Source organism: Capra hircus, assembly GCF_001704415.2.
Source record: "Capra hircus breed San Clemente chromosome X unlocalized genomic scaffold, ASM170441v1, whole genome shotgun sequence".
NCBI lineage: Eukaryota > Metazoa > Chordata > Mammalia > Artiodactyla > Bovidae > Capra > Capra hircus.
In genome coordinates this window covers 9,257,576-9,545,933 of record NW_017189517.1, presented here as the reverse complement: position 1 = coordinate 9,545,933, position 288,358 = coordinate 9,257,576, and the positions used below count along the sequence as shown (strand labels likewise).

The 288,358-nt window shown below is 42.1% G+C and overlaps 2 protein-coding genes across 2 annotated transcripts; one reads left to right on the top strand and one right to left on the bottom strand.

Moving 5' to 3' along the window:
- The first annotated feature begins 195,999 nt into the window (after positions 1 to 195,999).
- On the top strand, positions 196,000 to 200,678 carry ZIC3 (Zic family member 3). Its single transcript, XM_018044311.1, has 3 exons — positions 196,000 to 197,588; positions 198,733 to 198,896; positions 199,720 to 200,678. The coding sequence occupies exons 1-3, from the start codon at positions 196,535 to 196,537 to the stop codon at positions 199,897 to 199,899; spliced, it is 1,398 nt and encodes a 465-aa protein (XP_017899800.1). The 5' UTR covers positions 196,000 to 196,534; the 3' UTR covers positions 199,900 to 200,678.
- A 3,199-nt stretch (positions 200,679 to 203,877) lies between these two features.
- On the bottom strand, positions 203,878 to 205,214 carry LOC108634425 (translation initiation factor IF-2-like). Its single transcript, XM_018044066.1, has 2 exons — positions 205,188 to 205,214; positions 203,878 to 205,038 (listed from the first exon to the last, which is right to left on the bottom strand). Exons 1-2 carry the CDS (start codon positions 205,212 to 205,214, stop codon positions 203,878 to 203,880), a joined length of 1,188 nt encoding a protein of 395 aa, XP_017899555.1.
- Positions 205,215 to 288,358: the final 83,144 nt, after the last annotated feature.

Below are 288,358 nucleotides of genomic sequence, written 5' to 3'. Positions count from 1 at the left end.
ATCAATTCTTCTGCACTCAGCTTTCTTTATAGTCCAACTCTCACATCCATACATGACCACTGGAAAAACCATAGCTTTGACTAGACGGACCTTTGTTGGTAAAGTAATATCTCAGCTTTTAAATATGCTGTGTAGGTTGGTCATAACTTTTCTTCCAAGGAGCAAGCATCTTTTAATTTCATGGCTGCAGTCACCATCTGCAGTGATTTTGAAGCCCAAAAAGATAAAGTCTGTCACTGTTTCCACCATTTCCCCATCCATTTGCCATGAATCAGATGTCATGATCTTAGTTTTCTGAATGCTGAGTTTTAAGCCAACTTTTTCACTCTCTTCTTTCACTTTCATCAAGAGGCTCTTTAGTTCCTCACTTTCCGCCATAGAGGTGGTACCATCTGCATATCTGAGGTTATTGATATTTCTCCTGGCAATCTTGATTCCAACTTGTGCTTCATGCAGCCCAGAGTTTCTCATGATGTACTCTGCATATAAGTTGAATAGGAAGGGTGACAGTAATAATCCTTGACATACTCCTTTCCCAATTTGGAACCAGTCTGTTGTTCCACGTCCAGTTCTAACTGTCGCTTCTTGACCTACATTCAGATTTCTCAGGAGGCAGGTAAGGTAGTCTGCCATCTCTTTAAGAATTTTCCAGTTTGTCGTGATCCACATAGTCAAAGGCCTTGGCATAGTCAATAAAGCACAAATAGATGTTTTTCTGGAACTCTCTTGCTTTTTCCAGGATCCAGCGGATGTTGGCAATTCGATCTCTAGTTCTTCTGCCTTTTCTAAATCCAGCTTGAACATCTGGAAGTTCACAGTTGGTGTGCTGTTGAAACCTGGCTTAGAGAATTTTGAGCATTACTTTACTAGCATGTGAGATGAGTGCAATGGTTCGGTAGTTTGAGCATTCTTTGGCATTGCCTTTCTTTGTGATTGGAATGAAAACTGACCTTTTCCAGTCTTGTGGCCACTGCTGAGTTTTCCAAATTTGCTGGCATATTGAGTGTAGCACTTTCACAGCATCATCTTTCAGGATTTGAAATAGCTCCACTGGAATTCCATCACCTTCACTAGCTTTGTTCTTAGAGATGCTTTCTAAGGCCCACTTGACTTCACATTCCAGGATGTCTGGCTCTAGGTGAGTAATCACACCATCATGGATATCTGGATCATGAAGATCTTTTTTGTTCATTTCTTCTGTGTATTCTTGCCACCTCTTCTTAATATCTTCTGCTTCTGTTAGGTCCATACCATTTCTGTCCTTTATTGTGCCCATCCTCGCATGAAATGTTCCCTTGGTATCTCTAATTTTCTTGAAGAGATCTCTAGAGCCCCACCCTTATGACCTCATTTAACCTTAGTTATATCCCTAAAGGCCCTATTGTATCTCCAAATACAATTAAATTGGGGGTTAGAGCTTTTGCATATGAATTTTGCAGGGACATGAACATTCAGTCTATAAATGGATGACTTGTAAGAATACGGCTAAAAATATCATGAAATTGTTTTATGGGCAAAGAATTATATTCATGGTTGACAATGATAACTATAATCACTGTTAACAAACATGGATCATTGTTATGAGGAAATGTTTTCTAGCTAGGAAGAAGTGTAATAAATACTCCCAAAGTAATGGAAATAAAAGCAAAAATAAACAAATGGGACCGAATTAAAAGCTTTTGCACAACGAAGGAAACTATAAGCAAAGTGAAAAGACAGCCTTCAGAATGGGAGAAAATAATAGCAAACAAAGCAACTGACAAAGAATTAATCTAAAAAATATACAAGCCGCTCCGGCAGCTCAATTCCAGAAAGATAAGCCACCCAATTAAAAAATGGGCCAAAGAACTAAACAGACATTTCTCCAAAGAAAACATACAGATGGCTAACAAACACATGAAATGATGGTCAACATCACTCATTATCAGAGAAATGCAAATCAAAACCAAAATGAGGTATCATCTCACATTGGTCAAAATGGCTGCTATCAAAAAGTCTACAAGCAATAAATGCTGGAGAGGGTGTGGAGAAAAGGGAACCCTCTTACACTGTTGGTGGGAATGCAAACTAATACAGCAACTATGGAGAACAGTGTGGAGATTCCTTAAAAAACTGGAAATAGAACTGCCATATGACCCAGCAATCCCACTGCTGGGCATATACACCGAGGAAACCAGAATTGAAAGAGACACGTGTACCCCAATGTTCATCGCAGCACTGTTTATGATAGCCAGGACATGGAAACAACCTAGAGGTCCATCGGCAGATGAATGGATAAGAAAGCTGTGGTACATATACACAATGGAATATTATTCAGCCATTAAAAAGTATGCTTTTGCATCAGTTCTAATGAGGTGGATGAAACTGGAGCCTATTATACAGAGTGAAGTAAGCCAGAAAGAAAAACACCAATACAGTATCTTAATGCATATATATAGAATTTAGAAAGATGGTAACGATAACCCTGTGTGTGAGACAGCAAAAGAGACACAGATATAAAGAACAGACTTTTGGACTCTGTGGGAGAAGGCCAGGGTGGGATGATTTGAGAGAATAGCATTGAAACATGTATATTATCATATGTGAAATAGATCACTAGTCCAGGTTCAGTGCATGAGACAGGGTGCTCAGGGCTGGTGCACTGGGATGACCCTGAGGGATGGGATGGGGAGGGAGTTGGGAGGGGGGTTCAGGATGGGGAACACATGTATGTATACCCATGGATGATTCATGTCAATGTATGGCAAAACCACTGCAATATTGTAAAGTAATTAGCCTCCTATTAAAATTAATTAATTAAATTAAAAAATAAAAAGAACCATGCAAAACTTCACTAAAAAGAAGAAGTGTGTGGAGAAAAGGGAACCCTCTTACACTGTTGGTGGGAATGCAAACTAGTACAGCCACTACAGAGAACAGTGTGGAGATTCCTTAAAAATCTGGAAATAGAACTGTCTTATGACCCAGCAATCCCACTGCTGGGCATACACACCGAGGACACCAGAATTGAAAGAGACACATGTACCCTAATGTTCATTGCAGCACTGTTTATAATAGCCGGGACATGGAAGCAACCTAGATGTCTATCAGCAGATGAATGGATAAGAAAGCTGTGGTACATATACACAATGGAGTATTACTCAGCCATTAAAAAGAATACATTTAAATCAGTTCTAATGAGGGGGATGAAACTGGAGCCTATTATACAGAGTGAAGTAAGCCAGAAAGAAAAACACCAATACAGTATACTAACTCATATATATGGAATTTAGAAAGATGGTAATGATAACCCTGTATGTGAGACAGCAAAAGAGACACAGATGTATAGAACAGTCTATTGGACTCTGTGGGAGAGGGTGAAGGTGGGATGATTTGGGAGAATGGCATTGAAATATGTACAATATCATATGTGAAACAAACCGCCAGTCCAGGTTAGATGCATGATACAGGGTGCTCGGGGCTGGTGCACTGGGATGACCCAGAGGGGTGGGATGGGGAGGGAGGTGGGAGGGGGTTTCAGGATGGGGAACATGTGTACACCCGTGTTGGATTCATGTTGATGTATGGCAAAACCAATACAATATTTTAAAGTTAAAAAAAAAGAAGTGTAATATATAAAAATAATATGTGTAGCAATTTAGGAAGTAGTTTAGTATGGCTACCATCTTTCAGACTCTGAAATAGTAAACATAATAGAATCTATTAGTTGACTTCCTTACTCATATTTTGTGTTTTTGAGATAAAAGAGTTGTGCTTTATCAGTAATGTGTCACTAATGTTTTATGACTACAGAAGTCATGTGAATTATTTTGGAAATAAAGTGCTTTCACCGATATAACTAATGCTGCAGGAATGAAATTCATTGAAAATGGACATTATCTGATGACTGTCCTGTTTAATGTATTAAATAGGTTTTACTTTACATTGAGATATCATAGATTCAGACTTAAGCAATTAGTCTATAATATCAGCTTCATTGAGAATTAGCACTTAATTGTGAGACTCTTGAGGCTAATACCACTTTGTAATTAGCTAATGAATTCTTAGGGAAATTCTTAGAGACCAATGTGCATAAAGTTCTTACACACGGCCCTCATCCTTTCATTCATTTTAGCCACCTTGCTTTACCTATAGCACTTTTAGAAGGCTGTTTTCCTGACTTTATCCCAGAATCTCTTCTTGGCCTCACTAAGGTGCCCCAAATGTCCACTCTGGCTACTTGTGGGATTATACAGTCAACTGAAACCAGTTCCTCTTGAGGACCCTGAGCCAGTGACTTCCAAGTCATTCCCATTTGTTCTGATCATTAGGTGGCTTCTTGTCCCAAGAGCACACTGAATCCAGTTCTCTCTCCCACCCCAGGTCTCGGTGCCAGACAAGCCTAGAACCGAATGCCTCTAACCAAGGACTGGGAATTCAACTCCAGGCCCCAAGCCAGTGGGTGCTTCCTCCAACGAGGCCTGGAGAAGGGGAATGCCTTAAACAAGAGTGGGAAGACAGGGCAGCTACTACTGCTGAAAGGAAGGAGACACGATTAGAAGTATGCTCATTAGGTATAGAATGACCGCAGGGATTTGGGTACTTACTGCTGTCATCACCTCCAGCAGCCTTCCTGAGACAATGGCAGACCCTAGAAAGAGTGCTGGAGGCACAGGTGATTCTGATGGCAGGGGCTTCGATCTTGAGGGCTCTGATCTCATTGCCTTTGATTTACTGAATGACCTTTGACTTCTCCTTCCTGCTCCTCCTGCCCCCATGCCCATCCCCGCGTAGACCTTTCCTTCAAAGTGCACTGGGGGCTGTATGTTTTGCTAGCTGGAACATGGGTCTCTGGAATGTGGAATCCCACCATTTAACTGCACATTTGGCTTCTACTCAAAGTAAGAACAAGTACTTAGATGTCTTAGAGATTTGGGGACTAGGGGATTCTATTAGTAGAGTATATACTATATGTGTGAGTATATGTATATACTGTATGTATGTATGTATACTGTACTATATATATATATAAAATAATATACATTATGTAAATAATATACATTATGTAAATAATATACATTAAATATATAGTGTATATATTAATATAAATATATAGTATATATTATATAAATTTTTTGTAATATATAGTATTTATATAGTATTATATATGTATATTATAAATTTACATGTGTGTTGGTGCTCTTAAAGTTGAATGAGACATTTTCTATCCTAATTTTGATGTGTTTTTGCTTTGATGTTGTTTAAATTGAATGAGGAAACTGAGAAATTTCCAGACTTTGAATTTCTTGAGCATGTCTTCATTATATGTAGGTCGGCTTATGTTTCATGGTTAATGGGTCAGGAAAATTGGAATACTGCTTCCACATCAAGAAAGAAAGTAGAAAATAGGAATGTCCTTGGAGCCATTCTACCACAAGGACAAGGAAACTAACATCTTTTTCAGCACTTATGTGCCTGGCACTCAACACACATTATCTCTTTTATTCCTCTCACCAACTCGGGGAAGTAGAAATGGATATTGCCCCCATTGTAAGATGAGGAAACTGAAGCATGATAGAATTAAGTAATATGCCCCAAATCATAGAGCCAGTGAGTGTCTAAATGGGGACTAAGAACTCTAGGAGACTCCAAAGCTGTTACCTCATTCAGCCTCCAAGAAACATGCTTTCTTTTTTATTTTATTTATTTATTTATTTTTTGCTTTTTTTTTTTTTTTTTGCTTTCTCTTTTAAACAGCCTGTTACATTCTTATGTGAAGAGTCTTGTTGCTTGTTTGAAAACTGAGCCCTATTCACACCTCTGATGTGACTGAGCTGAGGCCATCACAAGCTTAGAGCATCTGGTGCAATCTGCCAGATCTGGGCCAATAGAGAACTTCTCAGAGGCCCCAGCCATGTGAAAGGGGCCAAATTAGCAGTGGAGAATGCCAAAGGGTGACTGGGCCTGATGGGAAGAGGGAAAGAAACGCTGAGCAGAGCAGCTGGAAGAGCAGGGTCTGAAGACCCCAGGCTAACCAGGCCAGGCAAGAGATTCTGCAGGGAGAGTGGCAGCTAAGATGCAGAGGATCCAAGGATAGAAGTAGATAAATGGGTGGGTTAGATAGCATCTCTATAGAGCTCCCTGGTCTTGAAGTGTGGGAGCGACAGAGAGAGTGAAACCAAGGTAGAGAAAAGGAGAAAGACAGAGATAGATAAGCAGAGAGAAACAACGAAAATATATCCAGGTGACGCTTTAGCAGCCCACCTGGTCTACAAATGTTGTAGAGCGTTTCAACAGTCCCAGAAATGTCATGATCCTAACTCCAGAGGACAGCTTCCCCATGCAGACACATCCATTAGAGTTTACAAATCTTGAGAAGACTCTTCTGACTTTCCTTCTGCCGTCCCTAACCAGAAAGCCTGAACAACAATGAGCTTGCAAATTCCAGATGCTTAGATAAAACAGGAAATTTTGTCTCACCACAAAGATGTCCTGGCTGAGTTTATGTTTACCTGACTACCTAACTTTGCCAGCTTCAAAAATAACATCATGCAACACCTGGTGGGAAAGCATCAGTGTGTATGGAGTGGAGGAGGAGGGAGGGGGACAAGAAGAAGGCAAAGAAGTGCACATTTTATAGTTGAACATCTCCCTCCTTTAATGATTTCCCTGCGTTGTCTGTACCAAGCTCTCATAATCATTGTATCAATAGAATGAAAGAACATGCAATTTACATGTTCACGTGTTTTTCTTCACTGGTTCTCAGCAAGTCTGCAGATATTCCTAGAGATGACATTCTCAGGAGACAGGATGTTGCCTAAGAAGGACCCAGGCACTGTTGAGCAGAAAAGGAGGCTACTGTCAATAGGCAATGCTACAGCTGGAAGCCCAGCCCTCAAAGAGCTAGCAAAGCAGAGTGTGGCCCTCTCCCACAGCTGCCCTCCACTTGGGTCTTTTCTGGACCCTCTTGGCAAATTTGGAAAAAGGACATCTCCTGTTTGCTCTTAAGCGACACGGTTTTTCAGGTCATATTTCACATTTTATTCTGTTAAGACAGGGATCCAGACATGAGGTGAAAGTGACATTAGAAGTACATGGTGGGGTTTCCCAGGTTTGGGAGCAAGGCCTTAAACTCTGTCCAAAGCTGGTCCTTCAGGAACGACAATATTTTTCCTCCCAGCCCTCCCACTCTTAGCCCTCCAGTCACAGAGAATCTGAGCAGCTGTTGGGTTTTCTTGGCTGTCAGGTTCAGTATTATTTTGTAACCAATGTCGAGAGAGCTTCCTCTACTCACTAGGGGACAGGAGGTTGTACTTTGCCAGCTCATAAGTGAATACCGCCTCCCTCCAATTTCAAAATCCCAGAACTCAGCAAGGTTCTCTCCTGTCAAAATGTATTCTGTTCTCTCTAAAAAAAAAAAAAAAAAAAAAAAGGCATGAGGGCCCCAATGGGCAATTTTGGATTCTTCTCATCTGCCTACAATTACCTTTAATAATAATGACACATGAATGGAAACATAATGGGCTAGCCTGGAACACTGGAGTGGGTGTTTAATTGGCCCTGCCATTCTCAAAATCTGAGATAAAAATAAGATTGCTTAAGAAGGCCCTCTCCAGCTGGGCACTTTGGGAAGAAGTTAGTTATGCCACCAATTCCCAAGCATCGTTACATGCCCTTCTGCCAATCCTTAAATTGGCCCATTCTGAGTCTGGGCAGTCAGGCTGTTCAGCTTCCTGGACTGATTCAGTTCATGGAGGGCTAGTCTTTTAAGCCAAGTCTATTTTTGTGGTGGTCTGGCAGCTCTGAAATGTTTTTGCTCCTGAAAAGGCCTGGAACTCTTGTTTTTCTTTGGCATAGATGCAGCCCTGATAGAATGTTTGCAGGTAACAAGGAGACTTTAGAGGAGCAAGTCTCAAAGTCTAGGTTCTCAAAGTGGAATTGGAGGAACCCTGGGGGTCCCCGAGATGCTTTCTTCCTTTTTCCAACTACGTACCTTTGGGTGACAGGTTTTACTCAAACCACATAGCTGCAGACTGAATGCAGACACACATATGAGATTCCAGCTGTCTTCTGTTAAGCCAGACATTAAAGAATTTGGCAAACATGTAAATGAATGACGTTCTCACTAAATTGAATGTGGTTTTGGAAAATATAGTTATTTTTCATAAAAATATTTGTGATGGTCTTCTGATCTTCTTGTAAATGATATAATACTTAGATATTTTTCACTGTTTCAGCTTTAATATATAACATGATATATAGCAATAAATATGACCCACAAAAACCAAAATCCCTTGGAGTTTCTCAATAATTTTTAGGAGTGTAAAGGGATTCTGAGACAGAAACATCTGAGAACCATGGTTTTAGAGGGTTTAGGGAAAGTTCTAGAAAGGTGAGGCCCTTCACCAGGGAGACAGGTGTCCCTCTGTCCTTTCTTGGCTCCTGCATCCAGTGTTCTGGGCGCTGTATTTCTCTTGCTTCTGTTGGGTGTGGCTGGAGCACAGGGACATTTGGGATAGTTGTCAGAAAGACTGCCAAAAAGCAATAAGCACCCAACTTAAAGTAAACACAATGTTTTTTAAGCATAGTGGCTATAAGCTCAGGTTTTGGACTCAGACAGATTTTGTTCAATTTATCTTTGCAATTTATTACCTAAATGACTTTGAACATGTTACTTAATCTTTCTAGATCTAGTTTTTTCTGTATGTGTAAAATTGGGATGCCTATTCCAAAGGGTTTTTACGAGAATTAAAGGAGATCACATATGAAAAGTATGAGGCACATAGTTAAATGCTCAGAAAATAGTAGCTTTTATCATTATTATTCAACGTGGCATCTTAAGAGGGCACAACAGTTTATGGGGATGTGTAAATACTCTTATAACCTATCCAACCACTTAGAATCCCCAGTGCCCTTTCTCCAGACTCTTCTTACCAACTGCCATCCCCTAAATGCATAGATTCTTACCAACTGCCATTCCCTACATGCATATGTACTCATGTGTTTGCACATGTGTGTGTACACAGGCTCACAAATTCACTGGACAAATATTTACTGAAGACCTATTACATGTCAGGCACTCGGGAGTGAGGATAGAACAGAAACACAAGAGACCTAATTCCTCCTCTTAAGGAGCTTACCATCTAGCTGGAGAGCCAGAGAAGGAAACAAGTGATTGCAACCCGACGCTCATTCTCAGATCTCAGCCCAACCACCATTCCCTCTGAAAGTCTTCCTTGCCTTTTCCCCCGGCATCAGCCAGCTTTCATAAAACCATGTGTTCTTTCCCATTGGAGCAGCTATCACAAGGCATGATGACATTAATGGGATTGGTTGACTGAAATCTGTCTTTCCCATAAGACTGTAAGCTCCCTGGAAGCAGAAACTGTGTGTGTTTTTGCTCACCACTGCCCATTACAGTTGGAGAAGACTCTTGAGAGTCCCTTGGACAGCAAGGAGATCAAAACAATCCATCTTAAAGGACATCAGTCCTGAATATTCACTGGAAGGACTGATGCTGAAGCTGAAACTCCAATACTTTGGCCACCTGATGTGAAGAACTGACTCATTGGGAAAGCCCCTGATGCTTGGAAAGATTGAAGGTGGGAGGAAAAGGGGATGACAGAGGATGAGATGGTAGGATGGCATTGTGACTTGATGGACATGAGTTTGAGCAAGCTCCTGGAGTTGGTGATGGACAGGGAAGCCTGGCATGCTGCAGTTCATGGGGTCACAAAGAATCAGACACGACTGAGCGACTGAACTGAACTGTCCATTACAGTGCCTTAGACTTAATCAGTTCAGTTCAGTCGCTCAGTCGTGTCCGACTCTTTGCGACCCCATGATTCGCAGCACGCCAGACCTCCCTGTCCATCACCAACTCCCGGAGTTCACTCAGACTCACGTCCATCGAGTCCGTGATGCCATCCAGCCATCTCATCCTCTGTCTTCCCCTTCTCCTCCTGCCCCCAATCCCTCCCAGCATCAGAGTCTTTTCCAATCAGTCAATTCTTCGCATGAGGTGGCCAAAGTACTGGAGCTTCAGCTTGAGCATCATTCCTTCCAAAGAAATCCCAGGGTTGATCTCCTTCAGAATGGACTGGTTGGATCTCCTTGCAGTCCAAGGGACTCTCAAGAGTCTTCTCCAACACCACAGTTCAAACTTAATAGTTGCTCAATAAATGTGAGTTGAATGAGGGAGTGAGGATGTGGATGCTCCTACTGCCTTTCAGCCAACCCTCCTCCACTCTGCCCCAGAAACACACAGGCTCATCATATCCACTTCTGCCATTCCTCTACCTTCCTCCCTGCCTGAAATGTCTCAGCCCAATAGCTTTACACTTGCAGAATCTGGCTCAGGAAACATCTGCACATTAAATGTGTGGACTAAGTCATCCCCAACCTACCAGGCCCAAGCACTCCTTGACTGGCCTTTCTTTCTCTCTTTCCATTAAATGTATGTGCTATTGTATAATATTAGAGATCATATTTTCATAAGCAGGTCTTGTTTCCCCTGAGAAAAGAAGAAAACATTTTCCATACATATAGTGTAGTGGCTTAGTATCTGAACTTGGCCTGACTGGCTTCAAATGCTGGTTCTGATACTTACTAGCTCTGTACCGTTGGGAGGTCACTTCCCACCCTCTGGCCCTCAGTTTTCTTGTTTGAAATATTACAGAGTTGGATGACATGACCTCTGGGGTCATTTCCCACTCTAAGGATTCTAGGCCCTCTGCATGTGTATGCAAAGTCACTTCAATCATATCCGACTCTCTGTGACCCTATGGACTGTAGCCCGCCAGGCTCCTCAGTCCATGGGATTTTCCAGGCAAGGATACTAGAGTGGGTTGCCATTTCCTTCTCCAGGGGATCTTCCTGACCCAGGGATCAAACCTACGTCTCTTCTGTCTCCGGCATTGTCAGTCAGGTTCTTTACCACTAACACCACCCAGGAAGCCCATAGGCACTCTATGAGATGCTAAAGAGATGGGTGCTCCTTTATTCCTGTGTAGTCTTGACACACTGTCCCATGAAAAAGGGAAAAGTGAAAAAAGACAGATACGGTCCCATGGACCATCCAAATCAAGAGAAAAACAAAGACTTTACTAAAATGTGAAGAGTGGTTAATTTCTGGGTGGAATTGCAGGTGACTCTTCTCCATTTTCTGAGGTGTTGGCTCTCCACTCTGTGGTTTCTAGCTTCTCCTTCCCACATTTATTAAAATCAGCTCCCAAACCCAACGATATTGCCTATTTTTAGGTTCTGTGCACATTTTGGGTCTGCCTGCGGTCTAAGTGGGAGGTGTGTAAACAGCAGTTCCGCGAGCTCCCACTGCAGGCCAGACCCTGTGCTGGGCTCAGAGCACTGGGAATTCGGGGATGGCGGGCACATGGGCACCGTGGGGAACAGAGAGTGGCAGGGCCCCCTGGGGGCAGAAATGGCAGGACTCCTCCATTCAGGACCACAATTTTACACTCATCCTGATACACCCATCAGAGACAGAGGCAAGGTTGCTGGATGAACATTTCTCCACACAGAACCACATATTTTTTTCTTCGTGGGGGTGGTTTTCCCTTCTGAATTTTGTGGGCATTTCCCCTCATCGGCTTTGCTCTGTATCAAGTTTGCTTCTTTCGTCCCAATGAAGCAAAAAACAGCTGAAGGGGATGATTTTTTTTCATTGGCTTTTACTAGTCTGGCCTGGCTCCAATAACACCACCCACCTCCAAGGAACTGGAAACCTGAAGTGAACTTGAACTCTTATATTGTGCTTCTCGCTTTCCATAAAGTGTTATGAATAAAAATAAGCTGCTATCGTTGCAATGAACCTACTTCCAGCATACCATGGGTGCTCATTAAGTGTTAAATTATCATATGTTTGGTGATGCGGTAAGCTTGATTTATACTCATTATTATTATTTTTGCCCTCTTCCTCATCCATGGAGTTGTATCATGTGGGTTGGGCCACCCCATTGTTAAGGGAAATTAGTGAGGGAAATTAGTGACAGGCTGCACACATTTCTCTTCACCTAGCACACCATAATGACAATTTACCTGTCAGCCTTCCTGACACTAATCTTTGTCTGTGGCTCTTTCTGGTCTGACTTTCTAAATCCCCTTGTAGTTATTTACGTCTTTGAAGGCTGCTTCTTTAGGGAGATTGAAAAATGATGGTCATGGGCAATATATTATTTCTGGAGTGGAAAAAACAGCCTTTTCAAAGCTTTCGCTCACTCCCATCAGAGCTTGAACTATATTGTGCTTCTCCCAGGTATCAGCAAATATGTGGGTGGTTGCATGGAGGCTGCTTTATAGAGTGTGGGGAATTGCTTGGTCACGCCTATCAATCAGCAAGGGCTGTACTTGAATTTCTCTGATTAGCTACAGGCATTTTGGGGGATATTTGACTTGTGACCAAGTTTCCAAGACCCACCCTTTCTCTGGAGGTTTATCTCCACATCTTAAAACTAAGAGTTAACAAAGGACCTATTTGATGATTTTCGTATGCTTCAGATGGTCTCATTGTGTAGGCTAGAAGGAGAAGGCAAAAGGCCCTATGGCCTTATTTTAAAAAGGGCTTGTAAACAAACAGGTTGGATTTGGTGCCTTCAACGGTGTGACCTTGGGCTCTCTCTGGGCTGCTGTTTAGGGCATCTGTTTCAAACTTCTTTTCCTCTGCCCGGTTCCTGCAGACTGTTACTTGTAGCTATCCAGTGGTGCTGGAGACAGGCTTCTGGCATCCATCCACTGGGCTTTCATAGCATCCAGACGAGACAAAACAAGAGCTTTTCATGGACAAAGACTGGGCCCCATCTTATCTCTCTCCTCTCCCCACACCACACCTCAGGCTGAGTGCCCAGCTCATAAAAGAAGAAAAGCCTCAAGACTGGTGGATTGAATTGTCTGGATCCCAAATGAAGACACATCAGTTGGAGGGGCACAAGCATGAGGGTGAGGGCAAAAGGTAGATGGTGTAAAACAAGGATCAGCATGCAAGTTTTAAGCCCTTGGGAACACCATATGCTCAGGCCAGTGACCTCGTAGTATTGTGATGCTCTGTTATCTGGAGAGCTGATATGAACCTATCAAAGCAACACTTATATATACACTTGTGGATTAGGAGGTAGAATACCCTCTGCAATGAGCAGGAGGGGCCAGCCAGACCTAGCTTCACACCCTGGATCTGCCACCTTACTAAATGGGTAACCCTGGACCGGTGACAACCTTGGCGCCTCTTGGCTGTAAACTGAAGGTCGTAACAGTGCATGCTTCAGTCACTCATCATGAGAATTCAACGGGATGATGTGAACATGTAGAGCATGCAGAACAGTGCCCAGCATACCATAAGGGCTGAGTAAACACAGGCTATTGTAGACATCACTGGATCTTCTAATCTTTTTGTTAAAAAAAAAAAAATCAGTCTGTAACCATTCACTTGTTTGTCATGGGAGAGGTAAAGAGAAGAGGAGAAAAGCGTGGTCAAATCAAAACCCACAGACTCCCAGGAGTCAAGGTATCACGTCAATGCACAAAAAGGGGTTCTATTTTGAGAGCAAAAGTATGCAAATCTGTGTTTGGTCTCACCTCATTTTCTCTGGGTGTTCCAGACCATTCCTGTCCAGCCAAGACATCTGGGTGCTTCTGAGTTTTTCTTAATGTGCCAGGGTAGACAGATGCTGGTCCTTGCTGACAATTATGTCACTCTTGTTGGCACCAGTCAGGAAGATTGATTTTGAAACTTGTGGCCTAATGTCCTGAGAATGCCTGCAAGTGAGGGGGATTTTCAGGCTATACTTATTATTAGTTTAGCCCCAGGGCAAACGTGATTAAATAACAATTCATTTTACAATTACTAGAGGAGAATATTAAACAGTAGTTAATCTAAATTGTCATTACATTTAAATGAATACATGAGAAGGTTTTGTTAATGTCCTCTTAAGGTCAACATAGAAAACACAGAAAATGCAACAAAGCTCTTAATGAAAATTATGCCCATCCCAGACGATTTTGGACTATTAACCTATCAATGTCTTTCCACCCAAGAAAACTGACATCTTAACCTTAAATCTGAAATCAGGCTGTGATTCTGGGCTGAGAACTTTCATTTCTATGTCCTGAGTGCTTTCTGACACCCACTTTCATCCTTACCATACCATTGTTTAGCCTTGCCCTTTCATGTCCAGCCTCCAGATTTCCCAAAGTCAGTGTTTCCCATCTCTGAGCGCAGATGTTCTCTGGCATAAAATGAGGTCATGTGGCTGGGAAGGTCCCAGGGCCTGTTGGCAGTCACACGTGACACTTTCAAGACTCACTTAAGACTATGTTTGGTTTGCTCAGCCACCAGGGGAAGAAAGGAGAGAAGTCCAGTATCCAAGCATCCCAGGGTGATAGTTGGATATTAAAGGTGTCCTTGAGGGAAAAATAAAACCAATTCAAAAGAAATGTAAACATCTATTGGCTTTAGGTCCATCAGCTTCAGGGTTTGAAACGCCACTGCAGTTGTACTGGAGTGTGCTAACTTTTAAAATGAGCACCTAACCTTTGAGGGCTTTGTCGTGAGAGCATTTAATCCAAATTCATATTTCAGTTGCATAACCAAAGTCCATTGCTCAGACATTCCTGGCCCAAGTCAAACACTTGCGGCACTATTTGAGAGTTTACGTTTGCCGGATGGCTGAATCTAAGGAGATCTTCATTAAAGTCAATGGAGAAGAAAATTAAGTCATTTAAATTGCTATTTCTGGAGTTGTGGAACTTGAAAGTGTCCAAACAAGAAATATTCCATTATTTATGGCGGTGACTCGATTTGTGACCACTGAAGTGCTCAGCTAGTGCTCTTCCGTCTTCCCCGTAGAGCCTGTGCTGGAGGCAGAGCTGGGGATGGGAAAGGTAGGACATGAAATAAACAGTGGCTCTGGGGCCCAATATGAATTCTTCATAGTCAAAGTGCGGAGATGTTAAGAGGTAAATCAGAGATTGTGAGCTGAAATTCTGAAACCATCTCTTGCCCAACAGGAAAGATGACTTTTCTGGAGTTTCACTCTTCTTTTAGGCCTCCTTATTAGAATGGCCCTTAGAACTCATGAATTGGAAGATCTCCTGGAGAAGGGAATGGTTACCCACTCCAGTATTCTTGCCTGGAGAATTCCATGGACAGAGGAGCCTGATGGACTACAGTCTACAGGGTTGCAAAAAGTTGGACACAACTGAGCAACTAACAGTTTTAGGACCCACGAGACATTTGCTAGAAATAGCATGGTTCCTTTGGTGGAAACTTGGGGTTGTCTGGCAATGAAATGGCACTGTTGCTAGGCACTGTTAAGTCCCAGTTACTGATGAGAAAGTTTAACTAGCTGCTCCCCATTTCTTCAGTACTGAGCTAAAACACTGGACAGCTGTTTTGTTATCTCTTGAAATTTGGAACTCGCAGCACATTTTATGATACCAATTCCAGTCTAACCTATCTCCATGGATAGCAGAGATTCTTAATCTAAGATTAATGTGGTCTACAAACCTCTTGAAATTGCATGTATTAATGACATTTTGTGGGTAGGAGTACATCTCCTTCTTTCCTGGGAGAATACATAGCTTTCATTGGATTTCCAAAAGGATCTTGGCCATGAGAAGATTAACAGAAAGTTCACCATCTGAAGAAAGTTGAAGTAACCTATCACATTTCCTCTGCTCAGAAGGCATTGTGTTAATCCAGAAATACCACCACTTATGCCATTGATTCTGATCTTATGGCCTCTTTGTTTCTAAGAGACTCTCCCCTTGCATGTCACCTGCATATGTTCCTCTCCTGATAGAGGCCCCAGTCAGTCAAGTCAGGCTGCCTTGTTGCTTTGGTTCCTTGTTTAAATTTCTTTTTGTCCATGCCTAGAGCCTTCCCTGGTGGCTCAGATGGTAAAGCGTCTGCCTGCAATGTGGGAGACCTGGGTTCGATTCCTGGGTTGGGAAGATCCCCTGGAGAAGGAAATGGCAATCCACTCCAGCACTCTTGCCTGGAAAATCCCATGGACGGAGGAGCCTGATAGGCTACAGTCCATGGGGTCGCAAAGAGTCAGACATGACTGAGAGACTTCACTTTTCACTTTAGAGCCTTTCTGGTCCTCTCCTGCCTTTCTAGGCTGCTGAGGTTACAAACTCATGGTCCACTTCTGACAGCTGGAGGAGACTCAGGGAGATCTGCCATGGATGTGGAAACTCCTGTGATCCACACTTAGAGACAACACAAGGCCTCTCCCCCTGCCATCTCATCATTCCATAGCAAGCAGTGAGGTTGGCTTCCCGCCTCTGTCAGATTGCTTCTGCTAGCTAGTCTGCTCAAACTCCTATCTCTTGTAAGCTCACTCTCAGCTTAAGGGTAATGAACCTGGCCTTTCTTCATTTCTAGTTACCTGTCCCTGTATACCTGCTGCCCAGACCATCTGGTGCCTGCTACAGCCACTCTGTTTCCAGGTGGTTCTCCCCAAGGGGATAAGTGATGAGTTAAGATAATTTTTTAAAACTACAAGTAATAGATACCATTTATTGAATGCTTACTATATGCCAGGGCCTGGGTTGAGTGCTTTATACACGTTATCTTCTAGAATCCCCAGAACAATCCTGGGATGAGTGAACTGGTGGGGTTTTTTTCTTGTTTTTGTTTTGTGTTTTTATAGCTAGGGCAGCTTGAATCTCATAGTTAACAAATCCAAGAGCTGGAATTCAAACCCGGCCTCCAAAAGCTATGCTGGTATTCTCTGGACACCTCGTATTGCCCTCCCAGTGAAACCCAAGTGTAAGTGTGCTTCCAGAGGTAAAATGGCTGCTGCCCCTTATTTGGCTAAAATCCGTTTCTAAAGCTCCTCTGCTAATGGATTTGCTGCCATCAGCCTCCACTCTCCGAGCTGACACTGAAGTCTTCTCTGTGGTTACTTTGTGCATTTCCATTTCAATTCTTTTTCCGGAGTCAATACTGATCGTCACAAAGGTTTCCTCAACTACTGGATCTCGAGTGAGTGACTCATCCAAACACAATTATTATGCCATCCTATTTGCCCATCATAATTAGCCATCCATTTTAAACCTCCAAAATGCCTGCTTCAGCAGTTAATAGCAATGGAAAAATAAATGAAGGCATATACGCCAGTGTGTGTGTGTGGTCATTACTGCCTTATTCTGTGCATCAGTACTATTGTCCAGCTCGGAGCTGTAATCGCAGATAAGCATCCCGTTCCCCCCAGCACACTCTGGCAGCCGCCTGCTCCTGCTGTTCAGCCCGTATGTGCTTAGTGAATGCAAATTAACATTAATATCAATCAGCCTAGGCCAAATCAGCCTCCTCTAAGTAGGGAAGTGAATCTGCATAAAATCAAATGAGATAATGTAGGTGAAAGTACTCTGAAAATTATAAAGCACTATAGAAATCAAGGTATTTTTACAATAAAATCATAACATATGACTCAACCAACTCTGAATTATTTTTTAAACTGGTTTGAGATTAGCTGCCCCATTTGCAAATGTTCAATAAATATTTGTTCAATGGTATTGCTGAATTGAGGTAATCAAGAGTTGAATGTACGTGAAAACAAAGACGTCCATGAGAGATTGAACTACTACAATAGGTTAGAAAGCGTATAATAAATGAAGTTTAAAAGAAGATGGATGATTCACATACAAAAGAATATAATTTATGTTTTCATTCGTGGATAGAAGACTCTCTTGAAATCTCTTCCTTTTCAAGATCAGGTGATTACAGCTTACCTTGTTGTGAAAATCTTTTACAAGTTACTGTACAACAAGAGCTTCACTGGATTTAAATTTGAAGCAAACTGTGCGATCCTAATTAAACAACTTTTAATACTATTCAAGATGAAAAAGATGTCAGCTCATGTCAAAATACTTCGGTGGTGGGAGTCAGGTTTGTGATGAAGCTTTTTGATGTTTTGTCACTTTTTTTCATCTGCCATCATTTACCAGTTTATATCTAATTTTGCAGCATGCTTAAGGAGGTCTCTGGTTTACCTCCAGACATACTGTTTGTAACATTGATAAATTTTATTTATTTAAATACAGCCGTTTACTTTCAGTTCTAAAATAGTGCCCATGAGAAATAAAGTGTAGGCACATTAGTGATTAAGGCACGCGTTTTTCTCTGTCTTATGGTATATTTACCCATCTTTTAGAAGGAAAACAAAAGATACCTGGACAATTGACTGAAATTTGTCAGTGAGTAAACAAATCCTTGTGCCTGGCATTTGGAAAAGTTGAATAGCTTGGTCTCTGGGTGTGTCTTAAGAATTTGATTCCGTATATGAATTCTGAAATTGTTCTAGATCTTATCACTTGGAAACTGTGAATGAAAACTGCTAATATTTGGAACATTTAAGTTAAACTTAAAGAAGCAAGCTAGGCAGCCTAGTGAAAAGTGGTAACAGCAGAATAGATGGAACTTGCAAAAGCCTTCCAGTGGCTTTGTTTGCTAAGCAGATAAACCAGTAGCTTGCTAAGCAGATAAACCAGTAGCTTGCTAAACTTATGAACAGAGGAAATACCAAGTGCAATTTCATGAGTTTCTGGAAATACATTTGCTAAGAGCATTTTTAAGAGGAATTTTAGGTAATAATGATGATTGGGGAATTAATATAGTTTTTTTTTAAAGATTAAGTGTGCATTTTCTTATCTATTTCTTTAATATTAATATCAATGTATAACTGCTGTCAAACAGAAAATTCGACACTGAGGAAAGATCAGGATCTTATGATTTCCCAGAATAATCAATCGCATTCATATATTAGTATAATCAAAGGCTTTCAAATAACTATATGTCTCCAGTGTAACATTGTTTTAAAGTTGTCATTTTTAAAAGACAGGTTTTCCCCGTGCACCAGCCAGGATCATGTCAATGTATGGCAAAACCAATACAGTATTGTAAGGTAAAATAAAGTAAAAATAAAAATTTTTTAAATAAATAAATAAATAAGAAAAAATAAAAATAAATTAAAAGACAGGTTTTTAACATAACATTGTAAATCAAAGTGCTGCACTCAATATGCCAGCAAATTTGGAAAACTCAGCAGTGGCCACAGGACTGGAAAAGGTCAGTTTTCATTCCAATCCCAAAGAAAGGCAATGCCAAAGAATGCTCAAACTACCGCACAAATGCACTCATCTCACACGCTGGTAAAGTAATGCTCAAAATTCTCCAAGCCAGGCTTCAGCAATATGTGAACCGTGAACTTCCAGATGTTCAAGCTGGTTTTAGAAAAGGCAGAGGAACTAGAGATGAAATTGCCAACATCCTCTGGATCATCAAAAAAGCAAAAGAGTTCCAGAAAAACATCTATTTCTGCTTTATTGACTTTGCCAAAGCCTTTGACTGTGTAGATCACAATAAACTATGGAAAATTCTGAAAGAGATGGGAATACCAGACCACCTGACCTGCCTCTTGAGAAATCTGTATGCAGGTCAGAAAGCAACCGTTAGAACTGCACATGGAACAACAGACTGGTTCCAAATAGGAAAAGGAGTATGTCAAGGCTGTATATTGTCACCCTGATTATTTAACTTTTATGCAGAGTACATCATGAGAAATGCTGGGCTGGAAGAAACACAAGCTGGAATCAAGATTGCCAGGAGAAATATCAATAACCTCAGATATGCAGATGACACCACCCTTATGGCAGAAAGTGAAGAGGAACTAAAAAGCCTCTTGATGAAAGTGAAAGAGGAGAGTGAAAAAGTTGGCTTAGAGCTCAACATTCAGAAAACGAAGATCATGGCATCTGGTCCCATCACTTCATGGGAAATAGATGGGGAAACAGTGGAAACAGTGTCAGACTTTATTTTGGGGGGCTCCAAAATCACTGCAGATGGTGACTGCAGCCATGAAATTAAAAGACACTTACTCCTTGGAAGAAAAGTTATGACCAACCTAGAGAGCATATTGAAAAGCAGAGACATTACTTTGCCAACAAAGGTCCATCTAGTCAAGGCTATGGTTTTTCCTGTGGTCATGTATGGATGTGAGAGTTGGACTGTGAAGAAAGCTGAGTGCCAAAGAATTGATGCTTTTGAAGTGTGGTGTTGGAGAAGACTCTTGAGAGTCCCTTGGACTGCAAGGAGATCCAACCAGTCCATTCTGAAGGAGATCAGCCCTGGGTGTTCTTTGGAAGGAATGATGCTAAAGCTGAAGCTCCAGTACTTTGGCCACCTCATGTGAAGAGTTGACTGATTGGAAAAGACTCTGATGCTGGGAGGGATTGGGGGCAGGAGGAGAAGGGGACGACAGAGGATGAGATGGTTGGATGGCATCATGGACTCGATGGACGTGAGTCTGAGTGAGCTCCGGTAGTTGGTGATGGACAGGGAGGCCTGGCGTGCTGCGATTCATGGGGTTGCAAAGAGTCGGACATGACTGAGCGACTGAACTGTAAATCAACTATACTTCAATTTCAAAAATGAAAAGTAAACAGTTTTTAAGTTATTGTGCTATATTCGTTTAGACCATTTTCATTCATTATACTATGGAAGTTGGGAGATTTAATGTAACTCAGTCATGGATTTTAGGAATACAATATAGTATAATATGGGGCTTCCCTGGTGGCTCAGATGGCAAAGAATATGCCTGCAATGCAGGAGACCTGGATGTGATCCCTGAGTTGAAAAGATCCCCTGGAGGAAAACATGGGAACCCACTCCAGAATTCTTGCCTGGAGAATCCCATGGACAGAGGAGGCTGGTGAGCTAAGTCCATGGGTTACAAAGAGTTGGACACGACAGTGATTATTAACACTTTCACTTTTTCATAATATGACTACATATCATTCTAGTCCCATATCTGTAAACTAATGTCAAATATAGTGTTGATTTCAAAATCAGTAAAATGCCAAGTCACTTCACAATGAAAAGAAATATGAAAAGTTTAAAAGCTTATCATTTATCTCCTCCCTAGTTCTCCCAAGGTATTGCCTGGTATGAAGAAGACATTTTATTTGTCTTTCCTATGATAGTATATATTGCCTCAACCATAGTAGGACTACCAGAACTGTGATTGCAAACAGATGATTCTGTTGCCTAAAGAACACGACACTTTGGTTTACACATGACAGACTGTGGCGTGGCTGCCATATAAAAACCTGCAACCCAGAGGAGTAAGCAGGCCAGATGAAGGCTGTCAGAAGCCCTTGTTTGCATTTTATGTTCTCTCTATGACTTGACAAACAGGTGGAGACCACTTTTCTATGTTATACTTCCAGAAACTTCTGTTTATTCACAGCTCTCTCCTTAACACAGAGTTAAGACACTCTCTTCTCCTGGTTTTGAGAACATATTCCTGCTTCTCTACATCTTTTTTCTCTTCTTTCCAACTTGTGGAGACTCTTTGAGGTTCACGCCTTGAACATCTGCTCATCTCTCTACCAACTACTTCAAGGTTCTCACCCACTGTTATGGTTCCACCTATCACCTGTTTAAAGGGGAATCTTCTAGACTGTGTCCAGCCTTCATGTCTGCAGTCAACTTCACTTTCCTGTCTTCAGATGTCTAGTGAATACATGCTCAGTCATGTCCGACTCTTTGTGACCCCATGGACTGTAGCCCACCAGGCTCCTCTGTCCATGGAATTCTCCAGGCAAGAATACTGGAGTAGGTAGCCATGCCCTCCTCCAGGGGATCTTCTCGACCCAGGGATCAAATCCGCATCTCCCTGCATTGGCAGGTGGGTTCTTTACCCACTGAACCTCCTAAGAAGCCCGCCTAGTGCAGGTTGCAACTCAAATAAGCAGTCATTATCTCTACTCTACTTGCCTAAAACTGGACACATCTTACTCTCTGCCTACTCTTTTCCCCAAATCCCAGTTCAACTTCCCTGTTTCTGTCAAGGTTAACACTGCTCTCCTATTTACCACCATCAAGATCTTGACAACATCTTTCACTCAAGCCCTTAAGAATAAATCCTATTATTCATTCAGAAGACTGTGTGTAAAAAAGTCAAACTGGACTCCTCTCTCATACCACACACAAAAATAAAGTCCCAGTGGATTAAATAATTAAATGTAATATCTGAAACCATGAAACTTGTAGAAGAAAATGTAGGTGGTACGTTCTTAGAATTTTTTTTTTTGATATGTCTCCTCAGGCAAAGGAACAAAAGCAAAAGTAAACAAATGGGGTTATAGCAAACTGAAGAGCTTTTTGCACAGCAAAGGAAACTGTCAACAAAATGAAAAGTCTGCATACTGAATGGGAGAAAGTATTTGCGAAAGATATAAAACATTTCCATCACTTCAGAAAGTTCCTTTGTGCTTCTTCCTAGTCAAATCTCTCTACCCAAGGTAACTGCTGATCTGATTTTTTCCACCATAGATTAAATTTCATGTTCCAGAGTTTCATATACATTGAATCATGCAGGATATACTCTTTTGTACTCAGCATAATGCTACTGAGAGTTATTGGTGTCATCAGGGAACCTATCACATTTACAAGATCTCTGTGTAGAACAAAAAATAAAACCCACGATTGCAATCCATGAGTTGTCAGGGTGCAAACTCTGCACTGTGCTTGAGTGTCTCTCCTCTCTCCTCATATCCAAATGCCACCCTATTCATATTCTTTTAAGAGACCTTGTCTCTCTCTCTTCCTTTCCGTTCTCACTGATACCATTCTGCCATCATTCTGTGATATTTTGGTTCCAGCAAGGCATTGGACAAAATCTCGTATGACAACCTAGAGAACAAGGTGGTGATATAAGGGCAAGATGGTGGTTTAGTTAGCTACATCTGCAACTGTTGGGGAGCTATAGCTAGAGTGTACATCGGATGGAGGACAATTTGGGAGGAGAGGCTCTCTATTAGAGTGCCCCAGAACACTCTTCATGATCTTGCCCTATTCAACTTGTTTTTGTAAGACTTAGATGTTTGTCAAGTTTGTAAAATGACACAAAGATAAAAGGAGAGAGTAACATAACAAATGACAGAACCGAGTTTCAAAATCTTGACATGCTATAAGGATAGGTCAAAACCAAAAAAGATGAAAGTTAACAAGGATAAAGTAAAAGAATTGCATTTAGGTTTTTAAAAGTCAATTGCCAAAATACATCATGAGGATTATTTGTCCTGACAGCACTCCAAGTGAGAAATATCTCAAGTAGAGTGTGAGTCACCAGTATTTTGATAAGAACAAAAACAAATAGACCAAAGGAAAAACTAATAATGCAGTCACAGCTCACATTAATAGAGGCATAAGAGGAAATAGCTCTAATTTAATACTGTGATTAAAAGCGTGGGTCTTGGAGGAAGAAAATACTGTTTTTGCCAGGTGAAATTAAAGATGCCTCTTAGACCTCCAACTGGAGATGTGACATAAGTAGTTAGCTGCAAGAAATGGGTAGGCTAGGGATATGAATTTGGGACTTGTCAGCAAATAGATGGTATTTAGAGCCATGGGATTAAATGAAATCAGAAAGATGGTGAGTATAGACAATGAAAACAGAAAAGAGAAGGTATCTGTATCCATTTACTAGGGCTGCCATAGCAAAGCCTGACAGATGGGGTGGCTTAAATAACAAACATTTACTTTCTCTCCATTCTGGGAGCTAGAAGTACAGGAGCAAAGTGCCGGCAGGGTTGGTTTCCCCCGAGGCCTCCTCTTTGGCTTGCAGGTGGCCATTCTCTTGCTGCATCTTCACACGGCCCTTCCTCTGTGCACGTGTGCCCTTGGTGTCTCTGTGTGGCCAGAGTTCTTCTAATAAGGACATAAGTCAGACTGGATTAAGGCCTATACCAAAGGCCTCATTTTAACCTAATTATCTCTTTAAAGATCCTATCTCCAAACACAGTCATATTCTGAGGTGCTTGGTGTTAAAGCTTTAACGTATGAATTTGAGAGGACACGATTCAGAATAATAAGAGCCAAGGACTGACTGATTCATCCTCCAACATCTAGAAGTCAGGCAAGCATATAACCCAGCAATCCCACTGCTGGGCATACACACCGAGGAAACTAGACTTGAAAGAGACACGTGTACCCCAATGTTCATCGCAGCACTGTTTATAATAGCCAGGACATGGAAGCAACCTAGATGTCCATCCACAGACAAATGGATAAGAAAGCTGTGGTACATATACACAATGGAGTATTACTCAGCCATTATAAAAGAATACATTTGAATCAGTTCTAATGAGGTGGATGAAACTGGAGCCGATTATACAGAGTGAAGTAAGACAGAAAGAAAAACACCAATACAGTATACTAATGCATATATATGGAATTTAGAAAGATGGTAATGATGACCCTATATGCGAGACAGCAAAAGAGACACAGATGCAAAGAACAGTCTTTTGGACTCTGTGGGAGAAGGCGAGGGTGGGATGATTTGAGAGAATAGCTTTGAAACATGTATATTATCATGTGTGAAACAGATCGCCAGTCCAGGTTTGATGCATGAGACAGGGTGCTCAGGGCTGGTGCACTGGGATGACCCAGAGGGATGGGATGGGGAGGGAGGTGGGAGGGGGGTTCAGGATGGGGAACACATGTACACCCATGGCTGATTCATGTCAAATGTATGGCAAAACCACTACAATATTGTAAAGTAATTAGCCTCCAATTAAAACAAATAAATTTAAAACAAACAAAAAGAAGTCAGGCAAGGAAGAAAGAGGAGTCATCAAAGACTGAGAAAGTGTTATTCACTCACTCAGTCATGTCCAACTCTTTGTGCCCCATGGACTGTAGCTTGTCAGGCTTCTCTATCCATGGGGATTCTCCAGGCAAGAATACTAGAGTGGGTGGCTATGGACTCCCCCAAGGGATCTTCCCAATGAGTGATCAAGCCTAGGTCTCCTGCATTGCAGGCAGATTCTTTACTGTCTGAGCCACCAGGGAAGCCCAAGTAACAGCCAAATAAGGGGAAAAAAACAGCAGAACATGAATTTCTAGAGACCTAGGGAAGAAAGAGGTTTGAGAAAGGAGGAGTAATCAGCCGTAAGATACTGCTAAAAGATGAATAAAGATCAAAACTGAGAAGCATGGCAAAGATAGTGGTCATCATTGGCCTTGATAATTGCAATTTCAGTTGAGTGGTGAAATTGGGAACCTGAGAATAGAGGAAGGGAATGAGGGAATAAATATAGCAATTGGAGACAACCATTCTGAAAATTCATTCTATGAATAGGGAGGGAAATTGAGGAGAAGTGAGAAATAAGAAAATTGCAGGCACAGGGCCCTTCAAAAGGCGAGATGGGTGGGAATCTAGTTTTTGAACTCGGATAAGAGAAAGAGCATATTACCTATTACTATAAGAAGGAAGGCAAAGTGGATACATCTGGATTGATGGAATTGGTGGTGAGAAGATGAGGTAGTTCTGATCTGATGACAAATATTGCCACATCTCTCTCTCTTTTCCTGCTGTACTTCCTGCCTCATACTCCCTAATCAAATCCTTTCTACCCATCCAGGCTTAGCCTCTTCTTTGGAATAAGCACTGCATCTGGAACCAGAAACCCTGGATTCAAGTTCCAGTTCTTCCCACGAGAAGCTGTGTGACTTCAGACAAATCACTTACCTTCTCTGAGCTCATTTCCTCATCTGTACACTGAGGTAAAAATCTCTCTACATACAGTTTTTAAATGCAAAGATGAAAATGCAGTATCATCTATAAATCCTACCTCCTCTAATAAGCTTCCATGATCACTTTTAGCCGTTTTGGAATCCCTTTGGGTCTTTATTGCTCATCTGCTATCTGACACTCTTGCCTAATTGTTCTCAGGTGTATTATTGTTTATTTGATCATTATATTATACATTTCTGCAGAGCAGGAACTGGGTTTCTTATGAATTATATTGAGGGAGTAGGTGGGAAGAGGAAGGGCCTAATCCATTGAGCATCTGCTTCTTGCCAGGGTATTTAGGTACATTATCTAATTTAATTCTTATAACAATCTGAACATATGGACATTATTTTACAAATGAGTAAACTAAGTCCCAGAGGAATTAAGTGGTGTCCCCAAATTCACCCAGCTAGTAAGTGGTAGAGCCATAATTTGAACTCCAAACTCTCAGCTCCAACCCTGTAGTCTTTATACTACTCCATCCCACAGTCTCTGATGCCAGGCAATTTTGGCTGCAGTTGGGGTTTTTTTGCAAAGGCTTTAATTACTGAGAGGAAATGACATTTTGATTAGTACATGTTTTTGCAGTTATAATGCCAAACAAACAGCTTCTGCTTTTCTCAGAGAAATTTATGATAGTGCTGGTTCATATCCAACTCTCTGGAAATTGGTAATCTTGCTACAAATAAAACTATTTTGATTTAATTTGCTTTTCTGATACCATCATCTTAAGAAAGTCAGAAATGACGATGAATCATGAATTTTTGACACTCAAAAGGATCTCGGAAAGCATCTATCCCAACCTCCTTGCTTTTATAGAAGAGAAAACTGGGGCCCAGAGAGGGCAGTTGACCTGGTGCAGAGCACAGAGTAAAAAGTGGCAGTGCCAAGACTGACCCTCTTTAGTACCTAGCTTCACACACTTTCCTTCAGTCTACTAACCCCTCCTTATAAGCTGATCCTTTATCCCTAAACTGGTAGCCCCCAGAACCCAGAAATATTTTTCATTTCTGTGTGGAGTTTAAAGGGCAAAGCCTGAAAGCATGCTTTGCTGGGTTAATGTCTGAAGAGGCTAGGAGAGGAGTGCCAGCAAAACCAGGGAAGTCTGTACTTGTGACATTTACTAGGGTTTTGTTTAAGGATTGTTTTATTGCTTCTGAGCAATAAAATTCAATGAATTAATGTGTGAACTCTTTGGAAGCAAGGTAACATTTACTTGCTTTAAGGTTTCATCAGTGACCTTTTCTTCTCAAAACAGCCCTGAGAAATGGGCAGCTGCAGGTAGATTTTAAGGTTATTTTAAATCCAGCTGTCCTCCCTGGAATATTGGAACAACTCCTCTGATCAATTGCCTCCCTTTCAAGTTTATAAATGATGTGCAGGAAATGTCTTTACGGAAGAATGAACCAAGGGGACATCTAGATGAAGAATGGACGATGCCAAAGGGCTCAGTTGCTGTTTCCATCTATCTCAGGAGATGAGCTTCTCCCTGACCGCTATCTGCCCTTGAGTGAAGACAGATTAAAATTGGTTGGAAGAGGTTTCCTTCCTTAGTTAGGACTACCTGTGGCCCTGCTGGCTCTATAGCTAAGCAGTTGTGGAGGGCGGAGGTGGTGGGAGATGGCAAGCACTTCTATAGGATTGTGAACTTGGCAAAGATCATGCTACAGTTTTCCCAAAACCATATTGAGACATAGAGTTAATCATCTCACACACTGCAATTGAAACCTCAGGATTTCATATCTGGAGCCAAGGACAGAGTACCATCCACAGATCTGCTTGGAGATGTGGTTACCCAGTGTTTGGAAGGGAAAAACAATGCAAAGCCCAGCAAATAAATACTTGCACACTTTCTTGTGTTTCATTCAAAGAGCCTCATAAAAGAGCAGATAGCTCCTTTACATCCTCTTTAATGTTTCTCAAGTCCTTCTAAAAACCAGGGTCCAGCCTTTCGAACCTTGGTAATTTGAGCCGCCCCCCACATCAGTCATTGAATCTGTAATTATGGAGCACCTACTTTATGCTGTGATCTGTGTTTGGTGCCAAGAGACTGCCAAACACAGACAAATGGGCTGAACAAATCGGAGATAAATGGGAGTACAAACCGGACATAATATGAAACCGTTAGGGATTCAATCTGAAGTCCAGTTCATCAATTTTCATTCATGACCTGCACCAACCCTGGATAAACCCAGCAACTAACTGTTGACTTCTGGCTTCTATGAAACATGTATTCAAATCCCTTCCAAAGAACCTCACTCTGCCTTACTTAAATATCGACCAACATTTGAGCATCTAGAACAGCAGCCAAAACACACTGTCTTATTTTTAATAGATAGCATTTTTCTCTGGGCTTATTGAGAATGATACTTGAAACTGCTCTTAGCTTTTTCCTGGTAATGGATGTACCACATAACCAGTGCCTAAAGCAGCCAGTGAGCTCAAGCCTATTGAATCATCTTCTGTGCAAAGATGGTTGTTCTGCGCCCCACTAAAGATGGTTGTTCTGCGCCCCACTATCGACCTGCTTCCATTTGCCTGAGTATGTCCATTACGTGGCAGCGTACTCAGAAAAGGCTATTTTAAGGGACAGAAGATTTTCTTTTTTTCCTTTTAATGAATAAGCTTTGCAAGACAAAACCAAGGTGACTTCCTGCTCAACTTTTGTTTTTCGTTTTTGTTGAAGCATATTGATTTAACTGCTGGGAACATGTTCTATCTCCCTGAAGAGCTTACAGGCTGGAAGCCATAGAAAGGGCACTAGGTTAGATGTGAGGAGGCAAGGCTTATAGCTCTGACTCTGCCACTGGGTAGCCGTGCAACCTGGGGAAAATAGCTCATCATCTCTAGGCTTCAGTTTCCCTTTCTCTAGAAATTAAAAAGACAGGACAGGTGAGAAGACAGGGCAGGACGGAAGTGAAGAGGCAGTTTTTCTACTTACCAGTTGTATGGATTTGAGAAAGTCACACACACTCTCTGGGCCTCAGTTTCCTTGCCTGAGAAATGGAGAGAACACCAATATCTGCTTCATAGTGTTTTATAGGGATTAAAGAAGATAATGTGTAGATGATTAGTACAGTGCCTGGCACGTAGTGACTGGGAACTATAAATAATTCTTAGTGTTCCAGGTTAAATTAAATCATGATAGCCACTTCTGGCTCTAAGTTTCTGCAAACACTGAAGATCAGTAAAATTTTAGTATAATTTTAAGTGAACGTTTTTCTTCATTTTTTGATTATTCGTTAACTGGTTATAGCATGTGAAGCAGTTTCTGTTAATACAAGTTGATTTATATGAAATCTTATCAATAGTAACCCCTTTGCTTTATGTCATAAAATTGTTTTTGAAAAAATTCTTCTCCCTGAAACTCAAAGAATAAGAAAGCAAATATTTGATACTTCATGTCTACAGAAGAAATACCAGCAGATAGAGACCAATGATTTTCACATCAGATGGTACCCATCTTAACCCATAAGAAAGAAAAGGGTAAAGGGTGAAGGATTTACTGCGTTTGTGAGGAATCCAAAGATTTTTCTCTGCAATCTTTGTAAATGTAAGATTATAGTTGATCGCTTTCAACTGTGGCTGTTTTATTGGTATTCAGTGAGCAGTGTGTGGTTTGGGAGACATTCATCTCCTTATATATGTGGGAGAAGAGACTGACTGAGGCAAGCCTATGGAACTTCCTAGAATAAAAATCCTCAAGACAAGCCCAGTATTGTTTTAAAAGGCTGAGCCCCTGTATGCACATACATACACGCATGCATGTGTGTGTGTGTGGAGGGGTGTTTATGAGATTACTGAATTCAGGCTGTTTCCTAGTGAAAGTTACGCAGTCGTGTCTGACTTTTTGTGACCCCATGGACTGTACAGAATTCTCCAGGCCAGAATGCTGGATTAGGTAGCCTTTCCCCTTTTCAGGGGATCTTCCCAACCCAGGGATTGAACCCAGGTCTCCCATATTGTAGGCAGATTCTTTACCAGCTGAGCCACAAGGGAAGCCCTATGTAAACCCTTAATAGTCAGTTGCATAGAATATAGAATAGGACTGTGAGAATTATTTTTTGATCCAGGTAATTAATTAAAAGTGCTTTATGACAAGACAGGAGTCTGTTTCTTCCTCTGCATAGGACTTCCCTGTTTTTCCTTGTCAACAAAGTTGAAGTCAAAGTGGCCATGTGAGATTGTGGAAGAGCTTGATGTGAAAAGGTGAGATCTAGTGTTGGTGCCAGGAGATCTCATTTTGCCCACCTAGGTGGGTATCATTTAAACTAATAGTGTACATATGTGGTAAGTAATAACTCTTCAGGTTTAAGTGTCAATATTGCCTTTTAGGAGTAACATTAGGAAAATATAACAGAAACAAAATCTAGAATAAATAGATAAAAATTACAAGAAAGCACATTTCATATAAACAGTACTAATAAACAAAACCTCATAAAATGAAAACTGTCCAAAAATAGAATACATTTACTCAGAAAGTAGAGATTGCTTCCTAGAGATGTTCAAGTTAGTTGAGCCATTGGTAAGGACACTGTAGAAAGGATGCTTGCATGAGTGAGAGATTGGTTAAGTAATTTCTAGAGTTATCCCTTTTATATTCTCAATTGTTTTTCCAGTGATGCTGATCAAGAACTAGGAAAATAAAATCACATACCTTCACTCATTAATTTGTTCGAGCATCCGTTCATTAACTTATTTCACAAAAACACTTGTTGAGTACTATGTGCCAAGTACTGTGTTAAGCACAAGATATATAAGACACAGAAATGTATGATACAGAAATGTAAATAGATAATTATAATATAGGATAACACATGCAAAGATAGATGTATAAGTGAAAGCATCATGGAGATGTTATAGGGAAGTGGAATCTAGGAAGATCTGACAGAGGAGAAAGTCATCACTGAGTAAAGTTCTACGGGATGAATTGAAATTTGCCTGGAAGACAAGGTGGTTAATTGGGAAGACCATTCTAAAAAATAAATAGATAAATAAATGAGGGGGGAAATACGTTCAAAGATACGGAGCAAATTTATAAAATTTTAGGTAACTTGTCATTGCTGTAGCATGGCGTCTGTCAGGAGAGTGGGGAAGAGGAGATGGGAGGAGGAAGGAAGTGTGAAACTGGCTAGATCTTGAGGGCCATCCAAGGAGCCTGAGCCTTTATGAAGGCCACGAAGCTGGGCATGAGTTTGCCTTCCTTCTGTTCCTGCCCTTGGCTTTGCCTGCACAATTCTTGCATCTGAGTTGGAAATCATTCATAGTGAAAACAAGATGAAAATAGAGGTCAGTTATTTTCTGCTGCCACAAAGTCAGCTTAATTTCCAGAATCTCATTATCTTATTGCACTATATCTGTTATCATTTTGATCCAAATGTGACCAAAAGAAATCGAACATAAAAGGTTTATCACTTACAACAAATTGAACAGCATTATGTGTTTTCTAAGCTATTTCAAATGTCTGTGGACAGGAAATGAAATAATATCTGTAGCTGTTCCTTCATAGAAAGCCTGTCTCCCAGTTGATATGATATGTTCTTTTTCAGTTAAAAACAAATAGAATCATCTTAACAACAACAATATAAACCTTCCAGATTTTAGCTTTTTTTTTGGTTCCGACTTTTAAAGAAAAGCTTTTATCTCTTTAGAGTCATACAATTCAAATGAGATTATATTTTTATAAAATCCCCATAATTGGCGCTATTAATTAGATGGTCAATCAGATTTGGGGAGAACTCAGACTTATGGACTTTTAAAAAACAACCTGCAATGTTATTATTTTCAAGTATTGTACTTGAGAATCCTGTAAGTGCTTTTAAACAAAAATTGCACATTCTTGTTTGAATGCAAATGCTGCTGTAACGGCAGTTCTTGAAAACAATTGGTCTGTATTGGGTGTTTTATATTCATATTTATTAATTTTATTCTGAATGCACACAGGGAGTGTTCCGGATCAGAGACAGTTCATTGTTATTAAGTTAAAAAGCAAATAATGACCTCTATTCCCCATACCCTGATTTTTACCCCTGGGGTAACATGATAAAAGTCAGATCAAATTTCCTACACATGCAAGGTCTGTATCACAGGTGAGGAACAGAGAAAAATGGATTTTCTCTGTTTTAAATACAGAAGAAAGAGGCAGCTACCTCTTCCTTCCCTCTTGAAAGGAGGGAGTGAAACCGTTTTCTTTGGAGACAAAATGAAAAGGATTCTGGGTTCTTACTCCAGCCTTTTTGAATATAAATGCATCTTTCCAAGGACCAGATATGTCTCTAACTGTTATGACCTAGAAATGTCTCCAAGGTCCCTGGCCTCATTTTTCCTTGAAATGTAAACATTTACCTCCAGAGTTAGATAATCCCCCTGGAGTTCTATCACCATTTCTACAGTTATAAATTCCTTTCCCAAGGCTTACTCTTAGCCTGAGATCCCAAGTTTTCCACCACATTTATTTATAAGGCCTGTCTCTGCAGATCCACAAAAATATTTTCTTCATACACTATAGTCAGCCTACACTGTCAATGAGGCTAACATTTATTTGTGTTAAGGATGCATGCTTGCTTAGCAACTCTTTCCCTGTGCTCAGTAAAAATAAACTTCAGCTCAGTATATTCTCATCATAACAAATTTTAGTTCAACAAACACTGGCTGAGTGCCTACTGTGTGCCAGGCCTTATTCTAAAGAGGTATTTAACTACAAGTAGATTTCTTCTAGAGTTGGCATTTTCCTGTTGCCTATATATCTTCCCCTTCAGTTAGAATGACTCTTCTCCAGTTAGATGGATTCTTGTTTCATTTGCTATTCCAAAAGTTCTAAATGATCACAGTACCAAAAAATGCAATCTGAAAAAAAATTGTGAGCAAGATTTGGAACATTGTTCTTTGGGGACTATTAAATTCAATCATTTTTCTTTGTACTTTGCCATCTTTCCTTATCACTTATAATCCTAACTGCTAATCTTCAAGACATTCACATATCTTCCTTCACTAAACTCAAGCACATTAATTTGCATGCTAGACTAATTCAAATGACTTCTCAGCTTTAAGCCAAGGAAAGTTTTTCTCCAAAATATTTCCAACTGTCAAAAAGTTTTGTTTGCCAGATTTTAAAGTTCTTTTATCACTGGTTGTTTAAAAGTATCTGTTTTCTTTCATAATCTGCTTACCTTTACTAAAAGAAAATCAAAGAATTTATATTGACAACATCATAGGAAGTCACAAAGTGACCCTTTACTAACATGTCTCTAGGTCATTTCTTAAGCTCATCTTGGAAAAGATAGTAGTTTAATAAGAAAAAATAAAAATACAACCAAAAAGATAGTTTAGTCCAGTTAAAGGAAAAAACTTGAAATTCCTAGCATAGTGAACCATAGCAGATTATTTTTCCTAAAGCTTTGAATTTAGTGCAAAAAGAGCTTGAAACAATGTTAGTGATAGCATAGTTTTTGTTACCTTCCAGTCAATAAAACAGCTGGGGAATTTAATATGATTTTTAATGTTTATTTGATCCATTTATATATTTCCATTATAGCTCAGACCAAATAAATAACTTGTACCAGAAAGTAATTAATAATAGTATGTGTAGTGTATATTTTCTCCACCAAAGAGTGTCTATGAGTTTGAGCCTGGGTCAACCAGATTAGGAACACATGGCTGAGTGTTGAAGACATGCTTCAACACACACATAGAGCCCTTTGACAAGGCTGGGAGACTTACTGATTCCAGAAATTTGTGGTAAATTGTGTCCAATCATTAGCTGACCTATAAGCTAACTAGTGGCAACCCACTCCAGTACTCTTGTCTGGCAAATCCCATAGATGGGGGAGCCCGGTAGGCTGCAGTCCATGGGGTCGCTAGGAGTTGGACACGACTGAGTGACTTCACTTTCACTTTTCACTTTCATGCATTGGAGAAGGAAATGGAAATCCACTCCAGTGTTCTTGCCTGGAGAATCCCAGGGACAGGGGAGCCTCATGGGCTGCCGTCTCTGGGGTCACACAAGTGGGACACGACTGAAGCGACTTAGCAGCAGCAGCAGCAAGCTAACCAAGCAGTGACTTTTGTGCCCACACATAATAAAGACTACAGACTTTACATAATTTATTCAGGAACATCTCTGAACAAACAACAACAGCAACAATGACAAATAGCAATAATAAGAAACCCTGAGATGGGTAGAATCTGATTTTCAGACTTGCCACAGCATATTATGTAAAATATTCAGCTTTTAACCAAAAAATGAAGTATAAAATAAAAATAAGAATATACAGCCCTGGGGGTAGAGGGAAGGAAACAACAAAAATTGTCCTTGAGAAAGCCAAGACTTCAGACTTATTAGATTTGCTCAGTCATGTCCGTCTCTTTTCGACCTCATGGACTGTAGCCTGCCAGGCTCCTCTGTCCATGGGGACTCTCCAGGCAAGAATACTGGAGTGGGGTTGCCATGCCCTCCTCCAGGGGATCTTTCAACCCAGGGATCAAACCCAGGTCTCCCACACTGCAGGCAGATTCTTTACCATCTGAGCTACTAGGGAAGCCCAAAGACTTTAAATAAGGTATTTTAAACATATTCAAAGAACTAAATAAAAGCAGTTCTAAAGTACTGAAGAAGGCATGAGAATAATGTCTCACCAAATAGAAAATATTGTTAAAGAGATACACATTATAAAAAGGAACCAAATAGAAATTCTGGAATTGAAGAGCACAATAATGGAAATGAAAAACCTACTTGCAGAACCCAACAGTAGTCAGCAGAAAGAATCAGTGGACTGGAAGATAGGTCGAGTCAGATTATCCACTTCAAGAAACAGAGAGGAAAAAGAATGAGGAAAAGTGAATAGAGCTTCAGAGACCTATGGGATACCATCAAGCATATTATGATATAGAAATCCCAGAAAAAGAGAAAAAAGAGACAGAGACGACATTTGAAGAAACAATGCCTGAAAACTGCCCAAATTTGAAAAAATACATTAATTTACATATCCAAGAAGCTCAATAAACTCATAAAGATTCACACATAGGCACATAATAATCAAAATGTCAAAAGAAAGAGACAAGGAGTCTCTTGAAAGCAGAAAGAAATGACCCATCATGTAAAAGAGATCCACAGCAGTTAAAGAGCTGATTTCTCTTCAGAGACCATGGAGGCCAGAAGGTGATAGGAACGACAAAGTTAAAGTTCTGAAAGTGCTAAAAGAATTTGATATCAAGAAAAAACTATCCTTTAAGAGAGAAATGAAGACAATCCTAGGTAAACAAAACTGAGAGATTTCAATTCTAGCAAACCTGCCCTACAAAAATTCAGGCTGAAAGAACTATAACTCAAATCCAAAAGAAAAAATAAAGAGCAATGGTAAAGGTAGCTACATAAAATAGTATAAATCTAGTTTTGTACCTTTTTTCTTGTATTCCATTTAAAAGACAACTGCATAATACATAAATACATCTGTGTTAATGGATACACAATGTATTAATATATAATTTGTATGAGGATAAGAGCACAAAAGAATGGAGAAGGAATGGAGTTATACAGGAGAAAATACTTTGTACACTATTGAAATTAACTTTGTGTCAATCTGATTGAGATTGTTATAAGTTAAGATATTATTAATTGCAATTCCCAAGTAATCCACTAAGAAATTTATTTTAACACATATAATAGAAATAAAATATAAAATTCCAGATTGAAAGAAACAAAACAATCCCTACTTGCAGATGACATGATCTTGTATAAAGAAAATCCTAAATAATCTACTAAAAAACTATTGGTGTAATGAGTTCATCACAATTGCAGGATGCAGGATCAATATACAAAAAAAGTCAATATCTATACATCTGCAATGAAGAATCTAAGAATAAAATTTAAAAATTTTGTTTACAATGTCATCAAAAATATTTAAAAAGTATTTTGGAATATATTTAACAAAAGAGTAATAAAATTAATTCCCTAAACACTATCAAAGATTGCTGAAAGAAATTAAACAATGTCTAAACAACTGAAAAAAATCCCATGTTCATTAATTGGAAGACTTAATATTGTTAATATAGCAATATTCCCCAAATTGATATATAGATTAAAAACAATCCCTATGAGAATCATGGAGAAGGAAATGGCAACCACTCCAGTATTCTTGCCTGGAGAATCCCATGGACAGAGGAGCCTGGAGGGCTACAATCAATGGGGTCGCAAAGAGTTGGACATGACTGAAGTGACTTAGCACACAAGCACATGAGAATACCAGTTGGTTTCTTTGTGGAAACTGATGAAAGTGAAAGTGTCAGTCAGTTGTGTCCGACTCTTTGCCATCCTGTGCACTGTAGCCCACCAGGCTCCTCTGTCCATGGAATTCTCCAGGTGATACTGGAGTGAGTAGCCATTTCCTTCTCCAGGGAATCTTCCAGACCCAGGGATCAAACCTGGGTCTCCTGCATTGCAGGCAGATTCTTTGCCATCTGAACCACCAGGGAAGCCCCATTTTCAGTGCTAAACCTGGGATTATCTTGGACAAACCAGGATAATAGGTCACCCTAGAAAACAAAATGTACACAGTTGGGCCTATGCCATGAATCTAGACTGCTCATGGACTGGGGCATGCCTGAATCTGTCCAAGCCTCTGGGGATCTTCAAAGCATTAAAGAAGAATGGGGCATTCGTGGGTTCCAGTTGTTAATAACTCTCCCACCCCCTGCACAAGATCGACAAGTAGGGAGATCATAAATGATTTCAGAGGATGGACTACTACTCTATGTGATACCTGCCTTCTTGTAGTCATGTTTTTGCCTCCTAAATTTGAGAATGGTCAATGATAAGAATGAAAGGCCAAGTGCTTGTACACAAAAATGTGCACATATCCCTTTTGAGGAAGATTTTTATTCAAAATGATATATATATATATATATATACACATATATATAATAGCATACTTACCATGTGCCAGCATGCTATTTTAAGGAAAGTTATGACCAACCTAGACGGCATATTCAAAAGCAGAGACATTACTTTGTCAACAAAGGTCTGTCTAGTCAAGGCTACGGTTTTTCCAGTGGTCATGTGTGGATGTGAGAGTTGGACTATAAAGAAAACTGAGCACTGAAGAATTGATGCTTTTGAACTGTGGTGTTGGAGAAGACTCTTGAGAGTCCCTTGGACTGCAAGGAGATCCAACCAGTCCATCCTAAAGGAGATCAGTCCTGGGTGTTCATTGGAAGGACTGATGCTGAAGCTGAAACTCCAATACCTTGGTCACCTGATGTGAAGAACCCCATGCTGGATTCATGGGGTCACAAAGAGTTGGACACAACTGAGTGACTGAAGTGAACTGAACTGAACCATGTGCCAAGCCCTCTTCTATGCAGTGCAAATATAAATTCATTGTATCCTCTTATAACTCTATGAAGTACATACTGTTGTCATTGTCCTTTTTTATTATCCCCATTTTATACATGAGGAAACTAATACACAGGCAGGTTAAGTAGCTTACTCAAGGTCACACAGCTAATAAATATTCAAGTCAGGGATTCAAACTCTGGAAACCTGGCTCCAGAGTCCAAAGTCTTAGCTACTATGCCAAACTGCATCCTGAAATAAGACATGAGTGGATGAGTGGACTTGTTGATAAAGAGTGGATAAAGAAAGCTGAGCACTGAAGAACTGATGCTTTTGAGCTGTGGTATTGGAGAAGACTCTTGAGAGTCCCTTGGACTGCAAGGAGATCCAACCAGTCCATCCTAAAGGAGATCAGTCCTGTCTATTCGTTGAAAGGACTGGTACTGAAGCTGAAACTCCAATACTTTGGTCACCTGATGCGAAGAAGTGACTCATTGGAAAAGACCCTGATGCTGGGAAAGATTGAAGGCAGGAGGAGAAGGGGACAACAGAGGATGAGATGGTTGGATGGCATTAGCGACTTGATGGACATGAGTTTAAGTAAGCTCCTGGAGTTGTTGAAGGACAGGGAGGCCTGGCGTGCTGCAGTCCATGGAGTGGCAAAGAATCAGACACAACTGAGAGACTGAACTGAACTGGACAAAGAAGTGCAGACACACTAGGACAAAGCAAGTAAGAAAGGGCTTGAACCTGAAGAAATAATTCAGATAAATTAGGAAAATTGCCTTCTCAGTCTTCTAATGCTAACTGAGTCATCACCCATAGTCACACCCCACCAGAGGCAGGGCTTAGAAGATTTTTGTGTGGATCCTCTTCTCCCTACATCTCTAACTCAAGATGCCTGTATTTGGGGCTTCTATTAAAAGGGGGATTGTGTCATTTCCAAAGAGTTAAATTTGACTGCTTGAATACAAAATATTCAGTGTTTTTCAGAGTGATTGACATCTTACACTCATTGTTTGTCTTGACTGTAGTCAATCCAAGCAGAAAAGTTCAGAAGATGGCATGGACAGGGTGACAGTGGTGGGGGCGGGGGAAGGGCTTGGAAAGTGAAGTGCAGTGAGGATCGACCACAAAGCACATTACAGGAAAGCATAAAGGCTATTTCCAGCAGGAATTCTCAGAAACATGATAGGAAATGTAGTACAAATGATGGCATAATCACACCCAATGAAACCGGGAGCAGGTGTCTGGTAGTCCTATAGTCACAACAACTTAATAAGATTATAGTGCATAGAGGGCTTACGGATTGCAAGGCTTAGGATAAGTAGGATTCAGTTTTCATTAGAGATAGGTAAATAGGAGACATTCTTTTACAACTGAAAGTCCCTCTTCATTCAACTAGCATTTACACTGAGTGCCTCCTAGGTGCCAGGGTCTGTTGTAGTGTTAAAGATACAAAAATGAAAGAGACAGTCACAATCCATGCCATCATGATCTTAATAAGTAAAATAGACATTTTTAAAAAGCATCACAGATGAATATCTAAGTTATAAATTCAAATAAGTCATTGAAGGAAAAGAACAGGATATTATGAAAAAAACTAAACTATGAAGGCTGATTTGATAGGAGCCTCAGAGTCAGTTCCTCTGAGTCAGTAACACTTAAGCTAAAACCTAAAGGATGAGTAGGAATTGGACAGGATTCGGAGGTAGAGTTGGAAGTGAACTTCCAGGTAAACAGTCTTTTTTTTAAATTTTTTAATTTTTGAAGGATAATCGCTTTACATAATTTTGTTGTTTTCTGTCAAACCTCAACAGGTAAGCAGTCTTGAGGTGGGAGCAGGCTTGGCAGAACTCTAGAAATTGAGACAGCCAGTATGGCTGCAGAGAAATAAGAATGGTCAGAGTGGTTCAAGATGAGAATGGCTAGATGGGAACAGGCTAGATCATATAGATCCTTGTAGACCGAGGAAAGGAGTCTGGATTTTACTCTAAGCACAATGGAAATTCACTGTGGAGGGCTTTAGGTTTTAACATGGGGAGGGGGCAGTGACACTAACCAACGTGTAGTTTAAACGCCTCCAAACTGTAACAATGTGGAAGTTAAGGAGCCCAATCTTCCACACCCACAAAAATCTGTGTTTAACTTACAGTCAACACTGACTGAATTTGTTCCCAGATTTTCACATCTAGATGCATGGGTTTAGAGCAGGAGTCAGCAAGTATTTTCTCTAAGGGGCCTGATAGTAATTATTTTAGACATTGCAGGTCACATAGTCTCTCTCACAACTATTCATATCTGCCATTGTAGTGTAAAAGCAGCCATAGACAGTAATACAGAAACAAATGAGTGTGGCTGTGTTCAATAAACTATGAAAACAGACTGTGGATCAGATTTAGCCACAGACCATAGATTGCTGGCCCTAGCTTAGAACAATAATAGTATGTTTTGTGTGTTACAGGAAAAGAGTTTCAGACAAATATGTCTGATAAACGTGGCTTCCCTGATGGCTCAGTGGGTAAAGAATGCACCTGCAGTGCAGGAGACACAGATTCCGTCCCTGGGTCGGGAAGATTCTCTGGAGAAGGAAATGGCAACCCACACCAATATTCTTGCCTAGAGAATTCCATGGACAGAGGAGCCTGGCAGACTACAATCCACGAGGTTGCAAAGGGTCAGACATGACTGAGGGCCTAAGCAAACACAACTGATAAACAGAGGCAAACATTCTTTCTAATACTACAAACTGAATCCAGCAACTTAGAGAAAAAATTTTACACCAGACCCAAGAGGGGTTTATCTCGAGAATGCAAGGTTGATTTAACATTCAAATCTATCAATAGAATTCCCCCTATTAACAGAATGGAGGAGAAAAATATGTAATGATCTCAACAGATAGAGGCATTTGACAAAATTTAATATCAGTTCATGATTTAAAAATTCTCAGCAAACTCTTAAGTGGAAAGGAACTTCCTCAATCTAATAAAAGGAATTTACGTAAAATTTACGGCAAATATCACACTTGTAAAAAAAAAAAAAAAAAGATTGACTGCTTTTCCTCTAAGTTCAAGAACAAGACAAAAAATTTGATTCCTAGCACTTATTTTCAACACTGTTCAGGCACACCTCAGAGATGTCACAGGTTTGGTTCAGACTACCACAATAAAGCTTCTACTCTTAGTGAAGATTGTTGAAATGACAAGAAGGGATTTAGAATGTTACAAGAATTTAGTCAATAAAGCAGCAGCAGGGCTTGAGTAAACTGACTCCACTTTCTACAGAAGTTCCACTAGGGGCAAAATGCTATCAAACAGCATTACATGCTACAGAGAAATGGTTCATGAAAGGAAGAGTCATTCGACCTGGCAAATTTCAGTTGTCTTATTTTTTTAAATTGCACAGCCAACCCAATTGTCAGCATCCACCACCCTGATCAGTCAGCAGCCATCAACACTGAGGCAAAATCCTTCACCAGCAAAAAGATTATGACTCTTTGAAGGCTCAGGGTGATGATGACAATTTTTTTTAGCAATAAAGTATTTTACAATTAAGGCACTTTTTTAGACATAATGCCATTGGACACTTAACGGACTATGGTATAGTGTAGATACAGCTTTTGTATGCACTTTAGAAACAAAAATATTCATGTGACTCACTTATTGGTACATGACATAGTTGTGTACATTTTAAAGAATTCTGAAACATTGTCAAAAGAAATTAAAGGAAACATATAAATTGAGAGATATACCATGATCATGGACTAGAAGGCCAAAATTTGATAAGATACTGAGTCTCCCAAAATTGATTTTTAGATTCAATACAATCCTAGTGAAAATTAGAGCATGGATTTTGTGAAGTGAAATTTGCTCAGTCGTGTCCAACTCTTTGTGACCCCATGGCCTGTAGCCCCGCCAGGCTCCTCTGTCCATGGAATTCTCCAGGCAAGAATAATGGAGTGGGTAGTTATTTACTTTTCCATGGGATCTTCCCAACCCAGCTATTGAACCCAGGTCTCTTGCATTGCACGCAGATTCTTAACATCTGACCCACCAGGGAAGCCCAGAAAATATTAGTGATATGTATATCTGATATAGGGCTTGTATTGAGAATGTGTAAAGAACTCTAACAGTTCAATAAGAAGATAGATACTGCCCCTCCCCAAATGGTCAAGATTCATGAATAGAGGACCAAAAAAGAAGATATAAGAATAGCAAATAAGCCTGTGAAAAAAATGCTCTATGTTATTTATCTTCATAGAAAGTCAAATTAAAACCACATGCAATACCACTACACAAACATTGAAATGGCTAAAATCAAAAGACTGACCATACCAAGTACTGGTGAGGATGTGGAACAAATGGAACTTTCACACATTGCTTGTGGGAACGGTAAATTGGTACAACCACTTTGGAAAACTCCTTGGCAGTTTTTTTATAAAATTAAACATTCACTAACCATACAGTCCAGAAAGTATATTGTTAGGTACTTACCCACTAGAAATAAAAACTTATGTCTACACAAAAACTTCTACACATATATTCATTGCATCATTATTCATAATAGCCTGTGCAGTCCTGGTAAAACTGGCTTCTGGGGGAGGGAGTGGGGGAGTTCTGACTTGTCAATTTCATTTGTGTAAATATTCCTACCATGGTTAATTTCAAGCTACCATCCTGTAGCATTACCAAACATGGAGTTGAGAACAAATGTGCACCATCAGCTCCTAGAAGCCAATATGAGCCAGCTTCAGCATATCACTAATTTTTAGCTTGAAACTGAAAACGACCCAAATGTCTATTAGTAATTGAGTGGATAAACAAATCGTGGTATATTCAATGTAATGGAATGCCATTCAGCAATGAAAAGGAATAAACTACTGATACATGGTACAATGTGGATGAATTTCAAAGGTGTGCTGAATGAAAGAAACCAGACATGAAAGAGTACATGCTGTATAATTCTATTTATATGAAATTCTAGAAAGTGTGTTAGTCACTCAGTCATGTCTGACTCTTTGCAAAGCCTGCCAGGCTCCTCCATCCATGGACTTCTCTAGGCAAGAATACTGGAGTAGGTTGCTATTCCCTTCTCCAGGTCATCTTCCCGACCCAAGGACAGAACCCAGGTCTCCTGCATTGCAGGCAGATTCTTTACCATCTGAGCTACCAAGGAAGGGATATAAAAATGCAAACTAAATCTTAGATGACAGGAAGACAGATGGTTCTTCAAGTCTGGCCATGGGGTGGGAGGGGTGAGGTGGTTTTCAGTGGTTATTCAGGTAAATATATTTATCAAAACTCATCAAACTGTATCCTTTAAATGGGTGTAATTTATTCTATGTAAATTATACCTCAATAAGTTCATTTAAAAGGTTATTTTCTAGTTTTTTGCCTAGTAACTAGTAAAATATTCCTCGAGTTTATGTCCATTAATTAGATTTTTCAGCACTGGAAGGAGATAATGTTACTTGCAAAAACAGACATTTATCTATGTACTCTTACTTTCAGAGCATTCATTAAAACATTAAAAAACCAGTAGTTCTGGCACTCAGAAAGAGCCCACTTAATCCTTACCTTTTCTACACTAAGTTGTTTTCCTATTGTTCTCCTCCTCTGCTTCCCAGCTGTCTTCATGTGGTATATGCAGAGTAGACATGATGTTCTTCATGAATGGCCTGAGAAGACGGTATTATTCTCACATGGTAATAGTAACACTAACCTAAAATAAAATCTCCAAGATTCAGATGCCTGAGCAGAAAACTAATTATTTAACCCCCAGAAAGCTAGTAAAATAATTCATATCACATAGCAAGCATTTATATAACATTTACTATGTGTCAGGCATTGTTCTGTGAGCTTCATATTAAATTAAGACGTTTGATCCTCCAAACTCTCTGAAATAGGTACACCATCATTATCCCAATTTTACTAATAAGGAGACTGAAGCACAGTGATTAAATATTTTATCCAAGGTCACACAACTAGTAAGTGTAAGAGTTGGGATTCAATTACCTTTGTTTACAAGGAACTTTTTTCTTCAAAGTATAGAACTTTTATAATAAATACAACAGTAAGTCAGTTCTGTGGCAAAGAAAATGGAACAAAACATCATTCTTTTTATTGCTACCATAAAAAAGAAGAATTTGAACAGTATGTATAATATAACTCCAATTTTTTTACTGCATAGCACACACAAATGGATAGACTGATAAAAATCCATAGAAAGGACTTGACAGATAAAGAAAATGATAACAAAGACTATCTTTTGGTGGCAAAATTATATATGATATTTTTCCTTCTTTGTGCTTTTCTGTATTTTCCAAATGTGCATTACATTTATAATTTGAAAAAAAAAAAAGTCAGTGTGTTTCAACTCTGTGTGGCTTTTAAATATTTCCTGGCATTCTATGATATTGAAGAATCTATGCAGTTAGCCAAAAGTTTTCTTCCCACAAACTATACATCACAGTAAAGAGCAAGGAACATTCAAGTTTTACCTGGTGTAATATCTGTTTTTTATATAGGTTAGTTTCATATACTATTTTATACTAATCATAATGGTTTTTATCTTGTGAATATTAACTAAAATGGCTTTTGAGCGAATGCTGCAGACAACAGTATGACGATCAACTTGTTTTGCCATACATTTTGGAAGAGATGGATTAATTGAAATTTTATATGCAATAGCATGGGAGTAATTATAGGTGCTAAGCCAAATTTACTTATGATAATGGACTTAATTGGAAAAGTCTTTAATGTACAATTTTAATAAGAGCATTAAAGAAATTGGGAAATTTGAAGAACATCTAATCATTTCTGCATTACAATTGTAAATGAGGGCAGATGACCTAATCTGCTTACGTAAATGATAATTATTAATTTACCAATTGTACAAATGAGCTCAAAACATGAACTACAATAATTACAATACAAGCCAATAACTTCCTTGTCTGCCATTTGCACAAATGATTAAATTATATGAGGAATGTTTTCTCTATACTTTAAAAGCTAATGTAAATTGAAGAACCCAGGGAAATTATTAGTGTAATTAAAACTAATAGGTTATCACAAATATGGAAAACAAACAGCTGGATTTGTAAAGCTTGAAGAAAGAACATTTCATTCTACTTTAAATCCTAATATCATGCATCTTTCATTATAACTGTAGTGAATAATAAATCACCGAAAAAATAAAATTGCTTTCTGTAATAGATTACCATCCATAGTACTGGTTTTAAAAAAACCATTTTGCACTTATGGCTTTCCTCAAGAATGATGTCCTCCCATTTCCATCTCACCACAAATAATTTTACACTTTGGAAATGATACTCTGTATTGTCAGTTAACTAAAGGCCCTAAGTGGAAACCCAAGCTAGTTTTCAAAATGTTTTCAAATGCCAGCTTGTGTTTAGTACCTAAGTCGTATCCGACTCTGTGTGACCCTATGAACTCTAGCCTGCCAGGCTCCTCTGTCCATGGGATTTCCCAGGGGAGAACACTGGAGTGGGTTGCCATTTCCTCCTCCAGGGGATCTTCCCCACCCAGGGATCGAACCCATGTCTCCTATATTGCAGGTGGATTCTTTACCACTGAGCCACCTGGGAAGCCTTTTAAATGCCAGATACCTTCTGACATTTCACATCCCCCCCCCCCAATTTTTTTGGTCTGCACAAACTCTGAATGAGAATCACAAGACAACAGAAAGCTATTAAATGCTAGATATCTTTTGTTACATTGTGATTTTCATTCAAAGAGTTTGTGCAGAAGAAAAAATTGGGGGGGAGAGCGGGTGAAACATCAGAAAAGTACAGCGTTTAGGTCTTTTATTGTTGAGGGGTGGAGATAAAGCACAAAATCTCTGTCAGTGGAACAGTGAGCCCAGATGGGGTGCAGGAGGCCCAAGCTCTGGAGGGCCCCACCGGCTCCTCTGCAAAGCAAAGAGCCACCAGTGACACCCTGACTGCCTTTGACCCTGCGCTCCAGCGACCCCTGGCCCTAATTTGCTTCTTGAAATCGCCCCAGTGAGGCCACGGAGCGTCCCGCCCGTCCCCGAGCGCGCACCACGAAGGGCTCCCGAGTACGGAGAGTCTAAGACTTTGATTGCCTTCTCCGGAACATGGTCTTCCAACCTGGGCACGATGCAGAGTAGGGAGGGCTTGTCCGCAGGCCAGGTCCAGTAACCACAGCCACACCTCCACCCTCAACCACAGCCATCACCACCACCGCGCACCTGGAAGTCAGAGGAGCGCTGTAGGCCCAGATTACAGAAGCCAAGGCATGGCCTTGAGGATCGGTCCAAGGGCGGCTGGGGGCGGTTCTCCCTTGTTCCTGCCCGCCCCCCCCACCCCCTCCCCCGCCCGGGCGCCACCGCTGCTCCCTGGCCTGCACCCTCCTTGATCAGGGCAGCAGCCCAGAGTCCTCCTTCTTACTACTGCAGGAACTCTGGGAATTCACTCTTCTTCATGAGAGGCTTTGGAATGCAGATTTTGCAGATTACCAGAAGCTTTGGGGATCCCAGATATATCACCGGACCTCTTTCTGTCTCAGTTTCCTTATTTGTAAAAAGAGGACAATTAGAGAGCCTGCTTTGAGGGTGCTTTAAGATTCAGTGATGTGGACTTCCCTGGTCATCCAGTGGTTAAGAAGCCGCCTGCCAATGCAGGGGACACTGGTTGAATCCCTGGTCAGGGAGGATCCCACGTGCTGCAGGGCACCTAACCCCCATGCGTTACAGCTACTGAGCCCCTGATCTAGAGCCCATCTGCTGCAAGCACTGAGCCTGGGCTCCCTGCAATGTTCTAGTTTTCCTTCTGTTATTGATTTACAGCATTATTCCACTGTAGCTGGAAAAGATACTTTGCATGCTTTCAATATTTTAAAAATTACTGGGACTTGTTTTGTGGTCTATCCTGGATAGTGTTCCATGTGGACTTGAGGAGAATGTTTATTCTGCTGTTGTTGAGTGGAGTCTTCTATATATTTCTGATATGTCTCATTGGTTTTTAGTGTTATTCAAGTCCCATGATTTGTTGTTCAGTGGCTAAGTTGTGTCCAAGTCTTCGAAACCCCATGGGCTGTAGCACCCCAGGCGTCTCTGTCCTTCACTATCTCCCAGAGATTCCTCAAACTCATGTCCATTGAGTCGATGATGCCATCCAACCATCTCATCCTCTATCGTCCCCTTCTCCTTCTGCCCTCAATCTTTCCCAGCATCAGGGTCTTTTCCAATGAGTCAGCTCTTTGCATGAGGTGGCCAAAGTATTGGAGCTTCAGCATCAGTCCTTCCAATGAACATTCAAGGTTGATTTCCTTTAGTATGGACTGGTTTGATCTCCTTGCTGTCCAATGGACTCTCAAGAGTCTTCTCCAACACCACAATTCAAAAGCATCAATTCTTCAGTGCTCATCCTTCTTTATGGTCCAACTCTCACATCAGTGCAGGACTACTGAAAAAAAAAAAAAACACAGCTTTGACTACATGGACTTTGGTTGGCAAATTGATGTCTCTGCTTTTTAATATGCTGTCTAGGTTTGTCATAGCTTTCCTTCTAAGAAGCAAACATCTTTTAATTTCATGGCTGCAGTCACCATCTGCAGTGATTTTGGTACCCAAGAAAATAAAAGTGTCACTGTTTCCACTTTTTCCCCTTCTATTTGCCATGAAGTGATGGGGCTAGCTGCCATGATCTTAGTTTTTTGAATGGTGAGTTTTCAGAGTGAAAAGCCAACTTTTTCACTCTCTTCTTTCACCCTCATCAAGATTTCCTATACAACGTTTTATTTACCCATTCTACTACAGCTGGGCAATTGCATTGGTTATAATTTCTTGCTGTTATAAACAAAGATGTAGAAAAACATCTCCTGATAACACAGATTTCTCATAACATATACCTAGGAGTGGAATTGCTATGTGTAAATTTTGCACATGTTCACTGTGCAAAGTGCCTATTTCCACTGGTCACTTCACTGGCCACTGCCTATTTCCCAAAATGTACCAATTTACACTTCCATCCCAGCATATAAGAGTTCCAGTACTCCACAACCTGACTAGTTTGTATGGTCAGACTTGTCAGTTTTCTCAATCTGGTAGCTGGGTTATGTCATCTTATTGTGGTTCTAGTTTTTATTTTTCTGACTAGAGTAAATTAAATTTGTCACTTTGTCCTTCTTTTCTTTTAGTTTCTCTCATATCCAGCTCTTTTCCTCCATTCATGCCATGTTCCTCCCCCTCCCATATGATTCAGAGAGTCAATACAGTGGCTAAAAGTGCATGTTTGGAATCAGAGTTGGGTTCTTCTCTTGTACTATCACTTTCTAACTGTGCGATGTCTGGCAAGTAACTTAACAGAACTTGACCTAAACATTTAATAATTTCTCACTATTATTAAATGCTAACTTTAAAATCAGAAAAATTAACATTAAAATGCCAGCTTCATTTCCAACATTTCATTTAACAAACTTCAAAAAAAATTTATTTTGCAGTAATTGTAGTTGCAAAAAATGTACTGGGAGGTGCTATACACCTTTAACCCAGGTTTCTTTCCCAAGGACTTTAACTTACATAGTTACAGTACAATATTAAAACCGGAAGTGTGCCATTGTATAATGTATATGTATGTTATTTTATGACATGTGTAGATTCATATAGTTGCCATTGCAGTCAAAGTATACAATTATTCTGTTACCACAAGGGTGTCCTTCATGCCTTTATAACCACACACACAGCACTCCTACCATTCCTACCCTCTGGCAAGCACTATAATCTGTTCCCTATCTCTATAATTTTGTTCTTTCAAGAATGTTATGTGTTATATACAGTATGCACTCTTTTGTGACTGGCTTTTTTCACTCAGTATAATTCCCTTGAAATATACTCAAATTGTTGCTCATATCAGTTCAGTTCAGTCGCTCAGTCATGTCCAACTCTTTGTGACCCCATAGAGTGCAGCACACCAGGCTTCCCTGTCCATCACCAACTCCCAGAGCCTGCTCAAACTCATGTCCGTCGAGTTGGTGATGCCGTCCAACCATCAATATTTCTTGAGAGTCCCTTGGACTGCAAGGAGATCAAAACAATCAATCCTAAAAGAATTGATTGCAACCACCATTCTCCTCTGTTTCTATGAGTTTGGCTTTTTTAGATTCCACATATAAGTGATATCATTCAGTATTTGTCTTTCTCTGTCTGACTTACTTCATTTTGCATAATGCCCACAAGATCCTTCCATGTTGTCACATATATATGTGTGTGTGTGTGTGTCCATGTGAATTCAATTCAGTTCAGCGGCTCAGTCATCTCTGACTCTTTGCGACCCCATGGACTGCAGCACGACAGGCTTCCCTGTCCATCACCAACTCCCGGAGTTTACTCAAACTCATGCCCATTGAGTTGATGATTTCGTCCAACCATCTCATCCTCTGTCGTCCCCTTCTCCTCCTGCCCCCAATCCCTCCCAGCATCAGGGTTTTTTCAAATGAGTCAGCTCTTCACATCAGGTGGTCAAAGTATTGGAGTTTCAGCTTCAACATCAGTACTTCCAATTAATATTCCAGACTGATTTCCTTTAGGACGGACTGATTGGATCTCCTTGCAGTCCAAGGGACTCTCAAGAGTCTTCTCCAATACCACAGTTCAAAAGCATCAATTCTTCAGCACTCAGCTTTCTTTATAGTCCAACTCTCACATCCATATATGACCACTGGAAAAACCATAGCTTTGACTAGACAGATCTTTGTTGGCAAAGTAATGTCTCTGCTTTTTAATATGCTATCTAGGTGGGTAATAACTTTTCTTCCAAGGAGCAAGTGTCTTTTAATTTCCTGGCTGCAGTCATCATCTGGAGTGATTTTGGAGCCCAAGAAAATAAAGTCAGCCACTGTTTCCACTGTTTCCCCATCTATTTGCCATGAAGAACTGGACATGGAACAACAGACTGGTTCCAACTAGGAAAAGGAGTATGTCAAGGCTGTATATTGTCACTCTGCCTATTTAACTTCTATGCAGAGTACATCATGAGAAACGCTGGGCTGAAAGAAGCACAGGCTGGAATCAAGATTGCCAGGAGAAATATCAATAACCTCAGATATGCAGATGACACCACCCTTATGGCAGAAAGTGAAGAGGAACTAAAAAGTCTCTTGATGAAAGTGAAAGAGGAGAGTGAAAAAGTTGGCTTAAAGCTCAACATTCAGAAAACGAAGATCATGGCATCCGATCCCATCACTTCATGGGAAATAGATGGGGAAACAGTGGAAACAGTGTCAGACTTTATTTTTTGGGGCTCCCAAATCACTGCAGATGGTGATTGCAGCCATGAAATTAAAAGACGCTTGAAGAAAAGTTATGACTAACCTAGATAACATATTCAAAAGCAGGAACATTACTTTGCCAACTAAGGCCTGTCTAGTCAAGGCTGTGGTTTTTCCAGTAGTCATGTATGGATGTGAGAGTTGGACTGTGAAGAAGACTGAGCACCGAAGAATTGATGCTTTTGAACTGTGGTGTTGGAGAAGACTCTTGAGAGTCCCTTGGACTGCAAGGAGATCCAACCAGTCCATTCTGAAGGAGATCAGCCCTGAGATTTCTTTGGAAAGAATGATGTTGAAGCTGAAGCTCCAGTACTTTGGCCACCTCATGCGAAGAGTTGACTCATTGGAAAAGACTCTGATGCTGGGAGGGATTGGGGGCAGGAGGAGAAGGGGACGACTGAGGATGAGATGGCTGGATGGCATCACTGACTCGATGGACGTGAATCTGGGTGAACTCTGGGAGCTGGTGATGGACAGGGAGGCCTGGTGTGCTGTGATTCATGGGGTCGCAAAGAGTCGGACATGACTGAGCGACTGAGCTGAACTGAACTGAACTGATGGGACCAGATGCCATGATCTTTGTTTTCTGAATGTTGAGCTTTAGGTCAACTTTTTCATGCTCCTCTTTCACTTTCATCAAGAGGCTCTTTAGTTCCTCTTCACTTTCTGCCATAAGGGTGGTGTCATCTACATATCTGAGGTTATTGATATTTCTCCCAGCAATCTTGATTCCAGCTTGTGCTTCATCCAGCCCAGCATTTCTCATGATGTACTCTGCATAGACGTTAAATAATTAGAGTGACAATATACAGCCTTGACATACTCCTTTTCCTATTTGGAACCAGTCTGTTGTTCTATATCCAGTTCTTACTTTTGCTTCCTGACCTGCATACAGATTTCTCAAGAGGCAGGTCAGGTGGTCTGGTATTTCCATCTCTTTCAGAATTTTCCACAGTTTATTGTGATCCACACTGTTAAAGGCTTTGACATAGTCAATAAAGCAGAAATAGATGTTTTTCTGGAACTCTCTTGCTTTTTTGATGATCTAGCAGATGTTGGTAATTTGATCTCTGGTTCCTCTGCCTTTTCTATAACCAGCTTGTTCATAGTTCACATATTGTTGAAGCCTGGCTTGGAGAATTTTGAGCATTACTCTGCTAGCATGTGAGATGAGTGCAATTGTGCAGTAGTTTGAACATTCTTTGGCATTGTCTTTCTTTGGGATTGGAATGAAAACTGATCTTTTCCAGTCCTGTGGCCACTGCTGAGTTTTCCAAATTTGCTGGCATATTGAGTACAGCACTTTCACAGCATCATCTTTCAGGATTTGAAATAGCTCAACTGGAATTCCATCCCCTCCACTAGCTTTTTTCATAGTGATGCTTTCTAAGGCCCACTTGACTTCACATTCCAGGATGTCTGGCTCTAGGTGAATGATCACACCATCGTGATTATCTGGATCATGAAGACCTTTTTTGTGCATTTCTTCTGTGTATTCTTGCCACCTCTTCTAAATATCTTCTGCTTCTGTTAGGTCCATACCATTTCTATCCTTTATTGTGCCCATCTTTGCATGAAATGTTTCCTTGGTATCTCTAATTTTCTTGAACAGATCTCGAGTCTTTCCCATTCTATTGTTTTCCTCTATTTCTTTGCACTGATCACTGAGGAAGGCTTGCTTATCTCTCCTTGCTATTCTTTGGAACGCTGCATTCAAATGGATAATTCTTTCCTTCTCTCCTTTGCTTTTTGCTTCTCTTCTTTTCATAGTTATTTGTAAGGCCTCCTCAGACAGCCATTTTGCTTTTTGCCTTTCTTTTTCTGGGGATGTCCTTGCTCCTTGTCTCTTGTACAATGTCACGAACCTCCGTCCATAGTGTATGTGTGTAAATATATATGTGTGTGTGTGTGTGTGTGTGTGTCACATCTTTATCCATTCATCCATTGTCAAGTAGGTGGTTTCTATGACGTGGCTTTTGTGAATAATGCTGCAATAAGCATGGGTGTCTATATATATCTTTGAGACCCTGATTTTATTTCCTTTTGATACACACCCAGAAGAATTGCTGGATCATATGATAGTTTTATTTTTAATTTTTTGAGGAACCTCCATGCAGTTTTCCACAGCGGTTGCACCATTTTACATTCCCATCAACAGTGTACAAGGGTTCCCTTTCTTCCACTTCCTCGCTAATATTCGTGTCTTTTGTCTTTTTTATAATAGCCATTCTAACAGATATGAGGTGATATCACATTGTGGTTTTGCTTTGCATTTCCATGATGATTAGTGATTTTGAGCACCTTTTTATGTACTTGTTAGCCATTTGTATATTTTCTTTGAAAAACGTCTATATATTTTCTCTTCCCACTTTTGAGGGGGAGTTTATTGCAATGTCTGGAGAAGGAAATGGCAACCCACTCCAGTATTCTTGCCTGGAATATTCCATGGACAGAGGAGCCTGGTAGGCTATAGTCCATGGGGTTGCAAAGAGTTGGACATGACAGTGACCATCACTCACTCACTCAGTGCAATATCTTTTGTATTTTTAAATCTGCCCATTTTAAAATCAGATTATTTGTTGTTGGTTTGTATGAGTCATTGAGTTGTATGAGTTATTTATATATTTTGGCTATTAACTCCTTATCAGATATATGATTTGCAAATATTTTTTCCATTCCTTAGGTTACCTTTTCATTTTGTTAATTGTTGTTTTAAACTTTAGAACTTTGTTTATTTACACAAAACTTTTACTTGGAGCTTGATAGAAATTGCATTCAACCTGTAGGTAAATTTGGAAGAGAAGGGACATCTTTACTCTTTTGCATCTTCTAGTTTATGAAAATAGTATGCCTCACCATTTACTGTGGGCTTCTCAGGTGACTCAGTGGTAAAGAACCCACCTACAAATGCAGGAGACATGGGTTTAATCCTTGGGTCAGGAAGATCCCCTAGAGTAGGAAATGGCAGTATTCTTGCCTGGGAAATCCCATGGACAGAGACACCAGGTGGGCTGCAGTCCATGGGGTTACAAAAGAGTCAGACATGACCTAGTGACTATTTAACTCTTTGATTTATTTCATGAGCATTATGTTGTTTTCATTATATAAATCCTGTACATGTTTGGTTAGATCTACATTTAAGTATTCTACTTTTTTAGTGATTATAAACTGTTTTACATTTAAAATTTCCATGTCCATATGTTCACTGATAGTATATAGAAATTCAATTAATTTTTCCATGTTAATCTTGTAGCAACCTTGTTAAACTCACTTAGTTCTAGGAGTTTTTGTGTGTTCTTAGGGATTTCCTGTATAAACAATGGTGTCATCTACAAATAGGGACAATTTTATTTGTTCCTTTCTGACTTGCACACTTTTAATTTACTTTTATTATTGCAGTGGTTAGGACTCCCGGCACTATGTTGAAGAGGACTGATGAGAGCAGACATCTTTGCCTTTTTCCCATTCTTAAAAAGAAAGAAAGTGAAAGTGAAGTTGCTCAGTCGAGTCCGACTCTGCGACCCCATGGACTGTAGCCTACCACACTCCTCCGTCCATGGGATTTTCCAAGCAAGGGGGAAAGAATTCAGTCTTTCACTGAATTAAATATATTACCTGTAGGTTATTTTGCAGGTATTCTTTATTAAATTGAAGGATTCTGTTTCAGTACTACTTTGCTGAGAGTTTGAATGGGTATTGAATTAGGAAACGTTTTTATGATAATTACTATGTGCTATGCACAGTTCATAATGAAATCTTTTGATTAACTCATTTAATTCTCATAAAAATCTTATGAGTTAGGAACTGTCAATAGCATCTTCTTTTCAAAGATAAGAAAAGTGAGGTACAGGAAGGGCAAATAAATTAAACAAGTTAAAACAGCTAGTAAGCAGCAAAGTCAGAATTCAGACCAAGCTAATTTCAGAATCTATGCTCTCAGTCAATGCTATATTCTAATTTTGGACAATTTACATTAGCTTTGGGGACTTAGGTTTCTTCATTTGTAAAATGGAGATGATGAATTCTAACTAATTGAGAAGATTCAGTGAAATAGTACATGTGCTTGACATATGGTAAAAATGCTCAATGGATGTCAGCTATGTCAGTTACTGTAGCCTTACTGTCAGCTCTCTGGACTGGAGAGATAGGTAGAGTCTGTGGCATATGAATCTGGTCTACAGAAATAGAGTTCAGGCTATACTACAAAGCTACAGTCATCAAGACAGTATGGCACAAAGACAGAAATATAGATCACTGAAACAAAATAGAAAGCCCAGAGACAAATCCACGCACCTATGGACACCTTATCTTTGACAAAGGAGGCAAAAATATACAATAGAGAAAAGACAATCTCTTTAACAAGTGGTGCTGGGAAAACTGGTCAACCACCTGTAAAAGAATGAAACTAGAACACTTTCTAACACCATACACAAAAATAAACCTAAAGTGGATTAAAGATATAAAGGTAAGACCAGAAACTATAAATCTCCTAGAGGAAAATACAGGCAAAACACTCTCTGGCATAAGTCACAGCAGGATCCTCTGTGACCCACCTCCCAGAGTAATGGAAATAAAAGCAAAAACAAACAAATGGGACCTAATTAAATTTAAAAGCTTTTGCACAATGAAAGAAACTATAAGCAAGGTGAAAAGACAGCCTTCAGAATGGGAGAAAATAATAGCAAACGAAGCAACTGACAAAGAATTAATCTAAAAAATATACAAGCAACTCCTGCAGCTCACTTGCAGAAAAATAAACAACCCAATCAAAAAATGGGCCAAAGAACTAAACAGACATTTCTCCAAAGAAGACATACAGATGGCTAACAAACACATGAAAAGATGCTCAACATCACTCATTATCAGAGAAATGCAAATCAAAACCACAATGAGGTACCATCTCATGCTGGTCAGAATGGCTGCTATCTAAAACTCTACAAACAATAAATGCTGGAGAGGGTGTGGAGAAAAGGGAGCCCTCTTACACTGTTGGTTGGAATGCAAACTAGTATAGCCACTATGGAGAACAGCGTGGAAATTCCTTACAAACCTAGAAATAGAACTGCCATGTGACCCAGCAACCCCACTGCTGGGCATACACACAGAGGAAACCAGAATTGAAAGAGACAAGTGTACCCCAATGTTCATCGCAGCACTGTTACAATAGCTAAGACATGGAAGCAACCTAGATGTCCATCAGCAGACGAATGGATAAGACAGCTGTGGAACATATAAACAATGGAATATTACTCAGCCATTAAAAAGAATGCATTTGAATCAGTTCTAATGAGGTGGATGAAACTGGAGCCTATTATACAGAGTGAAGTAAGCCAGAAAGAAAAACACCAATACAGTATACTAACACATATATATGGAATTTAGAAAGATGGTAACAATAACCCTGTATGCAAGACAGCAAAAGAGACACAGATATAAAGAACAGACTTTTGGACTCTGTGGGAGAAGGCGAGGGTGGGATGGTTGGAGAGAATAGCATTGAAACATGTATGTGAAACATATCTGAAATAGATGACCAGTCCAAGTTCGATGCATGAAACAGGGCACTCAAAGCCAGTACACTGGGACAACGCTGAGGGATGGGATGGGGAGGGAGGTGGGAGGGGGGTTCAGGATGGGGGACATATGTATACCCATGGCTGATTCATGTCAATGCATGGCAAAACCCACTACAATATTGTAAAGTAATTAGCTTCCAATTAAAATAAATAAATAATTTTTTTAAAAAAGAAAGAAATAGAGTAAACCTTTCTGGCTAAGCTGGAAAATGGTTCAACTCATTCTAATTTAAGACTGTACAACATAAGTGTTTAGAGACAGAGGAACTTGAGATCACCTCCTCCCTAACCACTCTCACAGTGAAGCTTTATATTATACTTATACCCTGTATAGAATCTCCAGGACTGGAAGTCACCTTAAAAACCCCAGGGCATACAAATAAAAGATATAGGAAGTACTTAATGAGAAGTGTAATATCATGGGCATTTATTAAAAAGCCTCTTAATGAAAGTGAAAGAGGAGAGCGAAAAAGTTGGCTTAAAGCTCGACATTCAGAAAACGAAGATCATGGCATCTGGTCCCATCACTTCATGGGAAATAGATGGAAACAGCGGAAACAGTGTCAGACTTTATTTTGGGGGGCTCCAAAATCACTGCAGATAGTGACTGCAGCCATGAAATTAAAAGACGCTTACTCCTTGGAAGAAAAGTTATGACCAACCTAGATAGTATATTCAAAACCAGAGACATTACTTTGCCGACTAAGGTCCGTCTAGTCAAGGCTATGGTTTTTCCAGTAGTCATGTATGGATGTGAGAGTTGGACTGTGAAGAAGGCTGAGCGCCAAAGAATTGATGCTTTTGAACTGTGGTGTTGGAGAAGACTCTTGAGAGTCTCTTGGGCTGCAAGGAGATCCAACCAGTCCATTTTGAAGGAGATCAGCCCTGGGATTTCTTTGTAAAGAATGATGCTAAAGCTGAAGCTCCAGTACTTTGGCCACCTCATGCGAAGAGTTGACTGATTGGAAAAGACTCTGATGCTGGGAGGGATTGGGGGCAGGAGGAGAAGGGGACGACTGAGGATGAGATGGCTGGATGGCATCACTGACTCGATGGACGTGAATTTGAGTGAACTCTGGGAGCTGGTGATGGACAGGGAGGCCTGGTGTGCTGCAATTCATGGGGTCGCAAAGAGTCGGACACGACTGAGCGACTGAACTGAACTTGTGCAAGGCAGGGTCAGTAAGAAAAGATATTCAGAACTTTCCTTTCTCAATCTTCACACAAGTAGTTGTTATTTTGATAGGAATTGGACACTGTACTGAACAGGCTGCATTTGTCTGTCATTACATTTTTTCCCCCAATTTATTTTCAGGTGTGTATCGATTACTGCTTTTTTCTTTTTGGAGGGGGTCTGGTAATTTTTTATTATAGTTTTCAATGTTACCTATAAAGTACAATTCTTCAGAGAGTTTCCATCTATGACTAAACTCTTCTGCAGCCTTTTTTTTAAAATTAATTTATTTTTTAATTGAAGGATAATTGCTTCACAGAATTTTGTTGTTTTCTGTCAAACCTCAACTAAACTCAGGAAGAAAGTGAGGGGAAAAAGTTTGAATGCTTTTAGCAAATCCCAGGTGTGTGTTCAGTGCTCCTGAAGGGCATTAACAGGCATGCTGAGTGAGCAGAGTATTTCAATCAAAATACACAGTGAGCACTCAGAGTATAGCAGGAAAAGAGAAAAAAAGGCATAATGTGACTAGAAATCCTTTTATTCCAAGGGTACTGTCAACTCAGACAGCAGCTTAGACACCTGAGTTCCCACGATGCTCTTCCCATCGTAGCCAGAAGCAGCTTTGGGGCCTCTTTTGGCTGCCGTCTTTTTCCAGCCAGGAAGCTTTTCTTCTGTTTCATGCTACTACCACCTGCTGTCCTGTTCCTACCACACAGAACTCTTCTCCCCTTCTCCAGACAAGAACTAATCTGGCTGCAAAGCCCATGATAGAAACGTCTTTCACTGAGTTTAAGCAATGACACAACTTTTTAAGGCTTCATTTTAAAAGCACAGACTCTGAAAAATAGAAGTGTCTTGTTTTAAATGCCGGTAAATAAAGTACTTTTCCTTTTGGCATGTGATGATGAAGGGGTGAATGCATGATTTTCACCATGGCAAGAGGAAACAATGGCATGGGTGAACCTTGGATTTATTTCTATTTAACATATAGTGTTTAGTATATCAGGCACTGTTTTAAGTGCTTTACCAGAAGAAGTCTTGCTATCCTTATAATAAGCTACCTGTGAGGTAGGTTCTATTATTGCTCCCACTTTAAAGATGAGAGAACCAAAACACAAAGAGGTCAAATACCATGCTCAAGGTCACTGCAGTGGATTATATTAGTGTTTAAAATATTAGGTGCTCCTCCCTGTTGGCATCAATCTCAGCTGTGTTACTTGTGGTGCCTTCCTTTCTCCATTTACATTCAGGTTGGCCACGTAACTTGCATTGTCCTGTGACATATGAACAGAAGTAAAATGTTTTGAACAAAAGCCTTAAAGTCAGCTCAGAGCTCACTGTGTTCATTTTCCTCTTTATCCATAAGCCCAACAGTGTTTGAGAGAAGGGACATTCTTTCATATGGGATTCGAGAATGGAGACAGATGGAACAGAACGAGCTGACCCACACAGTACACATAATACAACCAAGAACTAAACCTTTGTGATTGTAAACCACCCAAACCCTTGGATTATTTGTTCATATGTTTGTCATCTTTGCATGTGTGCATGTGTGCGTGCTAAATCTCTTCAGTTGTGTCTGACTCTTTGCAACCCCATGGACTACAGCCCACCAGGCTCCTCTGTCCATCAGATTTTCCGGGCAAAAATACTGAAGTGGGTTACCATGCCCTCCTCCAGGGGATCCTCCCAACCCAGAAATCAAACCCATGTTTGAGAGAAGGGACATTCTTTCATATGGGATTGGAGAATAAAGACAGGTTGAACAGAAATGGAGCTGACCCACAGAGTACACATAACACGACCAAGGACTTAACTCCCTCATGTCTCCTGCATTGGCAGGTGGGTTCTTTACCACTAGTGCCACGCTCATCTTTAGCAATGTAACATACAGCCACCAGATCTCATTGGCATTTAGTAATAAACATTTATTTCTTGCTTTCAAGTTGGCTGGTCAATGGGGCCACCTGCTCCATGTGGCTCATTGAAGGGCCCAAGATGGAGGACCACCAGCTATTAGTGGTTTGTTCTTCTCATACAGTGGCAGAATCACAAGAGAGCAAGTCCAACTGCTCGAGCGTATTTTATTTTTTATTTTAATTGGAATTGAATTACTTTACAATATTGTAGTGGTTTCTGCCATACATTGACATAAATCAACCATGGGTGTACATGTGTTCCCCATCCTGAACCCCCCTCCCACCTCCCTCCCCATCCCATCCCTCGGGGTCATCCCAGTACACCAGCCCTGAGCACTCTATCTCATGCATCGAACCTGCACTAGTGATCGGTTTCACATATGGTAATATACATGTTTCAATGCTATCCTCTCAAATCATCCCACCCTCGCCTTCTCCCACAGAGTCCAAAAGTCTGTTCTTTATATCTGTGTCTCTTGCTGTCTCGCATATAGGGTCATCATTACCATCTTTCTAAATTCCATATATATGTGTTAATATACTATATTGGTGTTTTTCTTTCTGACTTACTTCACTCTGTATAATAGGCTCCAGTTTCACCCACCTCATTAGAACTCATTCAAATGCATTCTTTTTAATAGCTGAGTAATATTCCATTGTGTATATGTACCACAGCTTTCTTATCCATTTGTCTGCCAATGGACATCTAGGTTGTCAAGCATATTTTAAACTGTTGAAGTGGCATCATGTCCTCTAACATCTTACTGGTTAAAGCAAGTCACATGACCAAGACCAAAATCAAGAGGTGGAGGGAATATAATCTGCTCTCCATAATGAAATGACAAGGGTATGAGTGTATACCACTATTGATGTAATGAAGAAGTAGGACCAATTATTAAGTCTAACATGGTTACTAATTCATAATTTAGCTAAGGTGAATGAGAGTGTCCAAAGCTGAAATTCAAGTCCAGGCAGTCTGGCTTTATACGTTTATTTAAAACTTTTTGAGATATCATTCAGATTCCATACAATTCACCCTTTTAAAGTGTACAATTCAGTGCTTTTTGGTGTATTCACAATGTTATGCACCTATCACCACTATTTAATTCCAGAACATTTTAATCACCCCCAAAGAAACAGCATACCTTTAACAATCACTTTCCATTGCTTCCTACTTCCAGCCCCTTGAAAACACTAATACTTGTTCTGCCTCTATGGATTTGCCTTTTCTAGAGAGTTCATATAAATAAAATCATACAATATGTGGTTTTCTGTGTCTGCCTTCTTTTACTTAGCATGATGTTTTTAATGTACTTCTTTCAATGCTGAAGAATATATCACTACTTCATTCCTTTTTATGGCTGATTACTATTCCATTTTATGTGTTGATCACATTTTGTTCATCTGATTATCAGTAAGATGGACTTTTTGGTTGTTTACATTTCTGTTCTTTTCAGAATATAACTAGGAAAAAATTGCTAGGTCATATGGTAGGATATCTAATGTGTTAGCATATTCATAATATTCCCTTATAATCTTTTTTATTTTGTGAAGTCAATAGTAATGTATCATGTTTTATTCCTGATTTTAGGAATCTGAGCCTCCTCACTTTTTTTCTTGGCCAATATGGCTAAAGATTTGTTAATTTTGTTGATCTTTTCAAAGAATCAGTTTTCAGTTTTGTTGTTTTTCTCTATTGTTTTTCTGTTTTCTATTTTATTTACTCTAATCTCTATTATTGCCTTCCTTCTACTTACTCTGATTTTAGTTTGATCTTTTTTACAGTTTCTTAAGGTGGAAGTTTAAGCTAGTAATTTTGAGATTTTTTTTTTAAATATAGGTATTGTTGTCCAGTCGTCCAGTCGTGTCTGACTCTTTGTGACCCCATGGAAAGCAGCATGCCAGGCCTCCCTGTCCCTCACCATCTTCCAAAGTTTACCCAAATTCATGTCCATTGCATTGGTGATGCCATCCAGCCATCTCATCCTCTGATGCCCTGTTCTCCTTCTGTCCTCAATCTTTCCCAGCATCATGAACTTTTCCAATGAGTTTGCATCAGATGACCAAAATATTGGCAAATAGGTATTACAGCTATAAATTTCCTTCTTAGCACTGTTATCACTGCATCTCATAAATTTTTATATATTGTGCTTCATTTTCGTTCATCTCAAAGTATTTTCTAATCTTCCTTGCAATTTTTTCTTTGACCTGTTGGTTATTTACAACTGTGCTCTTTAATTTCTCATATTTGTTATTGATTTTTTATTTTATCCGTTTTAGTCAGAGTACATTTTACAATTTTAATTCTTTTAAGTTTATGGTTTTATGGCCTAACCTCTGGTTTATCCTAAAAAATATTCCATGTGTACTTGAAAAGGATTTGTGTTCTGCCACTGTTGCATGAAGTGCTCTGTAGATATGTGTTTATTCTAGTTTGTGTATAGTGCTGCTCAAGTCTTCTATTTCCATTTTGATCTCCTGTCTGATAGTTCTATACATTATTGAATATGGGTATGGAAGTCTCCAAGTATTATTATTGAATTGTATTTTTGTTGGTTAATACTTTTTCTCTTATCTGATTTTAAAAGACAGCTGTACAAAGTAATAAATTGTAAGTGTAAATTGATGGACGCACAATAGATAAACTTTTAATTTGTATGACAGTAGCATCACAAAAAAGGGAAGGAGGAAAGGAGATATGAGGATCAAAGTTTTATTTGATGTAATATTGAAATTTAATTGGTATTAATCTAAACTAGATTGTTATGGTAAAATGTTAATTGCAATTCCCAGGGAAATCACTAAAAAGATAACTCAAAAATTACCATAGGTAAATGACACAGGTGTTAAAATAGTAGATGAGAAAATATTTAACATAAAAGAAAGAACTAATGGGGGAATGAATAAACAAAATAAAATGAAAACATGTAGACAACAAATGTCAAAATGGAAAATGAATGTTATCACCAATTACTCTAAATGTCAATCAATTAAACACTCTAAAGAAAATATTTACAGATTTGGTACAAAATACATGAAATAATTATATGTTGTTTATAAGAGACATATTTTAGATTTAAAGACACAAGTTGGCTGAAAGTAAAAAAATAGAAAAAGACACATGAAAGCATTAACCAAAAAAGAACTGGAATGGCTACTATCAATAATATGAGACAAAATAGACTTTAAGTTAAAAAGTTGTTGCTGCTGCTAAGTTGCTTCAGTCGTGTCCGACTCTGTGCGACCCCATAGACGGCAGCCCACCAGGCTCCCCCATCCCTGGGCTTCTCCAGGCAAGAACACTGGAGTGGGATGCCATTTCCTTCTCCACTGCATGAAAGTGAAAAGTGAAAGTGAAGTCGCTCAGTCGTGTCCAACTCTTCACAATCCCATGGACTGCAGCCTACCAGGCTCCTCCGCCCATGGGATTTTCCAGACAAGAGTACTGGAGTGGGGTCCACTGTTGTTAGGAGAGACAAAAAGGATATTTTATAATGCTAAAAGTGTTCATCTTTCCAAAAAAACACCTATAAACATATATACTTAACAAGAGAGATCCAAAAGACATGAGACAATTTTATTTTATTTTCTAATAGACTATTTTCAAAGCAGTTTTAGGTTCACAGCAAAATTAAGCAGAAGAGACAAAATTTCCATATACCACCTGTACAACCTCTCCCACTATTAACATCGACAAACTTCTATTGACACATCATTATCATCCAAAGTTCATAGTTTATGTCAGGGCTCACTCTTGTATATTCTACAAATATGTAATTATAGGTATCCACCATAATAATATTGTACAGAATATTTTCACTACCGTAAAAAAATCTCCTGTGCTTTACCCATTTATACCCCCCTCCCTCCCACCTAACCGCTGACAACCGTTGATATTTTTGCTGTCTCCATAGTTTTGCCTTTTTAAGATGTCATATAGTTGAAATCATACAGCATGTAGACTTTCCAGATTGGCTTTTTCCACTTAGTAATATGCATTTAAAGTTGTTCCATGTCCTTTCATGCCTTGATAGCTCATTTCTTTTTAGCACTGAATAATATTGCATTGCACAGTTGAATTATTTACTTACTGAAGGACTCCTTCATTACTTCCAAGTTCTAGCAATGATGAGTAAAGCTGCTATAAACATCCATGTGTAGGATTTTGGTGTGGACCTAAGTTTTCAACGCCTTTGGGTAAATACCAAGAAGGTGATTGCTATACCATGTTGTAAAAGAATATTAAGTTTTATAAGAATCAACCAAACTGTCTTCCAAAATTGTTGTCCCATTTTACATTCCCACCAGCAATGAATGAATGTTACTGTTGTTCTGCCTCCTTTGCAGCATTTTGGTGTTGCAATATTCTGGATTTTGGCCACTCTACTAAGTATATAATGGTATCTTGTTGTTTTAATTTGCATTTCCCTAATGACCTAATTCTCTAATGTTGAGCATATTTCCAGATGCTTATTTGCCGTCTGTTGGTGTGATGTCTATTCAGATCTTTTATCCATGTTTTCAATTGAATTGTTCATTTTCTTATTGTTTAATTTTTAGAGTTCTTTGTAGCTCTGCTCAGTTTTTCTTTATTCTTCTCTCTGTGTTCCTCAGACTGAATAATTTCAGTTGACTTATGTTCCCTGGTTCTTCTGCTTAATCGAATTTGCTGATGACTTCTTCTAGTGACTTTTTCATTACAGTTATTCTGCTTTTCACCTCTAGAATTTCCATTTGCTTTGCTTTTTATTATTTATGTCCCTTTATTGATATTTAGGGAGACTTTTTCTCATACCTTATTTAGTCCCTTAGACATGGTTGCCTCTAGTTCTTAAATATATATAAAATGGCTGATGTTTAGTCATTGTCTAGTAAACACCATATCTGAACTTTCTCAAACACAGTTTCTCTTCGTTTTATTTTTTCCTGTGTATGGACCATAATTTCTTGGGTTTTTCTTTTTGGCATGCCTCATAATTTTTTGTTGCAAAATGAGCATTTTAAACAATATAATGTGGCAACTCTGGAAATCAGATTCTTTCCCTTCCCAGAGTTTGCTGTAGTATGTTTCTTTAGTGACTTTTCTGAATGAATTCTCTGAAGTCTGTGTTCTTTTCTGTGTGTGGTCACTGAAGTATCTGCATCACTAGAGAGGAGTCTTATTAAAATGCTCCTTCCCTAACCTCAAGTTCTACCACACAGTTCACACAATTTACCCCATACAATTCAGCCACACTGATCTGTGCTTAAGGGGGGAAGATTAGCAATGCATACTGGTTAAGAAAAAAGGCTTGAAATCCAGGCTGCCTGGGTTTAAAGTCTTGTTCTGGCACTTGCTAGCTGGTATCTGCTTCAATAATGATTAATAATGATACAGTGAAAGTTAGGTGCTTAAAATAGTGCCTGGCACAGTACAAGTGACATAGTCAACAAACAATAGCTATTATTTTTAAGACTGTTGACATCATTGTATTCCCTCAACAGATGCTTTGTACTTGACGTACTCTGCCTGCACTTTTCTTTCCCTAGGACTTCTTGTGGCTGGCCTCTTGTCATTTGAGTCTTTGTTCAAATGTTACCTCCTTAGAGAAACTCTCCTGACTACTCAATGCATGAAACTTCCTTCCATCATTCTATATTATATTATTGTTTTATTTTCTTCAGAGCATGTGTCACTCTGCAATTATTCTATTTATTTATTACTTCTTTATTATGTGCCTGTTCACTGCACACACACACACCGCCCCCCCCCTTCCAAGCTACGGGAGAACAGGGACCATGTCTGCTTTTGGTTACTTGTCAGTGGATTCTCAGAGCCTGAGCAGTTCTTGATGCATCATGGTGACTCAGTATATATTTGATGCATGCATTTCCTTTGTACAACCTTCACAGACAAAAATAGTAAAAGTTATAAAAAGGAAGTTGAAGACCTAAATCAACAGAGCAACATACCGTATTCATGGATAAGAAGACATGGTATCATAAAGATAAGAATTCCTTCTCCCAAATAATCTAGAATTTAAATAGATTCCAAACATGGGTTTTTCATAGCACTCAATAAGCTAATCTACAATCCATATGTAAGAATAACTGATCAAAAATGGTCAAGATAATTTTGAAAAAGAATGAGGAGAAAGTTGGAGAAGGATAGAACTGCAAGGAGAAATAGAGAAACCTATAATGATGGTTAGAGATTACGATAACCTTCCCTCAATAACTGATATAAAAAGTGAAGAGAAAAGCAGCAAAGATACAGTAGTTTAGAAAAACACTGTGAACTACCTTGACCTAAATGACATTATTATACTCTACCCAAGAACAGCAGAATGCGCAGTCTTTTCATGTGACATGGAACATTTGCCAACAAATATCACATTCTAGGCCATAAAACAAGTGTCAGTAATTTTTTAATTAAATGCAAGATTCTTTAAATTCTATAGTTCTTTATAATTTTCAAAAGTTGAACACACATGTCTCATATAATCCCATAGTAACATTTAATTGTTTTTTCTATTTTTTGATTTTTAAAAAAAATTTTTGAAAGGTTAATTTCCATCTACAGTTATTACAAAATGTTGCCTATATTCCTTGTGTTGTACAATATATCTTTCAACCTATCTGACGCCCAATAGTTTGTACCTCCTTCTCCTCCACCCCTATATGCCCCTCCCCCATTCCCACTCCCCACTGGTAACCACTAGTTTGTTCTCTATATCAGTGAGTCTGCTTCTTTTTTGTTTTATTCACTAGCTTGTTGTACTTTTTAGATTCCATATGTGAGCGATATCATAAAGTATTTGTCTTTCTCCATCTGACTTATCTCACTTAGCATAATACCCATAAGATCCATCCATGTTGCTGCAAATGGCAAAACTTCATTCTTTTTATGGCTGAGTAGTATTCCATTGTATATATGAACCACATCTTCTTTATCCATTCATCTGTTGATGGACACTTATGTTGCTTCCACACGTTGGCAATTATAAACAATGCTGCTATGAACAATGGGGTGCATGTATCTTTTCAAATGAGTGTTTCTGGTTTTTTTAGGATATATAAGAGAAATTGCTGGGTCATATGGTCATTCTATTTTTAGTTTTTTGAGAAACTACCATACTGTTTTCCACAGTGGCTGCTCTGATTTACATTCCCACCAATAGTGTAGGAAGGTTCCCTGTTCTCCACATCCTCAGCAACATTTGCTATTTGTGTTCTTTATGATGATAGCCATTCTGACCAGTATGAAGTGATAGCTCATTGTGGTTTTGATCAGCAGTCTGTTCCTTGACTTAGTGGAATTAAAATGGAAACTATGTCACAGAAAGTTAACTGGAAAATTCCGAAATATTTGGAAATTCAAACAAAGCCAAACCCTCATATTTCCGGATATCCCATGGGTCACAGAAAGTAATCCAAAGAAATATTAAAATTTTTTACACTGAATAAAAGTTAAAATGCAATAAAACAGAATTTATGGGATGTCACTTAAAGCAGTACTTGTAGTGAAATGTATGGAATGAAACATCTACATTAGAAAAGGAAGACAATGAATGACCTCAATTTGCACCTTAAGAAGATTTTTAAAAGAAATGCAAAGAAAACCCAAAGTAGAAGAAAGCAGAAGTCAATGAAATAGGAAGTAGAAAAACAATAGAGAAAATCAATAAAAACAAAAACTGGTTCACTGATAGTGTGTGTTAGTCACTCAGTCATGTCCGACTCTTTGCTACCCCATGGACTGTAGCCCGCCAGGCTCCTGTGTCCATGGCATTTTCCAGGCAAGAATACTGGAGTGGGTTGCCATTTCCTTCTCCAAGGGATCTTCCCAACCCAAGAATCGAACCCAGGTCTCCTGCACTGCAGGCAGATTCTTTACTCTCTGAGCCACCGGGGAGCCACCAGGGAAGCCCTGTTCACTGGTAAGTTCAATAAAACTGATAAATTGATTTCTATATTATAGACTGATCAGGAAGAAGGAGAACACCCCACAAATTACCAATGTTAAGAGTGAGAGAGGGGACATCATACAAGTGGTATCCTGGAACCCAAAGTGGAAGTGTCAAGGTAAGAGGAAACAGTCAGTGTGCCAAATGCTGCTGCTAGGTCAAGAAATAATGAGGATGCAAAACTGCTCTTGGTTGAATTCCCTTGTGACCTTGGTAAAAGCAATTTTGGCAGAGTAGTAGGGACAAAAGTCAGTGAATCAGGTCCAAAACATAGTGAAAGAAGAATTAAAATTCATAAGTATAGACAACTCTTTTGAGGAATTTTACTGCAGAAGGAAGCAGGGAAGTGGAACAGTATATAGAAGAGAAATAGGGTCAGGAAAGAGTATCCTTTTTTAAGACAGGAGAAATAACATGACTGTATGGTAACAGGAACGATCCATTAGAGAGAGAAATTTAAATGATGCAGAAGAGAGAGGGAAGAGTTGTTAAGCTCGTGTCTTTGAGTGTGCAAGAAGAGAACTACTGTATACTAGAGGGTGTCTCCTCCTTAGCCAGTAGCACAATGGTTCATCCGTAATATCTGGAGAGAAGGACAAGTCCAGGGGTACAGAAGCTCCAGGTAGATATGTACACATGGTACTGGCAACTTGTGGATGATCTTTGCTGATCTCTTCTATTTTCTCAAGGAAATAGGAAACAAGATCATTAGCTGAGAATGAGGATGGGAGAGGAGGTACTAGTGACTTGAGAGGTACTAGAGGAGGTACTAGAGAAATGAAAACGTCTAAAACCCCTTTCAATTCTGACATTCTGTGATCTTGAAGCACAAGATAAAATACAAAAGAGCCTTTACTTTTTGGCCCCTTGTAGGGATCAACAAAGTTCTTTCTGTATAAAAACCATAGTAAAAAACTGTATGAGATTGTATGTGATGTCAAAAAAATTAGAAATAACCTAAATATCCATTAGATGTTTGAAAGGTTAACTAAATTATGACCTGCCCACATTATGGAATAGTAAGCAGCAGATTAATAGAATAAAGTAGTTCTATACTAGTTGACACAGAAAGATCCCCAAGGTTTGTAAAGAGATGGAGTAGACATCCTTTTGCTTCTCGTTGCTAGTCTCTTCTTTCCTTCCTTAAAAAGTCCTCAGCTTTGAATCTTATAATCAGGCTTCCCCTCATCACCTCTATTGCTGCTGTTGTTCATAGATCTCCATGTTTTGCTGACATAAAGTGAACATACTTCTATAGTTAAATGCAAACACTATCAAGCAGGTATTTGATCATTTTGTTTCCTTTGCAACCAAAAAAAGCTCCAGAGCAGTAAAAAGAGGCAAGCCAAAGAAAGAAGTCATATTCTGTGGTAATTGTTGCTGATATGCAAAGTCACATCTCTCAATCCTTATTTTCGAGATACTGTACTAAAGTACAGTATCTTCATAAAAAAGAGTTAAGGCAGGAACCCAAGAGAGCAGGTAATGGAAACCATAAAGGAAGCACTCTTCACAGGAAAGTTCTCTATTATGGGGTATTAAAAGATGTTCTAATGTCTTATTGGATAAATTTACCTAAAGTAGTAAAACATTATTTAATGAGAAAAGCACTGATCGTGTGAAGCTAATGTTATTTTTATTATTTAATTTACTTTTCCCCCAATATTTGTAGGTCAATTATAGTTTATGCTTCTGTCTTTCCTGTAATTTAAAAGCATAAAGACAATAAATAACTTTGAGGATCAAAAATTATTTGTAAGCACTGAAAAACTATGAATGAAAATGTGATGATGTGAACAATGAAGAAAAAGGAAGAAGAAAGTGGAAGTGAAAGAAGAGGAAGCAGAGCAAGAGGACAAAGAGGACGAAGAAGCAATGATAAGCACCATCTCTGCCTTAGAGAGAGGGTTTCCCTGGTGGCTCCTGCAATGCAGGAGACACAAGAGATGTGAGTTTGATCCCTGGGTGGGGAAGATCCCCTGGAGAAGGAAATGGTAATCCACTCCAATATTCTTGCCTGGGAAGTCCCATGGAGAGAGGAGCCTGGCTGGGCTACAGTCCATGGGGTCGTAAAAGTCAGACACAACTTAGTGACTATTGCCTTAGAAAAAGACATCAACTGCAGAATCAGGGTAGTGATATTGCCAAGTGGACTTCTGGAGTAGATTTGCTTGCTTTCTTTTATAAGCTTATAGTTTCTGTTTACACTGTGGAAGCTTTTTGAAGAATATGATACTACTTCTAGCTTGTAAATTCCTTGAGGGCACAGGCCATGTCTTATAGATCTTTGTATCTCACATAGCATCTCGACAATTACTAGCCATGGTGGAGGTTCTCAATAAATATCTGTGGAAGGAATGACTGCAGAAGCCAAGAGATATTAAGTATTTTTAAAAGAAGTAAAATAAGCAGTTTAATAAAATTTAAAATGCATTTTCCAAATATTATTTAGGTTAATTATAAACCCATACATTTCAAACTAAATCTACTCTGTATTTTGCCAAATAATTTCTATCTTATTTCTGTGTTAGTTTTCAATTATTTCAATATGCAATGAAATCTTTACCACTCATGAAAACTTTTTTTTTAAATATGTTTTCCTAACTTTTCATTTTGGAAATTTTAAAACTACAAAAAATTTTAAAGAATATAGCCTTCACCTAAATTCACCAGTTGTTAATACTTTGCCAAATTTATTTTATAGAGCTATTAAATACCAAAAAAAAAATAGTGGCTCCTTTTGGAACCACTTCAATAATACAAAGAATGCTTTTTTGTACAAAGTAGAAGGGTATTTCAGCAACTCTGATGATGAAGTAAAAGCTCAAACATTTCTAAGACTTTCAGACCTTGATGAAAGAAACACCAGACCTATTTTATTTCACGATTTTAAATCAAACTGAGACATGTATAATTAAAACAGTTCTTTTTTGACATTCACAAAAAACATGGACTATTTTTAAATTAAAATGTGGATTTTTGGTCACAAACAGTTCTGAATTTTGAATAATTTTAACTAATAGGTATAACATATATATTCGTCTTTTAATTGGTGATATATATTTACTTTGATTTTTAGAAGATAAATATATGATTTAGCACAGAACCTGGCACAAAAGCATTCCACATTCTCTTTCATCACCTGTGTTATAGAGGTGAGTTAAATTTGTAAATCTAGAATTAAGTATGGTGTTTATACACTGCATGTCAAGGTTGAATTGTAGGCTAGCCAATAAACGTTTCAAACCACAACATAGATATCCTGGGAATTAATCATACATTCAAATTCCTTTCTTATAGTGCAGTTATCTTTGCTCACAGTGGATTTCCAGCTTTCTTTTTTCAATAACATAAGATAAAAATTTAGAAATTCATGATTTGTTTCAGTTGAATTTTGGTGCCCTGATTTTTCATATGCAAATTAGGATAACTTATTATTATATATCATATATATGTTTTAAAGAATAAAAATATTTGTTTAGCTCTTCCACAGTTCACAAGGTCTTTTCACTAACATTACCTCATTCATTCTTCACAATATTCCGATGAACAAGCTAAGGATGTAGAGAGATCTGGAAATGTTTCACCCCATGAACAAATCAAAGTCAGGCATTTCTTAGAAGGTACATTCAGTAAGGTGGAAATTCTTCACAGATGCTAAATTCCACCTTGAGGAAGAGGAGTCATATTTATATTGCTTCCTGGGCAGAACTAAAACTGGTATGTGAAAAATAATACTGCCAACAAAGGTCTGTCTAGTCAAACCTATGGTTTTTCCAGTAGTCATGTATGGATGTGAGAGCTGGACTATAAAGAAAGCTGAGCACCAAAGAATTGATGCTTTTGAACTATGGTGTTGGAGAAGACTCTTGAGAGTCCCTTGGACTGCAAGGAGATCCAACCAGTCCATCCTAAAAGAAATCAGTCCTGAATATTCATTGGAAGGACTGATGCTGAAGCTGAAACTCCAATATTTTGGCCACCTGATGCGAAGAACTGACTCATTGGAAAAGACCCTGATGTTGGGAAAAATTGAAGGCAGGAGGAGAAGGGGACAACAGAGGATGAGATGGTTAAGACGGCATCACTGAGGTGATGGACATGAGTTTGAGTAAACTCTGGGAGTTGGTGATGGACAGGGAAGCCTGGTGTGCTGCAGTCCATGGGGTCTCAAAAAGTCGACTGAACTGAACTGAACTGAGGCAAGGTAGTGTGGAGTGGTTAAGAGTCTGGGCTCTGGAGTCAGTCTGCCTCGACTTGAATTCTGGCTTGCACTTAGTAGCTCTGTGACTTTGGGCAATTTATGTAAGGTTTCCATACCTCAATTTCTCCCCTCCATAAAATGAAAATAATATTAGTACCTAACTCATAGATACCTGGAGAAGGAAATGGCAACCCACTCCAATATTCTTGCCTGGAAAATTCCATGGACAGAGGAGCCTGGTGGGCTACAGTCCATGGGGTCACAAAGAGACATGACTGAGTGACTAACACTTTCACGCTGTCATAGATACCAACCCACTATGCAGCCCAAAATGTCGATAGTGGGGGAAAAAAGGAAATAGGTTTCATTGGAGGAATGTATTAGGAGGAATGGAATTTCTCTAAGCGCCACTTTTTGTTTTCCCCTCATGACAAACTAATCTGAACATTAAATGTAAAATATACCTTTTGCTAACTCACTTTGGCTAACAACACAGGTCAAAATCAGCTAACTCTTTTGAAAGTTATCATTCTTCAAATAGAATAAAGCACAAAGTTGAACTACAGAACTGACCACCCATGTTTTTGTTCACCAACATATTCTTTGCTCCTTTCATTCCCATTAATCCACGGTGGTGGATGGGGTTCAAAAATCTGTCTGAGCTCACAACTCTGGGCCAGTCCTGACCTCTTGCTGCCATCTTACAGAAATAGCTTCTCCAATGGCCTCGAACCCTGTGGTCCTAGTTACATGAATGGTAGCTTCCATTTTGATTAAAATTCTTTAGCCACAGTCATATTTCCTTTCGTCTTTGTGGTGAACCCTGTGAAATAAATGAATGCGTCAGCACACACAAGACCGAGGAGATGGGACTCTGACAATTGTAAGCTATTCACAAAGTTTTTCCATAATTGTGAATTCAGGGCACAGTTTTGATGCCCAGAAACAAATGGTTTGCAAAAAAACTCATCTTAGTACTCTTTTTCCCAAAAGGTTGATGATAACTATTGCTTTGTTAAACTTTATGAATTACATTTCAAAAGAGAAAATACCATGCTAATCCACTTTCTATTGATGAGAGCAAGATTAACTGTTGCCTCAAACTCATGTCCCTCCCACAATGACTAACAAAGTATTTGTATGTGTTGCCCAGGGATCCACCCGTTCATTAAAAAGACCCATGTTACAAATACCAATCTGGAAACCTTCTATTGGCTTCTAGAACAAATACAAATAAGCAGATTATGTCGTTTATCCCCTCTTTGTATCTGTAGTTAGATGTATGGAATAGAATGTGATGACATAGATTTTAAGGAAATAGTAGCAGACAGAAATTTTGCTGCTGAGGAAAATACTTGTTTTTAAGAAATACCAGCACCAGTAAAAAGATCTGCCAGGGGCTTGGAGTGGGGCAGAATGGGGAGTCATGATTTACTGGGTACAAGGTTTTCTTTGGGGTTGATGAACATCTTTTTGTTGGTTGGTTTGGTTTGGGTTGCATTTTCTGTTTTGTTTTTTTTTTTTAGTAGGTATTTTTGTATGATTGAATTAGTATTGAATTTCATAGTGAAAATAAGTTAATTTAAAAAAAAGAGCATCTTAACCATTTTAAAGTATACAGTTCAAGTGTAATAAGTACATTTATGTCATTGTGTGACAATCATCACGGTCTTCAATGAACCTGTTTTATAACTCAATAGCAGTGGTAGCTATACAGCATTGCGAATGTACTAAATATCACTGAATTGTTCAAGTGTAAATGGTTAATTTTGTCATGTAAATTGTACCTCTACTTTTTAAAATGTATACATGTGGGTATTGAAATATTTTGAAATATAGTGGTTACATAACACATTCAACTTGGCGTTCACAGGGTTAACCTGCATCTCCATCACCATAAAATGCCTCCTTCGGGTTTGCATACTTAAGTATTTATACATATTACAATTTTCTCCTCCTTTTTGATAAAACAGGATTTAAGTTAATAAAGGTAACCAAATTACCAGAAAATATAAACTAAGAATATTAAAAATATGTCATTGAATTTTAAATTATTGGTGAACCTGACTACTGAGAATGAAAGCTGTATCCTGAATGTTTGTCAGTTCCAGTTCTTCAGCTCTATAATGAACAGCAGTAGGTCTGTCACTCACTGAGACCAATATGATTTTTTCCCACTACCTTGCATCTCTATTTCAGCTGAAAGAAAAAGAGAAAAATTATGAAATATGGTGACCTTTCTATTTATTGCAGATCACTTCCCAGTCGCTTTAGACAACTGGCTTTTTGTCCAGGTGTCTTGTTTATCTCTTCCTGTGTTATGGCAATAACCCGACTATTCTGAAATCCTCGTCTGCAAAACCAGGTGGGAAACTTACACACCATTACTACATGCCTCCAGAGCCCCTTCTGAAAAAGCCTTCAACAGAAACAGTTAAATTCCCACTCACCCCTACCCCGCTTTCCTTCCAAGGCCAACATAACTTATGGCAGCCAGATCAGACAAAAAATTCATTTACAGTTGTTTGGCTGAATCCCCCGTCCCTCCCCTAAAGGCCAATGTATTTCCTGGGGTGTTTGGTATTTCCAGAGAGGTCCCTAAGTTGAGACACAGAAGTAAATTGTAGAAAAGTAGAAGGCAGCAACTCAGCAGGCCAGTGCTTGGCGAGGGAAGACAGAGACGTGCGCGCGCAGCCAGCGTCTAAAGCCCAGTGCCTTCCCTCAGGCTGGTTTTCTTCTATTCCCTCTTTTCTGCCCGGGTACACGCGTTGGGGGAGGGGACCAGAGGCAAAGTTCGCAGGGTTTGCATGCTTTCCGCAGCAACCCCGGCGACAAGGGCCGGCCTTCCCTCCCCTCCTCCTCCCTTCATCCCTGGAATGGCCCCCTGCATCTCCCCACCACCCCCCACCCCACACAGCTGTATCCTCCACCCTCCCCCAAATCGGATTGATGCCACCGTCGAGTTAGTTCCTAGGACGAAGTCATCTTGCTCTCAAGGGTGAGCCCGTGCACGCGGGGGCACGGGAGGGGTAGCGGGGGCAGTAATGACACCTCGCACCGAGCAAAAACGACGATTATCAGATTGTTTAATTTTTAATGAATCCTCAAGAGACAGAAGACCTTTTTCGTTTCCTCTGGACCCTCTCCTTTCCGGGGGCCTCTGTTGCCCGAGCGGACCGTTTCCACCTCCCCGGATCCTCGCAGCTCGAAGGCGAGCCAGGAGTCCCCAGATAACTATTTAGTATAAACAAACCGTGAGGCTTTAATGGAATTACCTCAGCCTGCTAGTAAATAATTTATAGTAGGCAGTAAATAAAATATGGTTCTATGTCTTTAAAAGAGTTGTCAAGTGGAAAACACCCACCAGAGGGATGTAAACCCCAAAGACTGCCACGCTTAAAGACGCCAGTTGGGATGGGGAACCGGGAAAAGACAACATGATTTTCGACCCTGAAAGAACGCATTGGTGCCGCGGGAGCCGGAGCTGGCGGCTCTGGGGCAAGGTTCCCGCGGGCAGGAGGGAAGAGACACGACGCCTTTTTCACTGAGCTGAGGGGCAAGTGATTAAAATGCAAAGGAAGGAGGCTGCACTTTCACAATAATAACTTCCATTTGAAAGGCTGGTCGCTTTCAAAATCGTTATTACCCTCAATCCTCGCCACCACCCTTCCAGAAAGACCAGGCGAGACCCTGATTCCCATTTTGCGGATGGGTTAAAAAAAAAAAAAGGCTCGGAGGCTAAGGGCCAGCCTTCAGGTCTGCCTGCTGGGGACTAGTAAGTGGATGAGCGAGTCCCCGGAGCAGTTGTTCTTCCCCGCGGTAGCCCCAGGCTGGTACCCCCCGCACCACCACACACACTCAGGCTACCCGCCCAGCACACTTGCCGGGTTTTACCATACTTCAGCCTCTCTTCTGTTTTCGGTGACCTGAGGACCCTCTAAATAAATTTTCTGCCCCCTCCCCTTCTCCATATCACTCCCGCTCGAAGGCGCATCCCCAGTTCGAAGAGGAGGATAGATTTATGAGCATCTCCTCAAGGTTACCCCCAAGACAACCTTGACCATGAAACCAGAATCTTGAACACTTGACCTAAATTTCCAAGGGCATCTGTTTCCGTCTGTAATTGTCACCAGGCTTCATTTGAAATTCGATCCTGTGTCACTAATGGTATTAACAGGAGCTGAAGTCCAACCTTCCAACGGGGAGACTGTTGCATATAATTTTACTTCCAAACGAAAGTAAATCAGTTTCTATAAACCTACAGCAACCCCCTCCCCGAGTACAATAAAACTGTTGTCGCAATCAATAAATCTCTGGTTTGGGGCAATGAAAATTAGATAACTGTTCTCTCTCTCTCTCCGTCTCTTCTCTTCCCCCCACCCCCATAAGACAAAGCCACTATTCAAAGAACGGGGCGTCTTGTTAACCATTTCTGAAGTCCCTCGCTGTACCCGGCGCCTTTCAGACATGCACCTCTCAGTCATCGGAGAAAACCAGACGTTTAATTATGGTGACTTTTGTTCGATCATTACGAATAATAAAGGCAACCTTTTCGCTAGATACAATTATAACGCAAGCTGCTCCAACACCTGCACGGATCGCATTTGTCTCCAGCTTGATTTCTCTCTCCTCCTCTAAACTGCCTTTGAATTTCTCCTCTTCTGACCAGAAGATTTAATGTGTTGCACGAGATAGATTTCACGAAAACGCGTTGTCCCTTCTGTAGCTACATCTGCTCCGACCTATTAAGAAAAGTAAGACATTTTGATACTAATTGCAAATAAATTGTGATGTGTTCACCGAGTAATTGATTTAATGAAGTTCATATGAAACTCCTGAGATTGGCCAAGTGAAAGGCCCCCTGGTGCGTCTATTGTGTAGGAAAGGAAGGTTGCTTTTTCGTTTTCTTTCTTTCTTAAAAAAAAAACACACACACACATATATATGTAAGCGGCGTGGCGGATGGAGGGGGTGGTGAGGAGGGGGTGAGCACAGATGTTACCTCCGCAGTCGACACTGTGGCGGGAAGGAGCCTCCGGGATCGCGCCTCCCGCCCGCCCGCCCGCCGAGTCCGGCCAAACGAAGCGCAGGCGGCCGCGCCCCGACCGGCCCGGGAGCCCGAGACGCGCCGTTCAGTGTCAGGCACGGCCGCCAGCGTCCTCGGAGTTGCCGAGATCGCACAGGCTATTGCCGCTCGATTCTGTTCCCCCTCTTCCCCAGGTCTCGACGCCCGCCTCTAAGCCATTTTCCCGGCCCAAAGGCCAGAGGCCAGGAGGCTGAGCGAAAAGAGGGGCGGGGGGGCAGGAGGCTCCCCGCTCGGCCCCGGCCCCCAGGCCGCAGCCCGGGTGAGAGCTGCGGTAGCGGGTACACGCCACCTCCTGCGGCCCGTGGGGTGGGGGTGGGGGTGGGGGTGGGTTCCGGGGTTGGGAGGGCCCGGGCCCATCCCGCAGCCGAGAATCTGTACAACGAAGGCTCTTTCGGCGCTCACGCCGGCTTTCCTTTTCAAGCCTTTCTAACCAAACTGGCAAGTTAAAGAGCTGGGGCTGGCGGGGTGCGGAAAGGGAATCAGAATTTTCTGAACACCTGCTGAGCCACAGTTAGTTCCTTCTATCCCAGCAGAGGCTATCATTGCTCCCTCTTAACAGATGCAGACACTGAGGCCAGAAGGACCATTGGCAGCGACTTGCCAATACTTGTCCTGGCTACTCCTTGCCATCTGCCCAGCCCGGCTCTTCGGGAAGAAGGCAAGTTCGAGAAAAACCGTGCCGAGTTTGCCCTCAGAGTCCTCCAAAAACGTTCTGCTCGGTAACTTAGGCTGGAGGGCGTGGAGGCCAGGGCAGAACCGGCCGCCGTGCCCGGCGCGTGCCTGCGAGTTGGCTGCGCACAGTCGGCGACTGGAGTTTGCAATTTTTGTTTCGTTTTGATTTCGAGAAAGAGGAACTCGTCTGAATAATCAAGGCCTGAGCTGAGCTAGCGGCGGGCTCCAAGTTCCTCGGAGTAGCCCGACTGATGAACTTTCCGCGAGTTGCTTCCTCCCGGGTTCGGGAGCCGCTTATCCGGGTCCCTCGGCGCTCGGAGGCCCGGGTGAAGCTGGGCGTAGGGGGTGGGGTGCCGGCTCTGCCCCGCGGGCGTTAGCTGCCCGAACCCGCGAGCCCAGCTGTAGGGACGAGGGGTGGCCCTTCCAGCCCCTCCAGTCACGTTGGGGCAGCTGCGCGGGGACTGGACCGTCCGCGGGGTGCAGGCCGGTTCTCCTAGGAGGTGGCGGCGAGTTGAAAACCCGGGCTAACGCAAATGGTCACCACTGGGGTCCGATCGCGGCTAAGTTCTCTTCCCGAGGGGCCAGACCTGGCGCGAAACCCCGCGGAGGAACCCGTCCCTTGCTTTCCCCTTGGACATTGCCGACTGGGTTAGCGTCCCAACGCCCGGCCCCGAGCGCCCGAGCAGCAAGCGGGACCCGCCTTGGGCCGGGCCGCCAGAAGCGCCACCTTGTCCCCGGGTGGAACTGGGCCCCAAGTACCCAGGCTGCTCCTTCTGGGGAAGCTCGCTCCCCACGCTTTTGTCCGGGTCCGCCGCTCGCAGGCCCACCCTTTTGGGGGCTCTCGGACGGCCCCGACCGAAGTACCTCTCCTTTCGTCTCGGCGGAGCCCTTTCCTCGTTATTTTTTTTTTTCCGGGACGCAGAAGGATGGGGCTGGGGGTGCGGGGCGGGCAGCCGCCTTCGCCCCGGTACGGGGAACCCCAGCTAGCCGCCCCTGCCGCAGGCTCATCATTTCTGGGACCCTAGAGCGTCTTTCCGGACGTCTGAAGCCCCCTCTCCCATGAGTGGGTGAACTGGGAGCAACTTTCTTCAGCCCAAGGTCACAAGCACACTTTCTGGGGCCGCGAATCCCCTGCCTGCCCCTCTGCCCCCATCGGCTTCAGTACAAACGCCGGCCCGGAGACTAGGGTGTCGGGGATGGGGCTGGGAAGTCGGGGGGCCTGGGCCGCAAGGGTCTTCGGGATTGTGGAGGGAGGCGCCGGTTGGGGGTGGGGGGAAGAAAAGTTAGATTTGAGAGGTTTGGCTGGCCAGGATTGTTTCCAAATGACCTTTTCTCCCCAGTAAGTGGGCACCAGCAGCTGACAATCGCGCACGAGGGGCGTGCAGTCTTTGTGCACATTTTTCACATTCCTGGGGCCAGGACAAGATTGACAGGGGCCTTGAAGGTACGGGAGTCGCGGCATTCCGCTTAGTTGGACGTTGCAGCCTGTGCACCCCAGGACGAGGCTGCACCTTCAGTCCAGGAGGCCCGCTCCCCTTCCCCTCCCCCCCCGGCTGCAGCGCCCCCTAAGGCCCGGAGGTGGGAGCCGGCGGGCCCAGGGGAGCCCCCGGGGCAGGGGGTGGGTCCGGTTGGGGGGCGGGAAGCCGGGTGCTCGCGGGTCCCGCCTGAGAAGCGGTCACCCGCAGGGGCTTGGCATCTGAAAGTGAAATTTGGGTAGCTGGGAGTGGAGATTTACGATCCCGGAGGACAGAGCGTGAAAGAGGTATCATCATCAGTTCTGACTGAAAGAAAGAAAACATATCTTTAACAAAAAGAAGGACCCTGGCCATTCACCCGCGTTGTTAGGACAACGTGAACTATCCTTGAAATGATTCGTTCCACTGCAAAGGAATTTACATTCAACAGTGAAAACTCTGCCTTTTTTTATTTATTCGAAAAGACTTTTCACTATGGAGAATCGTATGTTCGGTCCTTCTATTTATTTTTCAGATTCACGGTGCACTCGTATTAGATCAACAGAGAGAGCTGCACAATCCACTCATTAAACGGCCCAGCCCGGGGTTCCAGAGACCCAGAGCTACAGGTAGACCGGGTGGGGGAGACGGTGCCAGGGTTGAGGTCTAGGACCACGCCGGCGCCCTCCAGGCCCAGAGGATGCGGTAAGGGGCAGCAGGTCTGCGGAGTGGGGAGCGTGGCACCGAAAAACTTGACCCGAGCCCAAAGCCAAACGCAGTGACCGGAGATCTCCACTTCTTGGTACAGCACCTGGCACACTTCACGGTTTGTCGCGAAGAAACTGGACCCGAAGTTCCCAGTGACACCCCCACAAAGCTGTTAAAAACTGATCCGCTTGGCCTTGCTTCCCCGGGCGCAATTCAAGCCGATCTCCACAAATTGGGAAGACACACGCTCATCTCTTAGCAGCCTGGGATGTTTGCTCTCACACATATTCTCAGGGCCCACAAATTCACGCCCCACCCCAGGTCTCCACTGGTCGTCAGATCCAGGAAACCTCTCATCAAAGGAACAAAAGTAGAAAGTTTAGGCGTGCCGCGTCCTGAGGGGGTGGGGGTGAGCTGCCCCCATCTCTAACTGTCCTGCATCGGCTGGGGGCGGCGGCTGAGATAAGCTTCCACCGCCTCCGGAAACGGGGCAGCAGCCACCAACTCTCAGCTTCACCTCACACACACCACAAGCCCACGAACCCGGCACTCCCCATCCCACTCCAAACGTGCTATTTTCTTCAGTCTAGGGCTGTTTTTCTCAACAGTAACGGGTGCTGCTAAACTTTTTCTTGATGATCTTTTCTAGCTTCTAATTAAATTGGAGAGAGAATTTGTGATAGCCATTATATTCAACAATTTACCTATCATCTCCTAAGGTATCTTGATTCACCCCTACACACACACACACACACACACACACACACACACACACACACACGCTGAGCCCATACCTTGAATTATTGTCAACATGAATTCTAGCTGATGCTGAAGCTGAAACTCCAATACTTTGGCCACCTGATGCAAAGAACTGACTCACTGGAAAAGACCCTGATGCTGGGAAAGATTGAAGGTGGGAAGAGAAGGGGAAGACAGAGGGTGAGATGGTTGGATGGCATCACCGATGTGATGGACATGAGTTTGAGTAGGCTTGGGGAGTTGGTGATGGACAGGGAAGCCTGGCGTGCTGCATCCCATGAGGTCTCAAAGAGTCGGACATGACTGAGCAACTGAACTGAACTGAACTGAATTCTAGCAATTGTCCTTTCTAACTGGATTTCCGGGTCTCCCTCAGTTAGATTCAGAAGCAGTGGCCACGGGCTGCTTAGCTAGGAATTAAAGGTGGCTGACATTGGCCACTTGTAGCAAAGGTGTGAACTGGATTGACATCTGGGGAAGGGCCTAATTATTCTGTCTCTGCACAAGGCCTTCCAGGAGTTGAATAGGAAGTAGGGTTTTGTTCAGCATTCTTCCTCCTGGATTCTCTTGGATTTATTTCACCCTCTCGGTCTGGTGGTTTCATTTTGCTTCTTTTCCTGCCTCAATCTGAGGTTTATCTTGAGCCATCCCTTGACCTCTCTCTCCTTCTCCTTCTAAAACTCTTTGAAACAGCTTTCCTGTCCTCTCATCCCTGAGTCTTCACAGAGAATCTAACTACAGTGAAGTCAGAATCCCAAGCAGAACCCGGGATGTGCCAATCCCTCAGGTGGTTTGAGAGAATGTGCAGACAAACAAGAGATACAGACCTCTACCCTCCAACTAGATCTAAGCTTCGTCAATGAAGTCTGAGCAACTTCCTTACGGGTTGGTGTTTGTTCCTCTGTGGTATCTACACTTCGCTGCAGGTAGCAAATGCATCCCAGTGTCAACCCTGCGCGCTTGCCTTGAAGGTGCCTCTGTTACTCTCAGGCAGGATGGAAGGGAGGAAGAAAGGAAGGAGGGGAGAAGGAAAGGAAAGGGGAAAAAAAGAAAGAAGGAAGGAAAGAAGGAAGGGAGAGTGGGAAAGCAATGGCCCCTATGGAAAACAATTCTGGGAGAGTTCTGAGAGGCCTCCAGCTGAAAAGGCTTGAGTATGAGAGGCCCCCAAGGCAGCTTTGGTGGGGGGAGGGCAGGAGGAGGCGTGTGAGAAAAGTGACATGTCCTAAAGCACGCCCCAGGAGAGCTGGGGATCTAGGAAGGACTCAAAATGTATTTCTAATTACTTTTCATGCTCCCAGGAAAGTGGCCCCTTTTAAGTTCTATTTTAAAAGCTTGTTATTGTGCTGAGTTGCAGTCCACATGTCGAAAGCACTGTTTATACATGTGAACTTTTTGTATAGGGTGGAAGGACAGCAAATGCTGGAAATGTACTTTTCTGGCAGGATCTGTAGAAAATCAAAACTTGGCAGCCTCTTCAATAATAGTTTTCTCATGATAAGAGCTGATTAGGAGTAACAAAACATTGATTTGACCAAAAATATGTGTGGATTCTTGATAAGAAATGAGGAAACCCTCATTCATGTCTTGTTTGTGTTTCTGTATCTCTCATGTAGCTGAGGCTCCAAACGTGCAAGTGTGAATTATGCAGACATCAGTGCAGGACAGACATTCAGTCAGCAGAGGGCGCACTCGTCACTGTGAAACCCTATTGCCAGATTTGGAGGTGACAATGGTACCTAGGGGCTTCCCAGATGGCGCTAGTGGTAAAGAACCCGCCTGTCAATGCCGGAGACAAAAGAGATGCGGGTTCGATCCCTGGGCTGGGACGATCCCTGGAGAAGGAAATGGCAGCTCACTTCAGTATTCTTGCCTGGAGAATCCCATGGACAGAGGAGCCTGGTGGGCTGCAGTCTGAGGGGTCGGAAAGAGTCGGAGAGGACTGAAGCAACTTAACACTTACCAAATGGTAGGTAAGGGCAAGAATGGTGGGTATAATCTCATTGGAATGGGGCTCCAGTGGAGATCTAGAAAATGCAAAAAAATATCTACTTCTTGAAAGGAAAAACAAAGAGAGCAAGAGAGGACATGTTGGTATACTTTATAGCCATGTGTAGTCCAAAAAGTGAAAGTATCTCAGGACTGGAAAAACAACCTTGAATATCTTGATTCCTCAGGTATGAGGTTGAGGTCAGAGTATCCACTGAATAAACAGCTGACATTCACTGTATGTCCATGATACCCTGAAACACTTTTGCCTTCTCAAAATCAGGAAGCAGCTGTAAATGCTGTAAAGATCACTGAATATGACACTGAACGCCCTTGGTCTTGGTATCTTCCAGTGAGTTCTTAGTCCAGTCACTTCCTGTCTCTGCGTTTCAGCTTCTCCATCTGTAATACAAAGGAGTAGAAATGGAACTAGATCACCTCTAAAGTCCCTTCTTGCTCTAACAGGATAGGATCCTGGAAACAAAATGAAATCTGAACCCACTTAGAATTTAATCTTCATATTCTAGGATCTCCAAACCCTGGTTTCAAAAAGATGGTAATATGCAGGCTGGGATGAAGGTAGCAAGCAATGCAGACCACTCTGTGATGCTAACTTTTTGCCTTATCCAGCTTGAGAGCTGTTCCACCATGCAACTTCAGCTTACCTGGTGGAAACAGTAGAAACAAATGGTGGAAACAGTGTTCTTGGGCTGATAGACCCAGACAACAACTGAGTTGTAAGTAGAAATTGTTGAGGAAAAAAAAGCTTTGAGACTAGGGCACTGTCCACTATGGGAAGGCTGAGGTCCCAGGGCCAGGCCAGAATGCTTAAGTTTGAGTGGACCCTTAACATTCTCCTGTGCTCAGTCTAGTGACCTTTGGGAACCCTCAGACTCAAGAAGGTCACTGTCGTGTTTGTTGACAGATTTGTGTTCCTCAGGCCTTTTCAACCCACAGTGAAATTTTGGGTTTCCTCCAGTGAGTAATTTATATACTGGTGTGAACACCTGAAGCAGTTGATTGAATTGGATTTTCTTGTCTCTGTCTAGAACAGATACTAGATTGGTTAACACAAAGAGCAGGGCCACCACTAATTTTGTTATTCCACTCAACTAGCATGAAGTTTCTATAACTGATGACAAAGACTTGCAACTGTGGATGTACACTTGTTCACTTGCTGAGTAGCTTAGAATGTGTTGTGAATAGGCAAAATCATGACATACTTAAAGGTCTAAGGTCAACTCTGTTCTGAAACCTGCCTTCCTCTGTCCCCTCTACTTCACTTCCCAGCTTTATGTGGCCAAGCTGTGGACTCATAAGCTCCATAGACTCTGAAGCCCCAGACAGATTAAGCTGGCATTCAGCCGAGTTAGGTGTTTGGGAGCAGATTCTGACACTCACTCTAGGCCTGCCCAGTCCAGCACTGTGGTCACTAGCCACACGGGCACTTGAAATGTGGCTAGCCCAAATTGAGGTGTGCTGTAAGCAGGGGACACACACTAGATTTTTAAGACTTGGTTACAGAAAAAAAAAAAAGAGTGCTAAATATCTCAGTAATAATTTTCATATTTTACATGTGGAAATGATTCAGTGTTAAATACATTACTAAAATAATTTCAGCTGTGCTTTTTTTTTTCACTTTTTAAATAGTGCTACCAGAAAATAAAAATTACACACATGGTTCACAATTGTGCCTCAGATTCCAGCTCTGTTGGGTAGCACTCCTGAGACAGTTGGCCAGGAGCTCCTACACACCTAGTCTGTGTCCAGCAGTAGAATAGACCTTGTTTCCTTGCTGATGCATCTCCAGAGTCAAGTACAGTGCCTGACAGGTGCTAGGGGCTTACACTTGGATGAATGCGCCCTCCAATACTCCAAAGTGAGGAAACATTGACTTTGGAAGAGACAGCTAGGAGGAAATGCTTCAGTTCAGTTCAGTCGCTCAGTCGTGTCTGACTCTTTGCGACCCCATGAATCGCAGCACGCCAGGCCTCCCTGCCCATCACCAACTCCCAGAGTTCACTCAAACTCACGTCCATCGACTCGGTGATGCCATCCAGCCATCTCATCCTGGGTCGTCCCCTTCTCCTCCTGCCCCCAATCCCTCCCAGCATCAGAGTCTTTTCCAATCAGTCAACTCTTCGCATGAGGTGGCCAAAGTACTGGAGCTTCAGCTTGAGCATCATTCCTTCCAAAGAAATCCCAGGGTTGATCTCCTTCAGAATGGACTGGTTGGATCTCCTTGCAGTCCAAGGGACTCTCAAGAGTCTTCTCCAACACCACACTTCAAAAGCATCAATTCTTCAGCACTCAGCCTTCTTCACAGTCCAACTCTCACATCCATACATGACCACAGGAAAAACCATAGTCTTGACTAGACAGACCTTAGTCGGCAAAGTAATGTCTCTGGTTTTGAATATACTATCTAGGTTGGTCATAACTTTTCTTCCAAGGAGTAAGCGTCTTTTAATTTCATGGCTGCAGTCACCATCTGCTTACCCCCAAGCAACTCCACCTGCTATTGCATGGCTGTGAGTGAAAAGAGCTTGGAAAATTACAGGCCACCTTAGTTCAAGGTGCAGCTCAGCAAGTCACTCACTGTGTGACCTCAAGTAAGTCACTTGTCTCCTAAGCTCCTTTCCTTCCTCAGCATAGGAAGAAGGTTGTGCCAAGTAGATACTCTCAGCACCTTCCAGTGTTGGGACTTTTTGAACGGGGAGGGGTAGAGAAGCCTTTGCCCACTCATAATCACCAGGCCTGTCTCAAGTTCTCTTTGCACTTCCTCTTCCTTGCTTTACTTTTCCTCGTTTCCTCTTCACCTTTACCATTACACTCTGTGCTCTTGATTCTGTCTCTCCCCTCTGTCCCCCCCAGGTAATGCCAGAACTATCTTTCTCCTCTTCTTGTGTTGTTCTACGTCTCCAGTTGCTGGGGATGGAAAATGAGGAAGGACTCATCCCGGAAGTAGTTTCCCATCCCGGAAGTGGAAACACAGCAGGTTTTGGAGGGAGTGGTCCTCTTGGTCCACCTTTACTTCTAGGACTCTGGCAGCGGTCAGGGACATTGCTGGCAAATGAGGGGCCCAAGGTATAGAGCAGTGAGGAGCTAGGGCAAGATTCCAGTCCTCCAGTGTTCTTGCCTGCGAAATCCCAAGGATACAGGAGCCTGGCGGGCTACAGTCCATAGGGTCACAGAGAGTCAGACACGACTTAGCAACTGAGCATGAGCATGGTCACAGTCTCAGCTCCGCTCACTGCCATTTGCTCACCTGCTGGCACTCTTACAGTTTCCCCTAATGTTAAGAGTTCTATAGTGCCAGTTTGAAGCATTTGCTCATTTAGCTGTTGAACAGGAACAAAACGCCACTATGTCAAAGAGCCAAATGCCTTCTCAAGGGCCAGGCAGAGTGGGTGAGGGTGAGACAATAAGAAATGGTGAGAGTCGTGGCTAAGCAGAGTGAGCTGATTGTAGCTAAAGGCTTTCAAAGTCTTCTTCCTTTTGATTTTTTAAACGCTGTGGTGACCAAGCAAAACACAACTCTAGCTTGAATCAGGGTCATAGCCAATGTATTAGGTTGGCCAAAAGATTCGTTCGGATGTTTCCGTACAATAGTACAGAAAAACCCGAATGAATTTTTTGGCTAACCCAATACTTCAAAGTGTGCCATCCTTCCTAGCTTATCTATCATCTAGATTTTGGCTAAATTCTGTCTAGATTTCTTAGGATGGTGGATGACGCACCAAGACAAATAACTTTAGAACTCATAGTCTATATTTAAACTCTAATTTCCAATGAGCATATGCAAACCCTCCCTTCCTTCCACTACTCTCTAGTCCTAGAAATGCATTCATCTCCACCCTGGAGTCTTCCATTGCTTTCAAGGGTGGCTTGAGCATTAGTTACATTAAAATTTAAACTGAAGCAAACAGACTGTGTAAGATTTGCATTCTTTGAAACATGATTATACATTTTCAGCAGATTTCTCCAAAAACTTAAAATCCTAGTACTGATATGAACAAAAGCTGAAGTTCTTGATAACTTGCCATTTCTTCTAATGAGAGGAGTTACTCTGAAAGTGTCCAGGCTGTCATGGAGTTGGAAGTGGCTCAAAGAACGTTTTGCCAAAGCCACATCTGCCTCGCTCATGCATCTTTCTATCTGCTGAGGGATAAGATGTCTTCACACCCAAATGACCTTAAGACACAGAGTCATCACTCGTCTGTCTTCCTGCATTGTCACCCCAGCAGACAACAAGCAGTCTGAAGACAGGTCCTGTGTCTAAGCCATTCCGTACCCCAGCACCCAAGAATGGCGCTCAAAGCTTAGTGAATGGAACTGTCCTTCTGGACAGTTATGGAACTGAACCGTCTCATTCCCTAAATATTTGTTTTCCCCATTCATTTATTTATTTAGCACACATTCACGACGAATATGCTTTCTGCTGTGAAAATGGAAGGAGAAAATTGTTTAAGCAGATTCTTTCCCTTGTAACCTTTATAAAGAAAGGCATATATCCTGAGTATCATTTGTTGAGTCCCAGCCACTCTCCTTGGTACTAAGGATGCACTGGTGACATGACAAACAGTCCTTGTTCTCACAGGGCTCGTGATTGACAATAGCAAAGGCCGGGCTTTAGTGGAACCCAGACATCATTTCTTGGAGGAAGCCTCCATGGCTCCTTATCCTCTTCCCTTGTCCCTCTTTTGTAATTTGTGTATCCCTTGCCACAGACCTTGCTGCTCCATGCTTTAGTTGCCTGTCCACTTAAAGGTCTCCCAATCTGGACTCTCTGCTGCTCACAGGTGGAAATTTGGGTCCCATCATTGCTGTACTCCCAGGGCCTGGCATGGCTCCTGTTACAGAAGTAGCACACAATCAAAGTGTGCTGAGTTAGTGGGTGAAAAATTGGCAGTTCTATACACAGTTTGACCAATGAGAACTAAGGATATTGGAGTCAGAACAATTTGCAGTTGAGGTTGAATACAAAGTAGTGAGTGGGTTGCTAGAAGACGAAAGAGCATCTTGGCTCTGGGGTGATGGAAGTTCCATGTTAGAATCTGCTGTCATTGCACTCATCTGACTATTCCATTTTAGAGCAATATGAAACAGTGTAACATGGTAGTTCAGTGGAAAACCACTAGATTTTGGAGGAGATGTTAATTTGAAGCAGAAGTTTAAGAATATCCTTGGCGTCTATTTCTTTCACCCTTCCTGCTACATATATAGATTCTAAGTCTATAATACACATCCAGATCAATATCTCTAGCTATCTTTCTATCTTTTTTTTTTTCTTTTGCTCTTTAGATTTAAAAATGCTTTTGAACCTGAAAAAAAATAGTGTGGGGAAACTAAACTAGTATGAGGTTAACATGTGGGAGGTGGGAGTGAGTGGCTGCAAAACATATAGTTATATTCCTGGATTTGATTTATTTCTTCTTCTTTTTTTGGTTTGGGTTCTTTTTTTTTTTTTCAATAGTGTGAAGCTTTTTTACTTAAAGGCAATTGTTGGGGAAATGAGCATTACATTTCCAGTTCTACTGATGTATAGTATCCAGCTCTTTAGATTCCTGTGTGTTCCAATTCCTTTTTCTATAGCTTTTCTGACTTCTTTCCCATCTCTTTCTCTGTCCATTGCACCTCTGTACTTTCTTCATTTGTTTTTTTTTGTTTTTTGGCCACACCGAGTGGCATGTGGAATCTTAGTTCCCTGACCAGGGATCGAACCTGTGCTCCTTGCATTGGAAGCATGGAGTCTTATGCTTTTTGAATTAGTGTTTTTTGTTTTTAGGGTTTTTATTAACATATATCCAGTAGTGAAATTTTGCTGAGTCATATGGTAGTTATATATTTTTAGTTTTTAAAATAAAACCTCCATACCGCTTTCCACAGTGGTTGCACCAATTTGCATTCCCACCCATAGTGTACAAGGATCCTTTTCTCCAGATCCTCCCAGCATTTGTTATTTGTGCTCTTTTTGATGCTTAGCCATACTGACAGGTGAGAGCTTTTGATTTGAATTTCCCTGATGATTACCATTGTTGAACATCTTTTCATGTGCCTGTTGGCCATCTGCATTTCCTGTTTGGAAAAATGTCTATTCATTTCTTCTGCTCATTTTTAAATTGGATTGTTTGCTTTTGTGATGTTGAGTTCTATGAGCTATTTATATATGTTAGATATTAACTGCCTATCGGCCATACGACTTGCAAATATTTCTTCCCATGTTATGAGTTTTATAATATCTTTATTGATTCAGTATTTTATATCAAATCAGCAAAGAATTTAAATCTTTTTGTTAGTGTATTTATATGCTAATACTTTGAGATGCATTAAATACTACACAGAAATTTTGTAATACTGCTACAGGTTTGTTCCCCATGGATTCCAGAATAATGATAAATTCTATTTTGCCCGATTCTCACTAAAATGGAAAAACGTGTATAGTGTATTTATAATTATACAAGTGACACTGTTAAGTTCATTTGTACAGAAGAGAACTTCTATTTTGACTAGCATTGGTTAGAATTAAATCCTCCACTTGTAATGATACACATCTAATGACTAGAAGAATTGCCCCCAGACTAGCTTCTGTTTCCATACATTTCAAATCTAGTTTTTCTTCCACTAATTGTATACTTCTGTGCTTGCTACTATGGGGGGGGCATGATACACTCTCTGGCCTTTACCTTAGGGACATGATACAACTGATGTCATGAATGAATTAGGAATATTCCCAGGAGGCATTCCTACATTGAGATGGCTAGCAAAAACTTACATGTACTCAGAAGTGACTGTAGACCACATGAACATTCCAATTAAACCCAAACTAGATATATTTTCAACTCAGACTTCCTTTAGTTGAATCTACATGCAGTTACTCTAGCAGTTACTTTACCATAAAGAAAAAGTATGAGAAGCTCTAGTGGAGGTACTTTTACTTTGGTTGTGTAGGCAGTAGAATACCTCATTTTTGCAAAGTTTGCAAAAGTATTTGACCAGTATGTCAGCATGTTGCTAGATCCCTCCAAGTCTGTTCAAGCGAAGGGTCCTAAAGCTTAAACTTCATTAGCTTCACAAAGAATTTAATGCAGTCAGTAAGAAAAACTATAAAACAGTTCTGTCCCATTTGTTTTTCTGGGATTAGGGGGATGCATGAGATAATACAGAAAGAATATAGGCTTCTGTAGTCTGTGATTTGTCCTTGCATCAACCCTAGTGGGACATGAAATCCCCTCAGGGAAGTTAATATGGACCCAGTGTCCCAGTACCAACTGCTAGGCTCCTAGATCATGCCCAGATTTGCACCTCTTTTCACTACATCCTCTGGCCCTGATCTCCACCCTGTGCTCTTTGGTTTTGTTTTGTTAGTTTTTTGTCTTTGCTTTATTTGTCCGATTGCTGTTGTGGTTCTTGCCTGAAGATCTGTCTTTAGGATCTGAGTGGCCAGAATTACAGGTACACTGTACAGACAGTTACATGTGATACTGAAGTCTGGCAATGTCAGGAGAGAAGGCAATATGGTTGGATAGGCAAAGAAAGAAAGAAAGGAGATTTGAAAATGTGAGGGTAGCCAAGGCAGGTGAAATTTGTGTCTACCTGAAAACAGTGGAAACAATGTCAGACTTTATTTTTGGGGCTCCAAAATCACTGCAGATGGTGACTGCAGCCATGAAATTAAAAGACGCTTACTCCTTGGAAGGAAAGTTATGAGCAACCTAGATAGCATATTCAAAAGCAGAGACATTACTTTGCCAGCAAAGGTCCATCTAGTCAAGGCTATGGTTTTTCCAGTAGTCATGTATGGATGTGAGAGTTGGACTGTGAAGAAGGCTGAGCGCTGAAGAATTGATGCTTTTGAAGTGTGGTGTTGGAGAAGACTCTTGAGAGTCCCTTGGACTGCAAGGAGATCCAACCGGTCCATTCTGAAGGAGATCAGCCCTGGGATTTCTTTGGAAGGAATGACACTAAAGCTGAAGCTCCAGTCCTTTGGCTACCTCATGCGAAGAGCTGACTCATTGGAAAAGACTCTGATGCTGGGAGGGATTGGGGGAAGGAGGAGAAGGAGACGACAGAGGATGAGATGGCTGAATGGCATCACTGATTCGATGGACGTGAGTCTGAGTGAACTCCGGGAGTTGGTGATAGACAGGGAGGCCTGGCGTGCTGCAATTCATGGGGTCACAAAGAGTCAGACATGACTGAGTGACTGAACTGAACTGAATTATTTTTGAAAACCATTTCAGAATTAGTATAACAAAAAGTAATAACAACAAGAAAGCAGACTATTTCTTTCTCTTTTTTTTTTTAAATAGTTCTACAACTGAACTGTGATGGTTTTTTCTCTGGGTAAAAATAGAAATATTCTTCTAATAATATTCATGCTGGTCATAATGAATAATGATACAAGTGAATAAAATAGGACAATATCTATTTTTAGCATTAGAAAAAGAGGAAGTCCTTAAGAGAGTTCTGGAAGAAACTCTGACGATATACTCCGAGTCATGGCTGCAAGCAGTTTTCATAGGCCTCCCACTACTGCTAAGTCTGTTAAGTACAGAACCATATGTTTTTCTCAAGTGTGAAAATATGAAATTGGAAAAATTACTGAGAAAATTCTCCTGTTTCCTATGACATGTGTTGATCAGACTTCTTATTGGAAAGTACATTGGCTAATGTCCTGTGAGTCATACCCATCAATGATGTATTGCTCATTTTTGTTTTGTTTTTTGTAATATTTGCCTGTCTGGAACATCATGGTCTGGAAAATACTGCTTGTTTGTACATGTGTCTGAAAGGGCTGTGTAATTATTCTGGTTGTAAAGTGTTGCAACATGCATCTGCAGACGTGCTTCAGATCATGAGTTCTATCTAAGGTTAAGAGAGAAAGAGCTAATGATATTGGCCCTCAAGTGAACTAACACAATTGACTTAGTATTTTGGTTCCATAGTCTAGTAATTACTTATATTTACTATCCTCTTAATTGACAGAGTTGGATTATGGTCAGTCCTCAAGTTACCTCCACTTTTAGGTAATGCTGCTCTGATGTATGCTTGTTATAAAATATATCTTTTTAAAAAGTCTATTCTGTAACAGCCAGTGAAAATAAGTCACACATTTGATTTTCACAATTTAAGTCCCCTTTATTAATAGGATGATTTTTTAAAAAGAAAGTAAAAATTACTCTGATCTAAGATAAAAACAAATCTCCAGTCAACACATTTTTCATCTATTCTTGTCCAGTTGTATTACCAATAGGAATAGGTATAATTTCTCATTCTATTTTTCTACTTGTTTAAACACACTTTGCTTGTGGTGTGGGAATCCAAGTGACCATGAGGAATATTACAAAGTAGGTAACATTTGTCTTGGATGCCTGCCTCATTGTTCCCTGAGTCCCCCTTGCCCTTAGGGCCCCATCTCAGACACTCTGTTCTAAATTTTTATTTTCAGTTCCTAATATCTCATTCTGTAAAGACTATGAGTACTATATTTTCTTTCTCTTATTTACATTTACCGGTTCTGCGTTGATTTTCAAGATTCCAGGATATACTAGTTCATGTAATTTTTTAAAAGGCACAGCAGTTGTACTCATTGAGAGAGCTAGAGTAATCATGAATCAAGGAACGCAAGAATCTACTAGGAGTGATGCCCTTTCTTCATTTATATTGTGTTAATCATTCACTCAATTGACATATCTATTGAACATCTATTTATTTGCGAGAAACTGTTCTAGGCACTTGAAATATATCGAGTACAAAAAGATAAAATTCCCTGTGCTTGGGGTGATCACATTTGTGCAGTTTTATATCTCTTGAGAGTATGAATCATGCTTTTTCAAATTGTGGAGTAACAACATCAGTGCATACAGTTTGGATTTTTTCATACTGTTATCTCTGATCATACTTTATGTCATGTCTGTGTTTACTTGATGAAACAGTTTCAGTGTCTTAGATGTGGTCATTGAAGTGGCTGGTCAGTGACATACTTGCTTCTCACCTTATTGAAAACAAAGTGAGGGGCTGACAGGTCAAAGTTCACCATTTTTCATAGAAGAAAGGATGCAGATCAGGATCTAAGGAGGCAACACATAATATTTGGCACCAGCAATATCATGTGCAAATCCTAGCCATTAAAATTTCTCCAGGACTCCTGAAAGTCTAGATTAAAATACTTACTTAGGTGCCGTCTTCAAAAACTGGGTAGAGTCATTCACCTAAAAATGGTCTATGCTGCTAAGTCGCTTCAGTCGTGTCCGACTCTGTGCGACCCCACAGATGGCAGCCCACCAGGCTCCCCCGTCTCTGGGATTCTCCAGGCAAGAACACTGGAGTGGGTTGCCATTTCCTTCTCCAATGCATGAAAGTGAAAAGTGAAAGTGAAGTCGCTCCAGTGGTGTCCGACCCTCAGCGACCCCATGGACTGCAGCCTACCAGGCTCCTCCGTCCATGGGATTTTCCAGGCAAGAGTACTGGAGTGGGTTGCCATTGCCTTCTCCGAAAAATGGTCTATAGTGGGACTGAATTTTTTAAATTTGCATATTTATTATCTCCTTACTTGATTTTCACACAGAGAAAAAAATGAAATGGGAACATAAAAATTTAGAATAAGGGATCCATCTGTGAAAAACATACACCTTTCAAAAGATATTTAGCTAAGCCAGGTTAGTATGATTAATCTTGCTTTCAAACAGGGAACTGTGCTACCAAATATGTATTCTGTTTTTCCTAATTTCTCTCTCTCTCTCAATATATATATATATGTGTGTGTGTGTATATATATATAGATACCATCATCATTCTGTCTTGATGTATTTTTAAAATGTCTTTAGCTTGCTGTATAATCATATAAAAACCTAGTGTTAAACAGTTCAAGTTGCTCCCTGTGACCTAAGTTAAACCTTGTAAGGTTCAGATTAGGGGACAGGAAATGAATTGAGGATACTAGTGGTTCTTACAGAGAAGGCGATGGCACCCCACTCCAGTACTCTTGCCTGGAAAATCCCATGGATGGAGGAGCCTGGTAGGCTGCAGTCCATGGGGTCGTGAAGAGTCGGACACGACTTCACTTTCACTTTTCACTTTCATGCATTGGAGAAGGAAATGGCAACCCATTCCAGTGTTCTTGCCTGGAGAATCCCAGGGACAGGGGAGCCTAGTGGGCTGCCGTCTCTGGGGTTGCACAGAGTCGGACACGACTGAAGCGACTTAGCAGCAGCAGCAGCAGTGGTTCCTAAGCTTCAGTTAAGTTGAAGCATGCTTGCATCTGGAAGATGCCTAACTTTAAGCTAAAAAAAAAAGGAGGAGAACAGAAAGAACATGATAAACCTTTCCTAAAATATAGCACTCTAGGAAAAAAATTATCTACAGGATGGTTGCATTAAGAACTTTAGAAATACTAAAACAGAAGAGTAAGTATGTATAATGTAATATTTATAGATTGTTAATTTATAAATGCCAAGTTATTATCCTTTCAAAATACTGATTAAAAAATGACTCTCTACCCTTCTTCTATAATGAATGAGTTCAGCTCTCCACACCAGTGACAGGGGAGTCAGTGAGTGTGAACTCTAGCCAAGTAGTCAGCATAGGTGTGTTCAGAAAGCAGAGGAGAAGAAAAGGAGAGAGGAAATAATTCCTCCAGTACAAGAAGGAACCTGGGAAGGGAAAAAGGAGAAATTCTTTCCTATGTGCCTATGGAACACATTTTTGCTAACTTTGAATAGGAAAAATAAGAATATATTTAAATGTTCTTCTTACGGATGAGAAAAAACCCAACTCAGTGAAACTGAAGAGCAAATCTGATGGAGAGAGAAGTTTTTAAGAACTATTTTAAAATGTTTAAAGGGGTAGTTTCAGTTACTTCACAATGATTAGCACATATTTAACCCTCATAAGCTAAGCACAGTCAAGCTCTTTTTATATGTTGTCTCCTTTCATCTTTATGACTTTCTGAGGTACCATAATTATGTTCATGGTCAAAGTCTATATTAAGGAACTGAGACTTTCAGGGGTTAAGAATCCCATCCAACGTGTCAGGATTCACACATAGTTTTGCCTATTTTCAAGCCTATTTCTTAAACATATCAGCTCCCTTGTACAATTTCAGTACTGAAATTTAATGCAAGTACTTCAATACAACTGTATGCATGGTTTGTAATTTTCAGTTTATAAGAATACAAGAATCTTAAAATATTTCAGTTTACTAATAACATTTATGTTGAGTAATTGGGTTCTAAATTCCGAGTTGCTTATTACTTCACTGTCTTTCCTTATTGTAGAAAGATCTTTCTTTGTCTGGGCTTCCTTCTAGAAGCTGCATTTTTTTAGTAGAACGTTTTCTCCAAAAAGTTCAGAGTTTTAAAAATCATCTTTTAAGAGTGAGCTTTCATTATGTTTGTCACTTACTAATTTATACAGTTAGTATTATAGAAAGAATCAGAATGTTTTTTGAACATACATTTTCTTATACCCAAATTCTGCTATCAAAAGAAGATTCATTTTATTATTTTCAAAAGGCATTTTATATACCAGCTGACCTAAGACGTTATTTCATGTTGAGCCAAAGTTTGTCTTTGGGATTCCTTGTCTTTCTCTGAGTGCCTTTCTATCTGCTTCACAGGCTTCCCCAATGGTTCAGTGGGCAAAGAATCCCCTGCAATGCAGGAGACACAGGAGACATGGGTTGGACCTCTGGGTCAGAAAGATTCCCTGGAGGAGAAAATGGCAACCCGCTTCAGTATTCTTGCTGAAAAATCCCATAGACAGAGGAGCCTGGCGGAGTCCATAAAGTTGCAAAGAGTTGGACATGACTGAACACATGGCACTACCTGCTTCAGAGATCCTTTCTTGGCACCTTCCTGCTGACCCATGGCTGCTCAGAGCACCTTGGTGACAACCCCAGTCTGCCTTAACTCTGGCCTCACTTCAGTGTCTACCATACTCTCCCTTGTTAAAACTCCTGTGTTTGTTCACTCAACAAATATTTATTGCCCATATATTATGTCTCAAGGTCAGTGCCAGATGCTGGATATACAATATGAGGGAAAAGACATGGTCACTTCTTTCATAGAGTTAATGTAGAAGGGAGATAGGTACTAATCCAACAAACAACAAGCTGCACGAGCAAAAGCAACACTGCAGACGAGAAATGGTGCTAGCAATTGGTGCTGGGATAGTCACAGAAGGCTAGACTTCTTTGTAGAAAAGTGACCCTTCAGCTACAGCTTCAAGGAAGAAATAATACCCAGAAGAGGGCAAGAAAGAGCTTTGTAGGCAAACTACTCAATTTTCTCTGCATCATCCAGATTGTTTTGCGTGCATGTGTGTGCACACACGTGTGTCACACACGTCTATATACACACATGTGTGCACACACATACATACATATACATCATGCCATAGATTGTCTGTGGATTGATTGCTTTGGTCCTCTGTGTTTTTTGTCTTTGTATAACTCTAAGGAAGCTAATAATTAAGAAAGTATGTTAAAGATGAGGACAATGTCTTGATTCTAAAGACTAGTTCTGGAATCATTTTGGAAAAATAAATGAAAGGATGATTCATACATATAGATTTTATTTATCATGAAACCATACTAAGCTTTAAAGCTCCATGCTCACACAGTGGATTAGATGAAGCTGAATAAAGTTTTTTCAAGTGTTTTTTGTTCATCTGAGAAAGTGATTTGAAAGATTTGTAAAACTGCCTCCCGTTTTTGCACTAAAGAATGGGCAACATTTACTTTTTGTTCCTCACACTGTACTTAATCACCATCAGGCCCATTCTCTGCCCCAAGGAAATACACACTTGCAGAGAGATCATGGTTTATCCTCAGGCAGGAGGTGTAGATGCCCCTTCCTGCCAGACAAGGGTTGAACAGGCCCATTCAACCACGGCTGCAGTGTGTTGCCTCTGAGACTCCTGCAAAATCAGAATATGCCAGGACAAGCAGATGCCTTATTTCTCAGAAATTTTATTTTGGCTCCTTCACAACTTTACTATTTAAATACTCTAAGAGCCTAACTTTTACTACAGGAATGGAAGTGAGATTCCAATGTCTATTATTACCTGCTGCTGCTGCTCCTAAGTCACTTCAGTCATATCCGACTCTACGTTATTAGCTGAGCCTCCTCCAAAACATAAGTGTTTTGTTTGCTTTCGAAAGTATGTTTTATGGTTGATGCATGCATGCATACTAAGCTTCTTCAGTTGTGTCTGATTCTTTGCAACCCTATGGATGGTAGCCCACCAGGCTCCTCCATCTATGGGATTCTCCAGACAAGAATACTGGGGTTGCCATGCCCTTTTCCAGGGGATCTTCCTGACCCAGGAATCTAACCTGCATCTCTTACGTCTGCTGCATTGGCAGGCGGGTTCTTTTACCATTGGCGCTGCCTGGGAGGCCTGTTTTATGGTTGGATGCCATAGCAGTTCATCCTCCCATAAAGTAGTATTTATTGATATCACACATTAGACATAATGGAAAACAGTCTAGTATTTTCATAGTTTCTAATGGTCTTCCAAATTCTTGGAAGGATACCTAGTGACTGTCAATCCTAGGATACTAACTGATTGTCACTTGATCCTAGTGATTTGTCAATATGTATTTTGTCACTTGACATACACCTTTTCCAATTTGCAGCTAGTCTGTTGTTCCATGGTCAAATTCTAATTATTGCTTATTGACCTGCATACAGATTTCTCATGAGGCATGTAAGGTGGTCTGGAATTCCCATCTCTTTCAGAATTTTCCACAGTTTGTTACGATCCACACAGTCAAGGGTTTAGCATAGTCAATAAAGCAGAAGTTTTTCTGGAATTCTCTTGCTTTATCTATGATCCCATGGATGTTGGTGATTTGATCTCTGGTTCCTCTGCCTTGTCTAAATCCAGGTTGAACATCTGGAGGTTCTTTGCTCACATACAGTTGAAGCCTAGCTTGGAGAATTTTGAGCATTCCTTTGCTAGCGTGTGAGATGAGTGCAATTGTGTGGTAGTTTGAGCATTCTTTGGCATTGCCTTTCTTTGAGATTGGAATGAACACTGACCTTTTCCAGTCTTGTGGCCACTGCTGAATTTTCCAAATTTGCTGGCATATTGAGTGCAACACTTTAACAGCATCATCTTTCAGGATTTGAAATAGCTCAAATTCCATCACCTCCACTAGCTTTGTTCATAATGATGCTTCCTAAGGCCCATTTGATGCTTCCTAAGGCCCATCTTCACACTCTAAGATGTCTGACTCTAGGTCAAGAAGATCTTTTTTGTAGAGTTCTTCTGTGTATTCTTGCCACCTCTTCTTAATATCTTCTGCTTCTGCTAGGTCGACACGATTTTTGTCCTTTATTGTGTTTATCTTGGCATGAAATGTTCCCTTGGTATCTCTAATTTTCTTGAAGAGATCTCTTGTCTTTCCCATTTTATTATTTTCCTCTCTTTCTCAGCATTGTTCACTTAAGAAGGTTTTCTTATCTCTCCTTGCTACTCTTTGGAACTCTGCATTCAAATGTGTATAACTTTCCTTTTCTTCTTTGCCTTTTGCTTCTCTAATTTTCTCAGCTATTTGTAAGGCCTCCTCAGACAACCATTTTGCCATTTTGCCATTTTGCATTTCTTTTCCATGGGGATGGTCTTGATCCCTGTCTCCTGTATAATGTCACGAACCTCAATTCATAGTTCATCAGGGACTCTATCAGATCTAGTCCCTTAAATCTATTTCTCACTTCCACTGTATAATCATAAGGGATTTGATTTAGATCATACCTGAATGGTCTAGTGGCTTTCCCTACTTTCTTCAATTTAAGTCTGAATTTGGCAATAAGGAGTTCATGATCTGAGCCACAAGCGGTCTTGTTTTTTCTGACTGTATAGAGCTTCTCCATCTTTGGCTGGCAAAGAATATAATCAGTCTGATTTTAGTGTTGACCATCTGGTGATGTCCATGTGTAGAGTCTTCTCTTATGCTATTGGAAGAGGGTGTTTGCTATGAGTAATGCCTTCTCTGGCAAAACTCTGTTAGCCTTTGTCCTGCTTCATTTTGTACTCCAAAGCCAAACTTTCCTGTTAATCTAGATGTCTCTTGAATTCCTACTTTTCCATTCCAGTTTCCTATGATGAAAAGGACGTCTTTTTTTGGTGTTAGCTCTAGACAATCTTGCAGGTATTCATAGAGCCATTAGCTTTCTGCTTCTTTGGCATTAGTGGTTGGGGCATAGACTTGGATTACCATGATATTGAATGGTTTGCCTTGGAAACGAACAGAGATCATTCATCGTTTTTGAGATTCCTCCGCAAGTACTGCATTTCCCACGTTGAAGGTCAGGAACAGCGACAGTAAGGAGATACCCCTCGTCCAAGGTAAGGAACAGCGGCTGTGCTTTGCTGGAGACAGCCGTGAAGAGATACCCCACGCCAAGGTAAGAGAAACCCAAGTAAGATGGTAGGTGTTGCGAAGAGGGCATCAGAGGGCAGACACACTGAAACCATACTCACAGAAAATTAGTCAATCTAATCACACTAGAACCACAGCCTTGTCTAACTCAATGAAACTAAGCCATGCCTGCAGGGCAACCCAAGACAGGGCGAGTCATGGTGGAGAGGTCTGACAGAATGCGTGGTCCACTGGAGAAGGAGAATGGCAATCCACTTCAGTATTCTTGCCTTGAGAACCCCATGAACAGTATGAAAAGGCAAAATCATAGGATACCAGAAAGAGGAACTCCCCAGGTCAGTTAGGTGTCCCAAGTATGCTACTGGAGATCAGTGGAGAAATAACTCCAGAAATAATGAGGAGATGGAGCCAAAGCAAAAATCAATACCCAGTCTGTGGATGTGACTGGTGATAGAAGCAAAGGATCCTGACTGCTGTAGAAGAGCAATATTGCATAGGAACCTGGAATGTCAGGTCCATGAATCGAGGCATAATTGGAAGTGGTCAAACAAGACGATGGCAAGGGTGAACGTTCGACATTCTAGGAATCAGTGAACTAAAATGGACTGGAATGGGTGAATTTAACTCAGATGAGCCATTATATCTACTACTGCAAGAAGGAATCCCTCAGAAGAAATGGAGTAGCCATCATGGTCAACAAAAGAGTCTGAAATGCACTACTTGGATGCAATCTCAAAAACAACAGAATGATCTCTGTTCATCTCCAAGGCAAACCATTCAATATCACAGTTATCCAAGTCTATGCCCCAACCAGTAATACTGAAGAAGCTGAAGTTGAGCAGTTTTATGAAGACCTACAAGACCTTTTAGAACTAACACCCCAAAAAGATGTCTTTTTCATTATAGGGGACTGGAATGTAAAAATAGGAAGTCAAGAAACACCTGGGGTAACAGGCAAATTTGGCCTTGGAATGAGGAATGAAGCAGGGCAAAGACTAACAGAGTTTTGCCAAGAAAATGCACTGGTCATAGCAAACACCTTCTTCCAACAACACAAGAGAAGACTCTACACATGGACATCACCAGACGGTCAACACTGAAATCAGACTGATTATATTCTTTGCAGCCAAAGATGGAGAAGCTCTATACAGTCAACAAAAACAAGACCAGGAGCTGACTGTGGCTCAGATCATGAACTCCTTTTTGCCAAATTCAGACTCAAATTGAAGAAAGTAGGGAAAACCGCTAGACCATTCAGGTATGACCTAAATCAAATCCCTTATGATTATACAGTAGAAGTGAGAAATAGATTTAAGGGCCTAGATCTGATAGATAGAGTGCCTGATGAACTATGGAATGAGGTTTGTGACATTGCATAGGAGACAGGGATCAAGACCATCCCCATGGAAAAGAAATGCAAAAAAGCAAAATGGCTGTCTGGGGTGGCCTTACAAATAGCTGTGAAAAGAAGAGAGGCAAAAAGCAAAGGAGAAAAGGAAAGACATAAGCATCTGAATGCAGAGTTCCAGAGAATAGCAAGAAGAGATAAGAAAGCCTTCTTCAGGGATCAATGCAAAGAAATAGAGGGAAATAACAGAATGGGAAAGACTAGAGATCTCTTCAAGAAAATTAGAGATACCAAGGGAACATTTTGTGCAAAGACAGGCTTGATAAAGGACAGAAATGGTATGGACCTAATAGAAGCAGAAGATATTAAGAAGAGGTGGCAAGAATACACAGAAGAACTGTACAAAAAAGGTCTTCACGACCCAGATAATCATGGTGGTGTGATCACTAATCTAGAGCCAGACATCCTGGAATGTGAAGTCAAGTGGGCCTTAGAAAGCATCACTACAAACAAAGCTAGTGGAGGTGATGGAATTCCAGTTGAGCTGTTTCAAATCCTGAAAGATGATGCTGTGAAAGTGCTGCACTCAATATGCCAGCAAATTTGGAAAACTCAGCAGTGGCCACAGGACTGGAAAAGGTCAGTTTTCATTCCAATTCCAAAGAAAGGCAATGCCAAAGAATGCTCAAACTACCGCACAATTACACTCATCTCACACGCTAATAAAGTAATGCTCAAAATTCTCCAAGTCAGGCTTCAGCAATACGTGAACCGGGAACTTCCAGATGTTCAAGCTGGTTTTAGAAAAGGCAGAGGAACCAGAGATCAAATTGCCAACATCCGCTGGATCATGGAAAAAGCAAGAGAGTTCCAGAAAAACATCTATTTCTGCTTTATTGACTATGCCAAAGCCTTTGACTGTGTGGATCACAAGAAACTGTGGAAAATTCGGAGAGAGATGGGAATACCAGACCACCTAACCTGCCTCTTGAGAAATCTGTATGCAGGTCAGGAAGCAAGAGTTAGAACTGGACATGGAACAACAGACTGGTTCCAAATAGGAAAAGGAGTACGTCAAGGCTGTATATTGTCACCCTGCTTATTTAACTTCTATGCAGAGTGCATCATGAGAAACGCTGGACTGGAAGAAACACAAGCTGGAATCAAGATTGCTGGGAGAAATACTGATAACCTCAGATATGCAGATGACACCACCCTTATGGCAGAAAGTGAAGAGGAACTAAAAAGCCTCTTGATGAAAGTGAAAGAGGAGAGTGAAAAAGTTGGCCTAAAGCTCAGCATTCAGAAAACAAAGATCACGACATCTGGTTCCATCACTTCATGGGGAATAGATGGGGAAACAGTGGAAACAGTGTCAGACTTTATTTTTAGGGGCTCCAAAATCACTGCAGATGGTGACTGCAGCCATGAAATTAAAAGACACTTACTCCTTGGAAGGAAAGTTATGACCAAACTAGATAGCATATTCAAAAGCAGAGACATTACTTTGCTGACTAAGGTCCGTCTAGTCAAGGCTATGGTTTTTCATGCGGTCATGTATGGATGTGAGAGTTGGACTGTGAAGAAGGCTGAGCACCAAAGAATTGATGCTTTTGAAGTGTGGTGTTGGAGAAGACTCTTGAGAGTCCCTTGGACTGCAAGGAGATCCAACCAGTCCATTCTGAAGGAGATCAGCCCTGTGATTTCTTTGGAAGGAATGATGCTAAAGCTGAAGCTCCAGTACTTTGGCCACCTCATGCAAAGAGTTGACTCATTGGAAAAGACTCTGATGCTGGGAGGGATTGGGAGCAGGAGGAGAAGGGGACGACAGAGCATGAGATGGCTGGATGGCATCACTGACTTGATGGACGTGAGTCTGAGTGAACTCCGGGAGTTGGTGATAGACAGGGAGGCCTGGCATGCTGCGATTCATGGGGTCGCAAAGAGTCGGACATGACTGAGCGACTGAGCTGAACTGAACTGAACTGAAGTGTAACTGGAAGAACTTGGAGAGACTGAGTAGTGTTCTAAGTCAGTGCTTCATAAACTGTAATGTGCATCATAATCACCTGGGTGGGAAGGCTAATTGCGACACAGATTGTTGAGACCCGCCAGTGGAGTTTCCAACTCAGTAGGTCTAGGTTGGGGCACAAGAATTAGCATCGTTCATAAGCTAGCTAGTCCAGGCACCACACTGAGAACCACTGCTCTAAGGTAAACCACCTGAAACTTAGGAGTCCATGCCCTTACCTCTGTAAGTGACTGAGTCTTGCCTAGAGATTCTCCCACACTGTAGCAAATGAGTTTATGCACTTAATTGATGGTGGCAGTCTTTGGACACTGCAGGGAAGAGGCTCAGCATTTATATTACTTGTTGTCTTGTACTATATTCCCATTTCCCCACTGAAAAGTTTTTCTAAAGAGTTAGGGCTTACCTCTCTATCATCTATTGCAGATGCCTGATGACTATTTGTATTGAGCTTAATACTACAATTGTCTTCCAGTGAAATTGTTTGACTAATACACTTATTAATTTAGTATTTCCAACAGGAAAACCTGGACATCACTTCTTAGGGTTGAAGTATGTATTGTTTACCCTTTTGAGGCAAATTCAGATATAATCAGGAACATAAAAAGAAATAAAAAGATGTCATCAAAATCTAAAATTACACTTTAATCAATAGCAGTGCATTAACTGAATCTGCCCACTTTTTCTGTGACCATGTGGCAAATGGGCATACATATACAATAGGGATTTTACAAAAACATTTAAAATCTATTGGTGATACAGATATATAAAACTATGGGATGCAGAGGACAAAAAAGGATCAAGCATGTACCCTACCATCAAGAAGCTCCCAGTGTAGTAGGAAAATGTACATTTGAACAGAAATATCTAGGGAAAGTGCCATAAGATAGAGAAGTGAAGGAGCCTCGGAGGTCTCAGAATGAAAGTATAAACTTCAGGCTAGACTTTGGAGAGTGTGGAACACTCAGGGAAACTTCCAGGCAGACGGTGTCCTGTGAGGCAGGCCATGGAGGAGAAGTAGGAGCTGACTGTGGAGAATTGGAGAAAAGAGTGGGAAAAGAGAATTTCAGGCTGAGGGAACAAAGAGTAGGAACAAAACCACTGAGGCAGGAAAGCATGGGAGCTCTAGGAGGAGAAGATAGGGGCTCCACGTGATTGAGGACAACAGCACATGAAATCAGTAGGGACCGAGGATAGCGCCAGATCACATCAGGCCTTCAATGAGAGACAAGCTAAGGACGTTGGCGTTTATTCTCCAAACAATGGGCAACTATTGATGGTGGGTGAGCAAGAAGTGGAATGATCAGAGATGTACTCCAGGAAGATTCATTTGAAGGGAATGCATAGGAGAGATGAAAAAAGATAGAGTCCAGTGGCAGGGAGACCAATTACAGTCTCCGGGGACAAAGCAGAGAGAACAGATGATGCAAGGTTAAGAATAGACAAAATCTAGTAATTAATTTGGAGAAGGCAATGGCAACCCACTCCAGTACTCTTGCCTGGAAACTCCGATGGACGAAGGAGCCTGGTGGGCTGCAATCCATGGGGTCTTGTAGAGTCAGACACGATTGAGCGACTTCACTTTCACTTTTCACTTTCATGCATTGGAGAAGGAAATGGCAACCCGCTCCAGCATTCTTGCCTGGAGAATTCCAGGGACGGGGGAGCCTGGTGGGCTGCCGTCTATGGGGTCGCACAGAGTCGGACATGACTGAAGCGACTTAGCAGCAGCAGCAGCAGCAGCAGTAATTCATTGGATGTGACAGGTGGAGGGAAAAGAGGAATCATATATAATGCTGACGTTTTAGGTCTGGGTGACTGGGTAAATGGTAGTGCCAGAAATTGGGAATTGTGGTGGTGCTAGCAGGCTTTGGTGGGAAAAGATGGGAAAAGGTAAGCCAATTTTGAGGTCCCAGCCCACCATCCTTTGCGTTGTCTCATGGCAGTCAGTCAGCAGTGAGACTCAGGAAAAGCACCAAAGTTGTACTGGGTTGGCCAATAAATTTCTTCAACTTTTTCCATACAATAACGTAACAGAAAAAGCCGAATGAACTTTTTCACCAACCCAATAGATCAAGATTTCAGAAGTATGTCTATAAAGGTGATAACTGAGGTGGGAGATGGGAGGGGACTGTCATGGCAGGAAAGGGAAGAGGTAGGTATGAGTCAAGGACTGACCCTTGGGAGGCTCCGTACTTACCCTGTCAGTCTACAAATTTTTGTTAGTGTCCTTACTTTGATTTAGGCCATGTATTTAGTGGGCAGGAGGAGGGAGAGGAAGAGAGACGGAAACAAGAAAGGAGTGATAGAGAGGTGGGAAGATAAAGTGGCATGCAGTTGCGGTGAAGAGAGCATTTCAAGCTGGGGTTATTGCAAGAATGAGTGGCTTCGGAAAGGCTGGAGAGGATGAAGCCTACTAAGAGTTCATTGCATTTGCCAATGAAGTCTCAAGTGATCTCCATATAGTAGACAGACTTCTAAGATGACCCCAGTGATCTCTGCCTCCAGGATTTCATGCCCTTGTGTAAGCCGTTCCCTTTTTCCATGGGTTAGACCGAGTGACTTGTTTCTAGTGAATAGAATACCTTTGAACAAACAAAATACAATGAAAGTGATGGGATATGCAGCTTCCCAGGTGGCGCTAGTGGTAAAGAACCCACTTGCCAATGCAAGAGACATAAGGACGTGGGTTCGATCCCTGGGTCAGGAAGCTTCCTTGGAGGGCAGGGCAACCCACTCCAGTATTCTTGCCTGGATAATCCCATGGACAGAGGAGCCTGGTGGGCCACAGTCCATTGGGCTGCAAAGAGTGAAGTGACTTAGCATGCACACATGATGGGATATGACTTCTAAGATTAAGTTTAAAAAGACTGTGACTTTCATTTTACTGACATTCTTTCTCTCTCTTCCTCTCTCACTTGCTCAGGCTGATGTATCCAACTGCCATGTTACGAGCAGCTCTGTGGAGTGGCCCACGGGCCAGGGAACTGGGGGTGGCCTCCGGCCAACAGCCAGCAAAAAAACTGAGGCCCTCATTAATTCCAAGTCCATGAAGAATTGCATCCTGCCAACAATCACATGACTGAACTTGAAATTGAATCCTTCCCCAGTCAAGCTTCCAGAAGAGTGCAGATCCGGAGACCCTGAGCCAGAGGCTCCAGTTATACCATGCCAATTTCCCAAACCACAGAAACTGTGAGAGAATAAATGTATGTTGTCTTAAGTCATTAAACTTTGGGCTAATTTGTGATGCGGTGATTGAGAACTAACACACTGCACTTTGAGTAGAGTGAGGGCAGGAGCCAAATCACAAGGGATTAAGGAGCAGGGTTAAGAAATGCCAGAAGGAGATACAGACAGTCTTCTTAAAGGGGCAATGGCGAAGGGAAGGAAAAAAGCGATAGTTACTACAAGCTGACTGTCAAATGGATTGAATTGATTAAAATATTATTTGGGACTATTAAGATGACACGGACTTACTGTAGCCTCAGGACTATTTGAGGTGACATTACTTCAACATGCTGAGATATATGAGTCTTTACTGGTTAGTTCTTACTGTGGACCTACTAAGTAATAACAACCATCACCCTTCATACTCGGCTTTCAGTGTACTCTTGGTCACAGCCTTCTCACGTGAGAGCTGTGAATGTTCACTCCCTGTGAAGCTGACACCACAGAAGCAAGAGCCACTCACTTACGTGTAACTGGGTGAACTTGGTTCTTGTGACACAGTACTTACTGTTATCACAATAAAAACTGAGCTAGACAAATGTGTCCATAAAGTACAAAGTTGATTGCACAAGCCTTGTGGACACCAAAAGTATGTGGATTCCATGTGGGGTGTGGAGTCCTAGTCGGGGCGGGGGGGAGGTGGGCAGGGAAGGGTGTCCCAGGGTGGCAGGCACACATCCTTACAAGCCAGAGTATTGAAAGCTGCTTATCGTCATGCTCCTGAGAGTTAGGCTCAGCTTGATTATACAATTCACCCCCCTCTGCCAGCGCGGAGGCCCCAGCTGTTGCTCTTAGCAAAGGACTGACAGTAACTGACACTTTATCATTTTTATGGGCAGAACACTTGGTACCAGCTATATCTCTGCCAGCTTTGGAAAGAAAACTCTCCCAAGAGTTCTGCTTTTCGGTGTTATCTGCAAAAGGCTGCAAGCAGAGCTCACCCATTCGTGGGTGCGCTTTGGCATGTGCCCACGAAGCTTGACTTTCAGAGTCTTCCTGATTGCCCCAGTTACTCCGCATGGAATTCCTCAGGCAACCCAGTGTTCCAGGAAAGCTGTGCCAAAGCTACCAGTCAACTCATCCGTTCCAGCCCACCCTGCTGTGCTTCCTACGGTGACTCCCAGTCTGCATTGACTTGGCAGGGCCCAAACCAAACTGCAGGACCTCGTCAAGTGGCTTCAGAAGGCCGACACCACACTCATGCACATGCTGGAATTCACAGCTTCTTGACTCTGGAATAGGCGAATAAATGAAATGGGTGCTTATTCATGCCCTAACGATTACTGGAAAACGTTTTTCCTGGAGAAGGAAATGGCAACCCACTCCAGTAATCTTGCCTAGAAAACACCATGTACAGAGCAGCCTGGCAGGCTACAGTCGTGGGGTCACAAGAGTCAGACACAACTTAGCAACTAAACCATCCACCACTACAAAGTGAATATATGTCTAAAGATAATGTGTGAAAAGGATATTTGCCATATACTAGCTAGTTTTTTGGTGGGAGGGTGGGAGTCAAGAAAGACTTGGGGTTATTTTTTCATCAACTTCCATTTTATACTTATTTATAATGGCCATTTTTTTTTACTAATACTGTAAAACTATGAAAATGAATAAAATACTGAAAGTTTCATATAAAAAAAAAGAAAACGTTTTTCCTCCTCCTAAAATGTAATGATGGTGGTAAAAATACAGTGCTTTTATTTAATTTTTTGTTCCTTTCACTTTGATCTTTTCATTAAAAAAAAAGTGATTTTTCTCTTTGCCATGATAGGGTTTCCAAACCGCTACTTACAAAGAGGTAAAAATGAGTGGATTAGTCACCAAAACCTATTCGCACAGATGCATCTTCACTTTGCAAGCAATAATAGCAGCAATAAAGACATGTTTCTCCCCTTGATTTAGCTTTCTTAGAACTGTAATATGTGACTAATAATTTACTTAAAAATAATTGTGTCTTCTTGGTAATGAGAGAGGTTTTATCTCCCATCCCCACCCCCAGACTGTGCACCAAGTCGGGGGGAAGACAGTGAAGACATCTGCAGTTTCGTCTACAGGGTATTACTAATTTATCACTATTAATGTTTGTTTACATGGATAGTGCCTCTCATCTTCTGTTTCCATACTGAGTGTTGTCATCATTTATTTATGTACTACTTAACAGACACTTACATAGCACATACACTGTACCAGTCACTGTTCTAAGTACTTTACAAATATGGACACATTTCCTCTTCCTAGCAACCCCTTAGTCTAGTGGTTAGGATTCGGCACTCTCACCGCCACGGTCCAGGTTTGATTCCTGGTCAGGGAAGTGTTTCTTCTTCCTCTCCCCCCGCCACCTACCAACCTCCCTAGTGTGACGATACAACAAACCCATGAGGCAGATACTATTCCCATCTTATCCCTATTTCAGAGACGAAGACACCAGAGCACAGAGAAGTGAGGAACTTGCACACAGTTCCACAGCCGGAAATGGTATCGCCAAGATCCATCGCAGGCAGTCCCTGCTCATGCCTACCTCATTCTGCTGTCTCTATGAGTCACTTCATTAGTTTGGCTTCTGAAAGCTTTCAAAGGGCTATTTTAAGTCATATCAAACTGCCAACCACACACTGTGCCAGAGCAGCGAGTAAATAGAAATGACAACACAGTCCATTCTTGGTAAATGACTTTCAGCCCAAGGATGGGCCCCCAGGGGCCAGGGATAGTTTGCCTGTGAGACTTGGGATCCTTGGGAACTCTGAATGGTGCTCCAATGCCTTCTTTTTCCATCTAGTGAACTTTTACTTGTCCTTCAAGATGTAATTCAAATGTCCCTTCCTTTGGACTTGGCCCCTGAAATCCAGGTAAGCAGGACACATTGATGATGGAAGAGCCGAGGCAGTCTGAGGGAACACTGAGGTAAATTATGCCCAAAGTGAAAGTGAAATCGCTCAGTCGTGTCCGACTCTTTGCAACCCATGGACTGTAGCCTACCATGCTCCTCCATCCATGGATTTTTCCAGGCAAGAGTACTGGAGTGGGTTACCATTTCCTTCTTCAGAGGATCTTCCCAACCCAGGGATCGAGCCCAGGTCTCCCGCATTGTAGGCAGACGCTTTACCGTCTGAGCCACCAAGGAAGACCTAAATTTTTGCCCAAGGCTGAGCTTTAACAAGCTCCCAGTGAAGTGGAGTAATTGCAAACATTTCTAGAGTGTGCGCGCTCTCTCTCTCTGTATATATACTGGCTTAATCCTCACAACAACCTTGTAATATCAGTATTTTTCTTATTTCTATTTTATAAATGAGGAAACCAAGAGTCAGAGGTTAAGTAGCTTGTCCAAGATCACACATCGGTGAGTGGTAGAGCCATGGTTCAAACCAACATGGGCAGTTTGGCTCCAGTTACCACACACTTCACCACCCCACCTGTGCGGCAAAGCCAGATCCATGTAAAGAGCTAAGGCAACTTTAGAAGGAAAGCTTGAGAATCTCCCGTAACATAGGCCTCTGGGCAGAACCATCTGTCATCATTGCAAGGCATTTTGCAGCTTCCCACAGAGCAGTCTCCATAATCAGGTTGGCCTAGAGTTATAAGCATGGTCTCCTGTAGGGAGAAAAACAAATTGAGGCTTTTAGGGGAGAAAAAAAGGAAATAATTTCCCTGAGTATTTACTTTTTTGCCCTACAAATTTAGAACCACATTCATTCATTCAACAAGTCTTCAGAGAGTGCCCACCTTGCACAAAGCACTCTTTCAGCCCTGCAAACAAAAGCAAGCAAAATTCCTGCTTTTGTGGTTTTGTTCTGAATTTTTCTATTTTATTTCAACAACTTTCAACTCTAAATGTACCAAAACATACTGATCTTAAGAGCAAATAAACGCATACACATACTTGTCATTAATTTGATGGTCAGCTGTCAACCAGGTGCTTATCACCCCTGAATGCTTTGGTGTATTTTCCTACAAAGAGGGACATTCTCCTATATAACCACAATACAATCATTCAACTCAGGAGGTTAACGCTGATGCACCACTACCATCTAATCCCTAAACCCCAAGTTTCTCCATAGTCACCAACAATGAATGTCCTTTATAGCAAAGGGATCCAATCCAAGATCATGAGTAGCATTTAATTTCCTTGTCTTTTCAGTCTCCTTCAGTCTGGAATGGTTCCTCAGTTCTTCCTTGTTTTTCATGATCTTGACATTTTTGAAGACTACACACCCGTCCTTTTATAGTGTCCCTTAGTTTCAGTTTATCTGAGGTTTCCTCATGATTAGATTCCAGTTCTTCATCTTTTGCAGGCATAGCATAGAAGCGATGCTATGTTCTCATTGCCTCCTATCAGGTGGCCCATGATTTCAATTTGTCCCATTACTAAGGCTGTTCACTTTGATCACTTCATTAAGGTGGCAGGATTTGCCAGCCTTCTGCACAGTAAAATTATTCCCTTTGTAATTAATAAGTATTCTGTGGGGAGGGGAGGTACTCTGAGACTATGTCAATATCCCACTCCTCATCAACTTTCACCCACTAATTTTAGCGTCCATTGATGTTTCTTGCTAAATTAATTATTACTATGACGGTTGCCAAATGGTGATTTTTTTTTCTAATTCAGTCATCCCTTAAACATTTATTAGCTGATTTTTTATGCAAGAAGAAGATTTTCCTTCTCCTTGTTTACTTATTTATTTAAAGATGGACTTATAGGTTTCTATGTTTCAGTAAGATTTTACAAATCTTTCTTCCCTGGCTATTCTCAAATCTATTATGTAATCTTACACTTCTCCCTTTGGCAGAATGTGGAGCAGACAGCAATAGAAAAATTAAGCCTGTTCTAAGAGACCTTGTCAGCCTCTCCAAGCCACAGAGCCTGATTGCACAAGGCTGACCTCATTGTAACATAAGGATTTTCATTCTAAGATAATGATAGCTAGCTTTATTGTACACTTAGACCATGTGCTAAGTTATTTACATGCACTATTTGAATTCACCAATAATACAACTCTGTGAAGCAGGTTTTATCATCATTTACAATTTACATATAAAGGAATCAAGGCACTGAGAAGTTTCTTTATTTGCCCAAAGACACACAAACTGTACATGTCAAAGTAAGGACCTCGATGTGTATAAATTCTGAAGCTTTGCCACTAACCACTTTGCTCTCCTGTCCCCAATTTACCTTCTGCAAACACAGAAGTCCCTGAGACCTGCCAGAGTTATAACTTTCCATTTGCTCCTCATTTTTGTTCTCTGGGCCAAACTCCCAGCCTCTTAGCAATCTGTCCTTGGAGCATGACTTTCTTAAATCCTCCATGAACATGAATGTGAAGTCGTTCAGTCGTGTCCGACTCTTTGTGACCCCATGGACTGTAGCCTACCAGGCTCCTCTGTCCATGGGATTTTCCAGGCATGCCATTTCCTTCTCCAAGGAATCTTCCCAACCCAGGGATCGAACCCGAGTCTCCCACATCGTAGACAGACGCTTTACTGTCTGCGATCTCAGCCAAAAGGCTGAGAAGCAAAGGGACTGAAATTAAGCCAGTTTGCTAGATAAAAACAGAGATTGTCAAACTCCAGGTGTGAAAAGTCACCAGGCTTCAGAAACATGGAATTCGATGATGAAATAAAAATAAATGATAAATAAATATAAATAAACAAATAAAAATAAAATGAACAAAAAATCCAATCCCCACTCTCACTTCCAATGTTAGCTTTAAGACCTAAGATTTTGGTGCTTAGGTTTAAATTTCCCAGCAAATGTTCCAGTCAGAGTGGGTCATGGGCAATGAGGTGGGCTGCCAGTGTCTTTGCTGAGCTTCGAGACTTCAGGCTGCTTGGGGTTAAGCCCCAGAGATTGGACAGTTTGCAATTAATGCTAAAAGTCTGAGGCATTGACGTGAACACACAGCAAGGCTTCACTGAGTGTGATTGTGGCACTGCTGTGTGGGGTCCTCTGTGTCTAACTCCTACTCCTGTTCATTCATTCATTCATCAAATATTTATTAAGCATCATTGTCCAGGTGGTGTAGTACAAGGTGAAGAAAATCCTCCATCACAGAATTCAGAGTCATCTCTTGGAGGAGCGAGACAAGCAAGTGGGATTACAGAAAGATGACCAGTGCTAAGGAAATACAAGGGCTTCCCAGGTGGCTCTAGTGGTAAAGATCCCACCTGCCAATGCAGGAGACTTAAGAGATGTGGGTTCAATGCCTGTGTCCAGAAGATGCCCTGGAGGAGGGCATGGCAACCCTCTCCAATATTCTTACCTGGAGAATCCCATGGACAGAGGAGCCTGGCAGGCTACAGTCCATGGGATCATTAAGAGTTGGACATGACTGAAGCAACCTAGCATGCACACAAGGGAATACAAATACCACCCCTTGTTCAACAGCTAGTCTCAAAACACTACACTTCCCAAATGTCCCACAGTGATATGTGTTCCTGCATGCATTCCTGGATTCGATGAAGGACTATTTACTGACAGTCCACTCTGTGCTAGGCCCCAGAAGCAGGGAGAAGAACCGCAGCCTTTTGAGAACTCTCTGTCCTGCCCAGGAAATGGTCAAGCGATGGGACAATGACAGTCCCTGGTGGGAGGTCCATAGCCTTCAGGAAGCAGAGAGCAGGAACCCCCACCTAGTCTGGATGAGACTTAGGGAGGGTGAAGGAGGCTCTGAAGACTTCCCAGAAGTGGCTTGGAAGTTTTGAGGGGAAGTCCACCAGCCACCAGATCAAAGGGGAATTGGGTTTTCATGAGACTCAGGAGGTCTGGAGAGGAAGACAGCAGGCAAGATGTGGGCTGGAGCTGTGGGGCTCAGGGAAGATGAAGCCCCAGAGCATATGGGTGCAGCCCAACTGATGGAGACCATGCTGCCATCTGAGAAAGGGAGACTCTTGAGAGCACATCTGGAAAAGCAGGGAAAGGGGAGAGGACCCCAAACTGTCATTGCCAAGGGCCAATCTCAACCCTAGGTTTCCTGGCCAGCCAACCACCTCAAAGGGGCATTGAGTAACCTGTGAAGAATCAAAATGTGGTTCTAGTTACTGCAAGTTTTCACCAGATTCCCCTAACACAACTGGAAAAAATGTAACAGCTCAGTGGAATCTTAAAGGGGAGATTGTGAACACATGCACACACACTTCTTGCTCACCTTACTTATCTCTCTCTTCATTGTTTGCACAGGCCTGTGCAACTTTCCAAGGGCAGCTACTGGCCAGGCCTCTGGCTGGTGACCACATTTGTCATGGCCTTGGCAGTCAGCCCAAAAGTAGAAACCACAAAATTCATGGCTTAGGGCAGTTTACTAGAAATACTGACTCACTTTATTTCATTTAAAAGATATTAAGAGGCCTCTGAGGAAATAGTCCTTCAAGCCTGCTGTGACCTGCTTCTAACTTTAGCCTCTGGGTCCACAAGCTTGCTGTGGCCACTAGCCTCGGGCTGTCTTTCCCGGTGACTGTCCTGAGGGCCCCAGCACTCTGTGGCCCTGTCACCCTGGGAGCTATGGAGGGAGGGGTCTGCAGAGGGAGGTGGGACTCCAGATGGGAACTTCACCTTAAGAGCCCAACCCTGCAGCGCGTAGGAAATCCAGCGCTGTATGACGTCAAGTCCATCGGCAGACCTGGTAGATCTTGGCTTCACTGCTTTCCACCTTTGCGACCTTGGGCGTGTCACACGAGCTCGCTGACCTCAGCTTTCTCTCCAGTAAAATGAGATGAAGCCAGTTTTGAAGGCTTTGGAGAATGTTAAACAAGACTGATGTAAAAGCCCTCTGGAAATTGGGAAATATATGTATTTCTGTTTTCATTTTTCTCTCTGCCCAAAGGAAAGACCTGAGAGACCCAACTGGTTACCTACTCAAGGCAGAATGGCAACAGGAATGGATGGAGAGAGAGACAGGACGCCAGGGCTCTGGGCAGAGAACAGGCTTGCCTGCGAGAACTGGCAACTGGCCAAGCTAACTTCAGAACCACAGTTTCCTGGTGACCTTATGAGGGCAGCCTGATTTTCCCAGGCTGCCCTCTGAGAGTGTGCAGGTATGCATGAGATCTAGTACCTGGAATCACCCTACTGTGCTCAGTACTCAAGATTGCTTTCCTCCAAGAATGCAACGTACAGTCAAGATTGGTATCAACCTTCAGCTCATGCCATTCCTGTGCTGTGCTTAGTCGTTTAGTCATGTCGACTCTGCAGGCCCATGGACTGTAGCCCACCAGGCTCCTCTGTCCACTAGATTCTCTAGGCAAGAATACTGGAGTGGGTTGCCATGTCGTCCTCCAGGGGATCTTCCCACCCCAGGGATTGAACCCAGGTCTCCCACATTGCAGGTGGATTCTTTACCATCTGAGCCGGAAGTCCTGTAAGGAAGAACAATTATGATTAACCCCATTTTACAGACGAAGTGGAGCCTAGAGAGGTTTGAGGACACGCTCAAAGTCACACTCAATGGTCTTTACTCCAGTATCCCAACAATGTTTTCAAAATGTATTTATTCACTCAACGCATATTTGTTGAACACCTACAAATAGCTAGACTTGTTCTGGGGGAAGGGGATGCATAGATGAATAACAACAAAAGCCACCAAGATTCCTGCCCTTAGAGAATATGTATATCCTAAAGAGGGGAGAAAACAAATTCCCATCGAAGTAGATGTTAGAAAGACAATAAAAGAGGAAAGATCATTCTGAGGAGAAGGAGGTGGAGGTGGAGGAGAAGGTTTTTGAGCTGTAACCACCAGATAGATGGGAAGAGTTTCCAGGCAGAGGGAGAAGAGGAACAGTTTCCACAGACAAAGAGAACCGACTTGTGGTTGCCAAGTGGGAGGGGAGGTTGGAGGAGGTGCAGATTTGGAGTTTGGGATTAGCAGATGCAAGCTACAAGATACAGGATGGATAAACATACTGTACTATATAGCACAGGGAACTATATTCAATGTCCTGTGATAAACCATCATGGAAATGAACAGGAAAAAGCATGTAAAAAAAATTTTTTTTTAAGGCAACAATACCAAGATGGTGTGCTATGGGCAGAAAAGTACTCTTCTGAGATTGCTGTCTAATATTCTTCCACTTAGAAGCATCAAGTTTAACTCAAGTTTTAAGGAACATAAAATATTGCCCATCCATTTAAACATTTGCCAGAAAAATGTTTTCGAGACAAAAAAGTTCATGAAATAAATAAATAACTTTTCTTTCCATTAGGAAAACAGAAGTACCTCTCACAGGAGGAGATTGTGCTCTGATTGGAGCTGACAACCCTGGAGGTGGAGCAACGTGGGGAGATTCAGGATTCACTGATACGTTGAGGAGGGAGTAGTGAAAAGTGAGGAATCAAGGTTTGGAAGAACTGGGGGCGGGGGAGGAGAAATCTGATGAAGAAATAGGTTGGTGGGGCAGGTAGGGGTGTGCTGCGGGACCCATGAGTTGGAGTAGGCCACGTTAAATTTGAGGTATGTGTTCTAGGCACTGGAGGTTCATTGAGGGAGAAGAATACACACAGTCCCTGCCCTCATTTCAGCTGTGGTCTATAGCTGCTAGTAGCAGCACAGGTCTCCAAAAGGGGGTCTTAACTGGGGCCCATGGATATGCTTGAGGGAAGTCTGTGTACCTCCTGAAATTCTGTCCCTAAACGTCCCTCCACCTGATTCCTTTTGGAATTGTGATCAAAATTATGGATTTCTTCAGGAAAAAAGGAGACACACACACTTACACAGTAGAGCTTATACTCCCTACTGTAAGGCTGATATCATGAGGCTATTGACCTCCATGCCAAGCCCTGCCTCTATTCAGTGATTTCTTGTCTCCCTGCCTTTGGTCATGAAGCCAGCCAGGAGGACTTCTTTTCATCTCAGGCCCTGGTGCTTAACTAACTTCTGATCATAAAGTCTTAACTAACTTCAGATCATTTTTATCTCTGTGCCTTTTTCCATGAATGAGAAATACACACCCAGTCCCAGCCCTCCTTGAACTAATGGTCTAGCACCAGGGAATACAGACACCAAATAAGAAATGACTATAAAGTGGGGCAAGTGCCATGAAGGAGAAGTGCAGGGTGCTGGGGGACAGAGAAATCTAGTCATGGGTTCTGGTGGTGGAGTCTATCACGGGAGAGCTCCTGGAAGCAGTAATTTTGACAATAAGAACTGAAAGTAGAAAAGGCTTGGGGCAGGTGGGCAGGGACACAAGGAAGAAGAGAGTGTGTCTGGCAAGGAGACAGCTAGTCTAAAGGCCTGGGGTGAGAGGGTATGGAGCATAAGGGGAAATACTGGGAAGAGGGCCTCGTGTGTCGAGTGAAGCTTCAATGGGAAGACAGTGAGAGGTTTTGAGTGGGACAGGACGTGATCAGATCAGTGCTGGGGAAAGAGCACTGACTGCGGAGTGCAGCATGGACGGGGTAGGAGTCCAGAGGAGAGCAGGCAGCCCTGTTCCTGCTGTAACCACCCCCAGGGATAGGTGGGCATGCAGGAGAAGCAACCTGCCGCTTCCTTCCTCCCTTTTCCACCTTAAGCCCATGTTGAAACCACAATCATTTCTACCAATAGAAAGTGGCTTATTTTCCTCTGCTGGGAGGCCAAGATTCTTGCCTATAGCCCTTTGGGCATCTGATAGAAATACGTCCTTGCTTGGCAGAAAAGATGTGTTTAGACCACACCTCTCTTCAGAACGCCCTAAACCTGACATTCCAAATAGCTTGGCAGCACTTACTGCTTCATGTGCTGAGTGATAGGACTGGCAAGTCCCAGTAGGGCATTCTCAGGCCACACTTTCATCAGCCTGGCAGGAGGAAGACGAATGTGATGTTTCTGGGGTGGGGCGGGGTGTTGAGGGGGCCACAGGGAGAGAGAGAGAGCTTGGATCGTCTCAAGTGGACACAAGGGATTTGTCTCAAGACTGAGAGGTGTAGGAAGAATGTAGCATTTGATCCTGGTTTATAATTAACTGGTGGAGTAGTTATAGGGGTAGATTTTGGAGACAATAGTGCTTTCAATATCCTTCTGTGGTGGCCTGTGCTTTAGGGCTTCTTCCTGTTCAAAGATTGGAGGCCCTGTCCGGAACGTGCTCAGGGCCTTGAAAACACTTTATGGGATCACATCCTTCTACCCTACGCATGGTATAGGTTTTGAACACAGGCTCAAGAGTCAGACTGCCTAAGTGCAAAATGTGAGACTGCTACTTAGCTAGGCGACATGGGTTAAAGCAACTTTTGTCAGCCTCTGTTTACCCACTGGAAAATCAGGAAGCTATTACTAACCTCACAAGATTGTTGTGAGGGTGAAATAGGATGGCACATGCCAAGTATCTGACATCACGTTAACAATAGGTATTGAATACTTACTATTATCTGTCACCAAACCATTTGGCAGTTCAAACTCCTTCCCCACCCCCACCCTCAATATCTATTATCTTCTTATGCTACAAACAAACCCTTTTAGAGACTTCCTTAAATTCTCTGGAATAAAGAGTCTCAAACAAGATTAGCCTAAAACACAATGTTTGAAGCTATGAAAGAATTGATTTGTTTTCTGTGATTGATTTTGCTCAGTATTAAGTATCCTGCAATCTAAGGAAACACAAAAACATGCAGAAAAAAGAGAAGACCAAATTTTAAGGTTTGGATCATAATGCCAAAAAGGAGTAAACATTTAAAAAGAAAAACCCAGTGCCATTCACAAGGAAACCAGAAAGCACAAACACTAACAATGCTTGTATCTCAGTGATGAAGCTGTAGGTGTTCTCTTCTTTTTTCAACAAACCTGTATCTTCTTTTTCCTTTAAGGAACTTATATTACTTATGCACATCTTTTAAATTATACGGAAAAAGAGGAAAAAAGCAGTGCAAATGCTGTCTTAAACTTCAATCTGAATGTTCATTGCAGTGCAAAATAAGCTAGTTACAGCTTCAAAAAATTAACAAGTTTAATTCATGCTGTTTGTTCACTGAGAGTTAATTTAATATACTTATCCTAGAAAATAATGCATTATTCAGTTTAATCAATATTCATTTGTTCTTTGCATAATCATATTTGCAAAAGCATTTATTAACAATGTGCCTGAGACTCACAGGGAAAGGCCATGCTATAAGTGGGGTAAAATTTTTGAAATAAAAGAAAAACAATGAATTTACCAACATTAGGGAAATGATTGATTCTAACATGCTGCAGGTTTTCATTTAAAATGCAGCCAGGAGTCTTTTGTATATGTGCTTTCATTGGAAGTAGCAATAGATACACTGTCAAATTAATGAATATCACATTAATTCAGAAGGAAATTAAATCTGGGTTGTTATTGAATAGCTGGCATATTGGTGCATGTGACACCGGCTCTTTCTACATAACCTCAACTGACTGGAACCGTCAATGCTATGAATATTTGCAAATGTTTGTCCTTGTGTAGCTAAGAAATACATATTTTTCTATTTAAGTCAGGATGCATAATGTGATGTAGACACAGATAAAGACTCATGTTAGGTTTTTCAAACATCAGGATTTGAAAAGTGTCACCTTTTAGTAATAAAGAGAAGCTTCCTATGAATGAGTCCTATTTGCATTGTTAAATTTTTCTTTGAGAATATTTCTTAGACTGAAATTATTACTTTTCATTGACTCACTTTATGTGATTTCTTTCAGAGTTCAAACTTTCAAGAAAAATATAGGAAGCTGAATTCAGAGAATTATTGGCTAGTCTCCATACGACACTCAGGACAATATACCCTTTGGAGAATGGGTACTATTACAGTGGTACCTTCATTTCCATTTTGTTAGTATTTTTTTTAGCAGAAATATAGTTGCAAATTAAAAAAAAACAAAACAGCTATTAATGCTATTTTCAGGTAGGTTGGAAACTTCCAGGAAAATACAGCTTTGGGGCAGGGGTTGGCTTCCCTGGTAGTTCAGTTGGTAAAGAATCCACCTGCAATGCAGGAGGCCCTGGTTTGATTCCTGGGTCAGGAAGATCTGCTGGAGAAGGGATAGGCTACCAACTCCAGTATTCTTGGGCTTTCCTGGTGGTTCAGCTGGTAAAGAATCCACCTGCAATGTGGGAGACCTGGGTTCGATCCCTGGGTTGGAAGATCCCCTGGAGTAGGGAAAGGCTCCCCACTCCGGTATTCTAGCCTGGAGAATCACAGTCCATGGGGTCGCAAAGAGTCAGGCATAACTGAACGACTTTCACTTGGGGTGCTCAGTTGCTTCAGTCGTGTCCAACTCTTTGCGACCCCATGGACTGTAGCCCATGAGGCTCCTCTGTCTATGGGATTCTCCAGGCAAGAATACTGGAGTGGTTTGCCATTTTCTCCTCCAGGGGATCTTCTGGACCCAAGGATTGAACTGGTATCTCCTGCGTCTCCTGAGGTTGAGGGGGCGAGGGTTAAAACTAATAAAGAGAACTGACCCTGAAGAATTTTACATGGTTCTTCCCATGACATACAACTTAAACATTATTTTATCCCAAGGCATATTGGTGCATGTGACACCGGCTCTAAAGAAGTGTCTAAAGACTTAAATTCCATTAGTTTTTAAAAATAGCTATAAGAAAAAGATGTCTACTAGTAGTAAGATAAAATTCCACAAATGAGGGGACAAGTTAAGGAGAAAAAATAATAGAAAATTTTCAGAACTTCCTCAGTGGTCCAGTGGTTAAGACTCCATGTTTCCAATGCAGTGGGCACGGGTTCAATCCCTGGTCTTAGAGAATTAGGATCCCACAAGCCACTCAGTGTGGCCAAAAAATAGGTAAAAATAAAAATAATTTTTTATTCAAAAAATAGAATTTTCATTGTCAGAATGGTCTTAGATATCTTTCGAATATAGGTGGGTCTTATTTAAACACAACTCCTTGGGGGAATATACTTACAAAAGTAACAAAATATAGTAATAATCCTTCAGCCAGCATCTGATGTCTCACTATTCAAAAAAACATGGTGTCTTCTCCCTACTGAACTTTAAAGGGTATTGAGCAAACATTGCAACTCCTGGCAGCCTTGAACAGGGTGATTAAATAAACAAACAATGAAGGGATTTCCTATAAGACAAACCCTTCTACAGAAGGGGCAGCTAAATGCTTTGAGTTTTCAAAGAAAATATTTATCTAGGGAGAGGTGAGCAATGGAATACATCTAACACTAAGGTAACACACAGGACATGCTTCCTTGTTCAGATGTAATCAGAGCAGCATTTCTAATCATTTGCTATAAAAGAACAATTTATCTTAAAATATGGGAATTTTGAAAGCCTCGCCACATTTTTTACTGTGGCTTAAAAAAAAAAAAAAAGCCAAACACCTTTTCCCATTCTAAAATATGATTTGTGTAACTTCTTAATGGCCAGAGAACCCTCATGAAAACAGCTCTAACTTTATGACAGAGGTTGATGAGGGCAACATGGTATAATTTACAAAACCAGACACCAGAGTCCACGTTTCTGGAAGACATCAGCTCAGTAAAGACAAGCACATCTGTGCCTAACAGGCTAGGTCCCAGCTTGCCACTGCCAACTACGAGGGCTACCTCTCTGTTCAATGCAGTCAATGCCAGGTCTATCATTTTTACCAGTTGACAAGCTTGACAATGATTTCTCAAAACTTATATATCATATTCAAATGTAGATGTAGACGCAAGCTTTCTTTAACGAACTTAAGAAAACTGTTTACTGTTCCTAAATTCTGTATCAAACTTGGAGGCTTCTCAGCTTGTAGTTTTACAAATGATCCTTAATATCATGGGTGCTTGTGGGGACCCACTTTCCCCCTCCACCATCACAGTCAGGAGTTTGTTAAAGAAGAACTTTATTTGCATACCCTGCCAGATTGGCCCAGGCAAAAAGTAGTTTACAACCCAACTCCAGGTCATAGCGTGGTGAATTTCATTTTTAAGGACGCATGCCTACTTAATAGATGCCCATTGGTCAGGGTTCATCTGGCCGATCGGGGGCACTATCTTCACGCAGGAGAGACCTATCCCAGTTGAGGAAGACATTGTATTGGGGAGAGATCATCTCAGAGATAAAAAGGGTCCTGTAGGACACAATGTTAGTTACTCAGGTGCCAGAAAGCTCACCTCATAATCCGGCTGTAGACTCCCGAAGGCTGCAGCTGGATAAACGAAGCTGCTCAGTCATTTCCTTAAACAACAATAAACACTCTTTCAAATCCAAGGGGAAACAGCACTATAAAGGACCATGAGGAACGTCTTCCATGTCACCTAGAGGCATTTTTCACTTTTTCACTCTTATGCCAATTTCTTGCCTAAGCGAAGAACTACCATGTTATGTTTACAAACACGCTCGTTAAACCTGAGGCTCTTTTAGATTAATTACCCTGTGATCTAACCATTGCTATGGTACTGCCACTGTATGCAAAAGTGTAGTCACAGCTCATCTTTGCCCCTACTTCTGGTTGGGCTCAGTGTTACCCTTTATTTAGCAAAAATGCCAAAAAGGAAGCTTTTTGTCAAAAGGAAATTTGTCATTTCCTATCCCCATTCCACTCCCACCAATCTTGCAATGGTATCCTGTGATTCATGGATTTATTGCACCTGTATATCTCTAATAAGGCTGCATTTCTTAAGCGGCTGGCTGCAGGAATGAGTTTCTAGAACTATGAATTTGCTTAAAACAGTAACATAAAGTCGCATAAGATTGGGTCTTCCCTAGTGGTCTGGTGACTAAGACTCTGAGCTCTCAATGCAGGGGGCCCGGGTTCGATCCCCGGTCAGGGAACTAGATCCCACACGACACAACTAAAGATCCTGCATGCCGCAACTGAGACTTGCTGCAGCCAAATAAATAAATATTTTAATAAGTCATATAACATTTAACAATGCCACTCTTCGTTTTTAAAAAACTAGCCATCCCAAAGACTCTGCCTCCAAAATCCTATCGATTCAATAAGAAACATATACCTGTGTTCAAATTAAGCCACTCATTTCACACTCTTTCTAATAGGAAAATTTCCAAACTATACAAGTAAAGAAAATAGCGCAGGGAAGCCCCATTGACCCAGGCTGAGCAGGAACTATGACTTTTGCCACACTTGCTTCATCTCCTTACCTCCTACTGTGTTTGGGCTGCAAAATGTTAAAGCAAATTCCAGAATTGTGTCATTTTACCTTTGTGACTTTGGGATACCTTTTTAAAAATATGTAGGCTTTTTCTTAGATAACCAGAATGCCATTTTGAAAATATAGCCAGTATAATTAATGACAATCTCTTGTCATCGTGTAATACCCAATTCATACTCACATTTCTCAGATTTCCTCAAAATCCAAACCACTCCATTTAATCATTCCTCTGTGGGAGCAAGGCAGTGCACTGGGTTAGAGCTCCTTACCAAGTTTTCTATCCTGAACAACCCTTCTAGTCTACACCCCAGGGCTCCACACTTGGTGGGGGCTCAGTCAATGTTTGTTGAATCTGGCCTTTCTCCTGTTTGAGGAAAGAAATCAAAAGTGACACAGGGAAAGGTAGTTTTTCCAGGGCAGCTGCAGCTCCCGGAATTGAAGCCTGAGAAAGCTGCTATTGATTTCTGTAGCCTTCTCCCCAAGCGCAGTAATTCTCCGAGTGAATATTGCAGGCATATTGAAAAGGCCACCTTCCTAGCTGTCTCTGTTCTCTGTTCACTGTGTGCATCTGCAGTTAATTGAGAGGCTGATTAAAGAATCAACTAACCCAAATTGAGTGGTTTTGTTGTCTCCTTTTTCATTTGATTCAGCTATAAAAGATTAAGAAAATGCATTTCCCCTCCCTCCCAAAGGTGCAAAATCTCGAACGCATGCCAGTTAACTGTTCTCTCCTATGACTAATTGATGTTTTGCACTCACAGCCTTGAAAAATAATCCTTTCCATGCCCAGCGATGGTTGTAATGAGATATATAATGTTGACAGCTTGAGCCCTCGCGAAGGTATGGAACTCAGCGTGTAAATAATTGTGTCGGCAATTTTAAAATTTCCTATAAACGGTGCACTGTTTGGAATGGAGGCTGGGCTTGCCAGCACTTGGCCAGCTGTGCCCAAAGGTGCAGCTCAGCCACTGTTTGGCCCCAGAGCCTTTAAGCAACCATGTGGAACCTGGGGTTACTGTGCAAGTCAACTGGCACCCAGCACCATGCTTGGCAAATGGAAATTAGTCAACAAAAGTCTATAGAATGAATAAATGAATGAGTGAATGGGGACAAAAAGAAATCAACCTTAGCACAACAAACGTTTGTTTCTCACCAAAAAATAGAAAAAGCAAAACTAAATCAGCTCACTCCCAGATGAGCAGGCTGGAGGCTGGCAGCTCCGGGGTCTTTAACTGAGCTCAATCTTACGTACAATGAGCAAAGCCTATTGGTTGATTCATTTCAAATGTTTTTGATGCACATTTTCTCAAAAGATCTGGTCGTCTCCCTAACACTCACAAATTCATGTTTATAATTCTGGATAAGATAGCAAAAATGTAAAAATATTTGTTAAAAAATTCTCTAGGGACTTCCACTCCTGGGGGCACAGGTTAGAGCCCTGGTAGGGGAACTAAGATCTCACATGCCACCTGGTGCAGCCCCCAAAAATCTCTAAAACCATGAATTACAACGTTTCAGTTAGGAAAAGCAGGAAGACAGATCGACTCAACTAGAGCTAGTGGGTGGCCTTGTGGATGAAGGATTCAGGCAGAAGCTACTGAATAGTAGAAAGGTTTATAGGAGACCTCTGGAACTATGGCTCTCCATTTACCCTTTGACCTGGTAATCTCACATATGAGAGTATAGCCCACGGAAATGAGCCAAAAGGCAAAACCTAATTTTATAAAGATATTTATAGCAAAGCCACTTATAATAGAGGGAAATTGGAAGGAACCCAAATGCCCAACAGTAAGGGCACTGGCTAAGCCAAGAATAGCATATCAACTCAGTGGTTCACCACGCAGCTATTAGAGCACGGAGCAGGTGGTTAGTTTCAATGTGTGGCAATGTCTGCATGAAATAATGGTAATTAGAAAAAGCAGAACACAAAACATCGTGTGCCCAGTGATTAAAACTTTGCAAAAAACTACACCTGGTATTTTGAAAAGGGTCAGAATTTATCAAGAGTGACATAAACAGAACTGTAAGTTCAGTGAATTCCTTTTCCACCTTGTGGATGGTTAAATGTGTAACACATAGGGAGGAAGGAAGGAAGGGAGGAAGGAGGGATGGAGAGGAGAGGAAAAAAAACTGACTGCAAAGAGGGGCTGCTATTTAAAACAGTCTTTTATTGACAGATATTCATAGATTAAGAAACATCAGAGAGAAATACCAGTAAGAAATCAGAAAGATCCGGAGACATCTGAATCTAGTCTGTACGCCTAATAGAAAGTCGAAATTCATTTGGAACAAGATCCCTTCTGAATGCCTTGCAGTGTTGGATCAACAATTGGAAGCCATAATGACCAAGTTGTGTCCAGATTCCTACAGGGAAAGACAACTTCCCACAGCCACCAGTGTTCTTTAGCAAACCTCTTTTCAAGTGATGATGTCACCATTAAAGAAAAAACAAATCAGCATTTGCAGAATTCACCATCACCCAGCTGAAGACACTGTGCCAAAACCTTTAGAGTTGATTTCTGTGCATTTACAGCACACCTTTTGGATTCTGCAGCTTAAATTAATCACTAATGAAAATTAGAAAGATTGGTTTGGGATCATATTTGCAGCATGATCCCTGCCATTAAAGGGGGCAGGGTCTTGGAAAATAAGTAAAATCATTGCCTTAAGACTTAGTCCTAAATGTTCGCTCTAGGACATCTCCAAAGGTGTTTTAAAATCTTTTGCCCATGATAAAGTCAGCTTTCATTGTTGCTGATTTTTTTTTTCTCAGTATTTCCTACAAATGCACTTATAATTGAGAAGTGGAGATACCATGTGTTTTGGAGAAAAGAGCATCACATGTCTGTTGTAGCATTTTAAATATTACAGGCCGAAACCCAGGGGGAGAATTCCATAAAATTATTTTAGGTATCGTGACATCCAGTATCAACACGCAAGTTGGGAAGGAGCCAAAGATGATGACAGAGAGCTGAAATGTGTTTGATCGGAAAGTTTTCATTTCTGCCACCATTTTATTGCTGCAAAGGCATGGCATGGTGGCTGTGTATACCCTGTTTCTGTGAAACGATGTATGTAAAACAGCCACCCCCTGTGAGGTGGTTAATATGCTGCCTCAGCCTTAAAAGCTGTGCCCTTGCCGACACACAGACTGGCTCTCTGACATCTGTGCTGATATTAAGGTTGCAAAATCAAATATTAAGAAGCCATATTTGTCTCAAAGGAAAAAGATTTACCAGTTTAATTAAACAGCACATCCCTTTTCTTTGCATCTCCCTCTCTTCCCTCCCCCATTGCCCCCTGGGGAACAGAAAGAATTCTGGTGCTACAAGAAACCTAGAGCTCTAAGGAGGCTAAGTGCTTTGACTGTATTTGTGAGCATGAGATCTATTTAAAGACAAGTGACTAGGTCTTGCTTTTCCTCTGTTAGCCACCGTTGGAGGTTCATATAGTGTGATCCTCTTAGTTGTTGAACAAGCAGAGATTCTATTTTGTGATTTTTTTTTTAAATGAGGGAATAAAGAAGTAGACACCAATCAGTCCCCTGACCCTAAACAAAGCACTGGTTTTTATTCTCTAGCCTTTGTCTCTGCCTCCTCCCATACCCTCTCAGATTCTAAAGAAGTTATCATCTTTGCCTTTTCACAGGCACAGATCGTGTGTGTGTGTGTGTTTGTGTGTGTGTGTGTCTATGTGTGTGATAGTTAGGTTTCCTTAGCTATAAAATGGAGATAATACTTCTTGTTCTATTTTACTACATAGGGTTCTTATGAGGATAAAATGAGATCAAGGTTGTGAGAGTGCTTTGAAAAAAATTAAATGTACACTATCATGGAAAGTAATTGTGACAGCCATCTCTTCCTTTGAGACCTTGATAGTATTTATGCTACAGGTAGAGGGTTGACTAGCTAATTTCTACATTTTTGTAGTTCTGTACTGAAAGTTTTGCAATGAATTTAGCCAAAGTTTTAGTAATGTTAGTCCTGTACACAGTTTCTCATGTTGTTCCCAGGTTGGTCACTCTTGAAGCTTTGGTTTAATTCTGTGCTTCAGAGGTGGGGAAAAAAATGACCAAGGGAGCTTGAGATCAGCTTAGGCAAAGGGGAGGAATGGACAACAGCATGGATAGGAGGGAGCGGAAATGGGTTCTTTCATCACCAGTTCTTTCTGGAAAAATATGCCTGGTGAGGGAAAACAGGTTTGGATACCATTCTCTTTGGCAAAAGGTAATTAGATAAGTATAAATCTTTATTCCAAAATCTTGTTTAAAATAGTCTTCAGAAAGTGCTGGGCTGACCCTGGAACTAAGGCAGTTTGTAATTAAGATCATGACCTCAAGTGGTTGCTACTCAGTTGCTAAGGAGTACCAGCTCTCCAAAGCTTAGTGACTCTATTCACTGAAATGGTAGACCTGTTTGGGAAAGTTTTATTCACAGACCTTAGTAAGATTTTCTTGAAATTGGCTGGCTCTGTTGTCCTGCGGTCCCACATTTCAGAATACACTTGACCCTCAGAGCCCATGTCTTTCCAGGCATGAGCGTCATCCTTCCATACTTTCACACATTCAACACTTCAGCCATTCTTCTTTAGTCTCCTAAAACTGTCACCCCTATACCCACTGTGGACTGCTGAGCAGTCACTGAACTGGGCATTTTGAGGTCTCTCATGAAGATGCCATTTATTTCAGCAGTGTTCATTGTTTGTATACAGCGGTTCAGGCAATTTCTCATTTTGCATCCAGTCTTTATAAAAATGAATGGATACAGGGAGCAAATTGGTGGTTGCCAGGGCAGGCTGGGGGTGTAGAGGGGTGGGATGAAATAGGTGAAGGGGATTAAGAGATATAATCTTCCAGTTATAAAATAAGCCACAGGAATGTAATGTACAGCATAAGAAATACAGTGAACAATACTGTAATAATTTTGTATGAGGACTGATGATTGATAGAATTGTCACGGTGATCGCTTTATCATGTGTTTGATTGTTGGATGCCTATGCTGTAAAACAGAAACTAATGCAATATTATACATCAGCTATACTTCAATTGAAAGAATAAGAAAGTGATATTCAGATATGAATGGAAACAGGAATAACAAGTCTTGATACTAGTGAGAAGCAGCTTGGGTCTCTTAAACAAATTACAATTGAGATAAAGATGGAAATCATCACATGGTCCAAAGTTAGAGACTCATTAATCTTGGTCTTTGGATTCAGTTTTTTCATTTAGGACACTAGAGGCCCAATTGTGAAGGAAAAAAATACAATCTCAGAATGTGTACTTTTCTGTGAATGCATTCTTCAGGTTGATGTGGGTTTTTCAATACTATTTTTCATTTTCTGGGAATGGAACACCCCAGCCTATCCCATATCATGTAAGAGAGTTTTCCACACTCTCAAACTTCTACGTGTGTTTTTAGGAATCCACCACGTGTGACTACATCAGAAATCCTGGTGCCGACTGTTCTCTGGTCAGTTCTCTCTGTCCCTTGGACATAAAAATTCAGTCCTTTAATTGTGCTGCTTCTCTGTCTGGAATAGCCTTTCTCTCTTTTATCCTGATCAAACTTCCTATCCATCAATCCTCTAGGTTAGCTGCTTTAGCACATGAAGAAACTGACATTTGGGGAAGTTAAATAACCTGGCCAAGTTTACATAGTAAGTTGGAGGAGCCAGGTAACAAATGCAGGCAGTTGGACTTTAAGGCAAATACTCTTATATTGGCCAAATACTATTCTCTTGAGCATGCTTTCAAGTGCTTTAAACTTGACAATCTAAAGTACATTTTGCCAAATACAATATCTTTGCCTATTTGAAACAATTTTATTGAGGTGTAATTTAGGTACTATAAATTTTATACTATAAAATACATCCATTTTAAGTGTAAAGTGCCTTAGTGTTTAAACTCTTCTGCACTTTGTGAGAAATTAAATATGTTGTTTCATCTTAGTTATCAAAATGTTATCTCATTAAAAATATTCAATATTTTAAAAGCCTCTGGTTCTTCTCTATTATTTACTTTTCTTAGAGCAATTGCATGGGGCTTCCCAAGTGATGCTAATGGTAAAGAGTCCACCTGCCAATGCAGGAGACTCGAGACATGGATTCTATCTCTGGGTCAGGAAAATCCCCTGGAGGAGGGAATGGCAACCCACTCCAGTATTCTTGCCTGGGGAATCCTATAGAAAGAGGAGCCTGGTGGGCTACAGTCCATAGGGACGCAGAGAGTCAGACACAACTGAGAGACTAAGCACACACATTAATTAATATCCGACCCCAACAAGTTTGAGTTCCGTTCAGTACTTCTAAGTTACTAGTTCTCAAGCAGGTTAAAAAATCCAACACAGTATGAATTTTAAGCAATGGGATTTCTGAACCACATTCTCCAGTGTAGATTAAAAGTGCGTCTTGAGAAGACCACTGTTAAATTTGGTCAAACAAAACATGCTGAACACTTGGAAGAATCCAGTGGAGTTACTATTCTGACGCATTACTATTGCCGACAAAGGTCTATACAGGTCTATAGTCAAAGTTATGGTTTTTCCAGTAGCTATGTATGGGTGTGAGAGTTGGACCATAAAGAAAGCTGAGAGCCAGGGAATTAATGCTTTTGAGTTGTGGTGCTGGAGAAGACTCTTGAGAGTCCCTGGACAGCAAGGAGATCAAACCAGTCAATCCTAAAGGAAATCAAGCCTGAATATTCATTGGAAGGACTGAGGCAGAAGCTCCAATACTTTGGCCACCTGATGCAAAGAGCTGACTCATTGGAAAAGATCTTGATGCTGGGTAAGATTCAGGGCAGGAGGAGAAGGGGGGGACAGAGGATAAGATGGTTGGATGGCATCATTGATTCAATGGGCATGAGTTTGGGCAAACTCCGGGAGATAGTGAAGGACAGGAAAGCCTGGTGTGCTGCAGTCCATGGGGTCTCAAAGAGTCAGACACCTGAGTGACTGTATAACAAAAAGACACAAACAAAATGCTCAGAAGTAAAAAAGCTTCCCCACCAGTAGGACTGAATCAATTTTGGTTCAGTTTTGTGCTGGATCAGAGAGTTTTCTCAGAGTTGCAAGGGAACCAAGTGACAAAGTTGTTGAAACCTTTTCTGGCACATAAATGCTCTCAGCAACATGCAGTTTCTGCTTTAACACTTGGAGATCTCGCTACCTGTCCTGGAAGCCCAAGAGAAGTCTCAATCATGAGAAACCATTCCCTTAGGTAAAATACAAATCTACCCCATAATTCCTGCTAATTTGTCTTTTGCTGCTTTCCAAAACTATCTAGAAAACAATTCTTTCCCAGTTCCTAGCTCCTCTAATATTTGAAGACAGCTCACAAGTCCCTAGCCTATCAGCAGTTTGTTCATCTTTTCCCTCAGTAACAAGGTTTTGAATCCCTAGATTATAGTAGGAATTCTCTGTGCATATTTATCAAAATTCTTTTTATAATGCATCCCCCTAGAACCAAGCACAATCCTTTAAATGTGGTCCAATCAGTGCAGAGCACAAAGGATATTCATCTTCTTTCCCCACCCCCAGCTTTATCAAGGTATAATTGACATATAAAAAATATGTATATTTAAAGTGTAAAATGTGATAGTTTGATGTAGGTATACACGATTACCACAATCAAGTTAAGTAACACATCTCTAACCTGCTAGCCATAGTTACCATTTTTGTGTATGTGGTGAGAACATTTAAGACCTATTCTCTTAGCACATTCCAAGTACACAATACAATATTATTATTAATAACTACAGTCACCATGCTACACGTTAGATCCCCAGAACTTATTCATGTAATAACTGAAAGTACACTATTTCCCCCTCTTCCCAGCTGTGGCACCCACCATTCTATTCTCTGCTTCCATGAATTCGACTTTTTTGATTCCATGTAGAAGTGAGATCATACAGTATTTGTCCTTCTGTGTCTGGCTTATTCCACTTACTATAATGCGACAGCAAGGAGGTCAAACCAGTCAATCCTAAAGGAAATCAAGCCGGAATATACATTGGAAGGACTGAGGCAGAAGCTGAAGCTCCAATATTTTGGCCACCTGATTCGAAGAGCTGATTCATTGGAAAAGACCCTGATGCTGGGAAAAATTGAAGGCAGGAGGAACAGAGGATAATATGGTTGGATGGTGTCATTGACTCAATGGACAAGAGTTTAAGCAAACTCTGGGAGATTGTGAAGGACAAGACAGCCTGGTGTGCTGCAGTTCACGGGGTCACAAAGAGTCGGACAAGACTGAGCCACTAAACGACAGCAATGTCCTCCAGGATCATCATCTTGTGCTGGGTGCTACGTTTGCTGCTGCTAAGTCGCTTCAGTCGTGTCTGACTCTGTGCGACCCCAGAGACGGCAGCCCACCAGGCTCCCCCGTCCCTGGGCTTCTCCAGGCAAGAACACTGGAGTGGGTTGCCATTTCCTTCTCCAGTGCATGAAAGTGAAAAGTGAAAGTGAAGTCGCTCAGTCGTCTCCGACTCCTAGCGACCCCATGGACTGCAGCCCACCAGGCTCCTCCGTCCAAGGGATTTTCCAGGCAAGAGTACTGGAGTGGGGTGCCGTTGCCTTCTCCGGGGTGGTACGTTTAACCATATGCAATTGCCATTTTGTACGTCAAAAATTCTGAGTCTGCATGCTGCAGCTGCTGAAGCCAGTGCACCTAAGGCCTGGCTTAGGTGCTTGTTGCTCCACAACAAGAAAAGTCCCCGCAGTGAGAGGACGGTGCATTGCAACTCGAGAGTAACCCCCACTCGCTGCAATTACAGAAAGCCTTGCACACAGCAACAAAGACCCAGTAGAACCAAAATAAATAAAGAAATAATTTTGTAAAAAAAAAAAAAAAGGTATTATTTGAAGAGGGCTTTGGAAATCTTGGTTCTATCATCCAGAATATAGACTCTCCTCCACCATCCTCCCTCATAACTCAGCTGGTAAAGAATCTGCCTGCAATGCAGGAGACCCAAGAGTAGGACACGACTTGGCGACTAAACCACCACCACCACCATCTTTGCATGCTCAGTCACTTCAGTTGTGTCCTACTCTTTGCAACCCCATGGACTATAACCTGCCAGGCTCTTCTGTCCATGGAATTCTCCAGGCAAGTATACTGGAGTGGGTAGCCATTCTGTTCTCCAGGGCATCTTCCTGACCCAGGGATCGAACCCAGGTCTCCTGCATAGCAGGCAGACACTTTACTACTAGCACCACCAGGGAAGCCACCATCTTTGTGTCATTGCAAATCAGATCATCATGCCCTCACACTCCTCATATAGTTTGGTGATAATGAGGGCGAACATTATTGAGCCAAGGGGGAGAAAGAGGAGCAAAGATCTTGTCATTTACCCACCTCTATTTCAGGGCAGTTAGCTAAGCTTACATTGTACTCATTTCATCAGAGCGCCTAAGTCTAACTTGAGAGTTCTCTTTCTCCCTTCCCCCTCTGTGGCCACTAACTCTCAGGCACCACACACACCTCTCAGTATGGTCAACAAGGCAACAGGCATGCTATTCAGTGACATTCACCAAGAGGCCAAGTGCTACTGCTGCGTTCTTTTGTTGGATATTTAGCTACTGCCTCTGGACCTGGTCATGCCCCCTTGGAAGGGCTGTTTGGCTCACCATGATGGAATTTTGTACTTGACCCCAATGAAGCCTCTAAGACCTCCAGTGGAGTTTGACCCCTAACCCAACCCCCTCCCATTGTTCCTCCTCCCTAGCACCAATATCCACCCTGCCAAGCCCCTTTGTGTGGAAATGAAGCCTGCTTTCCAAGGCCTTGCTTCAGGCAGAACTCTTCCCAACCTTGAGAAGCTTAGTGTTGAGGAAACACAGTGGGGGCTGTTGGAGCTGTCCTATAACTTTATTTCTTCTGATTGACGAGCGTTTCATCTCCCCAAGCTTCTTGCATTATCTTCTGGTTCATGCCAAGAATTCTGTCATTGCCAATTCATTCCTTTGACTTAATGTTGGTGGTGATTTAGTCACTCAGTTGTGTCCATCTCTTGTGATCCCATGGACTGTAGTCTGCCAGGCTCCTCTGTCTATGGGATTCTCCAGGCAAGAATACTGGAGTGGGTTGCCATATCCTTCTCCAGGGGATCTCTGGACCCAGGGATCCAGCCTGCATCTCCTGCATTGCAGGCAGATTCTTAACTGCTGAGCCACCAGAGTAGCCCTGACAATGTTATTCCCTGTTAAACTGAAGTTTCTTCAAGGAAAGATAAAGCCTAGATTTTTTTAATGACAACTCCACACAGTGTTCGTCAGCTGTTTCTCTGACAATGACTATGGAAGAGAGGGTAAAGGAGCAGGAGGCCAGAAAGCCTAAAGAAACTAAGTGCTTTGGATTTGAGTTTGTGAATTAATAAAATAAATATTAAACCTCACTAATGATAACAGTTAATATACATAATATACATAAACAATATAAACAGTTAATATACATAATAAACATTAACAATGTTTGCCTCACATCAACCCTATGAGATAGGTAAATTGTTAATCCCTTTTCCAGATGTGAAAACTGAGGCTGAGAGAAATTAAATAATTTGCCCAAGGTCACACAGCCAGTAAGGAATGTGTGTGCGTGTTCAGTCATGTCTGACTCTGTGGCCCCATGGACTGTTGCCCCCCAGGCTCCTCTGTCCATGGAATTTTCCAGGCAAAAATGCTGGAGAGGTTTGCCATTTCCTACTTCAGGGGATCTTCCCAACCCAGGGATCAGAACCCCGGTCTCTTGTGTCTCCTGCATTGGCCGGCAGATTCTTTACCACTGTGCCATGTGGGAAGCTAGTAAGGCATAGCTGCTAAGCTGCTAAGTCACCTTAGTCGTGTTCGACTCTGTGCAACCATAGATGGCAGCCCACTAGGCTACTCTGTCCCTGGGATTCTCCAGGCAAGAATACTGGAGCGGATTGCCATTTCCTTCTCCAATGCATGAAAGTGAAAAGTGAAAGTGAAGTCGCTCAGTCTTGCCTGACTCTTAGCGACCCCATGGACTGCAGCCTACCAGGCTCCTCCCTCCATGGGATTTTCCAGGCAAGAGTACTGGAGTGGGGTGCCATTGCCTTCTCCAAGTAAGGCATAGAGTCAGGCTTTAAACACAGGAAATGTAGCCCCAGAGCTGAAGCCTTACTGCCTCTGGCTCTGTCCTTATTCCCTCCTTGAGTCTTTCCTGCTGGCATTGAGAGCAGTCTACAGTCAGTCAGGGAATGGATATCAGTAGGAGAGGCCCCCTCAGCAGCTCTGTGGCATGCCCTCTGGGCACACACCATGTGCAGAAGGCCTTTGTCTCCACCGGCGGCCCTCTGATGGGCACATGGCAGAGTTCATGAGTGGGAGCAGATTTGGACTTTCCTCATCAATTTTTCTGTAAGGAGCATTAGGATTTGAGTAATGTAGTACAGCTTCATAAACAAGAGGGGTTCAGGCTAGTGGTGGCTCAGACAGAAAGCGTCTGTCTACAATGTGGGAGACCTGGGTTCGATCCCTGGGTCGGGAAGTTCCCTGGAGAAGGAAACAGCAACCCACTCCAGTACTCTTGCCTAGAAAATCCCATGGACGGAGGAGTCTGGTGTCCATGGGGTTGCAAAGAGTTGGACACGACTGAGCGACTTCACTTTTTTTCACTTTCAGGCTCTATAGGAAATGTGATATAAGATAGTGTTGTTGGCTGAACAATGCAAAGATTGGCTGGTTGGTTTGGGTGAGTAAAGAAGCCCACAGGTGAGCTTAAGTACAATGCAGATTCTCAGAGCTAGATGGGACTTTAGAGAATCATTTAGTCTAACAACCCATAAAACAATTACCTCTAAATTACCCCCCACGTACACACACCACCACCACAACCAGTAGTAGTCTAGCTTAAACACCTCTAAGAACGGGGAACTCACTACCTCTCAGAGCGGTCTTTTCTGTCTGTTAAGAAGGATAGAATGCAGTTCAGTCGTAGTGATTAAGAATGCATTTTGTGCCTATCTAATGCTCATCACTTAAGTGGCAGGGAAGGAGAATTCTCAATACCTCTAACAGGGCCTCTGTCCCTGAGCAGTCACTTATATTCAGGTGGAAAAAGGACTCCAGATTTTTCTTAGGAAGCAATAATGAAAAGCCGGGTTAGGTAAATGAGAAACCCCATAGGAAGTCCCAGGAGTTTCCTGATTGAGCAGCTGCAGGGAGCTTTTGGGACAGCTCCACTCAGCTCCACTGCCCTTTGTCTGGGCTCTGGGCCCCCCAAGGATGGGATTCCTACAGTGAACCTGACAAAGGAGAGCAGAGAAAGATATTCTTGAAGCCTAACTTTCACTCGTAGAGTTCTCTGGGAAACAGCTGGGAATCTTGAGCCAGGCAGGCCGGCAGTCCAGCAGACAGAGAGAATCTCTCTGCACCAGCAGCCACAGTCCAAGGCCCCAAAGAGAACAGGTGCCAAAGCAGAAAGAATTGCTACAGACCCAGCAGAGAAAGGATTCAAGCATCAGCCTCCTTGGCACACAGTCTTACATCTCAGAGGCCTCAGCACCCGCAGAGGTAACGTGGGGAATACCTTTAATGAGAGTGTAGAGGCCAGTTAGTGAGCACTTACTCTGTGCCAGGCCTGGTGCCCCCTGTTTTATATGTATCATCTCCTTTCATCCCCGCAATATCACTAGAAGGTATATGCTACTGTTTTTCTCATTCTTCAGGTCCAGAGAGGTTAGGTAATAAGCCCAAGGCCACACAGCTGGTAACTGCCACAACTAAGAGCTCACAAGGTGTAACTAAAGATCCCACATGCCACGATGTGGATCGAAGGTTCCTCATGCTGCAACTGAGACCTGGTACAGCCAAATAATTAAATATTTTAAAAAAATGTTCAGCCCAGATGATTTAAAGGTTCAGTTCCAGGAGTTTAGGATCATAGAAAATACTGGCTCTAAGCAGGAGTAAGTTATCAATTTGATAAGAACAGGTAGCCTCTCAGAAACATCATTTCCCATTGTTGTAGGAAGAGGGACCCCTTCCAGGGCCCGAAACTGGGCTCTTGTCTAATGCTCGGAAATGAATTGTCCGAGGAGTGGAAGTGGACGGACACGTGGTGTCTCCTTTAGACCTTTCCCGAACTCTTTCGGTTGGTGGCGGCTTATTAGTTCCGTGTTCCTTATCAGGATCTCCTGTCATAAAACAACTCATGCAAATGGTTACTATGGTGCCTGACCAGGGTGGGCGGTTTCAATCAGTGTGCTTCCCCTAACACCATCTCTCCTCCACTCTACTCAGCTGCTGTTTTGTTGCTCAGTCATGTCAGACTCTTTGCGACCCCATGGACTGTAGCCCACCAGGCTCTTCTGTCCATGGGATTTTCCAGGCAAGAATACTGGAGTGGGTAGCCATTCTCTTCTCCAGGGGATCTTCCCGACCCACGGATGGAACCCATGTCTCCTGCATTTCAGGCGGATTCTTTATCACCGAGCCAGCAGGGAAGCCCCCACTCTACTCAACCTCAAGCGTAATTGAAACATCACTACTTCTGTGCGTTCTCTGGTCCCTTGTGTACTCCACACTCCGAGATAAAAGCACTCTCAACTAGTCAGCAGGAGAGTATGACTTAGGACCTTGCTACTCAAAGTGTGGTCCTCAGACAAGCAGTTTGTTTCGAAGTAAAGACTCACTGGCCCCACCCCAGCCATACAGAATCAGAATTTGCATTTTAACTTGATTCCAAGGTGACTCTTGCACTATGTGAAAGATTAAGAAGAGGTTTAAGAGAGCTCTTACTCAAATTTAAAAGTGCTTCAAATCACCAGAGGCAATCCTTACAGTTGCAAATGCTGGAGTCCTACCCTAGAGATTCTGATTCCAAAATTCTAGGGCTGGGAATCTGGATTGTAATAAGGCTGGATTTGAAAGTTTCCAGGAAAATTGACTCAGACTTGAAGAGCTTCTTGCTAAGAGACAACACCACAGATAGTAACTCAGTTCCTTGCCAATTCCTGGAAGCCTACTGAACAGGTAGACGTAAATCCTGATTTGAGACCTAGCTAACAGAAGAGAGGCTCGTGGAAAATATAAACCCTAGGCCTCACCAATCAGGACTCAAAGCTTCCGTTTCCTTATAGCCTGATGCCCCCCAGAGAATCCTAGGTCAAGTACTCACCCATTCTCTTTTTGGCAATTTCCATCTGTCTCCAAAAGGAAAAAGCCTACCTCCTCCAGGATCTCAGTGTTCTTAGAACAGAAAGTGAAAGTGAAGTCACTCAGTCGTGTCTGACTCTTTGCAACCCCATGGACTATAGCCTATCAGGCTCCTCTGTCCATGGAATTTTCCAGGCAAGCCTACTGGAGTGGGTTGCCATTCCCTTCTCCAGGGGATCTTCCCGTACCAGGGATCAAGCCCGGTTCTCCCACATTTCAGGCAGATGCTTTACTGTCTGAGCCACCAGGGAAGCCCTTAGAGCAGAGACTATTCCGTCTAGACTGAATGCCAAGTGTCCACTGCAAGAAAACCAGGAGCAGAAGGAGTCAAAGGACCCTGTCACCTGTCACTGTGGGCAACACATCCCTGGACAATTTCAGTCCCAGGTGATACCAAATAGGGCCCCGTGGGACTCCTGGCTGCAAATCCTTTCTGTGTCCCCCATCTCTTTGATTGCAGCAAATAGGCTGCATTCCGCCTCCATGTCCTTCCCTGTGTTCCCCAATGGGCAAGTTCAAGCAATTATAGGGAGAAACAGTCAAGATAAACAATAGCGCAGCCTTTAGGGCAAGGCCCTATTTCCCCATCAATAACACACACAATATCTTTGAGCTGTTCCGCAGATACTGAAATCCCCTGTTACCAAGTCCAAGCTTGCTCTGCTCGTCGCAGGACAGGCCAATGAATCCGAGAGACAAGGTGTTGAGGCAAGGAAGAAACTTTAATTGGGGGGCCAGCAGACCAAAGAGATGGCAGGCTAGCGCCTCAAAATAACCATCTTCCTGGGGTCTGGATGCCAGGTTCTTTTCTAGATCAGAGATGATGGAGGTGAAGAAGCAAAGTAAAAAGGCCATTCCTTTTGCAAACATCTCCTAGAATGGCAAGCCTCAGGCAGAGGATGTGTTAATTTCTTCCTTGCTGCCATCCACAGGTGGACAGGGTTCTGAACAAAGGCACTTTGGTTTAACAGCCGGGCCAAGGGACAGGATTCTCTGAGGCAAACCTTTCTGTATGATTATAATAACAAAAGCAATGAAAAGCAAGTCAAAGAAACAGTTTCCAACATGGAGTCCAAATTGGCTTCCTCCCTGAAGCACCTCCAGGTGGGAAAAGTTAACAATGGTATGCTGCCCACAAGCATGTAGACCCCAGACCAGTTGAAACCTGAAGGTTGATGATGCTGGCTCCTACTTACATCACCACCAACCCATAAGAATGTCTACGAGCTGATTTTGCCCTCTTTGATTCATTACTATAAAGCTTCTCACTATCCTCTCCAAGTGGGGACACATAGTTTTTCGAGGCAGGAGCCTACTGTGTTTCCCCTTTGCCTGGCAAAGTAATAAAGCTATCCTTTTCTACTCTGTCTCCGAGATTCGACTGCCCACTGTACAGAAAACTGAGCTTTCGGCATCATACTTACTATATATTTTACTTTCCTAAAATATTCTTTCTTTAAAAACAGGATTTAATGTTGGTCATTCCTAATAGATACTATATTTGGCTTACAGAAAAGACATAGGTTTATAAAGTGGCCAGTATAAAAGAAAAAACAGCCTAAAGATATAATTGGATGAAGAAGTGAAAGAAAAATTAATCTCAACAAAGTATCTCCTGGACTCAGTTTCTGAGCAATTGCCCTATAGTCTATAATTATGAATAAAATACCCTTTGAAAAGACCTCATCAGAATCTGAGAGAAATGAGAACAATAGGGTAGGTATTACAAAAGATTGGTTCTTCTCAGATAATTGTTTTTAATAAAATGGTAAAAGTGTAGAAAACACCAGGCAACTATAATTAGGATAATAATCTATTGTTCTACGGGAATATATACTCTGTTGTCGCTTCTATTGGAAAGCAACAAAGAAAATGTAGTAAAGGATGAGTGAATATGTTTGAAGGATAGTTATACATTGAACTGTAGAAGTCATTAATTAATCTTTCCTTTATGGCAGAGTCAGCCAATAATGAACAGTGGATACTATGATACATGCAGGCTCTGAGAGCACTCTGCTTTTAGAGAGCAGCCCAGGGAAACTACAAGCCAGCTTTTATATATGACCGCCTACATTTTCTGTTTATGTGCTTAGGTTTGCTGGTATTCAGACACAAAACATCTGTTCTACACTGTTGAATGCTATTCTCTGTCAACTGGAAGTGTCTGAAGCTATCATTGGTCTTTAGTTGATAGAAGTTTCAGGAATGGAGGCTCCAGGAAGATCCATGAACACCTTGATTTGATCGTGACCTTGACAGAAATGTTTTCAAGACAGGGGACCTAAAGAAGTGTCACGCGAGTGTATGTTCCTTGGTTCTTTGTCTCGTCACAACAAAGATTTGGAGTGAAGGACATTAAAGCCCTCGGCGCATCACAGCTCTCGGGTCTTGGACAAACCGTGTTATAGCTCTTAGGCAAATCAGTGTTACAGCTCTATTTTATTTAGAAAATAGCAGTAGAATCCCTCCTTGAAGCATGAGGGCATGCCAACCCAAAGACTTGAAGAGAAGAGAGTGGAGGAGCGTGTGGGGGAGGGAGACGGAGAGAGAAAGAGAAAGAGAAAGAGCACACGCACCGCGGAGAGAAAAAGAGAGAGAAAGCACTTTGGCTCCTCCTTTTACATGTTTTCTCCTCCCCCTGGGCCTGCCCTGTGCAAATTGGGCTTAGCCAGAAGTGCTGTTTGTTCTACCTGAAGTCCTCACTCGGGTCCTCGGACCTTCTTTTGTTCTATTTTCGCGGGCTTTTCCCTTCCTTGTCTTTTAGCCACTGCCATTTTGGACTCCTTTTCCCTATTCTACCTACCTAATGGAAGAATAAGACTGCTAACTGAAAAGATCTGGTTTTCATCTTCATTTTCCAGATGAAAAATAAGAAGGAGGAAAATCAAACCATCTCCCCCACTTCCGTCCCTTGGCTACTCTAGGGCAGAGGACATCCATACTGTTCCCAGTGAGACTGTCACTATATGCTGGACCCAAGGGCCTGACAGGGGAGGAGCCATGCCAAGTGAGCTTCAGGGAGAGGTCTTGGTCTCCTGGGCCACAATTCTTTTTCTTCTCCCCTGAAACTGGGGACCCTCAAATAGGTAGGCCCAAATAATCCTGGTTGGAGAAGAAATATGGTGGTATTGCCCAGTAGTTTTAATAGTACAGGTTTTGCAGGAGGACTGCATCTGTAGTTGTGGGGTCTTGACAAATCCTTAGACTTCATTCAGCTTCAATTTATTCATCTGTAAAATGGGAGTAACCACAGTGCCTCCCTCAAAGGGCTGTGATGAGGATTGAATTATTAAATACAGGTAAAGGTCTTAGCCTGGAACATAGTGAACACTGAAATACTAGCTATTTTTATAGTTATTATCAGCTGGGAATATTCATCTCCCTTATTTTTCAGTCAAATAAGAGTTTGGAACTGCATTAAGGAAGAATTAAGTGATCATTACTAGAATAGTTTCGACTTTTAAAGTAAACCCTAAGGATCTAGGATTGTCTTCTCTAAACAATTGTTGATTTTCCATAATAGAATCTCTCTGCTCCCTTGCATTAGATGACTCCTGCTACCCAACATACACACACACACACACACACACACACACAAACATATACACGTACAAACACACACACACACACACCCTTCTCCCCTCAGCTCAGGGTCCTCATAGAAAGCTAAGTTGGAATTGTTAGTTTAAGTGTCCCCCACCAGGTGAGCGTGTCTGTGTGTGCTTGGTGGATTCTGTGTTTTGTGTGTGTGTGTGTGTGTTCACTGGAGTCTTTGTTTGCCAAGGTCAAGTACGTGGATCTTTGCTTTAAGGAGAATACTTTGAGCTTCCCCATTCTTGACTATGTTTGATTCCTCTCCACAACTTTCCTGCCAAATAGCTTTGCAGCTTCTGCTTTGAACACTCCCAGAGAAAGCTCACTGTGCCCTAAGGCCACCATACTTATCTTTAGCAAACTCCTTCTATTTACAATTTCTTTCTTATTTTGGTCTGAAATCTCTATCCTTCTAGCTTCCTCTAGATCCTACTTCTGCCTCCTCAGGGGACCTAACAGCATAGAGCAAAATAAAGCCATTTATATCTTGAACATCATTAAGAAAAGTCCTGTTCCTTCCAAAGGGAGGGGTGCAATATCTCTGCATCTCCACTGACACTTGTTTGAGATGACTGGGGTCTTGGGCTTTGGCCTGAGTTCATTTTGGACCTGAACCCAGACTGTCCAGGGTATCTCCCCTGACTGTCTCCCATCTCCAGGAGCAGTTTTCCACCTGTCTTTTCCCTGACGGCTCTAGGTCCAGCTTGGGTACCTAATATCCACCTCACTTGACCTGACACTGGGCTATAATTGAGGTTCTCTCAGGAGTATAACAGAGAAGGCAATGGCACCCCACTCCAGTACTCTTGCCTGGAAAATCCCATGGATGGAGGAGCCTGGTGGGCTGCAGTCCATGGGGTTGCTAAGAGTTGGACACGATTGAGCAACTTCACTTTCACTTTTCACTGTCATGCATTGGAGAAGGAAATGGCAACCCACTCCAGTGTTCTTGCCTGGAGGATCCCAGGGATGGGAGAGCCTAGTGGGCTGCTGTCTATGGGGTCAGAGTCGGACACGACTGAAGTGACTTAGCAGCAGCAGCAGGAATATAAAAGAAAGGAAGTGAAGTCGCTCAGTCATGTCCAACTCTTTGCAAGCCCATGGGCTGTATGTAGCCCGCCAGGCTCCGCTGTCTATGGGATTCTCCAGGCAAGAATTTTGGAGTGGGTTGCCATGCCTTCCTCCAGGAGATCTTCCCAACCCAGGGACTGAACCCTGGTTTCCTGCTTGGCAGGCAGATTCTTTACAGTTTGAGCCAACAGGGAACCTCAGGAGTATAGGAGAATTCAATGAAATAGGGCTTCCCTTGTGGCTCAGATGGTAAAGACTCTGAGAGAGTTCGATCCCTGGATTGGGAAGATCCCCTGGAGGAGGGCTTGGCAACCCACTCCAATATTCTTGCCTGGAGAATCCCCATGGACAGAGGAGCCTGGCAGGCTGCAGTCCTTGGGGTCACAAAGAGTCAGACATGACTGAGCGACTAAGCACAGCACAGGCCGCCTCTCATTCAGATTGGGGGTATAAATACTGACACTTGAGAGCCTGGAAGCCCAGACTTTGTGAGGAACAGCAGTATCAGCCCTCTTTCCCCTCCCTCCCCCCATACAGTTTGGACAGAATCATTTAAGCTTCATGAACCATCAGAGGTCAGGACATTGTTTTCGTCAACACAGATTAAAACAGAGAGTCAGTCAGTCAAAGATACTGTCAGAGATGCTACTAGAGGGACTGCAGACACCTTCTGAAGTGCACATCTAGGGAATGGTGTGCTAAGGAGGGCAACTGAGCAGGGTGCCGTGTTCCCCAGGCAGACTCACACCTCTGCTGAGTTAGTTCAGTTCAGTCACTCAGTTGTGTCTGACTCTTTGTGACCCCATGGACTGCAGCATGGACTGTAGCTTCCCTGTCCATCACCAACTCCCAGAGCTTACTCAAACTCATGTCCATTGCACTGGTGATGCCATCCAACCACCTCATCCTCTGTTGTCCCCTTCTCCTCCTGCCTTCGATCTTTCTCAGCATCAGGGTCTTTTCCAATGAGTTGGGTTTTCCCATTAGGTGGCCAAAGCACACTCGATTTGCCTTTAGCCCATCAGTGTTCACCTACCATCACCGTGAGCTAGTCCTTAACTCCATAGATGGCTAGGAAGGAGAGGAGTGCCAGCGTAGACACACTATCTGTGTGTTGGGGGTAGAGGGTGTCCGATCCACGAATGTACCACTTGTACATTTTATGTTACAAATTTCCTTTAAAACTTAATTTATGTTGATCACAGCATTAGTTACATCACTTATTTCACATTCTGCCAATTTTTGTACTAGTATTTTTTGAATTTTATTTTTGTATTAGCTGTGCTGGGTCTTCGTTGCTGCTCAGGCTTTTCTCTAGTTGCAGCAAGTAGGGGTGACTCTCTAGTTGTGCTGCACAAGCTTCTCACTGTGGTGGCTTCTCTTCTGGTGGAGCAGGGGCTCTAGAACACGCAGGCTTTAGTAGCTGCACTGTGCGGGCTCTAGAGCTCGGGCTTAGCAGTCATGGCACACGGGCCTAGTTGCCCCGTGGCCTGTGGGATCCTCTTGGACCACGGATCGAACCCAGGTCTCCTGCACTGGTGGGCAGATTCCTATCCACTGAGCCACCAAGGAAGTCCCACATCCTGCCAGTTTTTAAGGTCATTTTAGGTGCTTAGAAATATAACACTATCTTAGGCTTTCCCATCTATTATTTAACACAGTGAAAACCAGAATTTGGGAAGTTGCAGAGTATCCGTGCTGTGTGCTCCAGGGAGACTTGATAACTGAGTGTTAAATGCCTTTTTCCATCTCCTCTGTCTGCTGCAGAAAAGGAACAAGCTGTCACATAGCTCTCCAAATTTTAAAACTAACTTTTTGGGTCCAATAAATAGTGTTTCTAAGTAACTACTCGGCAATGTTTTTGAAATCAAAGAAAGACATGGAAAAGGGGACTAGGATTTCTTGAACTCCAATCATGAGCTACATGTTTTACATATATGAGTGGTAAAATTTTGAGCGAAAGTTTCCTTTGTCTAGTGAAAATAAAAGGTAATGTTTACTTCTAAACGTTAAGAAAATGAAATATTAAATCTGGATTGTGCTTAAAGTCAGTTTACTGCCTAATTTCCCAGAGTCTGTTTTGATGAACATGAATATTTGCAAGCCTTTTTAGTTTGAATTAATTTTAGATTTACAGAAGAATTGCAAACAGTACAAAGAGCTTCCGTATATTGTTCCCTCAGCTTCCCCTGAGGTGAGCATCTTACATAACCACGGTCAATGTGTCAAAACGAAGACATAAATATTAGTATAATACTATTAATGAAATTCCAGAGTTTACTCAGATTTCTCCAGTTTTTCCACTAAATGGCTTTTTTCTGTTTCAGGCTCCAATCCAGAATACCACACTGCCTTGATTCATCAAGTTCCTGGGTCTTCTCCAACCTGTAACAGTTTCGAGGTCTTTCATTGTGTTTTGCCACCTTGACAGAGATAAACACTCATTTAACTGGGTCTTCTGTAGGGAAAAGAATTTATACTCAATTACGTTTACAAAATGCTAGGGCTTCCCTAGTAGTCCGGTGGTTAAGAATCTGCCTTGCAATGCAAGGGACACTGGTTTGATCCCTGGTCCGGGAAGATCCCACCTGCTGTGGAATAACAAAGCCCATGTGCCACAACCACCGACCCTGGGTACTGCAACTGCCGAAGCCTGCGCACCTAGAGCCTGTGCTCCACAAGAGAAGCCACTGCACCACAACTCAAGAAAGCCCACATGCAGCAACAAAGACCCGCCAAAGCAATAAATAAATAGTTTACAAAATGCGAAATAAAGTAGACTTCTTCGACACTAGAAAAATATGCTAATATGTTTTATGAATATTCAAGAGGAGCCCGCAATAAGCAGCATTTCCCAAACATTTGGCCACAGAGGCGAGGCCACTACTAACAGAGCCTCTCTCCAGGCTAGGGAGTCTGGTTGAGACGATTTGTATTCCATGACTCTCCTACCTGTTCTTTCTACTTCTAGTCCTACACATCTTCCTTCCATTCTCCAGTTAATTCCTAGAGTGAGCTTTGCCTACTGCAAAGCTGCTCCAGCACTTCCCTAGTGGTCCAGTGGCTAAGACTCCACGCTCCCAGTGTAGGAGGCCTGGGTTTGATCCCCTGTCAGGGAACTAGATCCCACCTGCAACAACTAGAGAAGCCCCTGCGTTGCAATGAAGACCCAGGGCAGCCTAAATATAAATTTTTTTAAAAAGTTCCAAAACCTTTCTTCAGTCTGCGATGAACTAACTACAGAACTGGAATTCAGTCTTCAGCATGCAGTCCAAGCCCACCACAACCTCATTTCAGCTCACCAGCTCAGCCAGAGCCATTTCTTCCCCTGCGGTCCTCTCTAAAATCTCATCTCCAGCCACACTAAGTGCTCCAATATGTCCCCAACCCGTCTCTTGCCTTTCAACACTCTCACTCTGCGTTTTATTTCCTCCTCCTTGGCCTTACCAAAACCCAGATCGTCCTCCTGGTGCAATAAAAATGCCATCTCCTTGGTAATGATGACCCTGTATGCGAGACAGCAAAAGAGACACAGATGTATAGAACGGACTTTTGGACTCTGTGGGAGAGGGAGAGGGTGAGATGATTTGGGAGAATGGCACTGAAACATGTATACTATCATGTAAGAAACAAATCGCCAGTTTATGTTCAATACAGGATACAGGATGCTTGGGGCTGGTGCACGGGGACAACCCAGAGAGAAGATATGGGGTGGGAGGTGGGAGGGGGGTTCAGGATTGGGAATTCATGTACACCCGTGGCAGACTCATGTTAATGTATGGCAAAACCAATACAGTATTGTAAAGTAAAAAAATAAAATAAAATAGCAGAACAGCAAAAAAAAAAAAAAAGAAATGCCATCTCCTTTTTGAAGTCTTCCTCCCTCCTCCCTTAGGCTGTGCAAGCATGAGATCAGCTTGAACCCCTCTGCTTCTCAGCATCACAATGTCTGTTTAAGTACTATCCACAGCTTTTCTTTTTGCCACCTATTAGGCAGCAGCATGTTTGTGCCCCATTCTAGGCTGTGAGATCCTTGAGGATGAGAAATGGACCTTGTTTGCCATGATAAGCCTGGTTTCTCTCCTTTGGCCTTGAACAAAATATGTGTGTGTGTGTGTGTGTGTGTGCTCAATCGAGTCCGACTCTGTGATCCCATGGACTGTAGCCCGCCACGCTCCTCTGTCCATAGAATTTTCCAGGCAAGATTACTGAACAGTGGGTTGCCATTTCCTCCTCCAGGGGATTTTCCCAACCCAGGAATTGAACCCGGATCTGTTGTGTCTCCTGCATTGGCCGGCAGATTCTTTACCACTGCGCCACCTGGGAACCCAGTGGTAAATAATCTAGGCTGTGAGCTCCTTGAAGATGAGAAATGGACCTTATTTACCACTAAAAGCCTGGTTCCTCACCTTTGGCCTTGAACAAAATAGGGGTTCTTTAAATACTCGGCTGATGAAGCAACAAACGTCTATAGCACTTTACATTTTCTAAGTCTTTAATTTGAGTCTCAAAATAATCCTATAAGGAGGGAGTGATAATTTTCCCCAAGTTACCGTAAAGGAAACTGAGGCATAGATTGGTTAAGTGACTTGCCCCGCTGTCACACAGCTAATCAGGTATAGAGCAATATTCCCTGATCTCAGTAAGTAACTGTTCTTTTCAACTTCACCACATAGCTTTCTTGAGGAAGTAAGCAAGTGGACATCAAACATTAAGCATCTACTGTGTGCAGAGAACTGAGATACGGAGACCCAGCAATGAATAAGAATGAAGAAGCATTTCTGCCAGAACAGGTAGGAGTGGTATATTTTATGGACAAAAACACCCTGACCTGAGAAAGGTGATATGAAGATAAAAGGATCAGAAAAGCCTCAGAGACAGGGATGTGTTGGTGGCAACCAGAGAGAGAGAGCTACTGGTTGTCAGAGATCAGGGAAGCTAGGAAGAGCTGTGTCAAGCTGGAAATCTGTTCGGAGACAGTGATGAAGCCAACACTCTTTGATTGCCTAAAATTGGCTGTGCAGAAATGGATGGCAATGGAGACGTTTGCTGCTGGGGAAAGAATATACTTTAAATTTAATGAGGACAACTCTAGAAGCCCTGCTGATTCCTGATTGATAAGTACTAAGGCGCCTCACTTAACTTGCAGGCACAGCTGTCTGCCCGGAGCTTTGGTGGGTACTGGGCAGCAGCTCGGCCCACAGGGAAACAGTCCCTGCCTTTTTGCCTGTTTGTGATTTCACCTCCTGGACAGCAAATGAGAAAAGGAGCGATCCCAGAGCCCCCAAACTCCCAAAAGGTTATTTTGTCCAAGGCCAATGTTGCCTATTGAATTCTCACCAGCCTGATTAGAAAGGATTATTCCGAAGGTCTGTGAAGTATCTAGTAACCAATCTTCCTGAGTTATTTTTGAATAGCTATTGAATGGATAATTTCCATACCCATTATCAAAATGATATGCTAGAGGTGAAATTTAGCTGTATTGTATTTGATCAGTAATTGCAGAAATGTTTCCCTCAGATTTAATGCCTTATTGGCAGCAGGTCTCCCTACAGGCGCTAAAGACTTTGGGATACTTTTTGGTTGACACAAATGCTTTATTATTGTAATATTTTTGTTGCAGTGGGAGGAGGGGGGACTAGATTTATTTGGGCATCTGAAGATGAACGCAAAGGTTGTTTTTTTTTTTTTTTCCACCTCCTGAGAGCAGCATTTGGCAACATAGCGTTTTCCCCCAGCAACAGCGAGTGGATAATATATCTCCCAGTCACCCAAGCCTCAGTGCCTGGAACAAGAGTGGACGTCGTGGCTTCTCACGGATCACAAATTCAACGACAACAGCCATTCATGCAGGTCCCTCTTACCAGAAACAAATGGAATAGGAAATGAAGGTTGAGCTATTTGACCGTGGAAAGGTAACTTGAGTCCCGAGGTTCACTTTATGCCTCTGCCTTGCAAAATTCTAGATCTGCCACTGACCATGGTAATATGAGGCAAGGCATATGCATAATTTTTAATTTTCCCAGTAGCCCCAGTTTTAAAAATGGAAAGAAACAGCTGAAATTAATTTTAATACTATATTTTATTTATAAAAAATAAATATAAAATACATCCAAAAGTAAAATATATCCAAAAAAGTATAAGTTCAACATAAAATCCATTTAAAATTATTATTTACATTTTTAATACCAACTCTTAAAATTGGGGGTATATTTTACCCTTTTTAAAAAATTTATTTATTTTAATTGGAGGCTAATTACTTTACAATATTTTAGTGGTTTTTGCCAAACATTGACATGAATCAGCCATGGGTGTACATGATGTTTTACCCTTAAACAGCACATCTCAATTCAACTAGCCACATTACACATGGCTGCAGGGTACTGTATTGAACAACACAAGTCTAGCTTGAGCTGCATACCAGGGACGGCAGCTTCCAGTTAGCCCCTAATTTGAACTGATCTGTTTGGTTTGCTCTGCCTCTAGGCCAGGGAAAAACTCAGATTGCCCTCATCTTTTACATGCAGCCCTGTACCTATTCAATCCTCTAGTTCTATGAGACCCTGCCAGGGTTGTCAAACCCTAAAATCAAAATTATCTGCTGAGAGTCAGGACAAGTATGGTTGCACAATCATGATTTATGCACAGAAAGGAAAAGGCAACGTCCCATGTCACTTTCAGAAGGAAATGCAAGTAGGCACTCAGCCAGCTTCAAGGTGATCCAAGTGCACTAAAATCCGTCAAGATATCTGACCCCTGATCACCTTTCAGCATTAGACACTTTACTAGGGCTAGGCTGGGCTTGCAGATTTTTGGAAGCAAATCCCAGTAGAACCAAAACAAAGATGCCTCATTGGGTTAGTTTTACATTGCCATAATAGAATTCTGAAATGAATATGGTTGGAAATTGGCAGGAAAAAATAGATTCCTCTTGATTGAAAGTCTTTTTAGTTATAGAGTGATAATGCCACTTTAATTTTCTTTGCTGTGATGGGTTTCGACTCATAGCTACATATCCTAGGCATACCGCAGGAATGTTATTCCATAGAACAGTGGAATACAGTGGCTACAGTGTAGGCTACCATACTTTGGGGAGCTATAAAGCTAAATTTGATGTGTGGAGACTGATTTGGCATTGATCTCTCTTCTCTCTGGTATAGCAAACTAATCCTATCAGTGTCTCATTGTTTCATATGTATGAGATTTGTCTGTCTGGTAATATGGTTCAAATACTTGAAGATAAAGTAATTTATGGCAATCCACTCCAGTATTCTTGCCTAGAGAATCTCATGGACAGAGGAGCCTGGCAGGCTACAGTCCATGGGGTCGAAAGAGTCAGACACGACTTAGCAACTAAACCACCATCAGTCTCTTCAATTTATCAGACGTTTTATTGAATGCTTACTATGTGCTAACCTGGACAATGGTTTCAAAGAGCTTGGCCTCTATGTCAGCACTGTCTACTAGGGACATTTTAGGACGCTGTATTACATTTTTCATTATAAGAATAAATGGAAATTTAGAAAAGCAAAATGAATAATACTGACAAGAAATATCTCAAACTTATTTGAGACAGATGGAAATCATTGGATATATTGTAACATGGTAAATATTTAGCTTTAATTGGATTCTCATTGGACTTAGGGCAATTATGTCCTCAATTTACAATTCTGGAACATAAATGAAACTATGAACATCTATTTCGGAAAAATGTTACTAGAAAATAAAGGATACTTGGAGATTTTTATACTATGTTTCAGCTCTCTGGGAATCAACTCCCTCTCATGTTGCCAATAACATGAGAGTCTACTGTTTGACTTATATATTGGATTCTTGCATATATTTTCAGGATTCATTTCTATAAGGAATCAGGGAGCTACTTGAGTAATGTTTGGAATCAGCAGCTTTAAGATGGTAGTTACACCTTGAAGGACTTCCCTGGTGGCCCAGTGGTTAAGACTCTGCACTCCCCATGCTGGGGGCCTAAGTTTCATCTCTGATCAGGGAACTAGAGCCCTCAAACCACAACAAAGATGGATCGGAGATCCTGGGTGCCACAACTAAGACCCAGCGCAGCCAAATAAATAAGTAAATATTTAAAACAAACAAAGAAAACCTTGAAGTACAGCTGCAACTATTTCCTAAATGTCTCATTGGTTGGTTACTGTGTCTGTCAACACCTTATTCTGCCAAGGTTTTTGGTTGACAAATGTGTGTGTGTGTGTGTGTGTGTGTGTGTGTGTGTGTATGGGCTTCCCTGATAGCTCAGTTGGTAAAGAATCTGCCTGCAATCCAGGAGACCCCGGTTTGATTCCTGGATTGAGAAGATCTGCTGGAGAAGGGAAAGGCTAGTGTGTCTGTCAACACCTTATTCTGCCAAGGTTTTTGGTTGACAAATGTGTGTGTGGGGGGCGGGGCGGGGCTTCCCTGATAGCTCAGTTGGTAAAGAATCCGCCTGCAATCCAGGAGACCCCCGTTTGATTCCTGGGTTGAGAAGATCTCCTGGAGAAGGGAAAGGCTACTGTGTCTGTCAACACCTTATTCTGCCAAGTTTTCTGGTTGACAAATATGTGTGTATATATATATATATGTGTAAAGACAATTCATTACTAAGCTTAATCACTGGAAAAGTCCCATTTTTGAAAATCACACTTTTCTGAATTTCTCCCATTACTTTTCATTTTATACCACTCAGAACTGAGAAACGGACAGAGTTAAGTAATAAAGTAGATTAAAATAAGAGTAAGTGAAAGCTATCTTGTAAGCCTGCCAATGTGACCACACACAAAAAAGCTTTTCCTTAACAATAAAGCCTTGGTTTTGACTGAAAGTAGCCCAATATGTTGAGAGGCAAAGAAAAAATTTTAGTCCATAAAAATGCCCTTTTGAAAAACGGAAGCTATCCAATTTGCTTGGCTAAAAGATGCGTTGCCAGGCACTTCTACCTCTTTGGAAATTAGTCCCAGCAGGTGAACTATTACGTTCCCATCTTGGGCTAGAAAAGTATGTGCTGAGAGTCACCAGCCTCATAATCTTGGAGTTTATGTAAAATAACATACCCATGAACTTTACAAACCAAATGAATGCATTTAAGACAATTTAACTCTGCGTGGTTGAAAGAAACAGATGAGAATGGATGTTTGAAGAATAACCTCTTTGGCATGCAGACTGCCCTTCTTATGTCAACATTTAGGTTAATGCCCAAGTGATATTTAAGAGAAAAAAAGTATGCATGTCCTATTGAGAACTTTTCAAAGTTGGATTTTTATTTGCCATTTTCTTTTGTGAAATTCACAAAACAAGGTAGTTGTCATGAATGTCATAACCACAGGTGTGATGTTGAGCTCTGTTAGTTAACATGTACCTTAACCATTTGCAAATATTTTCTTACGGACTATAGGTTGTCTTTTCTTTTTGTTTATGGTTTCCTTTGCTGTGCAAAAGCTTATAAGTTTGATTAGGTACCATTTGCTTATTTTTGCTTTTATTTCCTTTGTCTTGGGAGATTGACCTACGAAAATATTGCTCTGATTTATGTCAGAAATGTTTTCCTATCTTCTTTTCTAAGAGTTTTAGCAATAAGGTTGGAGATCACCATATTAAGTGAAGTCAAATAAAGACATATTATATAGTATCACTTATATGTAGAATCTAAAATATAACACAAATGAACTTATTTACAAAACAGAAATAGACTCATAGACACAGAAAAAAAAAAACTTATGGTTACCAAAGGGGAAAGGCAGGGGAGGAATGATAAATTAGAACTTTGGAATGAACAGATACACACTATTATATATAAAATAGATAAACAAGGACCTACTATATAGCACAGGAAACTATATTTAATATATTATAATAGCCTATTAAGGGATAGAATCTGAAAAAGAATATATATGTGTGCAACTGAACCACTTTGCTGTATACCCAAAACTGACACAATGTTGTAAATCAACTAGACGTTGATAAAAAAGTTTTTAAAAAATATGTACCCGTCAGACAAACCAGATTATAACCTGTTGGGATGGCTTTCTGATTTTTTTCTGAAAGGCGGTACCTACAGCTCTGCTTCTCTAAGTTGAATGTGCATGTGACTCACGTGGGGATCTTGTTAAAATACGTATCTTGATTCTGTGGGTCTGGGATGGGGTCTGAAACTGAAATTTCTTATAAGCTCCCAGGTGATGCTGATGCTGCTGATTCAGAGGCCAGACTGAGTATCAAGGCGGCTAGAATACAAGGCAAAATTTACACATTCAGAAATGCATGCTGTCTTTCTTTACAGGAGGCAGGATTCACTTAGGAAATGAATGTGTTTGCTCCTCCATTTAAATATTTATTTGGAGACCGTTCCTCTTTGTGAAGGAAAGGACAAGAGAAGTCGCTTCTTGAGCAGTTATGTACCAGAGACTGTGTTGGGCACTTCCATTAAATTTTGAGAAGTACCAAACAAGGAAAAAAGGCTTAGGGAGGTGTCCTCGTCTAAGATCAAAGCTCCTTTCCTCTGGATCGTCCTCTCCATGGTTCCAATCTTAAGACCATCACCAAAGGTGCTATCTAATTCAAGTCTTTTTCAATATGATTTCTGCGATTCTCAAAAGAAACATAGCTCAAGTTGAAAATGTTATACTTCATTTTGTGAAATTTAATAAGAGTCCCATGACATCTCTGAATATACTACCCATGAGTCACTTTGAAAAAGGGGAACAGGGGACTGATGGCAGAAGATATACCCAACATTTTAAAGCAACTTAGTTTCTGCTTGATCCTGAAATCAGATCTCATTCTGCCTGGGAATAAGGGACACGATTAGAAATAAACATAACAATGAAGTTATTCCACCAAATTCAGCTCATCAAGCAGTCGTCAAGCCCCTGCTGCGGGCACTGTTTTCAGGAGACTGGAAAGAGGAAGGGCCAAGCTCTGCTTTCAGAACTGCATGGGCAGGTATCCAAATGACTTGGACAAGGTGCAAAGAAGGTAGACAGGAACAAAATGCCAAGAGCACTGCATCAAGATTCAGGGGCGGGAGAGATCATCATCTGTTGGGGGCATCAGGAAAGCCTTCCTGGCCAAGGCGATGTCTGAGGCGAGCCTTGTAGGATGGGTAGATTTCCACATGCAGCCCTGATAAGGGGTGTGTGTGTGTCCAGGAAAAGAAGCAGTCTAAACAAAAAAAAGGCATGAAAACAGAAAAAAAGTGTAGGTTATATTCAAGGGACTTTGGTTTGGCTGAAATGTAGGACTTGTGGTGGCTTCTCTGGTTGCAGAGCACAGGCTCTAGGGCACACGGACTTCAGTAGTTGTGGCTCCTGGGCTCTAGAGCATAGATTCCATAGCTGTGGTGCATGGGCTTAGTTGCCATGAGGCATGTGGAATCCTCCTGGACCAGCAATGGAACCTGTGTCTCTTGGATTGGCAAGCAGATTCTTTCTTTTTTTTTTTTTTAAATTTTTTAAATTGAAGAATATTTGCTTTACAGAATTTTGTGGTTTTCTGTCATACATCAACAAGAATCAGCCATAGGTACACCCATGTCTCCTCCCTCCCGAACCTCCCTCCTATCTCCCTCCCCATCCCACCCTTCAGCCTGTCACAGAGCCCCTGTTTGAGTTCCCTGAGTCATACAGCAAATTCCCATTGGCTATCTATTTTACATATGGTATTGTAAATTTCCAAGTTACTCTGTCCATACATCTCCACTTCTCCTTCCTCCCCTCCCCCATGTCCATAGGTCTGTTCTCTATGTCTGTTTCTAGATTGCTGCCCTGAAAATAAATTCATTGGTGCCATCTTTCTTGATTCATATGTATGCATCAGTATATGATATTTATATTTCTTTTTCTGACTTCCTTCACTCTGTATAATAGGCTCTAGGTTCGTCCACCTCATTTGAACTGACTCAAATGCATTCCTTTTTATGGCTGAGTAATATTCCATTGGGTATATGTACCACAATTTCTTTATCCATTCATCTGTGGATGGACATCTAGGTTGCTTCCATGTTCTAAAAACTGCAGTGAACATTGGGGTACACGTGTCTTTTTCAATTTTAACTTCCTCAGGGTATATGCTTAGGAGTGGAATTGCTGGGTCATATGGTGGTTTTATTCCTAGCTTTTAAAGGAATTTCCATACCATCTTTCATAGTGGCTGTATCAGTTTACATTCCCACCAGCAATACAAGAGGGTTCCCTTTTCTCCACACCATCTCCAGTATTTATTGTTAGTAGACTTTTGGATGATGGCCATTCTGACCAGTGTGAGGTGGTATCTCATTGTAGTTTTGATTTGCATTTCTCTAATAATGAGTGATGTTGAGCATCTTTTCACGTGTTTGTTACTCATCTGTATGTCTTCTTTGGAGAAATGCCTCTTCAGGTCCCTTTCCCACTTTTTGATTGGGTTGTTTGCTTTTCTGGTATTGAGTTGTATGAGCTGCTTGTACATTTTGGAAATTAATTATTTGTCAGTTATTTCCTTTACTATTATTCTCTCCCATTCTGAGGGTTGCCTTTTTACCTTGTTTGCAGTTTCCTTTGCTGTGCAAAAGCTTGAAATGGCAACCCACCCCAGTGTTCTTGCCTGGAGAATCCCAGGGACTGGGGGAGCCTGGTGGGCTCTATCGGGTCGCAAAGAGTCGGACACAACTGAAGCGACTTAGCAGCAGCAGCAGCAAGTCCCACTTGTTTGTTTTTGTTTTCATTTCCATTACCTTAAGCTGTGGGTCAAAAAAGATCTTGCTTTGATTTATGTCATTGAGTGTTCGGCCTATGTTTTCCTCTAAGAGTTTTATAGTTTTTGGTCTTACATTTAGGTCTTTAATCCATTTTGAGTTTATCTTTGTGTATGGTATAAGGTAGTGTTCTAATTTCATTCTTTTGCACGTAGCTGTCCAGTTTTCCCAGCACTACTTATTGAAGAGGCTGTCTTTTAGCACGCAGATTCTTAACCACTGGTGCATCAGGCAAGTCCAGGTTTATAAGTTTTTTTTTGTCTTACCAGGCTACAAGTCCTTAAAAGAAATGGGCAGTCAGTGTTCACACAATGAATGATTCATGTCTGCAGCCCTAGTAGTCCTAGTACTGTGCCCTGAACCCAGTAGATGCTCCAATACACATCTGTTTGTTGGATGAATGAATGAGCTTATTTAACCTGTTGTTTGTCTCTTTTTCTTTGGTCATAAAAACAATGCACTCAGTGCCCTGTGGCTCCTGAAGGCTTCAGTAAGCTGCCAAATAACATTACTGAATTTATGATTGGATTAGTGAAAAGCTTGTAGCAAAATTATCCTACTGAGGAAATGATCCTTTGGGGGACTTCAATTTCAACTGGTTAAGTCAACATTACTTTTAAATGAAAGAAAACTTCTCATTGTGTAGACTTTGTGTGGTTGATAAATACGCCAGAAGGAGTTTGTGCCAGGGCACCCTGCACTAGATGCAAATAGGAAGAAATACACCCTGGGAAACTGGAGAAAAGGGAAGCGTGCTGTGTGACCTTATAAGAGTTACTCCTCCTCTTGGGGCCTCCATTTCTCAGTTTTTTCATGTGTAAATGGGGTTTTATTTCAATGACCTCCAAGTTTTCCTCCAGCCAAGCCATCTATGTTTCTCTTGGATGGTAAACAGATTACCAGTTTGCACTGGAGAAAGTCCCAGATGGCTACTCCCCTTAAGCACCTGGCATTCAATCCCACTCTTCCACAAGGACCCTCTTCTAGTAACCCTGCTGGGTACAAGGGGCATGCATGCGTGCGTACTAAGTCATTTCAGTCATGTCCAACTCTTTGTGACCCTAGAGAGTGTGGCCTGCCAGGCTCCTCTGTCCATGGGATTCTCCAGGCAAGAATACTAGAGTGGGTTGCCATGCCCTCCTCCAGGGGATCTTCCTTACCCAGGAATTGAACTTGTGTCTCTTATGTTTCCTGCATTGGCAGGAGGATTCGTTACCACCAGCGCCACCTGGGAAGCCCACAAGGGACATAGTCAGCTTTGAACATGGCCCTTGCCAATGACTCCATTGGGTACATTTCCACAGAAGGAAACACACGTGGAAATCTGTCCAGGGAAGAAGACCCATGCTGGCCAGCCAATCTGTCATATAAAATTATCCCTCTTGCTCCCAAATATCCAAATAACTGAAAAAGAATGAGATCATGAATCAGAGCCTAGGCCTGATGCATCAGTCATCACTGGGAGCTCACAGCCACATACTGTAACAGGAAGGAACCTGTTATATGCACTGAAGGTGTGTGGTCTCTCAACTTCAGAAGTTGAATTCTCAACCCTTAAGGTGATGGTATTTGGAGGTGGGGCCTTTGGACAGTAATTAGGGCATGAAGGCTGAGCCCTCATGAATGGGATTAGCACCTCTGTAAAAGAGACCCCAAAGAATTCTCTCCTCCCTTCCACCATGTGAGGACATAGCAAGAAGAGAACCATCCATGGACCTGGAAGTGGTCCTTCAGCAGGTACTGGATGTGTCAGTGTCTTGATTTCAGACTTCCAACTTCCAGAACTGTGAAAAATCTGTCTTTTAAGCCATGCAGCCTATGAGGTTGTGGTTATAGCAGCCCGAATGGACTGAGACAAGTCCTCAGCACGTGGCACGATCTACCTTCACCTCCTGGTACCTGGCCCGGGTTCTGTGGGAAAAGCCACCTCCTTACATCCCCATCTCCTGTCTCATATGCAGGTATAAGGAGCCCATTCTCTGAGCTCCTTTCTTGAAAGCACCACCATGAGTCTAACTGAAGTAGTTGGTTTGTTTTCAGCAACTTATCTCAATCCCCATCGTGCGCACCAGAAGAATAGTAAACTTTCTGTTCAGGCAGTTTTGCACTCAACAGACACTGGTTTGAAGTTGGGCTTCATCAGCAATGACCTCTGTGACCTTGATATAGTCACTTCCTCTCTTTGCTCTTCAGTTTCCTCGTCTCTCAAATGTGGATGATAGTACCTTCCTCAAGGACTGATGTGAGGAATGAGTGAGCCTATGCTTTTGGTAAAAAACTTGGAGCAGCACCCCACATATAAGAAAAATTCAACAAATGATGACTATTATCACTATTATTATTAACAATAGAACTTTCTAAGTATAGTTAAGCCCCAGTAATTCTGAATAAGGTGTTAGTAGGTGGTGGCTGTGGGGGTAGAAAAATTTCTATCAGGATTTAGTGATAGGAAAATCATTATTGATATGAAAACCATATTTATATAGGACTTACTCTGTGTCCATTCAGTGGCACTAGTGGTAAAGAACCCGCCTACCAATGCAGGAGATGTAAGAGACGCGGGTTTGATCTGTGCCAGGAAGATCTCCTGGAGGAGGGCATGGCAACCCACTCCAGTATTCTTGCCTGGAGAATCCCATGGACAGAGGAGCCTGGTGGGCTACAGTCCATGGGATCACAAAGAGTCAGACACAACTCAAGCGACTTAGCACACAGCACATATTTTGTGTTCTGTTAAATGCTTTATATATTAACTTAATTCCCACAACAGCCCTATGAAGGAGGTATTATTATCATTATTACTATTATTATTCCCCTGTTATAGAAATAAAACCACTGAGACACTTGTCCATAGTCACATCCCTGGTAAGTGATAAAGTTTGGGCATGAGCCCAGGACACCTGGCTTCAGAGCCTGCACTCAGCCCCACTGCTAACTGCCCCTACACAGCTAACTGTAGAATAGTGTGAATAGAAACATTGTTTTACAAGCTCAGACTTGAGGTGGTAACCTTTCCGATCACTCACAGTATCTTCTCCTGTGATAAATGGCCACTAATTAATTGTGATTAGCACATTATTCATGTGAAATAGTTGTAGGCAAACTGCTGCCACTAAAGGTAGAAAGTGGCAAGAAATGTATTCATGTTCCCCGATGAGAAGGGAGATGGTTCTTCTGTCTTAATTTTCCATGGCTGGCCTTACCCGACCCTTTTTTCCATTAGTGGTAGACCTCAACTCAGAACACACAAGATTAATGCTTTTATGACAAATGACTCTTATTTACACACGAAAGATGTGCTCATCAAAGTATTTACAAGATTCTTTGAGATTGTTTCAACATCTTTCTCATTATTTACCCCTGCCCCCAAAAGCAACCAATCTGTTCAGTTAATTCAGAGGGAGGAAAATCAAGCTGGCTTGATTTTCAATTTTCATTCATTGAGCAATTGCGATACACCAAGTGCTAGTCTAAAAGCTTGACATGCGTCATCTCAAGTAATTCTCAATCTAACCCAATAAGTTAGGCCCTATTGTCATCCCCATTCTGAAAATGAAAAAACCAAGGGGTGCAAAAGTTGTTATTTACTTGAAACCACACAGAAAGTGCAAGAGGGCCCCCCTCCTCAGTTTTGTGCTTTAGACTGCCATGCTCTGGTGGTCTTCTAGCTGTGTCCTCCCACAAGGTAAGGGATTTCGGGGCCCAGGGAAAGTGTCCATCCAGTGCCCTGCCTCCCTCCACACTGCTTCTAGAGCAAACACAGGGGTCCCAGAACTCCAGATCTTCCTGCCCAGTGACTCCAAACTCACTTCTGGGGCCTGAGGGGGACTCTTCCTTGTGTCCACCCTCTCCAAAGTAGATGACGATACTACTACTGTGATACCCCTGGGTCTGAGGAGTGGTCAAGGGGTGGCTGTTCATGGGATTTTTTTTTTAATGAATTTTGGATTTGAGGGCTGAGATGTCTACTTGCATGTGTAGGAAGCCCCCTGTGATGAGAGCTAGAATGCAGGGTAGGAAGAAAAAAAGAGGCTGTAGACCAGGGGACTGGATCTCCCCACATGACATGTTTTATTTTTTTTAATTTTTTTTATTTATTTTTTTATTAATTTTAAAATCTTTAATTCTTACATGTGTTCCCAAACATGCACCCCCCTCCCACCTCCCTCCCCATAACATCCCTGTGGGTCATCCCCATGCACCAGCCCCAAGCATGCTGTATCCTGCGTCAGACATAGACTGGCGATTCAATTCTTACATGATAGTATACATGTTAGAATGCCATTCTCCCAAATCATCCCACCCTCTCCCTCTCCCTCTGAGTCCAAAAGTCCGTTATACACAGCTGTGTCTTTTTTCCTGTCTTGCATACAGGGTCGTCATTGCCATCTTTCTAAATTCCATATATATGTGTTAGTATACTGTATTGATGTTTTTCTTTCTGGCTTACTTCACTCTGTATAATCGGCTCCAGTTTCATCCATCTCATCAGAACTGATTCAAATGAATTCTTTTTAACGGCTGAGTAATACTCCATTGTGTATATGTACCACTGCTTTCTTATCCGTTCATCTGCTGATGGACATCTAGGTTGTTTCCATGTCCTGGCTATTATAAACAGTGCTGCGATGAACATTGGGGTACATGTGTCTCTTTCAATTCTGGTTTCCTTGGTGTGTATGCCCAGCAGTGGGATTGCTGGGTCATAAGGTAGTTCTATTTGCAATTTTTTAAGGAATCTCCACACTGTTCTCCAGAGTGGCTGTACTAGTTTGCATTCCCACCAACAGTGTAGGAGGGTTCCCTTTTCTCCACACCCTCTCCAGCATTTATTGCTTGCAGATTTTTGGATCACAGCCATTCTGACTGGTGTGAAGTGGTACCTCATTGTGGTTTTGACTTGCATTTCTCTGATAATGAGTGATGTTGAGCATCTTTTCATGTGTTTGTTAGCCATCCGTATGTCTTCTTTGGAGAAATGTCTATTTAGTTCTTTGGCCCATCTTTTGATTGCGTCGTTCATTTTTCTGGAATTGAGCTGCATAAGTTGCTTGTATATTTTTGAGATTAGTTGTTTGTCAGTTGCTTCATTTGCTATTATTTTCTCCCATTCAGAAGGCTGTCTTTTCACCTTGCTTATATTTTCCTTTGTTGTGCAGAAGCTTTTAATTTTAATTAGATCCCATTTGTTTATTTTTGCTCTTATTTCCAGAATTCTGGGAGGTGGATCATAGAGGATCCTGCTGTGATTTATGTCAGAGAGTGTTTTGCCTCACATGGCATGTTTTAGCCCAGAATTCCAAGGAGTACCAGAATTTCAAGTTCCAACCCAGCCTCTCAGATAAATGTGTGTGTGTCAGGATTGAAGATGGACTATACTTTATTAGCCAGTATGCTCATTTGTCCCAGGTAACTCTTGTCAGAGGCAGGCTATGTACACCAGACACTACGGTACTCTTCCTTTAAGGTATCAGCTCAAATACCACTTCTTCCAGAAATCTGTTCCAAAGGGCACAAACCAGAACTGTTTTCCCTCTCTCCTTTGGTGCCAGTCTTTCTCCCAGCTTGCCTGGCCACACTTTCTAAGCTCCATCTGTGTTCCTCATGAGAGTGTGAACTAAGAACTAAAACCTATCGATCTGCTGCCCCTGGGTGCCCAGTACAGTGTACCCCCACCCCCACAGCCATGTCTGGAGTTGCTTGTTGAATGAAAAGCCAACAAAGGAGAAAATGAGAGGCAGTACTCCTTGGGGAGAAAGGAAAGGGTGTGAAGCAGTCAGGAAAGTCCTTGACATAAAGACAAGTGAGCTGACAAGAGTTTTCTTCTTTTCTTTTTTAATGGAAAATTTCCCACATATGAAAAAAGTGGGAACTTCCAGATGACCTTCTCCGCTGCAGCAATGATGAACTCATAGTCAACCCTGTTTCATCTCTACCCTCCCTCACTCTCTCCACCTCAATCTTGGATTATTTTGAAGCAAGCCTCAGACAGGTCTTTTCAACTCTATTTCAGCATGAAAAGCAAGGGTTTGTTTATCCAGAATTTGATGCTGTATGCCTTAAACTTATACAGTGATGTATGTCAATTATTTCTCAATAAAACTGGGAAAAGATTTTGGTATCACTGTGTCCAGCTGAGCAACTGCTGGAAACGGATGAGACCTGAGCAGAATTAATTTGGGCAAGTGCGGAGGTTTGCAGGACAGGGGCCCGTGCAGACTGGTAGCCTGTGTGTGAGAGGGGAAAGGAGTCTCTTCTTCCCACTGTGATCCTCAGTGGCAAGGAGCTAGGCCAGCATGGGGCCCATGGCTGTGGCGTCTCACTGAGCTGGCCATCTTTCTTTGCTTGTTGCAAACCCCATACTTAGTGATTTTAGACACCTTTGTGCACATCCAGGCTGACTTGTCTTAATTCTGTCAAAGCCTTCTCCCTCTCCCCTGGAGCTGTCTGGGAATTCTGGTTCATTGTTGCTGGCAGTTTTTTACTTCCTTTGTGCTTAACTTGTTGAAATACGAAAGGGGTTGGACAGTGTCAGACAATATGGCCCCCGTCACGCCACATTTTACATTGAAATCATCTTTAAGGGCTTTGCTCCTTGACACAGATGGTCTCCATATCCTAGGAGATGGTCTTTTGGCACGAAAATGAGAAAGCTGTGCCCCCTGTGAATCAAGAAACTTGGCGAGTTTATTCGGGCTCAAGTCAAACGCACACTTCATTGTCCTAGGGCCTCTTAGTTTCTCCTCCCCCGGAGCATTTTTGACTCTTCATTAAACACATATGAGTTTGTGCTCCTCTTTCCCATTTAGTAGGAGGAATTCTGATGATCTCAGAAACACATATTTCAAAGACTTCTTACTAATAAAGGTTAAATGTAGGTGGATGGAATGCAGCCCCTGCATTTTATGTTCACACATAGATCCAAACTTTGCTAATCACTAGCTATTTAAGATTGACAAACTCACTTTCCCTATTTCCTCATCTGTAAAATAGGATAAACAAATGTGTTTATGTTATTTGTACCAATACACAGGACTAACAAAGATTAGGGTCTACAATATATAAAGAGCACCTTAAAAATCAATGAAAAGAAAACTAATAACCCTAAAGGAAAACGGCCAAGTATATGATGAAGCAGTTCACAGAAGAGAAAACCTGAATGGTGACTAAATATATGAAACAATGTTAACTCTCCCTAGTTACCATGGAAATAAAAATTCAGACCACAAAAGAAAAAATATTGCACACAGTCCAATTGATAAAAATATTAGAGTCTAGGGATTTCCCTGGTGGTCCAATGACTAAGACACTGCAATCACAATGCAGAGGGTCCAGGTTCAATCCTTGGTCAGGGAACTAGATTCCATATGTGGCAACTAAGAGTTCACATGTCAAAACAAAGCTCCAAGATCCCTTGTGTTGCAAATTAGACCCAGCACAGCCAAATAAATAAGAATAAATTAAAAATATTTTAAAGGAGCAAATTATTAATATAAAATCTATTAGAGTCTAGCAATGTAAAATATCTCAAGAAGATAGAGAAATAGATCCTTTCGTACATTACAAATTCAGCTCAGTTCAGTCACTCAGTCGTGTCTGACTTTGCTACCCCATGGACTGCAGCATGTCAGGCTTCCCTGTTCATGACCAACTCCCAGAGCTTGCTCAAACTCATGTCCATTGAGTCGGTGATGCCATCCAACCATCTCATCCTCTGTCATCCCCTTCTCCTCCTGCCTTCAATCTTTCCAAGCATCAGGGCTTTTCCAGTGAGTCAGTTCTTCACATCAGGTGGTCAAAGTATTGGAGCTTCAGCTTTACCATCACTTCTTTCAATGAATATCCAGGACTGATTTCCTTTAGGATGGACTGGTCTGATCTTGTTGCCGTCCAAGGGACTCTCAAGAGTCTTCTCCAACACCACAGTTCTAAAGCATCAATTCTTCAGCGCTCAGCTTTCTTCATGATCCAGCTCTCACATCCATACATGACCACTGGAAAAACCATAGCTTTGACTAGACGGATCATAGAAAAAGCAAGAGAATTAAGAATTCCAGAATAACTTCTGCTTCACTGAATATGGTAAAGCCTTTGACTGTGTGCACCACAACAAACTGTGGAAAATTCTTAAAGAGATGGGACTATCACACCACTTTACCTGCCTCCTGAGAAATCTGTATCCAGGTCAAGAAGCAACAGTTAGAACCAGACATGGAACAACGGACTGGCTCCAAATTGGGAAAGGAGTACATGAAGGCAGTATATTGTCACCTTGCTTATTTAGCTTATATGCAGATTACAACATGAGAAATACCAGGCTGGATGAAGCACAAGCTGAAATCAAGATTGCAGGGAGAAATATCAAGATGCTCAGATATGCAGATGACACCACCCTTATGGTGGAAAGTGAAAAGGAACTAAAAAGCCTCTTGATAAAAGTGAATAAGGAGAGTGAAAAAGCTGGCTTAAAACTCAACATTCAAAAAATGAAGATCATGGCATCTGGTCCCATCACTTCAAGGCAAATAGATGGGGAAATAATGGAAACGGTGAGAGACTTTATTTTGGGGGGGCTCCAAAATCACTGCAGATGGTGACTGCAGCCATGAAATTAAAAGACGCTTGCTCCTTGGAAGAAAAGCTATGACAAACCTAGACAGCATAATAAAAAGCAGAGATATTTTATATATTACAAAGTTTTAACAGTTCTACTAACAGATGTTCATACTGTATGATCGAGGAATCCCACTTCTTGATATTGACAAGAAGACATATACAGAGTTGTCAAATAGAACATCGCAATAGCGAAGAACTGGAGAGAAAATGTCCACTAAACAGAGAAGTACACAGGGGCCTTTAACTATATTTCTCCTGTTTAATTTCTTGAGCTGGATGATAGATACACAGTTGTGAATTACCATATGGTCTTGGTATCTAAATAAGTTTTTAAATGCCTACTTCATGGTATTGGTGTAAGGTTTAAATGAGGTCATGGCTTGAAAATATTCAGCCTAGTGTTTGACACCTAGCAAGTGCTTTATAAATGTTAATTTTGTCACCATAACACACATAGCTGCCTCAACCTCCCCACTTCAGGCTTTAAATTACAAGTATAAGTCTTTGTATATATCCCTTGGTGGTAACTCAAGACTCAAGCCTGAGCCGACTTTATTTATTCTCATCCTTCCTTGCAGCTTCTCTCTTCTCTACTCTAAGAAAGTTTGTCCCTTAGAGCCAACGAAACAAAAATCTTCATTCTATAATTTACACTATCTTTGTTTTTCAGCCTTCCTGCAGATGGAAAGTCACAATCTACTCTAAAATGGTTCCACCTGTACACAGCCCAGTCCTCCTGATATTGTTGGTGAAATGTTTTGGTTACCTGTTGCTATGTTAACAAAGTGACTCAAGTACTGGTGGCTAACAACAATGCGCACTTTATTTGCCCCTGATTTTTCAGTTTAGGCTGGCTTCATCTGGGTAGGTAGCTTTTCTTCTGTTCTTGCCAGGGGTTTCTTGTGTGGCTGCATTCAGCTGTCAGGGTCACTAGAGATTAGGCTCAGCTCACACATCAGGATGGCCGGAACTCTCCTGCTCTCCATGTAGTCTGAGAGCTTCTCTTTCTCCGTGTGGACTCCACATGTTTTCTGCAGCAGGGTAGCTGGGCTTTTGACATGGTGGCTCCAAGCTCCCAAGAGCACAAAAACTGCCAGATCATAAGACCCAGACCTGGCACAGTGTCATCTCTGCTTCATTTTATTATTAATAGTTCAAGCAGGTCCCATCCTCTGCCCATATAAAGGAGCGTGAAATACACAGACGTGGATACTGGTCTATTGCTTCACCCAGCCAGCCTGGTGACCCCAGAGAACAGAGGTGAGCCCTCTATTCCAGCCTCTAGGCCACTGAAGAAGACTGCAGATGGCACCAAGTGGAGACTTCAACCATCAGACTGTCCCCTGCCACTCCACATACTCTGCCTTCAACCCAGGCTCATTGATAAACTCCTCTTGATTTAGAAACTCTCTTTCAACTCCAAATATATACATTGTGTGATTACTGGGTGCTAGGCATTATGCTGTGCTTTGGGAGGAACTCCAGAATAAATAGCAGTTGTTTGTGTCCTTGAGGAGTTCACAGTGCAGCCAACAAAGAAGGGCGGGTTAGAACCTATCTTCCCAGCTGACATGAGGTGACCTCACAAACCAAATCAAAAGCTGGGAGACATCCAGGCTAGATGATGGCCACAATAGCCACTTGACCTAACAGGCTGAGCCCTCAGTCACAAAAGGGCATCTGATTAGTCTAACAAGGCGTAATTTTGGTAAAGGCGTGAGGCTGTTACTAGTCTGCAGCGTTATTGTTTAGATCAACATTTTTTTGAGATTCTGAAACTGAAAGCTAGTCTATCTTTGTCCTGTCAGACCTAGTACCATTTGTGTTATTCATAACAGGGACCAAAGAGAGATTTAAGTTGGATTGAATTACTCAGTGTGTTTTTTTTTTAATGTCTAAGAAAGGCTGTTTTACTCTAAGTGATACTTAGAGCTCCACTATTATAGAAGTATCCAGTAAACCTCCAAAGTCATACATACACACCCATATACACATACATAAGATAGCTATTAGTCCTAGATTATTTCAGTCTGCTTTTAGCCAATTATAGTTTTTAAAGTTCTCGAACGTTTCAAGAAGCAAATAGGCACCACTTGTACTCCATAGCTAATCACTTTTAATTCTTCCAGTAGTCATTTTGATAATATCAGACATAATGAAATCACTTATCAGTAACGTGGGTCTAATTCCCCTATGCAAAATAGTCCATTTTAATTCAGGTTTGGAATCCCTGCCAGAGCTCTTGAGGCTGCTCTTTCTATAGGGTCATTATTGAAGAAAGTTTATTTTTATGATAATAAATTATTATACAAACAGATCTCACACAATGACACAGAACCCCAGCTAGTCTTTCCCAACTGTTGTCATGAGGTGTTATTGTACTCCCCATATTATATGAATAAATAAGAAGCTGGCAGTTTCTAAACTACAGCAAGCGTACTTATGGGAGTTATGAAGGCGACTCCTATAATCTATCAATGCAATAAAAATTTAGATTAAATGGAATCTTATTAAATCAGATAGGAAGAAACTGAGGGCAGAACTATTATTATGTCTAATGTAAATCAGGATTGCATTGCAACACATCTTTTTTTAAGGCATAATTTTTTTCTTGATGGATAGGATGTGGCTTGTCTGGCATCATTAAGGCCCTTTGTGTGGTTTTAATCTGCAGTTTGGATACTCCAGCGTGTTCCACTATTTTCACTCTTTAAAGTGACATGAGCTTGGTTAATGGAAGAAAGAAGATGAACCCCTGAGGATCCTCAACTAAAAAGCATTACTTACAGGATAGATCAGCCTTCTTTTTGGGTTGGAGTGGCCAGGAAATGGAAAATGGGAAAGGAATGAGTCAAAGCCACCTCCATGGTCTGGCCCATTCTTCACAATGGAATCTTTCTCTTCTCCAAGCTCCTCCTTTCACACAGAGCCTGAGAGCCTAAAATTGCAGGAAGTAGAAAGGTGGTACCATTAATAGCTAAAGGAAAAAAAATGTCCAGCCCTGTCCCCAGATGAGCCAGATATTCTTTCAGCATAAAACTTGGAAAATAAGGGCATGCATGGTATGAAATACAATTTTGTCTCAAAGTATTTAAAGACGGAAAAAAGGCCAAATTGCAATCTTAAAGTTATTGTGAAAGTGTATTTTAGTCACTGCACTTTCCTGTGTTGGAACACCTATATCCTAACAACTGGATTCATGCTATACCAGTCACTATTCGTGTCAGATCCTTTGGACCAAATTTGCACAGAAAGATTCAGCCCTAACTCTTTCGAATTATTTGTTGTTGTTGTTTAACTCAGCCAGTTCTGTGTTTCATTAACTGCTTGTCATGTTTTGATATGTGGATCAGGAATTGATCAATAGCTGGCAAAATTTAATAAAAGGAGCTCATTTCTGGAGAAACGAGCTCGTTGCCATGCCAACTATCGATCTTCTCTGATGGAGGCTCGGCAGTCAGTCACAAAATGGACCCTGTTAGGCTGTCTGTCCATAGGAAATCACTGAGTCGCCAACCTCAAATGAGTTCCTAAAAATGACATCAGGTTCACAATGGAAAGAACTAGGCTACATTTGTCTGTAGGGAAGGCTCTGCCTCACGATTGCTTGAAATATATCTATTTCACTGAGCACCTGAGAATCTTGTCACATAGCTGGTATGGAATGCAACATGGTTGAAAGACAGCATTGCATTATGCTCATGCTGTGTTCACTATATTACAGGCATGGAGAAAGAATGAACAGCTTAGTCTATTACTGCTGCATGTTTAGGAAGTGTAAATGCAAAGAAATCTGTTTACTCTGTATCATTATGTACTTGCTTCCCAGGTGTGAGAAAGATTAATAGCATCTTTATCAAAGGGAGATCTGGATCTGTACTGTGTTGTATAACATAAAGGCCAGGGGAAAAGAGAGTGAGAGAATAATAATCAAAGAACTCTTTGAACTTTTTCAAACTCTGAAAACTCCTTTAAAGTTAAGAAGTCATCAGAATATTTGAAAATGTCACAGATTCTAATTTGAGGGGAATTTCATTTGCTTTTATAGGAACTAAGACATCTTTAAATATAGAAATTACATTGTACTATATTAAGTGAATAAAGTGCTATAATATTTGTTTAACAAATACTTATTTCAACACCCGCAATGTAGAAGGCAAAGCTCATGAATGTAACTGCTCCCTCTAGAATAAGTTTTTGGAATCATACTGTCCTCAACATTGAGATGAGAGGTAATGCTCTCTGTTTAAGCTTTGTCCAGCAATCTTAAGCCTTTAGGGGCATGATTTCTTCCTCCCCAGTCAGTTAAGCTCAGGAACTAGTTTGTGACCGTGAGAGAAGACCACACTCAAAACAGAACTAACCCTCACATATATAGTCAATAGATTTTTGACAAGGATGCCAAAATCATTCAGTGGGGAAAGGAGAGTTTGTGTTTTTTTCATCAAATCATACTGGGGCAAGTGGACACCCACAGGCAAAAGAAGAAAATTGGACCTTCACCTTACTTCATATGCAAAAATGAACTCAAAATGCATCAAAGGCCTAAAAGTAAGACCTAAAATTTTAAACCTCTTAGAAGAAAACATTGGAGGAAATCTTCATGACATATGATCTGACAATGACTTCATGGATATGACACCAAAAGCACAGGCAAAAAAAGAAAAAAAAAATACATAAATAGAAAAGTTCATCAAAATTAAGAAATTTTATGCATTAAAGGAAACTATCAAGAAAGCAAAAGGACAGCCTACTGAATGGGGAAAAATATTTGCAAATCATATATCTGATAAGGCATTCATATCCAGAATATATAAAGAACTCCTATAATTCAACAACAAAAACAAACAACCTAATTCAAAAATGGGCAAAGGATTGAATAGACATATTTCCAAAGTAGATATGCAAATGGCCAATAAGCATATAAAAAGATGTTCAACATCATTACTCATTAAAGAAATACAAATTAGAACCACAGTAAGCTGCCACTTTACACTTGGATGGCTATAATTTTTTTAAAAATAGAAAACAAATGTTGGTGAGGATGTAAAGAAATTGGAACCTTCATCCATTGCTGGTGGGAATGTTAAATGGTGCAACCACTGTGAAGAACAGATTGGTGGTTTCTCAGAAGGTAAAACATAAACAACCATACGACCAACTCCGGGAGATAATGAAGGATAGGGGAGCCTGGCGACCCAACAATTCCGCTCCAAAAGAATTTAAAGCAGGGGCTCAAATAAATATTTGTACATAGCAATATTATATGTCTGAAAAGGCATTCACAACAGCCAAAAGGTGAAAAGGACCCAAGTGTCTATCAACAGATGAATGGATTAACAAAATGCTTAAATGTGATAACAAAATATGATATATACATACAATGCGATATTATTCAGCCATAAAAAGGAATGAAATTTGTTACCTTGCTACAGTGTGGATGAACCTTGAAACATTATGCTCAGTAAAATAAGCAAGACACAAAAGGACAAACATTATATGATGCCACTTACATGAGGTACGTAGAATTCTCAAATTCATAGAGGTAGAAAGTAGAATAGTGGTTACCAATGACATGGGTGAATGGGAAAAGGGAAGTTATTGTTTAATGGGTACAGAGTTTCAGTTTGGGAAAATGAAAAAGTTCTGGAGATGGATGGTTGCATAGCAATGTGAATGTGCTTAATGCCACTAAATTGCACACTTAAAATGGTTAAAATGATAATATCCTATGCATGTAATAATGCAATATTTAGAAACTTGACTTGAAACGAATATAATATTGTCTATCAACTATAATTCAGTTTAAAAATAATTTAAATTGTAAAAATACTAAACGAGAGATTTCCTGGTTTAAAAAAAAGCATATTCATCCACTCTCATTCCTTTTTCTAATTAATATCCTCAGCAAAGACATATTTCTCCACTTTCATTCCAGTGTCCCATGGTGTTATAATTGTCTGTTTCCTTCTCCAGCTTTCCCACTGCTATGAGCATCTTGAGGGCAGAGGCTGGCTTTTCTTTATGATAGAGGGCTGGATGGAAATGTGAGCTCTGGATTCAGAAAGGCTTTATAGTCCAACTCCAGACCTGCCACTAACCAGCCAGGGGGCCTTAAGCTAGTTCTTGAAGCTCTCCGTGACCGTGCTTTCTAACCTGCAAACTGGAGACTGTTTTAAATGAAGTGATACATGTAAAGTGCCTGGAATCACAAGCATTTAAAACATCTTAGTTTCAGTAACAACATTAATTTTAGTCATTAAAACTAGATGATGCTGAGGGATTCCCTGGTAGTCCAGTGGCTAAGGTTCCATGCACCTAGTGCAGGGGGCCCTGGTTCGATCCCTGGTTGGGGAACTAGATCCCACATGCCACAACTAAGACCTGGAATAGACAAATAAATAAATAAACTAGATGATGCTTAAAGTAAAAAATTTTGAAACTTTGATCAATAATTTCTTTTATAATTATTTTGTGAGTGTGAGTTATAGTCGCTTTGGTGACCCCATGGACTGTAGCCCATGAGGGTCCTCTGTCCATGGGATTCTCCAGGCAAGAATACTGGAGTGGGTTGCCATTTCCTTCTTTAATAATTATTTTACTCAACGCCTAACAGGCCTAACACATGATAGGCTAGTGACTGGTAAGTTGCAGGGTATCTGCTTTAACCATGCTGTAATTGTCACTTATAATGGGCCCTTTTCTTGTTTGTCTCCCCACTAGACCGGGAGTTCCTCAAGGGCTGAAAAAATGTTTATCTCAGTACCTGCAGCATGTTGTATAGTACTTGGTACACAGTAAAAAAAAAAAATCAATACATATTTATTGAATCAAAAAATGAATGAATCAGGAACTGGGTGCATTGGGAAACCAAGTGAGAGAATCCCAAAGGAGAGGGAGGAGAAATGAGGAAGGAGAAGATAAGAACTGCTTGTGTGGCCACTTCCATCTATCTGGAATTTTCATAGCATTCTCAAAACTTGGGAGGTCTTCTGATTATTTTGAACAAGGAATGGCATCTCCTTGTTCACACATCCTGATTAGAATGTAGCTGTGTAGAAAGTTCGGAGAAGGCAATGGCACCCCACTCCAGTACTCTTGCCTGGAAAATCCCATGGATGGAGGAGCCTGGTGGGCTGCAGTCCATGGGGTTGCGAAGAGTCTGACACAACTGAGCAACTTCACCTTTCACTTTCATGCGTTGGAGAAGGAAATGGCAACCCACTCCAGTGTTCTTGCCTGGAGAATCCCAGGGATGGGGGAGCCTGGTGGGCTGCCGTCTATGGGGTCGCACAGAGTCGGACAAGACTGAAGCGACTTAGTAGCAGCAGCAGCAGTGTAGAAAGTTACATGGCATTTGCTTGTGTCCTTGTTTGCTTTTCCTCCAGACTGAGCACCTGGAGATAAGAAACTGTCCTTCCTTCATCTTTCGTGTTCCATCATCCAGAACAATGCCTGACACATACTGGTGGCTGCCCAGTGCATGTATAATGCATGAAAGAAACAGAACAGAATTGGATCATATGTTCACACTTTACTAAAGAATTCTTACATGGGGGAGGGAGCAGTCCTGGCACAATCAAAATGAATGAATCAATGAACCTTATGGGTCAATGTTAGGTTTGGGCTTTTCTTTCCCGGAGAAGAGGGACATAGTAAAACATTCCTTACTCAACATCCTTTAGTTCAGTTCAGTCACTCAGTCGAGTTCAACTCTTTGCGACCCCGTGAATCGCAGCATGCCAGGCCTCCCTGTCCATCACCAGCTCCCAGACTTTACCCAAACTCAAGTCCATCGAGTCAGTGATGCCATCCAGCCATCTCATCCTCTGTCGTCCCCTTCTCCTCCTCCCTCAATCTTTCCCAGCATCAGGGTCTTTTCCAATGAGTTGGCTGTTCGCATCAGGTGGCCAAAATACTGGAATTTCAGCTTCAGCATCAGTCCTTCCAATGAACACCCAGGGTTGATCTCCTTTAGAATGGACTGGTTGGATCTCCTTGCAGTCCAACGGACTTTCAAGAGTCTTCTCCAACACCACAGTTCAAAAGCATCAATTTTTTGGCGCTCAGCTTTCTTCACAGTCCAACTCTCACATCCATACATGACCACAGGAAAAACCATAGCCTTGACTAGACAGACCTTTGTTGGCAAAGTAATGTCTCTGCTTTTGAATATGCTGTCTAGGTGGGTCATAACTTTTCTTCCAAGGAGCAAGTGTCTTTTAATTTCATGGCTGCAATCACCATCTGCAGTGATTTTGGAGCCCCAAAAATAAAGTCTGACACTGTTTCCACTGTTTCCCCATCTATTTCCCATGAAGTGATGGGACCAGATGCCATGGTCTTAGTTTTCTGAATGTTGAGCTTTAAGCCAACTTTTTCACTCTCCTCTTTCACGTTCATCAAGAGGCTTTTGAGTTCCTCTTCACTTTCTGCCATAAGGGTGGTGTCATCTGCATATCTGAGATTATCAGTATTTCTCCCTGGAATCTTGATTCCAGCTTGTGCTTCCTCCAGCCCAGTGTTTCTCATGATGTACTCTGCATAGAAGTTAAATAAGCAGGGTGACAATATACAGCCTTGACGTACTCCTTTTCCTATTTGGAACCAATCTGTTGTTCCATGTCCAGTTCTAACTGTTGCTTCCTGACCTGCATATAGGTTTCTCAAGAGGCAGGTCAGGTGGTCTGGTATGCCCATCTCTTTCAGAATTTTCCACAGTTTCTTGTGATCCACACAGTCAAAGGCTTTGGTATAGTCAATAAAGCAGAAATAGATGTTTTTCTGGAACTTCCTTGCATTGATCTCTGAGGAAGGCTTTCTTATCTCTTCTTGCTATTCTTTAGAACTCTGCATTCAGATGCTTATATCTTTCCTTTCCTCCGTTGCTTTTAGCTTCTCTTCTTTTCACAGCTATTTGTAAGGCCTCCTCAGACAGCCATTTTGCTTTTTTGCATTTCTTTTCCATGGGGATGGTCTTGATCCCTGTCTCCTGTACAATGTCACGAACCTCATTCCATAGTTCATCAGGCACTCTATCCGATCTAGGCCCTTAAATCTATTTCTCACTTCCACTGTATAATCATAAGGGATTTGATTTAGGTCATACCTGAATGGTCTAGTGGTTTCCCTGCTTTCTTCAATTTAAGTCTGAATTTGGCTACAAGGAGTTCATGATCTGAGCCACAGTCAGCTCCTGCTCTTGTTTTTGCTGACTGTATAGAGCTTCTCCATCTTTGGCTGCAAAGAATATAATTAATCTGATTTTGGTGTTGGCCATCTGGTGATATCCATGTGTAGAGTCTTCTCTTGTGTTGTTGGAAGAGTGTGTTTTCTATGACCTGTGCGTTCTCTTGGCAAAATTCTATTAGCCTTTGCCCTGCTTCATTCCGTACTCCCCCAGGGGAGTCTCGCAGAGTGTGGCCATGCTGGGATGTCTTATTGAATCCCTAGGGGTTCAGTTCTTAATTTCGGCACAAAATGGAAGGCGTTCTTATTGTAAATCATAATAAGATTTGCAATAATTAAGCGAACTTAGGCAATGGCACCCCAGTCCAGTACCCTTGCCTGGAAAATCCCATGGATGGAGGAGCCTGGTGGGCTGCTGTCCATGGGGTCTTGAAGAGTCTGACACAACTGAGCAACTTCACTTTCACTTTTCACTTTCATGCACTGGAGAAGGAAATGGCAACCCACTCCATTGTTTTTGCCTGAAGAATCCCAGGGACGGTGGAGCCTGGTGGGCTGCCATCTCTGGGGTCGCACAGAGTCAGACACGACTGAAGCGACTTAGCAGCAGTAGCAGCAGCAGCATTGCAGTATCTGTACGAGCTGACGAGAGAGAGAGAACGCAAACCTCCCCCTAAGTGTACAATTGGTTTGACCTAAGGGTTCATCTCTGTAATTGATGGGTGTAGAACAAATGGAATGTGAGTGAGCTGAAGCAGAGAGACCAGATAAGAGGCTGCTGCCACAGTCCAGACAACATCCTTTAGGCATGTTTAAATGATCTCCTGCTCATCAAGAAGCTAGGTTTATACAAATAAATAGGAGTCTGTCCATGTTTTCAGGGTTTTAGAGGGGAGGAAGTAGGAGACGGTAACTAATTGAAGGGTTACAACAGAGAAAATAATAAAAGTCCAACAATTTTCCATCTGAAGGATGCTAAAATAGCAGACAAAGGAGAAGAGAAAGAAAAAATTTAGAAATGTGGAAGAGTGAAAACTTATGGATATTTGCACTCTGCAATCTAGAGGGAAGAAATTCATAGAGCATCACTTTTATTTAGAATGATGGTATGTCTTCTTTTAATGCTGCTCGCTGTCTCCTGTGGCCTCCTGCTGCTGCAAGCCCTTAAAACATGTTTTTAAGTTTACTGGCTAGTTCACATCCTCTCACTATTTTCAGTTTGGGGAGTCTAGGTTAAAAACAGTCTAGTGACTTGACTCCATTTTGCATAATTGTCCCTGACTTCTGAGTTCTATATTGAGATCTCCTGACTTTCTTTTTAAATGTCATTGCAAGATTGCCTAGAGTGAATTTTCACGGTAGGAAATGCTTTATCATCAGGAGCAATGAGTCACTCCATCCTGAAATACATGTTAATGATGGCTCTTCACCATCAGCAGCAAATACATCAATGTGTGGTCTAGCCAGGGAACAGTTACCGCCAGCCTTATTGTGAATCAGCCCAAACCTTCAGCTCCTGGTGACATAGGGCTGTCAGCTGGGCCTGCAACCAGCCCAGCATGGCATCCATTCTCCATGGCTCATCCTGTACTCCAGCCATGGTCCAGTCAGGGCTCACAGGGACCCAGATTTTGGCTCCAGTGACAGGTTAAATCCTGCTAGAACAAACTGCAGTCTGGTGTCAAATTTCTTTGCTATAGAGGAACTCAGCCATAATAAATAGCGCTTGAAATCCTGCCATCAGTGGGACTTCCTGCTATACAAAGTTTTTTAGTATGTGTGATGGCATTTCTCACAACATAAGTTGACCTGCATCATTTGGGGGTCCTGCTGCACTTCCTTTCCGGACCTGAGTGTCTGAAGAGGGCTACTTACTCAGGCTTTCACTTTGAAGAAGCTCTTCCATTTTTAAAGATATGTGAGCAAAGGTAGTGTTCAGATACACAAAAGTGGGAAGACTCCATTCTCACAAAGAAAAAGTCTGTAAGTATCTCCAAAGGCAAACTAGGCTTCAATTTGTTGAATGTGCCAACAAGACAATAAGGTGAAAAACCTTTTGGGGATTTACAAAGAAATGGTATAGATGATACACCAGTATGTCTCACAGTACAACCTCTTCATATCTGTAGGCAGCCCTTTCCAATTTCCTTTGCAGTTTCAGAGGAAAGGCAATTTGAAAATTCCTTCACATCCCGATGTGCTCCATCCATAGTGTGTTTCAGGACTGCTTGAGCGATGGCCACTTAGAATTCCCATGTTATATGACATCATGGCCCTCTGTATGTCATTAGCACCTCGAAACAATCTATTGTTCCAATAAGAATAACTGTTATACCACAAGTACAGGGCACACACTTGGCTCATTCTGAGGATACAGTGAGGAGAAGGGCATGGTTCTGATCCTTCCTTGAGGAGTTTACAAGCTAATGAAGGGAGTCAAGTGGTTGTCATCTGTTGTGATTCATGGTGCAGCAAGGGGCATACAGTAGATACTTGAAACTACTCATTGATTTATTTTCAGATACACAACCAAGCAAATAACAAAATCCAAACTCTAACCTTCTTTTGATTTGTATATCTACTCTGCACTATTTCTTAAAATTGTATTAGACTCTCAACTCAGTAGTAATTGAAACTAAAGCTTTCCCTGTGCTTTTAAGCTCCTAATTTTTCAGGTCTGAGGAATTATTTTATAGACACAGAAAGAGATTAAAAAAATTTTTACAGCAGCATCTACTCAACACTAACAAGTACAGACACTGTACTAACCCTTTAATCATCAACATAATTCTTTTTATAAGTGGGGAAACTGAGGCTTGGAGAGTTTGAATAACTTGCCAAAGTCACACAGCTAGTAAGTGCAGAGCTAAGAAGATTCTCCACTTCTTAGGAGCATAGAAGACTCTCTTGTACATAATATTCAGTTAACATAATTACAAATGACTCTTTGTCTTTCAATAACTGAGGCAGAACATCCCAGATTGGAATTTGAATGGCATTCTACCTAAGGAAATATTTTGTAGATGGTATTCAGGTGTGGTTGAGATGAGGTAGAAAACACACAGGAAATTAAATCCCAGAGAAAAGTCAAGTCAGAAACAACTGAACAATGAGAAGGAGATCTCTTACTCTTATATCCACCAAAAGTCTCATTTTTTAAATAAATCTGATAGATTGTCCCAGGTGTCAATGATTGTAAGTCTTGACCCTGGAAGTCTAAAGAAGCTTACTGCCTCTCCAAGCCAGACAGAAAAAGAATGTTCTCAGCAAAGTACACTTCTCTAAAATTACATTCAAAGCAACTATCTGAGCATAATACATGCACAACCATGAACACTAAACTCACAAGGCCAAAGCCACATAATTCTACTTAGTAGCCAAGGCAAAGCCATGATATTTTTAGAGCCTTTTACCCTAACCACACTGTTTCTTCTTCTCCTCAGAAAGTCAGAAGCAGAGGAGAACCCATGTGTGGATATATTCTTCCTGAATTCAACAAGGCTGATTGTCTAAATACCCTACCGTTCAGTCTACCAGAGATACAAGCCAAACTACAATCACCTAGTGCCAAAACAGTTTAGAATTCTCTTACCTTTCTTCACACACATGTTCAGACTTTTTGACACAAGGAAATGTAGCAGCTATTAAAATGCAACTGAAAATACGCTGTGATTCAAGTCGCTTAAAGTTAGAGAGTCACTGATTAAAGAATGAGCTATTTAAATTGAGTGTTACAGAGATTTAATGAGAATCTAAATGGTGCAAACCAAATCCAAATGCAAGAACTACACCAAAATCTTCTTCTTAACTGAGAAATCTTTTACATGTCTCGTTACTTGCTTGTTGAGAGATTATTTTTAATTGTCATAATACTCCTTGTGTTTGAATTTTGTTATGTCGGGAGGCCTTTGGGGACTCCAGAGTTACTTAGCGTATGGTTCATAACTGAAAATGAATGTAATTCTGACATTACACTCATTGTAATGAATCACTTGCCTATGAATGCTAATCTGGGCACTGTTGGATGGTTCTGGAAGGTCTGGGAGACAGATGTGCCCTCCTTTGGAAAGGATGGAGGGAAAAGATCCCACCTGATTTTTTAACCAATGAACTCCCTGGGGGACCAACACCACTCTGTGCAATTAGGTTAACCAAGGTCAAGCAAAACCATTGGAGTTTAGAATAATTTCCCAGAGGCATAAAATGCTGTCCATATAGGTGCCATTAAGGTATGTAGACTCTGACTCCAGTTGACACATTCAGCTGGAACCTGAGATCATCGTGACCCCAGGAAGGAAGTCAGGACATCCTTCTCAGGCCATAGTGACCTGCTTCTACTTTCTCTGTCAGGTTGAATCTCTTTAAAAAAATTTTTATATAGCCTTAATATATATATATATATATGTCTGTTGGTTTGGCTGCACCAGGTCTTAGTTGTGGCACATGGGACCATTGATCTTCGTTGCAGAACGTGGGATCGTTAGCTGTGGCATGCAAACCCTTAGTTGCAGCATGTGGGACCTAGTTCCCGGACAAGGGACTGAACCCAGGCCCCCTGCATTAGGAGTGTGGAGTCTTAGCCACTGGGCCACCAGGGAAATCCCTGGCCGCACCTCCTCTTGATCTGGATTCTTGAAGTAATGGATCATGGAGAGTTTTCATCTCTTTCTTAGGAAACTTGGCCTTTTGGCTAAGATCAAGTGGTGGCTCAGACGGAAAGCGTCTGTCTACAATGTGGGAGACCTGGGTTCGATCCCTGGGTCGGGAAGTTCCCTGGAGAAGGAAACGGCAACCCACTCCAGTACTCTTGCCTAGAAAATCCCATGGACGGAGGAGCCTGGTGTCCATGGGGTCGCAGAGTTGGACACGACTGAGCGACTTTACTTTTTCTTTTTTTTCTGCTCAAATATAATCCAAAGGGCTTAGAAATGCCATATCCACTCTCCCTCAGCCCCGCTTCTGGTGCCACTCAATGCTGTTATTCTCTCAACGCTGTTAAACTTTGATCTTGACTTTTTACAGACTTGATCTTGACTTAATCTATGGTCATAGATTCTTAGGAATGGAAGGGCTTGTGGAGATCATCCCATCCAGTTGACTCAGATTATACACGAGCTCAGTAGAAACCCAGATAGCTTAAGTGAATTGTCCAGGGTCACTTGGAAAGTTTAGGGCACTCCATTCTGGTGCCCATTGTGTCTCCACTTCACCACCTTCTTTGTCTTGAGATCACATTTTCAGAACTCTGCTCCTGGCTGAGCTCAGGCCCAGGACTGACTAGACATTCTGAATTATTGTCATTCTTCTGGGCACTTTGTTAGGGTGAAACTTGAGCTATTGAGAAGAACCAGGCAATGATTAAGGAAGGGAAAACTGATGGAGTTGTAGGAGTTCCACACATTCTCCCAACCCCACCGTGCATGTCGCTCAAGGCCTACCCAATGGGTTCTCCTTCACCTGGTACTTCCAATTCCTTAGGTTGCATTTTGTGATTCCTGCCACACATTTTGAACTGCTAACAATAATCCTCTTATCTCCACTTCACCTGGGAACACACTGGGATGGAAATGAAGGGAGGGGCAGAGTCTTTCTGCTGGTCCAGATCGCCTTGGGTCAGGGTCTTTGGCTGCCCTGGGTAGAGATGAGACTTGCCCTAGCATAGAAAGGGAGGGTGCCAGCTTGGCCCTGGCTAAGTCTGAACAGACAGGGGCTCAGTTGGGGCATCTCTAGCTGGCAATGGAATTGCTTTTTGGGGATCTGAGGGACAAAAGCATCTGTCCTAAGTTGGTATGATGGCAGGTAGGATAGGGGCTGTAGTCATAGATTCATGTTTGGAAGAGATTTAAAAGTAAGTTCTTACAACACACCATTATCTCCAAGACCCTACAAAGATGATTAAGCTCATTAACCCCTTCTGGTCACTCTGCCTGCTCCAACACATGACAGAGGAAGCCACTGTAGAGATTACTTTATTCGGGTTAGTAGCTTACACTGGGCCTCCTAGGTGGCTCAAGTGGTAAAGAATCCAACTGCCAATGCAGGAGATGCAGCCAGGAGACATGGGTTCGATCCCTGGGTCGGGAAGATCCCCTGGAGAAGGAAATGGCAACCCACTCCAGTATTTTTCCCTGGAGAATCCCATGGGCAGAGGAGCGTGGCAGCCTACAGTTCATGGGGTTGCAAATAGACACGACTGAGCACAGCACACACACACACACACACACACACACACACACACACACACACACAGCCATCACCGAGTGGTCACTATTATGTGGCTCTATTTCATTTAATTTACCTGAAAACTGTAAAGATGGGCACATTTATTAATCTTTGACAGATGTGGAAACTCATCAAAGGTCTTTTTAAAAAAATTAATTTATTTTAATTGGAGGCTAATTACTTTACAATATCGTAGTGATTTTTGCCATACATTGACATGGTTCTGGGGTCTTCAGTCACTTGTCTGAGTTCAAGAAACTAGTTAATGGCAAAACATAGAGAATCAAACCTTTCTAAAACTACTTGACTCAAGTCTGTGCACTGATTACAGGACTTCTGTGAAAGAGGGACTAAATGAGTGAAGTGTGTGAGAGAAACAATGAAAGAGAGAGACCTGAAGAGTTAGAGAGAGAGAGAGAGAGAGCTGTGTTGTCTGCTGTGGGGTGGGGAGATTAGACAGGATTCCTCATAATTTCAGCTTGCTCAGAGGGTGGGAATCACTTAAAACTTTGTAAGGATTGGGACATTTTGAGGTACAGCAGGATGGGCCACTGTCCCCCAAACCAAGAGGACTAACAGCCAAGGCCACCGCTCCCCCCAGGGCGCCCTTGAGGTCTTGTCCCAAATCCCCTCAGGGCCTGTGGCTGGCGGGCTTGTCAACAGCACGGCAGTATTTATCCCCTCAGTCACTAGTCCTCCCCTCACCTCGTGCCCTTCGTCCTAAGATAGTTCAGTGAGCAAACAGCACCACCGGGGCTTTTCCTACTTTAATCTTTCCAAAACCCAAATGCAGTGCCCACCCCCCAGCCCGGAGTCGGGGCCCTCAAGCCGGCTGCTTCAGCGGAGAGCCCCGGCCCCGCAGGGGCGCGAGCCTGCACACCCGAAGTCCCTAGCTGCGCACAAGTTTTCTGGACTGTTCTCCCGGAGCCGAGTGTCAGCACCTCCGTGTACACTTGACCCCGAACTTTGCAGACCCAAACTGGGTGTGGCCCCAAGTGAGTTCGAAATAGCCAGCTGGGCCCTCTGGACCGCAAAGCATTTTCCGAACAGCCTCGGTCCCCCGGGGGCGGCGAGTCTCAGGCTGCCAGGTGCGCCCCGAAACTTCCCCCGAGACTCAATGAGGACCCGGCCCGGGACAGTTGGGACCGAGTGCTGCTCCAGAGTTGGCTCCAGAGCAGATGGGGGACCTTCCAGCCGCAGTCCTCGCAACTCCGCCTCCTGGGCGCGGCCTGGCGTCCGGCCCAGCTCCCTGCGTCGGATCATCGTAGCCGTGCGTTGCACTTGATAGTATCGCAGCCATACTCCCCGGATTCTGACGTCGACCCAATTGAAGGGGTCGGTGATTATCACGAATACCAATTTACAAATGAGGGAGAAACCGAGAGGTGGACGGACTCCCCCAAGGCTCAGGGCTGGTCAACAGCCGGCTAAACTGAGCACTAAATCTTGTACCTCGTCCCAGGCAGTTGCTGAGGGCAGACTCAGTGGGCAGTTGTGGCTCCCACACAAAGCCTCTTGAACTTTGGCACTTCCTTCCAGGCTCAGGAGGAAAAGTCTAGGTTGCTGCTGCTGCTGCTAAGTCGCTTCAGTCGTGTCCGACTCTGCGACCCCATAGACGGCAGCCTACCAGGCTCCTCTGTCCATGGGATTCTCTAGGCAAGAACACTGGAGTGGGTTGCCATTTCCTTCTCCAATGCATGAAAGCGAAAAGTGAAAGTGAAGTCGCTCAGTCGTGTCCGACTCTTAGCGACCTCATGGACTGCAGCCTACCAGGCTCCTCCATCCATGGGATTTTCCAGGCAAGAGTACTGGAGTGGGGTGTCATTGCCTTCTCTGAAAGCTCAGGTTAGGGACCACTAAAGCCAGTTAAGAAAGGCTTCACAGTTGGGTCAAGTTCGGTGGGGGAGGGGTCTATTAGATTCTAAACACTTGGAAGCAATTCCCTTCAGCCGTGTGCTTCAGTTTCCTTATATGTAAAATGGGGGATAATAGTACCAACTTCGGAGGGTTATGGAGGCAATTTCTTGACAAGATTTACCTTCAACGCCTTTTATTTAGTGGTGGTGGTGGTCTAGTCACTAAGTCCTGTAGGACTCTTTATGACCCCATGGATAGTAGCCTGCCAGGCTTCTCTGTCCATGGGATATTCTCCAGGCAAGAATACTGGAGTGGGTGGCCGTTTCCTTCTCCAGGGGATCTTCCCAACCCAGGAATCGAACCCCAGTCTTTTGCATTGCAGGCAGATTCTTTACCAACTGAGCTAGGAGGGAAGCCCCAAGGTAAGTGCTAAATAAATCGTTATTTCCTTGCTCTCCCGGAGCACTCCGAACACCATGTCTTTCAAAGTTGCGAAGTCATTTTCTTAAAGGACTGGAAAGTCTAAGGTGAGATGGGGAAGCTGAAAGAGGAGACAATTTTGAACTGGCTGGCAGCAGGTGTTAGAGGGGGACAACCAGTTCACATGGATGGAGTCTAAAAAAAAATTTATAAGCACAAAGGGCAGAAGGGCCAATCGGTGCACTGGGCTAACGTAACTGAGCCGGTGTGGTCGGTGCACTGGGCTAACAGAACTGAGCCAGTGTGGATGGCTTTTTCTTTCTTTTGTGACCAGACTTTAGCAGAAAGGAGCCAGATTGGGGGTGGTGGGAGGAGCGGTCGTGCCGGGACCTTTGAGGGTTCTCAGGCCTCCCTGCAGAGCACCAAGTGTTTGCCCCAGGCGAGCAGGTTCCTAATTCTCAACCCCGGGAGAGCAAAGGACACGTTCCACCCACCTGCCTCTCGGCTGGGGATGCAGCGCGCGGCGCCGAGGCAGGGGAAGCCGGGCTGGAGAGCGGCGGCCGGGCCAGCGGCGGAACAGCCCGAGTGGTGGGGGGCCCTGAGCTGCGGACCAGCATCTCGCTGCCCCGGGGTCTCAGCCGACCCCGGAATCTTCGTCTATCGCCTCTCTGTGTCCTGTGGAGAGAAGTCCCACCTAGAAAATGGTCACGCGGTGCGGGAATGGAGCTATTTGTGTCTGGTGTTCTCCACCCGTGAGCTTACAGCCAGACAGCGATGTCAGCCCAGCTCTGGACAGCGAGTCGGAGGTCTGCGTCTGCACGGTCCTGGACCGCTCGGCATGGCCTTGGCTTCTTAGCAGGAACTTGGTTAGCCTTATTTTTAGGATCCCTACACATTTAAAGCCCTCGTCTTTTGAAGAGGCAGCTCGGGATCAAAGGGCCCCTCTGGCCCCCAGAGAGGGCGAGCCGGCAGCCCCTTTAGGTGAAAGTCCAGGGAAGACAGACAGCCGATGGGCCCCCAATCCACCCTGGCTACTGCTGGTCGGCCAGCCCTGTCCTTGGGGATCGTGCGGCTCAGGGACTGAGGTGAGGGACGCTGCACCGCCAAGACCCCAGCAACCTCTGGCAGCTCCAGGGAAAAACTTCCTGCATTGGCAGGGCTCAGGGGACACACGAAGTGGTAGAAGATAAAATTCGTTTGGGGACAGATGGGTTCAAAAGAAGTTTTTTGGAGACTTTTTGAGGGGAGGGTAAAGGGGAGAGGCAGGAGTCCGTCCATTTGCCCAACAAACAAGTGGTGAGACTGCGTCTATCACAAGATGAGGGTAACGGGGGAGGGGGGGCTGTGTGGGATGCCCTAGAAGGACCTTTCCTTTTATAAGGGAAGAAATCGAGGCCTGGACAGGAGCCAGAGTTGTCCCCACGTCAGCCAACTTGTAGGAGCCGCCCAGCTGAGACTGGAAACCAGGTTGTAATTCCAACTTGAGTGATGTGGGACACTGTCCCTTCTCTCAAAGGCAGACATCACACACCCTGTCACACCTACACCTTCACCACCCTACAAGCGAAGAACTAAATTAAAAGGGCAGAGGCCACCTCGCTTGTTTCAGCAGCAGTAAATCTTCGAAGCTCCTTGGCCTCGGACCTTGATTGCCAGTTGCTTCTTGGGGTTTGTCCTAAGACAACAGCGCACTCTCTGGGTCGCCTGGGTTGGGCTCTATGAGCCAGGGAGGGAGCCATTGTCAGAGGTAAACACTATCCACAAGGTCCTGTGTTCCGTCTGGGCTTCTTGGCTCGGTCCTGGGACACTCAGCAAGGACTGGTACCCAACAAGCCATGGAGAGAGTCTGGGAGGGACTTGTGCGGGGTGGGGGCAGTTGGTGTCAGTCGGGGCCAAGGGTGGCAGCCAATGGCAGCTGGAGTCACACTGAGTGCTGGCTTTGCTTCAGGCTCTTCTGCCAGGGTTCTGGAAGCCACCGGAGTCCCAGAGGACTGCAGCTTCTTGCCTTCGTGCGTGGGAGTCCTCATCTCCTTGTCTGGGGCTGTTGGCAAACTGCCTATTAACCGTCGAGTTCACTCTTGAACTGCTTTATGCCTGGAAGTAGAAACCTAAATGTCCACCCCGGATTCCCGGAGCCACGATGCAATTTAAAAAAAGAATAAGAAGAAGGGTAATAACCGGTTCAATGGAGACAAGCAATTCTTCACATCAAAAGAACCCATTATTTCCAGGATTTTCTTTTCTTTTTTGTATATACATCTATACTAAGATTTCACGGGCGCTCCCTATTTTATCAAGCCGTTCAGAAATTTCAGGGTTATCTGCAGCTCAGAGACAGACTGGAGTGGACCGGGAGTCACAGCAAAACCCCAGCTCCTGTCTCCTGGCTAAACTGAGGCAGGTGAAACGTGGGCGCCTGCCTCCCTCCCTCCCAGTCCACAGGCTTTCTGCGGCCCGCGGCGTCTGCACTGGGGCCACCTTCACACTTGCAAACTTCACCAAAGGCTGTGGCAAAACCCCACGCTTTGTCTTACGAAGTACAGAAGGGGAGCACCGCCCGGACACAGGTTTCCTGGCAGGTTCCTCAGGCCTCCCGGAGGGCAGCAGGCAGCAGCAACTTTCGTCCTTACCCGGACAGGGCCGTCCCTCTTCCGCCCGGTGGCCCCACCTGGGGGAGTCCGGGAAGGGAACTCTGGAGAAGCTGCCGACCTGCGGGGCCTGCACTCCACCGGGCGAGCCGCGGGGAGACGATGATGGGTGTCCCCGGGAGACTCGAGGGCCGGGCAGGTTCCAGCTGATCTGCATCCCAGCCACCGTATAGAACCCGAGGCCCAGCTCGGGGGGGGGGGGGGTAGGGTGGGGGAGGCGGGGAGGGCTAAGGGCTCTCCCCCTCGTTTTAGAGTCAGCCTGAGGATCTGGGCATCACTGAGAAGACCTCTGGGAAGGGACCCGAGATCTAGCTGGTGGGGCCAGGGCGTTGAAAAATTCAGGGAACCTGGACACCTCTTTCTTTGCCCTCGGCTCTCGGATGGACCCAGGGCCCTTCGAACAAATAAGCACTTTGGGGAATGTTCAAAAGAAACTGGCAGGTGGTGGAAAGAGGTGCGCCTGGGCGCTGGAGAGGGGAGGGTCGCAGTCCCCTGGAAATAGAACAGGAGCACCGAGGGCGCCTGTAATCGGAGACTAGGGCGGGTCGGCATCAGTGTGAGAGCGAGCGAGAGACAGAGAGGCCGAATGGACCCACACTGGACTATTTAGAAATGTAGACTTTGGTCTATTCTACAAATGCATACAATCTCACAGTTTTCACTTGTTCATCCGCTGAGACCTTAACCAAACCTCACCCTCCTGGTTCAAGTTCGAAGTGGAACTGGAAACAAAAGCAGGCAACGATTCTGGCGCTGCCGGAAAGGAGGACCACAAAGCCTCCTCCCGCGTCTCCCCTCCCGGAGCCGGAAAGCCAATGTGAAGATCAAAAGCTTCTACATCACCCCGGCGGGGCGCGCCCCCAGCTCTGACAGAGGCTGACTGAATGCTGGGGAGTCGGGGGAAAATCTCTGGGACTCTCGAGCTGGGCGGCTCCTGCCAACCCTTCCTGGCATCCAGGGAAGGCGCGGGCGGAGGCCCTTTCCCTAGTGGGTTCTCGGCAGTGGTTTAGGAGTTTATTTGTCTTTTCGGGACCACCCGCGCCAGCCCCGCGGCTCCGTGGTCCATTGGGGAGTAAGCGTCCCGACCGGAGACTGTAGGCTCTGCCTGGTCCAAGGCCACCAATTCGGTCCTATCGGTGGGCGTCCCTAGACGAACCCCTCTTTCAGAGCTGGGGTTCTCCGAGAGCTGCTGGGGTCCGAGTGGATTGATGCCCCCTCCGGGGCGGGGGCGGCCTTTCCAAGGAGGCTGGGGAAGCCCCTAGAACCTCTGGATGTGATGGTGCAGGGAGAGGGGACAGAGAGTTGAAACCCGAGGCTTGCTGGGAACCAATGTCCTACGCTAAACCCGGACAAAGCCAGAGACCTCTTTGGTGGGAGCGGCCGGCCGTGCCTTCCCCGCCCCACACTCTCGGGCCCCACATTCTGAAGGGGAGGCGCATCAACAGGGCCCCAGGACTGCTAGTAGTAGAGATGCAGCGCCAGGCAGCGCTGGGTCTTCCTTTCCTGGGCCAGATGGGCCAGGAGGCCGGCTACTCAGCCTCGCCGATCCAGGCCCGCGGCTGCCGGGTGGAAGCTGTCGCGCGGCCATGACAAGCCGGGTCCCCAGCATTGACCCGAATTGACGTCGGAACAGCCCCGCGCAGTGGCCGCTACGTGAGAAAGCCCGGGCCACGCACAATGCGCCGGCGCCTCGTTAGGACCGGGCGGGCGCTCAGGGAGCCAGGCCTGCACTGTCCGCGGCCTCATCATTCATTTCCCTGGACGTGCTGGTAAAAATGCATCAAAACAGGCTGCGAAGCGCGGTATAAAAGCACAGCGGGATGAGCTGCTTTCCAAAAAGGATCTCGGTGATTGGACCGGGCTCGGTGTGATTGACAAGAGCTTAGTTTGGTAAAGGGAAGACACGCAAGCTTTCACAGCGGGATCCCTTTTCTAAAATATATCACACTAGCCTTTGAAAAGCGCCGCACACTATAAGGAAATAGCGTTTCACGGCTCGCTTTATGGTGCGATGACATTTCTTTAAAACACAGCGAAGATCAAAAAAGGTAGAAAGAGAAATAAAATGTGTTGCAAACACAATGTTTTAATTAGTTTATTCTGCGCGTTGCTTTTATCAGACGTATACATTGCGGGTTCCCTTTTAATTAAGCAGCCCCTCTCGAGCGGCGGCAGGCATGGAAGGGAGGCGAGGCGCTGCGCCCCTTGGTTCCCTGTAGGAAAAACGTAAGGGCTGGCCGGCCCCAGAACCAGGCTCGCAGGCCCTTTTGCCCTCTGGGCCGGGGGATCGGGCGGCTGAGGCTTTGGGGCTTCGGGAAGCAGCGAGACCTGAGCGCCCCACGGAGGCAGAGAGGAGGGAAGGGAAGGAGAGGAGAGGAAGGGGAGGAGGAGGTTTCCTTCTCCGGGGAACAGAATGGAACGAAGGCCGTCCCAGTAGCTCGGGCTTTGCGCCAACCTCCTCCCCCTCCCCCAAAGTCTCCCCGCACCAGCATTTCCCGCCCCCGCTAGGGGCCGAAGCCCCCCTCCCTAGGCCCTGTAGGGTCTCCAGGTTGGGCGGGTGTAGCGGGGAGCGATAGGCACCAGGAGAAGCACTGGGGTCTCAGCCCACTCCCGGCTTTCGGGCTCCGACTTCCGGCTACTCCGCCCTCCTTGGGTCCCAAAGTAGCGGATCCTCTGTCCTGACCAACAGGAAGAGGGGACTTCGCCAGCATCCTGCTCACTGAAAGCGCGGGCGCCGCAGGCGCTGTTATAAGTAAGTGGGGCCTCAAGAAAGGCGAGGGAGAAGCGAACGGTAGGATGTGTTGTGAGCCTAAGCACGGCATGTTCTTACACACACACACACACACACACACACACACACACACACCCGCTTACTTCTTGGGAAGCTCTGCAGACTTGAGCTCCACCTTCTTCCTCAGCCCAGCCCTTGAGCCGGACACAGAGCAGGCCCGTGCAGCACTCTCAACAGTATTTGCAGCTCTGGCTGTGATGCAGTCATGTAGGCATGTTGGTAGCCTTACACTCAGAGGGCATTGTTCATTCTGTCGGGAGACCAGAAAACTCAAAATATACACCTGTGGAGTGGGAGGGGGTAGAAGAGCTGTGGATTTGGCCCTCTAGACAAACCCCAAACACAACCCTTTAAATTGATGGACTGGTCATAAGACCTCCTCTCCTGACCAGATTTGTTCCTTCTACTGAAACTAGGAAGGTTTTCAGCCCTGCTGCAGGGACTGGGGTGAGGAGAGCCACCACCGGGCCGGGATGCCTCCTTTCCACTTTGGCTTAGTGGAAAATTTCCTTCTCACCTCTTTCCACTCAATGAAATGAGACAGAAGCCAGCATAGGTGACTAAATATTTCTGTAGCCTGTTTGCCTATTCAAGGGGGTATGCAGTGTTGCCTCTCTTTGGGAAGGGGGAGATCCGGTACATCTCCCACCAAATATTTTTTTTTCAGTATTGGAGTTTGAATATTTGGATTTGTGTAACTATCTGAAATTCATGATCTTCAACAGGAAGAACTCCTTTTAAAATCATATACATTCTCTCCAAGTACTAGCACACATAAGCAGTATATGATGTTTGGATGGAAATTAGAAACAACTGCAAAGACCATTTGATAATAATCAAAATAATTAATATGTGGTTTCTATGAATCAGAAAATTTGATATTACATAGCATATGCACAATACGATCTCTTCACTGTATTATCCTCTGAAGGTTCTTTATTTCATTAAATTACTTGTGATGGGTCTACATTATAAAAATAATCCATAAAAATTAACTGACGTGTAATGACAAAGTAGTGACAAGCCCACTTTCAGAGCCATCTGCCTCCCCATTTTTTTGAGCCTTATATTCAAAAGAATGATTTGAACCTACTACAGCTGTTAAAGAACAAAATAGCTCACGAAATGAAGTGTATGTATGGAATTGTGCTATAAAGCACTTTGCTAAAGCTAGTCTCTCTCCTCTTTCTCTCCTTTGCTCTCTTTTTCATGGAGTTATGGAATTGCAAAACTAATAATAATAAGCCCCCATTTGTTATGAAGTGGTCTTTAAAATTGTTTTAAAGGTGCCAGAATGGTAAACAATATTAAATGAAGCCTCTGATCTTGAAAACTTTATATTGCAGAACAGGACAAAAGAAGAATACAATGGAAGAAACCACTCCCCAAATTAATAAACTAAAAGCTGATTTCATTTTTTTCCTCACAAAAAGATAAACGCTTCTATAAAAGTTTCATTTGGGTATTCATCCGAGCAAACTCCAGTAATGTATCTGAGTTGGCAAAGACATAACCGAACATATTTTTTTATGTTAAAAAAAATAATAAAGAAGCACTGTTACCCCAAACTTTCAAGCAATCAATATAGTAGTCATAAAATACCGTTTCTAAAACTTCAAATCCCAGCATTTGTTTTTAGAGTATTAAAATGTTTTGGACCAATCACAATGCAGTATCATAGTATGATTTACTCTTCTCTCCCCCACAACACCTAAGACAGTGTCTTGCATATAGCAGGAAATATGTAACTATTTTTTGAATATGAAGTTAAACCAGCTAATGTATTACATGTGTGAACTTTAAAAAAAGTTTTCTAAGAAAAAAAAGTTAAGTTTCAAATCACTCTGCAATTTGAACTTCATCCACTTGCCCCCATCTCTCTCTGCCTTCTACAACTTCAGTGAGATGTCCCTGGACCCTGAGCCAAACCGAACAATCCTGCACAGCTCAGTTTCTTGCAGTTGTTTAGAACCTGAGAGCCATAAGGTTCCCCTCATCAGTCGTGGGGAGTCCACCTAGGGCAGCAGCTGCTGCTGCTGCGTTTCCGACTCTGTACAACCCCATAGACAGCAGTCCACCAGGCTCCCCCATCCCTGGGATTCTCCAGGCAAGAACACTGGAGTGGGGTGCCATTTCCTTCTCCAATGCATGAAAGTGAAAAGTGAAAGTGAAGTCGCTCAGTCATGTCCAACTCTTTGTAACCCCATGGATTGTAGCCTACCAGGCTCCTCGTCCATGGGACTTTCCAGGCAAGAGTACTAGAGTGGGGTGCTATTGCCTTCTCCGACCTAGGGCAGCAGGGGGAAGCAAAGAAATTATTCCTGAGGAAACATTCCAAGTGAGAGGAAATACCTCCCCATCCACAGCCACTCCTTGTTTCTTCTGGAAGGAGGTCAGGACTGGACTGGGTAAGATGGAGAGAAGTGGGATTCAAATCGCTCTGTTATTCAAGTAGCTCCATCCTTCAGTGTCTTCCTGTGGAAATTTTGTTCTGTGACAAGGTAAGTGTAGCTCTTTAGTTGCAATAGGATAAATGGGAGCAGGCCCCAAAGCAAACAAATTCCTAATCAGTCGCTCTTGAGTTCTTCCAGCTCAGCGGTTTCCTCATTAGAGTCACCTGGGGAGCTTCAAAACAGTACTATGGTGCATGCCTGCTAAGTCACTTCAGTCGTGTTTGACTCTTTTCGAACTATGGACTGTAGCCCTCTAGGCTCCTGTGTCCATGGGAATTCTCCAGACAAGAATACTGGGGTGGGTTGCCATGCCCTCCTCCAGGGGATCTTCCCCACCCAGGGATCGAACCCGCATCTCTTATGTCCACAGGTGGGTTCTTACCAGTAGCCCCACCTCGAAGCCCAGTAAGCCCAGGAAGTATACCTCCCTAAACTGAGTCACAAGTTCTGGGGTGGTCTGGGCATCTGAGTATTTCAAAGATCCCCAGGAGATTCCAATGTGGAGCCATGGTTTTCAATCCTGGGAATCCTGGCTCCACTCTATTGTTTCTGAGGCACAGGGCAGGCAACTCCTCCCTCTTCCAAATTTAAAGGGATAGGATGCCTGCAAAAATAACTAGAACCTGCACTGTAACTCTTGCTGCTGCTAAGTCGCTTCAGTCGTGTCCGACTCTGTGCGACCCCAGAGACGGCAGCCCACCAGGCTCCCCCGTCCCTGGGATTCTCCAGGCAAGAACACTGGAGTGGGTTGCCATTTCCTTCTCCAATGCATGAAAGTGAAAAGTGAAAGTGAAGTCTCTCAGTCGTGTTCGACTTCCAGCGACCCCATGGACTGTAGCCTACCAGGCTCCTCCATCCATGGGATTTTCCAGGCAAGAGTACTGGAGTGGCTTGCCATTGCCTTCTCCGAATGTAACTCTTCAGTTCAGTTCAGTTCAGTTCAGTCACTCAGTCATGTCCGACTCTTTGTGACCCCATGAATCACAGCACGCCAGGCCTCCCTGTCCATCACCAACTCCCGGAGTTCACTCAGATTCACATCCATCGAGTCAGTGATGCCATCCAGCCATCTCATCCTCTGTCGTCCCCTTCTCCTCCTGCCCCCAATTCCTCCCAGCATCAAAGTCTTTTCCAATGAGTCAACTTTTCGCATGAGGTGGCCAAAGTACTGGAGTTTCAGCTTTAGCATCATTCCTTCCAAAGAAATCCCAGGGTTGATCTCCTTCAGAATGGACTGGTTGGATCTCCTTGCAGTCCAAGGGACTCTCAAGAGTCTTCAACACCACAGTTCAAAAGCATCAATTCTTCGGCGCTCAGCCTTCTTCACAGTCCAATTCTCACATCCATACATGACTACTGGAAAAACCATAGCCTTGACTAGACGGACCTTAGTCAGCAAAGTAATGTCTCTGCTTTTGAATGTGCTATCTAGCTGGTCATAACTTAGAGAACCACAAAAGTAACAGATCAGGCTGGAGTTACAGCTTTTGTGTGCATAAACTAAAGGGGCCCCTGTGCCCTCCTAGAGGGCATTAGAAACTGAGAAGGGAGGCTGGTGTGAGCTAATGCTGGCAGTGCTCACAGGCTATATATACCACCCAGAAGGCAGGTTTGTATCAAAAGGCAGTGCAGGCTTCCAACAGTCTTAAGAGTCAGAACTACTTCTTGTAGAAGAAGGTAAGAAATAAGAATTACTGAGCTTTTTGTAAAGTGGGAAAAGGGTATTTAGGTGTTGGGGGGGAGTAGAGGGGGGCTTCTAGAATGTTCTCAAGGCCACTTAACTGAGGACAGATTCGGCCTGTGGAACCAGTAGTGAGGAAAAGAATGTTCTAGCCGTGTTTATTCTGCTTCACTTTATACATAGATCGATAAGAACCTATATTAAGAAGTATGGGGTGGGGTGGGGAAACAGGGAAGGAAAACAGCCGTCTGCTGATAAAATGTGCTTCTCAAGGGCCTTGGTCTGAGGAAAACTCCATCTTTTGCCCTGGAAGGCTGCACAGAAGCTTCTGCACCTCTGGTGTTGACTAAAGTGCATGCGCCGGGGTGTGTGTGTGTGTGTGTGTGTGTGTGTGTGTGTGTGTGTGTGTGTGTGTTGGCTAGGCGATTGGGGGTGGGGAGAGGGCAAGGCTCAGCGGAATTTGGGGGCCAGGTCGATTTGGAACTTGGACCCTGGGGAGGGGGCCTCGGGTGCACATAGGCAGAGAAAATTAGGAAAAGATGAGCCAGTGGACCGCAGCCTCCCATCCAGCTGCGATGGCAAGAGATCAGTGCGTGGCACCTTGTGCCTCAGGGTCCTTCTGTAACATGGCACTATATCTGGGGCCCAGCGATCAGTAGTACACAGGGTTTCCCTCCAGGGGTTAAGGACCCACTCTGAACTTCTCTGGTGGCCCAGACGGTAAAGCTTCTGCCTACAATGTGGGAGACCCGGGTTCAATCCCTGGGTCAGGAAGATCTCTTGGAGCAGGAAATGGCAATCCACTCCAGTATTCTTGCCTGGTAGGCTACAGTCCATGGGGTTACAAAGAATTGGACCCGACTGAGTGACTTCACTTTCACTTTTCTGAGAAGGGAGGCAGGAGCCCCTGGGGGCACAGTTTGGGAGCAGCAGTCACGGAAGGTTCTAGTCCCAGTGTCTGGCTCTCCCCTCCTCCCCACCCCCTTCTTTAACCACCTCCCTCCTCTTCCCCTCCTCCCTCCCCCCATTCCCTCCGCCCACCTCAGCCCCCACCTTCTGAGAGCTGAGGGTTTCTCTGGCAGGGCCAGGAGGGGGCTCATTTTAAATACAGATCACTGCACAGAGCCTCACTAAGATGGCTCCTGGCCAGGTTAAAGAGAAATGGCACCCTAATTGAACTGGGAATGTCACTCCAGCCTTTCCTGGGCTTGCTAGGGTCAGGAGGTTCCTAAGCTGATTTTCCACAAATGGCGCCTCTGGAAAAGCGTAGGTGCAAGGAAGTCCTTCTTTCTCCATTCCGCTAGGCACATGATACCTGGTCAGGCCACAGCTCCAGCTTGAGACAGTTTTGGTCATCTAGAACCGTCTAGAGGGCTTCCTTCGTAGCTCAGTTGGTAAAGAATCTTCCTGCAATGCAGGAGATCCCAGTTGGATTCCTGGGTTGGGAAGATCCCCTGGAGAAAGGGATAGGCTACCCACTCCAGTATTCTTGGTCTCTCTTTGTGGCTCAGCTGGTAAAGAATCCACCTGCAATGCGGGAGACTGGGTTGGATTCCTGGGCTGGGAAGATCCTCTGGAGAAGAGAACGGCTACCCACTCCAGTATTCTGGCCTAGAAAATTCCATGAACTGTATAGTCCATGGGGTCGCAAAGAGTCGGACACGACTGAGCAACTTTCACTTTCACTTTCAGGCCCATCTAGGTCAGATGCCTGAATCGTAGTATTACCAGATAAGATACAGCTCGTCCAGTTAAATTCAAATTTCTGACAAAAAACGATAAATTTTTTAGTGTAAATATCTCCCATGCAGTATTTGGGACATACTTATACTGAAAAAAAAAATCCGTTTATTTGAAATTCAGGTTTAACTGAGCATCCCAGATTTCTCTGCTAGACCTAGTAGCCCTACCAGAGTGCAGTGACTACTTGTGTCTGGAGGAACTGTTGACTCTGCCAGCTTACGCCAGGTTCGAAAACTGAAGTGTAATCTATCAAAACTGAGTCTGAGAGGACAAAGTTTAAGGGCAGGGAGGAACTGCAACTTTGAAGAGAAATTTCTGATAGGGCTAGAGTCTGGGAGAAAAGAAGAGGGGCAGAGAGGCATACTTACGAAGACAAGGAAAAAAAAAAAGAAGACAAGGTTGTGGGAACATCCTGGAATCTTTATATTAACCTACAATTTAAAGGAGAGGCATTCAAGGAAGTGGGGCTAAAATCCTTGCCCAAGTGTAGTGGCTGAGGACATCTGTCCATGGTAGAACTGGAAGGAGCATTTCTGGGAGAGAAAAAGGCGAGGGATGAAGTCCAGGCCCTGGCTGAGGAGGGGCAGTTGAACTGGTGAAGAGTTGACCTCTCCTCATCAGAGCCCCTGGGGCCTGGGGAACTGGCCTTGCTTCCCTAGGGCTTCCTGAAGGCAGGCAGCTCAAGGAACGGCCTTAGCCCAGACTCACATGCCTCGCTGGGTTTGACAGCTACAGTTGCCCCTCAGGGTTCAGTCATGCGGAAAGGGTCAATAAACCTATGTATCTCTAGCCAAAGAAGAAAGACAATAAAACCACCCTCCGGGTCACAGGTCACACAGTCACAGATTGAGATATTCACAACTCTTTTTTCTTTCCTCTCTCCTTGTCTCCTCTTTCTCCCTCTGGTTCGTTCTCCCTTGACTCTACTTTTCGCCTTTCTCCAAAACCAACATTATGCCTGGAAATAATTGAGTTATGAGGCGGAAAAAAAATGATGTCATGCAAAATGAAGCTTGAAAAGTAGGAGAGTGATGGTGGATAAAACCCACCGGTTAAGAATACTTAGCTTCTTCACTGGCAACCTCCAACCTCTAGTCTAGGGGAAAGCAAACATTTTCTGTAAAGCATCATATAGAAACAACTTTAGCTTTGCAAGCCACGCTGGGTCTCTGTAGCTTAATCTCCCCACCCTTTTCCCTCTCCTTCTCTTTCTCCTACTTCTAACCCTCTAAAGATTAAAAAAATAATAATAATTCTTGGCTCCTGGGGCCATACAAATACAACAGGCCAGATTTGGCTTGCAAATTGCCAAACCACATTCAAGCTAGAAGTTAGTCTAATTCACCCTTACTCTGTCTTGCTTGGGGGTGGGGGGAAGAAAAGGGGGAAAGGGAGGCCCCCATGTTTTACTATCAAAGCCTTTTCCTCCTATCCTTTCACTAGAAAAGGACTAGATGAATGACTCCAAATCATGAAAAAACCACAAGCAAGTTGATTTTACCAAATGCCATTCCTGATCTATACAAAACTTCTTGGGAGTTGAATAAGCCGGGACAGCATTTTTTTAGGTGGCAGGAATTCTCACTCTCAATTTGGGCAAAAGGGAAGATAACTGAGGTAATGCAGCATCTGCCCCCCAGGGAGAAGGGGAAGAGGAAGACGGAATGGTGGACTAGGCCTGAACTAGGGAAATGGAGCTGGGAAGGTGGGGGGCCCACACCTAGGCACCAAAGATGAGTCAGTGCCAGAAACCATAATGTGGTCCTGAGGTACCCTTCCTGTCACCTCGGAGGCAGGACCCTGTCTCAAAGCAGGGACATGAATAAGTAAATACCCCAGGAGAGTCAAAGCTTCTCTCCAGTTGTTTTGGAAATAAGTAAATACTCCAGGAGAGTTAAGGCTTCTCTCCACTTGTTTTGGAGCTGAAGTTATTTACCAGAACTAACGGAGCACTTAGTACCTAGAAGGAACTTGGGGCCCTGCATAAATGAGAGCTCTAGAATGTCAGGCAAGCTTTGCACTCCCAATCCATTCTTCTTCCTCTATCTCTTCAGCTCACTGGGGAAGGACTTGGAATCATAAATCAAATGCATTATTGTGTATTTCTACCCCTGCCTGGGTCTCCCTCTCCCCTTGCCTCAGTGCTTCCCATCTACAAATGGTTATGATCCCTCTGGGGAAGGGGAAGTCTTCTTCCAGTGTGGCTTGTCCTTCTGGTACCCAGAGCCAGAGTGTACCTCAGATCCTGGGCAATAAAGGTACTCATTGGCTGCATGACCTGGTGGGCCAGGACCATGACTCAGACTTAGCTGGTAACATAGCACTGCCCACTGTCCAGGCTTTCACTATATTTCCAGTATTTTCAGGGCTCTCTTCATAATCTCAAACTAGGTTCTGATATCTCTAGCTCAACTTCCTGCCTTCCTCCAAGTTCAATCCTATTTACTTCAGCCTGTCTCTGAAGTTCAAATATCTATCATTTGTCTATCTGTCTGCACAGCCATGATTGACAAGTACAATGAATGAAAATGTCTCATTCCTGTCTGGCTTGCCTTTCATTACATTGGGCAGCGATATGCTGTGGACCGCAGAGGACAAAGACAAGACAGATATTTAAAAAGGGTTGGTTAACAATATCTACTTGTTCATTCTACATTGAATTTTAAAGGTATTTAGGACTTAAAATTTTTTTGTGAAATGATGAGAGGGTAGTGCAAACTCTGATGTAGCCAATAAAATCTGGACCTCAAATAATCGGTTGCTGAAAGTGTCCACTAGTCCCGGAGCTCCCGAGATCGATAGTTTAGCTTGGCCCCTGAAGCCAATTAAGAGCTTTATCTTAGCATAAAAATAAAGAGGAGTTAAAAACTCATTCCTTTCTCAGCCTTCTTCTCCCTTCATTTTTTTTTTTTTAATTGCGATTTGCAGTTTTTCTTTTAAAAGGTCTGGAACTCTTTTTAAAGAGGGGGTGGGATTGATGTAAGGAAAGTGCCGTTTACCAGGGGGAAAAATGCATATAATGGTGAGTTTCAAGGACATGTTTCAACGAGAAACACTTGGTGCTTCGCTAGAAAGAGGCAAGGGCACGAAATTCAGCGTCTTGGAATAATTCCCTTCCTGGATTCAAAGATTCATTTATTGAAATAAATCAGGAAGCATTGGCAGAACGGAAATCCGCTTGCTGGGTTTAAAGGGTCTTTAAAATGTTCCGAGTGTTAGATTGCAAGTCTTTCTAAATACAAAACAGAAGAAAAGACCGCAGTGTTTCCCTTGGACTTAAAACTGCTAGATCTCCGACTTGGGATAATTTCATGTCTGCCACAGAGACTGTGTTTTAAGAGGAAATTCTGCCCCATAGAACAACTGCTGTACATGTTTTGTTTTTTAGCAAGCTGGATTGAAGAGAAAAGTGCTGCAAAGTGGGGCTCTGGGTTCTATGGAGAAACCAGTTTGTTCCTACTGCCCGTCTGGTCGTTCTATTTCCCTCTTGCTTCTCCAAGATGGATCCTAAAATTCTGGCTCAAAAGCTTTGCTCGTTTGGCAATGATCAGTTTCTCTGATTTTATTTATTGCTTCAGATTTGGGCATGAAAATAAATCTTTTTCCTATTTACTGTTTGAACTCAGTGTGAGGGAAAGGATCCCATTATATTTCCTATCCATACAGACATGTGGATATTTAGACCAGACCACATACAACTGGGGGACACATAAAAGAGATTTATTGGTTAATTTACGCCGCCTAATACACATGTAAACCCCAGTAAGCCAAAGCTGCCGAGGGAGCCTCGGTTCTAGCGTAAAATAAGAACCACGACCCCTGGGTCCCAGTCTCCCTGCCCTGCCCTGCCCTGCCCTGCCCAGTGCTTCCTTTCTCCACCTGAGAAACGAAGAAACCAGAGCTCTCTTCTGTCTCACTCCAGCCTGTGTACAGAAAAAAACTTTTCTTCGCTTGCTTTCCGCCACCACTCCGCTCCTCTCAGACTCAGCTCCCTAAAGCCCCCTGTCCCCCGAAGTTGTTCCCAGGATCTCCTCCGAAAAAGGAGTTGAGGGGTGGGGGCTGCAGGTAATCAGGAGAACCTTGCCTATTATTATTTTGTTGCCTAACAGGAGTGGTTTGCTTGGCGGGGTGGGGGGCGCGTTAGTTGTTTTCTTAGGCGGTAACTTGCTATATCTGGAGGTATTTCGCTTTCTATCGTGTTCCAAGGGTCAAGGTTCCCCCTCCCCCCCAAAGGAAACCTCCACCCACGCCAACCGAAATAGAATTTGAAATGGCCTGCCTCTGCCCTGCAGCTCACAAAGTCCCCAGTCTCGTCCTCTTGGGGGTATCTGGGGTCCCTGCGCCCCGCCGAGCAACGACACCCCTCAAGAGTCGCACACTCGAGCTGGGCCGTGCTGTCCCAGGAAGGGCTCCACCGCCCGGGGTTCTGGCCTGGCTGAACCGCCTCAGGTCGGCCCCTTAACAAGCATCCCCCCTCCCCACTTCTCGGTTGATGATCTAATTGAATTATGCCTTTTTGTTCCAGGGACTACAGAGCACGTGCTGGAGGCAATTAATTATCGGAATGTGGTCAGATGAAGACGGACAGTGGGCACTGGGTAGGTCAGCGGCGGCAGCATCCCCCGCCCTACGCTCGGGACCCCTCCCCCAAAAGGGGCTGGCAGGGTCCCTCGGCCGCCCTCCTTCCTCTGCTCCTCCTTGCCCCCGCAGCCCCGACCCGGACTCCCAAACGCGCGTAGGCCCCTGGTTCTCGGGATACCTGGCGGGGCTCCCCGGAAACCCTCTCATCAGCGCTGGCCGGGCTAGGGCTCGAGAGCCACCTCTTCGCCGCCCCCGAGCCCCGCTCTCCTCCGGGCTGACGCCGGAGAAGATCCAAACTTTTTCTGATCAGCTGCGCGCCCAGGTTCCGTGGGGGCTGGTGGGAAGTGAAGAGAGGTAGAAAGAAGGAAGGATATAAAGGGGGAAGGGAGAAGAAACGCGGAAGAGAAAGCTATCCTCCCTTTTTGTAAAGCTGACTCCAGGGAATTCATTTACATAATTTAGGCTTATTTGTTCTTCTCTGAACCTTCCCCCCCCCGCAACCACCATCCCACCTTTCCCGCAAAGAAACGCGCTGCTGAGCGACACTGAAACCAGTCTTGGCGAGCCTATTTTCAGTAGCTGTAATAATTTAAGTCAGCAGTGAACTCACCTTCCAAACTGGGGGGAGAGCTCTGATGTAGAGGGAGAATTGGGGCAAGTTTGAAGGGGATGGGGTGACTACGGCAAGTGCGCTACCGGCAGGGTTTGCCCCCAGCAAACTGGCAAAGAAAGAAGGTGAAGTCTTGACCAGGCCTGGAGGAATTGGGGGCAGGAAGTGAAAGACTGCAGTTTATAAAGCGCTGCTTGAGGCGGTCTCTCCAAGCGTCTCTGAACTTGATCAGATGTTCTGTTTCCTACAGAGAGATGGCGGCCAGGCTGTGAGGCTGCCTCAAGGCGCAGACTTTGGGGCTCGGCTCTCCTCGGGGTGTGACAATCACAGCCACCTTTCTCTCTCTCTCTCTCTCTTTTTTTTTTTTTTTTTTTGCCATTCTCGCTCTCTTATATTCTGTGCAAATACCCTGCTGAACAATAACAACAACAAAAAAAATGAGTGGATTTATAGCCTTGTCTGAACCTGGTCATTATGTCCAGAAAGACCTTGCACCAGACAGGAGAGGGGGCCCTGATCCCACACACAACCCTAGAAAGACAATCTTTAAGGGTAAGAAGTTCCCGAGGTGACTAGAAGCTTCTGCGGGTAGAAGGAGAAGAGGGCAAAGCCTGGCAGTTCAGAGGGAAGAAAATTCCACCTCCTCCACCTCACAAGCCCCATTCCCGCCCCCACTTTTGCATTTGGAAAATGTTGAGAATTCGAAGCTGATTAGCCCAGTGGTTTGAAAACAGGCACTGATCCGGTGTGTGTGTGTGTGTGTGTGTGTGTGTGTGTGTGTGTGTGTGAGAGAGAGTGAATGTGTGTGCAGTAAGTTTGCTGTGTAGTTCATGCTGTGTGCATGTTCAGCGTGCCAGGCTGTGTACATTGTGCATGTTTAGTATTTGTGCTTCGGTGTGTTTGCAGTTATACGTGCGTGTGTGTATACTGTTGTGTGTTTAATTTTTTGTGTGTCTGCTTCCCTTTTTGTGTGTAGTTTGTTGTGCGTGTTTACTGCTGGGTTTAGTTGAGAGCGTGTTTAGTGTGGTGTGTGCGAGTTTACTGTGTTACATGTGTTTGCTGTGTTGTGTCTGGTGTGTCATGTGGGAGGGTGGCGGGGACAGTGGCGAGGACAGTATACTATAGCCACTACTCACATACTGAGAGCCAATGGTTGGCTCAGACGGAAGTAACGGAGATGGCTCTAATTCTAACCATTTCTCCTCATTTGGGCCTCGGCCGGCCGGCAGCGCTCAGTTCACAGACGGCGAGGTGGCCGGCCTGGGTCCAGCCTCTTGGGTCAACAGGACCCACCGCGGCGCGTGGGGAGGACGCGGCTAATGAGCCGCGAGAGTGGAACTGTTGTTCTCGCCGGGGGATCCGTGCCCGGGGGCACATTCTTGGGGTGGTGAGGCGGTGAGTGGGGGCGCCCAGGCAGGACTGGACGTCCAGCGCCCAGCCGACGGTGGGAACGATCCTGGCGAGGCAAGGAGTTCATTTGGTAAAAGCGGGTAAAGCGGGCGCGAGGGGTGTTCGCCCGTTTCGGGCGAGGGGGAAGCCGGGGAGAGGCCCCGGCTCCACCCCGCCGGTCGCCGGCTCGAGCCTGGCTCCAGTTCCCCCACGGCAGCGCCAGCCTCGCGGAGCCCACTCGCGGGTTCCCGGCCGCTGCCGCCGCCGCCTCACCTGCCAGGCGCCGGGCCACGGCCCAATCAGCGGCTGTCGCTCGGCAGCGGCTGCCATGTTCCCCGCTCCGCGCTGCCAATCAGTGTGGCGACTGCCAATGGGCTGCGGGGCCGGGGGTCAGGTGACCACGGGCCAGCTGGCTCCTCATTGGCGCGCGCCGCGCGGCCTCCCGCTCGGTTTATGTGAGAGTGAGTGATTGACTTTATCAGTCCAAGGACACTACTCTGGAGGCGAAGAGGCTGGGACTGGCGCGGCGAGCGGCGAGGACCGAGCCTGCCTCCTGCCTCCTGCCTGCCGGCCGCGAGCCGGCTCTGCTTCTAAGCGCACCCTAGCCGGGGGACACGAGCCTCCTGGTCCCGCGGCTCTGCGCTCTCGGGGAGAGGTGGGGTGCCCGGGACAGGATTGGCAAACTCCGCCCTCCACTTATTATTTTGCTTATTTTTCTTTGTGCGCGTCTGTTAGTTTGTTAAACCAGATCTAGTTCCAGAATCTTTTCTCCTCCCTTCTTCCCCACTCCTTCTCCCCCCTCCTCCCCCCTCCAGGTCCTTCTACTTCCCCTCCTCCCTCCTGTCCCTCTGCAGGAGACTCTCTCAGCGACGGAAAGTTGCAGTCCCTGCTTCAGCCTGAGGGATCTCCCGACCACCGTGTCCAACCGTCGCCACCCCTCTTCGACTTCGACTTTGTGGAGCTCTCCTTAAGCACCCTCGATCACATCTGCGAGATCGCTGGTGTCGAAAAAGAACCACCCATGACGATGCTCCTGGACGGAGGCCCGCAGTTCCCAGGGCTGGGAGTGGGCAGCTTCGGCGCGCCGCGCCACCACGAGATGCCCAACCGCGAGCCGGCGGGCATAGGGCTGACTCCTTTCGGGGACTCGCCCCACGCCGCCGCCGCCGCCGCCGCCGCCTTCAAGCTGAGCCCCGCGGCGGCTCACGATCTGTCTTCTGGCCAGAGCTCAGCGTTCACGCCGCAGGGTTCTGGTTACGCCAACGCCCTGGGCCATCATCACCACCACCATCACCACCATCACCACGCCGGCCAGGTTCCCAGCTACGGCGGAGCCGCCTCCGCCGCCTTCAACTCCACGCGCGACTTTCTGTTCCGCCAGCGCGGCTCCGGGCTCGGCGAGGCGGCCTCGGGTGGCGGGCAGCACGGGCTCTTCGCCGGCTCGGCGAGTAGCCTGCACGCTCCGGCTGGCATCTCTGAGCCCCCCGGCTACCTGCTCTTCCCCGGGTTGCACGACCAAGGCGCTGGGCACCCGTCGCCCACCGGGCACGTGGACAACAACCAGGTCCACCTGGGGCTGCGCGGAGAGCTGTTCGGCCGCGCTGACCCGTACCGCCCGGTGGCCAGCCCGCGCACGGACCCCTACACGGCCGGCGCGCAGTTCCCGAACTACAGCCCCATGAACATGAACATGGGCGTGAACGTGGCGGCCCACCACGGGCCCGGCGCCTTCTTCCGTTACATGCGACAGCCCATCAAGCAGGAGCTGTCGTGCAAGTGGATCGACGAGGCTCAGCTGAGCCGGCCCAAGAAGAGCTGCGACCGGACCTTCAGCACCATGCACGAGCTGGTGACACATGTCACCATGGAGCATGTGGGGGGCCCGGAGCAGAACAACCACGTCTGCTATTGGGAGGAGTGCCCCCGCGAGGGCAAGTCCTTCAAGGCGAAGTACAAACTGGTCAATCACATTCGGGTGCACACGGGCGAGAAGCCCTTCCCGTGCCCCTTCCCGGGCTGCGGGAAGATCTTCGCCCGCTCCGAGAACCTCAAGATTCACAAGAGGACCCACACAGGTAAGGAGGAGGGCGGGCGGGCGCGGGGTCCGCCGCGGCCGCGCGCCACGAAGCCGACCTGCACCGCGAGGGAGCGAGGGGTGGCGGCCGTAGAGAGAGGCGGCGCCCCGCGGGGGCGGTTGGAAGAAGTAGCGCTGTCACTGTCCCTCCACCTCTCGTCCTCCCCGCCCCGTGGCGCTTTTGCCCAGTTCTAACTTCCCGGGCGGACGGCTCTGTGGTCTCAGGAACTAATTGGAACCTTCTCGCGCCCAGGAACCCACTGGCGCCGCCTCTTTTTGTCTCTTTCTGGGTTACTCTGGAGGGACTCCGAACGTGTGCAGAGAAATTGTTCACAAGCGACTTAGCTCTCGGCACCCAGTCGGGGGAGGCAACCATAGAAATGCTAATGAAAACTAACTTTCGGTTACTTCCGCTCTTTTTTACCCTTGATTGGCACATCTCCTAATTAAATGACTGGTACTTTTGTCAAACTATTTTTATTTGGAGTTCCAGGTTCAATTCAGTCCTCCGGGAGGAACGCTAACGTAGAAAAGGCACCCCAGTTTCGTGGCTTGTTCAGAGCATCTTGTAAAACTGTCCGGAGCCCCCTGGATTTATATAGTTTTCTCTTTTCGAACGTTAAGTACGACGACCTCAGCTTTTTAATGCTGGGCTTAGCAAAACCGATGCATTTGAAAGAGGCAAATTAAAAGGTACAAAGGAGGAACTAAAAGGGATTGTCCCGTCCTCGGTCCATTGTCCCTCCCGGGCTTGGCTGCCACGCCGAGATACCGGCGGAACGCGGCAGCGCTCGGAGGCCCCGGGCCGGGTTGCGGGGGGGAGGGGGGGCGGGGATACCGCAACTCGGGGGAAACTTTGGAGGAGCCAGGGGCTTGCCCTCCGGTTCGAGAACAAAGGGACTGGCAGGTTCTGGGCCGGCCCTGCCCTACCCCCGCCCCCGACCACCGCTCCCCACCCTAGCAGGCTCAACTCGCGCTCTCCATTTTTCTCCAGGGAAAAGAGATGCCACGGCAGCCCCCAGTCGGCGCTCCCTCTCCGGGCAGACCGCCGGGCGCTCTGTCTCCCGCTGCTCGGCCGGAGGACGCTCCTGGCCCTGACTCTATTTCCCCCCTCCCCACCCCCTTTGCGTTTCTGCCTTTTGCAGGTGAGAAACCTTTTAAATGTGAATTTGAAGGCTGTGACAGACGCTTTGCCAACAGCAGCGACCGCAAGAAGCACATGCATGTGCACACCTCGGACAAGCCCTATATCTGCAAAGTGTGCGACAAGTCCTACACGCACCCGAGCTCCCTGCGCAAGCACATGAAGGTAATTACCTCTTTATTAGCGGTCGGCGGTTTATAAACACTCTGCCCGACACCGGGCTGCGGAACGGAAGCGCCCGCGCTGCCAACCCTGTATCTTCCACGTTAAATCCGATTTGCTCCAGCGTTGACACCTTGAACCCATTGGGGGGACCGGGAGGGGGTACCGGGAGGGGGAGCGCAGTGGGGAGGAGGAGGGAGCGGAGGGAAAGATCAGTTGTTTACTGGGAAGCTCTAACCGAGCTCGCCGGGACTGGATGTCGCAGTGGCCGCCTCTCCCCGGCTCAACCCGCGATGAGAACTGAGAGTGCCCGCGCCGAACCCGGGGGGCGGGGGGCTGGGGGCTCCGTTCTTCTTCGGCTTCCGGTAAAACAATAGGGCCGAGGAGCGCGGGGGCATTCCCACACAATTGTCGGAGCCCTCGCAGCGCCCAGGGCGCCCGTGCCACCTTTCTCTGTACCTGCTTTCCCAAGCCAGAGCGGTTTTGGCGAGACTTGGGCCCGGAGTATTTTATAGGGCCCCAAAGACTACGTGCTTACCCCGCTCCAGCTGCGGAGAAAGCATTTCTGAAGGCGCATGAATAAACTAGAGTACTTTATTCCTTTTCCACAATGCCAATCTTAGGACTCAAACTGGTTTGTTGACGAATGTCTTGGGGTTTTCTTACACATCGGTAATGTGGAAATTAAAAACAAAGCCCCCAAATCAGCAGCATTTTGTCTTTTAAGTGGGTCACTGGGCGGTCTTGCTCTTACAGTGCTCTTGTTTTTGCTTGCACAATGCCAGTTGGAATTATATTCATTATAATATATACATGTTAATTTTAGGTTCATGAATCTCAAGGGTCAGATTCCTCCCCTGCTGCCAGTTCAGGCTATGAATCTTCCACTCCACCCGCTATAGCTTCTGCAAACAGTAAAGATACCACTAAAACCCCTTCTGCAGTTCAAACTAGCACCAGCCACAACCCTGGACTTCCTCCCAATTTTAACGAATGGTACGTCTGAGGACAAACACAAACCCTGTTTAACCATAGAATGGACCAAATGCATTTTAAAAAGAAAACTGAGACCAATCAGATGGAAATGGAGCTGTAAGGCAAGAGGCCATATATAGGGCTACATCTGGTTAATTGCAATTGTCCAGGAAGGTTTTTGGGCAAGATCCAAAAGTAGCCATGCCCTTTTCTCAGGATTAGAAAATATGTTTTGGCATTTGAAGGATTAAAAAAAGATCTTCTCACTGCTTTTTCCTCCCCTTTCTCTTGCTCTCTGCTCACCCCATCCCTAAAAGCCTTCAGTTCATTTTAACTCTTGTTCTGTTTCTTGAGAGGAAGTTATGGAAGGCTTATTGGTGGTGGTGATGCTAAAACTGATGGAAAAATCTTCGCCTTAGTGGTGATTGTTTAAACTCTCACAGTCTTAAACCGTGCCAAAGTCCTGTTATGTCTTGAACTTTTCCTCAAAGCATTACACTTGTGAATGTATTTTTGTCTAATGGGGTTAAAACTGTTGTTCAGTATTTTTTCAGGCTGAGGATGTGATGTTATTCTACACAAATTGTGACGTTTAGTATACAATTGCCTTTTGTAATAACTTTCTTTTTTGTAAATACATATCCATTGATGCCATATTTATCGTTTGTAATTTAATTATTGCTACAAATGCCGGGAACTGAACAATATTTATGGATAAATGTTTTCTAACAAATTCTGTACAGCTTTTGATTATAACCGCTTTAGCATTAAATTTTATTGTTTTGAAAGAAGAACACAATTTACAATTTTTGAACCACTGACTCCTTTCTCTTGTTTTGTAACAGCCTCCTTCTACAAAGAGGAGACATGAGCAAATGAAATCTTGTTTGTTGGTATTTATAACTCACTCAGATCCCTTTTTTAATTGTTAAATTATTTTTCTATTGCAGTATAGATTCTTTACAGTGTCAGTTTCCATCTGGGAAGACCCTCCTTTCTTTAGCTCAGATGGTTGTTTAACTGCGAGTTTAAATGTGTTTGTCCTGGATTTTCGGCATGCAAATCAAATATTACTGATCAATTCAGTTAGTGGCCATGACATCTCAATCTTGTACTTCAAAGACTGAGAAGCTGGATTTAATCATCCCTGCCCTACATATATAAACCTAAGGTAACCTAATGAGTTTTATGTCCCTTAGTTTTTTATTATCTTACATAAAAATGAACATTGTGGCAGGATGCATGTCTGTCTATTCTATCAAGAGATCACCCATATACCTATATATGTTTGTATCTATGACTTATCTAATCTGCCTATCAAATCTATCTAGCTATCTATATATTTTCAAAAGTAAGCATATGTCTGAAACAGTGATGACGAGTAAGGCCAGTCGAGGCATGCTTACTTATGATTAAAGTGCTTCTTAAAAGAACCATAGTCCATTTACAATTTTGGAAGGCACAGGTTGGTTTGTTTTGCTGTATATAGTTCAATTCGTAATTATCACAATTATTCATAACATTTTTATAGCGGTGTAATAACTGCAGCTGTTCTGAAATATTATGGAAAGGAAAAACATTTGCAAAATATGTATTTTTAAAAGTTCATGGTTTGTAGGCAAAGATGTTAAGAGCATTGTTTCCATTAAAATCAATAACAATGAAAAATGGTTGTTTGCTTTGTGATAAAATATTAACAATCCGTTTAATCTTAAGTGAAGCAACTCATTTGGACAGACAGTTTTTTTACAGTTGTTATATGAAAAAGAAACATTACTATTTGGGGGGGGTGGAGTGGGTAGAGTATTGAGGGTTTTTTTTTTTTTTACTAATTTAGGGTGCTGTTTAATATTGAGAGCCCAATCTCTGCATGAATAACCAACTTGCAAATCAGCAAATAGAATGGTGAAGATAAGGAATTGTAAAGAATTTAGAAATGTAATGAATAGGCTTAAGTATCTCCTTCTCTTGAAGGAGCAGTACTCTAGGATTTGTGGTGGCAGTCAGTTTGGTATTATTCATAATCATTTTGATTCTAGAATTTTGTTTATTGTTCTTTTTGAAGAAATAAAGTCTTGGCACAACTATTTATGTTATAACATTTTTGTATTTGGTGCCTGATTTTTTTTCCATGTTCAAATAAATCAACCTTAAATTGAAATGCTCAGAGAAGTTCTGATGATTAAAAGAAACTTTGATTCCTTGGATACAGTTGAAACAGTCTGTTTTAAGTTATCTACTGATCTTTGTCAATAGACAATTAGTTATTGACAGTTTCTAATTGCAAATTGCTTTGGATGTGATTTCTTGTTTGTGGAGAACGGTTTTTTCCGGGTTTTTTAAGGGAAAGGCCTGAATGCCATGAACAGATTGGGATGCCTTCACAAGTGTGAGCAGGTAACCTGGTCAGTCTACTGCTCCTACCCCCAGACATTCTAGTCTTGACCTTGACATTGAGGGTGCTGGACCAAATTCCTATTTCAGGAGTTTTCCTTCACTTCAAACCAGAAAGCATTTTAAATGCTCAGCAAGTTTTCAGAAAGTGTGTACTCATAAGATTGGCTTTACATGTGTTCCAACTGAAGTCTGAATAATGTTTTTCTTCTGAAATGTGCATTTAACTTCCACAGTTTACTGTTTTCTCTATGAATTTTCTCTCCACCCCCAACTTCACCTAACCTTAAATGACAGTAGAGTGATGGGTTGGATGCAAGATTGTTTCAAAAACTTGCTTCTCCCACCCCCCCCCATTAAATACATTAAACAGCCATCTCCTTAGGAGACATTAAGTTTGATCTTTCTTTACTAGGCTTGAAATTATTCTGCCATGAAAATTTACAGTAGAGCATTGTGTCCTAGAGGGGAAGATGTGAATTAACAATGATGATAACCAATATTAAGATAATGTGAAAGTTTTGCCACTCTACATGATATCCTTTAATATGGATGTAGCATCGTTATTTCTCAGTCTATCCCTCTGCCCTTGTCATTTGTTGCAAAGAAAACTTTATTTTAGTAGAAAACTTTTCACAGATTTTCTTTCTATAATCTGACTCTGGGAGTACATATTCTTCAATTTTCAGCAAGTCTCTTAAAGAATAAGCACCCACCCCCCACCCCCGCCGCCCAACAACAAAAACCTTTGAAACCCTAAAGATAGGCTGGAAAACATGAGTGTCAGCTGGATTCTTAGTAAGAAGACGGTTATTTTTCTTCTTGTACCTGGTAAGACCTTTGTTAAAAGTCCATTATCTTTTCCAAAATGGGTGGTTTAGTTTAAGATTTCCACGAAGGTGTCTATTTTCAGGCAGACAGAAGTCGGGACTTCATCCAGTTTGGAAGGTTAAAGATCAGGATCCAGGCTAAGCAGGGCTGTGGGTCCTAACTACCGCGGAGGTTGAAGAACTAACAGGGACCGCCTCTGCTCACAAAGCCTCCTAGGAAAGTTGTGTTCAGGACTTCCTCGCCCCTCCCACCCCACTCGCCGCCCGCTGTCTCTTCGCCCCTGGCTCCTTCTCCCCATATAAAATCCCCAAAACAAACGAAAAAAGCCTAAGGGCCTTGGCCCTTAGCTTCTGAAAGAGTCGCCAGCGGTTTGCCCATCCCCTGAACCGCGCGGGATCTCAGCCCCGCAGCCGGGCTGGTTTTCTTTCGGGCGGTCTTCCCCCACGAGACCTAAGTCTAGTCGGGCTCGGCTCCGGGACGAGGCGTCGCGGAAGTCAGGGCTCCCGCTCGGGGTCCTCAGGCCCTTGGTGGGGGCGCCCGGGGTCCCTATGCACACACCAAGTTCTTGCAAGGCCCGGTCGAAGCTGGGGCCGGGGGGGGAGGGGACCTCATTTCCTAGGGTCAATTCTCTTGCGGTCTCGGCCCGCTGACCCTTTGACCTCCACCTACAGGGCCCTTGGCGGCCGTAAGCCGGCGGTCGCCCGGGCTCCGAGGACGCTTCGCGCCCCATCGCCTCCCGGCCTCATTAGGCCGGCGGGTCTGTAAAGCAGGAATCAGCCGCTGCCTAATCCGGACCTGGGGTCAATATGAGCCCAAACAATGGTGAGCTCCGAAGGCCACAGCGCAGCGCTGGCCGCAAACTTTGTGTTCCATTCATTTTCTGAAGGCGGTGGGGTAGGGGAGGGAGGGGAGGTACTCGCACGCCCGAAGGCCGATCCCGGCGCCCGGGGCTCTTCAGAGAGTCCCCGCTTTCCGGCCCTCCCGGTCTCATCGCCGCGCCAGGGTTTTGGAAGGGCCGGCAGGGCTCGGGGCCCGATTCGCGGCCCGCGCGAGGGCCCAAGGGCTGGCCTAGAGGGGGCCGCCCCCGCGCCAAGAACAAGACTTTGAAGTGGGTTTTTAGCGTGCACGTGTGAGAGCCGCGCCGGGGCCGGAGCGGGGGCCCGCTGGGAGGAAAGCGGAGGCTCCGGCCCGGACCGCCCCCCTCCTCCCCCGCGCCCCGTCGCTCCGGCCTTTTCAAGCCTCGGCCGGGAACCGCCGGCCGCCCGCGCCCCGAGCCCGCGCTGCGCGCAGGCGCACAACCCGCAGCCGTCGAGTCGGATTTCGCTGCGAGGGGGCGGCGGGGGAGAGTTGAAAGCGGCTCGGCGGCGCCGCGGCCTCGGCCGGGCCGGGAAGGGGGGCGGAGGGCCGGACGGAGAGGGGGGGGCTGGTTTTGGGGCGGCTCTCGGGTCGGAAACATGGCGGCCGGATGCGAACCCCCGCGGAGCGCAGCTAAGCGCTGACGGCGGGCTGCCGAACTGTTGTGTGGTTTCAACTCCCTTTTATTCCTCGGCTCGGAGCGCCTCGCGGGAGAATGTAGGTCGTGGCGGCCGAGCGCAAAATTGTTAAAAAAAAAAAAAAAAAAAAAAACGGAAGCGGAGAAGTTCTTCCAGGGCATCCTGGGCGTGGGAAGTTGGCGAGCCTTCTGGGGGCTGGGGTTCCCGGGCGGGGTGGGGGGAGGCTTGGACCTGAAATCTACCCGAGGCCTCCCCACCCTCCGGGCCCGACAGAAAGCGTTTCTTCTCCGACCCCTCGGGGTGGGGTATGCCGTTTTGAGCTTCATGCCCGAGTCGGGATGCTCCTGCACCTTCGAGTCGCGAAAAATGCCAAGGAGTGGACACTGTTCCTTCCAGGACAATGGCGGGGCGCGTGAACGGAGCACGGAGGCACCGTTTCCAAACTGGGTGCCCTGGATTAGCCGCACGGATATGCCATTGCGAGTTCGAACCCTACACGTTGCTCAGGCCCCGTTTTCTGCATATCTCATTTAAACGCGGGCCTATGAAAAATAGCACTGTGCGCGCTTTTTTGTGTGCTGTTAACAGCTGGTGGTCTTACGAAAAAAGGGGCAGGAGAGAAGGCCATGATTCCGAAAACTTTCATTCAGCTTTTGCTTAAACCGCCTTAATGCTGGCGTGTGAAAGAACCCCTGGTAGCTCTGGGATCTCGAGTCCGTGTTTTCTCTGCAGGGAAAATGGAGCAGATGTCTTTCGTGAGGGGGAAAAAAAAGTAGGCTTTTAAAAATGTAGTTTTTGACCCCCGTCTCCTCTAGGAAAATAAGCAGCACGCATTCTTTCAGGTGGCGTCTTCGTGGAGGCCAACAGCTAAACGAAAAGACAGCCTTCTGGGCTGCCCACTGGCGAGGATTTGGGCTCCTGAAGGTGTGGGCCAGCTCCCGTGGGCCACCTTGAGAAGGGCCCCAGGTGGGTGGGCAGGTCATTAGCAAAGCTGGCCCAGATCTGGGGGGAAATCTGCAAAACAGTGCCTTTATCTGCAGAGAACAATTGATGGGGTTGTCTTTCCTCCTTTTCAGTGCACAAAGAAGACGGCTTTGGAGCAAGAATTTGGAATATGCATTTAAGTTGTCGTGCTTTGCATTGGAAACCCCTGGGCAATTAAAATAAGCCTGCCTTGTAGTATTTTCTGTCCTTTTCTTATGCGTGGTTCCTGCAAATCAAAGGGGATGGAGTCCCTTCTACCGTTTGTAAACTTGTTTTGAAATAGCCACCAAACAGATTTTTACCCCTTTGGGCGAAGTTTACTTCCAGGGTTCAGCCTCTTCACCCCACCCTCTGACTGGAATAGAGTATTGACATCTTTGAGAGAGCAAAGGAGGTAGATGGTGCTTGCTGTATACTTTATTTTTCCATGCTGTAGTTTGAACCCTGAGATTTGAGCTTATCCTGGCTAAATCTCTTGGTACCAAAAGTGTCAAAAATGAAAAGTTCATTAACTTGAAAAATCTTTAGCCAGTGGGTAGGCAGTTTGTCTCTCTGAGAACTGCAGTGCCCAGAACGTCTCTAAGATTGACTTTGGAATCAAGCTAAAGATGCACTGGTGAACTATCTCCCCTGGATGCCTGCGGTGTTCTTTGGGTCATTTGATATGGTAAAACTGGTTGATTTTCATAAGAGTTACATGAATGGAATTTCTTCTAAACTGGACTAATGACAAATTGGTAGAACTCTTATATTTGTTTGAATGATAACTCCAAAGGGCACTGCTTTTTCCTCTGAGGTTTGGTTTCTACCATCACTTTTGGAATTTACAGCTTGAAAAACACTAAGTTTGCAGGAAGCCTTTAAAGGGGGGAATGTTCAGAGGACTTAGACTAATAATAACACAGGAGCAAAACGTCTTTGAATAAGATTCTTGTTGCCAAAAATCTGTTGAAACTAAAGAAAACATCTTTAAAAATCATCTAATAGAGCAAACAATTTTGTATATTTTTAATGTGATGACAGTCCAGCCTGTTTATTGACCTGATGAATAGAGAAATGTGAGCCCTATAGTAACTGGAAAAATAGCCTTCACCAAATGTCAAGTTTCTAATGTTTGTTCTCTGATAGAGTGTGTATGTTGTCTAATGTGTTTTATTAAAACACAATCTATGTAAAGACCATTTGAGCATAAGGTGTTAAAAATAGAAGATTCCGTTGTGTTTTATTATACGCTAGCATTTAAAACAACATATCCAGTAATGTTTTATGATATTTTTCTAAGAGTAAATGTAGCTTGTTTTGACCTATCTGCAGTTCACTTTTTGTTTTTTTGCCAGTGTTGTCCTGCTTGGTATCCGGGACAGTCTCTAATTCCTGATGAAGAACTTGATACTGACGTTGGTATGCAGCAGCCAGCCCTCCATAACACTACCTATCCTAAATGCAGGGTTAATGCCGAACCTACTGTGCAAGAAATGATTTACTGATGAGGTTTCAAAGAAAACCACATCAATTTGGATGTCTGTTACCTTGAAGTGATCATTTTAAGAGTAGTAGCTTCTTCCCTAGGTATAAAAAGACTATTTTCTTCTTTGGTGTATTTCATTCTGTGTTGAGCAATCATTTGTGAAATGAAAAAGCGAAAAAGCACCCCCCCCCACACACACCTCCAGCCAATTTAGGATCATAAACGCAAAGATGGAGGTGAAGACTAGCCTAATTCAGTGTGTATTATCTCATGCATTGTGTTGACCTTGTTGAAAATCTCTTTCAAATATCTGCATTCCACATGTAGAACTAAAGTGTTTAAAACTAGAAATATGAATGTTTGTTTTGTTAATTTCTTGTTTGTGTTCAAAAAGCAACATCCAGGATCTCTACAATCGACTTAAATAAAACCATTTAAATTATTTTTTGTGATTATTGTTTTATTGCAGTGACAACCATAGTCCCTAACTAAATCCTCAGTGATCAAATAACCTTGATTAACCTGTTGAATTGGGACAATTTATATTCTATTCACATCTTTCATGATATAGCTTGGCTTTCACTGAGCAATAAACTTGGGAAAAAGACCCACCCCCCTGAACAGACCCCAACTGTTTTGAGCTCACAGTGTTTTCCCAGAGGAACTCAGGGCCAGGTACTGGGGAGGTCCTGGGGACCTCCAGGGGAGGGGAGGAATTCAGAGTCAAGGATTGACTGGGATGATTAGAAGGAAGGACTGGAGATAGGAGTTTGGAGAAAAAAAGAGCATTTGAACACCGCTATCTGGATGAGAGAGGAAAAGACAAAGCTGAAAATAACCTTAAAGGAGAAAGGAGGGCCTTTGGAAAGGGGGCGTTGCAGCATAGCACATTATATGGATATAATTCAGAAGCTCCAAAGTGGTTCTTGGGGCAGACAACTTGGCAACCATTGATTGGAACACTTACAGAATCATGGAATATAGGTGTTATTAAAACACAAGTTGTTGTTAATTAACTGTAGTGTTAGAGAAGATGAAGACACTTCAGAGAAATTCTTCAAACTCCAGATACTTGATTTCTCATTTTAAATTTAACATCTGTAATCTAATGTGATCTCTGAGTGGCCATCATTCTATTTATTTGACGTGATTATGCCATGATGAGGTATTATAAAATTGCAGCCTGATAGAGTATATTGCTATTGCTTCTTTAGATCCAATTTTATTAAAATTTCTGCTAAGTAGACTGATGATACTGGAATTTTTTAAGTAGAGGGAAAAACTGCTCCTCTCCCTCTGATTTTTGTTGTTCATTTACATCAAGAGCAGGCGTACAGTCCAGTCAGGAAAGACTGTGATTCTTTGCTCCCTAGACCTTGACATTCTTATATCCCCCTAGAAAGATGTTAGTAGGAATTTTTGTTTTGTTTTCGTTTTTAAGAACAAGAACTGTGTTCTTTCAGACAGGCAGTGGAGTGTTATAATGGGATTATTAAGAAAGCCCTTGGAAAGGTAAACTACCAAGTTGTGCATGAGCCAACTGCACTGTGATAATAATACCTCCTAGGGTTATTCTAAGGATTAAGCAAGAAAATGTCCATAAAGAGCCTGGCACAGAGTAGGCCCTGGACAAATGTTAATTCACTTCTTTTCCTCTTGCAGGTAGCTATTGTTTCATTGCTTTGGGGTGGTTTTGTACTTTTAATATTATGGAATATTTTACTAAAAACATAGTGATTTGTACTTGGGTGCAAATTAATGCAGTTTCAGAATATAAATGGAGACTTAGGGCATTTAAGAAATACTGCATTTCATAAGCATAATCACTAGATCAGGCATGTGAGTTTATGAACATGGCTATGAATATTTAAACACATAAAATTAAAATGTTATTAAATGCCTGTTGTTCATTATCTTCCAATGAATACACTTAACTCTTAGATTAAAAGTAAGTTGTGTACTTAAAAAATCTGTAAACATAGTAATTTAATGGTTTAATTTGACAAAATTTTTTACTTTAGTCAACAGCTTCTTACTATATTTAAATGACAATTTTACAATGTGAAAATTGGCATTCACATTTAAGGAAAAGATTGAATCTTATGATGCCTTATTCAGTTTCCCTCTACTAAATTTATGTTAGTATTATGCTGGTGTGACTATAGAGTAATGAGGCTGATTTTCTTGTGGGGCTTGGAAGCTTGCTCTGAAGGCAATTCCCAGAGAGGAGTCCCCAAAATGTTTTGACCAATGTCAGGATCCTTAGAATGAGTTTATGGACTCCCTAGGTGATGGCCTCACTTCAGATACAAAGCAAACACCAGCCACCAGTCATTACAGCCATACTTTTGGTTTTTATTATGCTTTTAAAGGATACCCTGATTATGTTAATAAAATTGAGGCTTAAATGAAAATGTAGAAAGTCTCTATTACAGCATTATGAAATGTATTTTTCACAGCCATATGTCTATTTATGCAGTAAAACAAGACAGAAAGCTCTTCCCAGAGGAACTGACGGGCGAGTATTTCTTTCCTTCCCAAGGATTTTGGGGGCTTGGAGCTTCCCAGAGAGTCTGTACTGCTGCATGATAATGGCTTTTGTATAGAGGCTTGGGGGACATTTCATTATTCCTTTCTTCATTGGTTTATCACCTTTGTCTATCTTTCTTCCTGACCCCGCCCTATTAGAAGCGCAGGTCCAAGGTGGTGGTAAACTTATTTTGAGTACTGGTCTGTTGTCACCGAGTAAGAACAAGGTTATATTAAAGAACCAACTTGAAAACTGATGTCTAGTGCAATGCTGTGGTGCCTCCCCTGGACGGACCCTTCTATAGGTGTGATCACTCTGGAGTCCAAAAATCCAGTCAGCCCAGCCTTTTCCTATAGAACAGGGAAGGGGGGTGGGGGGTGGGGCAGGAGAACACCCTCTTACGTTTTTCTTAGAGAAGAATTCAAGTGCTTGCTCCTTCTTTTTTCCTTCTTGTACTTTGGGTTAAAAGCCCTTTTAGAAAACATTGGGTCGTCAGAAACCTCACTAAAGAAATGGGAAAAATGTTATTGCTAAAGATTTCCTCTGTAAATGTCCCAGAGTCGATAATAGGAGCCTATTTGTAGTACAGATAAATAAATGCATTTTAACATCTTGATATAAATCCAGTGCATGGAAATTGTTCACAAATGATTCACTAATGTTACCCAGCCAGAACTTACGCGGAAAAGCTACACTCATATTCTATTTTTGCAGCTAATCATCCACAGAATGTGTAATTGGTCAGGCCAGCTGATAAGATTTCTTTAGAGATTTCACTGTTCTTTACAAAAATATTTAGTCAGGGTATACACTGAGATATGACTTCTTATTGGTTGTGGTGATAACCCAATACAGAAGGTGTTCTGTTAACTTCTGACCATTGACATATTAAATGAAGATGTTCAGTTGAGCAACATCAGTGATTTCAATTGATTCATCAATCGCCAGTATCTAGCAGCCATCATGTTTCACTTTGCTAACAAGCTGATACCCCACATCTGATGCCAACAACTCTGGTCTTTCAAACAAATGACATGTTTGATAAAGAAATCTTTTCAAAATCATTATGCACTTCAGCATTTGTCTTTTCTTCCAGCACAGCATCTGTGCATCTGTTCCATCAGGCGTCTATTCCTTGATCATTTCTGAGCCTTCCATGATTTTTGAACCTGATTTGTGGCTATATCAAGGATATGAAATGAAGCTGCTTCTTCCATTGAATGTTCCAGTGAAACACAACGTTTATGTTCAAGGCACTAGATTTAATCTTGTGAATGAGACGGCAGGGAAGCATTTTCACAGGACTTTCTGATAAGACATCCTTATGAAAGAAATTGAGTGGGGGAGGGGAAAGAAGCCCTACTTTAGGAAAAACATTAAGGACATCTTTTTTGTTGTTGTTGTCTTTGCTATGGGTGCTTGAAACTTCATACCATTATTACAGCATTGAAAAGCTTCAGAGTTTTAAGGCATTTCTCTGAACTGGTGAAATGAAAATTCACATAGTCCAGCTGGCTCAAAACAGATGCAATTCATTCTTTAGTAAGGCCTGTTTAACTGCATAATTTGCTTATATGCATAAAACTGAGGAAGTCTTAATCTCTAGTTTGCATGTGTCTGGACTGCATGCATCTGGCTCCATTAGATTCCCTGTAATTGCATATTGACTAATTGCATAATACAGCTATTTGAACACTGAATTTAAACCCAAATGCTTCTATTAGCACTGTAATCACTTTGGATAAGTGAATAGTTGGAATATGGTACTTGAAAATCAGAACGCAGGACAATAACTGCTTCCCTACTTGAAAAGAAGACAAATCTAAAAACAACTTTGAATTTATAAATTAACCAGTAATGCTTTCTCCTGGGCAAACGCTAAATCAGAAAATGAATCAGTAATTGATAAATGCAAAATCTTCATACATACTATTTTACCAAATCTTCTACATTTGCTTCCTTTAAGGGTTTTAAATTGAACATCCACATGCAATATAAATATGTTAATTAAAATTAAATCATTTTGAAAAGGTAATTGTGCATTTGTTTTCAATTTGCATTCATTTCTTTAAATGTATGGCCCGGGGCATTTTTTGTTGGGGTGGGAGAGGATGGAGTCTGTAGCCTGCACTAATTGAAACTTATTTGGTGCATATGTGTTGTTTAATAAAGGAATCGTGGCTTGTGCGTGCACACGTATTCATTTAGATGAAAAGTGTGTGTTATGATTGTCGGGTGTTCAAAGCTGAAGTTCCTGGAAGAATCAGGAGAGAGCATCTTTAGCTAAAATAGGTTATAAAGCCTATTTTTTTAATGTAAAATTCATGTTTATTTTTTAATAGATAATACACGTACATGATGAGAAATTCAGAAGTGTACACAGTGACAATAATGTTCTTTGCCCATCAACAATTCACAGTCCCTCTGTCTCCCTTTTAAGAGACAGTCATTGTTTCTTATATTTCAAGCTTTGAAGAATATTCTCAGGCAAGACTTTTGCTACCTTCCTCCTTGCATTTTAAGCGTTCTAAAACTCAGAGAGTGGCTACATCTAATCAAAGCCAAAACTTTGTCACTTCAGAAAACATTCAGTGTTAGTTGGGAAATTATTGTGTATTTTACCTGGTTGATTCATTAAATCAACTGGATGTTCTGGCATTGTACAGGGACAACTGTGTTTATATGGACAAAGTGAAGTGGAGTGTCAGGAAATCATATAGAGAGCTGGGTGTTGAAGAAACTGCGTTTTGCACCTACTTTGTGCCCAGCTTACACCGTGTCCAACCAATAAATGAATGTTGACTAAATGGATGAATAATTCAAAGTTTGTTTGCATGGAATATATTATGTAACTTAGTTGACACTTTAGTTTTGCTTACTTAGGTATTTCCACAGAATTGAGGGTCATGGGGCTGCCTGCTATGTGGCCTGCAGATCCCCTGTATCAAAATTTCTTGGACCCTGCTCAGATAAACAAAACCAAAGTTCTCGAATATGCCTTTAAAACAAGTGGTTTCAGGGACTTGCCTGGTGGTCCAGTGATTAGGACTCTGCACTTTCACTGACAGGGCTCTTGGTTCAATCCCTGGTCAGGGAACTAAGATCCTACAAGCTGTAGGATGTGGCCAAAAATGTTTTTTTAAATAAAACAAGTGTTCACTGCAGCTGAATATGATATGTATGAAAGTGTGATAACCATTGTTTTCCAGAGAATGCTAAAAAGCAAAACTATTGAAACTCTTTCCTACCAATTTATCTACTTGTTCACTAGTAGTCTTTTAAGATTCAGTGTATAAGAATGGCGTGCTTAATTAATAAACTCCAAAATTATTTTTGTCTAAGGCAAGAAATTATTCCCAGCATGGACAATTGTCTCGATTCTCTCGACTTCATTTTGCCAAGGTAGAATTGCCAACCATTCAGAGACACATAGATGTAGATCTGAGGACAAATTGGTATTTGCAAGCAGGGGGTAGATTCCTCAGTGTGTGTTTGTTTGATTTAATATTTAACTTAAATGCAAAACCTAAGCCTTTTTGTATTTCTGATCATTTCCCATTCATTATGCCAAAAGTCCTCCTCCAGGTTTCTGCAGCTTTCTGTGTCAATGATCATGACATATTAAAAATGGTAACATTATAAATACTGTGCTGTCTTAAGAATTTAGCACTTCCTGAATCGGAAAATAATGCCCTTGCTTTTTTCTGTAATGAGTAAGAACAATAATTCTTTCACCTTCCCTATGCTTCTGTTAGACAGACATTACAACAGCTTTAGCTGGAAGGAAAAACCAAATCTAAAGTTAACTTTTACCATTATGGGTGCTAAAGGATTTTTTTTCTGTTGTATTAAAGAAAATACCCACTTGATGTGGCAAGTTGAGATATTTCATTTGTTGGCATTTTCTAAGCCATCACGGGCTCTCTGCCATGTTTTTTCCAGACAGGCTCTTCCAACAAATGAGTTGGAAACGAATTCTGTTCCAAAATTTACCTTTGAAGTTTTAGGTTATTTTTAAATCACAGTTTATTTTTTCCTCTAGAAATCAGTGATAGAGTCCTTGGATTACCTTACTGAAAGTTTATTTATTTTAAAATTATTCTATTTGAACTTTAACCCACAATGTGGTCGAATGATGGCACCATCATAGTATTTGGTGACCCAAGTACAGATGTCGAAGGTGTAACTTGGCTCTCCTTCCCCAGCTGCCTAGACAAAATGGGGGCAGTAATGGTGTAGGTAGAAATGTTAGGGGAAACACACTGACTAAAACTGCCCACCTTGGCCAGGTATCATAGTAACCATCTACGTGAGTTATTTTACAACAGGAGGTCCTGGTAAGGAAGACAGAACTAACAAGCCACCACCAACCAGGAAAGGTCAAAAGAAGACACCACGTGTCTGACCACCTCCCAGAATCCTCTTTGCTGGCATCCATATTGACTGAGCAACGGTGAGCTACCAGGAAGGACCCTGAGTTAGAATGATTAACCAGAGACAACCCAGAAACTAATCCTGTTACCATAAAACCCAAGACTGAGAGCCACCTGGCAGAGCAGGTGGATTCCTTTACCCTTTACCCTCTTCCTCTCTGCCCAGACACCCCTTCCCAATAAAGTCTCTTGCTTTCTCAGCACCTGTGTCTCCTCGGACAATTCATTTTTGAGTGTTTGACAAGAGCCCACTCTCCGGCCCTGGGAGGGGTCCCCCTTCCTGCAACAGAAAAAGAAGTGAGCACCCTCTCCTCTTGTGTATTACCCTCTTTTCTCATCCCCTTGGGGTTGTCTCTGGCTAATCATTCTGACTCAGGGTCCTTCCTGGTCGCTCACCATTGCTCAGTCAAGATGGATGCCAGCAAGGAGGATTCTGGGAGGTGATTGGACATGTGGTGTCTTCTTTTGACCTTTCCTGGTTGGTGGTGGCTTGTTAGTTCTGTATTCCTTACTGGGACCTCCTGTCATAGAAAAAATGAGAAGAGCTCTGGAATTGGAGTGTGCACTGAACTGGGTTTCTGAAATAGGATCCAGCTTTTACCAGCAGGTAGGGAGTGGATGAAGGGAATGAATTGGCATGAGTGTTGGAATTGGTAAGGCAGCATCTTCCCTCCTTTCAGAACCACCCCACTGGTCTTTTTCCTGTTCTGCTTTGAAAACCTCTCCCTCATCTCAGTTTAAAGCTTTGGTTTCCAAGTTGGATATAAAGTAAACCAACTGAATCTACCCCAAACCCCAAAGTAGATAATACTCAAAGAGTGAAGGAAAAGTATTTTGGCAGCAACCAAATATTTTTCTCTCTGAAAATCAGGAAGTTCATTCTCAACTTTGTCTTTTTGTTCCACGTGCTTTCAAAACATGCACATTTTCTTAAAACAGCACCTTAATTCATATCAAACCTCTACTATCTTGAGGACAAACTAAAATCATGTTTATTTAAATAAGGTTTGCATAAAATAATTGTACAAAATCAGAAAGAAAGCTCTATTTTTGTCTGTGGGCTCTGGCTTTTTTATTTTTATTTTTTTAAGTTACCATTTCCTAAGAACTCTGTGCTTCCTAATTTTAAACTAATTCCGTAAGTCTTCCAATTTCTTAGACTTCTTTTAAATTAAAGTACTGCTTTTGTGTTTTTCAGTGCCGCATTTTCTACTAGGGCTATCAGAACAATTTTTAGTGTAGCAAATGCTGAAATAGATGTAATAAATTGTCAATAAGATGCAATAAGTTTTTGTCATTTGATTCTAACCTGATGTTAAAGAGAACACAGGTATGACAAACCAAGACTTTTCTAATAGCTTTGGAACTCATCTCTAAATTCCTACGTATTCAGAGATGCAATTGAAAGACCACCCTTACAGGCTGCTGTTATGAAATGTTCTTATTCTTTCTTGTCCCTTGGATTCTGAAGAGGATTAGGGAGTTAGCTGACTGCTAATATTGCATACTCAGTTGACGGCCCCCTTCTTAGCACTGCTGCCTCCAATGAGTTTTCCTTGGCAGTTTGTGAACTTCCCTGAATTTTTAAAGACTCTCCTTATTGTTCCATAAAATGCAATTTCCTTTGTCTTTTCGGTTCCTTTTCTGCTGTTTTCAGAATAGGGCTTAAAAGTAAGATAAAAGGCCTGATACTTTTCATCATAAAAAGTTGTAATGACAGGTCTCACTAATTAAAGTGTAACAATGGGAAGATTAGCCTTTCAGTTAGCATTGTGTGGAATCTATACCGTATTTTCAAAAGCCCTAACTCAGAACATATTGGAGCACAACATCTTTAAAATATAAACATTCACACATGGATTTTATTATCCTATGCACACCAAATAGAGGCACGGTACAGTAAGGCTTTCAGAAGGCAGTAAATAGGAGAACTTCCCATTTTTGTGTAAAACCTTTTCGGTACTAACCATTCGACTCCTGAAATGGGAAAAGGGTGAGCTGGAGGGGCGCGCTGTGGAGCCAGGCACTATGCAAATTTTGTGTGAAGAGCTTTCCTCGGGGGGTTCCTTGGTATCAGAGAAGCAGAGCATATGTGCTTTACCGTGGTATTTTCTTCCCTCAGTGAAAGAGCACATCTCCAATCCTGTCTTAATAAAATAATATTCCTTTCTTGTGGTTTCAATACCACCACAATGTCCCTAACGCATTATGGGAACATTAGTAATTCCAAGTATTTGAAGCTATGGAAATGTATTTGATGTGTAAAAACATGGTACTCAGTGGGTCTTTCTCACTGGGGGTCAGAGGATAACATTTGTTTGAGTAGCATCTAACCATGCACTTTTCTAGAGAAATAGAAATAAAAACAATCAAAGGAGATCGAGAAAAATCCAGTTGCAGGAGGGCTGATAGGAAAGAGCAGAGAGTGAGTAGGAGAGAAAACGCTCCTGTTTGCATCTGGTTTCCAAAAAAAATTTAATTTGGGGATTTAGCTATCTTTCAAATTAGTGATTAGATCCTCATTAGGAAATAGAAACATATGCCATTCTTTTCTTTCTTTTTGTTTAAACTTATAGGTTAGGTCCAAATTCCTGACTTGATTAAATATCTCTTATTTTCTGGAACATACTTTCTTTAAAAGAGTTTCCTGATTCACACGATATCACCTTTAATTTCAATATTTTTGTCGCAGGTATTATGCAAACGGAAGTGTCTGAACCAGGCACTGGGCGTGTTTTACTGTATTTCAGCCCTGAAGATATAATTCTGCTTGGCTCTGCTCCAAGTTGGAATAATCACAGTTCTCACTTTTAAATGTTTGTGTTCCTTAGGAAAAACTGAAACACCTAAGGCAAGAGCCCCTTGTAAGCTGACTGTAGCTCAGTCACAAGGGGAGAAAGGCAATAAGAATTTGAAGAAACAAGAGGAAGAGGGTGCCAATTAAAACTATGTTCATTTTGTATCATATTGAGAGATTAGCCTTTTCTTCACTTCTTTCCCTCCAGAAACTGACTGAGGAGGGTTGTGTTGACATTCCTTCTCAATTTTTTCATGACTAGTACCCTCTTCTTTCTTGCAAATCTGCCTCTTCCCTTCAAGTTCTAAGGACAGTTTCACCTGGACTGTTGTCTTTCCTGACTAACAATCTTCCTCCACTCCCCTACCCCCTTCAGGCTCTCACCACTCTTGTTTTACACCCTACTGTCAGATTAATCTTCCTAGCGCCTAACACTGATCCTGTCGTTTCTGTGCTCCAGAGCCTTCAATGGCACCCCATTGCTTGGCAAATTAAGTACAAATTTTGTAGGCTTGATACATCAGGCCTTTCTCACTTAGGTCCGATCTTATTTGCAGTACACCTTTCCACAGATCCAATGGTCCAGTCAAAATAGACTCCTGAGGAAATAGTTTAAGATAATAGATAAGAGAATATTTTGGGGAGTCAGATCAGAATTGCTTCTGTGTGAGCCAGCTGTGACTTTCAGTGCATCTGCTTACCTTTCTGAAATCCAGTGTCCTTGTTGATGGGGATAATAAAAACACCTGCCGTATAGGGTTGTTGTGAGGACCAAACAAATGATATAAACTTAAGGCATTTTAGAGAGCAACAAAGGTATTTTAGATTATTGCTGTCCACACCACTCAACTCTCAACTAATAGAAGCAGAAGATATTAAGAAGAGGTAGCAAGAATACACAGAAGAAACTATACAAAAAAGATCTTAATGACCCAGATAAGCACGATGGTATGATCACTCACCTAGAGCCAGACATCCTGGAGCCCAAAGTCAAGTGGGCCATAGGAAGCATCACAATGAACAAAGCCAGTGGAGGTGATGGAATTCCAGCTGAGCTGGATGCTAAAAGATGGTGCTGTGAAAGTGCTGCATCTAATATGTCAGCAAATCTGGAAAACTCAGCAGTGCCATAGGACTGGAAAAGGTCAGTTTTCATTCCAATCCCATTGAAGGAAATGCCAAAGAACACTCAAACTTCCGCACAATTGCACTCAGTTCTGGCTCAGACGGTAAAGCGTCTGCCTGCAATGCAGGAGACCTGGGTTCGATTCCTGGGTCGGGAAGATCCCCTGGAGAAGGAAATGGCAATCCACTCCAGCACTCCTGCCTGGAAAATCCCATGGATGGAGGAGCCTGATAGGATACAGTCCACGGGGTCGGCAAAGAGTCGGACACGACTTCACTGAGTGACTTCACTGAGCGACTTCACTTTCCCATGCTAGCAAGGTCATGTGCAAAATTCTCCAAGCTAGGCTTCAACAGTACGTGAACCAAGAACTTCCAAATGTGCAATGAATTTAGAAAGGGCAGGAACAGAGATCAAATTGCCAACATCAGTTGGATCATCAAAAAAGCAAGAGAATTCCAGAAAAACATCTACTTCCGCTTCATTGACCATGCCAAAGCCTTTGACTGTGTGGATCACAACAAACTGTGGAAAATTCTTAAAGACATGGGAATACCAGACCACCTGACCTGCCTCCTGAGAAACCTGTATGCAGGTCAGGAAGCAACAGTTAGAACCGGACATGAAAAACTGACTGGTTCCAAATTGGGAAAGTAGTACATCAAGGCTGTATATATGTCACCCATATTATTTAACTTATATGCAGAGTGTGTGTGCTAAGTGCTAAGTCACTTCAGCTGTGTCCACCTCTTGCAACCCTTGGACTGCACCCCTGCCAGGCTCCTTTATCCATGGATTCTCCAGGCAGGAATACTGGAGTGGGTTGCTATTTTCTTCCCATGAAATCTTCCCAATTCAGGATTGAACCCGAGTCTCTTTTGTCTCCTGCGTTGGCAGGCGCGTTCTTTACCACTAGCACCACCTGGGAAGCCAAGAGTACATCATGAGAAATGTTGGACTGGATAAAGTACAAGCTGGAATCAAGATTGCTGGGGAGAAATATCAATAACCTCAGATATGCAGATGACACCACCCTTATGGAGAAAGTGAAGAGGAAATAAAGAGCCTCTTGGAGAAGGTGAAAGAGGAGAGTGAAAAAGCTGGCTTAAAATTCAACATTCAAGAAACGAAGTCATGGCATCTGGTCCCATCACTTCATGGGAAATAGATGGGGAAACAGTGGAAACAGTGGCTGACTTTATTTTCTTGTGCTCCAAAATCACTGCAGATGGTGAGTGCAGCCATGAAATTAAAAGACCACTTGCTCCTTGGAAGAAAAGCTATGACCACTGACAAAGGTCCCTTCTAGTCAAAGCTATGGTTTTTCCAGTAGTCATGTATGCATGTGAGATTGGACCATAAAGAAGGCTGAGCACAAAAGAATTTACGCTATTGAACTGTGGTGCTGGAGAGACTCTTGAGAGTCCCTTGGACAGCAAAGAAATCAAACAGTCAATCCTAAAGGAAATCTACCCTGAATAATTATTGGAAGGACTGATCTGTAAGCTCCAATACTTTGGCCACCTGATGTGAAGAGGTGACTCATTGGAAAAAGACCTTGATGCTGGAAAGATTGAGGGCAAGAGGAGAAAGAGGGACGACAGAGGACCAGATGGTTGGATGGCATCACTGATTCCAATGGACATGAGTTTGAGCAAGCTCTGGGAGATGGTGAAGGACAGACAGGGAAGCACAGTTTGCTGCAGTCCATGGGGTGGCAAAAGAGTTCGACACGACTCAGTGACTGAACTGATTTGAAGCGACTTTCACTTCACTTCACTTCACTTCAAATTATAAAAGAATTCAAAAGTTCAAGGCAAAATTATAATAGTCTTGTATAGAGAACCCAGGTCTCCCACATTGCAGGCAGATGCCTTACCCTCTGAGCCACCAGGGAAGCCCCAAGAATGGTCTAGAGACCATGCCGTGTATAACCAATTGCCAGGTGAATAAGATTGATTATACTGTTGGGATTTATTAGAAGGGAACACAAGGTGGCCCAGAATGGTCTGGGAGGGCTTCCTGGAAGAAGAGGGATTTGAGCTGATAAGATATAGATTGGAAGAAGATGCACTCCAAAGGTAGCAGGTTCTGGCTTTGTTTGAGAGAACTCAGCCTTAGTGAGCTCCTTTTGTCATAAAAGCCTTCAGTCTTTGTTTAGGAGGAAACTTCAGAGGTGTGATGCTAATCAATCTGTGTTTGGTGATGTAAATTGGGGTTTAAACAAACTACTCTCCATAGAGTTAGACAATTTCCCTTTTTCTAAAGCTGATTAAGCTTGGATTCCCTGCCCCCCTGCAGATAGGTGTGGTTTTTTTGCCCTGAGATTTTTCTCACAATAGACTTGGAATTGAGATTAGTTTGAAGCAAAGGAGGTGTGGAGGTTTGATTTTTCTTTAGCCTTAAATTGGGGAGAGGCTGTGACGAGCTGAGCCTGGGGCTGGCTTAGTGCTAGCTAGACTAGGTGAAAGGTGGCCTCGCTTGGTCTCACTAGAGACATGTCTGCCAGCCTATGGGAAATGGACGGTGGTCTCCTTATCATCTATCTGTGGTTATGGTATCTGGAGATACCATGAACTAGGATTTCCCAGGAGAATGGGAGATCTCAGCATCAACCACTCCGGGGTGGGAAAGTGGGCAATGGTCTTAGATGGCAGAAAAGGAGGAGTTGCTTCTTTGGCTGGAGCATATGAGAGCTGGACCATATAGAAGCTGAACACCGAAGAATGACGCTTTTCAACTGTGGTGTTGAAGACTCTTGAGAATCCCTTGGATGCAAGGAGATCAAACCAGTCAATCCTAAAGGAAATCAACCCTAAAATATTCATTGGAAGGACTGATGCTGAAGCTGAAGTTCCAATATTTTGGGCACCTGATGCAAAGAGCTGACTTACTGGAAAAGACCCTGATGCTGGGAAAGACTGAAGGCAGGAGGAGAAGAGGGTGACACAGGGATGAGATGGTTGGATGGCATCACCGACTCCAGGTGCATGACATTGAATTTGAGCAAACTCCGGGAGATAATGAAGGACAGACAGGGAAGCCTGGGTTGTGCTGGAATTCATGGCGTCGGACAACTTAGGACTCAACAACAGCAACAATGACAACAAGGGAGCTGGATCTGAAATCTTAGGCATGGGAATTCCTAAAATTCCTGTTGTGTGGATTTTGAGCTGGCACCTGCTATGAAGATACTGCACAGTAAGTGGCTAGAAATTGGATGTGGATTGTAAGTTATAACTACTAGCTTGAAGCAATACCTCAGTCATTTCTATGTCACCCCAAGCATTCAGTCAAGTTCTGTTAAAAATTACAGCCTCTAAATAAGTTCATTTGTGCCTCTTTTTTAGACTTCACATATAAGCGATGTTATATGATGTTTGTTTTTGACTTACTTCACAAAACAGAAAATAAATCACAGCTGTAGAAAACAAACTTATGGTTATCGGGGTGGGGGAAAGGGAGGAGGAGAGATAAATCGGGAGACTGGGCTTGACATATACACACTACCCATATATAAAATAGATAAATAATAAGCCCTATGGTATAGCATAAGGAACTCTATCAATACTGTTAATGACCTATAATAGGAAAAAAATCTAAAAAAGAATGAATATATGTGTTATGGTCAGTCACTCAGTCATGTCTGACACTTCTGCTACCCCATGGTACCCACCAGGGTCCTCTGTCCATGGGATTCTCCAGGCAAGAATACTGGAGTGGGTTGCCATGCTCCTCCAGGGATCTTCCCCACCCAGGGATCGAACCCAGGGTCTCTAATGTCTCCTGCATTGGCAGGTGGTTTCTTTAGCACAGAGCCACCTGGGAAGGCTGTAAATATAACTGATTTAGTTTATTGTACACCTGAAGTAACACAACATCTTAAATCAATTATACTCCAATAATTTTTTTTTAAAATTACAGCCTGAACTGAAGGAACTGGAGACAGCAGAGCACTCTCCTTGAGGCAGGAGTTGGGTTGCCAATCTGAAATGGGGCTCCCAAAGTTTCTCAGTGTCAGACATCCTGATTCAGTAGGTTTGGGTGGGGGTTCTGAATCCATTATTTTTAGCAAAATTCAGATGATTGTGATGCCCAGTGAGGTTTGGGATTCACTTCTCTAGAATGAAAATAGGATATACTGCCTTCCTTGGTGGGTTTTTCTATGAAGTGTTAGAATACATTTAACTCAATGGAGAGAGACTTGTGAGGGTGTCATGTACAAGATAGCAGAGTTTTATATGTTGGATTTGGAATCAGTTTGACATTTTACAGCAAAGACAGGTTCACAGTGTAGTAAACCCCCTAACACAGTAAAGTGTTCAACTGAAAGTCGCTCAGTCAATGTCCGACTCTTTGCGACCCCATGGCTATAGGCCATGGAATTCTCCAGGCCAGAATACTGGAGTGGGTAGCCATTTCCTCCTGCAGGGGATCTTCCCAACCCAGGGATCGAACCCAGGTCTCCTGCATTACAGGCAGATTCTTTAGCAGCTAAACCACCAGGGGAAGCCCAGTAAACATAGTAAAGATGAAACAAAAAAATAGAGGTGGGAAATCCTGCTCTGACCACCTCCCTCACAGGGCTGCCAGAACCAAATGAAGCAGGGATGGGAGAGGAAAGTCTTCACCAGCACAAAACTGTCATGTCAAATCTAAGTGCTCTTAAATGATGGCATTACTTTTTAATCCAAAAAGATCCATAAAAGTGGGTTTTTAAAAAATAACAATAAAAGCAGCAAAAAGCAAAGTTATGAGAAAATTCATTTGCGTAACTCAAATCTCATATTACTCTAAAGGGATGAGGATCTTTGATTAGGAAAATAATCACTCTCTGTTTCTCCTTTGTAAAGGTAGGAATTATTTATGGTATTTCCCTTGAGCAAGACCATGTGACATAGTGTGTCCTAGAGATTCCAAAAATAATTCTATGAAAATCGTTTGAGAAAATCTGACGGCCTTATTAAAAATGTTTGAAAACTTCTAATGTTATATCTGCACTAGCATGCCACATATTTCAGACCATCGTCTCTTTTATTCTTGACATGCTGTCACAGGAAGTTAACCTGATTTATATGATTTGAAAGTGTGTCTTTTACTGTGAGAATACGCAGTCACCTTTTGCCTCCTATAAGGATAGAGTATTTCCTACCATTGGAGCCTCTCTGTGGCTTTCACACCACTAGGTTTACTTGACCTTGGCTTTGGCTTAGTGCATTGAAACCCTAATGTGAACACTTCTCTTTCTCCAGGAGCTTTAACTTCAAAGCCTCTGACAACCATTTGCATGGTAAGACTGTGAAGCACTAAGAAACAAACAGTCATAAACTGACCATCCTTTTACCACACTTGCATGCAATGCATTTGTCCATTCATTCCTAGCAGCTGCCCTGTTGGCCACTCTTTGTGGAGAAAGCATTTCTTTGATTGTTTTACTTCCCCAATTCTCCCCTTGTGAGAACTGCAATAGGAACTCTCTTTTTGCTTAGCAGAATGGGCACAAAGAAACTCTGTCTGAGGTGCGAGCTGACCTTTCTTGAAACTTGAGAGCAACTCCTACTTGGATTTGAACTTTGAAGACCCAGAGGTAGGAAGTTTCCATATAAGGATCAAAACACATCAGAACAGGACCCATTAATTTGGGCTGGCAACCTTGGAAGGTAGGGTTACTTTGCTCAACAACTCATAATGGTGTATCCTGAGCCCTGTAAAGCCACCTCACACATGCCTACAGGCTGGTCCCGATGCATAACTGGGGGAGAAAGAACGTGAAGATAAATCAGTGCACCCTGTCTCCACACTGGGAAAGCGCAAATCCAGCCGTCCTAGTGAATAGCATTCACAGTAATGTACGTGAGAGATTGTTAGGTGCACAACATGTGTGGCAATTGCAAGAAATGTATAATGGTAGGAGTGTCTGCAGGGGTGGTGCCTAGTGGACACAGTTGGTATCCAGTGGAAGCAGCATTGGTGCCCAGTGGGGCACTTTGGTGCCCCAGGGGTCGAGAGTAGCAATGGAGAAAGAGGAATGTGTGTGTGTCACCTGGAAGAAACCTGGACAGCTGACCGGGCTTGGTCATGGAGGTGAGATGCTGTCCGAGGATCCCAGGGACACCTGAAGGCACTTCGCAGGAGGCCAGGGGCCCACATGAGCAGATAGGAACAAAAGTCAGGAAGTAATAGATTTTTTTTGGAACCCTAGTATACCCACTGGATAAGGCAATGCGCACCCACTCCAGTCCTCTTGCCTGAAAACCCATGGGCGGAGGAGCCTGGTGGGCTGCAGTCCATGGGGTAGTGAAGAGTTGGACATGATCTGAGCAACTTCACTTTCACTTTTCACTTTCGTGCATTGGAGAAGGAAATGGCAACCCATTCTGGTGTTCTTGCCTAGAGAATCCCAGGGATGGGGGAGCCTGGTGGGCTGCCGTCTATGGGGTCGCACAGAATCGGACATGACTGAAGCGACTCAGCATCAGCAACAGCAGCCCATTCCCCATTCCCAAACTTTCATGGAGAAATGTCCAAAATGTTTTTATGCTTAAGCTAGATCCTAGACATAGAATAGTTCTTAAATATACACCAGAGGAAATTCCCTAGCTCTATCATCTTTCTTGAACTTCTCTTCTTTGATTCCTCATAGTTCGGTTAAAGTTCATTTATTTAGAAACAGTCATTGATAGTTAGAAGATTTTACAGTCATGTTGATTTCTTTGGACCAAGAACTTTTATCATGATGCTGAGATTCTGGCCACAGTAGCTTTACTTTGGCCATCCTGTGAATGCATTGAATTGGGGATTTGGGCTTTTCACCTGTCTGTCTCTAGAGTTAATTACACTACTTGCATGTGGTAGGAGTTCAATAAACGTTGATTGTAAGAATGAACACATGCATGGTTCACTACGTAGGGTAACACCAGGAACAGACTGCTTCGAAAGGTTAACCTGGCCTTGAAAAACACAAATGGGAAAAAAAAGAGCTGCTGAGAAGAAATACCTGTTTAGAGACGATTTCAGTAAGACAAGCTGAAGCAAAAAGACACAGATAAAACTGAGGAGGGTGGAGAGAACTGAAAAGAGAGGGAATTATATAGAACTAATTTTTGAAGGTGCCTAGGTAAGACAGTAGGGGCGGTGGTAGAGGAGGGGGAGAATGAGCTACATTTGAGACCATGGTTGTACTCCTGTTGAAGAAGAAATTCATTCCCAATGTTGTGTTCATGTTTATCATTTTTGAGTGGCTTCATGCATCTAATGGAGTGATTTAAAAGCCCATCCTTAATTGTATATTAAATTTTTAGTCAGAAGCTAAAACAGCACTTTTCACCAGCAAAGTTATAATTTATGCATATATAGGTCAAAGTCAGCTTGCTTAATTTTATCTTGTAAAGATGTAAATACTCTCCAAACAACTTTTGTCCTTTGGAGGACTTAACTATAATTCAGAATACCAATGAATTCTCCTAACACAAAATAAATTGATTTGATCGGATACTACGTAACTTAGTCCTACAGTGTAGAATTTCCCGTTTTTTCCTCTCTAAATGTATATATACGAAATGGGTTATTTTCTCATTGTACTTTTGAAAATACTGTGTACATTGTGAATGTGATAGTGTAAAAGGTTTGTTTCCAAAAGTTCTAGAATAGAAGGTCTTAAACTCCTTTTTTCCTCTCCTCTCCTGCACACTAGCATGGTCTGAACTGTCGAGCAGTGTTGTTATGCCAGAGTGGTATACAGCTAGAGCTGCTATTCTGGCAGAATGGGATAAGCAAACTTTTGATGACAAAATTAGGCTGGGCTACTAATCACCAAGGACTTGTGTACTCTGTGGCTGGGTCGGCTTATAAATGGTACGCAGAAAGTGACAAGATTTCAATTGTGTGCGTACTAGGTTGCTTCAGTTGTTTCCAGCTCTTTGTGACCCAATGGAGTGTAGCCTGCCAGGCTTCTCTGTTCATGGGATCCTCCAGGCAAGAATACTGGAGTGGGTTGCATGTCCTCTTCCAGGGAATCTTCCCAACCCAAGGATTAAACCCACGTCTCTTATGTCTCCTGCATTGGTGGGTGGGTTCTTTACTACTAGTGCCACCTGGGAATTATGTCAACATGAGACATGGGATGAACTGGTTAGGCTCATGCCCATTCACTAGCATGGGATTAAGGAGTGGGCTTGTGGTGGTAGTTTCTTTAGTTAACTTCAATTTATTGGGAGCTTACTACTTGTCAGACACTGTGCTAAGTACTTAACATGAATTATTTTATTTGATGTTCACAGCAACTGTGTAACAGAAGTGTTAGTCGCTCACTTGTGTTCAACTCTTTGCAACCGCGTGGACTGTAGCCTGCCAGGCTCCTCTGTCCATGGGATTCTCCAAGCAAGAATACTGGTGTGTGTGGCCATTTCCTTCTCCAAGGGATCTTCCCAAATCCCAGATCAAACCCAGGTCTCCTGTATTGCAGGAAGATTCTTTACCATCTGAGCCACCAGGGAGACCTTGTGTAACAGGTACAATAATTATCTCATTTATAGATGGCAGAATTGAGGCACAGAGAGTTAAAGTAATTTTTTGAAGGTGACAGAGCTGGAAAAGAGCAAATCTAGGATTTGGGATTTGAACCCATGTCAGTTTGACTCTGAAGTTCCTCCTTTCTTGGCTTGTCTATTTGTTTTTATTGGAATGTAGCTGAGGTACTATATTATGTTAGTTTCAGGTATACTACAGACTTGACATTTGTATACATTATGAAATGACTACCATGGTAAGTCTAGTAATAACCTGTCCCCATACAAAATTATTAAAATATTATCGACCGTATCCCTTATGCTGTGTATTACAGCTTCATGACTTACTTAATTTATAACTGGAGGTTTGTACCTCTTAATCAGTTCTCTTATTTTACCCACCCACCTACCCCCTTCCCTTCTGGCAACCATCCATTTGTTCTCTGAATCTTTGAGTCTGTTTTTATCTTGTTTGTTTTTTGATTCCACATATAAGTGAGATCATGAGGTATTTATCTTTCTTTGGATGACTTCTTTCACTTTGCATGATACACTCTAGATTCATCCATGTGTTGGAAATGGCAAGATTTCATTTTTATGGCCAAGTAATATTCCACTGTACATATACACCATCTTCATTATGCATTTCTCTATCAATAGACACTTGGATTGCTTCCATAGCTTGGTTATTGCAAATAATGCTACAGTAAACATTGAGGATTACATCCTTTTTTGATTTAATGTTTGTTTTCTTCCAATAAATACTCAGAAGTGATATTGCTGGATCATACAGCAGTTCTTTCATTTCTTGAGGAAACTCCATATTATTTTCTGTAGTGGCTACACCAATTTACAATACTGCTCCCAGTGCTCAAGAGTTCCCTTTTCTCCACATCCTTGACAACATTTGTAATTTGTTGTTTTTCTGATGATAGATATTCTAACAGGTGTGAGAGGATGGTTTTGATTTGCATTGCCCTGATTATTAGTGCTATTGAGCATCTTTTTATGTCTGTTGGTCATCTATGTTACTTCTTTGGAAAAATATCTGCTCAGGCCCACTGCACATTTTCCTATTGGGTTGTTTGTTTGTTAGTTATTGAGTTGTCTGAGTTCTTTACATATTTTGTATATTAACCCTTTATTAAATATATCATTTTCAGTATCTTACCCCATTCATGGGCTTCCCAAGTGGTCCAGTGGTAAAGAAACTGCCTGCCAATGCAGGAAATGCAGGAGATGTGGGTTCAATCTCTGGATTGGGAAGACCCCCCAGAGAAGGGAATGGCTGGCCACTCCAGTGTCCTCAATTCCATGGACAGAGGGGCCTGGTGGGCTATGATCTGGGGGGGTCACAAAGTCGGACATGACTGAGTGATTGAGCACAAACTTATCTTACCCCATTCAATAGATCAGTTTTTCATTTTGTTGGTGATTTCTTTCACTAAATTTTTAAGTTTGATGTAAACCCATTTGTTTATTTTTGCTTTTCTTTGCCTTGCCTGAGACAGATAAAAAAATACATTGCTAAGTCTGATGTCAAACAGCGTCCTGCACATGTTTTCTTCTAGAAGTTCAATGGTTTCAAGTCTTACATTTAAGTCCATTTTGACTTTATTTTTGTATATGGTATGAGAAAATAGTTAAGTTTGACTAATTTGCATGTAACTGTGTGGTTTTTCAACACCATTTATTGAAAAGGGTATTTTTTCCCATTATATATTCTTGCCCCCTTTGTTGTAGATTAATTGCCCATATTAGTGGGATTCATTTCTGGACCCTCTATTATGTTTCATTGATCTATGTGTCTATTTTCCTTTTTACTTCTCTTTTCTCCCTTCTCTCTAGTCAGTGATACACCATATTAATGAGGGGCATTTCTGGCAGATGCTCTGTTCAGTTCAGTCACTCAGTCGTGTCCGACTCTTTGTGACCTCATGGACTGCAGTACACCAGGCCTCCCTGTCCATCACCGACTTCCAGAGTTTACTCAAACTCATGCCCATCGAGTCGGTGATGCCATCCAATCATCTCATCCTCTGTCATCCCCTTCTCCTCCTGCCTTCAATCTTTCCGAGCATCAGGGTCTTTTCAAATGAGTCAGTTCTTTGCATCAGGTGGCCAAATTATTGGAGTTTCAGCTTCAGCATCAGTCCTTCCAATGAATATTCAGGACTGATTTCCTTTAGGATGGACTGGTTGGATCTCCTTGCTGTCCAAGGGACTCTCAAGAGTCTTCTCCAACACCACAGTACAAAAGCGTCAATTCTTTGGCACTCAGCTTTCTTTATAGTCCAACTCTCACATCCATACAAGACTACTGGAAAAACCATGGCTTTCACTAGATGGACCTTTGTTGGCAAAGTAATGTCTTTGTTTTTAATATGCTGTCTAGGTTGGTCATAGCTTTTCTTCCAAGGAGCAAGCGTCTTTTAATTTCATGGCTGCAATCACCATCTGCAGTGATTTTGGAACCCCCCCAAAAGATAAAGCTTGTCACTGTTTCCGCTGTTTCCCCATCTATTTGCCATGAAGTAATGGGACCAGATGCCATGATCTTCATTTTCTGAATGTTGAGTTTTAAGCCAACTTTTTCACTCTCCTCTTTCACTTTCATCAAGAGGCTCTTTAGCTCCTCTTTGCTTTCTGCCATAAGTGTGGTGTCATATGCATATCTGAGGTTATTGATGTTTCTCCCAGCAATCTTGATTCCAGCTTGTGCTTCATCCAGCCCAGCGTTTCTCATGATGTACTCTGCATAAAAGTTAAATAAGCAGTGTGACAATATACAGCCTTGACATACTCCTTTCCTGACTTGGAACCAGTCTGTTGTTCCATGTCCATTTCTAACTGTTGCTTCTTGACCTGCATACAGATTTCTCAGAAGGCAGATCAGGTGATCTGGTATTCCCATCTCTTTAAGAATTTTCCAGTTTGTTGTGATCCAATCAAAGGCTTTGGCATAGTCAATAAAGCAGAAGTAGATGTTTCTGGAACTGTTTTGCTTTTTCAATGATCCAGCGGATGTTGGCAATTTGATCTTTGGTTCCTCTGCCTTTTCTAAATCCAGCTTGAACATCTGGTTGGCGTGCTGTTGAAACCTAGCTTGGAGAATTTTAGTATTACTTGGTAGCATGTGAGATGAGTGCAATTGTGCAGTAGTTTGATCACTCTTTGGCATTGCCTTTCTTTGGGATTGGAATGAAAACTGACCTTTTCCAGTCCTGTGGCCACTGCTGAGTTCTCCAAATTTGCTGGCATATTGAGTGCAGCACTTTCACAGTGTCATCTTTCAGGATTTGAAACAGCTCAACTGGAATGCCATCACCTCCACTAGCTTTGTTTGTAGAGATGCTTCCTAAGGCCCACTTGACTTTGCATTTCAGGATGTCTGGCTTTAGGTTAGTGGTCACACCATCATAATTATCTGGGTCATGAAGATCTTTTTTGTATAATTCTTTTGTGCTCTGTAATAGGCACTACATTTATATATATTATATATTACTAGATGCTCTGTAGTAGACATCTATTTTATATATTACTAAATTCTCTGTGACAGGCACTGTAGTCTTCGATTTTGACACTGGACCATTCTAACTTTGCCATCCATGAGGTAGAAAGCCATAGCACCTCTTAGAGTCTTTGGTATGTGGCTTAGGATACTGTTGGCATGGAAATTAGAAGCTATGACTATACGTGGGATTGAAACGACAGAAATAATGGTGACAATGATGGTGATCATGATTGTGATAATTGTGGTGATTTGAATTTACAGAAAAGTGAAGTTGGAGAGATTAAGTGACTTGTCCTGTGATCATATAAAAGTACAATCAGTGGTGTGCTATACCCAGTTTGCACTAGTTTGTGAGAGTCGATTGTTAAATTTTCAAGAATATTGTGAGATGGTTGATGTATTTTGGTAATTTTATATTTGCATTGTAGTTATATTTATACCGTGGAAATTGGCAAATGTTATAAATCAGGGCTTCTGCCCTCCCCCTCGCCATTTATCATCACAATAGTGGTTCTATCTAATTTAACCACTATGCTTTATTATCTCCACATTAACCAGTGAGCTTTATTACCTCTTTGTTTGTCCTATTGTCATCTTATTGAAGATTTTCTGACTCAAGACATATATTGATACAATAAAGATCACTAAATATCAATAGGAATGAGATAACTAATAGATGGCACTTTTTTTTCAACTATCTTTTCTCATTTCTAGGAGCAACTATTTTTTATCTTGCAGGCCCAGATTTGACATAAATGAAATGAGTGGCTATTAGATGGAGGTAGCTGTATCTCACAAAAGATTTGCCTATCATTTAAGTTTGGAGATGGGTGATAAACAGAAACATGTGTGCATGTGTGTGTGTGCGTGCTTGCATATGAATATTGCAGGATAGGGGATGAACAGTATTTGACAAATATCTCCATTCAAGAAATTTATTTTCACTCTTTCTCATTTCTCCTTCTCCTCATATCCTTACATCTGGTTTTTCTGTTACTCTTTTTTTGTCCCTTATCTTAAACAATGCAATTGTTAGGGTCACAAGAAGGACCTGAACTAATGTTGCTGATGCTGATATCATTCTCTTTGTCCACATGAATTCTGTTCTATTATAGTCACCTTCATAGTCAGAATAGCTCTCATTGCTATAGCACTTTGATTAAAGAACATGGACCAATAAAATATTTTAAAATGGGAATATTGATATTTTGTCACTGGTTCAAAGGGAATTCCAAATGAAACAACTCACTAAGCCATAAAGATTAATTTGTTGTTGAGCGATTACCAAATTCAATAGAAATGCTACTTCATAAAAAGCCATTTCCTTTATTCTGCTGAAACATATGGAGTAATTTGGATCAGTTTATTCACATCTGAAAGAGGTTGATTTTAATATGTGGGAAGAAGTGCTATATACTTATAATTCATATAATCAAGCCTTCTCTCAACAATATTTTTATATTCATGAAGGTGGTAGTAGAAAGGAGAACCTAAGTCTAGTCAAGGCTATGGTTTTTCCTGTGGTCATGTATGGATGTGAGAGTTGGACTGTGAAGAAGGCTGAGCGCCGAAGAATTGATGCTTTTGAAGTGTGGTGTTGGAGAAGACTCTTGAGAGTCCCTTGGACTGCAAGGAGATCCAACCAGTCCATTCTGAAGGAGATCAGCCCTGGGATTTCTTCGGAAGGAATGATGCTAAAGCTGAAACTACAGTACTATGGCCACCTCATGCGAAGAGTTGACTCATTGGAAAAGACTCTGATGCTGGGAGGGATTGGGGGCAGGAGGAGAAGGGGACGACAGAGGATGAGATGGCTGGATGGCATCCTGAGTCGATGGACGTGAGTCTGAGTGAACTCTGGGAGTTGGGGATGGACAGGGAGGCCTGGCGTGCTGCGATTCATGGGGTCACAAAGAGTCGGACACGACTGAGCGACTGAACTGAAATGAACTGAACTGAACTGAACATTTATTGAGTACTACTATGTACTTGCACTGGGTTCAGTGTTTTCATTTCATTCTCACAACCTTCTGAAGTAAGTGTTTACTCGATCTCTCATTTTACAGATGAATAAACCGAGTCACAGAGTTCAAGGAACTTGCCCAGGTAGTGAGTGATAGGGACACGATTTGAACCTGGGCAGTTTGCCTCTGGCATCCCGCTTCTTTATTGCAACATACCCCTGCCTCTTGTTTCTACTGTTCATTTCTTTTAGAGGCTTTCATTGATATTATTTCATTTATTTCCATCTATTCCATTGGGACACTTCTTCATTCCCATTTCACGCTCAGGGAAAGTTTGCTAAGACTTTGTTAAATGAATGGCCTCCAGGATTAATTGGTAACATTCCTGACACACTGTTCTGCCACTGCCCTCCAAAAGCCCAATTTTGAATTTCCTTAAGAATTGACTATGGGCTATGACCATAAAGTCTCAAGATGCATCTATAAACATGGCTTAAAGGAGGTAGTCTTGTTACCTCCTGGTCATGTCATATCTGTTGTCATTTTCCATCTTGCATAGAACACCACAATCTCTTACACAATGCTACTTTCTGAATGGAAGCATTCTCATCGCACATTGTTAGCAGAAATCTTGTTTCCGTTTACTGTCAATTTCAGGGAAACATGCTATTCCCTACTTGTCTCCAGAGAAAAACATTTCATCACTTATTCTTTTGAGAGTTCACAGAGCTGCAAGTACATTTTCAATTACTTTTCTCTTTCTTATAGAATGGTCCTGTTGAGTTCTGGAGGTGCCAGGTCTTTCTCTCCTGAGTGACCGATATTTTTCAGTAAAATTACTTGATAGTATTGTCTTTGTGTGTACCTGCCCTGCTGAAACTTCCTGAATCCTTTTTCCTGTCCATTCCCTTGTCCTGGCAATGTACAGAGGCATAACATAAATGTTTATCTGAAATATATTTACTGTGTGTGTATATGTTTTCTGTGAATGAACTGTTCACTGATGAGTCAACCTGGATGTCACTATTATGCCACTGTTTTGTTTATTCAATACAGTAAGTGAAAATGATTTCTTTTTAGATTACTTACAGCCAGTTGGGAAAAGTTTTCTACATCAAAAAATAGTTTTCTGAAGTACATGCTTTTCAATTACTCCGTTGTTTCTTGGGAAAGGAAGGACATACTCTAACTTGACTTTAAATTGTGTTGTCTCACATCTTCCCTGAATCTTGGTGTATTTTTCATACATCAAAACAGTGGCAAAATAAAATTGTGTCATCAGGAGCATAATGTTATTGCTAGGAGAGCTTGAGAATTACATTCTCTGTTTTCTACATATTGTTAATTTACTCACTCATTTATTCATTCATCAGAGATTTATTTGGTATTTGTCATGTGCAAGGGCCTGTGAAGGCCCCAAGGAAGATACAAAAATACACAAAACCAAAAACAAACAATCCATAATTTTTAATAGATGAGAATGTCCCACAACACATGAATAGAATCTATATTATGAATCAGTTTATATTCTTGGGCTTATCAAACCATAGTTGTCAAAATTACAGCAAGAGTCTTCCTATTCTATCTGTTGCTTATGTCTTCCACACATGAAGAATAGAATTGTTCAAAACAAATACGTTTCTGGCATAGGCATTTTTTAATAGCACAGCTTTATTAAGCCAGGGTACATAACTGATTCTCTATATTTCCTATATTGTGGCTGTTTAATGTAGATGCCAATGTGTATTTATATACTCTATATTATCTGCATATAGCGCTAGAAATTATACTGATTGATATCTTCCCAATCACAGTTTCCCATTCCCCCCCCCATGCTTTAGATCCCAGAGTTTGATCAGTTAATCTTATCACTGTTGAAGTCTTCTATAACATCATTCTATCATCATCACCAGCTGCTATTGCTGTTATAGCCAATTTCTGACATGCTCAGTCCCCTTCTCTTTGTTGGTAGATCCCCTGTTTCATTTCTGTGTTCTCTTTCCCATACGCTAGGGAAAAGGGACCCGTTTCTCAGCTATAACGGGGTGACTCATAACCAGTTTTAGCCTATGGTGCTCCTTCCATTGCCCCCTCCATCTAGGAGCTGTGTGTGCATAAGGCTGATACATCCTCACCAACACTGAGTGAATCTCATTTCAAAGGCACCATGTTGTGAAGCTTTGGACAAGAAAAGGCACTGCTCTCTCAAGGAGATTATTACTTAATTGGCAGATTACATGTGTACATGAAAAATAATAAAATATAAATCAGTAATAATGCTAAACGTCAAATTAAGCTTAGCAGACAACAATTTCCATAGACATGCAAAGGAGGGAGAGAGTACTAATCTCTACCTTGGAGGCTCCCTATGAAAATGTGTTGATGACAGAAATGATGAATTTTATCTCTATGAATTTATGAATTCCTAGGCTCCAAATTGTTGTGGGCAAAGAATTATAGATTTGGAATAAATAAGCTCGGAATCTTTGAAGAGACTTAACCATAAATCGTCACTGTGCTATGCTGTACTTACTTGCTCAATCGTGTCCGACTCTGTGCGACCCCATGGACTGTAGCTCTCCAGGCTCCTCTGTCCATGGAATTTTCCAGGTAAGAATACTGAAGTGGGTTGCCATGCCCTCCTCCAGGGGATCTTCCCATAACAGGGATTGAACCCAGGTCTCCCACATGGCAGGCAGATTCTTTACCATCTGAGGCACCAGGAAGCCCATAAATCACTACTATCTGTCAGCAAAGACAAAGGTTGTCCATGGAGGCTCTTGAAGCAATTGTTTGTCAAAAAAGTGACCTGGCTGTAAATACACAGCAGTTTTCTTCATGATGGGAAGAAACAATTGTTTTAGAAGTTTACTTTCCACTTAAAGAAAATGCATATTTATTAAAGAAAATAAGATGAAAGAGGAAAAAAAATCATCTCTCATATTCGCAATCTTAGTATTTTGATATCTATTCTAGTTTAGTGTGTGTGTGTGTATTTCTTTATTTTCCTTCTGAATGTGCTTTGTGTGATGTCTGTGTAATTTTTAAACCACATTGTTAGTAAACTAACTGTCCAGCACTGTTTTGTAAGAAACGTCTCATAACCTCATCCCTTGGATCTTCTCTAAGCATCTGGCCCTCTCCTGAATATCCAAGGAAGACAGTGCAGTGGAGATGAGAACAAGGCCACCTAATGAGATTTTAAAAGCATGGAATATGACATCTGGTTACCAGAGAGAGTTTTAGCATAGGAAAATATCCTAATTTTTTTTTTTTTTGAATTAGGTCCTTTAAAATACAAAGTGCTGAAAACACCAATAATAGTAATTTAGTATCTGACCAAACTAAATAGATTTCTTGTTGTGTACATTAGGTTGGTTGTCTACACCAGGGAAGTGGTTTTCCCTTGACTTACACACATAAACACACAGAAATGTACTTCTCACTCTCAAGGGGCCCTTGCTCTCTAAGCAGTCCAAGGGTATGATAAGTATGGGAAACATTTGTCAGGTAATTAAAGCTGCCTGTGGGAGGGACTTCACAGCTAACCGCTTTAAAATTTTCCTTTTCAAATTGAAAAAAACAAAACACCTGTGAGGGCAAACTAAAAATGGGTTCAAAACAGTGTTAAATGAGCATTCAAAACACTTAAAAGTCAGGAAGTTTCAGAACATAGTGTGAACTTGGCTGTTTTCTTATCTCTGAGTTGTAGCTGTTAAAAAAATAATTTGCGAACTGCCATGTAGACTGGGTAGGCCGGAGGGTTTGTGTTGCTGAAAATTCGCTTGCTTTGAAATAGGCCTACATGCTGGACATAATTATGAAACCGAAATGCTGCTCCTATAGGTCCATGTGTGGAAAATCGGAGTATACATAACCACACACGATGCTTCTGTTTTATTTCCAAGAAGCTCATTGTGGATTCTTCATTCACTTTTTCCTCAGCATTTCATCTAGAGAAGAGTAATTAGTTCTGATCAGTCTTACATAAAATTTTGTTTAGCAACTTTGGATTTCATACTCCAAAGAAGAATATTAAGAGCCAGCGTGTGCTAGGTTTTGTGTAAATAGGCTCTTGGGCTATGTCTTTCTGGCATATTTCAAACAGGCATTTGTCAGATAAAATACAGAATTTTGTTTGGAAAGGTAGTTGCTCCTTTAATTACAAAGTTTGGGAATTTGGCATGATTTTTAAATGCTATGGATTTTAGTTAATACCCTGAAATAAAAGACCTTAAGATTCTAGAAATATACAGACAAGATAAAAAAATCCTTCACTGTGGAAGGTTTTTGTTTTGTTTTTTTATCATTTAAGACTACTAGATGATTTAAAAAGATAGCTGAGCCATGTTTCTCTGCACAAGTAGAGTTCTTAGCACAGGAAAAAGGCAGTCCTGTTCTCTTTAATCCTTTAATCATCTGAGGAAGAGAAGGGAAACAATTTGAGATGGTGTGCTCTTTTTCATACTGTAATGTGTGTTTTCTATGTGGCCACTTTGTTTAAGAACATGCATGCTTGGGACTTTGTGCCAATGCTATATTCTCCCCACTTATCTTTGTTACTTTTCTGCTTGAAGTGTGACACTAGGTATAACACTGAGCACTATAAGGATGTCTTTAAATCAGTGCCCTGGCTTTTTCCTTTACAAACACATCGTTAAATAACATTCAAATGCCTGGCTGTGTCTGCAGGCTTAGAAGATTAAAGATCTTTTCTAAGACCCTGGGAAATGTAGGTAATCAATTTGAGATGGAGGGAAAAAATGGAGGAAGTTAGGACAGTCAAACCGAAGCAAAATCCTCAAATACAATATTTTGAGATAATGAAGAGTGCTTTGGCCGTATTTGAATCAAATACTGGTGTTCCAACTTTATAGTGTAAACCTTTAATAGTCAGGCCTATTTCATCACCCACTAGACCCTCCAAAAGCCTAATCATTGCTCAATCACCTTACAGTGGCAGCCCTTCAGCTTTTGAGCCACCAGACTTGGGTTGGAATTCACATTGTACAATGAACTGGCTGGGTGATTTGGGACAAGTCACTTACTCTCTCTCAATCTTTTTTCCCTTATCTATAAAGCAAAGATAATCACATGTACTTCACAGAGTTTTTTTAAAATTTATTTTTAGTTGGAGGACAATTGCTTTAAAATGTTGTGTTCGTTTCTGCCGTACAACGTCATGAATCAGCTATATGTATATATACATATAGCTCCCTCTTGAGCCTCCCTCCCACCCCCCTTCCCACCCTTCTAGGTCATCACAGAGCACCTAACTGAGCTCCCTGTGTTATATAGCAACTTGGTAAAGTTGTTTTTTAAATTAAAGGTGATAACAAAGAGCTAGTACAGTGCCTGAAATAGAGTAGATGTACTGTGTTTGTCTTCTTTATATTAACTCTCTGCATTAGTGCAAATTTTTTAAAGTTCTCAATATAATAATGAGAATACTAATAAAAGTAGAAGAAAATATTGGTTTATCAGAAATATAATTCGATCAAATGGTAAAAAAAAAAAATGTAAATATCTTCTTACTGATGGCTCTGCCAAGTCACTTCAGTCGTGTCCGACTCTGTGCGACCCCATAGACAGCAGCTCACCACGCTCCCCCGTCCCTGGGATTCTCCAGGCAAGAACACTGGAGTGGGTTGCCATTTCCTTCTCCAATGCATGAAAGTGAAAAGTGAAAGGGAAGTCGCTCAGTTGTGTCCAACTCTTCACGACCCCATGGACTGTAGCCCACCAGGCTCCTCTGTCCATGGGATTTTCCAGGCAAGAGTACTGGAGTGGGCTGCCATTGCCTTCTCCACTGATGACTCAGTATACCACAAATAGGAAAACTTAACCTAGATTTGGAGATATATTTAAATACAATATGATGAAAGACCTACCTCTTTATGGTTCACTTGGAGATAAATTTGAGTCACTTTTACTTGGAACATGTAATTGGAACCTTTAGTATTACAATATTTACACTGGGACTTTAAAGCATTTTTTTTTGGTGAAAAATACTGTTATAAAGATTATCATAATGAAGCTTTGCTTCAGAGCCGCTTGTATTGGCACAATTCCAATTTGTGGGTTATTTTGGGGGGGTTGTTTTTATAATGATATTATGCACAATTTGTTGTATGGCTATACTGAGAACTTATACACTAAACTCCAATTACCAGCAGCGTTGGTCTTTCTAGAGGAAGGGAGTTAAAAAGTAAGTTTTTGTTTTTCAGGTCAGGTTTGTGCTCAGACCCTCAGTCGTGTCCGACGCTTTTGCGACCCCATGGACTCTAGCCCGCCAGATTCCTCTGTCCATGGGATTTCTCAGGCAAGAATACTGGAGTGAGGTGCCATTTTCTTCTCCAGGGGATCTTCCCAACCCAGGGATTGAACCGCATCTCTTATGTCTCCTGCATTGGCAGGTAGACTCATTACCACTAGTGCCACCTTTACTGACATATAATTTGCATACTATAAAATTCACCCTATTTAGTGTGTAATTCTATGAGTTTTGATCAATGCCTAACTACAAATCAAGATACAAAGCACTTTCATCACTCCTTAGAACTCCTCCATATCCTGAGTCAAGCACTCCCTCTTCACCAACTTCTGGCGACTACTGATCTGTTTTTATAACCCTGTAGTTTTGCCTTCTCTAAAATGACATATAAATGTAATCATAAAATACATAGCCATTAGAATCTATCTTCTTTCACTTAGCGTAATGTTTTGAGCAAGATTTATCTCTATTGCTTTCCTTTCTATTGCTGAGTAGTATTTCCTTATGGCTATACCAATGTTTTTCACCCATTCATGAGTTGAAGAACCGTCAGTGGGTTTTTAATTAAATAGGTAATTTTGTGATGCCTAAAGAGAATTATGACATTTGATCTTTTCTCTAAGAGCAAGTGTTGAAGGAATTAAAGACTAATGTTTGAAACTTTTACAATGATTAGCTTCATAGCCTTCCTACTAAGGGTTAAATTCAAGAGACTCTTGGTTTAAGGAAAATGGAATTTTTAGAAAATGTTTCAATATGAAGTGTGTATTTACAATTAGGCTTTCCCTAGATATGTCTTGGTATTTAAGAAGCCATTCTTCCTTTAGTGTATTTTGGAACAAGTGAGTCACGTGATTTGGAACATTCATAAGGCACAGACATCATTGCTCCAGTTAGTGTAAATGGAGAAGTGTGAAGGCAGAGGCAGAAGAGAAGCCCGCCAAACACACAAAGTCATTCTGTTTCCTAGACAGCTTCCAAGGTTCTATGCCTGGCCACAGTCTACTGAACTTCTGAGGCTAATGTCTAAATCTGAAAGCATTCTGCCTTGTCCCCTTTATTTCATTATCTGGAAACACATTTTGATGAAATTGATTCTTTGTCTGAAATCATTAAGAAGTTTTGCAAACAAAATAGCCCTAAGTTGATCAGGAATTAGTTAAGAACTATATACTCTAATAACTTTGCATATATTTAGAGTTATCTATTTCCAATCCAGAGTGTATTTAATTACTAAAGTAGCTGTAGCCTTTCCCTGCAGTAGTTTTAGAACAGTTCCTGAAGATGGATCAATTGTATTTTTTTTAATGGATTTGGCCTGGGGCACAGAAAATCTATTCTTTCAAATAGGTCTTTTGACATGCTTATTGAAGTAGAGTCCAACTAGCTTAAAAGCCTCAAAAGTGGAAGCACAATTTTATTTTCTGTGGGGGGTACTGTTCTCCTTTCCCTATACACAACTAAATAAGTAGCTAATTGTTAAAAGGAACAGACTAAAATGGTTAAAAAAAAAAAAAAAAAGGAAAGGTCTCAGTCTGCAAGACACTTCAGAACCAATTTTGAATTCCCTTCCTTCAAGGTGTGAAAAGTATGTCTGACAGCAACAGAATGTAGACTTTGAATTTTTCCTTTAAAACTGATTGAGGAAAACTGCAAAGATTGAAAAAATGAATTATCATACAGGGCATTCACTATTCAAGATAGTTGATCAGTCTGTTTGGAGAGAGATTATACTTTTGTGTTTCCATTTCTTTCTAGAAGAAGTATTTTTGGTCTTTCCTGGTTTAATTACTCCCCAGGGCTCAACTTCTGGTTTGGCTTTTTCTGGGATTGACCACCTTTCATTAGCCTGTGTACTTTCAGGCAGGCTTAGCCAATTTAAAACTCTTGGTCCCAGAGCTCAGACATCAGATTATCAGATAGTTTATTTTCCTTTGTGTGTATTTTTCCTGCATTCAAATTTTAAAAAGGAAAAGCAAACCATATCCAAAGCATTTGATATTTCTTTGCTTTTATTTTCTTCTTTTAATAAAAGACTCTAGGCTCCAGCTTACTCCAGAAATGGAACAAAAATTGTGTATAGGACCAGGGAACTGGGGAAAGAGGGCTTCCCATCCTTTTAGAGGAAACACAGTGACCAAGAGAATTCGAAACCACATGTTTACTGCACAATTTAAACAAGATGTTTCCAGGCAGCCCCTCCCCCAGCTTATTTAATTGGTTTTCATTTCGTCACTTTTTGCTGTAACTGAACCAAATCCTTCTACTGCTGATAATAAAACATTGTGTTAAGATGTAATTTTGAAGCTGCTCACATGAAGACATACTGAAGCTGTATTCTAGAATTCCTTTTCTACTAATATTTTCACAGGTTACTGACAGTGTAGAATAACTCCCAGTATTGCTCTCCAAATATTTTTAGAATTTTAAATTACCGAGGCTCCACACCAAATTGCTCCTCCTATTTGCATATTTAATAATCACTCTGTATATTTGACAAGTGGGGGAAATCACTTTACAACATGTAAACTACATGAAGAGACTTCTGAGAATTTAGCTTTTTAATAAGAAGTATGAAATTTAAATCAGAAAGAAGGATATATTTGAGATCAATTTAACCCACTAAGACTTTCCTACTCCAAAAGACATGTTCTAGTTTATCATCTAGAAAATGAAAGTGGTGCTTACCTCCTGGGCTTCCCTGATAGCTCATTTGGTGAAGAATCCGCCTGCAATGCAGGAGACCCTGGTTTGATTCCTGGGTCAGGAAGATCCCCTGGAGAAGGCATAGACTACCCACTTGGTATTGTTGGGCTTCCCTTGTGGCTCAGCTGGTAAAGAATCTGTCTGCAATGTGGGAGACCTGGCTTCAATCCCTGGTTTGGGAAGATCCCCTGGAGAAGGGAAAGGCTACCCACTCCAGTATTCTGGCCTGGAGAATTCCATTCCATGGGGTTGCAAAGACCATTCCTTACCTCCTAGGAATGTGGTGAAGATGAATGAATGATGTCTGCCAAGTGCTTTTTCCATTTAGAGGATAAAATTGTTGATTTTTACTATTATATAGGGTGCTTTTCTCCAGTTTGAAGAGTTGTGGACACTCAGCACCATAGTAATGAGTAGACTGGAATGGGAAGGAGAAGAATGGGCTGGGACTAATCTTTTCTGGATCTTGGTTTGCTGTTCCTGAGCACCTGAGAAACTGGAGAAGCCAAAACTCGTCAGTGTTTAGCCACAATAACAATTGCCACTGTAACATGCTGCATCGCAGCCGAAAGATAACATAACTCTGGCATAGGTGGTCTATGTATTTCCCTTATGGGGCTTTCCTATGCTTTTAAGAACACTTTGGCTCTAGGTGTTGGTTTTCGTCCTTGTGGGCAAAGAAACACATTTTATTCTTTTTACCAAGGGGTGTTCTGGTTCCAGTGAATGAATTCACTCTTAAAAACTCACGAGAGACCAAATGTAAATCAGAAAGTTGGTTAATTAGTTTACTGTGAGAGTGGCCCCCAGGCTGATAAATGAGACCGTTAGTTGTCTGAGAGGCACACCACTTGGTAATGGAATCCACCACTCAGAAGCCTCTGGAGAGAGAGTCATAGCAAAAGGAAAGTGAAGCTGGGTTTCTAGGATGGTTCCATCAAGTCCTGGGGCCCTAAAGATACTGTGTTCTCCACTCTTGGTACATTTCTGTCTAAACAACTAAAATTGCTGCCTAGAACAGACCACTCTCTCCTGATTAAGCTGTAGAAACACTGAGAAACTCTTATTCTTTTATACTATAAATTTCTTTTTTCTGGGTTACATGTTGACTCTACAACTTTTAATTTTCATGTTTCTGACTCTTTTGTGCCTTGACAATATATAATTTTAAGAAATCATTTTATGTTGAGTGTATTTCATCTCCTTATTGTCTAAGGAAAAGCTTGTTATAGTAACCTAACTAGTAGCCTGGAAACTCCCAGTTAGATTTTTTCTGATTAAGACTCACAGAGTGCTGGAACTGAACAAAATCTTAGAGCTCATTGAATCCAACCCCCTCATTTTGTAAATGGAGAAACAATGGCCCCCCAAACAAAGGGAATTGTGCTTAAGGTCAAAAAGTGAATTTATGGCAAAATCAGAATCATAACTGACTCTTAGTTTAGTATTTTAAACATAACTATGCCTTATTTATTTTACATGCCATGTCATTTCAGTTTTTTCTGATTCTTAATGTTCAGCTTAGTTTTATGTCTACTGAAATATTTGTCTAATTAATATATTATTTTTGAAAGATTCTTTCATCAGAAACTTCCCAGGTGGTACTAGTGGTAAAGAACCTGCCTGCCAATGCAGGAGGCATAAGAGAGGCAGATTCAATCCCTGGGTCAGGAAGATCCCCTGGAGGAGGGAATGGCTACCCACTCCTATATTCTTGCTTGGAGAATCCCATGGACAGAGGAACCTGGAGGGCTACAGTCCATGGGGTCACAAAGAATTGGACACAACTGAAGCAACTGAGCACTAGCCTCATCCAGGATATCACTTTAAATCAGAAAGTGACTTGTACTTTCAAGTTGTATATTGCCAATACAATCGCCAATACTAGTTAGTGAAATGGCCATTAAAAAAGCTCTGCTTTAGTTTTGAAAGGTTATTTTGTTCCCACATTGATCATAGGCACTACTGACCACATAGTCGACCTTTCCTCAGTATATCTTAATGAATTCACTGGTTAAATATTGACTTAAAAAGATGAGCTAAGTTAATTGGACTGAAATTAATCCTAGCTCCTTAAGCACAAAGATGAGAGTTGATAGCCCCTTAATCTATAAACATCTCTTACTTGAAAAGTACCCCAGAGTGCTATTTTGAGTCTCTAGGGTTCTCAATCTCTGTGTCATGATCACCCGAATAGCTATTAAAAGCCACAGCCTGGAAGAGATTCTTTGTATTCTTTTTCAAATTTCACCCCTTGTATCCTGTTCACCAACAAGTCCTAGCATTTTTGCCTCTGAGATGTAGTAAGTCTATTTTCTTTTCACCACCTCCATTGCCACAACTAACTAGTCTAGGCTACCATCACCTCTCACCTGGACACCTTCTTGATAAGTTAGCTCACTGGTCTTATCTCTGTCTTCTCTGTGCTCTAAACTACAGCAGGAATGATCTTTTGGAAAAGCCTATAAGATTGTATTGCCCATGTCATTCCACCCCTATCTATATCTCCTGTGTATTTTTTTTTCAATAACTTTCTAATACTCCTAGAACGAACAATGCCTCCATCACTATTACCAGTCCCATTTGCTCCCCTCTTACCCTTGCTTCCCATGTTCCAGCAATCATGCCCTCCTTTCAGTTCCTAACAGAAGCCAAATTCTTTCCCGTAGCTGGGCATTTATCTGCTCTGTTCTTTCTTCCTGGAGGGTTCTGTTGCAGATCCAGGCAGGCTTTGTAAAATCAGCATTTGAACTGGGATGACAGATACATAGGATTCCCACAGGGAAAGTTGATCCATTTTAAGATTACTATACGTAAATAATTTCCTGATAGATTAGAGGGTGTGTTCAAACTAAATCTGGAAGGAGTTCATATTACTATCTACTCTGATTAATCACTTCAAGCTATCTCATCCTTTTTTTTTTTTTTTGCCACACTGCATGGCTCGTGGGATCTTAGTTCCCCAAAACAAGGGAGAGTGCACTGAGTACCAACCACTGGCTGCTGCTACTGCTGCTAAGTCGCTTCAGTCATGTCCGACTCTGTGCGACCCCATAGATGGCAGCCCACCAGGCTCCCCCGTCCCTGGGATTCTCTAGGTAAGAATACTGGAGTGGGTTGCCATTTCCTTCTCCAATGCATGAAAGTGAAAAGTGAAAGTGAAGTCGCTCAGTTGTGTTCAACTCTTAGCAACCCCATGGACTGTAGCCCACCAGGCTCCTCTGCCCATGGGATTTTCAAGGCAAGAGTACTGGAGTGGGGTACCATTGCCTTCTCCAACCAACCACTGGACTGCCAGGCAATTCCCTCATCCTTTAAATAAATGTTCTTTGTTGAATACTGAACCTCATCTGCTGTACCAATACTTTGGTCTCACTGTTATGTTTGCATATATAGTCAAGCCCAAGTTATGAATGTAAATCATTGAGACTGATAGCAAAATGGAAAACTGATTTCTTTCAACAGCTTCACAATAATATCCAACCAAGTAAACAATGGACCCGACATAGTATAAAATATTCCATGTCTATGGAAGTGCTTGCACGCTAATTGTTGTCAACCTGGGGAAGTTATTCCTCTGAGTAAACTGGCATTCCCAGAGAAACATTTCTTCATTAAGGCTACCAGGGCTCTGTTTAGTGTACTGCAATAGTAATTTATGGAGTGATACCTTATTGGCTTCAGAAATTTGAAACAACTCCCAAAGTGCCTGACACACTCATTTTGTTTTCATCACCTCATATACAAGCAAAACAGTACAGAGCCAAATGTTTGATTGGATTACACAAGTTTGGGGGCACAGGTTTGACATCCAGTCATTTTTTTCTTATGTTAATGATAAAATTGGCTTGTGTTGCTTGGGGCCATAACCAATTAAGAGAAAGATGGTAAGACGTGTGTGTGTGTGTGTGTGTGTGTGTGTTTATGTTTAGGTGGAGCTGAGTGGGAGACTGGGGGAGCAGGCAGAAAGCCAGTTTAGAGTTTCAAATTTTCTTGGATAATCCATTGTTTGAATAATCAACATTTAGAATTGACTACATTACGTAAAATCCTAATTTAATACACTAGGTTAGGACTGAGGTCATCCACAAGAGAGAGATTTTCCACAAAAAAAGGAAGGGCCACTTTAATGTACATAAATATTGTGAGAGATGGGTAGAAACTTGAACATGATTAAATTTGCATCAAGAAATCAGCTGAAATCACTCAGAGCTCTTCACTTCCATATCACCCATCTACCACCATTATCACTACCATTAGGATGATCACTGATCACCTCCTGTTCTCATATAACACAGGGAAAGACAAGAGGGTGAGAGAGACCAAGAAAGTGATGTAATGAGGTTTCTTGGTGTCAGAGATAATTAAGTAGATGAATGTGAGTCTTTGGTGGGGCCAGCACAAGGAGGGCAGGAAGACATGTTTTCACTCTCCTACTGGAGGCAGGAACACATTTGTTATATTCCTCCAGCCACAGAACACTGCAGTGTGTGTAACTGAATTGCAGTTGCTAATGCTACTTGCTTACTCCTTGCCAAGATCATCACAGAGAACCAGGAATTTAACAAAAAGACACTGAGAAACCCCGGAAGAGCCTACACCTCCCTGCAAAGAATACTCAGCCACTTCTCCCAAAGGTTATGCATCGCTGAGGTATCATTATACTTTTGGAATAAATGAATTCATTGACTGCTTGACTGATTCACTGACTGACTTACTCACTCACTCCTTCATTTCACAAATATATACGTTAAGCATTTGCCTGGTGCCAGGCAACCAAATGTCCTGGGCATTCAGAGAGAAATAAGATGTGGTCTCTGTTCTTCAAGGGCTCCTAGTCCAGTGGGATACAGATAAGTGAATAGGTGATGAAGACACAGGGGACAAAGGTGAGCTCGGGCTCTCTGGTGGGATAAGTGAGGGAGAGAACTGTGAGACTGCCTGTGAGGGAGTCATCGAAGGTGCTTGTCTACAGGGCCCATGAGAATGTGAACTCTTTGCCTTGCCTGAACGCCATAGGGGCATGAAGGGAAAACGCTGATGGACAAGAACAGATGAACTCTGATGAAGTGACAGGAATGGTGGCAGGCTTTTGCATGATTTATTCATAGAGAAAAGTAGGAAAGAAATAGGAAAGTCTCGCGGCTCTACCAAGCTGCTGCTGACAGAAAAGGAAATAGAGGAGTGGGAAGCCTGAGTTAGAATGTACACCAGCGCTTCTGAGAGGAGATGGACTCATGGAAGCAGCCTGGGGGAACCGGTCCTGGGGTGTCAGCAGAAGGGCTACTCTGGGACCTTTCTGAAATGTGTTTCTCTTTAGTCCCAAATTACTTGGAAGCTTTTCGGCTTGTTTGGACTCTTAAAAAAATAAAAAGGTGATCTCCATGACAAAATGGTGCATGTGTTTTTCAAAACGCTGCAGCAAGCCGTCAAGATGATTTAGCAGATTCAGAAGAGCCTGATAAATTCCTCATAGCGAGTATCAAGGGAGAGGGACCTAGGAGTTTCCAGCCTTATGTTACACATGCTCTGAATGGTGAGCTTCCAAAGAAACTTTTGGAGTATCTAATATTTCTGAGAAAAGCATTCTGGTTCCACTTTACAGCAACACAGAGGCAGCCTTAGCAACTAATGGATTTTACATCTGGAAAGGGAGACAAGAACAAAATATTTGGCCAATGACTGAAATATTTCCACATCATCTAGCCTTCAAAAGATCACCTATGAGACACTTCAGTTTTAGAACTGTAGAAGTTAAATAAAGTAAGTAATTAAGTCAAACTCTAAGTACTTGAGGAATACTGTTCAATATTCTGCCTAGAATAGATTACACCAGGGAAAATGTGGAGTTGAGTCAGGTGGCTCAGCCACACAGGCTTGCCACTGAATCTGCTTTTGGAGAGAAAGGGAATTAATTTAATTTTAGGAAAACCTCCCAGGGCTCCAGGAGTGTAGAGCAGAAGGGACCAGCATTTTTGTTCTTTTCTGAATAGTTTTATTTCCTCTACTGAGTATCCAAAGGGGCTCTGGAAATGCCTTCTGAAGGCCTTTTTAAATATTACCTTTTGAATCTTACCCGTTGCTTCTCTCTTCTTCTGGGCATCCAGAGAAAGAAGACCACAATAGAGTAGGCATGGAGCACAAATGGTTTACATTGAAGACTCTGTATTGATATATACAGGTACAGAGTCAAGGAAGAAATCTATACTGAAAGAATTTATATATAATCTGCTAACCACTGGAATTTAGGTGCTCAACCAACTCTCAGTCAATGTGGAATATGACACATTGTGGCCATCATTTTTCAGGGTGTCAGTCACTTGGCCCCTCAAGTACCAAGTAAAAGGAGTCCAGGTAGATTACGGTCTGGGTACCAATCCAAATACCAGAGGGATGGTCCATGAAGGTACATATATATATATAACAATGCCCCATTTGGGGATTCTTAAGTTGTCACCTGTGCCCCAAAGATATTCACTCAACAAGCCATATCTCCTAGATGACTTTGAAACAGATTTGATATTACCTAGAAGTTAATATCAGTTTTACAGTTCATTACAAGCATGTCGTACTACTTTATCCAGGGCATTATCTAGTCATAGGTAGTTAGACCAGTGTCTCAGTCCTGCTGCATTTTGTCTGATCCTTATCTTTAGTTTTCCTTTCCTTTGTCTTCTTTCCTTCTTCCTGTGCTTGCTTCAGGAATCTGATGGCCCTTTGATCATAATCACGAATGCCTGCTATGTGGCAGGTTGCATTTTGAATGCATTAGATGCACTATGATTTAATCCTCTAAAAACCCAGTGAATGTGGGCCTGTTTTCGTTTTTATTTTGCAGATGAGGAAACTGAGCTTGGTGAACTTAAGTACTTTATGTTAGTCATCTTTTGCAAGGTTAAAAACAACTCCAGTATTGTGGGGCTTGAACCAGAGTTTGACAAAATTTTTCTGTAAAGGGCCAGATAGTAAATAGTTAGGGCTTTTGTGGGCCATATGGTCTGTGTCACAGCTATTCAGCTCTGCCCTCGTAGCACAAAGGTAGCCGCATACACTGTGCAAACAGACAAACATGGCTGTGTTCCAATAAAAGTTTGCTGAAAGCCACAGAAATTGGAATTTCACAGAACTTTCATGCCATAAAATCCTATTCTTTTGATATGTTTGTAAACCATTGAAAAATATAAAGAAATGTTCTTAGCTCACATGCTACACAAAAAACAGGCAGCGGGCCCTATTTTGCCCAGGGGCTGTAGTTTGTGCACCCTAGACTTAAACACCTGTCTCCTTGTTGCTAGCATGTGGAGGCTGCAGGTCAGCTGTGATGCTGCTGTGCTCCATCCAGCTTGGCCCCACAGTGCTCATTCTGGAAGCCCGGCTGAAAGAGCGGCCATTTGGTGGGACGTGCTGTTCTCATAGGGCAGGAGCGAGAAGGGCAAAGCCAACTTAACGCCAGCCCATTAAAAGCTTGCTTGTGCTTGTAAGTAGCATATGTTGTGTCTATTCATATTCCATTTGCCAAAGCAGGTGACAGGGCCAAGTCCGAAGTCAGTGGGGGTAGTGCTCTTCGCTACCTGTTCAGCTGCTGGCTGATGCAGCTCTCCCCTACAAGTACGCTTTTCTTCCATTTCTCTTGGTCTCGGTCTTTACCACACTCCATGGATTTCCTGTCTTTACTGTTCTCCTCCTCATCACGACAACAGGCCTCACCGCCTCCCTTAGACCATGAAGGGACCACCCCCCTACTCTGAGCCGGGCCGTCTGGTCAAACAGGTCACTGTTTTCCCTCTTAGTTTCCACAGGAATGATGGCAAGGGCTGTGCATCTCCTTCAGGAAGCCTGCTTGTTTCATCGGGAAAGGACTGGCTTCCTGGCAGAGGACACCAGGAATAAACCCCAATTGCTTCCTCCCGACCTCCTGCCATCGCCACCCCCTTCCAGGAAACAATAGCTGACATTTATATTGGGCTTTATAGTTTACCAAGCCCCTTCCCTGGACCACCCTCCTGAAGGCAGATGTGCTTATTACAATTTTATAGAGAAAGAAACTGAGTCTGAGAGAAAATTAGTTTCCTTGAAGATCAAATAGGTAGTTAGTCAGCCAATCAGTTAGTTAGTTAGTGGTGGAGCCAGGACTCAAACCCAGGGCTCTTTCCACTCACCCAGAAACACACCCTGTCTTTGATGTTTCCTAGTTTCCTCCCTTTAAAGCATTCCTACTACCATGAGGCAGGATTAGAGTTCTTCCTCCCCTGGGATTTCAAGAACCTTAAAAGGACTGGCAGAAGTGAGGTTTAACTCTTTATTGCTCACCGTGTGAGGATTATATCAGTCTTTACTCGAATGTCATAGTCACTTGAAGGAGAAAAATTGTGACTCTTAGTGCACTGGAGTCCTGGACCCCGTCAGCCATTTCATCCTTCAGGACCTGGTTTAATGGTAACTCCTATGTGCAGCCCCTTCCCATCTTTCCTAGGCAGAGGAATGAGTTCTTTTTCTGTGGTTCCATAGTCTCTGAGCTCCCTTCCTCCAGAGACTATCACTGTGTCTTGTCATTGCTTATTTGCTATCATGTCTCTCCCATCAGGCTCTGAGCTCCCTATAGGCACAGACCACACTGCTTTATCTGTGTACTCCCTGGAGATGCAGGTTCAGTCCATAGGTTGGGAAGATCCCCTGGAGAAGGGCATGGCAACCCACTCCAGTATTCTTGCCTGGAAAATCCCATGGACAAAAGAGCATGGCAGGCTACAGTCTATAGGGTCGCAGAGAGTCAGACACAACTGAAGCGACTTAGCACGCAGCATATATGTACTCCCTACCATGGCAGTCATCCCTCTGCCTTGCCCTCATCTGGTTGCTTGCTTATCTGCTCTACTAAATCCACGAGGACAGACACCCCACCTAGTTTCTTCACTGCTGTACCCCATGCTCATACTGAGCATGGTACCTGGTGTATGGTAGATGCTCAATAAATTGCCAGTGGATATTAGGAGTTGGTGGTTTTCCACTGAGATGCAGCAACCTTAGGTTGTCCCAATATTTTTAGAATTTGAGCAACTAACTCGATTCAGTGGGCATTGGAAAGGTGGCACCCTACCCGGTTGGTTTCAAGCCCAAGGGTTTGGCTACAGATCCAAATTACAAAGGATCCTGAATTCAGTCCTGGGTGTCCCAACCAAGAGTGATTTCCGAGCATGCCCCACCCCCCCCCCCCCCCACACACACACATTGTATAGTCCTCTGGGGACAGCAAGAGAAGTGGTTAGTAAAACTGAGAGGAGAATGGAGACGAAGAGCACCATTCCAATTCCTTTTGTTTCCTTACTCAGATTCCAATCATCTGAGTAATACTCTTTAAAAACCTCAAAAATCCAAAGCAGCATCGAAAAGGTGAAAGATGAAAGCTTCTTTTATCAGCCTGTTTCTCCATGTTCTTACTCCACAAGCACTTGAGTTCTGAAACAAAACTCAGCATGATATGAAAAAGTTCCAATCACTTGATTTGCAACTTTCCTGGACAATGGAAAACCATTTGGTTATCCACGCAAGTCCATTTATTTTTCCCATCTGTACATGAACTCCAGTTAAACTTATTAGGAAACTCTTTTAGCCTGCTGAGAGTAATCTATTCAGGCTCATGTGTGTCAGAAGTTACCAGAAGCTTTGTGTCTTCTAGTAGACCCTTGATGTAATTCAATATGTGATGAGCAAAGTCTTGTTGCTCAGGCATGATTAAAATTAGGAGAGAGCAGCTTTCATCCGATATGGTTAGAATGGCATCTACAGATGGAAGCTATGACAAAATGCCACTTTAAATAAGCAGCCCCTATATTGTGCAAAAACACCCCCCTACACTCTCTCAAAGCTCAGTGCGCTCCACTCCCTCTGTATTTTGTCATCATGGGCAGACAGAGAAATTCTAGCCAAAATGCATGATTTAGCAGATGTTTTGCAAAAGTTCCATTCTTCTGGCCATCAGCACATGTGGAGCTGTCAGGAGCCCTGTAAAGATTTTACAAGCCTTATAAGTCATAGTTTATTGAGCCTGGGATGGAATTTAATATATCATCATGGTTCTGGAAGTTCCCTCCTTTTTGTCTGATATAGTCTATAGCTTTATTTAAACCAAAACTGTTGGATATAAAGCTGTACAGCCGAAGCTCCCCATTGGCGCCCCTGTGTCATCGCCTTCTATGCTCAGCTCCTTGTTGGCTTTCTGATAGCAGCGTGTTCACTTTTCTCTTCAGGACTGCTGCGATCAGCTTGCCGTTCATTTTATTTTGCTTTGGAGGCAAGGTTTCCCAAAGTTTCTTAAGGATCCTATTATAACATCATCTAGCAATCCTATTTTACCAAAACTGTCATCTGCTGTATGAAGTTTCAGTCAACACTGAAAAGAGTCAGGATGTCCCAGCTCTTAAGGTGATTATCAAAACTAGGAGTGAAAAGTGACTTACAAAACTTGATACAAAATCTAATATTCCAGGCAACTGGGATGCCTGGCTGGCTGAGTATATCTGTACGTTGAGCTTGTTTTTTGTCAAATTTGCAGAGTACGTGAGCAGAATCATTGGCAGCCCAGGGAAGAAACTACAGCTGTCCATTTGTTGAGCATGTGATGCTCAACAACTCTGTGAGATAGCAATGTATTTTTTTTTATGTTCCCATTTTATAGATGAGAAAGCAGAGGCTTAGAGAGATGAAGTGCCAGGCCTAAGATTATATGAGTCTTTGGCTGACTGAGACTTGCATTTCTTGGCTTTTTACTACACCATGACTTTCCTTTTATACTGGGGGAGGGATTAGAAACTCAGCTCTGGTCTGAAATTGGCTTGGAAAGAGCGAGGGATTGAAGCCAGAGAGATGTGGATTCAAACTGCCTTAGGAAGGACTGTTTTCTCCATGTCATTTCTAGTTATCAATATCTATCACTTCCTTAAAGCTCTTCCTGACCCTTCTTTTTTTCTCCTGCCCTCAATAGACGTGTTGTTGTCCTTTGAATCCTTAAAGCACTTTGTTTGCAGTTCTTTGGATCACAGGTTATTGTACTCGAACTATAACAATTTGTTCATTCCTTGAACAAAATACAGCTTTTTTCTGAGTCTCTTGGGGACACACAGATAACAGAAAAAAACATTGAGAAAATGCCTGCAACGAGCTCACCCTCTAGTACAGGAGGTAAGGTGTGTTGATGAGAATAAGTTTTGCTCCTTATTGAAGACTTCCTATGTACCACGTCCTGTGCTAGGCACTTTACAATACCTTTCCAAGTGACTCCTTCCGACAGTTCTGTGAGATAAATATTGTACATGCCATTTTTAAGGTGAGGAAACTGAGGGCAAGAAAGGTTAAATGACTTAACTTTACCCAGCTGCTTAAATGAAGGAGCTGGGATTTAAGGCAGCATCTGATTGCCAAGCTCAGTACTTGCTACTACACCACTCTGCCTCTTTATAAACACCAGATAGAAAGGAAGTGGAAATGCCATAAGGGAGGCACAGCAGACGTGCTAAGGGAGTTCAGAGGAGGTACAATGTTTCTTGGTGTGTGTGTGGTTGTTGTTCTAATTTTTTTTGACGCGGACTATTTTTAAGTCTTTATGGTATTTGTTATAGTATTGCTTCTGTTTTACGTTTTGGCTTTTTGGCCATGAGGCATGTGGGATCTTAGCTCCCTGACCAGGGATTGAACCCGAACCCCCTGCATTTGGAGGTGAAATCTTAACTGCTGGACAGCCAGGGAAGACCCAGGACAGCATTTTTGTACTGGTCCTTTTTGCACTGCTTCTCTTCTTTCTTCTCCCCCACAGACCCCCAAACGCAGAGAATGGGGGACTGGAGCCTACGGACTGTCTTTTTCTCATCTCTGTATCTTCAGTGTTGTGAGCCCATGGCAAGTGCTCAGAGGATGTGGGTGGAACTGGACACACTGTTTTCAGGAACAGGGCACGGCTGCGATTTTTTTCACATCATGCAACACACACTCTCCAACGGGATCCTGCTGGACAGCTCTACTTGGTCTCTCTCCCGTCTGTGGCCCTGGGCAGGGACACCATCACACAGGCAGAGAGGGGAATTAAAACACAGCATTTTGTTGTAGGCTTTGCTGTTTTCTTAGCAGCATTGCTATGATTTGGGAGGGAGGTGCTGGTGTTTAACTCCTTTGTTCATAGAAATTGTAATGCATCAGAAAAGGGATGCATCAGTAGGATTTTTGGGAAATCATTTCCTTTAGTATTCCTTTTCCAGGGTAAATATTGGCTATTCTGTCATGATCTTGATTGTTGAATGCAGTTATGAGTCAATGAAAGGTAGAAGAGGGTTAACACACAGGCTTTGGAATCAGGTCCATGTGAGTTTGAACTCCAGCTTTTTGCCACTTAGCAACTCTGGGACCTGGGATAAATCACTTAATCTCCCAATGCCTCAGTCTTCTCATTTTAAAAGCAGGAATAATGATAGTTCTTGTGATGACTGAATGAAGTGATGCATGCAAATTGTCCTACATATACTAAACTCTCAGTAACTACAGTGAACTCTTGAACAACAGGGGGTGATGGGCACCAACCCTGGCACATTCAGCCCTCTGTATCCTGGATTCCTCTGTATCTGTGGATTCAATCAACTATACATCATGTACTATGGTAGGACTGATTATTGAAAAAAATTCATGTGTAAGTTGATCTGTGCACTTCAGTCTGGGGTGGTTGAAGAGTCAAATGTATTAGCAATTATAATGATAACTAGACCATTTAAAATTCGGATTTATTTTCACCATCTTCTAATCGTATTCAATGTTTATTGTCCATACACTATGTGTTAGACAGACACATATCCCCATATCCCCATTGTCAAATATAGTCTTCAAGGAGTGCTAATATAACATAGGAAACACAAGTAATTCTCATAATGGAAATGTCATGCCAAAAATACACTCACAATTACTTTTTCTTTTCTTTTTTCATTTTTCTTAATTTCCTGAGAGTGAGAAATGGCACTGTGAGTTCCGAGAAGGCAAAAATACCCAAACCTCTCTAAAATTACAGCAACTTACAAGTGAAAGAGTGTACTATTAATAATTAAGCTGGGAAATCAGAAGTAAATCAAGAATCCCAGACAAATCTGAACATATAGAACCCTATGCAGAGTTTATGGGCACAAACTTCGGTATCAGAAAGACTTGAGTTAATTGTGAGTCATTCATTGTGGGGGGTGGGGGGAGGTCTTTGAGCCAGAGAGTACTGCAGTCTCTGTCTCCTTTTACACTGTTTAGTGGTTTGTTTAATCCTTTTTTTTTTTTTTTTTGCTCCTTTTTAAAAAGATCTCTTCCATGCAGTCTATTCTGTTATGTTGTTCATGTCATGTATTTTGGGCTTCCCTGGTGGTTCAGCGGTAAGGAACCTTCCTGCCAATGCAGGATCCCTGGGTTGGGAAGATCCCCTGGAGGAGGGACTGACAACCCACTTTAGTATTCTTGCCTGGAAAATTTCATGGATAAAGGGGCCTGGAGGACTACAGTCCATAGGGTCGCAAGAGTTGGAGATGACTTAGCAACTAAGCAACAACAACAACAAAGCATGTATTTAAGAACACAGGCTTTGGAGTCCAAATAAATATGGAGTCTAATCTTGCTCTAGCACTTACTGGTTGTATGACCTTGGACAAGTTATTCAACCCTTCTGAATTTTAGCTTCCCCATCTGTAAAATGGATATAATGATTATATCTATATATATATAGTTTTAAAGACTGTAGAGGGTAAGCATAGAAGACTTTCCAAGTGGGAATGTGTGAGACAATTCTGATTAGAGTACAGAGTGTATCCTGATGTGTGAGTGAGGAAGAGGATTGGCTAGGTTAGGTGGGTCCAGGTTGTGAAAGGCTTTCAAAGTCAGGTGGAAGGGTTTGACCTCAATATATTAGTAACAGTAGTGCCAATCTCTTTTTGAGGACTTTGCTTAGTTTTCACCTCCTCAGTGAGGACTTCCCTGACAATCTCAGTGGTGAACAAAGAGACAAAAATCCTTGCCCTCATTGAGCTTTCAATCTAGGGTGAGGGGATAATGGAAATGATAAAAAACTAGATAATATTGACGATTGCTGTGTCATGAAGAAAATGAACAGGATGCTAATGGGGATTAATGATAGCACATGGAGGGGGGGCACTGTGAGCTACTTTATATAGAATGATCAGGCAAGTCCTTTCTCAGGAGGTGAGACTTCAGCTGAGATCTGAAGGCTAAAAAAGAGCCACACGAAGAGAAGGGGTGGAGCATTCCTGGGAGAGTAAATAGCATATGCAAAGACCCAGCGGCAGGAAGGAAAACTTGAGAAGAGGTCATCTTGACAGGAGAGTAGGGAGCTATGAAGACAATAAAAGAGGGTGATGTGATAGAAAGTGACAGGGGTGTGGGGAGAAGGGACAGGTCCTTTAAATAAGGGGTCAAGGAAGGCCTCTCTGAGAATGTGAATTAAGACCTAATTGGAGACAAGGAATCAGCCATGCAAAGATCGGGGAAAGACATTTCGAGACTGAAAAAATGGCCGCTGCAAGGATTCCTAGGTACAGCATGCCTGGTCTGTTGAAGAGAAAGCAAAGAGGCCATCGTGGCTGGAGTAGAGTCAGTCAGGGGGTAGGGAGTGGGAAGAGATGAAGTTGGAGATATAGGAAGGAACTAGATCATACAGAGCCTTGTAAGCCATGGTGAAGCCATTGGATTTTACTCTAAGTGAAATGGAAAGCATTATGGGGGGGGGAGGTCTTTGCACCAGAGAGTTTTCCATGCAGTCATGCCTTTTTACGCTGTTCACTGGCTTCAAGGGTAAACTAACTTACTCTGAGCTATTGTTGGTTGAGCACATCCTGTTTTGCAAACTGAACAGGAATCCCCTAGAGTCGAGTACCAGGTATTTGGATATGAAGTACGCAGCACGGTGATAGAACCTCAGTGTGTGTGTATAGGGGGAGAGGGTTATGTCTTGATGATCCTGGTGAAGTGATGAAGCCCCAAGCTAGAAATGTAAGTACAGAAGACAAAATGCATTTTTAGCATAATCCATGGTTTAGATGTTTTAGGAGTAATGCTAGGACAAATTGGTAGACGTACTTATTAAGTTATTGTGTGTTTGGCTTGTGAGGACTAGTCCCAATACAATTATTGGGACAGAATCTTGGGAGCACCTTTATTTAAGGGTTTAGAAAAGTAGTACCTTCTTCCTTGGACTCTGATTGGGTAAGACTTTCCTGGTTTCCTATTGATAGTGATGTCTCAGAAACAAGTATCTCCTTTTGCTGAAGTGAACTTGTTTTTTGGCTGCACTAGGTCTCTGTTGCTTGGCACGGTCTTTCTCTAGTCGTAGTGAGCAGGGGCTACTCTTCGTGGTGGTGCACGGGCTTCTCACCCCAGTGGCTTCTCTTGTGCAGCACAGGCTCTAGCTGCGTGGGCTTCAGTAGTTGGAGCACACAGGCTCAGTAGTTGTGGCTTGTGGGCTTAATTGCTCCAGAGCCTGTGGCATCTTCCTGGACCAGGGAATGAACCCATGTCCACCGCATTGGCAGGCAGATTCTAAGGAAGTCCCTGCATTGGCAGGCAGATTCTAATCCACTGTCCATCAGGGAAGTCCCTGAAGTGAGCTTTTAAGTAGTACATGCTCTTTTCCAGAAAGGCCTCAAAATGTAATAGTAATAATAACATTAATGGTTAACACTTTAAGGTGCTTCTTATTCTGCTTTATCTTAGTTATTTCATTTAAGCCTCACAACAATCTTGTGGAACAGAAAATCATACTATTAATATTATTATTTTATGAAAAGAAAACAGATTCAATGAGGTTAAATTATTTGCTTAAAGCCACACAGCTAGCAAGTGATGTAGCTGGGATTTGAACCCAGGTCTACTTGACCCCAGAGCATAGGGATAGCCTTAAAACACAGGATAACCTTGCAGAGTAGATGCTCAATAACGACAATTGACTTGAACTCAATTTCCAAAGCCGGGGATAATATGTGATGGACTCCTATTCCAGCCAGACAGGGCTACTCCGAATTTCTACACCATTTTGTTGGGGGCAGAGACTGGTTTCATGGGGTCCATGAATACGTTTGGGGTAAGTGGAAGGGAACTGCCATAAATTTTCTAAGTCTTATGAATGATATAAGAAGGGAAATGTGAGATCTGTCCACCACCTACCCTCTCTACTTCATTCAGTAATACATTTAGTTTATGAAAATCTGTGGTATTTTCTTAAAAGTGAGGGAGTCAAGGGGGAGTGCCATAATTTATACTTTGCCAGTCTCATCAGTGCCTTAACATAGCTCCCTAGTCAGGCAGTGAGGGAGAACTGGATACTCTCTCTGGGAATTGGGACACATGCCAATGGTTTCAGAGCGCTCGGCAGCTTTGCCTGTATACTTAGGTCTGGACTGGCCACTCTAGCATGTGGATCAGATCAGAAACTAGTAAATGCCATTTTGTTTAGACACTGAATTGAAATGAGGGGAAATAAGGTGTCTGTTTTATGAGATTAAAAGGAAAAGAATTCATTGGCAGAGTCTGAGTTTGGTGTGCCATTAACAGAGGAATATGTAATCAATCCAGGCTGGGTTTAAAGACATGTACAATGGTTTCAAACAAGAATTGTCACAAATCTGACACTAGTTTAGTTGTGTAGAGTTGGAAAGGAACAGAAAATGTATAAGAGCCTAATACTAAGCACTTCATGCTCATATATATAGAGAGGTGCTTTTACAGGTAGATACAAATCCATACTGTAGAACAGTCAAAAAAGTCTGTTTTGTCTACAATTATAATGCAGTCAATGATTGTTGAGCCTTTTGCCAGGCTTGGTGCTGAGCACTTTACCTGCATTGGCTCATGTAATTCTCACAATGGCCCTACGAAGTAAGTATTATTATGTAGTTTTTATTGTTGTGTAAAGTGAGTGTGGTTATGTAACTTGCCCAAGATCACACAGCTAGTAAGTGGCAGAGTCAGAATTCTGAAGTGAATTCCTGGCCTGCGGAAGGCTTTTAATAAGGGTAGAGCCACAACTCTGAGGATGAAGACCTGAACAGTTTATAAAATGAAGTACTGTAGAGGAATATATCCCAAGGGCTCTGCCATATGTGTGTGTGTGTATATTAAATTCTTTAACAGAGAAAGTGGGTAACTTTCATTGTGCTCCTTAAATGATGATTGCCTAATTGCTTTTAACACTTACAGCCATTTAGTAGTTAAGTGATGTTTGTTAGGAAGTTCTCTTGGCAGTCCCTTTTTGAGAAAGATGATCAAAAGCACATCAAGAATGCCAGTTAATGCCATCATTATTTACTTAGTATAAATTTACAATAACAGGAAAATATGTTCATGGAAATAAAATATCATCTAAAGAATTTAAAGAATTGAAAATGATTCCCATCTTTGTTGTTTGGCCTTATCTTCCTTTAAAAAACAAACAAACCTGTTTATCGCTTTGTCATAGGAAACAATGACTGTGTTGATAAAAAAAAAGAAAGGTAAGCTTAGGTAGGAATAATAAATAACTATCATCTTGGATGAAAAGCCTTTGTAAAAAGTTTTTTTTAATCCTTGAAATGTTCTTTTGAAGACAGGCATGTGATTTAAGGGTTAACTGAGAAATCAAACATTCAGGAACTCTATCTATGCCTGCTGCTGCTGCTGCTAAGTCGCTTCAGTCATGTCCGACTCTGTGCAACCCCACAGACAGCAGCCCACCAGGCTCCCCCATCCCTGGGATTCTCTAGGCAAGAACACTGGAGTGGGCTGCCATTTCCTTCTCCAATGCATGAAAGTGAAAAGTGAAAGTGAAGTCGCTCAGTTGTGTCCAACTCTTCACGACCCCATGGACTGCAGCCCACCAGGCTCCTCCATCCATGGGATTTTCCAGGCAAGAGTACTGGAGTGGGGTGCCATTGCCTTCTCCGATCTATGCCTACCCAGTGCCAAAATAACATGAAAATTGATAGTTGAGCTGCTCCAAAATGAGGTCAACTTAGTTGCTTTCACTTTCTCTTTTATGGACACTTTGTTCCCACTGAATCATTTGCTCCTCAGTTGTACCCTATGATTTCCTTTGCTTTTTTAATGTTTTGGTTTTTTTGCCCATGAGACATGTGGATCTTAGCTCCCCAACCAGGGATTGAAGCAGCACCCCCCTGCATTGGGAGGTGAAGTCTTAACCACTGGACCACCAGTGAAATCCATATACATGCTTTCCTAAGTTGCTGTCTTTGTTCATGCTGGTCCCTCTTCCTAGAATTCCTTTCTCCTCTATCCTCACATATCCAAATCCCCAGTCATTCTTCCAGACTAGCTCAGGTCCTACACCGTCTATGAATCTTTTTCTGATCTCTTCACAGAAGCACTCTCTTCTATCTCTCTTTCCCCACCTCTATTACTTTAACAGTCTCATAGCATTTTGTTTTTATATTTCTTGAGGCTCACTTCACTATCCACCTTGAAATTTAGTTTTTAATATATTTGTCTTATATCTTTTTTTTTTAAACTAGTATTTGATTTCCTTCGAGCTAAGCAGACTACATTTTCACTCAACCTTTGGTGGTCCTCAAAAACCAAACACGGTGCTTGAATATAAAAGTCACTCAGAAACATGCATTCAGATTTGAGTGCCTACCATGTGCCAGACACTAGGTTTGCAGAGTGAATGAAGCATTTACTTCCCTCAAAGTATTCATGAGAGATGAGCACATTACTGAAGAGTTTTAATATGATCTGGCAAATAATAAGATAGATTCATGAATACAGAAGTATAGGAGTCCAGAGTTGGAACTTGACTAGGGAGCAGGCCTAGTTCAGAAGATAAGTGGTCTTGGTCAGAAAGTGAGATGTCCAAATTTAAGATTTCAAGGTGAAGGTGTTCTGGAAGATGGCAATATTCATCTGACCATGAGAGCTGAGTAAGCCAATGAATGTGAGTCTAGAACGTGAGATAGCTTTTCCATCCGGCCAATGGTGCCAGGAATTGGGGTAGAGAGGCTATGAGGGAGCCAGATGCCTGAGTCCTCAGTGACGGAAGGGTGTGTCCAGGAGAAGGGCAAATAGACCAGGGAAAAGTAGAAGATGGTACCCCCAGATAGAATAAACATTATAGGCAGGTGACCTCTTCATGAAGCTGCAAGAATGGCCTTGTAAGGCAGGTGGGAATCCGCACCCTCTCCACTAGAGAATTTGCGTGTTTAGAGATCAAGCAGTTTTAATCGGTGAGAGCTGCATATGAGGCTCATAGTCTTTGCAGAGAGCCAAGTCTTTGTTAGGGCAGGAAGTAGAATGCCTTCTGTGAAAACACCGAGGGTATACAGGTGCTTACCTATAAGTTGAATAAATATAGATAAAGCTGATAAAAAAGCACTGGGGGGGAACCTCAATGATATAACCTAGTTCACCTTTATTTTATAGTTGAAAACTCTGAGCCTCAAGCAAAGGAAGTAACTTTTCTCCTTGTGTGCTTAGTTGCTTAGTCATATTTGACTCTTTGCAGCCCCATGGACTCTGTCTATGGGGATTCTCCAGACAAGAATACTGGACTGGGTTGCCATGCCCTCCTCCAGGGGATCTTCCCAACCCAGGGGATCAAACCCAGGTCTCCTGCATTGCAGGAGGATTCTTTACCGTCTGAGCCACCAGGGAAGCCTATTTTTCTCCTTGGGCTTCAACAACTAAATTTCTTTTCTTTTTCAAGCAGTTATTTTGATACATCGATTAGTGTCTTCCTAGATATTTATGATTCCTTCCCCCAGCCCTAACCCAACAGTGTGTTTTTGACATATGGACTTTGAAGTTTCCACTACACTACCCTGCTAAAACAGCTCTCCCTAAGGTCAGCAATGACCATCAGGTCACTAAATTGAACAAAAATTTTCAATCGTCATCATATTCAACCTCTAAGCAGCATTTGATACTGACAATCAATCCTTCATTCTTTTTTGAATTTTTATTTTATTTATGTATTTTTGGCTGGGCTGGGTTTTGTCACTGTGCGCTGGCTTTTCTCTAGCAGCAGTGAGCAGGGGCTACTCTCTAGTTGTGGGGTGCAGGCTTCTCACTGTGGTGGCTTCTCTTGTTGCGAGGCATGGGCTCTAGGGGCCTTGGGCTTCAGTAGCTTCAGCTCACAGGCTCTAGAGTGCAGGCTCAATAGTTGTGGCACATGGGCTTAGTTACTATATGGAATCTTCCCGAATCAGGGATTGAAACCGTGTTTCCTACATTGGCAGGCAGAGTCTTCACCACTGAGCCACCAGGGAAACCCAATCCTTCCTTCTTGAAGTATATTATATTGTTGCCTTCTATAAATGACAGCCTTTTGGTATTAATTGGTCCCTTTTGCTCTCCTTTGCGGGTTTATTCTCCTCTACTTGGTTATTAAGCACTGAAGTTCAAAAGGGTACTACTCTAGATTGTCTTACCATCTCACTCCATAATCTGTATTGAGACTCAGTTGTGTCTGACTCGTTGTGACCCCATGGACTGTAGCCTGCCAGGCTCCTCTGTCCACGGAATTCTCCAGGCAAGAATGCTAGAGTGGATTGCCATTTCCTTCTCCAGGGGATCTTCCTGACCCAGGGGCTGAACCCAAGTCTCCCACATGGCAGGTGGAATCTTTACCGACTGAGCCACAGTGATTTAATCAATTTCCATGGCTTAAAATACTATCTTCATGTTGTGAATAGCAAGATTTATATCCTCAACCCAGGTTTCTTCTCTGAGTTCTAGACTCCCTGTGTGCAACTCAACATCTCTACTTGGTTATCACAAGAGTATCTCAAATGCAAGTTGCTTGTGACTGAACTCATGATTGTTCTACCCATACTTGCTCTGCCTCCAGTGGTTTGCATAACAGTGAGTGCCAAAGCAATTGACTCCATTGGACAAGCAAAAAATAGAATCATCTTCAACATTTCCCTTTCTCTCAACTTTCACATCAAATTCATCAGTATGTCCTATTGATTTTGACCTCTGAAATATCTCTCAAATTAATCCACTTATCTTCATCTCCATGAATATCATATTTAGTCAAGCCATTCTTGACTAAAAGGGTGAGATGGCTTTATGGCATCACTGATGCAAAGGACATGAACTTGGGCAAACTTTGGGAGATGGTGAGGGACAGAGAGGCCTGGCATGCTGCTGTCCATGGGGTTGCAAAGTCAGACATGACTGGGCTACTGAATAACAACAACAACAGGCCATTGAGGTAGATATTTTTTGGTAACAGTTTTTTTGAGATCTAATTCATATACCATAAAATCTACCCATTTAAAATATACAGTTCAATGGTTTTTTTGTATATTTAAACAATGTGTAACCATCACCACAATTTAATTTTAGAACATTTTCATCAATTTTATAAGAACCCCATAACCTTTTGTTCTCACTCACCATTCCTTCATACCCACCCCATGGTCAGCCCTAGGTAACCATTAATCTATTTTCTTTTCCTATAGATTTGCCTATTCTGGACATTTCATTTAAATGAGTTCATACAATGTGTAGCCTCTCATGAATGGCTTCTTTCACTTAGCATAATATTTCAAGTTTCATTCATGTTGTAAATGTATTAGTACTTCCTTCCTTCAATGACTGAATAATATTCCCTTGTATGAATATATCACATTTTGTTTATCAGTTGATAGATAATTGACTTGCTTTCACTTCTTGGCTATTATGAATAGTGCTGCTATGAACGTTTGTGTACTAATTTTTGTGTGAGCCCATGTTTTCATTTTATCTTCAGTATATACCTAGGAATGGGATTGCTGGGTCACATGGTAATTTAATGTTCCACTTTTTTGAGAAACTGCCAGACTCTTCTAAACCAACTGCATGATTTTACATTCCTAAGAGCAGTATATGTATGGTTTCAGTTTCTCCACATCCTTGCCAACACTTGTTATCTGACATTTTTAAAAAATTAAAGTACAGTTGATGTACTAGTTATATGTTATAGATGTACCATATAGTGACCCACAGTTTTAAAGGTTATACACCATTTATAGTTATTATGGGGAGAAGGCAATGGCACCCCACTCTAGCACTCTTGCCTGGAAAATCCCATGGACAGAGGAGCCTGGTGGGCTGCAGTCCGTGGGGTCGTGAAGAGTCAGACACAACTGAGCGACTTCACTTTCACGTTTTACTTTCATGCATTGGAGAAGGAAATGGCAACCCACTCCAGTGTTCTTGCCTGGAGAATCCCAGGGATGGGGGAGCCTGGTGGGTTGCCGTCTATGGGATTGCACAGAGTCGGACACGACTGAAGCGACTTAGCAGCAGCAGCAGCATAGTTATTATAAAATATTGAGTATATTCCATGTGTTGTACAATATGTCTTTGTAGCTTATTTTATGCCTAATAGGTTGCACCTCTTAATTTCCCATCTCTCTGTTACCCTTCCCCCTTCCCCTCTCCCTACTGGTACCTGCTAGTTTGTTCTCTATACCCGAGTCTGCTTCCTTTTTTGTTATATTCACTATTTTGTTGTACTTTTTAGATTCTATGTATAAGGGATATCATATAGTATTTGTCTTTCTCTGTCTGATTTATTTCACGTAGTATAATACCCTACAGGTACATCCATGTTGCTGCAAATGACAAAATTTCATTCTTTTTTATGGCTGAGTAGTATACCGCATCTTCTTTATCCATTCATCTGTTGATGGGCACTTACGTTGTTCCATATCTTGGAAAAAATAATGCCTCTATGAACATTGGGATACATATATCTTTTTGAATTAGTGTTTTCATTTTTTGGGGGTACATACCCAGGAGTGGACTTTTTGATTCAAGCCATCCAAGTGGATGTGAAATAATACTCATTGATTTTGATTTGTATTTCCTGAACGACTAATTATATAGTTGTGTGCTTATTGGCCATTTGTATATATTTATTTTTTTAAAGAAATATCTATATGGCTCCTCTTCCCATTTAGAAAACCAGGTCTTTGATCCTTTTATGATTGAGTTACAAGAGCTCTTTACATATTCTGGATACACATCTTTTATCAGATATGTGATTTGCAAATATTTTTATCCCATTCTGGGGATCATCTTTTCACTTTATAGTGTTCATTAAAGCATAAATCTTTATAATTTGATGCTCTCCAATTTATCTATTTTTTCGTTGACTGCCTGTGCCTTTGGTGTCATAGCTAAGAAACTCTTGACTAGCTCATGGTCATGAAAGTTGATATCTATGTTTTCTTTGAAGCATTTTAGAGTTTTGGCTCTTAAAATTAAGGTCTATTTTGAGTTAATGTTGATATGTGATATTAAGTAGGAATCCAAACTTATGCTTTTGCATGTAGATGTCTGGTTGTCCCAGATCCATTTTCCAAAAGGACTATTCTTTCCCGCTGAAATATCTTGGTACCATTGTCAAAAATCAATTGACCTTGAGTGAGAGAGTCACAGTAGTCACTTTCTTGTATTTTCCTGAGCCACTTCTAGGCCATTTTCCATTCCATTTCCCACATGGAATTTAGAGTGAACTTTCTGAAGGGTGTATCCAATCCTATCACCTCCTTCTCAACAATACACCTAAAGCCCTTCAGTGGGTTGGTTCTCATTATCTTTAAGATAGAGACCAAAATTCTTAAGATATGATTATAGACCTTGAATGGCATTCTACTGAGATATGCACATTAATTAAATAATCACACACCTAAATGTAAAGCTTCAACTGTGACAAGTACTACAACAAAATGTGTCATGGAGTCTGTAGTGAGATTTCGCTCAGTCACAGGACTTTTGCATGTATTATTTCTTTACCTGCAGGGAAGATGTCTATTTTCTTCACTGCTATATCCTCAGTCAAAACCTTAAAGACTAGCTCAAGACTCTAGGTTCTAGTTTGATTCTACTCGATGTGAGGAACAGGGGGAATAAACACCAGTTAGCTGGCTTAAAACTCAACTTTCAAAAAACTAAGATCATGGCATCTGGTCCCATCACTTCATGGCAAATAGATGGGGGAAAAATGGAAATAGTGACAGACTGTTTTCTTGGGCTCCAAAATCACTGCAGATGACTGCAGTCATGAAATTAAGACACTTGTTCACTGGACGGAAAGCGATGACAACCCTAGACAGCATATTAAAAAGCAGAGACATCATTTTGCCAACAAAGATCCGTATAGGCAAAGTGATGGTTTTACCAGTAGTCATGTGTGGATGTGAGTTAGATCATTAAGAAGGCTGAGCACTGAAGAAGCGATACTTTTGAACTGTGGTTGTGGAGAAGACTCTTGAGAGTCCCTTGGACTGCAAGGAAATCAAACCAGTCAATCCTAAAGGAAATCAACTCTGAATATTCATTGGAAGGACTGATGCTGAAGCTGAAGCTCCAATACTTTGGCCACCTGATGCGAAGAGCCAACTCATTGGAAAAGACCCTGATGCTGGGAAAGATTGAGGACATGAGAAGGGGGCGACAGAGGATGAGATGATTGGATGGCATGACTGACTCAATAGACATGAGTTTGAGCAAACTTCAGGAAACAGTGAAGGACAGGGAAGCCTGGCATGCTGCAGTCCATGGGGTCACAAAGAGTTGGACATGACTGAGCAACTGAATAACAACAATAAGCAATATTAGACAAATATAAACGGCTAAGAGTAAGATTGCCCACATCTAACCAGTTAGCGGTAAGCATCTTGGAAAAGAATTACTATTATTAAATCTAAAATCAAAATAATAAAACTTTATCAAAGAAGAAATGATTTCATCAAAACTATAGGCACTCCAAGTCAAATGTTGGAGACAAATGAACCAGACTTCCAATCAAACAAAGTAATTAGATTGGTTCGTGTTTAAGACTTGTGTGAGAGGCATCCCTTTCTTCTAGGACTCAATGAACCTTGCACAGTCAAACATCTCTAGTACACACACTCCAGACTTTGCTGTTTTATAGTCTGACACATTTTATCATATCAAAACTTAAAAGAGCACAATTTCCTAGATGGTAAATTTCAGTTGGTTTTAGTAACTGCTGCTATTTATATGTTCAAGAAGAAAAATCATAGAGACCAGTCACATTTTGCCTGTTGTGTGATACAGACATATTTTTTCTATTTAGATTAAGGAATGGTGTTTGGGAAGATATTTTTGTTCAGCTTTTGCAGAGCTTCTTGGCTCTAATCAATACCTGGTTAGGTCTTCTGCCTATAGGTTAGACGTTAGACAGAGAGCTAAAGGTGAGCAGCTATGTGGAACACATAGAACACATAAGATAGATTTAGCAGAATGGAGTTTTACTATAAAAGTTTTTAAAACTCATAATGCTCTGCTTCTTATTTAGTTGAACTTTTTCTTACATGTACATTTTCTCATGAGAAAGTATTAGAAAATACTCTGATGAGGAAAAAAATTTGCTTTATAATTTCTGAGCAAAAATCATTGATTTCAATGGTATTCACTTTAATTTTATCATTTTAGACAGAGCAAGGTAAAAAGAGTAGAAAAAATTCTTCTTGACAACTCAATTATTGATCTTGTGAACTGAAGAAGGAATTATGATGTTTTAAAAGTTTTTTTTGTTTTTTACTTAAGTCAGCTTCATTCTTCCCCATCCCTTCAATGTGATGCTTTTGAAATAAATGAAAAAAGAAAAACCCACAATTAAAAAATTCCTAAATTAACAAACACACAATATAAAATATCTTTAAATTTCAGGTTAGTGTACATCTGGAAACTTAACATCTAGGGCACAAATTCCCTCTTTTTTGTACAGCAGTTATTTACTACCTTTTTTTAAGCTGGAAAAGTCCTTAGAGACTTTTTATTAGCAGATCAGGAAATTTGGGTTTGGAGAGCTTAATAAACAAGTCAAAGGTCAAAAAGCTAGTTATAGGCAGACTCTGGATTTGAACCCACGTCTCTTCACTCTCACTTTCACCTCTTTCAGTAAAGATTCTGTAACAAGAAAGAGTAATAGGTACATATATGTTCTCAAAATATGTAATATGTATTTTTTTCTGATTATAAAAGTGATCATAATAAAAATATTCAAACAGCAGCCAAGTTTAGAAAGTAGAGTGAATTCTGACCTTCTAATCCAAAGTCCAGGTATTTTATATAGATCTAAAGGAAGATAAATTACCTTAGTATAGCTTAGAGTTTAAAGCAGGGAAAAGTCTAATTTTTTGAACTTCTGCTTCTTTCTCATACCATAGGAAGGCATTCATTCAAAGTCTGTCATTACTGCAGACTCAAATTTAGAAAGTTATGGCTGTGATATTGCTACTCTTGAAGAAAGACATCACACAGAGCAGTTTTGCAAAATGTTGTGAAATTGAGTGCTATGGAAACAGGACACCACCTGATTCCCCTTTGGAACACATGAGGTAATCATTTGAATTATACCTTTGCAAAGGCATGTTAGAATGCATTTTTAGATCGCTGTTTGAAACAGTGATTAACATGACCCTTTTTTGGGGAGGCTTGATCTGCTTGTCAGCTGCCTGGAAACACAACAGGCTCTAAGCAAGGGTTTATTATACAAGTAATACAACCCAAAAGGCAAGGTGTATGCAGAAAGGAAAAAGAGATTTTGTTCTGTCCTGGTGCGGTCTCAGATATTTATTAATCGAGATGGCATTTGCAGCGGCAAATCCCATTTCCCTGTTCACACCCCCTCTGGCTGGCATATGATGATAGCATTAGAGCTGATGCCACTTGGCTGATCATGCATTGCTGATCACCAGTCAAGGCAACAGGAAGAGACAAAAGAGAAGCCCAAGCAGTCCCCAGAGCACAAATGTGAGGGCGAAATTGCTCATTTGAAACGTTTGAAAATTTCATCCCATTTCTAAACAATACGAAAATGTATTAGTTTCCTTTATTCTTATATGTTGTTAGGTGGCATGCAGTCCATTATTTTGAACCACTTGCAAGGCTGCTCCTCCCATCTCTCTTTCCCCTCCCACCTTCTCTTCCAGTCCCCATCCTAAGTACTGCGCTGTCTTATTTAGTGATCTTCCCTTTGTTCTACCCTATGCTTCTAGTTTAAATATGTTAGGGTTCTATGAGATTGGTCATGTTAGTGTGTCAGGTGCCAGAAAAAAGAGAAAAGAGCTAAAATCCTTATTTATAAATAATATTTGCATTCTGTGGGTTTCTCATAGTTTGACTAAACATTCATTGCTTCATGTTTAGAATTCATTTGACTTCATTTGGAATTCATTTAAGATTCATTGCTTGACATAATAAGGCGCTATATAAAAGAAACGATTAGACATTTTTCCTAATTACCAGTTTTACTCTTTAAAGAGACAGATAAAATATTTATGGGGAAAAGTGTGAGGTTCTAGACCCACTTCCTAACTGACTGGAGTTTCTGTTAAAGGGTCATAAAAGTACTAAGTCTTAAGAAAGTTCTGCAAAGATCTCTATAACTACTATAGGAATCAAGAAGTTCATGAGAAGAGAAAAGCTCCAGTATATAGTACCATCCTGGATACCCTGCTAGTTTTTATGCAACAATTACATTATGGCTTCCTTTCAATATTGAATTAAGTCATAATAAGGAGGAAATCTAAATATAAAAACTGGAACTCAGAAAATACTACCCGCTTTTCTCTTCCTAAAAGCTAGGCATTGTTCTAGGCAATGCAGCAGCCAACAAAATGGACAAAAACCTCTGCTCTCAGGCAGCTTGCATTCCAGTGAAAGAATGTTAATTGATGGACTAAATAATATAAATATAGGTATGTGGCTGATATTTCTGATATAATGATGAGAAAACTGGAGGCTGCCTCCATACTAGAACAGTTTATGTATAATCCTCTAAAGACATTTGACTCATCACTCTCATGTAGATTTGACAGCTGATATAAATGATTTGGGATAAGTTTCTGACAAAGCTTGCACATCAGGTTACATAATTCAGATGAGAAAGATGTGGAATGAATAATTCAGTTGCAAATAGTATGCATTGATGCCAGTTTATTTCCTTCCTGTGAATTTTCTCCAATGACTGACTGCTCTTGAGCAAATGGGATATGGCTAAAGAATTGGGATTTTCTTGATATGTTAAAGATCAAGTTACACATTCAAGTAATTTTTTTCTAAATCTCTTCCCTTATTTACAGTCTTGAAGAAAAAAAAATTGTATCTTTTACAGTAAGAGATAGATTACTAAAAAAAAGATAGTCTTAATAATCAGGAGATGGAGGTTCTGACTAGAACCAGGGGTACTTTTCACAAACTGAGTAACTTCATGCTATTTGTCCTTTCTGTGCCCATTTTTTCCATCTGTAAAACCTGGAGTTTGGCTGATCATCCCTAATAGCCCTTCCAACGAATACATTCCATGCTTCTATTGCTTGATGAGTTAGAGTCATATAGACGATCCTTCCCAGACTACAAATACAGAGTTTAATTTCTTCCTTTAAATTATATTCTTTCTTGGAATCAATTTAAACACTTTCTTTAAAGTTAAAAGACATATAAGCAACCCAGAAGGGCTATTTTATTGGATTCTCAAAGTTCCAAGTAAAATAGAAATTATCTTTAAAAATAACAATCAAGAGTTTTATGTATAAAGATGGAGTTCATTTCTGATCACTGTTCCAACCTTATAAATTCTTATATATTTAAACATAGAAGATGTCTTTTGAATGTAATAGAAATAAGTCAATGATCCAGTGTGCTCAGAATAGTCATATGCTTCCATATCAAATAATTTTGTGAATATTAATACTGAATAATAATCACATTCATAATACCCATCACCTACTGAGTGACATCAGTATCTCTGGCAATGTGCTAAGCTCGTCGCATACCTCAAGTCTCTATACCTCATACTTCAACTTGGTACAACTGATATTTGTTTATTTGGGCTGTGCTAGGTCTTTGTTGCTGCATGCAGGCTTTCTCTGGTTGCAGCGAGTGGGGGCTACTCTGTAGTTCTGGTGCATGGGCTTCTCATTGTGGTGACTTCTCTTGTTGCAGAGCATGGGCTCTGGGTGCTCAGGCTTTAGTACTTGTAGCGTGTGAGCTCTAGAGCTCAGTAGTTGTGGCGCAAGAGCTTAGTTGCCCTGCAGCATGTGGAATCTTCCCAACCCAGAGGTTGAACCATGTCCCCTGCATTGGCAGGTGGATTCTTTACCAGTGAGCCGTCAGGGAAGTCCAGCACTAAGATTTAGATATCATTGTGCCATTATTTGCAAATGAGGAAACAGATATAAAAAAGCTAAGTAACTTGATAAGAGTAATATACCTACTAGGTCTTCCCAGGTGGCTCAGATGGTAAAGCATCTGCCTGCAATGCAGGAGACCTGGGTTTGATCCCTGGGTCGGGAAGATCCCCTGGAGAAGGAAATGGCAACCCACTCCAGTATTCTTGCCTGGAGAATCCAATGAACAGAGGAGCCCTGTAGGCTACATTCCATGGGGTCGCAGAAGGTCGGACATGACTGAGTGACTTCAATTTTCAATATACCTACTAAGTGGCAGAGCCTGGATTCAAACCTAGGGCTCTGTAATTACAAAAGTCTAATGCTTTTGTGCATATGGTATCCTACCTCATTTGATCCCCACAAGAATAATGTGACATAGGTAAGTCATGATAAGCCTTACTTTGTAAATGAGAAAACCAAGTCTAAGAGTTTAAATGACTTACCTCAAATTACAAAACTACTAAGGAGTGGAGCAAGGTCACAGCCTGATGACAAGTATACAATCATATATAAGCTTCCATATTGTTCTTTTACATTAGGCCAACAAACATTTGTGAGAACAATTAAAATATTGTGCCTAGTCATAGTATCAACTATGAGAGTGTTTTAGGTTTTGGAGCAGTGTTGAAAATAGATTTAGGTCATAAAATTAATTGACAGAGGATATTGTGTGTTATAATTATTCTATGAATCAAGACATTTTGAGGGCATCTCTGTGTCCAGCATTCTTCTGGCATCCATGGGAGTACAGAGAAAGGTATAACATGGTGTCTATCTTCGAGGAGTTTGTAATTTAGGTAGTATCTTTCTCTGCTTCGGCTGCTATAAGAAAATACCATAGACTGGGTGGCTTTTGAACTGTGGTGTTGGAGAAGACTCTTGAGAGTCCCTTGGACTGCAAGGAGATCCAATCAGTCAATCCTAAAGGAAATCAGTCCTAAATATTCATTGGAAATACTGATGCTGATTCTGAAACTCCAATACTTTGGCCACCTGATGTGAAGAACTGACTCATTGGAAAAAACCCTGATGCTGGGCAAGACTGAAGGCAGGAGGAGAAGGGGACAACAGAGGAGGAGATGGTTAGATGGCATCACCAACTCGATGGACATGAGTTTGAACAAGCTCCAGGAGTTGGTGATGGACAGGGAAGCCCGGCATGCTGCAGTCCATGGGGTCACAAAGAGTCGGACACGACTGAGCAACTGGACTGAACTGGGTGGCTTAAACAACAGAAATTTATTTCTCATGGTTCTGGAGGCTGGGAAGTCTAAGATCAAGGTACTGGCAGATTTGGCATCTGATGAGGGCCTCAAATTGGTTTTACCTGGTGGGTGTTCCTGGAGCAATATTTCTCTCTTCCTCTTCTTAAAAGGGTCTGACTCTCAGGACCTAATCTAAATCTAATTACCTACCAACCGATCCACTTCTAAATACCATCAAATTGAGAGCTAAGGCTTAAACATGAATTTCATGGTGGGGGGCACAAACATGTAGCCCAAATCATTCTGTACCCCCCTCCCAAATTCATGTCCTTCCTACATGTAAAATATATTCATTTCATCTCAACAGTCCCCAGAATTTTAACTCATTCCAGCATAAACCCTAACATCAAAAGTCCAAAATCTCACCTAAATATCCTTCTGGTAAGATTCACCCAGAGACAAAATTCTTCTCCAGTTATGAACCTGTGAAATAAAACAAGTTACACACTTCTAAAATACAGTGATGGGACAGGCACAGATAGACATTCACATTCCAAAAGGAAGGAAGGAAGGGATGCTAGGTCCCAAGCAGGTCCCAAGCAGGTCCCAAGCAGGTCCCAAACCTTGTAAGGGAAATTCTATGAGACCTTAACGTTTGTGAACTATTCCCTTTAGCCTAACGCTCTGCCCTCTAAGACCACTGGGGTGGCCATGTCACCCCCATGGCTCAAGAGAACACTGCCCATACTGAAGGTCCCTGCAGGGACCTTGCCACTGAGGTACTTGGGGAGGGTGCCTCCGGCATGCCAGTCTGGAGAGGTGGCTCCACCCTTTGAAACCTAGGAGGAACTGGCCCTGTCCCCTAGCCTCTGGTGGGAATGGCAGCCCTGGTGATATCTGGATCAACTTCGGGGTCATTCTTCCCTTTTCATAAAGGGAACAGGCTCCAGAAGGAGCTGGGGCTGTCCAGGATTATATCCTTCCTTCCCATCCCGACAGCTATGGCCTTAGCCCAGAACTGCGTCACCTCCCTCCTAGACTCACACCTGTGCTGGCAGCCAGTATGCTTTTCCCTCCAGGCCATCCTGTAGGCCTCAGAAAGACTCTGCTCCCCAAAGACCAATCTCAGATACCTGTTCAAGGACCTACAGTGGCTGCCTAGGCACTTCACAATTTATTGTTCCTTGAAGTCCAACTGCCCCTTTCCTCTGTTAAAATGGTGTATAATTCCCAGTGTCCAGCCACTTCTTTGAGTCTCATTTCTTCTCTGTGAACTCCCATACATGTAAAACATTAGTAAAAAATTGTATGCCATTTCTCTTGTTAATTTGCCTTTTCTTAGTTTAATTCACAGATCCCCAAGGAGTTAGCTGAAGAGGCTATAGGAAAACTCCTTCCACCTTGACATTGTCGTGTCTTCTTAGTCTCCAATCTGGGACAGACAAATTAACTTCTGAGTTAACTAAGGTAACGGAACTTGGGGCTTAGCGGTAATTATAGACAAAACCCTAGAGTGCAGGTAAGAGGAAGAATTCACATTAATATCCTATAGAATTTGGTACAGTCTACGTGAGTAAAAACTCGTTAAATTTGTTATTGACTTTTTGGACATCTGTAGTACATTTTAAGATGACTTATGTATGTAAATTGGGATTTGAATTCAACACTAATAAAATCAGATTTTTTATCATTTAAAATACTTGAGAGAAATGACCAGATTTATGGTTACAAATAACATTTTCTCCTCCTTTTCTCTCTTTCCTCCTTTTGCATTTCCTTCATTTTTCTTGCCTGCTGATCCTCATTCTTTCTTCTTTATGTTGACTGGCCACTTGTTCTAATTTTACTGAACACCTCCTATTTAGTTTTTACTTTGTCCTTTAGGGGCTTCCCAGGTGGCTCAGTGGTAAAGAATACACCTGCTAGTGCAGGAGATGCAGGAGATGCTGGTTCGATCCCTGGGTGAGGAAGATCCCCTGGAGGAGGGCATGGCAACCCACTCCAGTATCCTTGCCTGGGAAGAATGGACAGAGGAGCCTGATGGGCTATGGTCCCTGTGGTTGCAAAGAGTTGAACACGACTGAGCGACTGAGCACTGAACTTGTCCTTTAGAAATAATTAATAACAGTGAGTGAAATATCTTAGTTCTCCCATTATAATCTTAGGGAAATAATTACTAGGAAATTAAATCAATGTATATGGATATTTGGTTTGGGCAAGCTCACAAGATGTTGCTGTCGTTTTGATTTTCTACTATATCACAAACATTTATAGAAAATACTGTTCAGATTCTGGAATACCCATATCTATCTTCCTGAATTATACATATCTGCAGGTGTATTAAAATACTTCAAGCACTAGAATGAATTTAAATGGTAGGTTCTAACTGACAGGGATGATTTAGTGAAATTTCTTTAAACTGCCTTTTTTTTTCAGGGGAAAAAGCTTGACTTTACTCTGAACTTTACCCTTGTCTCTTTGAAAAAAAGTTTAGTGAGAAAGACTTGGTGTCAGTTAACAAAAAAATGACTGAAGATTTGCATACTTTTACCAATGGAATAAATGAACAAAGTTTGCAATTGAAAAGGCAGTTTACACCTTTTGTTGTTTTGGCCTGTAGAAATCCTATTATACGTCAAGCACCGCTCTAAGGAATGTGCAAACAAGTATTAATTAGATCAATGACATGTCTTTGTAGTTTCTTTTATCAGGATATTTAAAACTGAATTTTCGAGCTTTCATTCATATATCACACACCCGTCTCACTAGTATATTTATACCCTAGTATTTTAATTGCTCAAGCTTATTTTCCAGGTGAAAGTCCTAAACGCATTGAAACCTAGGCTGCAGAGTCAGCAGTGTCCTCCAAGGTGTTTGCGATTTAAGGGGCCACTGACTTTAAGCCCTTTAGCATTTGAAATCTTTGTATGTTATCTACCGCAAATGGTGACTGCATTCAAAGGAATTCATGGAAAGATACTCCACAAAAGCAGTTGATTTTAGTTAGCAGAGTGGAGATGCACAAAAGAGCTTCATAAAATGGCATCAGACTTTGTAAAAATGTAACAGTTGGGTTTCCAAAAACATCCATAATCTAGATGGGGGTGTTTCATAGGCCTTGGCAACATATACCTACTTTCTGCCTAACTTGTATTAGTCTTTTTGATCTAGAGGAAATGTCCTGCATATGTATTGACAGTTCAGCCTTGATCATTTTAAATTGTATTTTTACAGGCAAAGCTGAGACAATCAATCTGGTTACACACTTAATCCCAATTCATACAGATAAGGCATTTTAGGCAAAACTACAGAATATTTTAGTAAGAACTGTATGACAAATTATATACTTCAGGGAAATGAATCTCTACCTATCCATCTACCATTCTAATTTTTCCTAGGTTTCTTGACAACAAATACAAGGTTTTTTTTTCTAGTACAAAACTGTATGCATTATCCATGAAATAGACCAAAGTTGGGTATTTCTCGTTTTAGTAGTGCTTTTGGATTTCAAATTAACACTTTGCTTTCTGAAGTAGAAAGGAAAATTGTAAGAACTTTTCTAATGGTGATTTCTATTTTTCTCTTCTGTAAAAATCTAGAGTAATAAACCCTGCCAATAACTGTAACATATTTTCTTGTGCAAAATGAAATGGAAAACTGTGATGTAAAAAAGTAAAGCAACAGAGAATGTACTACATCTTTGAAAGAATTTAAAGGTAGATCTCATTGGTTAATATCTCATGCTTAAATGTTACATTGAAAAGCTTTCTCAGGGGTAAATACGAAAATAAAATATTGTGCTGTTTGGTGAATAAGCTGAACTGAAAAAAAGGAAAGATAAAGCATACAAATATATATGTTTGAGTATTGCCTATAGGGTTATTTTCATTAGAAAATACACATACACATTCAATCTGAAATAATAAAATTATATTGCAACACAATTACATTGAACCGCTTTATAGTTTTTTGTTTTTGTTTTTGTTTTTTTTTTTTACTCTGGGAAAGAAACTGCATTCCCAGCTGTTTCTCAACTCCTGTTATTTAAAGAAGTAAACCTTTTGTTCTTAAAACTTACTTAGTTCCTTCTAATTCTGTTGATGGACATCCATTTCTACTGCCTTATTTTATGTTAATATCTAACAAAGGAATGCTGTTAGCCTCCTGCCAGTAAAGGCCCCGCCTCCTTTGTTGGGAGGGTGGAGAGGAGGGGGTTTTCTTTTTTAGCCTTTTACTTTACAGAAGACGTTAAACTTCCTCTCTCCACATCTAGTCAAGAAGAGAATTTCTGCATGAGCTAAAAATTCCTAGGAAAAGGCTATAGCCCCCAAGTGTGGAAGGTGGTTCTTAGCTGTCAATTCCCTTTTGTTATTCGCTCAAATGGAATTATGAAATGTTCGTGGCTTTGTGGGGCAGAACGCATTTCTCCCGAGCAAATGCAAATGCATTAGGTGTGCCCAGGTAATTTGAAATGCTCATGCTGGCAGCTTTTCTGCATGAGTAAAGCTGTTTAATTAATGCATTTTCCCCTTCCTTCTGATTAGTTGATTCTGATTTTCTTTGAATAAATTAAACTCTCTGTAATATGCTTCCTATAGCTTCTTGGGCTACCCAAGGCCTGATACCTCCCACCAGGAGGGCAGATGCAAAGAAATGAAATGATTCCTCTGCATATTTCTCACAGAGATTTCTCTCCTATACAAAAGACTGATTTTCCTTGTACCATGGCTTGGATGAGTGATGTGTTCAAAGAGGATCTCAGGGTTTCTGTTGATGTTGCTCATTGATACTAGTCCTTCCTACTTGAATCCCGGAAATGGGTGGTGGTTCCGTTTAGTTTTGTTTTATTGAGATTTGGGGAGTAAACATTCAGTGAGGTAGGAAAGAAGTGGCCTAAACACTTTCCCTAATAACAGTGCTCATGTTAACTGTCACTGCTTAGTACTCATGCCAGCTTCTATACTTGGCATGGGGTTAAAAATTTTTCTCAAGTGTCACAGGTTTCTAAAGGAAATCTTTGATTTGTAAAAATAATTTATTTGCATCAGAAAGGCAGAGGAGCCATAGAAAGAAGGCTAGGCCTGGATTGGGAAGGACTGTGTTTAAAACCCTAACTGCCACTAACCAGTTTTGGTCAAATCAAGGTCTTGTAAAGGCCCTAATCTCTTAAATGGGAACATCCCAGCCCCTGTATCCTCAATATCCTTACAGGATACACATACTAAGAGTTGATATGAGGTCCCAAACTGCTGTCCCATCTTAGGTTTTTGCTTCTGTAACCACGAGAGAAGTCCCTTAAGAGAATGTTGTTTTTCTTCTTGTCCCAATCCATTTGGCCACTCTGCAGAGGTAATACAATCATGTTCTTGAGAAAATTATTAATAACTGTAATGACAATATTTTGTAGCTCTCTTCTCCTAGATACTTGAGACTTGTCAGCAGTCTTTTTTAGATCAGTTTTTGTGTATTTATGTCTTTAACAGATCCCTTGACTTCATTTTTAACACTTTTGTCAAGGACATTGAAAGTTAATGCCAAAGAGACCCAGGTTTGATTCCAGGCTCCGGAAGATCCCTTGGAGGAGGGCATGGCAATTCACTCCAGTATTTTTGCCTGGAGAATCCCACGGACAGGGTAACCACTGGGTCGAAAAGATTGGACACAACTGAATTGACTTAGCAAGCATGTACTGTTACAATCAGATTCTCAATTTTTTATTAATACTTTTTACCCACCTCCATTGTTCACTTAATAAATCCAGTAACTCTAGCTCAGGGCTAATTGACATACTTTGCAGAAACAGTTATAGCTCACTTTACACTCCAGAAGTGTTGGAGAAGTTCTGTATGATTAAGAATAGGTCAAGAGGGCAACAATATTTTTATACTGACCCTTGGAATTATGTTAAAATAGTTTATGTTATGAATGGCTTTCCTTGAAGTCTCTTATGACACAAAGTAGTTAATGAATTAAATGTAGTAGTGTTAAAGAAGACTAGTTAATTGCCAAATTCAGACTGAAATTGAAGAAAGTAGAGAAAACCACTAGACCATTCAGGTATGACCTAAATCAAATCCCTTATGACTATATAGTGGAAGTGAGAAATAAATTTAAGGGACTAGATCTGATAGACAGAGTGCGTGATGAACTATGGATGGAGGTTCGTGACATTGTACAGTAGACATCAAGACCATCCCCAAGAAAAAGAAATGCAAAAAAGCAAAATGGCTGTCTGAGGAGGCCTTACAAATAGCTGTGAAAAGAAGGGAAGTGAAAAGCAAAGGAGAAAAGGAAAGATATACCCATTTGAATGCAGAGTTCCAAAGAGTAGCAAGGAGAGATAAGAAAGCCTTCCTCAGTGATCAATGCAAAGAAATGAAAGACTAGAGATCTCTTCAAGAAAATTAAAGATACCAAGGGAAAATTTCACGCAAAGATGGGCACAATAAAGGACAGAAATGGTATGGACCTAACAGAAGCAGAAGATATTAAGAAGAGGTGGCAAGAATACACAGAAGAACTGTACAAAAAAGAGCTTCATGACCCAGATAATCACAATGGTGTGATCACTCACCTAGAGCTAGACATCCTGGAATGTGAAGTCAAGTAGGCCTTAGGAAGAATCACTACGAACAAAGCTAGTGGAGGTGATGGAATACCAGTTGAGCTATCTCAAATCCTGAAAGATGATGCTGTGAAAGTGCAGCACTCAATATGCCAGCAAATTTGGAAAACTCAGCAGTGGCCACAGAACTGGAAAAGGTCAGTTTTCATTCCAATCCCAAAGGAGGGCAATGCCAAAGAATGCTCAAACTACTGCACAATTGCACTCATCTCACACGCTAGTAAAGTAATGCTCAAAATTCTCCAAGCCAGGCTTCAGCAATACGTGAACTGTGAACTTCCAGATGTTCAAGCTGGTTTTAGAAAAGGCAGAGGAACCAGAGATCAAATTGCCAACATCCGCTGGATCATGGAAAAAGCAAAACAGTTCCAGAAAAACATCTCTTTCTGCTTTATTGACTATGCCAAAGCCTTTGACTGTGTGGATCACAATAAACTGTGGAAAACTCTGAAAGAGATGGGAATACCAGACCACCTAACCTACCTCTTGAGAAACCTATATGCAAGTCAGGAAGCAAGAGTTAGAACTGGACATGGAACAACAGACTGGTTCCAAATAGGAAAAGGAGTATGATAAGGCTGTATATTGTCACCCTGCTTATTTAACTTCTATGCAGAGTACATCATGAGAAACGCTGGGCTGGATGAAGCACAAGCTGGAATCAAGATTGCTGGGAGAAATATCAATAACCTCAGATATGCAGATGACACCACCCCTATGGCAGATAGTGAAGAAGAACTAAAAAGCTTCTTGATGAAAGTGAAAGAGGAGAGTGAAGAAGTTGGCTTAAAACTCAACATTCAGAAAACGAAGATCATGGCATCTGGTCCCATCACTTCATGGGAAATAGATGGGGAAACAGTGGAAACAGTGTCAGACTTTATTTTTCTGGGCCCCCAAATCACTGCAGATGGTGACTGCAGCCATGAAATTAAAAGACGCCTACGCCTTGGAAGGAAAGTTACGACCCACCTAGACAGCATATTAAAAAGCAGAGACATTACTTTGCCAACAATGTCCATCTAGTCAAGGCTATGGTTTTCCTGTGGTCATGTATGGATGTGAGAGTTGGACTGTGAAGAAAGCTGAGTGCTGAAGAATTGATGCTTTTGAACTGTGGTGTTGGAGAAGACTCTTGAGAGTCCCTTGGACTGCAAGGAGATCCAACCAGTCCATCCTAAAGGAGATCAATTCTGGGTGTTCACTGGAAGGACTGATGTTGAAGCTGAAACTCCAATACTTTGGCCACCTGATACAAAGGTGACTCAGTGGAAAAGATTAGGGGCAGGAGGAGAAGGGGACAAAGGATGAGAGTTGGATGGCATCACTGACTCGATGGACATGCGTTTGGGTGAACTCTGGGAGTTGGTGATGGACAGGGAGGCCTGGTGTGCTGTGATTCATGGGGTTGCAAAGAGTTGGACACGACTGACTGACTGATCTGAACTAAACTGAGTTTGATTAAGTAGACAGACAACCCACTCCTTTATGTAGTACTTTGAAGTGTGTATCCAGCTGTTTTTTTCTTAAATTTTTATTGTGAAATAATTCCAAACTTATAGGCAAGTTGCAAGTATAGTACCAACAGCTCCATATACTTTTCATTTAGATTCCCTAATTATTTATATCATTTTATCATTCTCTATTTTTTATTATTTATATTTTTTTGGTTGCACCATGAGCCTGCAAGATCTTAGTTCCCCTGACCAAGGATTGAACCTGCATGCATGGCAGTGAAAGCGCTGAGTCCTAACCACTGGATAGCCAGGGAACTCCCTCATTCTCTCTTTTAAAAAATATGTTTTATTACTTTTTTCCTAACTAATCTTAAATAAGTTGTAAATATGACATGCCCATTGCTCCCAAATAGTTCAGTGCGTATTTCATAAGAAAGGCATAGATACTTTCATATATCATCAGTGCTACCATCAAAATCAGAAAATTGACATTTAAAAAATACTCCCATCTAACCCGCAGACTCTACTTGTTTTGGGGTGTTTTGTGGTGATTTTATTTTGTTTTTGTTGGAGTATAGTTGCTTTACAAAGCTGTGTTAGTTTCAGGTGTACCGCAAACTCCATTTGAATTTCACCAATGGTACAATAATGTCTTTTATAGCAATCAGTTAGTTAATAAATAAAATATACTTTTTTTTCTGGTCCAGGATAAAATCCAAGATTATGTGTTATACTTTGCTGTCACATCTTTTTAGTTTTGCTCAATCTAGAACATTTTCTCAGTTTTTCCTTGTCTTTCATGACTTAGACATTTTTAGAGTACAGTTCATTTGTTTTGTAGACTGTCCCTCAGTTTGGGCTGTCTGATGTTTCCTCATGAGTAGATCCACTTATGAAGTTTTGGGCAAAAATATAACAGAAGTAATGTCACATTTTTCTCAGTTTATCATATCAGGAGGTACATTAAATTGTCCTATTACTAGTGATGTTACGTTTAATCATTGATTAAGGTGATATCTATCAGATTTCTTTACTAAAAAGTTACTATTTTCCCTTTGTTATAAATGAATATTTTGTGGGGAGATGCTTTGAGACTATGTAAATATTCTATTTCAATGATGATTTTCTAATTCTACCCTTTATTAGTTAGCATTCTTCTATAAGGAATAGCTTTCTTTTCTTCCCTATTTATTTATAAAAATATGAATTTCTATTTTACAAACAATTATATGTTGTTATCATTATTTTGATGTTCAAATTATCTCAGATTTGGTCAATGAGAACCACTTCAGGGTAGTTCCTATGTCCTTTTGACATGCCCTTGTCATTTTGGGGATACTTTCTTACTTTCTGGCATAATAATTAGATATTCCAGACTCATCTTGTCTTTTTTTTTTTCCTGGGTCTACAGTAAGCCATTTTTCTCCATTTATTGGAGAATAATATTTAAAGCACCAAGATCTGGGAACTAGGTATATTCACTGATGCTAAGATGTTAATGTTACTAGGCTCCCACAGTGTACAGAGAGGAAATTATATATATACAGTAAGTGGTAGCAGATTTACCATAAAGCAGATGAGAAATAAACATCAGGGCCCATCATTTACATGGTCCCCTCCCAAGGCAATGTGTTCATATGGTCATATATTTTTGCAAAATTTGAAAATAGTTAAGACACTGTCTCTCCGTTTCAACTTCTCCATCATGCCTGCCTTTTTGTAGAGTGGCATTTGAGTGGCTGCAGGTATTCTGGGGGTTGGGCTAAGGGGGAGTTACAGTGGGAATATATTTTTTAAAACCATTTTACTGAGGTCTGATTTTACTGACATACAAAAAGCTATCCATATTTAATTTGTACAACTTGATGAGTTTACAGGTAAGTATACACCCATGAAACCATTACCACAATCTGTGTCTTAAACATATTTATCACCTCCAAAAGTTCCCTCCTCCTTTCTTTTTTGTTTATGAGGATGATGATGACCATAAAAACACCTAATATAAGATCTGCCTTAATAAGTCTTTTAGTATACAGTATATGGTATTTTTAGCTATAGACACTATACTGAAGTAGTAGGTATCTAGGATGTACTCATTTTATATGACTGCAACTTTGTGGAATGAGGCTACTTTTAGTTGGGGTTAATGTAATGTGTTTATGCTGTTTGCAGTCACCTGGGATTATAATAAAAACTACCTAGAAGGCATAGGAATAGTTTGCATTACTGGTCATAGCAAACATCCTCTTCCAACAACACAAGAGAAGACTCTACACATGGACATCACCAAATGGTCAACACCAAAATCAGATTGATTATATTCTTTGCAGCCAAAGATGGAGAAGCTCTATACAGTCAACAAAAACAAGACCAGGAGCTGACTGTGGCTCAGATCATGAACTCCTTATTGCCAAATTCAAACTCAAATTGAAGAAAGTAGGGAAAACCACTAGACCATTCAGGTATGACCTAAATCAAATCCCTTATGATTATACAGTGGAAGTGAGAAATAGATTTAAGGGGCTAGATCTGATAGACAGAGTGCCTGATGAACTATGGACGGAGGTTCATGACATTGTACAGGAGACAGGGATCAAGACCATCCCCATGGAAAAGAAATGCAAAAAAGCAAAATGGCTGTCTGGAGAGGCTTTACAAATAGCTGTGAAAAGAAGAGAGGCAAAAAGCAAAGGAAAAAAGGAAAGATATAAGCATCTGAATGCAGAGTTCCAAAGAATAGCAAGAAGAGATAAGAAAGCCTTCTTCAGGGATCAATGCAAAGAAATAGAGGAAAAGAACAGAATGGGAAAGACTAGAGATCTCTTCAAGAAAATTAGAGATACCAAGGGAACATTTCATGCAAAGATGGGCTCAATAAAGGACAGAAGTGGTATGGACCTAACAGAAGCAGAAGATATTAAGAAGAGGTGGCAAGAATACACAGAAGAACTGTACAAAAAAGATCTTCACGACCCAGATAATCATGATGATGTGATCACTCATCTAGAGCCAGACATCCTGGAATGTGAAGTCAAGCGGGCCTTAGGAAGCATCACTACGAACAAAGCTAGTGGAGGTGATGGAATTCCAGTTGAGCTATCTCAAATCCTGAAAGATGATGCTGTGAAAGTGCAGCACTCAATATGCCAGCAAATTTGGAAAACTCAGCAGTGGCCACAGAACTGGAAAAGGTCAGTTTTCATTCCAATCCCAAAGGAGGGCAATGCCAAAGAAGGCTCAAACTACCACACAATTGCACTCATCTCACATGCTAGTAAAGTAATGCTCAAAATTCTCCAAGCCAGGCTTCAACAATACGTGAACCGTGAACTTCCAGATGTTCAAGCTGGTTTTAGAAAAGGCAGAGGAACCAGAGATCAAATTGCCAACATCCGCTGGATCATGGAAAAAGCAAGAGAATTCCAGAAAAACATCTCTTTCTGCTTTATTGACTATGCCAAAGCCTTTGACTGTGTGGATCACAATAAACTGTGGAAAACTCTGAAAGAGATGGGAATACCAGACCACCTAACCTGCCTCTTGAGAAATCTGTATGCAGGTCAGGAAGCAAGAGTTAGAACTGGACATGGAACAACAGACTGGTTCCAAATAGGAAAAGGAGTATGTCAAGGCTGTATATTGTCACCCTGCTTATTTAACTTCTATGCAGAGTACATCATGAGAAATGCTGGGCTGGAAGAAGCACAAGCTGGAATCAAGATTGCTGGGAGAAATATCAATAACCTCAGATATGCAGATGACACCACCCTTATGGCAGAAAGTGAAGAGGAACTAAAAAGCCTCTTGATGAAAGTGAAAGAGGAGAGCGAAAAAGCTGGCTTAAAGCTCAACATTCAGAAAACAAAGATCATGGCATCTGGTCCCATCACTTCATGGGAAATAGATGGGGAAACAGTGGAAACAGTGTCAGACTTTATTTTTGGGGAGGCTCCAAAATCACTGCAGATGGTGACTGCAGCCATGAAATTAAAAGACACTTACTCCTTGGAAGAAAAGTTATGACCAACCTAGATAGCATATTCAAAAGCAGAGACATTACTTTGCCGACTAAGGTCCGTCTAGCCAAGGCTATGGTTTTTCCCGTGGTCATGTATGGATGTGAGAGTTGGACTGTGAACAAGGCTGAGAGCCGAAGAATTGATGCTTTTGAACTGTGGTGTTGGAGAAGACTCTTGAGAGTCCCTTGGACTGCAAGGAGATCCAACCAGTCTATTCTGAAGGAGATCAATCCTGGGATTTCTTTGGAAGGAATGATGCTAAAGCTGAAGCTCTAGTACTTTGGCCACCTCATGTGAAAAGTTGACTCATTGGAAAAGATTCTGATGCTGGGAGGGATTTGGGGCAGGAGGAGAAGGGGATGACCGAGGATGAGATGGCTGGATGGCATCACGGACTCGATGGACATGAGTCTGAGTGAACTCCGGGAGACAGTGATGGACAGGGAGGCCTGGCGTGCTGCGATTCATGGGTTCACAAAGAGTCGGACACGACTGAGGACTGAACTGAACTGAACTGAACTGAACTGTGCTATCTCAGCTGGCACCATGGCATGAAAATGCAGGCTCAGAAGTCATATCATGATTTGAATGTGTAACCCATGATATGAATGATCACTTGGATGTGTGTGATTCATACAGGAAAAATAAGGTTGAAATCTACACAACTAGAAGCTAATCTGTAGAAAATTCTCCCAGATCTTACAGGTCATGTATGAAAGAAACTTGACAGAATTTTCTTCTTATTTTCATTAGAAAACTGTAAATTTACAGTTACATGATATTGATAATGAATGTTTGTGTTGATGAACAAAACTTTTCAAAATTATCAATAATAATAAAGACAAAATTTGAACAATCTTGCTACACAGAGGAAAGATTGAATTATCTTTCTATTTTCTTCATGGAAATTTATATTATCAATACAAAATCTTTGTCATGTGAAAAGATGATCAAAGGGTATGCAGCTTTAAAAGTGGGAAATTGTAGATGTGTCATGCAGTTACTATAAACAGCATGTTATTTTTATGGATTTTGTAATGTTAGTTCTATTTCAGCTTTCAAATTTATGATTTGTTGTGATTTCTAAATTCTAAGTAAATATTTAATTACTCAGTTTTGTATTGACATTTTTGGGTATTTTTTGTATTGACATCTTTTTCTTAAAGATAGCCCTGCAAGTGCAAGTAAGGGCAAGTGTTAGTTGTTCAGTCGTGTCTGACTCTTTGCAAACCCGTGGAATGTAGCCCACCAGGCTCCTTTGTCCATGGGATTCTCCAGGTAAGAATACTGGAGTGGGTTGCCACGCTCTCCTCCAGTGGATCTTCCTGACCCAAGGATCAAACCCAGGTCTCATGCATTGCAGGCAGATTCTTTACCCTCTGAGCCACCAGGGAACCCCCCAAAATAGCCCTACAAATTGTGTAAACTGTAAGACTCAGGAAACCTAGATGGACATCTGATAACATGGCAGGAGGTAGATACTCAATAGATATTTCTTGAGGGAGTGAAGGAGTGAAGAAAGCATATTTTTAGGCAATCTTCCTGGGTACAGAAGGCATTGAGGGGAAATGCTAATCAGTTTGCAGCTGGGTCAGGGTGGTGGCAAGTAAAGGCACAGGGAGTCTTGGCTTGAGGTCTCTGGTGGATGGGGAACTGTGCCCATGTCAAAGTTATTGCCTCCTTACCACCTTGTTAAGAGGCTAAGGAGATATCTGAGTTAGGTGAGAAGTGGGGAATGATTTTGCAGGGGTACACAGTAAGGGGGAATCCATACTCTGGATCCATTCTCTCCTCCTGGCTATTATCTCTACCTTTGGTAATGAGGTTCCTGCCAGGAAAATATGGGTCTGACTCATAGTTTCTTTGTTAATAGGGTCATTACCATATGATTTTTTCCAAATAGTGAATGATAATAAAAGGACATCCATTTCTAGTTATTTGAAGTTTCAATAGAGAAAAATAAAGGCCCCAAATTTTACACTATTCTGAGCTCACAGAGACAGGAGAGAAGCTAGCGATAATATGGAAAATGGACTCATAAATCATTATCTTTTCTTTATTTGCAATTAAACCATACCTCTGATAATATTGAGAACAAATAATTTGATTTGGGTTTCAATCTTTTCAAAGTCAGTCATGTTTGCCTCTATTTTTTTCAGGTAGATTGTTTGGAGTATTTAAAGTCCTCCAAGCTGTGGATAAGTCGCTTCAGTCGTGCCCGACTCTGTGCGACCCCATAGACGGCAGCCCATGAGGCTTCCCCATCCCTGGGATTCTCCAGGCAAGAACACTGGAGTGGGTTGCCATTTCCTTCTCCAATGCATGAAAGTGAAGACGCTCAGTCATGTCCGACTCTTTGTGACCCCACGGACGGCAGCCTACCAGGCTCCTCTTTCCATGGGATTTTCCAGGCAAGAGTACTGGAGTGGGTTGCCATTGCCTTCTCTGAAAGTCCTCCGAGGGAAAACAATAAAAAACTAGGTAAAAGCCTTGCATCTTCATTATCAAATCATTTAATTTATTTTTCAAATATCCATAGGTACGGAGTAGTCCACAATCAGCCTTTATCCAGACACAGTGAAGACAAAGAAAATGTTGTTTTCTATAGAAGGTAAAATGGAAGGTTGCAAAGGATAAGACATTATGTTTCACTAATTATAATTTTTGGATAAAATAAATCATGGAATCATTATATATGTATTACTTAGCACTAGGTTATCAATCTGGAGAAGGCAATGGCGATCCACTCCAGTACTCTTGCCTGGAAAATCCCATGGATGGAGGAGCCTGGTAGGCTGCAGTCCATAGGGTCGCTAAGAGTCAGACACGACTGAGCGACTTCACTTTCACTTTTCACTTTCATGCATTGGAGAAGGAAATGGCAACCCACTCCAGTGTTCTTGCCTGGAGAATCCCAGGGACGGGGGAGCCTGGTGGGCTGCTATCTATGGGGTCACACAGAGTTGGACACGACTGAAGTGACTTAGCAACAGCAGCAACAGCAGCAGGTTATCAATCACTGTGTATTTTTAAATTACAAAAACGCTTCATTGGGACAATTGAAATAAACACAAGGAACACAGATATCTCCCTTTTACATTTGAAATATGTGTAAATGAAAAGGTGATATTAAAATATCTAGGAAAATTTTTATTAAAAAAAAACCCATCCATAATCCCTGCGACCTATGAGTAATATTTCAATTTTTGTCAATTATTTTTGAAAACTTTTTATTCATATGTATCAGTTTCTAGATCATTGCAATCATATATCTATTATTTTATAGTTTGAAATTTTCACTTGGTATTCTGTGTTAAATATACATGCTACAATGTTTCCACAGTCTTCAAAATGATCCTATTAATGACTGTGTAACCTCCCAGTGAGTAAATGTATCCTTCTTTATTAAGTCATTCTCCCGTGGTGGTGAGTGGTAGGTAATGTGAGCTCTCAGAATGGTGTGTCCCCTTCTCCTGTGGAAGAAAGAGAGGAGGGTGGGGTAGGAAAAATTAAACATAGTGAGAAAATTATTATATTATGACTCAAATTGATTTCTCCCTATTATAAAAGTAATACACGCTAATTATGGAAAAAGTAAGAAATCCAAGTGTATATTAATAGGAAAATAAAAATCACCTATAATGCGGCTACTTGGTGGTCATCCTAACTCCAACAGAAAGAATGGCCAAGTCTTGATTATTCAAGAGTGGCTACATTTCAGTTCATCACTTTTTCATTAAACCACAGAAGGGAACAAAAGCTAATCTTGTCATTTTTTAGACATATTTCATTTACACGCCAAACAGTGCCCCCCACCCTCACCTCCTGGTGTTTGGGATAGGGTTTGACTATTTTCAGAAATTACAACTACTCCCAAAGCATGAATATTTATTAACCATTAAGATGAATGAAAAAAGAAAATAGAAAGCCTTAATAATTCTTGGGAGAGAGGGGCATTAATTCTGAAAAACACTAATTTTTTTAAAAAGGGTTAAAACTACTGGATTTATGTTTGGAATAAGAGTTCTACTTCCTAAAGGAGCTTCATTGAAGGGAACAATCCTCTTTTATTAAAAAAAAATTATTTTTATTGAAGTATAACTGATTTTAAATGTGTTGGTTTCAGGTGTTCAGCAAAGTAATTCAGTTAAATATATATATTTCATATATATAATGCATATATATTCTTTTTTCAGATTCTTTTCCCATATAGGTTATTATATAATATTGAGTAGAGTTCCCTGTGGTGTACAGTAGAACCTTGTTGTTTATCTATTTTATATGCAGTAGTATGTATATGTTATTCTCAAATTCCTAACTTATCCCTCCCCCCTCCAAATGCCCACTAGCCCCTTCATATAAATAAAGTAACCATAACTTTATTTTCTATGTCTGTGAGTTTGTTTTATAAAAATGTTCATTTGTATCTTTTTTAGATTTTACATGAGTGATAAATATGATATTTGTCTCTCTCTCTCTGACTTACCTCATTTAGTATAATAAACTCTGGGTCTATCCATGTTGCTAGAAATGGCATTATTTGATTCTTTTTTCCGACTGAATAACACTCCATTGTATATACGTATGCCATATCATTTTTTATACATTCCTCTTATCAGCAGACAGTTATGTTGTTTCCATGTCTTGGCTGTTGCAAATAGTGCTGCAATGAATATTGAGGTGCATGTATATTTTCAAATTATGATTTTCTCTGAATATATACCAAGGAGTGGGATTGTAGGATCATATGGTAGCTCTATTTTTAGTTTCTTAAGGAGCCTCCATACTGTTCTCCATAGTGGCTATACCAATTCTCATTCCTACCAAAAATGTAGGAGTGTTCCCTTTTCTCCACACCCTCTCCTAATGATGACCATTCTGACTGGTGTGAGGTGATACCTCATTGTAGTTTTAATTTGTATTTCTCTAATAATTAGCAATGTTGGGCATCTT

Excerpts from the sequence above, each read along its gene's own strand:
- ZIC3 (XM_018044311.1), top strand. The coding sequence starts at position 196,535 with ATGACGATGCTCCTGGACGGAGGCCCGCAGTTCCCAGGGCTGGGAGTG. Across the intron at positions 197,589-198,732 it reads TCACAAGAGGACCCACACAG|GTGAGAAACCTTTTAAATGT; the intron begins GTAAGGAGGAGG and ends TGCCTTTTGCAG. Across the intron at positions 198,897-199,719 it reads CCCTGCGCAAGCACATGAAG|GTTCATGAATCTCAAGGGTC; the intron begins GTAATTACCTCT and ends TGTTAATTTTAG.
- LOC108634425 (XM_018044066.1), bottom strand. The coding sequence starts at position 205,214 with ATGGCCTTCTCTCCTGCCCCTTTTTTC. Across the intron at positions 205,039-205,187 it reads TCTCTCCTGCCCCTTTTTTC|GGCACCCAGTTTGGAAACGG; the intron begins GTAAGACCACCA and ends CGGCTAATCCAG.